The following is a 288,358-nucleotide window of genomic DNA, read 5'->3' as shown; positions in this document are numbered from 1 at the left end:
GCAATATGTTTTGCATGTGTTAGGGGTGGGGGGTCTGGATTGTTTTTTTTTTTCCCCTTCTCTTTTCAGATCCTGCCATTGAAAAGAAGGCCAGCAGGTTGAGCAGAACAAAATTGAAACACCCTGTAACCCAATACCGTTGTGTGCCTTTTGGAAAATTAGAGGCAGTGAGGACGCAACCAAGTTGTAATCAGAAAATTCTTCTATTGGGGTAATGTGCGTTTTTGTATTTCTTTAGGTACAAGCATTTCGTTTTCACAAAATCATCTGATGTGCGTAAGTGAATTTTAGTGGGAGTGTGTGTGTGTGTGAGTGATGATTTGTAGTGAAAGGTAGGAATGAATGGAGATGATTGTTGCAGATATAAAAATAGGATTGTACTGTTGGAATTTTTTCTTCTTGAATATTCTTCTATTAGGGTAAAGTACTGTGTTTATGTCAACACATAGATCCCTGTCGAGTTCATATCTAGATCTTTGTTTGTATGATTGCATATTTGTTAGTGGTTATGTTTTGCATGTGTTGGGGTGGGGGGGTCTGGATTGTTTCTTTTTTCTTCTCTTTTCAGATCCTGCTAATGGAGAAGGCCAGCACATTGAGCAGAAGACACTTGAAAACGGCCTGTGACCCAATACAGTTGTGCGCCTTTTGGAAAATTAGTGGCAGAGTGGAAGCAATCAAGTTGTAATCAGAAAATTCTTCTATTGGGGTAATGTACATTTTTGTATTTCTCTAGGTACAAGCGTTTAGATTTCACAAAAATATTTGATGTGCGTATGTGAATTTTAGTGTGAGTGTGTGTGTGTGTGTGAGTGATGATTTGTAGTGAAAGGTAGGGATGAATGGAGATGATTGTAGGAGATTTGAAAATAGGATTGTATTGTTGGATTTTTTTTCTTCTTGAAAAATCTTCTATTGGGGTAAAGTACTGTGTTTATGTCAATACATGGATGTCTGTCGTGTTTATAGCTAGATCTTTGTTCATATGATTGCATATTTGTTAGTGGTTATGTTATGTTTTGCATGTGCACCCTTTTTTGCAATACGTTTTCAGTTCCTTACTTCCGGAAGCAGGTGGTGGATGACCCTCTTTACATGGGCTGTCTGCAGCCTGTTTCCCCATTGGGGTGTTGAGCTGTAATGTCACCCTTGAGCTTTACCAGGCTTGGGGTGACCTATGCTTCACTCCCCCCCTGTCGTGCTCCCAAGTTGTGCACATTTGGCCTGGCATAATAATGCACTTGGACGCAATATGAAATAAGGTAGGTCCTATCCTTTGGGAGGTGGGTGCGGGCGGCCCTCCCTGGTGGTGGCAACGCTTGGGCGGGCCGACCCGCACTTCTCAACCTCCCCCCCAGGGGGCGCTACAGAGTGTCTGAGCAGTGAAGTGCTTGGAGTGCCCTGTTGGCCCCCCTTTTCCTGGGATCCTGGGGGGGCCTCCACGTGGCGATCCTGGATAAGTGCTAAATGCTGCGCAAAGTAATCCCCGGCAGGGCAAACATTTAGCGATGAGTTAGTTGGCAAAACCCTGCATATCCTGGCATGCGAAAGCGAATGCAGATTTGCTTGAGCAGTGTCTCATGAATAAGCTAATTAGGCCTTATCTGCAAAGCCAGGTATATATGGGTTCACTTGGTGTTTGATGCACACACCCTTTTTGCAATATGTTTTGCATGTGTTAGGGGTGGGGGGTCTGGATTGTTTTTTTTTTTCCCCTTCTCTTTTCAGATCCTGCCATTGAAAGAAGGCCAGCAGGTTGAGCAGAACAAAATTGAAACACCCTGTAACCCAATACCGTTGTGTGCCTTTTGGAAAATTAGAGGCAGTGAGGACGCAACCAAGTTGTAATCAGAAAATTCTTCTATTGGGGTAATGTGCGTTTTTGTATTTCTTTAGGTACAAGCATTTCGTTTTCACAAAATCATCTGATGTGCGTAAGTGAATTTTAGTGGGAGTGTGTGTGTGTGTGAGTGATGATTTGTAGTGAAAGGTAGGAATGAATGGAGATGATTGTTGCAGATATAAAAATAGGATTGTACTGTTGGAATTTTTTCTTCTTGAATATTCTTCTATTAGGGTAAAGTACTGTGTTTATGTCAACACATAGATCCCTGTCGAGTTCATATCTAGATCTTTGTTTGTATGATTGCATATTTGTTAGTGGTTATGTTTTGCATGTGTTGGGGTGGGGGGGTCTGGATTGTTTCTTTTTTCTTCTCTTTTCAGATCCTGCTATTGAAGAGAAGGCCAGCACATTGAGCAGAAGACAATTGAAAATGTCCTGTGACCCACTACTGTTGTGCACCTTTTGGAAAATTAGAGGCAGTGTGGACGCAACCAAGTTGTAATCAGAAAATTCTTCTACTGGGGTAATGTACGTGTTTGTATGTCTCTATGTACAAGCGTTTACTGTTTACAAAAATAATCTGATGTGCGTAAGGGAATTTTAGTAGGAGTGTGTATGTGTGAGTGATAACTTGTAGTGAAAGGTAGGAATGAATGGAGATAATTGTAGTAAAAATAAAAATAGAAATGTATTGTTGGATTTTTTTTCTTCTTGAAAATTCTTCTATTGGGGTAAAATACTGTGCTTATGTCAATACATAGTTGCCTGTGTCTTGTTAGTGGTTATGTTTTGCATGTGTTGGGGTGGGGGGGGGTCTGGATTGTTTCTTTTTTCATATCTTTTCAGATCCTGCCATTGAAAAGAAGGCCAGGACATTGAGCTGAAGAGAGTTGAAAACGCCCTGCGAACCAATACTGTTCTGCACCTTTTGGAAAATTAGTGGCAGAGTGGAAGCCACCAAGTTGTAATCAGAAAATTCTTCTATTGGGGTAATGTGTGTTTTTGTATTTCTCTATGTACAAGCGTTTAGTTTTCATAAAAATATCTGATGTGCGTAAGGGAATTTTAGTGGGAGTGTGTGTGTGAGTGAGGATTTGTAGTGAAAGGTAGGAATGAATGAAGATGGTTGTATGAGATTTCAAAATAGGATTGTACTGTTGGATTTTTTCTTCTTGAATATTCTTCTATGGGGGTAAAGTACTGTGTTTATGTCAACACATAGATGCCTGTTGTGTTCATATCTAGATCTTTGTTCGTATGATTGCAAATTTGTTAGTGGTTATGTTTTGCATGTGTTGGGGTGGGGGGTCTGGATTGTTTCTTTTTTCTTCTCTTTTCAGATCCTGCTATTGAAGAGAAGGCCAGCACATTGAGCAGAAGACACTTGAAAATGGCCTGTGACCCAATACAGTTGTGCGCCTTTTGGAAAATTAGTGGCAGAGTGGAAGCAATCAAGTTGTAATCAGAAAATTCTTCTATTGGGGTAATGTACATTTTTGTATTTCTCTAGGTACAAGCGTTTAGATTTCACAAAAATATTTGATGTGCGTATGTGAATTTTAGTGTGAGTGTGTGTGTGTGTGAGTGATGATTTGTAGTGAAAGGTAGGGATGAATGGAGATGATTGTAGGAGATTTGAAAATAGGATTGTATTGTTGGATTTTTTTTCTTCTTGAAAAATCTTCTATTGGGGTAAAGTACTGTGTTTATGTCAATACATGGATGTCTGTCGTGTTTATAGCTAGATCTTTGTTCATATGATTGCATATTTGTTAGTGGTTATGTTATGTTTTGCATGTGCACCCTTTTTTGCAATACGTTTTCAGTTCCTTTCTTCCGGAAGCAGGTGGTGGATGACCCTCTTTACATGGGCTGTCTGCAGCCTGTTTCCCCATTGGGGTGTTGAGCTGTAGAGTCACCCTTGAGCTTTACCAGGCTTGGGGTGACCTATGCTTCACTCCCCCCCTGTCGTGCTCCCAAGTTGTGCACATTTGGCCTGGCATAATAATGCACTTGGACGCAATATGAAATAAGGTAGGTCCTATCCTTTGGGAGGTGGGTGCGGGCGGCCCTCCCTGGTGGTGGCAACGCTTGGGCGGGCCGACCCGCACTTCTCAACCTCCCCCCCAGGGGGCGCTACAGAGTGTCTGAGCAGTGAAGTGCTTGGCGTGCCCTGTTGGCCCCCCTTTTCCTGGGATCCTGGGGGGGCCTCCACGTGGCGATCCTGGATAAGTGCTAAATGCTGCGCAAAGTAATCCCCGGCAGGGCAAACATTTAGCGATGAGTTAGTTGGCAAAACCCTGCATATCCTGGCATGCGAAAGCGAATGCAGATTTGCTTGAGCAGTGTCTCATGAATAAGCTAATTAGGCCTTATCTGCAAAGCCAGGTATATATGGGTTCACTTGGTGTTTGATGCACACACCCTTTTTGCAATATGTTTTGCATGTGTTAGGGGTGGGGGGTCTGGATTGTTTTTTTTTTCCCCCTTCTCTTTTCAGATCCTGCCATTGAAAAGAAAACCAGCAGGTTGAGCAGAACAAAATTGAAACACCCTGTAACCCAATACCGTTGTGTGCCTTTTGGAAAATTAGAGGCAGTGAGGACGCAACCAAGTTGTAATCAGAAAATTCTTCTATTGGGGTAATGTGCGTTTTTGTATTTCTTTAGGTACAAGCATTTTGTTTTCACAAAAACATCTGATGTGCGTAAGTGAATTTTAGTGGGAGTGTGTGTGTGTGTGAGTGATGATTTGTAGTGAAAGGTAGGAATGAATGGAGATGATTGTTGCAGATATAAAAATAGGATTGTACTGTTGGAATTTTTTCTTCTTGAATATTCTTCTATTAGGGTAAAGTACTGTGTTTATGTCAACACATAGATCCCTGTCGAGTTCATATCTAGATCTTTGTTTGTATGATTGCATATTTGTTAGTGGTTATGTTTTGCATGTGTTGGGGTGGGGGGGTCTGGATTGTTTCTTTTTTCTTCTCTTTTCAGATCCTGCTATTGAAGAGAAGGCCAGCACATTGAGCAGAAGACAATTGAAAATGTCCTGTGACCCACTACTGTTGTGCACCTTTTGGAAAATTAGAGGCAGTGTGGACGCAACCAAGTTGTAATCAGAAAATTCTTCTACTGGGGTAATGTACGTGTTTGTATGTCTCTATGTACAAGCGTTTACTGTTTACAAAAATAATCTGATGTGCGTAAGGGAATTTTAGTAGGAGTGTGTATGTGTGAGTGATAACTTGTAGTGAAAGGTAGGAATGAATGGAGATAATTGTAGTAAAAATAAAAATAGAAATGTATTGTTGGATTTTTTTTCTTCTTGAAAATTCTTCTATTGGGGTAAAATACTGTGCTTATGTCAATACATAGTTGCCTGTGTCTTGTTAGTGGTTATGTTTTGCATGTGTTGGGGTGGGGGGGGGGGGGGTCTGGATTGTTTCTTTTTTCATATCTTTTCAGATCCTGCCATTGAAAAGAAGGCCAGGACATTGAGCTGAAGAGCGTTGAAAACGCCCTGTGAACCAATACTGTTCTGCACCTTTTGGAAAATTAGTGGCAGAGTGGAAGCCACCAAGTTGTAATCAGAAAATTCTTCTATTGGGGTAATGTGTGTTTTTGTATTTCTCTATGTACAAGCGTTTAGTTTTCATAAAAATATCTGATGTGCGTAAGGGAATTTTAGTGGAAGTGTGTGTGTGAGTGAGGATTTGTAGTGAAAGGTAGGAATGAATGAAGATGGTTGTATGAGATTTCAAAATAGGATTGTACTGTTGGATTTTTTCTTCTTGAATATTCTTCTATGGGGGTAAAGTACTGTGTTTATGTCAACACATAGATGCCTGTTGTGTTCATATCTAGATTTTTGTTCGTATGATTGCAAATTTGTTAGTGGTTATGTTTTGCATGTGTTGGGGTGGGGGGTCTGGATTGTTTCTTTTTTCTTCTCTTTTCAGATCCTGCTATTGGAGAAGGCCAGCACATTGAGCAGAAGACACTTGAAAACGGCCTGTGACCCAATACAGTTGTGCGCCTTTTGGAAAATTAGTGGCAGAGTGGAAGCAATCAAGTTGTAATCAGAAAATTCTTCTATTGGGGTAATGTACATTTTTGTATTTCTCTAGGTACAAGCGTTTAGATTTCACAAAAATATTTGATGTGCGTATGTGAATTTTAGTGTGAGTGTGTGTGTGTGTGTGAGTGATGATTTGTAGTGAAAGGTAGGGATGAATGGAGATGATTGTAGGAGATTTGAAAATAGGATTGTATTGTTGGATTTTTTTTCTTCTTGAAAAATCTTCTATTGGGGTAAAGTACTGTGTTTATGTCAATACATGGATGTCTGTCGTGTTTATAGCTAGATCTTTGTTCATATGATTGCATATTTGTTAGTGGTTATGTTATGTTTTGCATGTGCACCTTTTTTTGCAATACGTTTTTTTCAGTTCCTTACTTCCGGAAGCAGGTGGTGGATGACCCTCTTTACATGGGCTGTCTGCAGCCTGTTTCCCCATTGGGGTGTTGAGCTGTAGAGTCACCCTTGAGCTTTACCAGGCTTGGGGTGACCTATGCTTCACTCCCCCCCTGTCGTGCTCCCAAGTTGTGCACATTTGGCCTGGCATAATAATGCACTTGGACGCAATATGAAATAAGGTAGGTCCTATCCTTTGGGAGGTGGGTGCGGGCGGCCCTCCCTGGTGGTGGCAACGCTTGGGCGGGCCGACCCGCACTTCTCAACCTCCCCCCCAGGGGGCGCTACAGAGTGTCTGAGCAGTGAAGTGCTTGGAGTGCCCTGTTGGCCCCCCTTTTCCTGGGATCCTGGGGGGGCCTCCACGTGGCGATCCTGGATAAGTGCTAAATGCTGCGCAAAGTAATCCCCGGCAGGGCAAACATTTAGCGATGAGTTAGTTGGCAAAACCCTGCATATCCTGGCATGCGAAAGCGAATGCAGATTTGCTTGAGCAGTGTCTCATGAATAAGCTAATTAGGCCTTATCTGCAAAGCCAGGTATATATGGGTTCACTTGGTGTTTGATGCACACACCCTTTTTGCAATATGTTTTGCATGTGTTAGGGGTGGGGGGTCTGGATTGTTTTTTTTTTTCCCCTTCTCTTTTCAGATCCTGCCATTGAAAAGAAGGCCAGCAGGTTGAGCAGAACAAAATTGAAACACCCTGTAACCCAATACCGTTGTGTGCCTTTTGGAAAATTAGAGGCAGTGAGGACGCAACCAAGTTGTAATCAGAAAATTCTTCTATTGGGGTAATGTGCGTTTTTGTATTTCTTTAGGTACAAGCATTTCGTTTTCACAAAAACATCTGATGTGCGTAAGTGAATTTTAGTGGGAGTGTGTGTGTGTGTAAGTGATGATTTGTAGTGAAAGGTAGGAATGAATGGAGATGATTGTTGCAGATATAAAAATAGGATTGTACTGTTGGAATTTTTTCTTCTTGAATATTCTTCTATTAGGGTAAAGTACTGTGTTTATGTCAACACATAGATCCCTGTCCAGTTCATATCTAGATCTTTGTTTGTATGATTGCATATTTGTTAGTGGTTATGTTTTGCATGTGTTGGGGTGGGGGGGTCTGGATTGTTTCTTTTTTCTTCTCTTTTCAGATCCTGCTATTGAAGAGAAGGCCAGCACATTGAGCAGAAGAAAATTGAAAATGTCCTGTGACCCACTACTGTTGTGCACCTTTTGGAAAATTAGAGGCAGTGTGGACGCAACCAAGTTGTAATCAGAAAATTCTTCTACTGGGGTAATGTACGTGTTTGTATGTCTCTATGTACAAGCGTTTACTGTTTACAAAAATAATCTGATGTGCGTAAGGGAATTTTAGTAGGAGTGTGTATGTGTGAGTGATAACTTGTAGTGAAAGGTAGGAATGAATGGAGATAATTGTAGTAAAAATAAAAATAGAAATGTATTGTTGGATTTTTTTTCTTCTTGAAAATTCTTCTATTGGGGTAAAATACTGTGCTTATGTCAATACATAGTTGCCTGTGTCTTGTTAGTGGTTATGTTTTGCATGTGTTGGGGGGGGGGGGGGTCTGGATTGTTTCTTTTTTCATATCTTTTCAGATCCTGCCATTGAAAAGAAGGCCAGGACATTGAGCTGAAGAGAGTTGAAAACGCCCTGTGAACCAATACTGTTCTGCACCTTTTGGAAAATTAGTGGCAGAGTGGAAGCCACCAAGTTGTAATCAGAAAATTCTTCTATTGGGGTAATGTGTGTTTTTGTATTTCTCTATGTACAAGCGTTTAGTTTTCATAAAAATATCTGATGTGCGTAAGGGAATTTTAGTGGGAGTGTGTGTGTGAGTGAGGATTTGTAGTGAAAGGTAGGAATGAATGAAGATGGTTTTATGAGATTTCAAAATAGGATTGTACTGTTGGATTTTTTCTTCTTGAATATTCTTCTATGGGGGTAAAGTACTGTGTTTATGTCAACACATAGATGCCTGTTGTGTTCATATCTAGATCTTTGTTCGTATGATTGCAAATTTGTTAGTGGTTATGTTTTGCATGTGTTGGGGTGGGGGGTCTGGATTGTTTCTTTTTTCTTCTCTTTTCAGATCCTGCTATTGAAGAGAAGGCCAGCACATTGAGCAGAAGACACTTGAAAACGGCCTGTGACCCAATACAGTTGTGCGCCTTTTGGAAAATTAGTGGCAGAGTGGAAGCAATCAAGTTGTAATCAGAAAATTCTTCTATTGGGGTAATGTACATTTTTGTATTTCTCTAGGTACAAGCGTTTAGATTTCACAAAAATATTTGATGTGCGTATGTGAATTTTAGTGTGAGTGTGTGTGTGTGTGAGTGATGATTTGTAGTGAAAGGTAGGGATGAATGGAGATGATTGTAGGAGATTTGAAAATAGGATTGTATTGTTGGATTTTTTTTCTTCTTGAAAAATCTTCTATTGGGGTAAAGTACTGTGTTTATGTCAATACATGGATGTCTGTCGTGTTTATAGCTAGATCTTTGTTCATATGATTGCATATTTGTTAGTGGTTATGTTATGTTTTGCATGTGCACCCTTTTTTGCAATACGTTTTCAGTTCCTTTCTTCCGGAAGCAGGTGGTGGATGACCCTCTTTACATGGGCTGTCTGCAGCCTGTTTCCCCATTGGGGTGTTGAGCTGTAGAGTCACCCTTGAGCTTTACCAGGCTTGGGGTGACCTATGCTTCACTCCCCCCCTGTCGTGCTCCCAAGTTGTGCACATTTGGCCTGGCATAATAATGCACTTGGACGCAATATGAAATAAGGTAGGTCCTATCCTTTGGGAGGTGGGTGCGGGCGGCCCTCCCTGGTGGTGGCAACGCTTGGGCGGGCCGACCCGCACTTCTCAACCTCCCCCCCAGGGGGCGCTACAGAGTGTCTGAGCAGTGAAGTGCTTGGCGTGCCCTGTTGGCCCCCCTTTTCCTGGGATCCTGGGGGGGCCTCCACGTGGCGATCCTGGATAAGTGCTAAATGCTGCGCAAAGTAATCCCCGGCAGGGCAAACATTTAGCGATGAGTTAGTTGGCAAAACCCTGCATATCCTGGCATGCGAAAGCGAATGCAGATTTGCTTGAGCAGTGTCTCATGAATAAGCTAATTAGGCCTTATCTGCAAAGCCAGGTATATATGGGTTCACTTGGTGTTTGATGCACACACCCTTTTTGCAATATGTTTTGCATGTGTTAGGGGTGGGGGGTCTGGATTGTTTTTTTTTTCCCCCTTCTCTTTTCAGATCCTGCCATTGAAAAGAAGGCCAGCAGGTTGAGCAGAACAAAATTGAAACACCCTGTAACCCAATACCGTTGTGTGCCTTTTGGAAAATTAGAGGCAGTGAGGACGCAACCAAGTTGTAATCAGAAAATTCTTCTATTGGGGTAATGTGCGTTTTTGTATTTCTTTAGGTACAAGCATTTTGTTTTCACAAAAACATCTGATGTGCGTAAGTGAATTTTAGTGGGAGTGTGTGTGTGTGTGAGTGATGATTTGTAGTGAAAGGTAGGAATGAATGGAGATGATTGTTGCAGATATAAAAATAGGATTGTACTGTTGGAATTTTTTCTTCTTGAATATTCTTCTATTAGGGTAAAGTACTGTGTTTATGTCAACACATAGATCCCTGTCGAGTTCATATCTAGATCTTTGTTTGTATGATTGCATATTTGTTAGTGGTTATGTTTTGCATGTGTTGGGGTGGGGGGGTCTGGATTGTTTCTTTTTTCTTCTCTTTTCAGATCCTGCTATTGAAGAGAAGGCCAGCACATTGAGCAGAAGACAATTGAAAATGTCCTGTGACCCACTACTGTTGTGCACCTTTTGGAAAATTAGAGGCAGTGTGGACGCAACCAAGTTGTAATCAGAAAATTCTTCTACTGGGGTAATGTACGTGTTTGTATGTCTCTATGTACAAGCGTTTACTGTTTACAAAAATAATCTGATGTGCGTAAGGGAATTTTAGTAGGAGTGTGTATGTGTGAGTGATAACTTGTAGTGAAAGGTAGGAATGAATGGAGATAATTGTAGTAAAAATAAAAATAGAAATGTATTGTTGGATTTTTTTTCTTCTTGAAAATTCTTCTATTGGGGTAAAATACTGTGCTTATGTCAATACATAGTTGCCTGTGTCTTGTTAGTGGTTATGTTTTGCATGTGTTGGGGTGGGGGGGGGGGGGTCTGGATTGTTTCTTTTTTCATATCTTTTCAGATCCTGCCATTGAAAAGAAGGCCAGGACATTGAGCTGAAGAGAGTTGAAAACGCCCTGTGAACCAATACTGTTCTGCACCTTTTGGAAAATTAGTGGCAGAGTGGAAGCCACCAAGTTGTAATCAGAAAATTCTTCTATTGGGGTAATGTGTGTTTTTGTATTTCTCTATGTACAAGCGTTTAGTTTTCATAAAAATATCTGATGTGCGTAAGGGAATTTTAGTGGAAGTGTGTGTGTGAGTGAGGATTTGTAGTGAAAGGTAGGAATGAATGAAGATGGTTGTATGAGATTTCAAAATAGGATTGTACTGTTGGATTTTTTCTTCTTGAATATTCTTCTATGGGGGTAAAGTACTGTGTTTATGTCAACACATAGATGCCTGTTGTGTTCATATCTAGATTTTTGTTCGTATGATTGCAAATTTGTTAGTGGTTATGTTTTGCATGTGTTGGGGTGGGGGGTCTGGATTGTTTCTTTTTTCTTCTCTTTTCAGATCCTGCTATTGGAGAAGGCCAGCACATTGAGCAGAAGACACTTGAAAACGGCCTGTGACCCAATACAGTTGTGCGCCTTTTGGAAAATTAGTGGCAGAGTGGAAGCAATCAAGTTGTAATCAGAAAATTCTTCTATTGGGGTAATGTACATTTTTGTATTTCTCTAGGTACAAGCGTTTAGATTTCACAAAAATATTTGATGTGCGTATGTGAATTTTAGTGTGAGTGTGTGTGTGTGTGTGAGTGATGATTTGTAGTGAAAGGTAGGGATGAATGGAGATGATTGTAGGAGATTTGAAAATAGGATTGTATTGTTGGATTTTTTTTCTTCTTGAAAAATCTTCTATTGGGGTAAAGTACTGTGTTTATGTCAATACATGGATGTCTGTCGTGTTTATAGCTAGATCTTTGTTCATATGATTGCATATTTGTTAGTGGTTATGTTATGTTTTGCATGTGCACCCTTTTTTGCAATACGTTTTCAGTTCCTTACTTCCGGAAGCAGGTGGTGGATGACCCTCTTTACATGGGCTGTCTGCAGCCTGTTTCCCCATTGGGGTGTTGAGCTGTAGAGTCACCCTTGAGCTTTACCAGGCTTGGGGTGACCTATGCTTCACTCCCCCCCTGTCGTGCTCCCAAGTTGTGCACATTTGGCCTGGCATAATAATGCACTTGGACGCAATATGAAATAAGGTAGGTCCTATCCTTTGGGAGGTGGGTGCGGGCGGCCCTCCCTGGTGGTGGCAACGCTTGGGCGGGCCGACCCGCACTTCTCAACCTCCCCCCCAGGGGGCGCTACAGAGTGTCTGAGCAGTGAAGTGCTTGGAGTGCCCTGTTGGCCCCCCTTTTCCTGGGATCCTGGGGGGGCCTCCACGTGGCGATCCTGGATAAGTGCTAAATGCTGCGCAAAGTAATCCCCGGCAGGGCAAACATTTAGCGATGAGTTAGTTGGCAAAACCCTGCATATCCTGGCATGCGAAAGCGAATGCAGATTTGCTTGAGCAGTGTCTCATGAATAAGCTAATTAGGCCTTATCTGCAAAGCCAGGTATATATGGGTTCACTTGGTGTTTGATGCACACACCCTTTTTGCAATATGTTTTGCATGTGTTAGGGGTGGGGGGTCTGGATTGTTTTTTTTTTTTTTCCCCTTCTCTTTTCAGATCCTGCCATTGAAAAGAAGGCCAGCAGGTTGAGCAGAACAAAATTGAAACACCCTGTAACCCAATACCGTTGTGTGCCTTTTGGAAAATTAGAGGCAGTGAGGACGCAACCAAGTTGTAATCAGAAAATTCTTCTATTGGGGTAATGTGCGTTTTTGTATTTCTTTAGGTACAAGCATTTCGTTTTCACAAAAACATCTGATGTGCGTAAGTGAATTTTAGTGGGAGTGTGTGTGTGTGTGTGTGAGTGATGATTTGTAGTGAAAGGTAGGAATGAATGGAGATGATTGTTGCAGATATAAAAATAGGATTGTACTGTTGGAATTTTTTCTTCTTGAATATTCTTCTATTAGGGTAAAGTACTGTGTTTATGTCAACACATAGATCCCTGTCGAGTTCATATCTAGATCTTTGTTTGTATGATTGCATATTTGTTAGTGGTTATGTTTTGCATGTGTTGGGGTGGGGGGGGTCTGGATTGTTTCTTTTTTCTTCTCTTTTCAGATCCTGCTATTGAAGAGAAGGCCAGCACATTGAGCAGAAGACAATTGAAAATGTCCTGTGACCCACTACTGTTGTGCACCTTTTGGAAAATTAGAGGCAGTGTGGACGCAACCAAGTTGTAATCAGAAAATTCTTCTACTGGGGTAATGTACGTGTTTGTATGTCTCTATGTACAAGCGTTTACTGTTTACAAAAATAATCTGATGTGCGTAAGGGAATTTTAGTAGGAGTGTGTATGTGTGAGTGATAACTTGTAGTGAAAGGTAGGAATGAATGGAGATAATTGTAGTAAAAATAAAAATAGAAATGTATTGTTGGATTTTTTTTCTTCTTGAAAATTCTTCTATTGGGGTAAAATACTGTGCTTATGTCAATACATAGTTGCCTGTGTCTTGTTAGTGGTTATGTTTTGCATGTGTTGGGGTGGGGGGGGTCTGGATTGTTTCTTTTTTCATATCTTTTCAGATCCTGCCATTGAAAAGAAGGCCAGGACATTGAGCTGAAGAGAGTTGAAAACGCCCTGTGAACCAATACTGTTCTGCACCTTTTGGAAAATTAGTGGCAGAGTGGAAGCCACCAAGTTGTAATCAAAAAATTCTTCTATTGGGGTAATGTGTGTTTTTGTATTTCTCTATGTACAAGCGTTTAGTTTCCATAAAAATATCTGATGTGCGTAAGGGAATTTTAGTGGGAGTGTGTGTGTGTGTGAGTGAGGATTTGTAGTGAAAGGTAGGAATGAATGAAGATGGTTGTATGAGATTTCAAAATAGGATTGTACTGTTGGATTTTTTCTTCTTGAATATTCTTCTATGGGGGTAAAGTACTGTGTTTATGTCAACACATAGATGCCTGTTGTGTTCATATCTAGATTTTTGTTCGTATGATTGCAAATTTGTTAGTGGTTATGTTTTGCATGTGTTGGGGTGGGGGGTCTGGATTGTTTCTTTTTTCTTCTCTTTTCAGATCCTGCTATTGGAGAAGGCCAGCACATTGAGCAGAAGACACTTGAAAACGGCCTGTGACCCAATACAGTTGTGCGCCTTTTGGAAAATTAGTGGCAGAGTGGAAGCAATCAAGTTGTAATCAGAAAATTCTTCTATTGGGGTAATGTACATTTTTGTATTTCTCTAGGTACAAGCGTTTAGATTTCACAAAAATATTTGATGTGCGTATGTGAATTTTAGTGTGAGTGTGTGTGTGTGTGTGAGTGATGATTTGTAGTGAAAGGTAGGGATGAATGGAGATGATTGTAGGAGATTTGAAAATAGGATTGTATTGTTGGATTTTTTTTCTTCTTGAAAAATCTTCTATTGGGGTAAAGTACTGTGTTTATGTCAATACATGGATGTCTGTCGTGTTTATAGCTAGATCTTTGTTCATATGATTGCATATTTGTTAGTGGTTATGTTATGTTTTGCATGTGCACCTTTTTTTGCAATACGTTTTTTTCAGTTCCTTACTTCCGGAAGCAGGTGGTGGATGACCCTCTTTACATGGGCTGTCTGCAGCCTGTTTCCCCATTGGGGTGTTGAGCTGTAGAGTCACCCTTGAGCTTTACCAGGCTTGGGGTGACCTATGCTTCACTCCCCCCCTGTCGTGCTCCCAAGTTGTGCACATTTGGCCTGGCATAATAATGCACTTGGACGCAATATGAAATAAGGTAGGTCCTATCCTTTGGGAGGTGGGTGCGGGCGGCCCTCCCTGGTGGTGGCAACGCTTGGGCGGGCCGACCCGCACTTCTCAACCTCCCCCCCAGGGGGCGCTACAGAGTGTCTGAGCAGTGAAGTGCTTGGAGTGCCCTGTTGGCCCCCCTTTTCCTGGGATCCTGGGGGGGCCTCCACGTGGCGATCCTGGATAAGTGCTAAATGCTGCGCAAAGTAATCCCCGGCAGGGCAAACATTTAGCGATGAGTTAGTTGGCAAAACCCTGCATATCCTGGCATGCGAAAGCGAATGCAGATTTGCTTGAGCAGTGTCTCATGAATAAGCTAATTAGGCCTTATCTGCAAAGCCAGGTATATATGGGTTCACTTGGTGTTTGATGCACACACCCTTTTTGCAATATGTTTTGCATGTGTTAGGGGTGGGGGGTCTGGATTGTTTTTTTTTTTCCCCTTCTCTTTTCAGATCCTGCCATTGAAAAGAAGGCCAGCAGGTTGAGCAGAACAAAATTGAAACACCCTGTAACCCAATACCGTTGTGTGCCTTTTGGAAAATTAGAGGCAGTGAGGACGCAACCAAGTTGTAATCAGAAAATTCTTCTATTGGGGTAATGTGCGTTTTTGTATTTCTTTAGGTACAAGCATTTCGTTTTCACAAAAACATCTGATGTGCGTAAGTGAATTTTAGTGGGAGTGTGTGTGTGTGTAAGTGATGATTTGTAGTGAAAGGTAGGAATGAATGGAGATGATTGTTGCAGATATAAAAATAGGATTGTACTGTTGGAATTTTTTCTTCTTGAATATTCTTCTATTAGGGTAAAGTACTGTGTTTATGTCAACACATAGATCCCTGTCCAGTTCATATCTAGATCTTTGTTTGTATGATTGCATATTTGTTAGTGGTTATGTTTTGCATGTGTTGGGGTGGGGGGGTCTGGATTGTTTCTTTTTTCTTCTCTTTTCAGATCCTGCTATTGAAGAGAAGGCCAGCACATTGAGCAGAAGACAATTGAAAATGTCCTGTGACCCACTACTGTTGTGCACCTTTTGGAAAATTAGAGGCAGTGTGGACGCAACCAAGTTGTAATCAGAAAATTCTTCTACTGGGGTAATGTACGTGTTTGTATGTCTCTATGTACAAGCGTTTACTGTTTACAAAAATAATCTGATGTGCGTAAGGGAATTTTAGTAGGAGTGTGTATGTGTGAGTGATAACTTGTAGTGAAAGGTAGGAATGAATGGAGATAATTGTAGTAAAAATAAAAATAGAAATGTATTGTTGGATTTTTTTTCTTCTTGAAAATTCTTCTATTGGGGTAAAATACTGTGCTTATGTCAATACATAGTTGCCTGTGTCTTGTTAGTGGTTATGTTTTGCATGTGTTGGGGGGGGGGGGGTCTGGATTGTTTCTTTTTTCATATCTTTTCAGATCCTGCCATTGAAAAGAAGGCCAGGACATTGAGCTGAAGAGAGTTGAAAACGCCCTGTGAACCAATACTGTTCTGCACCTTTTGGAAAATTAGTGGCAGAGTGGAAGCCACCAAGTTGTAATCAGAAAATTCTTCTATTGGGGTAATGTGTGTTTTTGTATTTCTCTATGTACAAGCGTTTAGTTTTCATAAAAATATCTGATGTGCGTAAGGGAATTTTAGTGGGAGTGTGTGTGTGAGTGAGGATTTGTAGTGAAAGGTAGGAATGAATGAAGATGGTTTTATGAGATTTCAAAATAGGATTGTACTGTTGGATTTTTTCTTCTTGAATATTCTTCTATGGGGGTAAAGTACTGTGTTTATGTCAACACATAGATGCCTGTTGTGTTCATATCTAGATCTTTGTTCGTATGATTGCAAATTTGTTAGTGGTTATGTTTTGCATGTGTTGGGGTGGGGGGTCTGGATTGTTTCTTTTTTCTTCTCTTTTCAGATCCTGCTATTGAAGAGAAGGCCAGCACATTGAGCAGAAGACACTTGAAAACGGCCTGTGACCCAATACAGTTGTGCGCCTTTTGGAAAATTAGTGGCAGAGTGGAAGCAATCAAGTTGTAATCAGAAAATTCTTCTATTGGGGTAATGTACATTTTTGTATTTCTCTAGGTACAAGCGTTTAGATTTCACAAAAATATTTGATGTGCGTATGTGAATTTTAGTGTGAGTGTGTGTGTGTGTGAGTGATGATTTGTAGTGAAAGGTAGGGATGAATGGAGATGATTGTAGGAGATTTGAAAATAGGATTGTATTGTTGGATTTTTTTTCTTCTTGAAAAATCTTCTATTGGGGTAAAGTACTGTGTTTATGGCAATACATGGATGTCTGTCGTGTTTATAGCTAGATCTTTGTTCATATGATTGCATATTTGTTAGTGGTTATGTTATGTTTTGCATGTGCACCCTTTTTTGCAATACGTTTTCAGTTCCTTTCTTCCGGAAGCAGGTGGTGGATGACCCTCTTTACATGGGCTGTCTGCAGCCTGTTTCCCCATTGGGGTGTTGAGCTGTAGAGTCACCCTTGAGCTTTACCAGGCTTGGGGTGACCTATGCTTCACTCCCCCCCTGTCGTGCTCCCAAGTTGTGCACATTTGGCCTGGCATAATAATGCACTTGGACGCAATATGAAATAAGGTAGGTCCTATCCTTTGGGAGGTGGGTGCGGGCGGCCCTCCCTGGTGGTGGCAACGCTTGGGCGGGCCGACCCGCACTTCTCAACCTCCCCCCCAGGGGGCGCTACAGAGTGTCTGAGCAGTGAAGTGCTTGGCGTGCCCTGTTGGCCCCCCTTTTCCTGGGATCCTGGGGGGGCCTCCACGTGGCGATCCTGGATAAGTGCTAAATGCTGCGCAAAGTAATCCCCGGCAGGGCAAACATTTAGCGATGAGTTAGTTGGCAAAACCCTGCATATCCTGGCATGCGAAAGCGAATGCAGATTTGCTTGAGCAGTGTCTCATGAATAAGCTAATTAGGCCTTATCTGCAAAGCCAGGTATATATGGGTTCACTTGGTGTTTGATGCACACACCCTTTTTGCAATATGTTTTGCATGTGTTAGGGGTGGGGGGTCTGGATTGTTTTTTTTTTCCCCCTTCTCTTTTCAGATCCTGCCATTGAAAAGAAGGCCAGCAGGTTGAGCAGAACAAAATTGAAACACCCTGTAACCCAATACCGTTGTGTGCCTTTTGGAAAATTAGAGGCAGTGAGGACGCAACCAAGTTGTAATCAGAAAATTCTTCTATTGGGGTAATGTGCGTTTTTGTATTTCTTTAGGTACAAGCATTTTGTTTTCACAAAAACATCTGATGTGCGTAAGTGAATTTTAGTGGGAGTGTGTGTGTGTGTGAGTGATGATTTGTAGTGAAAGGTAGGAATGAATGGAGATGATTGTTGCAGATATAAAAATAGGATTGTACTGTTGGAATTTTTTCTTCTTGAATATTCTTCTATTAGGGTAAAGTACTGTGTTTATGTCAACACATAGATCCCTGTCGAGTTCATATCTAGATCTTTGTTTGTATGATTGCATATTTGTTAGTGGTTATGTTTTGCATGTGTTGGGGTGGGGGGGTCTGGATTGTTTCTTTTTTCTTCTCTTTTCAGATCCTGCTATTGAAGAGAAGGCCAGCACATTGAGCAGAAGACAATTGAAAATGTCCTGTGACCCACTACTGTTGTGCACCTTTTGGAAAATTAGAGGCAGTGTGGACGCAACCAAGTTGTAATCAGAAAATTCTTCTACTGGGGTAATGTACGTGTTTGTATGTCTCTATGTACAAGCGTTTACTGTTTACAAAAATAATCTGATGTGCGTAAGGGAATTTTAGTAGGAGTGTGTATGTGTGAGTGATAACTTGTAGTGAAAGGTAGGAATGAATGGAGATAATTGTAGTAAAAATAAAAATAGAAATGTATTGTTGGATTTTTTTTCTTCTTGAAAATTCTTCTATTGGGGTAAAATACTGTGCTTATGTCAATACATAGTTGCCTGTGTCTTGTTAGTGGTTATGTTTTGCATGTGTTGGGGTGGGGGGGGGGGGGTCTGGATTGTTTCTTTTTTCATATCTTTTCAGATCCTGCCATTGAAAAGAAGGCCAGGACATTGAGCTGAAGAGAGTTGAAAACGCCCTGTGAACCAATACTGTTCTGCACCTTTTGGAAAATTAGTGGCAGAGTGGAAGCCACCAAGTTGTAATCAGAAAATTCTTCTATTGGGGTAATGTGTGTTTTTGTATTTCTCTATGTACAAGCGTTTAGTTTTCATAAAAATATCTGATGTGCGTAAGGGAATTTTAGTGGAAGTGTGTGTGTGAGTGAGGATTTGTAGTGAAAGGTAGGAATGAATGAAGATGGTTGTATGAGATTTCAAAATAGGATTGTACTGTTGGATTTTTTCTTCTTGAATATTCTTCTATGGGGGTAAAGTACTGTGTTTATGTCAACACATAGATGCCTGTTGTGTTCATATCTAGATTTTTGTTCGTATGATTGCAAATTTGTTAGTGGTTATGTTTTGCATGTGTTGGGGTGGGGGGTCTGGATTGTTTCTTTTTTCTTCTCTTTTCAGATCCTGCTATTGGAGAAGGCCAGCACATTGAGCAGAAGACACTTGAAAACGGCCTGTGACCCAATACAGTTGTGCGCCTTTTGGAAAATTAGTGGCAGAGTGGAAGCAATCAAGTTGTAATCAGAAAATTCTTCTATTGGGGTAATGTACATTTTTGTATTTCTCTAGGTACAAGCGTTTAGATTTCACAAAAATATTTGATGTGCGTATGTGAATTTTAGTGTGAGTGTGTGTGTGTGTGTGAGTGATGATTTGTAGTGAAAGGTAGGGATGAATGGAGATGATTGTAGGAGATTTAAAAAATAGGATTGTATTGTTGGATTTTTTTTCTTCTTGAAAAATCTTCTATTGGGGTAAAGTACTGTGTTTATGTCAATACATGGATGTCTGTCGTGTTTATAGCTAGATCTTTGTTCATATGATTGCATATTTGTTAGTGGTTATGTTATGTTTTGCATGTGCACCCTTTTTTGCAATACGTTTTCAGTTCCTTACTTCCGGAAGCAGGTGGTGGATGACCCTCTTTACATGGGCTGTCTGCAGCCTGTTTCCCCATTGGGGTGTTGAGCTGTAGAGTCACCCTTGAGCTTTACCAGGCTTGGGGTGACCTATGCTTCACTCCCCCCCTGTCGTGCTCCCAAGTTGTGCACATTTGGCCTGGCATAATAATGCACTTGGACGCAATATGAAATAAGGTAGGTCCTATCCTTTGGGAGGTGGGTGCGGGCGGCCCTCCCTGGTGGTGGCAACGCTTGGGCGGGCCGACCCGCACTTCTCAACCTCCCCCCCAGGGGGCGCTACAGAGTGTCTGAGCAGTGAAGTGCTTGGAGTGCCCTGTTGGCCCCCCTTTTCCTGGGATCCTGGGGGGGCCTCCACGTGGCGATCCTGGATAAGTGCTAAATGCTGCGCAAAGTAATCCCCGGCAGGGCAAACATTTAGCGATGAGTTAGTTGGCAAAACCCTGCATATCCTGGCATGCGAAAGCGAATGCAGATTTGCTTGAGCAGTGTCTCATGAATAAGCTAATTAGGCCTTATCTGCAAAGCCAGGTATATATGGGTTCACTTGGTGTTTGATGCACACACCCTTTTTGCAATATGTTTTGCATGTGTTAGGGGTGGGGGGTCTGGATTGTTTTTTTTTTTTTTCCCCTTCTCTTTTCAGATCCTGCCATTGAAAAGAAGGCCAGCAGGTTGAGCAGAACAAAATTGAAACACCCTGTAACCCAATACCGTTGTGTGCCTTTTGGAAAATTAGAGGCAGTGAGGACGCAACCAAGTTGTAATCAGAAAATTCTTCTATTGGGGTAATGTGCGTTTTTGTATTTCTTTAGGTACAAGCATTTCGTTTTCACAAAAACATCTGATGTGCGTAAGTGAATTTTAGTGGGAGTGTGTGTGTGTGTGTGTGAGTGATGATTTGTAGTGAAAGGTAGGAATGAATGGAGATGATTGTTGCAGATATAAAAATAGGATTGTACTGTTGGAATTTTTTCTTCTTGAATATTCTTCTATTAGGGTAAAGTACTGTGTTTATGTCAACACATAGATCCCTGTCGAGTTCATATCTAGATCTTTGTTTGTATGATTGCATATTTGTTAGTGGTTATGTTTTGCATGTGTTGGGGTGGGGGGGGTCTGGATTGTTTCTTTTTTCTTCTCTTTTCAGATCCTGCTATTGAAGAGAAGGCCAGCACATTGAGCAGAAGACAATTGAAAATGTCCTGTGACCCACTACTGTTGTGCACCTTTTGGAAAATTAGAGGCAGTGTGGACGCAACCAAGTTGTAATCAGAAAATTCTTCTACTGGGGTAATGTACGTGTTTGTATGTCTCTATGTACAAGCGTTTACTGTTTACAAAAATAATCTGATGTGCGTAAGGGAATTTTAGTAGGAGTGTGTATGTGTGAGTGATAACTTGTAGTGAAAGGTAGGAATGAATGGAGATAATTGTAGTAAAAATAAAAATAGAAATGTATTGTTGGATTTTTTTTCTTCTTGAAAATTCTTCTATTGGGGTAAAATACTGTGCTTATGTCAATACATAGTTGCCTGTGTCTTGTTAGTGGTTATGTTTTGCATGTGTTGGGGTGGGGGGGGTCTGGATTGTTTCTTTTTTCATATCTTTTCAGATCCTGCCATTGAAAAGAAGGCCAGGACATTGAGCTGAAGAGAGTTGAAAACGCCCTGTGAACCAATACTGTTCTGCACCTTTTGGAAAATTAGTGGCAGAGTGGAAGCCACCAAGTTGTAATCAAAAAATTCTTCTATTGGGGTAATGTGTGTTTTTGTATTTCTCTATGTACAAGCGTTTAGTTTCCATAAAAATATCTGATGTGCGTAAGGGAATTTTAGTGGGAGTGTGTGTGTGTGTGAGTGAGGATTTGTAGTGAAAGGTAGGAATGAATGAAGATGGTTGTATGAGATTTCAAAATAGGATTGTACTGTTGGATTTTTTCTTCTTGAATATTCTTCTATGGGGGTAAAGTACTGTGTTTATGTCAACACATAGATGCCTGTTGTGTTCATATCTAGATCTTTGTTCGTATGATTGCAAATTTGTTAGTGGTTATGTTTTGCATGTGTTGGGGTGGGGGGTCTGGATTGTTTCTTTTTTCTTCTCTTTTCAGATCCTGCTATTGAAGAGAAGGCCAGCACATTGAGCAGAAGACACTTGAAAACGGCCTGTGACCCAATACAGTTGTGCGCCTTTTGGAAAATTAGTGGCAGAGTGGAAGCAATCAAGTTGTAATCAGAAAATTCTTCTATTGGGGTAATGTACATTTTTGTATTTCTCTAGGTACAAGCGTTTAGATTTCACAAAAATATTTGATGTGCGTATGTGAATTTTAGTGTGAGTGTGTGTGTGTGTGTGTGAGTGATGATTTGTAGTGAAAGGTAGGGATGAATGGAGATGATTGTAGGAGATTTGAAAATAGGATTGTATTGTTGGATTTTTTTTCTTCTTGAAAAATCTTCTATTGGGGTAAAGTACTGTGTTTATGTCAATACATGGATGTCTGTCGTGTTTATAGCTAGATCTTTGTTCATATGATTGCATATTTGTTAGTGGTTATGTTATGTTTTGCATGTGCACCCTTTTTTGCAATACGTTTTCAGTTCCTTACTTCCGGAAGCAGGTGGTGGATGACCCTCTTTACATGGGCTGTCTGCAGCCTGTTTCCCCATTGGGGTGTTGAGCTGTAGAGTCACCCTTGAGCTTTACCAGGCTTGGGGTGACCTATGCTTCACTCCCCCCCTGTCGTGCTCCCAAGTTGTGCACATTTGGCCTGGCATAATAATGCACTTGGACGCAATATGAAATAAGGTAGGTCCTATCCTTGGGGAGGTGGGTGCGGGCGGCCCTCCCTGGTGGTGGCAACGCTTGGGCGGGCCGACCCGCACTTCTCAACCTCCCCCCCAGGGGGCGCTACAGAGTGTCTGAGCAGTGAAGTGCTTGGAGTGCCCTGTTGGCCCCCCTTTTCCTGGGATCCTGGGGGGGCCTCCACGTGGCGATCCTGGATAAGTGCTAAATGCTGCGCAAAGTAATCCCCGGCAGGGCAAACATTTAGCGATGAGTTAGTTGGCAAAACCCTGCATATCCTGGCATGCGAAAGCGAATGCAGATTTGCTTGAGCAGTGTCTCATGAATAAGCTAATTAGGCCTTATCTGCAAAGCCAGGTATATATGGGTTCACTTGGTGTTTGATGCACACACCCTTTTTGCAATATGTTTTGCATGTGTTAGGGGTGGGGGGTCTGGATTGTTTTTTTTTTTCCCCTTCTCTTTTCAGATCCTGCCATTGAAAAGAAGGCCAGCAGGTTGAGCAGAACAAAATTGAAACACCCTGTAACCCAATACCGTTGTGTGCCTTTTGGAAAATTAGAGGCAGTGAGGACGCAACCAAGTTGTAATCAGAAAATTCTTCTATTGGGGTAATGTGCGTTTTTGTATTTCTTTAGGTACAAGCATTTCGTTTTCACAAAAACATCTGATGTGCGTAAGTGAATTTTAGTGGGAGTGTGTGTGTGTGTGAGTGATGATTTGTAGTGAAAGGTAGGAATGAATGGAGATGATTGTTGCAGATATAAAAATAGGATTGTACTGTTGGAATTTTTTCTTCTTGAATATTCTTCTATTAGGGTAAAGTACTGTGTTTATGTCAACACATAGATCCCTGTCGAGTTCATATCTAGATCTTTGTTTGTATGATTGCATATTTGTTAGTGGTTATGTTTTGCATGTGTTGGGGTGGGGGGGTCTGGATTGTTTCTTTTTTCTTCTCTTTTCAGATCCTGCTATTGAAGAGAAGGCCAGCACATTGAGCAGAAGACAATTGAAAATGTCCTGTGACCCACTACTGTTGTGCACCTTTTAGAAAATTAGAGGCAGTGTGGACGCAACCAAGTTGTAATCAGAAAATTCTTCTACTGGGGTAATGTACGTGTTTGTATGTCTCTATGTACAAGCGTTTACTGTTTACAAAAATAATCTGATGTGCGTAAGGGAATTTTAGTAGGAGTGTGTATGTGTGAGTGATAACTTGTAGTGAAAGGTAGGAATGAATGGAGATAATTGTAGTAAAAATAAAAATAGAAATGTATTGTTGGATTTTTTTTCTTCTTGAAAATTCTTCTATTGGGGTAAAATACTGTGCTTATGTCAATACATAGTTGCCTGTGTCTTGTTAGTGGTTATGTTTTGCATGTGTTGGGGTGGGGGGGGGGAGGTCTGGATTGTTTCTTTTTTCATATCTTTTCAGATCCTGCCATTGAAAAGAAGGCCAGGACATTGAGCTGAAGAGAGTTGAAAACGCCCTGTGAACCAATACTGTTCTGCACCTTTTGGAAAATTAGTGGCAGAGTGGAAGCCACCAAGTTGTAATCAGAAAATTCTTCTATTGGGGTAATGTGTGTTTTTGTATTTCTCCATGTACAAGCGTTTAGTTTTCATAAAAATATCTGATGTGCGTAAGGGAATTTTAGTGTGAGTGTGTGTGTGAGTGAGGATTTGTAGTGAAAGGTAGGAATGAATGAAGATGGTTGTATGAGATTTCAAAATAGGATTGTACTGTTGGATTTTTTCTTCTTGAATATTCTTCTATGGGGGTAAAGTACTGTGTTTATGTCAACACATAGATGCCTGTTGTGTTCATATCTAGATCTTTGTTCGTATGATTGCAAATTTGTTAGTGGTTATGTTTTGCATGTGTTGGGGTGGGGGGTCTGGATTGTTTCTTTTTTCTTCTCTTTTCAGATCCTGCTATTGAAGAGAAGGCCAGCACATTGAGCAGAAGACACTTGAAAACGGCCTGTGACCCAATACAGTTGTGCGCCTTTTGGAAAATTAGTGGCAGAGTGGAAGCAATCAAGTTGTAATCAGAAAATTCTTCTATTGGGGTAATGTACATTTTTGTATTTCTCTAGGTACAAGCGTTTAGATTTCACAAAAATATTTGATGTGCGTATGTGAATTTTAGTGTGAGTGTGTGTGTGTGTGAGTGATGATTTGTAGTGAAAGGTAGGGATGAATGGAGATGATTGTAGGAGATTTGAAAATAGGATTGTATTGTTGGATTTTTTTTCTTCTTGAAAAATCTTCTATTGGGGTAAAGTACTGTGTTTATGTCAATACATGGATGTCTGTCGTGTTTATAGCTAGATCTTTGTTCATATGATTGCATATTTGTTAGTGGTTATGTTATGTTTTGCATGTGCACGCTTTTTTGCAATACGTTTTCAGTTCCTTTCTTCCGGAAGCAGGTGGTGGATGACCCTCTTTACATGGGCTGTCTGCAGCCTGTTTCCCCATTGGGGTGTTGAGCTGTAGAGTCACCCTTGAGCTTTACCAGGCTTGGGGTGACCTATGCTTCACTCCCCCCCTGTCGTGCTCCCAAGTTGTGCACATTTGGCCTGGCATAATAATGCACTTGGACGCAATATGAAATAAGGTAGGTCCTATCCTTGGGGAGGTGGGTGCGGGCGGCCCTCCCTGGTGGTGGCAACGCTTGGGCGGGCCGACCCGCACTTCTCAACCTCCCCCCCAGGGGGCGCTACAGAGTGTCTGAGCAGTGAAGTGCTTGGAGTGCCCTGTTGGCCCCCCTTTTCCTGGGATCCTGGGGGGGCCTCCACGTGGCGATCCTGGATAAGTGCTAAATGCTGCGCAAAGTAATCCCCGGCAGGGCAAACATTTAGCGATGAGTTAGTTGGCAAAACCCTGCATATCCTGGCATGCGAAAGCGAATGCAGATTTGCTTGAGCAGTGTCTCATGAATAAGCTAATTAGGCCTTATCTGCAAAGCCAGGTATATATGGGTTCACTTGGTGTTTGATGCACACACCCTTTTTGCAATATGTTTTGCATGTGTTAGGGGTGGGGGGTCTGGATTGTTTTTTTTTTTCCCTTCTCTTTTCAGATCCTGCCATTGAAAAGAAGGCCAGCAGGTTGAGCAGAACAAAATTGAAACACCCTGTAACCCAATACCGTTGTGTGCCTTTTGGAAAATTAGAGGCAGTGAGGACGCAACCAAGTTGTAATCAGAAAATTCTTCTATTGGGGTAATGTGCGTTTTTGTATTTCTTTAGGTACAAGCATTTCGTTTTCACAAAAACATCTGATGTGCGTAAGTGAATTTTAGTGGGAGTGTGTGTGTGTGTGAGTGATGATTTGTAGTGCAAGGTAGGAATGAATGGAGATGATTGTTGCAGATATAAAAATAGGATTGTACTGTTGGAATTTTTTCTTCTTGAATATTCTTCTATTAGGGTAAAGTACTGTGTTTATGTCAACACATAGATCCCTGTCGAGTTCATATCTAGATCTTTGTTTGTATGATTGCATATTTGTTAGTGGTTATGTTTTGCATGTGTTGGGGTGGGGGGGTCTGGATTGTTTCTTTTTTCTTCTCTTTTCAGATCCTGCTATTGAAGAGAAGGCCAGCACATTGAGCAGAAGACAATTGAAAATGTCCTGTGACCCACTACTGTTGTGCACCTTTTAGAAAATTAGAGGCAGTGTGGACGCAACCAAGTTGTAATCAGAAAATTCTTCTACTGGGGTAATGTACGTGTTTGTATGTCTCTATGTACAAGCGTTTACTGTTTACAAAAATAATCTGATGTGCGTAAGGGAATTTTAGTAGGAGTGTGTATGTGTGAGTGATAACTTGTAGTGAAAGGTAGGAATGAATGGAGATAATTGTAGTAAAAATAAAAATAGAAATGTATTGTTGGATTTTTTTTCTTCTTGAAAATTCTTCTATTGGGGTAAAATACTGTGCTTATGTCAATACATAGTTGCCTGTGTCTTGTTAGTGGTTATGTTTTGCATGTGTTGGGGTGGGGGGGGAGGTCTGGATTGTTTCTTTTTTCATATCTTTTCAGATCCTGCCATTGAAAAGAAGGCCAGGACATTGAGCTGAAGAGAGTTGAAAACGCCCTGTGAACCAATACTGTTCTGCACCTTTTGGAAAATTAGTGGCAGAGTGGAAGCCACCAAGTTGTAATCAGAAAATTCTTCTATTGGGGTAATGTGTGTTTTTGTATTTCTCCATGTACAAGCGTTTAGTTTTCATAAAAATATCTGATGTGCGTAAGGGAATTTTAGTGTGAGTGTGTGTGTGAGTGAGGATTTGTAGTGAAAGGTAGGAATGAATGAAGATGGTTGTATGAGATTTCAAAATAGGATTGTACTGTTGGATTTTTTCTTCTTGAATATTCTTCTATGGGGGTAAAGTACTGTGTTTATGTCAACACATAGATGCCTGTTGTGTTCATATCTAGATCTTTGTTCGTATGATTGCAAATTTGTTAGTGGTTATGTTTTGCATGTGTTGGGGTGGGGGGTCTGGATTGTTTCTTTTTTCTTCTCTTTTCAGATCCTGCTATTGAAGAGAAGGCCAGCACATTGAGCAGAAGACACTTGAAAACGGCCTGTGACCCAATACAGTTGTGCGCCTTTTGGAAAATTAGTGGCAGAGTGGAAGCAATCAAGTTGTAATCAGAAAATTCTTCTATTGGGGTAATGTACATTTTTGTATTTCTCTAGGTACAAGCGTTTAGATTTCACAAAAATATTTGATGTGCGTATGTGAATTTTAGTGTGAGTGTGTGTGTGTGTGAGTGATGATTTGTAGTGAAAGGTAGGGATGAATGGAGATGATTGTAGGAGATTTGAAAATAGGATTGTATTGTTGGATTTTTTTTTTCTTCTTGAAAAATCTTCTATTGGGGTAAAGTACTGTGTTTATGTCAATACATGGATGTCTGTCGTGTTTATAGCTAGATCTTTGTTCATATGATTGCATATTTGTTAGTGGTTATGTTATGTTTTGCATGTGCACGCTTTTTTGCAATACGTTTTCAGTTCCTTTCTTCCGGAAGCAGGTGGTGGATGACCCTCTTTACATGGGCTGTCTGCAGCCTGTTTCCCCATTGGGGTGTTGAGCTGTAGAGTCACCCTTGAGCTTTACCAGGCTTGGGGTGACCTATGCTTCACTCCCCCCCTGTCGTGCTCCCAAGTTGTGCACATTTGGCCTGGCATAATAATGCACTTGGACGCAATATGAAATAAGGTAGGTCCTATCCTTGGGGAGGTGGGTGCGGGCGGCCCTCCCTGGTGGTGGCAACGCTTGGGCGGGCCGACCCGCACTTCTCAACCTCCCCCCCAGGGGGCGCTACAGAGTGTCTGAGCAGTGAAGTGCTTGGAGTGCCCTGTTGGCCCCCCTTTTCCTGGGATCCTGGGGGGGCCTCCACGTGGCGATCCTGGATAAGTGCTAAATGCTGCGCAAAGTAATCCCCGGCAGGGCAAACATTTAGCGATGAGTTAGTTGGCAAAACCCTGCATATCCTGGCATGCGAAAGCGAATGCAGATTTGCTTGAGCAGTGTCTCATGAATAAGCTAATTAGGCCTTATCTGCAAAGCCAGGTATATATGGGTTCACTTGGTGTTTGATGCACACACCCTTTTTGCAATATGTTTTGCATGTGTTAGGGGTGGGGGGTCTGGATTGTTTTTTTTTTTCCCTTCTCTTTTCAGATCCTGCCATTGAAAAGAAGGCCAGCAGGTTGAGCAGAACAAAATTGAAACACCCTGTAACCCAATACCGTTGTGTGCCTTTTGGAAAATTAGAGGCAGTGAGGACGCAACCAAGTTGTAATCAGAAAATTCTTCTATTGGGGTAATGTGCGTTTTTGTATTTCTTTAGGTACAAGCATTTCGTTTTCACAAAAACATCTGATGTGCGTAAGTGAATTTTAGTGGGAGTGTGTGTGTGTGTGAGTGATGATTTGTAGTGCAAGGTAGGAATGAATGGAGATGATTGTTGCAGATATAAAAATAGGATTGTACTGTTGGAATTTTTTCTTCTTGAATATTCTTCTATTAGGGTAAAGTACTGTGTTTATGTCAACACATAGATCCCTGTCGAGTTCATATCTAGATCTTTGTTTGTATGATTGCATATTTGTTAGTGGTTATGTTTTGCATGTGTTGGGGTGGGGGGGTCTGGATTGTTTCTTTTTTCTTCTCTTTTCAGATCCTGCTATTGAAGAGAAGGCCAGCACATTGAGCAGAAGACAATTGAAAATGTCCTGTGACCCACTACTGTTGTGCACCTTTTAGAAAATTAGAGGCAGTGTGGACGCAACCAAGTTGTAATCAGAAAATTCTTCTACTGGGGTAATGTACGTGTTTGTATGTCTCTATGTACAAGCGTTTACTGTTTACAAAAATAATCTGATGTGCGTAAGGGAATTTTAGTAGGAGTGTGTATGTGTGAGTGATAACTTGTAGTGAAAGGTAGGAATGAATGGAGATAATTGTAGTAAAAATAAAAATAGAAATGTATTGTTGGATTTTTTTTCTTCTTGAAAATTCTTCTATTGGGGTAAAATACTGTGCTTATGTCAATACATAGTTGCCTGTGTCTTGTTAGTGGTTATGTTTTGCATGTGTTGGGGTGGGGGGGGAGGTCTGGATTGTTTCTTTTTTCATATCTTTTCAGATCCTGCCATTGAAAAGAAGGCCAGGACATTGAGCTGAAGAGAGTTGAAAACGCCCTGTGAACCAATACTGTTCTGCACCTTTTGGAAAATTAGTGGCAGAGTGGAAGCCACCAAGTTGTAATCAGAAAATTCTTCTATTGGGGTAATGTGTGTTTTTGTATTTCTCCATGTACAAGCGTTTAGTTTTCATAAAAATATCTGATGTGCGTAAGGGAATTTTAGTGTGAGTGTGTGTGTGAGTGAGGATTTGTAGTGAAAGGTAGGAATGAATGAAGATGGTTGTATGAGATTTCAAAATAGGATTGTACTGTTGGATTTTTTCTTCTTGAATATTCTTCTATGGGGGTAAAGTACTGTGTTTATGTCAACACATAGATGCCTGTTGTGTTCATATCTAGATCTTTGTTCGTATGATTGCAAATTTGTTAGTGGTTATGTTTTGCATGTGTTGGGGTGGGGGGTCTGGATTGTTTCTTTTTTCTTCTCTTTTCAGATCCTGCTATTGAAGAGAAGGCCAGCACATTGAGCAGAAGACACTTGAAAACGGCCTGTGACCCAATACAGTTGTGCGCCTTTTGGAAAATTAGTGGCAGAGTGGAAGCAATCAAGTTGTAATCAGAAAATTCTTCTATTGGGGTAATGTACATTTTTGTATTTCTCTAGGTACAAGCGTTTAGATTTCACAAAAATATTTGATGTGCGTATGTGAATTTTAGTGTGAGTGTGTGTGTGTGTGAGTGATGATTTGTAGTGAAAGGTAGGGATGAATGGAGATGATTGTAGGAGATTTGAAAATAGGATTGTATTGTTGGATTTTTTTTCTTCTTGAAAAATCTTCTATTGGGGTAAAGTACTGTGTTTATGTCAATACATGGATGTCTGTCGTGTTTATAGCTAGATCTTTGTTCATATGATTGCATATTTGTTAGTGGTTATGTTATGTTTTGCATGTGCACGCTTTTTTGCAATACGTTTTCAGTTCCTTTCTTCCGGAAGCAGGTGGTGGATGACCCTCTTTACATGGGCTGTCTGCAGCCTGTTTCCCCATTGGGGTGTTGAGCTGTAGAGTCACCCTTGAGCTTTACCAGGCTTGGGGTGACCTATGCTTCACTCCCCCCCTGTCGTGCTCCCAAGTTGTGCACATTTGGCCTGGCATAATAATGCACTTGGACGCAATATGAAATAAGGTAGGTCCTATCCTTTGGGAGGTGGGTGCGGGCGGCCCTCCCTGGTGGTGGCAACGCTTGGGCGGGCCGACCCGCACTTCTCAACCTCCCCCCCAGGGGGCGCTACAGAGTGTCTGAGCAGTGAAGTGCTTGGAGTGCCCTGTTGGCCCCCCTTTTCCTGGGATCCTGGGGGGGCCTCCACGTGGCGATCCTGGATAAGTGCTAAATGCTGCGCAAAGTAATCCCCGGCAGGGCAAACATTTAGCGATGAGTTAGTTGGCAAAACCCTGCATATCCTGGCATGCGAAAGCGAATGCAGATTTGCTTGAGCAGTGTCTCATGAATAAGCTAATTAGGCCTTATCTGCAAAGCCAGGTATATATGGGTTCACTTGGTGTTTGATGCACACACCCTTTTTGCAATATGTTTTGCATGTGTTAGGTGTGGGGGGTCTGGATTGTTTTTTTTTTTTCCCCTTCTCTTTTCAGATCCTGCCATTGAAAAGAAGGCCAGCAGGTTGAGCAGAAGAAAATTGAAACACCCTGTAACCCAATACCGTTGTGTGCCTTTTGGAAAATTAGAGGCAGTGAGGACGCAACCAAGTTGTAATCAGAAAATTCTTCTATTGGGGTAATGTGCGTTTTTGTATTTCTTTAGGTACAAGCATTTAGTTTTCACAAAAACATCTGATGTGCGTAAGTGAATTTTAGTGGGAGTGTGTGTGTGTGTGAGTGATGATTTGTAGTGAAAGGTAGGAATGAATGGAGATGATTGTTGCAGATATAAAAATAGGATTGTACTGTTGGAATTTTTTCTTCTTGAATATTCTTCTATTAGGGTAAAGTACTGTGTTTATGTCAACACATAGATCCCTGTCGAGTTCATATCTAGATCTTTGTTTGTATGATTGCATATTTGTTAGTGGTTATGTTTTGCATGTGTTGGGGTGGGGGGGGGGGGGGGGGTCTGGATTGTTTCTTTTTTCTTCTCTTTTCAGATCCTGCTATTGAAGAGAAGGCCAGCACATTGAGCAGAAGACAATTGAAAATGTCCTGTGACCCACTACTGTTGTGCACCTTTTGGAAAATTAGAGGCAGTGTGGACGCAACCAAGTTGTAATCAGAAAATTCTTCTACTGGGGTAATGTACGTGTTTGTATGTCTCTATGTACAAGCGTTTACTGTTTACAAAAATAATCTGATGTGCGTAAGGGAATTTTAGTAGGAGTGTGTATGTGTGAGTGATAACTTGTAGTGAAAGGTAGGAATGAATGGAGATAATTGTAGTAAAAATAAAAATAGAAATGTATTGTTGGATTTTTTTTCTTCTTGAAAATTCTTCTATTGGGGTAAAATACTGTGCTTATGTCAATACATAGTTGCCTGTGTCTTGTTAGTGGTTATGTTTTGCATGTGTTGGGGTGGGGGGGGGGGGTCTGGATTGTTTCTTTTTTCATATCTTTTCAGATCCTGCCATTGAAAAGAAGGCCAGGACATTGAGCTGAAGAGAGTTGAAAACGCCCTGTGAACCAATACTGTTCTGCACCTTTTGGAAAATTAGTGGCAGAGTGGAAGCCACCAAGTTGTAATCAGAAAATTCTTCTATTGGGGTAATGTGTGTTTTTGTATTTCTCTATGTACAAGCGTTTAGTTTTCATAAAAATATCTGATGTGCGTAAGGGAATTTTAGTGTGACTGTGTGTGTGAGTGAGGATTTGTAGTGAAAGGTAGGAATGAATGAAGATGGTTGTATGAGATTTCAAAATAGGATTGTACTGTTGGATTTTTTCTTCTTGAATATTCTTCTATGGGGGTAAAGTACTGTGTTTATGTCAACACATAGATGCCTGTTGTGTTCATATCTAGATCTTTGTTCGTATGATTGCAAATTTGTTAGTGGTTATGTTTTGCATGTGTTGGGGTGGGGGGTCTGGATTGTTTCTTTTTTCTTCTCTTTTCGGATCCTGCTATTGAAGAGAAGGCCAGCACATTGAGCAGAAGACACTTGAAAATGGCCTGTGACCCAATACAGTTGTGCGCCTTTTGGAAAATTAGTGGCAGAGTGGAAGCAATCAAGTTGTAATCAGAAAATTCTTCTATTGGGGTAATGTACATTTTTGTATTTCTCTAGGTACAAGCGTTTAGATTTCACAAAAATATTTGATGTGCGTATGTGAATTTTAGTGTGAGTGTGTGTGTGTGTGTGAGTGATGATTTGTAGTGAAAGGTAGGGATGAATGGAGATGATTGTAGGAGATTTGAAAATAGGATTGTATTGTTGGATTTTTTTTCTTCTTGAAAAATCTTCTATTGGGGTAAAGTACTGTGTTTATGTCAATACATGGATGTCTGTCGTGTTTATAGCTAGATCTTTGTTCATATGATTGCATATTTGTTAGTGGTTATGTTATGTTTTGCATGTGCACCCTTTTTTGCAATACGTTTTCAGTTCCTTTCTTCCGGAAGCAGGTGGTGGATGACCCTCTTTACATGGGCTGTCTGCAGCCTGTTTCCCCATTGGGGTGTTGAGCTGTAGAGTCACCCTTGAGCTTTACCAGGCTTGGGGTGACCTATGCTTCACTCCCCCCCTGTCGTGCTCCCAAGTTGTGCACATTTGGCCTGGCATAATAATGCACTTGGACGCAATATGAAATAAGGTAGGTCCTATCCTTTGGGAGGTGGGTGCGGGCGGCCCTCCCTGGTGGTGGCAACGCTTGGGCGGGCCGACCCGCACTTCTCAACCTCCCCCCCAGGGGGCGCTACAGAGTGTCTGAGCAGTGAAGTGCTTGGAGTGCCCTGTTGGCCCCCCTTTTCCTGGGATCCTGGGGGGGCCTCCGCGTGGCGATCCTGGATAAGTGCTAAATGCTGCGCAAAGTAATCCCCGGCAGGGCAAACATTTAGCGATGAGTTAGTTGGCAAAACCCTGCATATCCTGGCATGCGAAAGCGAATGCAGATTTGCTTGAGCAGTGTCTCATGAATAAGCTAATTAGGCCTTATCTGCAAAGCCAGGTATATATGGGTTCACTTGGTGTTTGATGCACACACCCTTTTTGCAATATGTTTTGCATGTGTTAGGTGTGGGGGGTCTGGATTGTTTTTTTTTTTTCCCCTTCTCTTTTCAGATCCTGCCATTGAAAAGAAGGCCAGCAGGTTGAGCAGAAGAAAATTGAAACACCCTGTAACCCAATACCGTTGTGTGCCTTTTGGAAAATTAGAGGCAGTGAGGACGCAACCAAGTTGTAATCAGAAAATTCTTCTATTGGGGTAATGTGCGTTTTTGTATTTCTTTAGGTACAAGCATTTCGTTTTCACAAAAACATCTGATGTGCGTAAGTGAATTTTAGTGGGAGTGTGTGTGTGTGTGAGTGATGATTTGTAGTGAAAGGTAGGAATGAATGGAGATGATTGTTGCAGATATAAAAATAGGATTGTACTGTTGGAATTTTTTCTTCTTGAATATTCTTCTATTAGGGTAAAGTACTGTGTTTATGTCAACACATAGATCCCTGTCGAGTTCATATCTAGATCTTTGTTTGTATGATTGCATATTTGTTAGTGGTTATGTTTTGCATGTGTTGGGGTGGGGGGGGGGGGGGTCTGGATTGTTTCTTTTTTCTTCTCTTTTCAGATCCTGCTATTGAAGAGAAGGCCAGCACATTGAGCAGAAGACAATTGAAAATGTCCTGTGACCCACTACTGTTGTGCACCTTTTGGAAAATTAGAGGCAGTGTGGACGCAACCAAGTTGTAATCAGAAAATTCTTCTACTGGGGTAATGTACGTGTTTGTATGTCTCTATGTACAAGCGTTTACTGTTTACAAAAATAATCTGATGTGCGTAAGGGAATTTTAGTAGGAGTGTGTATGTGTGAGTGATAACTTGTAGTGAAAGGTAGGAATGAATGGAGATAATTGTAGTAAAAATAAAAATAGAAATGTATTGTTGGATTTTTTTTCTTCTTGAAAATTCTTCTATTGGGGTAAAATACTGTGCTTATGTCAATACATAGTTGCCTGTGTCTTGTTAGTGGTTATGTTTTGCATGTGTTGGGGTGGGGGGGGGGGGTCTGGATTGTTTCTTTTTTCATATCTTTTCAGATCCTGCCATTGAAAAGAAGGCCAGGACATTGAGCTGAAGAGAGTTGAAAACGCCCTGTGAACCAATACTGTTCTGCACCTTTTGGAAAATTAGTGGCAGAGTGGAAGCCACCAAGTTGTAATCAGAAAATTCTTCTATTGGGGTAATGTGTGTTTTTGTATTTCTCTATGTACAAGCGTTTAGTTTTCATAAAAATATCTGATGTGCGTAAGGGAATTTTAGTGTGAGTGTGTGTGTGAGTGAGGATTTGTAGTGAAAGGTAGGAATGAATGAAGATGGTTGTATGAGATTTCAAAATAGGATTGTACTGTTGGATTTTTTCTTCTTGAATATTCTTCTATGGGGGTAAAGTACTGTGTTTATGTCAACACATAGATGCCTGTTGTGTTCATATCTAGATCTTTGTTCGTATGATTGCAAATTTGTTAGTGGTTATGTTTTGCATGTGTTGGGGTGGGGGGTCTGGATTGTTTCTTTTTTCTTCTCTTTTCAGATCCTGCTATTGAAGAGAAGGCCAGCACATTGAGCAGAAGACACTTGAAAATGGCCTGTGACCCAATACAGTTGTGCGCCTTTTGGAAAATTAGTGGCAGAGTGGAAGCAATCAAGTTGTAATCAGAAAATTCTTCTATTGGGGTAATGTACATTTTTGTATTTCTCTAGGTACAAGCGTTTAGATTTCACAAAAATATTTGATGTGCGTATGTGAATTTTAGTGTGAGTGTGTGTGTGTGTGTGAGTGATGATTTGTAGTGAAAGGTAGGGATGAATGGAGATGATTGTAGGAGATTTGAAAATAGGATTGTATTGTTGGATTTTTTTTCTTCTTGAAAAATCTTCTATTGGGGTAAAGTACTGTGTTTATGTCAATACATGGATGTCTGTCGTGTTTATAGCTAGATCTTTGTTCATATGATTGCATATTTGTTAGTGGTTATGTTATGTTTTGCATGTGCACCCTTTTTTGCAATACGTTTTCAGTTCCTTTCTTCCGGAAGCAGGTGGTGGATGACCCTCTTTACATGGGCTGTCTGCAGCCTGTTTCCCCATTGGGGTGTTGAGCTGTAGAGTCACCCTTGAGCTTTACCAGGCTTGGGGTGACCTATGCTTCACTCCCCCCCTGTCGTGCTCCCAAGTTGTGCACATTTGGCCTGGCATAATAATGCACTTGGACGCAATATGAAATAAGGTAGGTCCTATCCTTGGGGAGGTGGGTGCGGGCGGCCCTCCCTGGTGGTGGCAACGCTTGGGCGGGCCGACCCGCACTTCTCAACCTCCCCCCCAGGGGGCGCTACAGAGTGTCTGAGCAGTGAAGTGCTTGGAGTGCCCTGTTGGCCCCCCTTTTCCTGGGATCCTGGGGGGGCCTCCACGTGGCGATCCTGGATAAGTGCTAAATGCTGCGCAAAGTAATCCCCGGCAGGGCAAACATTTAGCGATGAGTTAGTTGGCAAAACCCTGCATATCCTGGCATGCGAAAGCGAATGCAGATTTGCTTGAGCAGTGTCTCATGAATAAGCTAATTAGGCCTTATCTGCAAAGCCAGGTATATATGGGTTCACTTGGTGTTTGATGCACACACCCTTTTTGCAATATGTTTTGCATGTGTTAGGGGTGGGGGGTCTGGATTGTTTTTTTTTTTCCCCTTCTCTTTTCAGATCCTGCCATTGAAAAGAAGGCCAGCAGGTTGAGCAGAACAAAATTGAAACACCCTGTAACCCAATACCGTTGTGTGCCTTTTGGAAAATTAGAGGCAGTGAGGACGCAACCAAGTTGTAATCAGAAAATTCTTCTATTGGGGTAATGTGCGTTTTTGTATTTCTTTAGGTACAAGCATTTCGTTTTCACAAAAACATCTGATGTGCGTAAGTGAATTTTAGTGGGAGTGTGTGTGTGTGTGAGTGATGATTTGTAGTGAAAGGTAGGAATGAATGGAGATGATTGTTGCAGATATAAAAATAGGATTGTACTGTTGGAATTTTTTCTTCTTGAATATTCTTCTATTAGGGTAAAGTACTGTGTTTATGTCAACACATAGATCCCTGTCGAGTTCATATCTAGATCTTTGTTTGTATGATTGCATATTTGTTAGTGGTTATGTTTTGCATGTGTTGGGGTGGGGGGGTCTGGATTGTTTCTTTTTTCTTCTCTTTTCAGATCCTGCTATTGAAGAGAAGGCCAGCACATTGAGCAGAAGACAATTGAAAATGTCCTGTGACCCACTACTGTTGTGCACCTTTTGGAAAATTAGAGGCAGTGTGGACGCAACCAAGTTGTAATCAGAAAATTCTTCTACTGGGGTAATGTACGTGTTTGTATGTCTCTATGTACAAGCGTTTACTGTTTACAAAAATAATCTGATGTGCGTAAGGGAATTTTAGTAGGAGTGTGTATGTGTGAGTGATAACTTGTAGTGAAAGGTAGGAATGAATGGAGATAATTGTAGTAAAAATAAAAATAGAAATGTATTGTTGGATTTTTTTTCTTCTTGAAAATTCTTCTATTGGGGTAAAATACTGTGCTTATGTCAATACATAGTTGCCTGTGTCTTGTTAGTGGTTATGTTTTGCATGTGTTGGGGTGGGGGGGGGAGGTCTGGATTGTTTCTTTTTTCATATCTTTTCAGATCCTGCCATTGAAAAGAAGGCCAGGACATTGAGCTGAAGAGAGTTGAAAACGCCCTGTGAACCAATACTGTTCTGCACCTTTTGGAAAATTAGTGGCAGAGTGGAAGCCACCAAGTTGTAATCAGAAAATTCTTCTATTGGGGTAATGTGTGTTTTTGTATTTCTCCATGTACAAGCGTTTAGTTTTCATAAAAATATCTGATGTGCGTAAGGGAATTTTAGTGTGAGTGTGTGTGTGAGTGAGGATTTGTAGTGAAAGGTAGGAATGAATGAAGATGGTTGTATGAGATTTCAAAATAGGATTGTACTGTTGGATTTTTTCTTCTTGAATATTCTTCTATGGGGGTAAAGTACTGTGTTTATGTCAACACATAGATGCCTGTTGTGTTCATATCTAGATCTTTGTTCGTATGATTGCAAATTTGTTAGTGGTTATGTTTTGCATGTGTTGGGGTGGGGGGTCTGGATTGTTTCTTTTTTCTTCTCTTTTCAGATCCTGCTATTGAAGAGAAGGCCAGCACATTGAGCAGAAGACACTTGAAAACGGCCTGTGACCCAATACAGTTGTGCGCCTTTTGGAAAATTAGTGGCAGAGTGGAAGCAATCAAGTTGTAATCAGAAAATTCTTCTATTGGGGTAATGTACATTTTTGTATTTCTCTAGGTACAAGCGTTTAGATTTCACAAAAATATTTGATGTGCGTATGTGAATTTTAGTGTGAGTGTGTGTGTGTGTGAGTGATGATTTGTAGTGAAAGGTAGGGATGAATGGAGATGATTGTAGGAGATTTGAAAATAGGATTGTATTGTTGGATTTTTTTTCTTCTTGAAAAATCTTCTATTGGGGTAAAGTACTGTGTTTATGTCAATACATGGATGTCTGTCGTGTTTATAGCTAGATCTTTGTTCATATGATTGCATATTTGTTAGTGGTTATGTTATGTTTTGCATGTGCACCCTTTTTTGCAATACGTTTTCAGTTCCTTTCTTCCGGAAGCAGGTGGTGGATGACCCTCTTTACATGGGCTGTCTGCAGCCTGTTTCCACATTGGGGTGTTGAGCTGTAGAGTCACCCTTGAGCTTTACCAGGCTTGGGGTGACCTATGCTTCACTCCCCCCCTGTCGTGCTCCCAAGTTGTGCACATTTGGCCTGGCATAATAATGCACTTGGACGCAATACGAAATAAGGTAGGTCCTATCCTTTAGGAGGTGGGTGCGGGCGGACCTCCCTGGTGGTGGCAACGCTTGGGCGGGCCTACCCGCACTTCTCAACCTCCCCCCAGGGGGCGCTACAGAGTGTCTGAGCAGTGAAGTGCTTGGAGTGCCCTGTTGGCCCCCCTTTTCCTGGGATCCTGGGGGGGGGGGGGCCTCCACGTGGCGATCCTGGATAAGTGCTAAATGCTGCGCAAACTAATCCCACGCAGGGCAAAAATTTTGCGATGAGTTAGTTGGCAAAACCCTGCATATCCTGGCATGCGAAAGCGAATGCAGATTTGCTTTAGCAGTGTCTCATGAATAAGCTAATTAGGCCTTATCTGCAAAGCCAGGTATATATATGGGTTCACTTGGTGTTTGATGCACACACCCTTTTTGCAATATGTTTTGCATGTGTTAGGGGTGGGGGGTCTGGATTGTTTTTTTTTTTTCCCCTTCTCTTTTCAGATCCTGCCATTGAAAAGAAGGCCAGCAGGTTGAGCAGAACAAAATTGAAACACCCTGTAACCCAATACCGTTGTGTGCCTTTTGGAAAATTAGAGGCAGTGAGGACGCAACCAAGTTGTAATCAGAAAATTCTTCTATTGGGGTAATGTGCGTTTTTGTATTTCTTTAGGTACAAGCATTTCGTTTTCACAAAAACATCTGATGTGCGTAAGTGAATTTTAGTGGGAGTGTGTGTGTGTGTGAGTGATGATTTGTAGTGAAAGGTAGGAATGAATGGAGATGATTGTTGCAGATATAAAAATAGGATTGTACTGTTGGAATTTTTTCTTCTTGAATATTCTTCTATTAGGGTAAAGTACTGTGTTTATGTCAACACATAGATCCCTGTCGAGTTCATATCTAGATCTTTGTTTGTATGATTGCATATTTGTTAGTGGTTATGTTTTGCATGTGTTGGGGTGGGGGGGTCTGGATTGTTTCTTTTTTCTTCTCTTTTCAGATCCTGCTATTGAAGAGAAGGCCAGCACATTGAGCAGAAGACAATTGAAAATGTCCTGTGACCCACTACTGTTGTGCACCTTTTGGAAAATTAGAGGCAGTGTGGACGCAACCAAGTTGTAATCAGAAAATTCTTCTACTGGGGTAATGTACGTGTTTGTATGTCTCTATGTACAAGCGTTTACTGTTTACAAAAATAATCTGATGTGCGTAAGGGAATTTTAGTAGGAGTGTGTATGTGTGAGTGATAACTTGTAGTGAAAGGTAGGAATGAATGGAGATAATTGTAGTAAAAATAAAAATAGAAATGTATTGTTGGATTTTTTTTCTTCTTGAAAATTCTTCTATTGGGGTAAAATACTGTGCTTATGTCAATACATAGTTGCCTGTGTCTTGTTAGTGGTTATGTTTTGCATGTGTTGGGGTGGGGGGGGGGGGGGGTCTGGATTGTTTCTTTTTTCATATCTTTTCAGATCCTGCCATTGAAAAGAAGGCCAGGACATTGAGCTGAAGAGAGTTGAAAACGCCCTGTGAACCAATACTGTTCTGCACCTTTTGGAAAATTAGTGGCAGAGTGGAAGCCACCAAGTTGTAATCAGAAAATTCTTCTATTGGGGTAATGTGTGTTTTTATATTTCTCTATGTACAAGCGTTTAGTTTCCATAAAAATATCTGATGTGCGTAAGGGAATTTTAGTGGGAGTGTGTGTGTGAGTGAGGATTTGTAGTGAAAGGTAGGAATGAATGAAGATGGTTGTATGAGATTTCAAAATAGGATTGTACTGTTGGATTTTTTCTTCTTGAATATTCTTCTATGGGGGTAAAGTACTGTGTTTATGTCAACACATAGATGCCTGTTGTGTTCATATCTAGATCTTTGTTCGTATGATTGCAAATTTGTTAGTGGTTATGTTTTGCATGTGTTGGGGTGGGGGGTCTGGATTGTTTCTTTTTTCTTCTCTTTTCAGATCCTGCTATTGAAGAGAAGGCCAGCACATTGAGCAGAAGACACTTGAAAACGGCCTGTGACCCAATACAGTTGTGCGCCTTTTGGAAAATTAGTGGCAGAGTGGAAGCAATCAAGTTGTAATCAGAAAATTCTTCTATTGGGGTAATGTACATTTTTGTATTTCTCTAGGTACAAGCGTTTAGATTTCACAAAAATATTTGATGTGCGTATGTGAATTTTAGTGTGAGTGTGTGTGTGTGTGTGTGAGTGATGATTTGTAGTGAAAGGTAGGGATGAATGGAGATGATTGTAGGAGATTTGAAAATAGGATTGTATTGTTGGATTTTTTTTCTTCTTGAAAAATCTTCTATTGGGGTAAAGTACTGTGTTTATGTCAATACATGGATGTCTGTCGTGTTTATAGCTAGATCTTTGTTCATATGATTGCATATTTGTTAGTGGTTATGTTATGTTTTGCATGTGCACCCTTTTTTGCAATACGTTTTCAGTTCCTTTCTTCCGGAAGCAGGTGGTGGATGACCCTCTTTACATGGGCTGTCTGCAGCCTGTTTCCCCATTGGGGTGTTGAGCTGTAGAGTCACCCTTGAGCTTTACCAGGCTTGGGGTGACCTATGCTTCACTCCCCCCCTGTCGTGCTCCCAAGTTGTGCACATTTGGCCTGGCATAATAATGCACTTGGACGCAATATGAAATAAGGTAGGTCCTATCCTTTGGGAGGTGGGTGCGGGCGGCCCTCCCTGGTGGTGGCAACGCTTGGGCGGGCCGACCCGCACTTCTCAACCCCCCCCCCCAGGGGGCGCTACAGAGTGTCTGAGCAGTGAAGTGCTTGGAGTGCCCTGTTGGCCCCCCTTTTCCTGGGATCCTGGGGGGGCCTCCACGTGGCGATCCTGGATAAGTGCTAAATGCTGCGCAAAGTAATCCCCGGCAGGGCAAACATTTAGCGATGAGTTAGTTGGCAAAACCCTGCATATCCTGGCATGCGAAAGCGAATGCAGATTTGCTTGAGCAGTGTCTCATGAATAAGCTAATTAGGCCTTATCTGCAAAGCCAGGTATATATGGGTTCACTTGGTGTTTGATGCACACACCCTTTTTGCAATATGTTTTGCGTGTGTTAGGGGTGGGGGGTCTGGATTGTTTTTTTTTTTCCCCTTCTCTTTTCAGATCCTGCCATTGAAAAGAAGGCCAGCAGGTTGAGCAGAACAAAATTGAAACACCCTGTAACCCAATACCGTTGTGTGCCTTTTGGAAAATTAGAGGCAGTGAGGACGCAACCAAGTTGTAATCAGAAAATTCTTCTATTGGGGTAATGTACATTTTTGTATTTCTCTAGGTACAAGCATTTAGATTTCACAAAAATATTTGATGTGCGTATGTGAATTTTAGTGTGAGTGTGTGTGTGTGTGTGTGTGTGTGTGTGTGTGAGTGATGATTTGTAGTGAAAGGTAGGGATGAATGGAGATGATTGTAGGAGATTTGAAAATAGAATTGTATTGTTGGATTTTTTTTCTTCTTGAAAAATCTTCTATTGGGGTAAAGTACTGTGTTTATGTCAATACATGGATGTCTGTCGTGTTTATAGCTAGATCTTTGTTCATATGATTGCATATTTGTTAGTGGTTATGTTATCTTTTGCATGTGCACCCTTTTTTGCAATACGTTTTCAGTTCCTTTCTTCCGGAAGCAGGTGGTGGATGACCCTCTTTACATGGGCTGTCTGCAGCCTGTTTCCACATTGGGGTGTTGAGCTGTAGAGTCACCCTTGAGCTTTACCAGGCTTGGGGTGACCTATGCTTCACTCCCCCCCTGTCGTGCTCCCAAGTTGTGCACATTTGGCCTGGCATAATAATGCACTTGGACGCAATATGAAATAAGGTAGGTCCTATCCTTTGGGAGGTGGGTGCGGGCGGCCCTCCCTGGTGGTGGCAACGCTTGGGCGGGCCGACCCGCACTTCTCAACCCCCCCCCCCCAGGGGGCGCTACAGAGTGTCTGAGCAGTGAAGTGCTTGGAGTGCCCTGTTGGCCCCCCTTTTCCTGGGATCCTGGGGGGGCCTCCACGTGGCGATCCTGGATAAGTGCTAAATGCTGCGCAAAGTAATCCCCGGCAGGGCAAACATTTAGCGATGAGTTAGTTGGCAAAACCCTGCATATCCTGGCATGCGAAAGCGAATGCAGATTTGCTTGAGCAGTGTCTCATGAATAAGCTAATTAGGCCTTATCTGCAAAGCCAGGTATATATGGGTTCACTTGGTGTTTGATGCACACACCCTTTTTGCAATATGTTTTGCGTGTGTTAGGGGTGGGGGGTCTGGATTGTTTTTTTTTTTCCCCTTCTCTTTTCAGATCCTGCCATTGAAAAGAAGGCCAGCAGGTTGAGCAGAACAAAATTGAAACACCCTGTAACCCAATACCGTTGTGTGCCTTTTGGAAAATTAGAGGCAGTGAGGACGCAACCAAGTTGTAATCAGAAAATTCTTCTATTGGGGTAATGTACATTTTTGTATTTCTCTAGGTACAAGCATTTAGATTTCACAAAAATATTTGATGTGCGTATGTGAATTTTAGTGTGAGTGTGTGTGTGTGTGTGTGTGTGTGAGTGATGATTTGTAGTGAAAGGTAGGGATGAATGGAGATGATTGTAGGAGATTTGAAAATAGAATTGTATTGTTGGATTTTTTTTCTTCTTGAAAAATCTTCTATTGGGGTAAAGTACTGTGTTTATGTCAATACATGGATGTCTGTCGTGTTTATAGCTAGATCTTTGTTCATATGATTGCATATTTGTTAGTGGTTATGTTATCTTTTGCATGTGCACCCTTTTTTGCAATACGTTTTCAGTTCCTTTCTTCCGGAAGCAGGTGGTGGATGACCCTCTTTACATGGGCTGTCTGCAGCCTGTTTCCACATTGGGGTGTTGAGCTGTAGAGTCACCCTTGAGCTTTACCAGGCTTGGGGTGACCTATGCTTCACTCCCCCCCTGTCGTGCTCCCAAGTTGTGCACATTTGGCCTGGCATAATAATGCACTTGGACGCAATACGAAATAAGGTAGGTCCTATCCTTTAGGAGGTGGGTGCGGGCGGCCCTCCCTGGTGGTGGCAACGCTTGGGCGGGCCTACCCGCACTTCTCAACCTCCCCCCAGGGGGCGCTACAGAGTGTCTGAGCAGTGAAGTGCTTGGAGTGCCCTGTTGGCCCCCCTTTTCCTGGGATCCTTGGCGGGCCTCCACGTGGCGATCCTGGATAAGTGCTAAATGCTGCGCAAACTAATCCCCCGCAGGGCAAAAATTTTGCGATAAGTTAGTTGGCAAAACCCTGCATATCCTGGCATGCGAAAGCGAATGCAGATTTGCTTGAGCAGTGTCTCATGAATAAGCTAATTAGGCCTTATCTGCAAAGCCAGGTATATATGGGTTCACTTGGTGTTTGATGCACACACCCTTTTTGCAATATGTTTTGCATGTGTTAGGGGTGGGGGGTCTGGATTGTTTTTTTTTTTTCCCCTTCTCTTTTTTTTGATCCTGCCATTGAAAAGAAGGCCAGCAGGTTGAGCAGAACAAAATTGAAACACCCTGTAACCCAATACCGTTGTGTGCCTTTTGGAAAATTAGAGGCAGTGAGGACGCAACCAAGTTGTAATCAGAAAATTCTTCTATTGGGGTAATGTGCATTTTTGTATTTCTTTAGGTACAAGCATTTCGTTTTCACAAAAACATCTGATGTGCGTAAGTGAATTTTAGTGGGAGTGTGTGTGTGTGTGTGAGTGATGATTTGTAGTGAAAGGTAGGAATGAATGGAGATGATTGTTGCAGATATAAAAATAGGATTGTACTGTTGGAATTTTTTCTTCTTGAATATTCTTCTATTAGGGTAAAGTACTGTGTTTATGTCAACACATAGATCCCTGTCGAGTTCATATCTAGATCTTTGTTTGTATGATTGCATATTTGTTAGTGGTTATGTTTTGCATGTGTTGGGGTGGGGGGGTCTGGATTGTTTCTTTTTTCTTCTCTTTTCAGATCCTGCTATTGAAGAGAAGGCCAGCACATTGAGCAGAAGACAATTGAAAATGTCCTGTGACCCACTACTGTTGTGCACCTTTTGGAAAATTAGAGGCAGTGTGGACGCAACCAAGTTGTAATCAGAAAATTCTTCTACTGGGGTAATGTACGTGTTTGTATGTCTCTATGTACAAGCGTTTACTGTTTACAAAAATAATCTGATGTGCGTAAGGGAATTTTAGTAGGAGTGTGTATGTGTGAGTGATAACTTGTAGTGAAAGGTAGGAATGAATGGAGATAATTGTAGTAAAAATAAAAATAGAAATGTATTGTTGGATTTTTTTTCTTCTTGAAAATTCTTCTATTGGGGTAAAATACTGTGCTTATGACAATACATAGTTGCCTGTGTCTTGTTAGTGGTTATGTTTTGCATGTGTTGGGGTGGGGGGGGGGGGGGGGTCTGGATTGTTTCTTTTTTCATATCTTTTCAGATCCTGCCATTGAAAAGAAGGCCAGGACATTGAGCTGAAGAGAGTTGAAAACGCCCTGTGAACCAATACTGTTCTGCACCTTTTGGAAAATTAGTGGCAGAGTGGAAGCCACCAAGTTGTAATCAGAAAATTCTTTTATTGGGGTAATGTGTGTTTTTGTATTTCTCTATGTACAAGCGTTTAGTTTTCATAAAAATATTTGATGTGCGTAAGGGAATTTTAGTGGGAGTGTGTGTGCGAGTGAGGATTTGTAGTGAAAGGTAGGAATGAATGAAGATGGTTGTATGAGATTTCAAAATAGGATTGTACTGTTGGATTTTTTCTTCTTGAATATTCTTCTATGGGGGTAAAGTACTGTGTTTATGTCAACACATAGATGCCTGTTGTGTTCATATCTAGATCTTTGTTCGTATGATTGCAAATTTGTTAGTGGTTATGTTTTGCATGTGTTGGGGTGGGGCGTCTGTATTGTTTCTTTTTTCTTCTCTTTTCAGATCCTGCTATTTAAGAGAAGGCCAGCACATTGAGCAGAAGACACTTGAAAACGGCCTGTGACCCAATACAGTTGTGCGCCTTTTGGAAAATTAGTGGCAGAGTGGAAGCAATCAAGTTGTAATCAGAAAATTCTTCTATTGGGGTAATGTACATTTTTGTATTTCTCTAGGTACAAGCGTTTAGATTTCACAAAAATATTTGATGTGCGTATGTGAATTTTAGTGTGAGTGTGTGTGTGTGTGTGTGAGTGATGATTTGTAGTGAAAGGTAGGGATGAATGGAGATGATTGTAGGAGATTTGAAAATAGGATTGTATTGTTGGATTTTTTTTCTTCTTGAAAAATCTTCTATTGGGGTAAAGTACTGTGTTTATGTCAATACATGGATGTCTGTCGTGTTTATAGCTAGATCTTTGTTCATATGATTGCATATTTGTTAGTGGTTATGTTATGTTTTGCATGTGCACCCTTTTTTGCAATACGTTTTCAGTTCCTTTCTTCCGGAAGCAGGTGGTGGATGACCCTCTTTACATGGGCTGTCTGCAGCCTGTTTCCCCATTGGGGTGTTGAGCTGTAGAGTCACCCTTGAGCTTTACCAGGCTTGGGGTGACCTATGCTTCACTCCCCCCCTGTCGTGCTCCCAAGTTGTGCACATTTGGCCTGGCATAATAATGCACTTGGACGCAATATGAAATAAGGTAGGTCCTATCCTTTGGGAGGTGGGTGCGGGCGGCCCTCCCTGGTGGTGGCAACGCTTGGGCGGGCCGACCCGCACTTTTCAACCTCCCCCCCAGGGGGCGCTACAGAGTGTCTGAGCAGTGAAGTGCTTGGAGTGCCCTGTTGGCCCCCCTTTTCCTGGGATCCTGGGGGGGCCTCCACGTGGCGATCCTGGATAAGTGCTAAATGCTGCGCAAAGTAATCCCCGGCAGGGCAAACATTTAGCGATGAGTTAGTTGGCAAAACCCTGCATATCCTGGCATGCGAAAGCGAATGCAGATTTGCTTGAGCAGTGTCTCATGAATAAGCTAATTAGGCCTTATCTGCAAAGCCAGGTATATATGGGTTCACTTGGTGTTTGATGCACACACCCTTTTTGCAATATGTTTTGCATGTGTTAGGGGTGGGGGGTCTGGATTGTTTTTTTTTTCCCCTTCTCTTTTCAGATCCTGCCATTGAAAAGAAGGCCAGCAGGTTGAGCAGAACAAAATTGAAACACCCTGTAACCCAATACCGTTGTGTGCCTTTTGGAAAATTAGAGGCAGTGAGGACGCAACCAAGTTGTAATCAGAAAATTCTTCTATTGGGGTAATGTACATTTTTGTATTTCTCTAGGTACAAGCATTTAGATTTCACAAAAATATTTGATGTGCGTATGTGAATTTTAGTGTGAGTGTGTGTGTGTGTGTGTGTGTGTGTGTGTGTGTGTGAGTGATGATTTGTAGTGAAAGGTAGGGATGAATGGAGATGATTGTAGGAGATTTGAAAATAGAATTGTATTGTTGGATTTTTTTTCTTCTTGAAAAATCTTCTATTGGGGTAAAGTACTGTGTTTATGTCAATACATGGATGTCTGTCGTGTTTATAGCTAGATCTTTGTTCATATGATTGCATATTTGTTAGTGGTTATGTTATCTTTTGCATGTGCACCCTTTTTTGCAATACGTTTTCAGTTCCTTTCTTCCGGAAGCAGGTGGTGGATGACCCTCTTTACATGGGCTGTCTGCAGCCTGTTTCCACATTGGGGTGTTGAGCTGTAGAGTCACCCTTGAGCTTTACCAGGCTTGGGGTGACCTATGCTTCACTCCCCCCCTGTCGTGCTCCCAAGTTGTGCACATTTGGCCTGGCATAATAATGCACTTGGACGCAATACGAAATAAGGTAGGTCCTATCCTTTAGGAGGTGGGTGCGGGCGGCCCTCCCTGGTGGTGGCAACGCTTGGGCGGGCCTACCCGCACTTCTCAACCTCCCCCCAGGGGGCGCTACAGAGTGTCTGAGCAGTGAAGTGCTTGGAGTGCCCTGTTGGCCCCCCTTTTCCTGGGATCCTTGGCGGGCCTCCACGTGGCGATCCTGGATAAGTGCTAAATGCTGCGCAAACTAATCCCCCGCAGGGCAAAAATTTTGCGATAAGTTAGTTGGCAAAACCCTGCATATCCTGGCATGCGAAAGCGAATGCAGATTTGCTTGAGCAGTGTCTCATGAATAAGCTAATTAGGCCTTATCTGCAAAGCCAGGTATATATGGGTTCACTTGGTGTTTGATGCACACACCCTTTTTGCAATATGTTTTGCATGTGTTAGGGGTGGGGGGTCTCGATTGTTTTTTTTTTTTCCCCTTCTCTTTTTTTTGATCCTGCCATTGAAAAGAAGGCCAGCAGGTTGAGCAGAACAAAATTGAAACACCCTGTAACCCAATACCGTTGTGTGCCTTTTGGAAAATTAGAGGCAGTGAGGACGCAACCAAGTTGTAATCAGAAAATTCTTCTATTGGGGTAATGTGCATTTTTGTATTTCTTTAGGTACAAGCATTTCGTTTTCACAAAAACATCTGATGTGCGTAAGTGAATTTTAGTGGGAGTGTGTGTGTGTGTGTGTGTGAGTGATGATTTGTAGTGAAAGGTAGGAATGAATGGAGATGATTGTTGCAGATATAAAAATAGGATTGTACTGTTGGAATTTTTTCTTCTTGAATATTCTTCTATTAGGGTAAAGTACTGTGTTTATGTCAACACATAGATCCCTGTCGAGTTCATATCTAGATCTTTGTTTGTATGATTGCATATTTGTTAGTGGTTATGTTTTGCATGTGTTGGGGTGGGGGGGTCTGGATTGTTTCTTTTTTCTTCTCTTTTCAGATCCTGCTATTGAAGAGAAGGCCAGCACATTGAGCAGAAGACAATTGAAAATGTCCTGTGACCCACTACTGTTGTGCACCTTTTGGAAAATTAGAGGCAGTGTGGACGCAACCAAGTTGTAATCAGAAAATTCTTCTACTGGGGTAATGTACGTGTTTGTATGTCTCTATGTACAAGCGTTTACTGTTTACAAAAATAATCTGATGTGCGTAAGGGAATTTTAGTAGGAGTGTGTATGTGTGAGTGATAACTTGTAGTGAAAGGTAGGAATGAATGGAGATAATTGTAGTAAAAATAAAAATAGAAATGTATTGTTGGATTTTTTTTCTTCTTGAAAATTCTTCTATTGGGGTAAAATACTGTGCTTATGACAATACATAGTTGCCTGTGTCTTGTTAGTGGTTATGTTTTGCATGTGTTGGGGTGGGGGGGGGGGGGGGTCTGGATTGTTTCTTTTTTCATATCTTTTCAGATCCTGCCATTGAAAAGAAGGCCAGGACATTGAGCTGAAGAGAGTTGAAAACGCCCTGTGAACCAATACTGTTCTGCACCTTTTGGAAAATTAGTGGCAGAGTGGAAGCCACCAAGTTGTAATCAGAAAATTCTTTTATTGGGGTAATGTGTGTTTTTGTATTTCTCTATGTACAAGCGTTTAGTTTTCATAAAAATATTTGATGTGCGTAAGGGAATTTTAGTGGGAGTGTGTGTGCGAGTGAGGATTTGTAGTGAAAGGTAGGAATGAATGAAGATGGTTGTATGAGATTTCAAAATAGGATTGTACTGTTGGATTTTTTCTTCTTGAATATTCTTCTATGGGGGTAAAGTACTGTGTTTATGTCAACACATAGATGCCTGTTGTGTTCATATCTAGATCTTTGTTCGTATGATTGCAAATTTGTTAGTGGTTATGTTTTGCATGTGTTGGGGTGGGGCGTCTGTATTGTTTCTTTTTTCTTCTCTTTTCAGATCCTGCTATTTAAGAGAAGGCCAGCACATTGAGCAGAAGACACTTGAAAACGGCCTGTGACCCAATACAGTTGTGCGCCTTTTGGAAAATTAGTGGCAGAGTGGAAGCAATCAAGTTGTAATCAGAAAATTCTTCTATTGGGGTAATGTACATTTTTGTATTTCTCTAGGTACAAGCGTTTAGATTTCACAAAAATATTTGATGTGCGTATGTGAATTTTAGTGTGAGTGTGTGTGTGTGTGTGTGAGTGATGATTTGTAGTGAAAGGTAGGGATGAATGGAGATGATTGTAGGAGATTTGAAAATAGGATTGTATTGTTGGATTTTTTTTCTTCTTGAAAAATCTTCTATTGGGGTAAAGTACTGTGTTTATGTCAATACATGGATGTCTGTCGTGTTTATAGCTAGATCTTTGTTCATATGATTGCATATTTGTTAGTGGTTATGTTATGTTTTGCATGTGCACCCTTTTTTGCAATACGTTTTCAGTTCCTTTCTTCCGGAAGCAGGTGGTGGATGACCCTCTTTACATGGGCTGTCTGCAGCCTGTTTCCACATTGGGGTGTTGAGCTGTAGAGTCACCCTTGAGCTTTACCAGGCTTGGGGTGACCTATGCTTCACTCCCCCCCTGTCGTGCTCCCAAGTTGTGCACATTTGGCCTGGCATAATAATGCACTTGGACGCAATATGAAATAAGGTAGGTCCTATCCTTTGGGAGGTGGGTGCGGGCGGCCCTCCCTGGTGGTGGCAACGCTTGGGCGGGCCGACCCGCACTTTTCAACCTCCCCCCCAGGGGGCGCTACAGAGTGTCTGAGCAGTGAAGTGCTTGGAGTGCCCTGTTGGCCCCCCTTTTCCTGGGATCCTGGGGGGGCCTCCACGTGGCGATCCTGGATAAGTGCTAAATGCTGCGCAAAGTAATCCCCGGCAGGGCAAACATTTAGCGATGAGTTAGTTGGCAAAACCCTGCATATCCTGGCATGCGAAAGCGAATGCAGATTTGCTTGAGCAGTGTCTCATGAATAAGCTAATTAGGCCTTATCTGCAAAGCCAGGTATATATGGGTTCACTTGGTGTTTGATGCACACACCCTTTTTGCAATATGTTTTGCATGTGTTAGGGGTGGGGGGTCTGGATTGTTTTTTTTTTCCCCTTCTCTTTTCAGATCCTGCCATTGAAAAGAAGGCCAGCAGGTTGAGCAGAACAAAATTGAAACACCCTGTAACCCAATACCGTTGTGTGCCTTTTGGAAAATTAGAGGCAGTGAGGACGCAACCAAGTTGTAATCAGAAAATTCTTCTATTGGGGTAATGTACATTTTTGTATTTCTCTAGGTACAAGCATTTAGATTTCACAAAAATATTTGATGTGCGTATGTGAATTTTAGTGTGAGTGTGTGTGTGTGTGTGTGTGTGTGTGTGTGTGTGTGTGTGTGTGTGAGTGATGATTTGTAGTGAAAGGTAGGGATGAATGGAGATGATTGTAGGAGATTTGAAAATAGGATTGTATTGTTGGATTTTTTTTCTTCTTGAAAAATCTTCTATTGGGGTAAAGTACTGTGTTTATGTCAATACATGGATGTCTGTCGTGTTTATAGCTAGATCTTTGTTCATATGATTGCATATTTGTTAGTGGTTATGTTATGTTTTGCATGTGCACCCTTTTTTGCAATACGTTTTCAGTTCCTTTCTTCCGGAAGCAGGTGGTGGATGACCCTCTTTACATGGGCTGTCTGCAGCCTGTTTCCACATTGGGGTGTTGAGCTGTAGAGTCACCCTTGAGCTTTACCAGGCTTGGGATGACCTATGCTTCACTTCCCCCCTGTCGTGCTCCCAAGTTGTGCACATTTGGCCTGGCATAATAATGCACTTGGACGCAATACGAAATAAGGTAGGTCCTATCCTTTAGGAGGTGGGTGCGGGCGGCCCTCCCTGGTGGTGGCAACGCTTGGGCGGGCCTACCCGCACTTCTCAACCTCCCCCCAGGGGGCGCTACAGAGTGTCTGAGCAGTGAAGTGCTTGGAGTGCCCTGTTGGCCCCCCTTTTCCTGGGATCCTGGGGGGGGGGGCCTCCACGTGGCGATCCTGGATAAGTGCTAAATGCTGCGCAAACTAATCCCCCGCAGGGCAAAAATTTTGCGATGAGTTAGTTGGCAAAACCCTGCATATCCTGGCATGCGAAAGCGAATGCAGATTTGCTTGAGCAGTGTCTCATGAATAAGCTAATTAGGCCTTATCTGCAAAGCCAGGTATATATGGGTTCACTTGGTGTTTGATGCACACACCCTTTTTGCAATATGTTTTGCATGTGTTAGGGGTGGGGGGTCTGGATTGTTTCTTTTTTCTTTTCTTTTCAGATCCTGCTATTGAAGAGAAGGCCAGCACATTGAGCAGAAGACACTTGAAAACGGCCTGTGACCCAATACAGTTGTGCGCCTTTTGGAAAATTAGTGGCAGAGTGGAAGCAATCAAGTTGTAATCAGAAAATTCTTCTATTGGGGTAATGTACATTTTTGTATTTCTCTAGGTACAAGCGTTTAGATTTCACAAAAATATTTGATGTGCGTATGTGAATTTTAGTGTGAGTGTGTGTGTGTGTGAGTGATGATTTGTAGTGAAAGGTAGGGATGAATGGAGATGATTGTAGGAGATTTGAAAATAGGATTGTATTGTTGGATTTTTTTTCTTCTTGAAAAATCTTCTATTGGGGTAAAGTACTGTGTTTATGTAAATACATGGATGTCTGTCGTGTTTATAGCTAGATCTTTGTTCATATGATTGCATATTTGTTAGTGGTTATGTTATGTTTTGCATGTGCACCCTTTTTTGCAATACGTTTTCAGTTCCTTTCTTCCGGAAGCAGGTGGTGGATGACCCTCTTTACATGGGCTGTCTGCAGCCTGTTTCCCCATTGGGGTGTTGAGCTGTAGAGTCACCCTTGAGCTTTACCAGGCTTGGGGTGACCTATGCTTCACTCCCCCCCTGTCGTGCTCCCAAGTTGTGCACATTTGGCCTGGCATAATAATGCACTTGGACGCAATATGAAATAAGGTAGGTCCTATCCTTTGGGAAGTGGGTGCGGGCAGCCCTCCCTGGTGGTGGCAACGCTTGGGCGGGCCGACCCGCACTTCTCAACCTCCCCCCCAGGGGGCACTACAGAGTGTCTGAGCAGTGAAGTGCTTGGAGTGCCCTGTTGGCCCCCCTTTTCCTGGGATCCTGGGGGGGCCTCCACGTGGCGATCCTGGATAAGTGCTAAATGCTGCGCAAAGTAATCCCCGGCAGGGCAAACATTTAGCGATGAGTTAGTTGGCAAAACCCTGCATATCCTGGCATGCGAAAGCGAATGCAGATTTGCTTGAGCAGTGTCTCATGAATAAGCTAATTAGGCCTTATCTGCAAAGCCAGGTATATATGGGTTCACTTGGTGTTTGATGCACACACCCTTTTTGCAATATGTTTTGCATGTGTTAGGGGTGGGGGGTCTGGATTGTTTTTTTTTTTCCCTTCTCTTTTCAGATCCTGCCATTGAAAAGAAGGCCAGCAGGTTGAGCAGAACAAAATTGAAACACCCTGTAACCCAATACCGTTGTGTGCCTTTTGGAAAATTAGAGGCAGTGAGGACGCAACCAAGTTGTAATCAGAAAATTCTTCTATTGGGGTAATGTGCGTTTTTGTATTTCTTTAGGTACAAGCATTTCGTTTTCACAAAAACATCTGATGTGCGTAAGTGAATTTTAGTGGGAGTGTGTGTGTGTGTGAGTGATGATTTGTAGTGCAAGGTAGGAATGAATGGAGATGATTGTTGCAGATATAAAAATAGGATTGTATTGTTGGAATTTTTTCTTCTTGAATATTCTTCTATTAGGGTAAAGTACTGTGTTTATGTCAACACATAGATCCCTGTCGAGTTCATATCTAGATCTTTGTTTGTATGATTGCATATTTGTTAGTGGTTATGTTTTGCATGTGTTGGGGTGGGGGGGTCTGGATTGTTTCTTTTTTCTTCTCTTTTCAGATCCTGCTATTGAAGAGAAGGCCAGCACATTGAGCAGAAGACAATTGAAAATGTCCTGTGACCCACTACTGTTGTGCACCTTTTGGAAAATTAGAGGCAGTGTGGACGCAACCAAGTTGTAATCAGAAAATTCTTCTACTGGGGTAATGTACGTGTTTGTATGTCTCTATGTACAAGCGTTTACTGTTTACAAAAATAATCTGATGTGCGTAAGGGAATTTTAGTAGGAGTGTGTATGTGTGAGTGATAACTTGTAGTGAAAGGTAGGAATGAATGGAGATAATTGTAGTAAAAATAAAAATAGAAATGTATTGTTGGATTTTTTTTCTTCTTGAAAATTCTTCTATTGGGGTAAAATACTGTGCTTATGTCAATACATAGTTGCCTGTGTCTTGTTAGTGGTTATGTTTTGCATGTGTTGGGGTGGGGGGGGGAGGTCTGGATTGTTTCTTTTTTCATATCTTTTCAGATCCTGCCATTGAAAAGAAGGCCAGGACATTGAGCTGAAGAGAGTTGAAAACGCCCTGTGAACCAATACTGTTCTGCACCTTTTGGAAAATTAGTGGCAGAGTGGAAGCCACCAAGTTGTAATCAGAAAATTCTTCTATTGGGGTAATGTGTGTTTTTGTATTTCTCTATGTACAAGCGTTTAGTTTCCATAAAAATATCTGATGTGGAAGGCGCATGCGCGAGTCACCCGGGATGGACGCATAGGGGGAGAGCTCCGTCCGCCGCCGCTGCACACCGCTGCCTCCTCCGCTCCCACAGCTACAAAGACCGGCGCTTTTGCGGCAGACGACCTCCACACGCCCCCCAGCACCATATGGCCACCAAGGGAGCCCAGAAAAGCGCCACAACAACGGGCGCCATGGAAAAATTCCTCCGTCACCCGCCCAGCCAAGATGGCGCCGACCACGCAGATCCTCCAGGCCTAACTTCGGCTGACCAGGCGAGTACAGGGGGGAACACACAGCTTCTAACAGCTGCGCTCCTAGAACAAACACTAGACAAACACTACCATAGCCTCCATAACTCCCTGCAGAACGTAATCCTCACTGCAGTACAAGAGCTCCGCACTGACATATCAGGGCTGGGGGAGCGTACACAGGCCTTAGAAGACAAGATGGATGCCCTAGCCATAAAACAAGCTGACTTATCGGAAGAGCAGCAACTGATGCAAACCGACATAAAATCTATTCGCACAGCACAAGAGGACATGGAGAATAGAGAGAGGAGACAAAATGTACGCATCAAAGGGGTCTCTATGTCTCTGACAAATGAGCGTATCGAGGCCCACCTCAAAGAATTATTTCACTCACTACTCCCTGACATGGCGGATGAAATGTGGAGAATAGACAGAGCCCACAGATCCTTGGGGGAACGCCGACCTGGTGCCCAGAGGCCAAAAGACATTATTGCCAGACTTCATTACTATGAGGCTAAAGATGCCCTCCTCAAAGCCCTCAGAAACAAATCTACTATCTCATTTAAAGGGGACGATATTGCCATATATAACGATCTATCTCTAATAACTTTGGCAAAACGCAGGGCCCTCAAGCCGGTCACACAGCTGCTCAGAGAAGCTGGAATCTTTTACAAATGGGGATTCCCCTTTCGCCTAATAGTAAACAAACAAGGCCTGATCTTGACTCTATCTGACTTTGATGATGCCCCCATGTTTCTCAAACAACTAGGCCTTAAACTATCTGCTACCTCCACTGTTCTACCTCGCTCCTCACCTATATCCTCACCTCCAAGGAAAGTACGGCACATTTCTGAATAGACTAAACTCCCTATCCGCAGTATCACTTTCCCAGACAACACAAATCATATGGAAGACCAACCATCTGGGGAATGAACTACAGTTTTTGCTGCTCCTCGCTAGGACATCATCTTGGAATCTGAACCTTCTGCTCTTTATTTTAAAGCAATGACTTACCAACCACCTAGTTCTCCTTGCCGACACTGCACGGTTGCAGCGGACGGCGGATGGTGACTCCCCCTGTTACCTCCTAATACCACTGATTATGTGGACCACCACCTATTTTCTCCTGGGACTTCTCATGTACCTCAGGGGGACCAATCCTCGACTTGCCTGGCTGCCTCGGCAGGCAGTCAACCTGAGGCGGTCTCCGTTCAGGCAACAGTTTTATGCTGCCCCTAAAGTTAGCCACCAGATTAAAGGTGGCACATTTTTCTGGTACTACGCATACGCTATACTATCTGAATCTCTTATTATTATTGTTCGGTTTCTTTTATGTTTTTTTTTTCAGGTTAGAATGGTTTGTCCTCCAGCCATAGTTGCATACCTACCTCAAGCTATACCATGGTTAATATTATGACACTAAATACTAAAGGCTTAAACACACCCCAGAAGAGGTTTTCTCTCTTTCGAGACTTAAAAAGGATGAATATTGACTTAGCTTTCCTACAGGAGACTCATCTGTGTAAAAAAGACCAACCTCGCCTTTATGATAGACTGTTTTCTGGGATGTGTTTGGCCTCGGGCCCTAAGAGGAAAGCAGGAGTAGCTATCATCTATAAAAAGACATTCCCACTGCAAATCACCAAAACTGTTCCTGATCCCAAAGGCCACTATTTAATCATCATAGGCACCTTATATGGGAAATCTGTTACATTAGCTAACGTATATGCTCCTAATCAAAATCAAATATCATTTTTAACCACTTTCCTTAGAAAACTGTCCAAACTTACCACAGGCACACTATTGCTAGGAGGGGATTTTAATCTAGCTTTCTCAGACCTTAAGGATAGATACACTCCTTTAAGCGGAACTACTAAATCTCCACATAGTCGCAACTCCCGTAAATTTAGAATACTTTTAAGACAACATAGGCTCCTAGACCTATGGCGAATTTCTAACCCCACCTCCATAGAATATACTTTCTTCTCCCCCCCTCATGCATCTCATTCCCGCTTGGATTATCTGTTCGCCACAGCAACCACTATACCTCTACTGAAAAAAGCTGATATACAACCGATTGCTTGGTCAGACCACCAAGCGGTCAATGTTGAGATCGACTTATTTTCTCGTCCCCATAAGCCAAACTTCTGGAGATTAAATGAAACCCTACTACAAGATAAAAACCTCCTCGCCAAATTTTCTGAAGAATTGCAATCATACTTTAACATTAATGATGGATCTGTCTCGTCCCCTGGAACATTATGGGAAGCACATAAAGCCTTTATTAGGGGGTCATTTATCTCAGAAGCCACTAAACGCAAAAAAATGTCCTGCTCGAAACTCCTAACTCTACACTCGAAACTTAAACAAGCACAAGCTGCATATAGAGACGACTCCTCCCAACTACACTATTCAGCTATACAGGCCATTAAACATGAAATACAGACAATCCAATCTGTACAACTAGAAAAAAGCCTAAGATGGACTAGACAACTCTTCTTTGAACGAGGGAATAAGCCACACACCATTTTAGCACGTAAATTGAATCCAAAATCGTCCCAACCATCCTTATACTCTATAAAAGACCCCCAAGGAACCATTCATTATCACCCCCAAAAAATCGCTCAAATCTTTACAGACTACTACCGACAACTTTATAATCTCCCTCAGCCTTCCTGTCCCTCTACACATCTATCTAAGATTGATGAGTTCCTAAACCAACTATCCCTACCAAAGTTAACCGAAGAGAATATTAAACTCCTAAATTCCCCCATAACAAATGAAGAGATTTTGGAGGTAATTAAACTCCTCCCCTCTTCCAAAGCTCCTGGACCAGATGGTCTCCCATACTCCTACTATAAAAAATTTCGAAGTATCCTCTCCCCTTACTTGACCCAGCTTGCTAATACACTCATGGATAACCAATCAGCCCCTACTTCTTTTTTAACCTCCCTTATTACAATGATACCCAAAGAGGGGAAAGATCCACAACTCCCACAAAGTTACCGCCCTATTTCTCTCCTTAATGCAGATCTTAAAATTATCACCAAAGTAATGGCCAATCGCCTGAATCCTATATTAACTTCTCTGATCAACAATGACCAGGTAGGCTTCATAATCGGACGCCAAGCTGGCGATAACACCAGAAAGGCAGTAAACCTTATAGAACTGATGAACAGATCCAACCAGCCTTCTCTGCTCCTAAGTTTAGACGCAGAAAAAGCCTTTGATAGGCTATCATGGCCATTTTTGTTCAGAGTCTTGGAACATCAAGGATTCAGGGGACCCTTCCTCAATATGGTACACTTCCTATACTCTTCCCCATCCACCTCAGTCAAACTTCCCTTCGCATCTCCGACCCATTTCCCAATTCTTAATGGCACACGCCAGGGATGTCCACTCTCCCCCCTCCTATTTGCTCTTAGTATTGAACCCCTGGCGTGTGCCATAAGACAAAACCGCGACATCACAGGAATTAAACAAAGATCCCAAGAATATAAGATCTCCCTATTCGCGGATGACATCCTACTAACTTTAACCCAACCGCACACTTCACTCCCTATATTACACTCAATATTGAAAGATTTTGAATCCATCTCAGGCTTTAAACTCAACCAAGAAAAAACAGAAGCCCTCCCTATCAAAATCCCACAGACGTTACTGAATAATCTACAACAATCTTTCCACTACAATTGGAGGAAACACAACATTAAATACCTAGGCATACTTCTAACCCACACCTACTCTACCCTATACAAAACAAACTTCCCATCCCTCATACAATCCATCCTACAAGACCTCCACAAATGGACAGCTTATAAAATCTCCTGGATAGGTAGAATTTATTCCCTTAAGATGAATATACTGCCCCGCCTACTATATCTATTTGAGACCCTACCGGTCCAAGTACCATCCTCACAACTCAAACTACTACAACGTGCTTTTTTAAAGTTTGTGTGGAACAACTCTCGTCCCAGAACTAATGCCTCGATCCTAATGACATCCCGGGAACAGGGAGGATTAGGGCTACCCAATTTAAAGCTATACTATCAAGCCACACATCTAAGACAAATACCTGAGTGGTCCAATCTAAATGTATACACCAAATGGGGCCTCATTGAAGCAATGAGTGTTTATCCCATTTCATTACCAGCTTTGATCTGGCCCCAGATCCCTCCTAAAATCTCATTGACCCAACTACTTCCCACTATGAAATTCACTCTACAAATATGGCGGTCAACTGTAAAAACAGCTCACCTTAGATCCCTCATATCCCCATTATATCCCATATTGGGAAACCCGGCCTTCATTCCGGGAATGTCAGAAGAATTCATGGGAAGATGGTACAGTCTTAAATACACTAATTTTATGGAATGGGTGGACTTATCTTCTGGAAAAATCTTGACTAAAGAAAAAATAGGAGAGAAAATACGACTAAATACTAAAACTATTATGGAATATAACCAAATTCACCATCTACTGAAGTCTATTTCTAAAGGAATTAACCCACCGTATACTTATACCCCCTTTGAACATCTATGCAAAATCAAAGGACACCAAAAGGGTCTTATCTCTTCGATTTATAAGTTACTTCTAGACAAATCTGGTACTATTAAACCTAACCATGCATACATGTCCAAGTGGGAACAAGCTCTGGGCCATACTATAAGCCTAGAAGAATGGCTCTCTATATGGGAAAATGCTAGACTTACATCCATGTGCACACATGTTAAGGAAAATATTTACAAGATACTATTCCGGTGGTATAAAACTCCTGAGGTATTGTCTAAAATATATCCTGAAGTCACTAATAAATGCTGGAGGGGATGTGATCAATTGGGCACTTTAGAACATATATTTTGGCATTGCCCTATAATACAACCTCTATGGACTGATATCCAAGCTTTAATATGGAAAGTAACAGGAACATCAATTCCCATGGACCCCATATATATGTTACTGGGTAAACCTGTTCCCAAAACAAGAAAGAACCTCATGAGATTGATCACACATATCTTAACCGCCACTAGACTGTCCCTAGCCTCATATTGGCGCAATACCTCTATCCCTAGAATGCCTGAAATTATTGCTAAAATTAATTGGACCAAGCTGATGGAATCTTTAACAGCTAGACTCCGGGATACAGAATCCAAACATGATAAAATATGGGATCCATGGGAAACCTTCTTTCTGAACTATGAACCTCCATGATACAATAACACTTTAGATACTATAGACCCAGCCTAACTAGGACCTTAGGCCAACTTTAAAACAATCCTACAATTGTAACAAACGTAATATGCACTCTGCTCTTCTTCTCTGGGACCCGATTTTTCAACCGTATAGAAAAAACTTATATCTAAGAGGACAAACCTAATAGCAATATATTCCCTGCCCTTTGTCCCTTACCTATCCCTCCCTCCCTCCCCACCCATATCCCCCCTCCCCCCCTCACCCACTCCCTATCCCCCCTCCTAGTTTTCCTCCTGTTAAATGTTATGTTATGTTACAATATAAACAATAACATGGTTTATATGATGTCATTCAGTAATAATGCTAAAATTCTTTCTACAATGCACCTTAAATATGGAACCTGATCTTACGCTGCAAAAAAAATACTTGACTTGAGCCTTTAATGTGCTTACTTATGAATACAACTTGTTCTGAATGAATATACTATGCAACTTTATTCAAATAAAAATTTGTGTTGAACAAAAAAAAAAAAATATCTGATGTGCGTAAGGGAATTTTAGTGGGAGTGTGTGTGTGAGTGAGGATTTGTAGTGAAAGGTAGGAATGAATGAAGATGGTTGTATGAGATTTCAAAATAGGATTGTACTGTTGGATCTTTTCTTCTTGAATATTCTTCTATGGGGGTAAAGTACTGTGTTTATGTCAACACATAGATGCCTGTTGTGTTCATATCTAGATCTTTGTTCGTATGATTGCAAATTTGTTAGTGGTTATGTTTTGCATGTGTTGGGGTGGGGGGTCTGGATTGTTTCTTTTTTCTTCTCTTTTCAGATCCTGCTATTGAAGAGAAGGCCAGCACATTGAGCAGAAGACACTTGAAAACGGCCTGTGACCCAATACAGTTGTGCGCCTTTTGGAAAATTAGTGGCAGAGTGGAAGCAATCAAGTTGTAATCAGAAAATTCTTCTATTGGGGTAATGTACATTTTTGTATTTCTCTAGGTACAAGCGTTTAGATTTCACAAAAATATTTGATGTGCGTATGTGAATTTTAGTGTGAGTGTGTGTGTGTGTGTGATGATTTGTAGTGAAAGGTAGGGATGAATGGAGATGATTGTAGGAGATTTGAAAATAGGATTGTATTGTTGGATTTTTTTTCTTCTTGAAAAATCTTCTATTGGGGTAAAGTACTGTGTTTATGTCAATACATGGATGTCTGTCGTGTTTATAGCTAGATCTTTGTTCATATGATTGCATATTTGTTAGTGGTTATGTTATGTTTTGCATGTGCACCCTTTTTTGCAATACGTTTTCAGTTCCTTTCTTCCGGAAGCAGGTGGTGGATGACCCTCTTTACATGGGCTGTCTGCAGCCTGTTTCCCCATTGGGGTGTTGAGCTGTAGAGTCACCCTTGAGCTTTACCAGGCTTGGGGTGACCTATGCTTCACTCCCCCCCTGTCGTGCTCCCAAGTTGTGCACATTTGGCCTGGCATAATAATGCACTTGGACGCAATATGAAATAAGGTAGGTCCTATCCTTTGGGAGGTGGGTGCGGGCGGCCCTCCCTGGTGGTGGCAACGCTTGGGCGGGCCGACCCGCACTTCTCAACCCCCCCAGGGGGCGCTACAGAGTGTTTGAGCAGTGAAGTGCTTGGAGTGCCCTGTTGGCCCCCCTTTTCCTGGGATCCTGGGGGGGCCTCCACGTGGCGATCCTGGATAAGTGCTAAATGCTGCGCAAAGTAATCCCCGGCAGGGCAAACATTTAGCGATGAGTTAGTTGGCAAAACCCTGCATATCCTGGCATGCGAAAGCGAATGCAGATTTGCTTGAGCAGTGTCTCATGAATAAGCTAATTAGGCCTTATCTGCAAAGCCAGGTATATATGGGTTCACTTGGTGTTTGATGCACACACCCTTTTTGCAATATGTTTTGCATGTGTTAGGGGTGGGGGGTCTGGATTGTTTTTTTTTTTTTTCCCCTTCTCTTTTCAGATCCTGCCATTGAAAAGAAGGCCAGCAGGTTGAGCAGAACAAAATTGAAACACCCTGTAACCCAATTCCGTTGTGTGCCTTTTGGAAAATTAGAGTCAGTGAGGACGCAACCAAGTTGTAATCAGAAAATTCTTCTATTGGGGTAATGTACATTTTTGTATTTCTCTAGGTACAAGCATTTAGATTTCACAAAAATATTTGATGTGCGTATGTGAATTTTAGTGTGAGTGTGTGTGTGTGTGTGTGTGTGTGAGTGATGATTTGTAGTGAAAGGTAGGGATGAATGGAGATGATTGTAGGAGATTTGAAAATAGAATTGTATTGTTGGATTTTTTTTCTTCTTGAAAAATCTTCTATTGGGGTAAAGTACTGTGTTTATGTCAATACATGGATGTCTGTCGTGTTTATAGCTAGATCTTTGTTCATATGATTGCATATTTGTTAGTGGTTATGTTATCTTTTGCATGTGCACCCTTTTTTGCAATACGTTTTCAGTTCCTTTCTTCCGGAAGCAGGTGGTGGATGACCCTCTTTACATGGGCTGTCTGCAGCCTGTTTCCACATTGGGGTGTTGAGCTGTAGAGTCACCCTTGAGCTTTACCAGGCTTGGGGTGACCTATGCTTCACTCCCCCCCTGTCGTGCTCCCAAGTTGTGCACATTTGGCCTGGCATAATAATGCACTTGGACGCAATACGAAATAAGGTAGGTCCTATCCTTTAGGAGGTGGGTGCGGGCGGCCCTCCCTGGTGGTGGCAACGCTTGGGCGGGCCTACCCGCACTTCTCAACCTCCCCCCAGGGGGCGCTACAGAGTGTCTGAGCAGTGAAGTGCTTGGAGTGCCCTGTTGGCCCCCCTTTTCCTGGGATCCTTGGGGGGGGCCTCCACGTGGCGATCCTGGATAAGTGCTAAATGCTGCGCAAACTAATCCCCCGCAGGGCAAAAATTTTGCGATGAGTTAGTTGGCAAAACCCTGCATATCCTGGCATGCGAAAGCGAATGCAGATTTGCTTGAGCAGTGTCTCATGAATAAGCTAATTAGGCCTTATCTGCAAAGCCAGGTATATATGGGTTCACTTGGTGTTTGATGCACACACCCTTTTTGCAATATGTTTTGCATGTGTTAGGGGTGGGGGGTCTGGATTGTTTTTTTTTTTTCCCCTTCTCTTTTCAGATCCTGCCATTGAAAAGAAGGCCAGCAGGTTGAGCAGAACAAAATTGAAACACCCTGTAACCCAATACCGTTGTGTGCCTTTTGGAAAATTAGAGGCAGTGAGGACGACACCAAGTTGTAATCAGAAAATTCTTCTATTGGGGTAATGTGCGTTTTTGTATTTCTTTAGGTACAAGCATTTCGTTTTCACAAAAACATCTGATGTGCGTAAGTGAATTTTAGTGGGAGTGTGTGTGTGTGTGAGTGATGATTTGTAGTGAAAGGTAGGAATGAATGGAGATGATTGTTGCAGATATAAAAATAGGATTGTACTGTTGGAATTTTTTCTTCTTGAATATTCTTCTATTAGGGTAAAGTACTGTGTTTATGTCAACACATAGATCCCTGTCGAGTTCATATCTAGATCTTTGTTTGTATGATTGCATATTTGTTAGTGGTTATGTTTTGCATGTGTTGGGGTGGGGGGGTCTGGATTGTTTCTTTTTTCTTCTCTTTTCAGATCCTGCTATTGAAGAGAAGGCCAGCACATTGAGCAGAAGACAATTGAAAATGTCCTGTGACCCACTACTGTTGTGCACCTTTTGGAAAATTAGAGGCAGTGTGGACGCAACCAAGTTGTAATCAGAAAATTCTTCTACTGGGGTAATGTACGTGTTTGTATGTCTCTATGTACAAGCGTTTACTGTTTACAAAAATAATCTGATGTGCGTAAGGGAATTTTAGTAGGAGTGTGTATGTGTGAGTGATAACTTGTAGTGAAAGGTAGGAATGAATGGAGATAATTGTAGTAAAAATAAAAATAGAAATGTATTGTTGGATTTTTTTTCTTCTTGAAAATTCTTCTATTGGGGTAAAATACTGTGCTTATGACAATACATAGTTGCCTGTGTCTTGTTAGTGGTTATGTTTTGCATGTGTTGGGGTGGGGGGGGGGGTCTGGATTGTTTCTTTTTTCATATCTTTTCAGATCCTGCCATTGAAAAGAAGGCCAGGACATTGAGCTGAAGAGAGTTGAAAACGCCCTGTGAACCAATACTGTTCTGCACCTTTTGGAAAATTAGTGGCAGAGTGGAAGCCACCAAGTTGTAATCAGAAAATTATTTTATTGGGGTAATGTGTGTTTTTGTATTTCTCTATGTACAAGCGTTTAGTTTTCATAAAAATATTTGATGTGCGTAAGGGAATTTTAGTGGGAGTGTGTGTGCGAGTGAGGATTTGTAGTGAAAGGTAGGAATGAATGAAGATGGTTGTATGAGATTTCAAAATAGGATTGTACTGTTGGATTTTTTCTTCTTGAATATTCTTCTATGGGGGTAAAGTACTGTGTTTATGTCAACACATAGATGCCTGTTGTGTTCATATCTAGATCTTTGTTCGTATGATTGCAAATTTGTTAGTGGTTATGTTTTGCATGTGTTGGGGTGGGGCGTCTGTATTGTTTCTTTTTTCTTCTCTTTTCAGATCCTGCTATTGAAGAGAAGGCCAGCACATTGAGCAGAAGACACTTGAAAACGGCCTGTGACCCAATACAGTTGTGCGCCTTTTGGAAAATTAGTGGCAGAGTGGAAGCAATCAAGTTGTAATCAGAAAATTCTTCTATTGGGGTAATGTACATTTTTGTATTTCTCTAGGTACAAGCGTTTAGATTTCACAAAAATATTTGATGTGCGTATGTGAATTTTAGTGTGAGTGTGTGTGTGTGTGAGTGATGATTTGTAGTGAAAGGTAGGGATGAATGGAGATGATTGTAGGAGATTTGAAAATAGGATTGTATTGTTGGATTTTTTTTCTTCTTGAAAAATCTTCTATTGGGGTAAAGTACTGTGTTTATGTCAATACATGGATGTCTGTCGTGTTTATAGCTAGATCTTTGTTCATATGATTGCATATTTGTTAGTGGTTATGTTATGTTTTGCATGTGCACCCTTTTTTGCAATACGTTTTCAGTTCCTTTCTTCCGGAAGCAGGTGGTGGATGACCCTCTTTACATGGGCTGTCTGCAGCCTGTTTCCCCATTGGGGTGTTGAGCTGTAGAGTCACCCTTGAGCTTTACCAGGCTTGGGGTGACCTATGCTTCACTCCCCCCCTGTCGTGCTCCCAAGTTGTGCACATTTGGCCTGGCATAATAATGCACTTGGACGCAATATGAAATAAGGTAGGTCCTATCCTTTGGGAGGTGGGTGCGGGCGGCCCTCCCTGGTGGTGGCAACGCTTGGGCGGGCCGACCCGCACTTCTCAACCTCCCCCCCAGGGGGCGCTACAGAGTGTCTGAGCAGTGAAGTGCTTGGAGTGCCCTGTTGGCCCCCCTTTTCCTGGGATCCTGGGGGGGCCTCCACGTGGCGATCCTGGATAAGTGCTAAATGCTGCGCAAAGTAATCCCCGGCAGGGCAAACATTTAGCGATGAGTTAGTTGGCAAAACCCTGCATATCCTGGCATGCGAAAGCGAATGCAGATTTGCTTGAGCAGTGTCTCATGAATAAGCTAATTAGGCCTTATCTGCAAAGCCAGGTATATATGGGTTCACTTGGTGTTTGATGCACACACCCTTTTTGCAATATGTTTTGCATGTGTTAGGGGTGGGGGGTCTGGATTGTTTTTTTTTTCCCCTTCTCTTTTCAGATCCTGCCATTGAAAAGAAGGCCAGCAGGTTGAGCAGAACAAAATTGAAACACCCTGTAACCCAATACCGTTGTGTGCCTTTTGGAAAATTAGAGGCAGTGAGGACGCAACCAAGTTGTAATCAGAAAATTCTTCTATTGGGGTAATGTACATTTTTGTATTTCTCTAGGTACAAGCATTTAGATTTCACAAAAATATTTGATGTGCGTATGTGAATTTTAGTGTGAGTGTGTGTGTGTGTGTGTGTGTGTGAGTGATGATTTGTAGTGAAAGGTAGGGATGAATGGAGATGATTGTAGGAGATTTGAAAATAGGATTGTATTGTTGGATTTTTTTTCTTCTTGAAAAATCTTCTATTGGGGTAAAGTACTGTGTTTATGTCAATACATGGATGTCTGTCGTGTTTATAGCTAGATCTTTGTTCATATGATTGCATATTTGTTAGTGGTTATGTTATGTTTTGCATGTGCACCCTTTTTTGCAATACGTTTTCAGTTCCTTTCTTCCGGAAGCAGGTGGTGGATGACCCTCTTTACATGGGCTGTCTGCAGCCTGTTTCCACATTGGGGTGTTGAGCTGTAGAGTCACCCTTGAGCTTTACCAGGCTTGGGATGACCTATGCTTCACTTCCCCCCTGTCGTGCTCCCAAGTTGTGCACATTTGGCCTGGCATAATAATGCACTTGGACGCAATACGAAATAAGGTAGGTCCTATCCTTTAGGAGGTGGGTGCGGGCAGCCCTCCCTGGTGGTGGCAACGCTTGGGCGGGCCTACCCGCACTTCTCAACCTCCCCCCAGGGGGCGCTACAGAGTGTCTGAGCAGTGAAGTGCTTGGAGTGCCCTGTTGGCCCCCCTTTTCCTGGGATCCTGGGGGGGGGGGGGGGCTCCACGTGGCGATCCTGGATAAGTGCTAAATGCTGCGCAAACTAATCCCCCGCAGGGCAAAAATTTTGCGATGAGTTAGTTGGCAAAACCCTGCATATCCTGGCATGCGAAAGCGAATGCAGATTTGCTTGAGCAGTGTCTCATGAATAAGCTAATTAGGCCTTATCTGCAAAGCCAGGTATATATGGGTTCACTTGGTGTTTGATGCACACACACTTTTTGCAATATGTTTTGCATGTGTTAGGGGTGGGGGGTCTGGATTGTTTTTTTTTTTTTTCCCCTTCTCTTTTCAGATCCTGCCATTGAAAAGAAGGCCAGCAGGTTGAGCAGAACAAAATTGAAACACCCTGTAACCCAATACCGTTGTGTGCCTTTTGGAAAATTAGAGGCAGTGAGGACGCAACCAAGTTGTAATCAGAAAATTCTTCTATTGGGGTAATGTGCGTTTTTGTATTTCTTTAGGTACAAGCATTTCGTTTTCACAAAAACATCTGATGTGCGTAAGTGAATTTTAGTGGGAGTGTGTGTGTGTGTGAGTGATGATTTGTAGTGAAAGGTAGGAATGAATGGAGATGATTGTTGCAGATATAAAAATAGGATTGTATTGTTGGAATTTTTTCTTCTTGAATATTCTTCTATTAGGGTAAAGTACTGTGTTTATGTCAACACATAGATCCCTGTCGAGTTCATATCTAGATCTTTGTTCGTATGATTGCATATTTGTTAGTGGTTATATTTTGCATGTGTTGGGGTGGGGGGGTCTGGATTGTTTCTTTTTTCTTCTCTTTTCAGATCCTGCTATTGAAGAGAAGGCCAGCACATTGAGCAGAAGACAATTGAAAATGTCCTGTGACCCAATACTGTTGTGCACCTTTTGGAAAATTAGAGGCAGTGTGGACGCAACCAAGTTGTAATCAGAAAATTCTTCTACTGGGGTAATGTACGTGTTTGTATGTCTCTATGTACAAGCGTTTACTGTTTACAAAAATAATCTGATGTGCGTAAGGGAATTTTAGTAGGAGTGTGTATGTGTGAGTGATAACTTGTAGTGAAAGGTAGGAATGAATGGAGATAATTGTAGTAAAAATAAAAATAGAAATGTATTGTTGGATTTTTTTTCTTCTTGAAAATTCTTCTATTGGGGTAAAATACTGTGCTTATGTCAATACATAGTTGCCTGTGTCTTGTTAGTGGTTATGTTTTGCATGTGGGGGGGGGGGGGTCTGGATTGTTTCTTTTTTCATATCTTTTCAGATCCTGCCATTGAAAAGAAGGCCAGGACATTGAGCTGAAGAGAGTTGAAAACGCCCTGTGAACCAATACTGTTCTGCACCTTTTGGAAAATTTGTGGCAGAGTGGAAGCCACCAAGTTGTAATCAGAAAATTCTTTTATTGGGGTAATGTGTGTTTTTGTATTTCTCTATGTACAAGCGTTTAGTTTTCATAAAAATATCTGATGTGCGTAAGGGAATTTTAGTGGGAGTGTGTGTGTGAGTGAGGATTTGTAGTGAAAGGTAGGAATGAATGAAGATGGTTGTATGAGATTTCAAAATAGGATTGTACTGTTGGATTTTTTCTTCTTGAATATTCTTCTATGGGGGTAAAGTACTGTGTTTATGTCAACACATAGATGCCTGTTGTGTTCATATCTAGATCTTTGTTCGTATGATTGCAAATTTGTTAGTGGTTATGTTTTGCATGTGTTGGGGTGGGGGGTCTGGATTGTTTCTTTTTTCTTCTCTTTTCAGATCCTGCTATTGAAGAGAAGGCCAGCACATTGAGCAGAAGACACTTGAAAACGGCCTGTGACCCAATACAGTTGTGCGCCTTTTGGAAAATTAGTGGCAGAGTAAAAGCAATCAAGTTGTAATCAGAAAATTCTTCTATTGGGGTAATGTACATTTTTGTATTTCTCTAGGTACAAGCGTTTAGATTTCACAAAAATATTTGATGTGCGTATGTGAATTTTAGTGTGAGTGTGTGTGTGTGTGAGTGATGATTTGTAGTGAAAGGTAGGGATGAATGGAGATGATTGTAGGAGATTTGAAAATAGGATTGTATTGTTGGATTTTTTTTCTTCTTGAAAAATCTTCTATTGGGGTAAAGTACTGTGTTTATGTAAATATATGGATGTCTGTCGTGTTTATAGCTAGATCTTTGTTCATATGATTGCATATTTGTTAGTGGTTATGTTATGTTTTGCATGTGCACCCTTTTTTGCAATACGTTTTCAGTTCCTTTCTTCCGGAAGCAGGTGGTGGATGACCCTCCTTACATGGGCTGTCTGCAGCCTGTTTCCCCATTGGGGTGTTGAGCTGTAGAGTCACCCTTGAGCTTTACCAGGCTTGGGGTGACCTATGCTTCACTCCCCCCCTGTCGTGCTCCCAAGTTGTGCACATTTGGCCTGGCATAATAATGCACTTGGACGCAATATGAAATAAGGTAGGTCCTATCCTTTGGGAGGTGGGTGCGGGCGGCCCTCCCTGGTGGTGGCAACGCTTGGGCGGGCCGACCCGCACTTCTCAACCTCCCCCCCAGGGGGCACTACAGAGTGTCTGAGCAGTGAAGTGCTTGGAGTGCCCTGTTGGCCCCCCTTTTCCTGGGATCCTGGGGGGGCCTCCACGTGGCGATCCTGGATAAGTGCTAAATGCTGCGCAAAGTAATCCCCGGCAGGGCAAACATTTAGCGATGAGTTAGTTGGCAAAACCCTGCATATCCTGGCATGCGAAAGCGAATGCAGATTTGCTTGAGCAGTGTCTCATGAATAAGCTAATTAGGCCTTATCTGCAAAGCCAGGTATATATGGGTTCACTTGGTGTTTGATGCACACACCCTTTTTGCAATATGTTTTGCATGTGTTAGGGGTGGGGGGTCTGGATTGTTGTTTTTTTTCCCTTCTCTTTTCAGATCCTGCCATTGAAAAGAAGGCCAGCAGGTTGAGCAGAACAAAATTGAAACACCCTGTAACCCAATACCGTTGTGTGCCTTTTGGAAAATTAGAGGCAGTGAGGACGCAACCAAGTTGTAATCAGAAAATTCTTCTATTGGGGTAATGTGCGTTTTTGTATTTCTTTAGGTACAAGCATTTCGTTTTCACAAAAACATCTGATGTGCGTAAGTGAATTTTAGTGGGAGTGTGTGTGTGTGTGTGTGTGAGTGATGATTTGTAGTGCAAGGTAGGAATGAATGGAGATGATTGTTGCAGATATAAAAATAGGATTGTACTGTTGGAATTTTTTCTTCTTGAATATTCTTCTATTAGGGTAAAGTACTGTGTTTATGTCAACACATAGATCCCTGTCGAGTTCATATCTAGATCTTTGTTTGTATGATTGCATATTTGTTAGTGGTTATGTTTTGCATGTGTTGGGGTGGGGGGGTCTGGATTGTTTCTTTTTTCTTCTCTTTTCAGATCCTGCTATTGAAGAGAAGGCCAGCACATTGAGCAGAAGACAATTGAAAATGTCCTGTGACCCACTACTGTTGTGCACCTTTTGGAAAATTAGAGGCAGTGTGGACGCAACCAAGTTGTAATCAGAAAATTCTTCTACTGGGGTACTGTACGTGTTTGTATGTCTCTATGTACAAGCGTTTACTGTTTACAAAAATAATCTGATGTGCGTAAGGGAATTTTAGTAGGAGTGTGTATGTGTGAGTGATAACTTGTAGTGAAAGGTAGGAATGAATGGAGATAATTGTAGTAAAAATAAAAATAGAAATGTATTGTTGGATTTTTTTTCTTCTTGAAAATTCTTCTATTGGGGTAAAATACTGTGCTTATGTCAATACATAGTTGCCTGTGTCTTGTTAGTGGTTATGTTTTGCATCTGTTGGGGTGGGGGGGGGGTCTGGATTGTTTCTTTTTTCATATCTTTTCAGATCCTGCCATTGAAAAGAAGGCCAGGACATTGAGCTGAAGAGAGTTGAAAACGCCCTGTGAACCAATACTGTTCTGCACCTTTTGGAAAATTAGTGGCAGAGTGGAAGCCACCAAGTTGTAATCAGAAAATTCTTCTATTGGGGTAATGTGTGTTTTTGTATTTCTCTATGTACAAGCGTTTAGTTTTCATAAATATATCTGATGTGCGTAAGGGAATTTTAGTGGGAGTGTGTGTGTGAGTGAGGATTTGTAGTGAAAGGTAGGAATGAATGAAGATGGTTGTATGAGATTTCAAAATAGGATTGTACTGTTGGATTTTTTCTTCTTGAATATTCTTCTATGGGGGTAAAGTACTGTGTTTATGTCAACACATAGATGCCTGTTGTGTTCATATCTAGATCTTTGTTCGTATGATTGCAAATTTGTTAGTGGTTATGTTTTGCATGTGTTGGGGTGGGGGGTCTGGATTGTTTCTTTTTTCTTCTCTTTTCAGATCCTGCTATTGAAGAGAAGGCCAGCATATTGAGCAGAAGACACTTGAAAACGGCCTGTGAACCAATACAGTTGTGCGCCTTTTGGAAAATTAGTGGCAGAGTGGAAGCAATCAAGTTGTAATCAGAAAATTCTTCTATTGGGGTAATGTACATTTTTGTATTTCTCTAGGTACAAGCGTTTAGATTTCACAAAAATATTTGATGTGCGTATGTGAATTTTAGTGTGAGTGTGTGTGTGTGTGTGTGAGTGATGATTTGTAGTGAAAGGTAGGGATGAATGGAGATGATTGTAGGAGATTTGAAAATAGGATTGTATTGTTGGATTTTTTTTCTTCTTGAAAAATCTTCTATTGGGGTAAAGTACTGTGTTTATGTCAATACATGGATGTCTGTCGTGTTTATAGCTAGATCTTTGTTCATATGATTGCATATTTGTTAGTGGTTATGTTACGTTTTGCATGTGCACCCCTTTTTGCAATACGTTTTCAGTTCCTTTCTTCCGGAAGCAGGTGGTGTATGACCCTCTTTACATGGGCTGTCTTCAGCCTGTTTCCACATTGGGGTGTTGAGCTGTAGAGTCACCCTTGAGCTTTACCAGGCTTGGGGTGAACTATGCTTCACTCCCCCCCTGTCGTGCTCCCAAGTTGTGCACATTTGGCCTGGCATAATAATGCACTTGGACGCAATACGAAATAAGGTAGGTCCTATCCTTTGGGAGGTGGGTGCGGGCGGCCCTCCCTGGCGGTGGCAACGCTTGGGCGGGCCGACCCGCACTTCTCAACCTCCTCCCCCAGGGGGCGCTACAGAGTGTCTGAGCAGTGAAGTGCTTGGAGTGCCCTGTTGGCCCCCCTTTTCCTGGGATCCTGGGGGGGCCTCCACGTGGCGATCCTGGATAAGTGCTAAATGCTGCGCAAAGTAATCCCTGGCAGGGCAAAAATTTTGCGATGAGTTAGTTGGCCAAACCCTGCATATCCTGGCATGCGAAAACGAATGCAGATTTGCTTGAGCAGTGTCTCATGAATAAGCTAATTAGGCCTTATCTGCAAAGCCAGGTATATATGGGTTCACTTGGTGTTTGATGCACACACCCTTTTTGCAATATGTTTTGCATGTGTTAGGGGTGGGGGGTCTGGATTGTTTTTTTTTTTTTTTCCCTTCTCTTTTCAGATCCTGCCATTGAAAAGAAGGCCAGCAGGTTGAGCAGAAGAAAATTGAAACACCCTGTAACCCAATACCGTTGTGTGCCTTTTGGAAAATTAGAGGCAGTGAGGACGCAACCAAGTTGTAATCAGAAAATTCTTCTATTGGGGTAATGTGCGTTTTTGTATTTCTTTAGGTACAAGCATTTCGTTTTCACAAAAACATCTGATGTGCATAAGTGAATTTTAGTGGGAGTGTGTGTGTGTGAGTGATGATTTGTAGTGAAAGGTAGGAATGAATGGAGATGATTGTTGCAGATATAAAAATAGGATTGTACTGTTGGAATTTTTTCTTCTTGAATATTCTTCTATTAGGGTAAAGTACTGTGTTTATGTCAACACATAGATCCCTGTCGAGTTCATATCTAGATCTTTGTTCGTATGATTGCATATTTGTTAGTGGTTATGTTTTGCATGTGTTGGGATGGGGGGGGTCTGGATTGTTTCTTTTTTCTTCTCTTTTCAGATCCTGCTATTGAAGAGAAGGCCAGCACATTGAGCAGAAGACAATTGAAAATGTCCTGTGACCCAATACTGTTGTGCGCCTTTTGGAAAATTAGAGGCAGTGTGGACGCAACCAAGTTGTAATCAGAAAATTCTTCTACTGGGGTAATGTACGTGTTTGTATGTCTCTATGTACAAGTGTTTACTGTTTACAAAAATAATCTGATGTGCGTAAGGGAATTTTAGTAGGAGTGTGTATGTGTGAGTGATGATTTGTAGTGAAAGGTAGGAATGAATGGCGATAATTGTAGTAAAAATAAAAATAGAAATGTATTGTTGGATTTTTGTTCTTCTTGAAAATTCTTCTATTGGGGTAAAATACTGTGCTTATGTCAATACATAGTTGCCTGTGTCTTGTTAGTGGTTATGTTTTGCATGTGTTGGGGTGGGGGGGGTCTCGATTGTTTCTTTTTTCTTATCTTTTCAGATCCTGCCATTGAAAAGAAGGCCAGGACATTGAGCTGAAGAGAGTTGAAAACGCCCTGTGAACTAATACTGTTCTGCACCTTTTGGAAAATTAGTGGCAGAGTGGAAGCCACCAAGTTGTAATCAGAAAATTCTTCTATTGGGGTAATGTGTGTTTTTGTATTTCTCTATGTACAAGCGTTTAGTTTTCATAAAAATATTTGATGTGCGTAAGGGAATTTTAGTGGGAGTGTGTGTGTGAGTGAGGATTTGTAGTGAAAGGTAGGAATGAATGAAGATGGTTGTAGGAGATTTCAAAATAGGATTGTACTGTTGGATTTTTTCTTCTGGAATATTCTTCTATGGGGGTAAAGTACTGTGTTTATGTCAACACATAGATGCCTGTTGTGTTCATATCTAGATCTTTGTTCGTATGATTGCAAATCTGTTAGTGCTTATGGTTTGCATGTGTTGGGGTGGGGGGTCTGGATTGTTTCTTTTTTCTTCTCTTTTCAGATCCTGCTATTGAAGAGAAGGCCAGCACATTGAGCAGAAGACACTTGAAAACGGCCTGTGACCCAATACCGTTGTGCGCCTTTTGGAAAATTAGTGGCAGAGTGGAAGCAATCAAGTTGTAATCAGAAAATTCTTCAATTGAGGTAATGTACATTTTTGTATTTCTCTAGGTACAAGCGTTTAGATTTCACAAAAATATTTGATGTGCGTATGTGAATTTTAGTGTGAGTGTGTGTGTGTGAGTGATGATTTGTAGTGAAAGGTAGGGATGAATGGAGATGATTGTAGGAGATTTGAAAATAGGATTGTATTGTTGGATTTTTTTTCTTCTTAAAAAATCTTCTATTGGGGTAAAGTACTGTGTTTATGTCAATACATGGATGTCTGTCGTGTTTATAGCTAGATCTTTGTTCATATGATTGCATATTTGTTAGTGGTTATGTTATGTTTTGCATGTGCACCCCTTTTTGCAATATGTTTTCAGTTCCTTTCTTCCGGAAGCAGGTGGTGGATGACCCTCTTTACATGGGCTGTCTGCAGCCTGTTTCCACATTGGGGTGTTGAGCTGTAGAGTCACCCTTGAGCTTTACCAGGCTTGGGGTGACCTATGCTTCACTCCCCCCCTGTAGTGCTCCCAAGTTGTGCACATTTGGCCTGGCATAATAATGCACTTGGACGCAATACGAAATAAGGTAGGTCCTATCCTTTGGGAGGTGGGTGCGGGCGGCCCTCCCTGGCGGTGGCAACGCTTGGGCGGGCCGACCCGCACTTCTCAACCTCCCCCCCAGGGGGTGCTGCAGAGTGTCTGAGCAGTGAAGTGCTTGGAGTGCCCTGTTGGCCCCCCTTTTCCTGGGATCCTGGGGGGGCCTCCACGTGGCGATCCTGGATAAGTGCTAAATGCTGCGCAAAGTAATCCCTGGCAGGGCAAAAATTTTGCGAGGAGTTAGTTGGCCAAACCCTGCATATCCTGGCATGCGAAAGCGAATGCAGATTTGCTTGAGCAGTGTCTCATGAATAAGCTAATTAGGCCTTATCTGCAAAGCCAGGTATATATGGGTTCACTTGGTGTTTGATGCACACACCCTTTTTGCAATATGTTTTGCATGTGTTAGGGGTGGGGGGGGTCTGGATTGTTTTTTTTTTTTCCCCTTCTCTTTTCAGATCCTGCCATTGAAAAGAAGGCCAGCAGGTTGAGCAGAAGAAAATTGAAACACCCTGTAACCCAATACCGTTGTGTGCCTTTTGGAAAATTAGAGGCAGTGAGGACGCAACCAAGTTGTAATCAGAAAATTCTTCTATTGGGGTAATGTGCGTTTTTGTATTTCTCTAGGTACAAGCATTTCGCTTTCAAAAAAACATCTGATGTGCGTAAGTGAATTTTAGTGGGAGTGTGTGTGTGTGTGTGAGTGATGATTTGTAGTGAAAGGTAGGAATGAATGGAGATGATTGTTGCAGATATAAAAATAGAATTGTACTGTTGGAATTTTTTCTTCTTGAATATTCTTCTATTAGGGTAAAGTACTGTGTTTATGTCAACACATAGATCCCTGTCGAGTTCATATCTAGATCTTTGTTCGTATGATTGCATATTTGTTAGTGGTTATGTTTTGCATGTGTTGGGGTAAGGGGGTCTGGATTGTTTCTTTTTTCTTCTCTTTTCAGGTCCTGCTATTGAAGAGAAGGCCAGCACATTGAGCAGAAGACAATTGAAAATGTCCTGTGACCCAATACTGCTGTGCGCCTTTTGGAAAATTAGAGGCAGTGTGGACGCAACCAAGTTGTAGTCAGAAAATTCTTCTACTGGGGTAATGTACGTGTTTGTATGTCTCTATGTACAAGCGTTTACTGTTTACAAAAATAATCTGTTGACCCCCATGCACTGTACACCCCACTGACCCCCATGCACTGTACACCCCACTGACACCCATGCACCGTACACCCCACTGACCCCCATGCACTGTACACCCCACTGACCCCCATGCACTGTACACCCCACTGACCCCATACACTGTGCTCCCCACTGACCCCATACACTGCCACACCACTGACCCCCATGCACTGTACACCCCACTGACACCCATGCACTGTACTCCCCTCTGACCCTCATGCACTGTACACCCCACTGACCCCATACACTGTGCTCCCCACTGACCCCCATGCACTGTACACCCCACTGACCCCATACACTGTGCTCCCCACTGACCCCATACACTGCCACACCACTGACCCCCATGCACTGTACACCCCACTGACACCCAGGCACTGTACTCCCCACTGACCCTCATGCACTGTACACCCCACTGATCCCCATGCACTGTACACCCCACTGACCCCATACAATGTGCTCCCCACTGACCATACAATGCACTGACCCCATACACTGCCACACCACTGACCCCCATGCACTGTACACCCCACTAACCCCATGCACTGTACACCCCACTGACCCCCATGCACTGTACACCCCACTGACCCCATACACTGTGCTCCCCACTGATCCCATACACTGCCACACCACTGACCCCCATGCACTGTACACCCCACTGACACCCATGCACTGTACTCTCCACTGACCCTCATGCACTGTACACCCCACTGACCCCCATGCACTGTACACCCCACTGACCCCATACAATGTGCTCCCCACTGACCATACAATGCACTGACCCCATACACTGCCACACCACTGACCCCCATGCACTGTACACCCCACTGACCCCATACAATGTGCTCCCCACTGACCATACAATGCACTGACTCCATACACTGCCACACCACTGACCCCCATGCACTGTACACCCCACTGACCCCTATGCACTGTACTCTCCACTGACCCCCATGCACTGTACACCCCACTGACCCCATACAATGTGCTCCCCACTGACCATACAATGCACTGACCCCATACACTGCCACACCACTGACCCCCATGCACTGTACACCCCACTGACCCCCATGCACTGTACACCCCACTGACCCCATACAATGTGCTCCACACTGACCATACAATGCACTGACTCCATACACTGCCACACCACTGACCCCCATGCACTGTACACCCCACTGACCCCTATGCACTGTACTCCTCACTGACCCACATGCACTGTACACCCCACTGACCCCCATGCACCGTACACCCCACTGACCTCCATGCACCGTACACCTTACTGACCCCATACACTGTGCTCCCCACTGACTCCATACACTGCCACACCACTGACCCCCATGCACTGTACACCCCACTGACCCCTATGCACTGTACTCCCCACTGACCCCCATGCACTGTACACCCCACTGACCCCCATGCACCGTACACCCCACTGACCTCCATGCACCGTACACCCCACTGACCCCATACACTGTGCTCCCCACTGACCCCATACACTGCCACACCACTGATCCACATGCACTGTACACCCCACTGACCCCTATGGATTGTACTCCCCACTGACCCCATCCACTGTGCTTCCCACTGACCATACAATGCACTGACCCCTATGCACTGTACACCCCACTGACCCCTATGCACTGTACTCCCCACTGACCCCATACACTGCCACACCACTCACCCCCATGCACTGTACACCCCACTGACCCCTATGGATTGTACTCCCCACTGACCCCATACACTGTGCTTCCCACTGACCATACAATGCACTGACCCCTATGCACTGTACACCCCACTGACCCCTATGCACTGTACACCCCACTGACCCCATACACTGTGCTCCCCACTGACCATACAATGCACTGACCCCATACACTGCCACACCACTGACCCCAATGCACTGTACACCCCACTGACCATACAATGCACTGACCCCCATACACTGTACACACCACTGACCTCCATGCTCTGTACAACCCAGTGACCCCCATGCACTGTACTCCCCATTGGCCCCCGTGCACTGTACACACCACTGAAACCCATATACCGTGATCTGCACTCACCAACTTTTTATATCTCCATGACTAAACTTAAGGTTGGAAGTATGCACGGACGCACAGCTGCGCATGCACACTACAACCTCTGCAGGAAGCCGCCACCCACACTAAGCCACCACCCTTTAAGTGCACAGGCACACCATGCACTGTACTCCCCACTGACCCTCATGCACTGTACTCTCCACTGACCCCCATGCACTGTACTCTCCACTGACCCCAATGCACTGTACACCCCACTGACCCCATACAATGTGCTCCCCACTGACCATACAATGCACTGACCCCATACACCGCCACACCACTGACCCGCATGCACTGTACACCCCACTGACCCCCATGCACTGTACACCCCACTGACCCCCATGCACTGTACACCCCACTGACCCCCATGCACTGTACACCCCACTGACCCCCATGCACTGTACACCCCACTGACCCCATACAATGTGCTCCCCACTGACCATACAATGCACTGACTCCATACACTGCCACACCACTTATCCCCATGCATTGTACACCCCACTGACCCCTATGCGCTGTACTCCTCACTGACCCACATGCACTGTACACCCCACTGACCCCCATGCACCGTACACCCCACTGACCTCCATGCACTGTACACCTTACTGACCCTATACACTGTGCTCACCACTGACCCCATACACTGCCACACCACTGACCCCCATGCACTGTACACCCCACTGCCCACCATGCACCGTACACCCCACTGACCTCCATGCACTGTACACCCCACTGACCCCATACACTGCCACACCACTGACCCCATACACTGCCACACCACTGACCCCCATGCACTGTACACCCCACTGACCCCTATGGATTGTACTCCCCGCTGACCCCATACACTGTGCTTCCCACTGACCATACAATGCACTGACCCCTATGCACTGTACACCCCACTGACCCCTATGCACTGTACTCCCCACTGACCCCCATGCACTGTACTCCCCACTGACCCCATACACTGCCACACCACTGACCCCCATGCACTGTACACCCCACTGACCCCTATGGATTGTACTCCCCACTGACCCCATACACTGTGCTTCCCACTGACCATACAATGCACTGACTCCATACACTGCCACACCACTGACCCTAATGCACTGTACACCCCACTGACCATACAATGCACTGACCCCCATACACTGTACACACCATTGACCTCCATGCTCTGTACAACCCAGTGACCCCCATGCACTGTGCTCCCCATTGGCCCCCGTGCACTGTACACACCACTAAAACCCATATACTGTGATCTGCACTCAGCAACTTTTCATATCTCCATGACTAAACTTAAGGTTGGAAGTATGCACGGACGCACAGCTGCGCATGCACACTACAACCTCTGCAGTAAGCCGCCACCCACACTAAGCCACCACCCTTTAAGTGCACAGGCACACCATGCACTGTACTCCCCACTGACCCTCATGCACTTTACACCCCATTGACCCCCATGCACTGTATACCCCACTGACCCCGTACACTGTGCTCCCCACTGACCATACAATGCACTGACCCCATACACTGCCACACCACTGACCCCCATGAACTGTACACCCCACTGACACCCATGCACTGTACACCCAACTGACCCCCATGCACTGTACACCCCACTGACCCCCATGCACCGTACACCCCACTGACCTCCATGCACTGTAAACCTTACTGACCCCATACACTGTGCTCCCCACTGACTCCATACACTGCCACACCACTGACTCCATACACTGCCACACCACTGACCCCCATGCACTGTACACCCCACTGACCCCTATGCACTGTACACCCCACTGACCCCATACACTGTGCTCCCCACTGACCCCATACACTGCCACACCACTGACCCCCATGCACTGTACACCCCACTGACCCCTATGGATTGTACTCCCCACTGACCCCATACACTGTGCTTCCCACTGACCATACAATGCACCGACCCCTATGCACTGTACACCCCACTGACCCCTATGCACTGTACTCCCCACTGACCCCCATGCACTGTACACCCCACTGACCCCATACACTGCCACACCACTGACCCCCATGCACTGTACACCCCACTGACCCCTATGGATTGTACTCCCCACTGACCCCATACACTGTGCTTCCCACTGACCATACAATGCACCGACCCCTATGCACTGTACACCCCACTGACCCCCATGCACTGTACACCCCACTGACCCCATACACTGTGCTCCCCACTGACCATACAATGCACTGACCCCCATACACTGAACACACCACTGACCTCCATGCTATGTACAACCCAGTGACCCCCATGCACTGTGCTCCCCATTGGCCCCCGTGCACTGTACACACCACTGAAACCCATATACTGTGATCTGCACTCAGCAACTTTTCATATCTCCATGACTAAACTTAAGGTTGGAAGTATGCACGGACGCACAGCTGCGCATGCACACTACAACCTCTGCAGTAAGCCGCCACCCACACTAAGCCACCACCCTTTAAGTGCACAGGCACAACGGGAAGGCATCATAGGTTGGACCTCAGGTGTTGAACTCCAGGCCTGGAGGGCCAGATCCATGCCAGTGTTTAGGATGGGCTGAGAAAGAGAGGAATGTGTTTTACCTAATGGACCACACCTTTCCTGATTCAGACCCATTAATTAAATTGAGCTGTGTCTAAAATGTGTGAGGACCTCGGCCCTCGAAGGACCGGTTTGTCATCCCTGCGGTTAGACGTACAAGGGAGGAACGGAAATGGGTACATCGCAGGGGGAGGGGGGGCATCTGGGATTTACACATCGGAGGATGGATGCCCTGGGAAGGGGGGGGGGGGTGCATCGGAGCTTTATGATTCTTTCAAGAATCAGGGGTTTCCTGGTTTATACCGACAGGAGCAGCATAGCACAGATAGACATATTCATACTAATTCCTTCTCTGCCACACACAGAGGTACAGCTGCCCCCTTTTATTTTCCAGCTGTTTGCCATGTAATGGGTCTCTGGCACAGGGCATTGTGAGCACACAGCTAGATTTGCACATCTCTAGTGCCCCATTCTGAAGCACATGGGGGGAGTGTCCTCCAGAGTCTGCAGTGATGTCACAGTGATGTTTGTTATCCTTCTCAGGAATCGGAGAGTCTTCTGTCCCGGTGGCAGAGCAAACGCAATGAAAACATAATCGAGCTGCACAACAAGGCTCCGGTGTGGAATGACGACACTCAGTCCTATGTGCTGAACTTCCACGGCCGCGTCACTCACGCCTCCGTCAAGAACTTCCAGATTGTACATGACAATGACCGTAAGTCCTTTGTACACCAGCTGCCGTATGTGTCTTCCTCCTTTATCTCTGGCTTTTCCTTCCCCCCCTCTACAGACTCAGAAAAAGCTCTTGTAGTGTGAACCAGGCCTAAGCGCTTGTGATTTTAAAAGTTCTTGCGAATGTAAATGCTGTGGCTGTGTTCTCACTTGAGCAAAGTGACTTTACAAAAATCACCCATAGCATTACATCACTAGCGTTTAAAGAACAAGTGACACCTATGCTAACCTAGAAATAAAAAGCACATATATGAGTAGATAAATAACAGTTCTACTTACATAACAGATGTATTGTGCTATCCACGTAATGATTCCTGTGAATTTTATAAAGGAAAAGCAAAGAATCCTATTCTAGGCAGTTTCCATCTTGATTACCTTTAACCTCCTGACATCATTTCCTCCCTCACTCTTTTTTTCTCTTGCTAATTGTGTATTAGTTACCTGCCCTTCTCCCAGAATCTTCTGATACTCCCACTTACCCACTTAGGTTTATACTAGGAAGTGCACTGTCTTATGTCATTAGGAGGGGGAAATAAAGGGAAGAGGAGGAATATATTATAGATAAAAAGACCCCCAGCATGCAACTGTTTGGCAATGGCAATTAAAGGGCCAGTGCTCTTAAGGTATGCGATTAACAGCAGAAATAGTTTTGAATGCAGGATTAGCATCTTTGTCACTTAATACGCTCACACCAGTTGCTGTTGAAATTTGATTTTTATGGTGACAATCCCGCTTTAAAAAGCTCTTGCAGTGTGAACCAGGCCTAATCCTCCTCCACAAGCTTGACCTGTAGAACTGTCTGGAAGCCTGTTAAACGAAAAGAGGAACTTTACCGAAAGTTAGTAGTAGGGAGAGAAAAAAATAAATTAATACATTGCAAAGTGAGAAGTTAAAAATAATCTCTGTGTAATCTCATTTATCAAAAAAAGAGAAAAAAAAGGGAAAGAGTAGTTTGGCACATGCATTCCTCTTAAAGCTTTATTTATCTGGCTTCCAAAAACGACATTTCAGTCATATGGATAGAAAAAGTTGCATATAAAAATCCTACCAGGTTCTCCAAGCGCTGTGGGGTATGGTGGGAGCAGTGTTGGGCCTGACGACCGTTTTAGCTCACTGAGCGTCCTCAGAGGCTCTCTGCACGCCGCGGCATCCATTCCTGGATAACTTTATAGGGAAGTCCTTCCTCTTGCTTGCGTGCTTGTTCACCGCCGTACGCCTAATCTCCCGGCCAGCCGTCGCTTACCCGACGTCACGCTGGAACCGGAAGTTCGTGCGTTCCACCAAAAACATCAATCACATGTCAGACCAGATATGTAGTATATATCATCTGGTGCCCGTGCCTACGTTTTTACGTGGGCATGACCACCAGAAAACGAAAAGAAAGAATACAGGGGCATATCGGGTCCATAGGATCAGGAAAAGGCTGCCCTCGTTTAATTGAACATGTCAAGTCACAACATGGTGGAGATCCAGGATGTCTAAAATTTGCTGGACTGGAACAGGTTATGACCCCACAGAGAGGTGGAGACAGAAAGAAGTTGTTGTTGAGAAGAGAAACCCAATGGATCATTAGAACTGATGCCATGGGGGCATTAGGCCTTAATGATTATGTGGACATGGCCTGTTTTCTTGATCCCTAAGTCAAGTGCCAATTTAAGTATTTACATAATGTACACCATCCCAGAGCTTTTCCTGTGGAAAAAATCTGTAAAGAATGTAAAATGTCACATGTGCATCCAATTGTGAAACACTAGCGGTGTAGTGCCCGCCTATTTTTCTTTATCAAGTGTAATCTCATTTATGTTTTTTGATTCACCATGAGCCTGCGGGCCATCATCTTTACTGCAGGCAGACAAGAAAAAACAGCACCAACAGCTATTATCTATAAACACACCCACTACCAATGTGATGGGCTAAATGGTTGTGTGTATGTGTATTATATTTCTCACAATACAATTAGGTTTACATACTCTGTCATTACAGTGTGGAAGGGATTTCACCACAATATCAGCTATACAGATGTCCCTGATGATCTATTAGAGAAAAGGTAAAGATTTCTAGTGGGAAAGGGGGTAAGGCCCGGTTCACATTAGAAAATATGAGCCAAACGGATCCAGTGAGCAGATCTGGTCTCCGCTTCACCGGATCAGGATGGCTCTGTGCACATTGGCAAAAGAATTGTGAAAACTGATCTGATCACTGTTGGATCGGATCGGTTTTTACTCTGTTTGCCAGCAAATGCATAGCTAATGGCAGCGGCAGAGGCTTCCTCTTCTTGCGCTGTGATTATACAGCGCGTCACGTGACTAGTTACATGACGCGGAAGAAGACAGAAGCCTCTACCGCCGGCCTTTAGGTATGTATTTAAGGCCTGGTTACCCTCGCTCACCCACCCGCCTGGCTGCTGCACTCTCCCTCACCCTCCCGCCACTCAGGTTCACGTCCCCACATCCCCCGTGGAACTAGCGTGAAGAAACATTCCGTTCTCCATTGCCCCCAATGCAAAAGCATTTTTCATCCGGTTCTGTTCCGCTGGGCAGCAAGGTCCGGAAAATTAGGGCCTGCTGCAAATTTTTGATCCTGGGAACTGATCGTACTGAACGTATCCGTACCAATGGACGCATGTGAACAGTCCGTTGGGTTAACATTGGATCCTTTTACATCCGTTCCATTTGAACAGTATATGTTCCAGTTACATTCCGTAAAAAAAAGCAGACGTGAACCAGGCCTAATTGGCTACTGATTGGGATGAAGTTCAGTCTTGGGTTAAAGTTCCTCTTCTAAATCCAGAAAAAAAAGAAGGAAAATCTTGTGTTGTCACTGTCACAGACCGCAAGGCCGGTCTGCGGATGGGGTCAATCGATCAGCTTCAGAAATCCTCTCACGCGGTCATTTTGCTCATCACGAAGGGCAACCCGACTTTGCAATTTGATGAACCGACTCGCGGAGGGAGCGTTCAGACACCAAAGGATTCACCACATACAATTCAAAGATCTGCCACCAAGCGGGTTACACAACCCGCTACTGTATTTATACTAGGACTTTGAGAACGCTCTATTAACCCTTAGCAGTATGCAGGAACCTGGGTCAGATCTTTATATCTGGGCCGGGTTCTCGCATACGGGTTATAAAGGTACACTTCTATTAAACACAGGGTAGCGATTTCAGGAGAATAGGTACGATTGTGCATGTTCAGCAACAGGTCATAACCGCTAAACGATTTTTAAAATGTTTAATAACAAAAATGCATTACATACAGTTATATACACCAATTAACATATATCACAAAGCTTAAAAATAAAGGAGTAAAATTAGAAAGTTCTTACGTAGTTATGGCTGCAGTCCATTTGGAGAATGAAGAAACAGAGTCCAGTTTAAAAGTAGGCATTAATGTTAAGAGTCCTTAAACACAGCATGCGTCGGTTCCCCTTGAACGCATGCCTGGACTTTCCTGGTCGATGGAATTTGGAGAACTGGGTGGGTTTGGTCCCGCCCCACTTTTATAGGACCTGAGTTTTGGGCTGTCACTACCTGGAAAGTAGGTGTGTTTAAGGCGGTATTACCTCCTAATCATCAGGTTGCCACCCCCCAGACTCAGAGCAAAAAATGTAACATTTATGAATTCTCTGTGTGACTCCGCCCCAGATTGGCGCATCGCAAATCCGAGGCTATATTCATAAGCGGCCTGCGACCCTGTATCAAACGAGGCTATACATGCCTATTCTATCGCATTCGCTCTACGGAGGCCGGATAAAGTGGTTTTCCTACGGATTCCTGACAGTTAGAAAATTGTAGTTCAGGTGAATGATAGAACTGATTTCTAGGTATCAGAAAATGTGTTTTTTGTCTTTCTGCGACAAGGCTATTTTGAATTACAAATACATAAAAGTTATCTTTGTTTGATTGTATGATTTTGGAGGGAATCTCTTATCTTACTGGTTGGAGCTAGTTCCTTTGGGGGAATGAGCTGTGCACCAAATGGCTCTGCCTAGGGGGTTGACCACGTTCCTTTCTGACCTCACAGGAGTGGGGGGGAAGTTACTGAGCTCTGCTTTTTAAGAGCAGAGAGAGAAAAGATATCTGCTTGTCATTTTTCAGCGAGAATGTCATGTCTACTGATGGCGCAATCGCTATGCGTCATCAGTGGCGCGATATGCCATTTTATTCGCCACAGATACCATTATCAAATGTCTTGTTTTTCACTTTTAAAGTTTTAAGTAATACTTTCATCATTGTCTCCACTGTTAACTGCCCTAACCTTCCACACTCCTGACTGCGGTTGTGTATTGCTGGTTTTATGTAGGTTTGTCTCTGCGTCTGACCTTGGCCTCCTCTGTCCCCCTCTAGCCGAGTACATTGTCATGCAGTTTGGCCGGGTAGCAGAGGACCTCTTCACCCTGGATTACAGCTACCCCATGTGTGCTCTGCAGGCCTTCGCAGGGGCCCTCTCCAGCTTTGACAGCAAGCTTTCATGTGAGTGAACAGGAAGCAGCTCCGCTATCCATCTACGCACATTTATGAAGGTGGCGCCTTTCTCTTGGATATCATCCTCATGCTCAACGCTCAGGACAAGGCGGAGCCTCATTCAGGAGAAACGCGTGTGTCCGTCCTTACCTCTTAAGTACTGACCTGCGCCTGTAGTGCACAAACGCCATTGTGCCTTTATTAACATCCAATATGCAACAAGGCAGGTGGGACATCCTCTCTGCTGCTTTCTCTAGCTTAAAGGGACACTTAAGTCATCCCAAAAAAATGAGTTTTACTCACCTGGGGGTTCCAATAGCCCCCTGCAGCTGTCCAGTGCCCACACCGTCTCCCTCCGATCCTCCTGGCCCCGCCGGCAGCCACTTCCGGTTTCGGCGACAGGAGCCGACAAGCTGGGAACGCAAGTGATTCTTCGCGTTCCCGGCCACAACAGCGCCCTCTATGCTGCTATAGCATAGAGGATATTTCATATAGCAGCATAGAGGGCGCAATTGTGGCCGGGAACCCGAAGAATCACTCGTGTTCCCAGCCTGTCGGCTCCTGTCGCCGAAACCGGAAGTGGCTGCCGGCGGGGCCAGGAGCATCTTATGGAGTCTGCGTGGGCATGATACAGCTGCAGGGGGCTGCTGGAAGCCCCAGGTGAGTAAAACTCATTTTTTTGGGATGACTTAAGTGTCCCTTTAACAGTCACAGTTTGTGATGTCCATAAACAGATACTACTGGTGAGGGGCAGCTGCCACAAGGTGTTTTATACTGCACATCTTTTCCTGTGGTCTCTGGCAGTCCGCCAGCAAAATCCACAACCTTTCAGTCGCTTAAAGCCCCAGTCCTGGCACAGTTCGTTTATATCCATTTGATAGAACACTATTTTTGCTTTCTTTTGCTAAATGAAAAAAAAACTTCTGCACCAATTCATTAATAATCATGGCCTCCTCATCAACCCCCAGCTGCCTGTTCATTTAATCTCTTAGTTAGTCTGAAGCCACACCTTTCTACTAGCGACTGAGCCATGATAGGCCGTCAGCAGAGAGGTGTGGCTTCAGCTGATGAAGCAATAACTCTTCCCCCTGCATGCCTATGGGATTAAAAGGAAGAGACTGATTTAGGCCTCTTCCACACAGGCAGTGGACAGAGATAGATCCAGTGCCTGCTGCTCCCATGGATCTGGTGGCAGGCACTTGCAGTGTAAGTGTCAGGCAAAGGTAGTGAGGGGTCCCCTCCACATACACATCTGAGTGGGCTGCAGCCACCTCCTAGATGTTACATGTAATGGTTTTCTGTTACACAGTTAGGTCATTCTAGGAATTGCCGGCAATTCTAAAAATCACTGCCAATGAAAGTGGTAGGAGGTGAGCCAACTGAAATAATTGCGATTTGGCTAAATTTGCAATTTGGCTTTGCCTCATTTGCCAGCATTTTGCTAGCGATCATGATTTAATGTTAAGTATAGGATTGCAGCAAAATCACTTTTCAACAACAACAACAAATAACATTTGTAGAGCGCTTTTCTCCCATGGGACTCAAAGCGCATAAGCATGGCTCCGACCATCGTGGTACAGAGGAAGAATTTTATAAGTCTGGAAATGCCAGGCTAAACAGGTGGCTTTTCAGTCTGGATTTGAATAGCTCCAGGGATGGTGCTGTCTTTACTGGGTGTGGCAGGGAGTCCAAAGAATAGGGGCAGCATGACAGAAGGCTCTATCTCCAGATTTTTTGAGGTGCACTCAGGGAGTGACCAAGTTTATAGAACTTGCTGATCTGAGGTTGTGAGAGGTGTGGTGCAGCTTCAGCAGGTCCTTCATGTATCCAGGGCCCAGATTGTGCAGGGATTTGAATGTCAGCAGTCCAATCTTGAAGAGTATTCTCCATTCTACTGGTAGCCAGTGCAGTGAGCGAAGGATCGGTGTAATGTGACAGTGGCGAGGCTGATTTGTTAGCAATCTGGCAGCAGCATTCTGCACTAATTGCAGGCGACGCAGGTCCTTTTTGGGGAGGCCAGCATAAAGGGCATTGCAGTAGTCCAGCCGTGATGTGATGAAGGCGTGGACTAGGGTTGGAAGATCCTCTGGGGGAATCAGATGTTTAATCTTTGCAATGTTCTTCAGATGAAAGAAGGAAGATTTATCTACAGATGAAATTTGGTTTCTGAAACTCAATTCCCCATCCATTAGCACGCCAAGGCTGCGCACAAGGTTGGAGCTGTTTATGTCTGAATTCCCAATCCTGATTGGTGTTGCTTTAGGATAGAGCCGTTTTGATGGCGAGTGCTGGCTTTGGACAAACAGGACCTCAGTTTTGTCAGCATTCAGTTTCAACCAGTTATCATTCATCCATGCCTGTAGCTCAGCTAAGCAAGAGTTTATTTTTGGGGTAGGGTCTGTTCCACCAGGTTTGAAGCACAGGTATAGCTGTGTGTCATCGGCGTAGCAGTGGTACGTCAGGCCATGACGTAGGATAAGTGTACCGAGTGGCAACATGTAGATTGCAAACAGCAGAAGGGATAGGATTGATCCTTGTGGCACTCCGAATTGTAGAGGTGCAGGTTTGGACATTATAGGACCTAAGGACACTCTCTGTGTTCTGTCAGTAAGGAATAATCTGAACCACTGGAGGACTGATCCACTGATGCCACAGTACTTCTGCAGTCTGTTAAGCAGGATTTCATGGTCAACTGTATCAAAAGCCGCTGAGAGATGCAACAGGATTAGGATGGAGCATTCCCCTCTGTCCCTTGCCATGAGCAGATCGTTGCAGACTTGGATGAGGGCTGTTTCACAGCTGTGGTGTTTCTTAACCTTCCTGGCGGTAAGCCCGAGCTGAGCTCGGGCTATGCCGCCGGAAGGCACCGCTCAGGCCGGCTGGGCCGATTTGCATAATTTTTTTTTGCTACACTCAGCTACCACTTTGCTAGCTGCGTTTGCAATCTGATCGCCGCTGCTACCCGACGATCCGGCGCAATCCGTCGCGCCGCAGCCCCCCCCCCCCCCCCAGACCCCGTGCGCTGCCTGGCCAATCAGTGCCAGGCAGCGCTGTGGGGTGGATCGGAGTCCCCTTTGACGTCACGACGTCGATGATGTCAGTGACGTCATCCCGCCCGTCACCATGGCGGGGGAAGCCCTCCAGGAGATCCCGTTCTTTGAACGGGATCTCCTCATCTCCGATCGGAGGGGCTGGGAGGATGCCGCTGAGCAGCGGCTATCATGTAGCGAGAATTTTTTTAAAAAAAAAACACGGCTTTGCTGCCCCCTGGCGGATTTTGATAAACCGCCAGGAGGGTTAAAGCCAAATTTCAAACTCTATACATAGCGATTTTACAGCTCTTGTACGACCCAGAAACCACCAAACTGCTACCCAAAATCCCTTGCAGAACTTTTAATTGTTAATTGCAATGGCTTTTGCTATTGACAGCAATAAAATAAAACCGCTACAAAAAGGCGGGGAATTGCTGTTGAAAACGCTCTACAAAACAGTAGCAAAAACGTTGAGCGACAGTGATCAGCTATCTGTAGTACGTCCCAGCAGGCCTCAGGGCTGGGATCCACTAGAAAGCACCAATTGCTGAGCGCTTTTGGTAGCGATTTTTTTCAGAGTGATTGCTGCATTTTTTCAGAGTGTTTTCTGGTGTTTCTTAAAGTGAATGTTTACCTGTTTTAAAAACAAAAAGTCAGATACTCACCTAAGGAGAGGGAAGGCTCGGTCCTAATGAGCCTTCCCTCTCCTCTCCCGGTGCCCGGTCCCGCGCAGGATCCCCCGTGGCAGTATTCGACCAGTTCGGTCAAATACTGCCACTTCCGCATGCCGAATGGAGCTTTCGGAAGGCTTCGGGAGCACTCGGGCTCCCAATGACGCGGCCGCTCCTTACTACGCATGCGCGAGCGCCCTCTATGACGCGCTCGCGCGTACGTAGTATGGAGCGGCCCGTCTTCGGAAGCCCGAGTGCTCCCGAAGACCTCCGAAGTCCCTGCGGCGGCGGACGCAAACGGGGGAGCCAGCGCAGCACCAGGAGAGGAGAGGGAAGGCTCATTAGGACCGAGCCTTCCCTCTCCTTAGGTGAGTATCTAACTTTTTGTTTTTAAAACCGGTACCCATTGGCTTTAAGCGATTATGAATTTAAAGCAAGCAGTTTGTACAGTTGAAGACAGATATAGCCGCACTGGATCAGACAAAGGGTACTTTTATTGTGGTTCATAGGTACAGACAACGTGGTATGCAGTGGGGGGTAGGAGGAGCCTGATAGCCGTTTTATGGTTACACACTTTTTCAGAGGCTAAAGTGTAGCTTCTGAAGAGCTGTCAGGATCCTCTTACCCAGGGGTCTAGTCCTGGGAAAAGAAGTGAGTGGACTCATTTGGAGAACTCCTGCGCGGCGCACCCAAAAATGGGCGTGGTCAAGCACACTGTGGGCGTGGTCATGGGTGGGGCCAAATATACATGACCTTAGCAGTGATGTAAAAGGTCTGCCGAGGAAGTTTGAGCTCTGCCGTAGTGTATCCCCCAAAAATAGATGTAATCTGACAACATTTCAGCCAAAAAGATACAGATAATATGGAAGTGGTTCCTCCAAAATAGACAATGTGGCAGCAGCAGTTCCACCAACATACACATAATTTGGAAGCAGTTCCCCAAAATACGAGAAACCTGGCAGCGGATCACCCAAAATACACGTAACACCCAAAGGACATATAATCTGGCAGTAGTGGTCCCTCAAACATACACAATCTGGCAGCAGTTCCCCAAAATACACGTAATCTGGCAGCAGCCATTCCCCTAACATACACATAATCTGGCAGCTGTTCCGCAAAATACATAACAGCGGTTCCACAAAAATGCAGATAATCTGACAGCAGTTCCCCCAAAATAGGTACCCACAGGTAGCCAGGTCTACAGGTGTCCCCAGTATAAGTAGCCATGAGTATAGTCAGTGCAGTTTCTAGGCTAAAATGCACCCAGGGCGAGGGTGTAAAAATTGCCCCCCCCCCCCCCCCGCTGCAAGGTATGGGTGCCCGCAGTATAGGTTAGCCAGGTATAGTTGCACTCAGTATAGATTCCCCCAGAATAGGTACCCCAGTATAGGTAGCCAGCTATAGGTCCCCCCCCAGTATAGGTAGCCAGGCATAGGTGAGCCAGCAAAGTTGCCTCCGGGATAGGTTAGCCAGGTAGGTGCCTCCAGTATAGGTAGCCAGTATAGTTGCCCCCAGTATAGGTTAGATAGGCAGGCGTCCTTGGTATAAATTAGATAGGTAGTAGGTGCCCCCAGTACAGGTTAGCTAGGTGGGTGCCTCTAATATAGGTAGCCAGAATAGTTGCCCCCAGCATAGGTTAGATAGGTAGATGCCCCCAGTATAGGTTAAAGGGAAGGTTCAGGGAGGGTGGCTAAAAAATAAAAATCAATTTCCACTTACCTGGGGCTTCCTCCAGCCCGTGGCAGGAGGTGCCCTCGCCGCCGCTCCGCAGGCTCCCAATGGTCTCCGGTGGCCGATCCGACCTGGCCAGGCCGGCTGCCAGGTCGGGCTCTTCTGCGCTCCAAGGCCCGGCACTTCTGCGTCCCACGCCGGCGCGCTGACGTCATCGGACGTCCGCCGGGTGGAACTGCGCAGGCGCAGAACTACTGCGCCTGCGCAGTACAGCCCGGAGGACGTCCGATGACGTCAGCGCGCCGACGTGGGACGCAGAAGTGCCGGGCCTTGGAGCGCAGAAGAGCCCGACCTGGCAGCCGGCCTGGCCAGGTCGGGTCGGCCACCGGGAGCCTGCGGAGCGGCGGCGAGGGCACCTTCCCTTTAATTAGGTAGGTGCCTCCAATATAGGTAGCCAGTATAGTTGTAACCTGTATAGGCTAGCTAGGTAGGTAGGTGCCCCCAATACAGGTTAGATAAGTTAATGCTCCCACTATAGGTTAGATAGGTAGCTGCCCCCCAGTATAGGTTAGATAGGTAGGTGCCCCCCTGTATAGGTTCGATTAGGTAGCTGCCCCCTCAGTATAGGTTAGATTAGGTAGCTGCCCTATAGGTTAGATTAGGTAGCTGCCCCCTCAGTATAGGTTAGATTAGGTAGCAGCCCCCCAGGTTAGATAGGTAGCTGCCCCCCAGTATAGGTTAGGTAGGTGCCCCACAGTATAGGTTAGATAGGTAGCTGCCCCCCAGTATAGGTTAGATAGGTAGCTGCCCCCAGTATAGGTTAGATAGGTAGGTGCCCCCAGTATAGGTTAGATAGGTAGCTGCCCCCAGTATAGGTTAGATAGCTGCCCCCCAGTATAGGTTAGATTAGGTAGCTGCCCCCCAGTATAGGTTAGATTAGGTAGCTGCCCCCCAGTATAGGTTAGATGATAGGTAGCTGCCCCTCAGTATAGGTTAGATAGGTAGGTGCCCCCCAGGATAGGTTAGATAGGTAGGTGCCCCCCAGGATAGGTTAGATAGGTAGGTGCCCCCCAGGATAGGTTAGATAGGTAGCTGCCCCAGTATAGGTTAGATTAGGTAGGTGCCCCCCAGTATAGGTTAGATTAGGTAGGTGCCCCCCAGTATAGGTTAGATTAGGTAGGTGCCCCCCAGTATAGGTTAGATAGGTAGCTGCCCCTCAGTATAGGTTAGATAGGTAGGTGCCCCCCAGGATAGGTCAGATAGGTAGGTGCCTCCCAGGATAGGTTAGATAGGTAGGTGCCCCCCAGGATAGGTTAGATAGGTAGGTGCCCCCCAGGATAGGTTAGATAGGTAGCTGCCCCAGTATAGGTTAGATTAGGTAGGTGCCCCCCAGGATAGGTTAGATTAGGTAGGTGCCCCCCAGGATAGGTTAGATAGGTAGCTGCCCCCCAGGATAGGTTAGATAGGTAGCTGCCCCAATATAGGTTAGGTAGGTGCCCGCCATGATGGAGAGGGGAGCCGCAACCGCGGGGAGGGCAGCCCGACCTCTCCCTCCCTTCCACTCCCCGGGCCGCCCTCCGTGTGATTTCTCCTCGGACTGCAGAGTAATGCAGCAGGGAAGCGCTATAGAAAACTACTCACCTCCCTGGTTCCGATCGCTGCTCTCTCGCCGCCAGTCTCCTCTCTCTGCATAGACGCTGATACACACACACGCTGCTTCCTATTTAGCCGGAAGCAGTGTGTGTGTGTATCAGCGTCTATGGAAAGATGAGACTGGCGGCGAGAGAGCAGCGATCGGAACCAGGGAGGTGAGTAGTTTTCTATAGCGCTTCCCTGCTGCATTACTCTGCAGTCCGAGGGGAGATCGCACGGAGGGCGGCCCGGGGAGTGGAAGGGAGACAGAGGTCGGGCTGCCCTCCCCGTGGCTGCGGCTCCCCCCTCCATCACAGCACCCCCCTCCCAGCAGCGCTCAGGGCGGCGGCACGGGCCGCACGGCGGTAGAACCAGCCCTGAGTATAGTAGTCCCCAGTATATGTAGCCAGGGATATATGTGCCCAGTATATGTAGCCAGTGGGATGTGTCCCCGGTATATGTAGTCAGGGGTATATGTGCCCAGTATATATAGCCAGGGGTATATGTGCCCAGTATATATAGGCAGGGGTATATGTGCCCAGTATATGTAGCCAGTGGGATATGTCCCCAGTATATGTAGTCAGGGGTATATGTGCCCAGTATATATAGCCAGGGGTATATGTGCCCAGTATATATAGGCATGGGTAAATGTGCCCAGTATATATAGCCAGTGGGATATGTGCCCAGTATATATAGCCAGTGGGATATGTGCCCAGGTAGCCAGGTTTGCCCCCAGCAGGAGGGGAGCAGCGCAGAGAAGGAGAGCTATGGGGACAGCGGGGATGGGCGGACATCTCCCCCCCCCCCATCCCTCACCTTCGTGCTCCCCTTCCTGCCTCTCCCCTCCAGTGTTGTGAAGTGTCGGGCCCGGCGGCGAAAGTGGGCGGAGACTTACCGCGTTCCAGTTGCAAGGGACGCTCTGCTCTGTGTGCGGCTAGTCTGGTCTTCTAGCCGCACACAGAGCGGAGCGTCCCTTGCGGCCGGAAGAAGGCGGTAAGTCTCTGCCCACTTTTTCCGCCGGGCCCGACACTTCACAACACTGGAGGGGAGAGGCAGGAAGGGGAGCATGAAGGTGAGGGATGGGGGGGGGGGGGGGGGATGTCCGCCCATCCCCGCTGTCCCCATAGCTCGCCTTCTCTGCTCTGCTCCCCTCCACACAAGCCAGGGTGAACGGCGTCCACGCTGAAGAAAAAGTGGGTGGACGCCGTTCACCCGCGTCCACGCAGGACTCGACCCCTGCTCTTACCCCTCCCACTTTATACTACATTGTCTGGAAGTTTAAAGGTGGAAAGGTTGTTAGGTTGGCACTGTAGCAAAAAGAATTGTACTTGAGCGAGGAGCTTAATTGGCAGGACCCACAATGTAGCATGCACTATGTGGCTAAGACTGCGTGCTCTGGTCAATAGTAACAGTATTGTGCTGCATAGAAGAGGGAGAGAGAGGAGAGGAGACCGGCACTGCTGTCAAATATTTATTCCAAGTGCAAAAGGTGACAACTGTAAACACATGTTGTTCATATTAAAGACATACCATTCTAGGCGACAAAGGTGGGTGACGGTGTGTGCTGGGCATTGTATGCCTACATATACTACATTGTCTGTACCCCAAACCACAATAAATGTACCCGTCTGTCTGATCCAGTGCCACTATGTCTGTCTTCACCTATATGGATGTCCTTTCTGGTGTGCACATTTTATGAGTAGCAATGACTCGGGGCCACACTGCCAGCTGACATCTAGTACCGGTCTCTCCCCTACTGCCCTGTACAATTTGTACAGTGATTGCGATTTCCATAGTGATTTGGGATTTCCATAGATTTGGCAGTAAAGGACCACAAAATTGTTCTGTATGGTGGTTGAAAAGCGACTTTGCAGCGATCCTATATACAAGTGCAAATGCTGCAGCGATTGGGATTTTGGAAAATCGCAGTCGCTACTGTGGCATGCCCTCCATTGACTTTCATTAATTTAGCACTAGGTGATTCCAAAATGCTGCTCTCTAGTGGTCCCTAGGCCTAACTGCACCTTGTACTAGCCACCGATGTGTGGTTACTAATGCTGCCATTTGGGTGCATGGCATCTGGGTGCTGCACGAATCTCAGCCGATAGGCAGCAGAACCACAAACGCAAATGTGCAGTTCAGCCGCCCATGTGAAAGAGGCCTGAGTGAGCTGGCAGCTGGTGGTTCCTGAGGAGCTTGGGAAACGAGAATTAGTGCAGCAACTATTTTTATGAAAACTGGTTTTATGCATATTTTAAAATCATGTTCTGCTAATAACATAAAAATGGGCCTGAACAGGCTGAGTACACAAAAGTCCAACTAATATCAGTCAGGATCACATCCAATAATAGAAGCTGCTTTTTCCCCCTTTCACATTCAGCCATTCTACAATATAAGCCTGTCATGGGGTTGGATGTGGCAGGAAGGGATGGGCGGAGCTTCAAGTCAGGCCTCTATCCTGTGTGGGCCAGAGACAGCTGGATCACAGTAAGGTATCTGGAGGATAGCCGAGGTACTTGTGACACCGTTTGGTAGCTGTACTTAAAGGACAAATGAAGTGAGAGGGATATGAAGGCTGCCATATTTATTTCCTTTTAAGCAATACCAGTTACCTGGTAGCATGGCCGTTTCTACGACCGTGTGGGGCATGCCGCCGCCTGGGGCGCTGCTGGGAGGGGGGCGCTGTGATGGAGGGGGAGCTGCAGCCGCGGGGAGGGCAGCCCGACCTCTCCCTCCCTTCCTCTCCCCGGGCCGCCCTCCGTGCGATCCCCCCTCGGAGTGCAGAGTAATGCAGCAGGGAAGCGCTATGCAAAACTACTCACCCCGCTGGCTCCAAGCGCTGCTCTCTCGCCGCCAGTCTCCTCTCTGCCTACACGCTGATACACACACACGCTGCTTCCTGTTTAGCAGCGTGTGTATGTATAAGCCTGTAGGTAGAGAGGAGACTGGCGGCGAGAGAGCAGCGCTTGGAGCCAGCGAGGTGAGTAGTTTTGCATAGAGCTTCCCTGCTGCATTACTCTGCACTCCGAGGGGGGATCGCACGGAGGGCGGCCCGGGTAGAGGAAGGGAGGGAGAGGTCGGGCTGCCCTCCACAGCGGCTGCGGCTCCCCCCTCCATCATGGTAGGCACCTACCTAACCTATACTGGGGCAGCTACCTATCTAACCTATCCTGGGGGGCACCTACCTATCTAACCTATCCTGGGGGCACCTACCTAATCTAACCTATACTGGGGGCACCTACCTAATCTAACCTATACTGGGGGCACCTACCTAATCTAACCTATCCTGGGGGGCACCTACCTATCTAACCTATCCTGGGGGGCACCTACCTAATCTAACCTATACTGGGGGGCACCTACCTAATCTAACCTATACTGGGGGGCACCTACCTAATCTAACCTATACTGGGGGGCACCTACCTAATCTAACCTATACTGGGGGCACCTACCTATCTAACCTAAACTGGGTGGCAGCTACGTATCTAACCTATACTGGGGGCACCTACCTAATCTAACCTATACTGGGGGCACCTACCTATCTAACCTATCCTGGGGGGCACCTACCTATCTAACCTATCCTGGGGGCACCTACCTAATCTAACCTATACTGGGGGGCACCTACCTATCTAACAAAAACTGGGTGGCAGCTAACTATCTAACCTATCCTGGGGGGCACCTACCTATCTAACCTATCCTGGGGGGCACCTACCTAGTCTAACCTATCCTGGGTGGCACCTACCTAATCTAACCTATACTGGGGGGCACCTACCTAATCTAACCTATACTGGGGGGCACCTACCTAATCTAACCTATACTGGGGGCACCTACCTATCTAACCTAAACTGGGTGGCAGCTACGTATCTAACCTATACTGGGGGCACCTACCTAATCTAACCTATACTGGGGGCACCTACCTAATCTAACCTATCCTGGGGGGCACCTACCTATCTAACCTATCCTGGGGGGCACCTACCTAATCTAACCTATACTGGGGGGCACCTACCTAATCTAACCTATACTGGGGGGCACCTACCTAATCTAACCTATACTGGGGGGCACCTACCTATCTAACCTAAACTGGGTGGCAGCTACCTATCTAACCTATCCTGGGGGGCACCTACCTAATCTAACCTATACTGGGGGGCACCTACCTAATCTAACCTATACTGGGGGCACCTACCTATCTAACCTAAACTGGGTGGCAGCTACGTATCTAACCTATACTGGGGGCACCTACCTAATCTAACCTATACTGGGGGCACCTACCTATCTAACCTATACTGGGTGGCAGCTACCTATCTAACCTATACTGGGGGCACCTACCTAATCTAACCTATACTGGGGGCACCTACCTAATCTAACCTATACTGGGGGGCACCTACCTAATCTAACCTATACTGGGGGGCAGCTACCTAATCTATACTGGGGCAGCTACCTATCTAACCTATACTGGGGGGCACCTACCTATCTAACCTTGGGGGCAGCTACCTAATCTAACCTATACTGAGGGGGCAGCTACCTAATCTAACCTATACTGGGGGGCACCTACCTAATCTAACCTATACTGGGGGGCACCTACCTAATCAAACCTATACTGGGGGCACCTACCTAATCTAACCTATACTGGGGGGCACCTACCTAATCGAACCTATACTGGGGGGTACCTACCTAATCTAACCTATACTGGGGGGGGGGCAGCTACCTAATCTATACTGGGGCAGCTACCTATCTAACTTATACTGGGGGGCACCTACCTATCTAACCTGGGAGCTACCTAATCTAACCTATACTGGGGGGCACCTACCTAATCTAACCTATACTGGGGGGCAGCTACCTATCTAACCTATACTGGGGGGCAGCTACCTATCTAACCTGGGGGGCAGCTACCTAATCTAACCTATACTGAGGGGGCAGCTACCTAATCTAACCTATACTGGGAGGAACCTACCTATCTAACCTATACTGGGGGACAGCTACCTATCTAACCTATATTGGGGGGCACCTACCTATCTAACATATACTGGGGGCAGCTACCTATCTAACCTATACTGGGGGGCACCTACCTAATCTAACCTATCCTGGGGGGCACCTACCTAATCTAACCTATACTGGGGGCACCTACCTAATCTAACATATACTGGGGGCACCTACCTATCTAACCTATCCTGGGGGGCACCTACCTATCTAACCTATCCTGGGGGGCACCTACCTAATCTAACCTATACTGGGGGGCACCTACCTAATCTAACCTATACTGGGGGGCACCTACCTATCTAACCTAAACTGGGTGGCAGCTACCTATCTAACCTATCCTGGGGGGCACCTACCTAATCTAACCTATACTGGGGGGCACCTACCTAATCTAACCTATACTGGGGGGCACCTGCCTATCTAACCTAAACTGGGTGGCAGCTACCTATCTAACCTATCCTGGGGGGCACCTACCTAATCTAACCTATACTGGAGGGCACCTATCTAATCTAACCTATACTGGGGGGCAGCTACCTATCTAACCTATACTGGGGGGCACCTACCTATTTAACCTCGGGGGCAGCTACCTAATCTAACCTATACTGAAGGGGCAGCTACCTAATCTAACCTATACTGGGGGGCACCTACCTAATCTAACCTATACTGGGGGGCAGCTACCTATCTAACCTATACTGGGGGGCAGCTACCTATCTGACCTATACTGGAGGCACCTACCTAATCTAACCTATACTGGGGGGCACCTACCTAATTGAACCTATACTGGGGGGCACCTACATAATCTAACCTATACTGGGGGGGCAGCTACCTAATCTATACTGGGGCAGCTACCTATCTAACTTATACTGGGGGGCACCTACCTATCTAACCTGGGGGGCAGCTACCTAATCTAATCTATACTGAGGGGGCAGCTACCTAATCTAACCTATACTGGGGGGCACCTACCTAATCTAACCTATACTGGGGGGCAGCTACCTATCTAACCTATACTGGGGGCAGCTACCTATCTAACCTATACTGGGGGGCAGCTACCTATCTAACCTATACTGGGGGGCAGCTACCTATCTAACCTATACTGGGGGCACCTACCTAACCTATACTGGGGGGCAGCTACCTATCTAACCTGGGGGGCAGCTTCCTAATCTAACCTATACTGAGGGGGCAGCTACCTAATCTAACCTATACTGGGGGGAACCTACCTATCTAACCTATACTGGGGGACAGCTACCTATCTAACCTATATTGGGGGGCACCTACCTATCTAACATATACTGGGGGGCACCTACCTAACCTATACTGGGGGGCAGCTACCTATCTAACCTATAGTGGGAGCATTAACTTATCTAACGTGTATTGGGGGCACCTACCTACCTAGCTAGTCTATACAGGTGACAACTATACTGGCTACCTATATTGGAGGCACCTACCTAACTAACCTATACTGGGGGCATCTACCTATCTAACCTATGCTGGGGGCATCTATTCTGGCTACCTATATTAGAGGCACCCACCTAGCTAACCTGTACTGGGGACACCTACCTATCTAACTAATACCGGGGACGCCTGCCTATCTAACCTATACTGTGGGCAACTATACTGGCTACCTATGCTGGAGGCACCTACCTGGCTAACCTATACCGGAGGCAACTATACTGGCTCACCTATGCCTGGCTACCTATACCGGGGGGACCTATAGCTGGCTACCTATACTGGGGTACCTATTCTGGGGGAATCTATACTGAGTGCAACTAAACCTGGCTAACCTACACTGCGGGCACCCATAACTTGCTTCGGGGGGGGGGGAAGGGGGGGGGGAGAGAGCAGCGCTTGGAGCCAGCGAAGTGAGTAGTTTTGCATAGCGCTTCCCTGCTGCATTACTCTGCACTCCGAGGGGGGAATCGCACGGTGGGCGGCCCGGGTAGAGGAAGGGAGGGAGAGGTCGGGCTGCCCTCCCCGCGGCTGCGGCTCCCAGTTCCATCATGGGGGGCATCTACCTAACCTATACTGGGGCAGCTACCTATCTAACCTATCCTGGGGGGCACCTACCTATCTAACCTATCCTGGAGGGCACCTACCTAATCTAACCTATCCTGGAGGGCACCTACCTAATTAACCTATACTGGGGGCACCTACCTATCTAACCTATCCTGGGGGGCACCTACCTATCTAACCTATCCTGGGGGGCACCTACCTAATCTAACCTATACTGGGGGGCACCTACCTATCTAACCTAAACTGGGTGGCAGCTACCTATCTAACCTATCCTGGGGGGCACCTACCTAATCTAACCTATACTGGGGGCACCTACCTATCTAACCTAAACTGGGTGGCAGCTACCTATCTAACCTATACTGGGGGCACCTACCTAATCTAACCTATACTGGGGACACCTACCTATCTAACCTATACTGGGTGGCAGCTACCTATCTAACCTATACTGGGAGCACCTACCTAATCTAACCTATACTGGGGGGCACCTACCTAATCTAACCTATACTGGGGGGCAGCTACCTAATCTATACTGGGGCAGCTACCTATCTAACTTATACTGGGGGGCACCTACCTATCTAACCTGGGGGGCAGCTACCTAATCTAACCTATACTGAGGGGGCAGCTACCTAATCTAACCTATACTGGGGGGCACCTACCTAATCTAACCTATACTGGGGGGCAGCTACCTATCTAACCTATACTGGGGGCAGCTACCTATCTAACCTATACTGGGGGGCAGCTACCTATCTAACCTATACTGGGGGGCAGCTACCTATCTAACCTGGGGGGCAGCTACCTAATCTAACCTATACTGAGGGGGCAGCTACCTAATCTAACCTATACTGGGGGGAACCTACCTATCTAACCTATACTGGGGGACAGCTACCTATCTAACCTATATTGGGGGGCACCTACCTATTTAACCTATACTGGGGGGCAGCTACCTATCTAACCTATACTGGGGGGCACCTACCTAATCTAACCTATCCTGGGGGGCACCTACCTAATCTAACCTATACTGGGGGCACCTACCTAATCTAACCTATACTGGGGGCACCTACCTATCTAACCTATCCTGTGGGGCACCTACCTATCTAACATATCCTGGGGGGCACCTACCTAATCTAACCTATACTGGGGGGCACCTACCTAATCTAACCTATACTGGGGGGCACCTACCTATCTAACCTATCCTGGGGGGCACCTACCTAATCTAACCTATACTAGGGGGCACCTACCTAATCTAACCTATACTGGGGGGCACCTACCTATCTAACCTATACTGGGGGGCACCTACCTAACCTATACTGGGGGGCAGCTACCTATCTAACCTATAGTGGGAGCATTAACTTATCTAACCTGTATTGGGGGCACCTACCTACCTAGCTAGTCTATACAGGTGACAACTATACTGGCTACCTATATTGGAGGCACCTACCTAACTAACCTATACTGGGGGCATCTACCTATCTAACCTATGCTGGGGGCAACTATTCTGGCTACCTATATTAGAGGCACCCACCTAGCTAACCTGTACTGGGGACACCTACCTATCTAACTTATACCAGGGACGCCTGCCTATCTAACCTATACTGTGGGCAACTATACTGGCTACCTATAATGGAGGCACCTACCTGGCTAACCTATACCGGAGGCAACTATACTGGCTCACCTATGCCTGGCTACCTATACAGGGGGGACCTATAGCTGGCTACCTATACTGGGGTACCTATTCTGGGGGAATCTATACTGAGTGCAACTAGACCTGGCCAACTTACACTGCGGGCACCCATACCTTGCTTCGGGGGGGGGGGGGGGGGGCGCAATTTTTACACCCTCGCCCTGGGTGCATTTTAGCCTAGAAACTGCACTGCCTGGTAGCCCCGCTGATCCTCTGCCTCTAATACTTTTAACCATAGGCCCTGAACAAGCATATGCAGATCAGGTGTATCTGACATTATTAGGTGCATACTGGTTTCTGGTGTTATTCAGACACAATTGCAGACAAATAGATAAGCAGGGCTGCCAGGCAACTGGTATTGTTTAAAAGGAAATAAATATGGCAGTCTCCAATTCCTTCTCACTTCAGTTGTCCTTTAAAGGACACGTAAACTGAGAATGATATGGAGGCTGCCATATTAATTTCCTTGTAAACTATACCAGTTGCCTGGCTGCCATGCTGATCATCTGCCTCTAATACTTTTAGCCATAGCCCCCAAACAAGCAGGCAGATCAGGCGTTTCTGACAAGATTAGCTGAATGCTTGTTTCAGGGGTGTAATCCAGACACTACTGCAGCCAAAGAAATCATCAGGACATCAGGCAACTGGCATTTTTAAAAGGAAATAAATATGGCACTCTCAGTTCAGGTATCCTTTAAGGTGGGCATACATGAAGGAATTTAGATAAAAAGCAATACCATAAGCACCCACTTTAATTTTGTTTCTTTCCTTATATTTCATAGTAGCAAACACAAAATAACCTGTATGTGCTTCTCATCGCATCATGATGCGTTATCCTTACATCATACAACAGCAACTCACATTGCTAAGTGTATGGAAAGAAAATAATGTATTCAGTGCATCTGAACATGCGCATCATCAGCTTGGTGGAAGAAAGGGGGGGGGGGGGGGGGGAGATGGTATTATGACTCACTTCCTGAACAGTTCGATCGACAGCACAAATCTTACAAAATCAGATATCATGTACAGTGTATGGACAACTGATTGACTGTTCATCCATTGACAAACCATCTTCCGATCAAAAAAAGATTTGGAATGTGGATTGGGCCTTGCAGGTTCATGTACTCTCCTATAGAGAGGGAAAGGGGATCAGATACAGGGGGCTTCCGAGTACGGACAGAAACAAAGAAATCAGTCAAAATAATCCAAACCAGCCAATCACCCGGGTAGATAGTTGGGCATCAGTACGCCATTGACTATATGGGGCTATAGTGTGAGCAGAGTGCGATATTCACAGTACGTAGAAACGCAAAAACTAAAGGATATGGGAACTTATAAAACAAAACATATATACCGTATATTCCGGCATATAAGACGACTGCGCGTATAAGACTACCCCTCTTCCAACGCACACCAAATATCATATACTGGTGCTATGTATGAACAGATACTGGTGCTGTACTGTATGTGATACCCAGTATATAACAGTATATAGGCGACTGGCTGGTTGGATTGGTCAGCTCTCCCTCTCCCTAAATGGATTGGTCAGCTCTCCTTGTCTACCTGTTTATCAGAGCTGTATGGAAGAATAGATTGCGCTGTGCCCATAAAACACGCCTCTTTCACCCGTCTGGCCCGCCCCTTCTATCCTATTTGCCTCCTTCTCACACATGTGCGCCTGCGCTACTTCACTACAGTCCTCAGCAGCGAGATATGAGCGTCGGTAACAGGATAGGGCGTATCACCCGGCATCAATGACACCTGGCATATAAGACGACCCCTGACTTTTCAGAAGATTTTCAGGGGTTAAAAAATCTTATACACCAGAATATACAGTAAATGGATTTCCCCAATGCTGCACTACAGTTATATGGAGCTAGTAACCAAAGGTATACCTCTCAGTAGCTATCCATACTGTGATCTGCTGGTGCTCACTGCCTCATGTGTGGAAAGAAACATGGCAGCCCCCCATCCCCATAGTTAAAAAGACACTTAAGCCAGAAAAAAAATGAGTAATACTCACCTGGGGCTTCTACCAGCCCCCTGCAGCAATCCTGTGCCCTCGCAGCCACTCACTAATCCTCTGGTCCCCCGCTGCCAGCTAGTCTCGTTTTTGCCGACAGGCCCGTCAGGACTGGCCACGCGTAGCTTTTTCCGCATTCCCGGAATGCTATCCATACGCGTACATCAAAAAAGGGCGTCGGGAAAAAAGGGCGCGTGGTGTAAATGATAAGCAGTATTATCGTTTATAAAAATATTGTGTAGAATTTCGTTTACAAATAGTGTTTTAAGAATTTATAAATCATTAAATAATGTGTATGAAATCGGCAATTCTTAAAACGTTAATCTTCCCTGTTTCTAAACTGAAACTTATAATTACATTTGTTAAAAAAACTGTATTATTTGTTTAAACATTATAATTATATATTGTTATGAATAATCTTGGTTTATCATTTATTATTATAATAAAATGTGAAAATATTGTTTATAACAATGATATTAATATAAGTACATTCATAATAACTGTTGATTAGTATTATTAAAATTGTACTAAAACTATACCTAACCCTACTCTCACATAGAACCCTCCCTGTACCCATCCCTAACCCCTAGACCCCCTGGTGGTGCCTAAACCTAAGACCCCCCTGGTGGTGCCTAAACCTAAGACCCCCCTGGGGGTACCTAAACCTAAGACCCCCCTGGGGGTACCTAAACCTAAGACCCCCCTGGGGGTGCCTAAACCTAAGACCCCCCTGGTGGTGCCTAAACCTAAGACCCCCCTGGTGGTGCCTAAACCTAAGACACCCTATGGATAATAATGTTTTACAAACATTAATAAATGAAAAATGTAAATAAAAAAATTTAAATTATTTTTGGGGGTGGATAATAATGTTTTAGAAATGTTTTACAAATAGTGATTGTAAAAAATATATTGCAATTTACGTTACGTACTGATCGCTTTATTTTGTGAATAATAATGTTTTACAAAAAGTAAGGGTTAAAATGTTAAATAATGTTTTAATTAAATAGGATACATATGTTTAGTATTTTTATAAACGTTATTCATCACAGGCTCATTATCTAAACGTAAATCATCACAAGCACAGTTACAAAACATTAAAAATCTCTGGGCGCCGTTTGTAAAACGTTAACCTCCTTGGCGGTTAATTTTTTCTGCAAAAATTGCAGAAATCCAATTTAAAAAAAAAATAAATTTTATGTTTCATGTAAAGCTACCAGAGTGGTAGCTACATGAAACTCCACTAGAGGGCGCAAGTGTCCCTCTAGTTCGATCGTCGCCGGCAACAATAGCAAACAGGGGAACGCGTATATAACGCGCTCCCCTGATTGGCTTCTCCTGTCGCCATGGCGACGATCGGAATGACGTCATGGACGTCCTGACGTCAGACGTCTCCGATCCAGCCCATAGCGCCGCCCGGAACTCATTGGTCCGGGCAGCGCAGGGCTCTGGCGGGGGCCCTCTTGCGCCGCTGCGTGCGGGCGATCGCCGCAGAGCGGCGGCGATCAAGCTGTACGGCGGCGATCAAGCTTTACGCCCAGCTAGCAAAGTGCTAGCTGCGCGTACAGCACTTTACAGGATGAAAATCGCCCCACCAGGGGCTGAGATCTCCTCCTGCGCGGCATAGCCCCCTCCCTGTTCGGCGCCCATTAAACAATATTTATAATGGGAGTGAATGGGGCGCCCTTTTGTCCACTTGTCTCATGCGCCCAAATCTGCTGCTTCCATCCATACTGTGATCTGCTGGTGCTCACTGCCTCGTGTGTGGAAAGAAACATGGCAGCCCCCCATCCCCATAGTTAACCACTTTACCCCCGGCGGTACGAATTTCTCTGTCACTTTTTTCCCTCCTAAAAAACCAGGGACGGAGAAATCCGTACCTTCCGCGCTCCTGCCGCTGACCGCGCTACCGCCGCTCGTGCGCGCGCACCCGCCGCTCGTGCACGCCGCCGCCCGCTTGCCCGGAGATCAATGAACGGGAAAATCCATTCCCGTTCGTTGATCTAAGCCCCCGCAATGATCTGCTGCTTCTTTCAGAAACAGCGCGATCATTGTGAGTCTCCCAGCCTCCTACTGCTTCCTGTAAGCGTCCTTCCGGTCACTTACAGGTCGCATGTAAACATACTCACTGTGGCCATCTTGTGTCCAAATAGTAAACTACACCTTAATGCATTTTACACATACAAATAAATTGTTTTACATAATAAATTAACTCATTACCTCCCACACTCCCCAATTTATTTATTTTTTGTAATTTAAAAAAAAATATATATATATATATACAATAAAAAAAAAAAACAAATAGTTACCTTAGGGACTGAACTTTTTAAATATTTATGTCAAGAGGGTATAACACTGTTACTTTATAAACTACGGGCTTGTAATTAGGGATGGACGCAAAACTGAAAAAAATGCACCTTTATTTCCAAATAAAATATTGGGGCCAAACATTGTGATAGGGACATAATTTAAACGGTTTTATAATCGGGAATAACGGGCAAATAAATTTCATGGGTTTTAATTACAGTAGCATGCATTATTTAAAAACTATAATGGCCGAAAACTGAAAATAATAATTTTTTCCCACATTTTTTCCTATTTTCCCCATTAAAACACATTTAGAATAAAATAATTCTTGCCATAATGTCCCACCTAAAGAAAGCCTAATTGGTGGCGGAAAAAACAAGATATAGTTCATTTCATTGCGATAAGTAATAATAAAGTTATAGACGAATGAATGGACGGAGCGCTGAAAGGTGAAAATTGCTCTGGTGGTCAGGGGGTAAAACCCCTCAGTGGTGAAGTGGTTAAAGAGACACTTAATTCAGAAAAAAAAAATGTATGAAATATAAATATCCTGCCTTATTACTAAGATCATGCTGTCCTCTGTATTCTGGAGAATGTAATTCCGTATGTGGATCTGTCCATTTAAATATCAAGTTATTTTTGTAAAAAGCTAATGCTTATCAGTCATTAACACACTTGTAAATGTTGGGTTATCTGTTCTGTATAAAAATCAGGATAATAAGATTTCAGTTTGCAACGCTTGAACAGTTGCTTAAAGCGGACCTGAACCTAGAACTTCCTCTCTGCTCTAAAAGATAAGCAACAGCATAATAAGCTTTAAAGAAAAACATTTCTTAGTGTCAGCTGTTACAAATCCTGCAATACATCGGCAGTGTGGCTACTTACTGCTTTCATGGAAGCAGACATGGGGTTAACATCCTGTGTTTACAAATTAGCTGTTCTGCCCAGGCTGGCGAGAATTCTTGGGCTAAAACAGCTGAAATATCAAATTACACTTGTGGTAAGTCACAGATGAGGGGAAATAGACAGGCTAAACTCTCTAAATACGTACAGGGTGGATTTTTCTATGTTTTCTTTCTGTCCTAAGCACGAGTTCAGGTCCACTCAATGTCTAAGCCAGTGACACCTTGTGGGATTTTTCTTTAAAGTGGACCCAAATTAAAAATGCAAGATTTCAGAAATAAAACCTATTTTCTAAATTATATTAATAAATAGCAGCCTTTTTTCAGCTGCATGATGACAAATATAAAATATTTTACATTTATTAGAGGAACCCTTCCTTTCTTTTCATATTGCCGGGACAGAATCCGGCAGACTGGTGAAGTAGGTGGTGTCCGGCAAAGGAGGAATTGCTAATGGCTGCCACCTGTATAACCCTAGTAATGAAAAGAGAAGGGTGAGAGGGATGCACTGAAATGCTCATAGGCTTGAAGGTGTGTTTATCTTTGTATGTGTCAGAGTGGCGCAACTAAAAAAATTTCGGTTTGGGTCCACTTTAATGTGTGTTATTTCTGAGCTTCTTCTGTCTCCTTCCAATTACTAGAGGGCACTGTTGGAGCAGAAGCAGAGGAAGAAGAGGCAGGAGATCCTAATGGTGCAGCCCAACCATGAGCCCAGACAGCGAAGACCGAAATCGAGAAAGAGCGAGGAGCAGGCTCTTCTCATGCCATGTCACACGCCTTGATCTGCCAGCTCAGATGTCATCCTGGATGGTAAGAGCTGGTGATTGAGATCACACAGAAAGCCTGATAATGTGCTGTATACACCTGGGAACATCACACCCGGAGAGGGCTTAGAAATACTAGTTGATAATATGATAACTATTCAGTGGCAAGCAGCATCAGCTAAATATGGAGACTGCCATAGACCTGGTGCTCTGACTGAAGTCTGACTGGATTAGCCACATGCTTGTTTCAGAGTTGTGGCTCAGACACTACTGATGCCAGAAAATCAACAACGCTGCCAGGCAACTGGCATTATTTAAAAGGAAATAAATATGGCAGCCTCCATATTACTCTCACTCCAGGTTCACTTTAAAGAGAACCTACAATGAGGATAAAATGGAGACTGCCATCTTTAGTTATTACAATTTGTCACCTTCTAAATACCTCCAGAATTGTTCTCAAAGTTCCTGTACCTCTTCTCTTTCTTCATCACTACAGGAATTGACGGTCCAGCTGCCTTCCTGCATTCCGATACTCAGGATGTAGAATACAAATTCCACATTTTATCAGTGGGCGAGACTTGTCCTGATGAGGAGGAATTGGAATCCTCCAGACCTGAGTCGAGTGATGTGAGCAATAGGCCGAGGCCAGGTGAAGGCAAGGTGTCAGTGGAGAATAGAGGTAGCTCAGAGGTCACCACTGACACTAGCAGACTCCAGCAAGAGTCAGTGAGGTGAAACCCCAGAAGAAAGAGGTCATATCCCGTCCTGCTGCCAGCAAGACCACAGCCAGGCCTGTTCATGAGGAGGGGGCCCAGGAAAACCATGAGGAATCTAGACGAGACCTGCAGGAATTGCTGCAGGAGAGAGGTCAGTGGTGACAAATAATGTCTTCGAATGTCTAAAGTGTATTATTATTATTTAGTATTTATAGAGCGATAACATCTTCCACAGCGCTCTATTCAATTCACTTTATTGTCATTGTGTAACACAACGAAATTACTTTTCATGACAACCCCACGGTGCATATAGGGAACATGTGATAGTAACAAGGAAGAGGATAGTGATAGTAACAAGGAAGAGAAGAAATTATACACATATGCCAGGTATTACAGATATTTAAACAATTTGTACACAGTGTTAATTATTTCAGAGAGGATTCAGAGTTCATCAAGTTTATGGCAGATGGGAAAAAGCTGTCTTTCAGTCTGTTTGTGTGTGTGCGGATTGATCTAAAACGTTTACCTGATGGAAGGAGCTCAAACAAGGCATTTCCAGGGTGAGTGTTGTCCTTGATAATGTTTTTGGCCCTTCTCATGCTGCGAGTATTATACAAACGTTCCAGTGACGGTAGTTAAGTGCCAATAATGGCTTCTGCTGTTTTAACAACTCGCTGCAGGGCTTCTCTAGTAGCCTTCGTGCAGCTGTTGTACCAGGCCGTCATGCAATTGGTCAGAACGCTTTCTATAGTGCATCTGTAGAAATTAACCAGCAGCTTCTGTGGGAGGTTAGCGCTCCTTAGTTTTCTCAGAAAGTAGAGGCGTTGTTGTGCTTTGCCAGTTAGAGCTAAAGCATTGTCAGCCCAGGACAGGTTCTCTGCGATGGTGACTCCCAAAAATTTGAAGCTGGAAACTCTCTCCACAGCCTCTGCATTGATCATTAGCGGTAGGTGAGTGGTCTTTTTGGTGGTCCTAAAGTCCAGAATAATTTCTTTGGTCTTCTTTGTATTTAATAACAGGTTGTTAATGTCGCACCATGCAGTCAGGTTCCTAACTTCTTCTCTGTATGCAGCTTCCTCATTGTCTGATATAAGCCCAATGACAGTCGTTTCATCTGCAAACTTAACAATTATGTTTGAGGTATGGATAGGCTGGCAGTCATGGGTGAAAAGTGCATAGAGGAGAGGGCTTAATACACAGCCCTGTGGCACACCAGTGTTCAGGGTAAGGGTGGAGGATGTCTGTTTTCCTAGTCTGACAGTTTGAGGGCGATTAGTAAGGAAGTCCAATAACCAAGTACATATGGAGGGAGCAAGACTTAGTGCATGGAGTTTGTTGGTCAGCTGGCTAGGTACAATGGTGTTAAATGCTGAGCTGTAGTCAACAAAGAGCATCCTAACATAGGAGTTGGGCTATTCCAGGTGTGAGAGGGCAGCATGGAGAGCTACACAGATGGCATCCTCAGTCGATCTCTTTGTTCGGTAAGCAAACTGGTGTTGATCTAGATTTGCTGGGATGGAGGCCTTGATGTGTGTGGCTACCAGTCGTTCAAAGCACTTGGCGATGACAGGGGTTAGAGCAACTGGTCGATAATCATTAAGACAGGTTATCCTAGGATTTTTTGGGACTGGCACAATGGTTGTAGATTTAAGGCATGATGGAACTACACCCAAGAACAGAGAAAGGTTGAATATTTGTGTAAAAACTTTCGCTAGTTGACCAGCACAGGCCTGGAGCACACGTCCTTACACACCATCAGGACCTGCAGCTTTCCTGGTGTTGATATTTGTGAGTGCTTGCTGCACTTCATGTATGTGAAGGATTAAAGGCTGTGAGTCTGTAGTGGGCCCAAAGTTGACTGGAGGCCGATTGTTGTCTTTTTCAAATCTAGCAAAGAGGTTGTTAAGTTCCTCTGCTAGGCTGGGGATGTTATTGTCCAGTGTATATGGAGTGCTATTCTTTTTGTAATCTGTGAATAGTTGAATGCTTTGCCACATCCTCTTTGGGTTTGAGTCATTTTCAAAGTTTTCCTCAATCCTTTGTTTGTATAGGGGTATATTGTCTTGTCACTTGACTGTCCCTCAGAGGGGCTTGCAATCTAATCTCTACCATAGTCATATGTCTATGTATGTATTGTGTAGTCTATGTAATAAAGTCTAGGGCCAGTTTATAGGGGGAAGCCAGTTAACTTAAAGTGTACCTGAGGCTGAGCCATGCATGCGCAGAGGCCCACGACTGCTCAGCAGAACGGAGGACATATCGGCAGAACGGAGGGGCCGAACGAATGGCGAGGGAGGCCACAGTGCTTGAGAAAGCCCCAGGTATGTATAAATAGGGGCTAGTGAACTATCTCAGGTTCACTTTAATTGTATGTTTTTATGATGTGAAAGGAACTGTAGAGCCTGTGGAAACCCACACAGACACAGGGAGAACATACAAACTCTGTGTAGATAGTGCCCTGGCTAGGATTCGAACCGGAAACCAGCATTGCAAGGCGAGAGTGCTAATCCCTACACCACCATGCTGCCCCTCTGTATAAACTGTTTCCTAAATTCACTCTACTATTTTCTCTAGACTGTGTGCATTATAATAGCGCCAATTTTAAAGTGTATTCAAGACAAACTTAAAGACATGGTCATACAGCCGGTCTTGGGCAGCAGCAGTGGTCTCCAGAAGGATGGGGAAAGCCTCTGGAGAATGGTTACTCTTATCTCTGTGGCCAAAATACTTCACAGTGCTACATTCTCATACTGTCTTTATGTAAACAGGCCCTTTGAAATCTCCTAGTTTAATATCACAATCTTTTTGCTATAAAACATTTATGAGGCATCATAAAACATTTAAAGCATAGATATGTAGAATGACAGACCTGTAGAGATGGTATACTGCTGAAAGCTAAAGTAATTGTGTCCCTGTCACAGGTTCCCTTCATTAGATGGCTATAATGCTGCCATCTAGTGGACTCCTGGCTGTCATACATCAGAGGTCATGTTTTGTTTCATTCTCTAACTGCTCTAACATAATTGAATTGGTATTATGAACAGGCATCTCAGACAGTCTACCTTTTGATGAAGACACAACCGATGAGGAGGAGGGAGACTCTGGAAGTACTCGGCCCGGTTCTTCAGCCAGCAAAAAGTCTCTGACCGTAAGTTCTGGGACGGACAAGCTGCTTTAGACCTCCATAGAGCATGCTGAAAAGCTGTCTACAGGGGGATACCTACAGTGAAAACCACATATCTAAATTTCGAGTAGCACCAGAAATGGCAGAGTACAGATTCAGAAGTGAAAATCAGAGTAATGTGAACAGAAACACAAAACCAGAGCTCTGCCAATCCAAGGAAACGTAATTTATTACTACATAGGCTTTACTTTGCTTTAAGTTTAGTAATACATTTAATCAATTACTACATAAGCCTTACAGTAAGGCAGAACACAGCTGATTTTACTGAACATTTTGTGAAATGTCAGTTCACTAAGGCCGTTCGGTACCGCATGGAAAGCTGAAATTACTGACTTGTGAGATAAATTGCTGACTTGGGAGCATGGCAATGGCTACAATTAACAATAGGCTGTTCGACAAAAAGTAAAATACCGCATTCATTATTTTAGACTTTTTTTCCCCCAAATTCACAAAGATTTTCACAGATGCGGTAGAATTTCAGTAAATTACTGAAAAATGTTGCTTCAATACACCAAGGCCTGTTGGGTATTAAGTCAGCTAAGGTCTCTGCAGCAAGCTGTGCCGACGCTCCTGTGACAGAGAGGAAAAGGCTTTCTGCATCACTGTAACCACTTAAGTACCAGCGGTCTCTGCCCCCTTCAGGACCAGAGGCCGCTGGTACAATACCGACGCATACCCACCACAACCGACGCACGCCGGGATCCTCCTGACATAGACTCTGCCGTCTCTATGATGGCAGAGTCACGTGAGCCTGTCAGGAGCCACTTTCATTGGCTCCTGACCGTGTCTATCAATGTAAGCCAATGGGAGCGGCTTACATTGATAGACACGCCCTGGAGCCAATGAAATCGGCTCCTGACCAGCTCACGTGGCTCTGCCGTCATAGAGACAAGCAGAGCCAGTGAGCTGCGGTGAGAGGCGTTGTGTTTGAGCGGGGTGATCGGCGGGGAGTGACGGAAACGGCGGATACGCGCTGCGGGCGGTGATTGAAATCTATGCCCTGCCAGCCAGGAGCCCACCAAAACAGGGCATAGATTTCAATCACCGCGGGCCTTAAGTAGTTAAATGTGCTTACATGCCACTAGATGCCACTCTTCTCTGTATCCCTATATAGATCTGCTCATTTATAGTGATGCAGAAAAGCCTCTTTGGAGTGTCTCTTTCTCCAGCTCTGTCATTCTGAAGTCTGACCTACAAGTGTATCGGATCAAATAGGGTGAAAAGAAGGAGGGGGGTGGCTCTTGCTATTGGCTGTCTGCTGTCTATTAAAGTTTGTTGAAAATAGTCCTCATGACATAACTGAGTAACCACTGCTCTGTTCTCTGCAGGAATCTGCGTCTGCAGAGACCATACCTATTGCTGCTCAAAGTGACGTAGGAGAAGTGGGTGACTTGAAAGAATTTGCCTTGCAGCCGGCCGCCCCGAGGTGTCACTGTACGGTGCCGCATTAGCCGCGACAAGAAGGGGATGGACCGCGGACTGTTCCCCACTTACTACATGCACCTGGAGAAAGATGACACCCGCAAGGTGAGGCTGCTGAGGCCTGTGCTTCCGGGTGGGCGGGGCACAATCCCTGCATCCTGCTTACTCGGGCTTCTGTTTCAGATTTTCCTTCTGGCTGGAAGAAAGCGGAAAAAAAGCAAAACATCCAATTATCTGATTTCCATCGACCCCACAGACCTGTCCCGGGAAGGGGAATGTTTCATTGGCAAACTCCGGTATGCAGACATATTTCACATTGCACTGTTCTCTTTTATCTCTCAATGGTCAATAAATAGGCTATTGAATTTGCCAAAATGTATATTTAAAGCATTAGCATACCTTTTCCTAAAGAACCACTATCGTAGAAGGTTGTACAATTTAAAATACATACATATAAAATGTAATTAAACAGAAAATTAAACATCAGGTATGCAAGTGACAGTTTGTCTCCTGTTGCGACTGTCAGACTATAGCATAACCCTCACTGATGAGGAACTACAGCCGTAAAACTCTTTCCTGGTAGAGAACAGCTTCTGAGTGAGGGGATAGATGAAAGAGGTCAGTAGTTCATATATTTTAGCTTCTGGGACACTGAGAGCGGACCTGAACTCAGAACTTCCTCTCTGCTCTACGCAACAGCATAATGACCTTTAAAGAAAAGCGTTTCCTTGTTACAACTGATAGAAATCCTGCAATAAATCTGCAGTGTGTCACTTTCTGCTTTCGTGGAAGCAGACATATTGTTAACATCCTGTCTTTACCAATTTAGCTGCTCTGCCGTGACAGTCAGCTGATACAGCTAAGGGATCAAATTACAACTTGTGCTTTTAGTCACAGATGAGGAGAATTAACAGGCTAAACTCTCTAAATACATACAGGGTGCATTTCTCTCTGTTTTCCTTCTGTCCTGTGCAAGAGTTCAGGTCCAAGACTGTATCAGTCATATGATGACTACCCCGGCGCAGCAGTAACAGAATACGTTCCGTTGAGCACATTCTCAACAGACACACCTAATGTGTAAACATACCTTAATTTTAGATGAGAATAAACATACAAATATCCAGGCACATCGCCTCTAGTTAGGACATTAAATAAATTATTAGGGAAAGGGAGGAGCTGAAGGGGGTGTGGCTAGAAAACAGCAAAAATCTATTAACCCTTCGCACACTCACATGCAAATGTTCAAACAATTGCATTCACAGATTCACTCATCCAGGCACAACTGTTATCCCTACAGCTAAATTAAAAGCCAGGGTTTTAGTTCACAGAAGAATGCATTCTTATGCTTAATCACCTATACTGCGCATTAGTACCCAGGTAAACATAGGTGTCCTAACTCTGGCCCTGTAACATGCATAGTGCAGACATGCAAACACATTCATTGCATCAAACCTATCAATGGATTAGGAGCACACATCCTAACTTCCTCTCCTGGGAAAGACAGTGCATCTTACCAATCGCACAAGGGAGCTAATGTTATGTGTCCATGTGCACCATGCGCATACACCAGCATAAGCTGTCTACATGCTGACAAACATACAGGGGAAGGGGGGAGTGCACCGAATTGGACCCTAGCCACAGGGGTCAATGATAAGAATAAACATACAAATATCCAGGCACATCGCCTCTAGTTAGGACATTAAATAAATTATTAGGGAAAGGGAGGTGCTGAAGGGGGTGTGGCTAGAAAACAGCAAAAATCTATTAACCCTTCGCACACTCACATGCAAATGTTCAAACAATTGCATTCACAGATTCACTCATCCAGGCACAACGGTTATCCCTACAGCTAAATTAAAAGCCAGGGCGATAACTAGAGGCGATGTGCCTGGATATTTGTATGTTTATTCTTATCATTGACCCCTGTGGCTAGGGTCCAATTCGGTGCACTCCCCCCTTCCCCTGTATGTTTGTCAGCATGCAGACAGCTTATGCTGGTGTATGCGCATGGTGCACATGGACACATAACATTAGCTCCCTTGTGCGATTGGTAAGATGCACTGTCTTTCCCAGGAGAGGAAGTTAGGATGTGTGCTCCTAATCCATTGATAGGTTTGATGCAATGAATGTGTTTGCATGTCTGCACTATGCATGTTACAGGGCCAGAGTTAGGACACCTATGTTTACCTGGGTACTTCTGCGCAGTATAGGTGATTAAGCATAAGAATGCATTCTTCTGTGAACTAAAACCCTGGCTTTTAATTTAGCTGTAGGGATAACAGTTGTGCCTGGATGAGTGAATCTGTGAATGCAATTGTTTGAACATTTGCATGTGAGTGTGCGAAGGGTTAATAGATTTTTAATTTTAGATGAGACACACCTTTAAAATTGTAGGATTATAAAAAAAGTCATAATTAGGAGTAGGAGATAGAAATGTGAAAAGCAAATCTATTCATTTATAAATATATTCAGGTTACTGGGCTGGCCTCAGCCCCGCCTCCACATGCTGAGTGTGCCTATGGAGCATGCCAGGGTGATCCTTTCCTTACTCCAGTCTTCTTCCATCAGCTGCGTCCTGCTGCAGTATCCTCTGCACCTGTACATCTCTGGTCTAGATTTGTCCTCATCAGCGAATGGCTGCCTGAGGTCTATATTCTGGGTTGTTGTAATGATCTATTTACTTTCTTGTTTTATCCAACCTGATGGGGACCAAGTTTACTGTATATGACGATGGTGAGAGCCCCGGTAAGGGCAAGGCTGCTGGAGCGATGGACACTAACAAAATGAGGCAGGAGCTGGCGGCTGTTTGTTATGTAAGAGGCTCCTCCTACTCTTCTCTCCTGAACCCCCATACTCTTATTCATAGTCAAAGGACCGCTATCACCAAAAATTGTAACATTTAAAATACATACATATAAAATGTACATTTCTCCTAGAGTTAAATGCACAGTACATTATTTGTTTCCTATAATGCTGTCCCTGACAAATCTGTCATATATTGGACTAGCCCATCTCCTCATGGGGGATTCTCTGTACCTCCTTTTATTTTTACAAAACCACCCCCCGCAAAGCCAGCTTTCCTACTTGTGAGATGGACTAGTCTCCTGCCTTCCGTAAGTGACAGGAACTTGGAAAAAAGTAATAAATTTATAGTGCATTTTACTCAGGGAGAGATGTATGTTTTATATGTATGTATTTACATCTTTTGTGCAATAGTTGTCCTATAATCAGTGCTCCCTGACCCTTTTATATATATGTTTTTGTGTGCAAGATTTTGCATTTTGATTTTTTTTCCATCTAATTAACTTCAAAATCACATGCAAATGTTAACAGAAATATTCTGTGTTTCCATTGACTTGCATTGAAGCTCGACTTGCACATTGCACATAAAATTAACCACTTGAGGACTCAGCCTTTACCCCCCCCCCCCCCCCCTTAAGGACCAGCGCTGTTTTTTATGATCTGTGCTGGGTGGGCTCTGCAGCCCCCAGCACAGATCGGGTTGCAGGCAGAGCGATCAGATCACCCCCCCTTTTCCCCCCTATGGGGATGATGTGCAGGGGGGGTCTGATCGCTCCTGCCTGCCTGGGTGTTGCGGGGGGGGGGGGCACCTCAAAGCCCCCCTCCGCGGCGAAATTCCCCCCCCCCCCCCCCCCCGTCACCCCTGGTGATCGGGGCTGCACAGGACGCTATCCGTCCTGTGCAGCCTGTGACAGGCTGTCCTCTGTCACATGGCGGCGATCCCCGGCCGCTGATTGGCCGGGGATCGCCGATCTGCCTTACGGCCAGGGCCGGATTTGTATTCTTTACCGCCCAAGGCCACTGCCAGAAGCCGCCCCCCTTCACTATAGGTAGGCACATGACTCTTCCTCCTCCTTGCAGTATAGGCGGCAGTCTATTAACCCTTCCCTCTAGTACAGGCCGCCAGAGAACCCTTCCCCCACCCACCTCCAGTATAAATAGCCAGATAACCCTTCCCCTCCCCTAGAGTTTAAATAGCCTGATGTCCCCCCTTCCCTTCAGTATAGGTATCCTGATGACCACTTCACTCTAGTATAAAAAGCCAGATGACCCTTTCTCCCCCTTCCGAATAGATAGCCTGATGACCCCCTCCCTCCCGTATGGCCTGCTGCCCACCCGCCCTTGATCCTGTGGTGCCCTAGGCCATGGCCTATGTGGCCTTGGCTTAAATCCGGCCCTGCTTACGGCGCTGCTGTAGCAGCAGCGCCGTTCAATGTAAACAAAGGAGACAAACGTCTCCTGCTGATCGCGGCTCGCAGACTATTCACGGAGACCCGCTCCGTGATCTAACAGGAAACGGCCGCTCGCGCGAGTGGCCTTTCCTGATTAATTAGGGAGGCACCTGGCGACGTAGATGTGCGTCGCTGGTCCTCCAGCTACCACTTTGCCGCCACACGGTATGAGTGTGCGGTCGGCAAGTGGTTAAGCAGACTTATGATCCAAATATAAACCGCAGAGAAATTATGTAAGCATGCACAAATGCTAATAAAACGTAGTGCCATTGAAATACATGACCTATGTAGCAATCGCTTTTTTTGAAAAATTGCATGTGAACTCTCGTTCTTTTTCTTCTGTTTTTTTCCTCCTCTTTTTTTTTGTCTGTCCCTTCCTACCTGCCTCTCCCTCTCCTCTCTTTATTGCTTATTCTTATCATTTCATCCCTTAGGAGACCAATGTTTTGGGCTTTAAAGGACCCCGGAAGATGTCTGTGTTACTCCCTGGAATGAATATTAATCATGAACGGGTTCCTTTCCAGCCAGTAAATGTAAGTTTCCCATTTTTTTATGGCCCTTTTATTGTGCAGTAGCTGTACACCCCACTGACCCCTGTACAATGCACCGACCCCGGTGCACTGTACACCCCACTGACCCCTGTACAATGCTCCGACCCCCATGCACTGTACACCCCACTGACCCCTGTACAATGCACCGACCCCGGTGCACTGAACACCCCACTGACCCCTGTACAATGCACCGACCCCCATGCACTGTACACCCCACTGACCCCTGTAAATGCACCGACCCCCATGCACTGTACACCCCACTGACCCCCTACACTGTGCTCCCCACTGACCATACAATGCACTGACCACCAAACACTGTATACACCACTGACCCCAATGCACTGTTCACTCCACTGACCATACAATGCACTGACCCCCATGCACTGTACACCCCAATGACCCCCCGTACAATGCACTGACCCCATATACTGTGATCTGCACTCAGCAGCTTTTCATCTCTATTACTAAATTAAGGTTGGAAGTATGCACGGACGCACAGCTGCGCATGCACACTACAACCTCCGCAGTAAGCCGCCGCCCAAACTAAGCCACCGCCCTATAAGTGCACAGGCGCACCGGAAAGGCATAGGTTAGACGAACAAGGGGGGACGGAAATGGGTGCATCGCACGGGGAGGGGGGCATCTGGGTTTCACGCATCAGAGGATGGATGCTCTGGGGGGGGGGGGGGGGGGGCAGTGGAACTTTATGATTCTTTCAAGAATCAGGGGTTTCCTGGTTTATACCAACAGGAGCAGCATAGCACAGATAGACATATTCATACTAATTCCTTCTCTGCTGCACACAGAGATACAGCTGCTCCCCTTTATTTTCCAGCTGTTTGCCATGTAATGGGTCACTGGCACATGGCATTGTGAGCACACAGCTAGATTTGCACATCTCTAGTGCCCCATTCTGAAGCACATGGGGGGGAGTGTCCTCCAGAGTCCGCAGTGATGTCACAGTGATGTTTGTTATCCTTCTCAGGAATCGGAGAGTCTTCTGTCCCGGTGGCAGAGCAAACGCAATGAAAACATAATCGAGCTGCACAACAAGGCTCCGGTGTGGAATGACGACACTCAGTCCTATGTGCTGAACTTCCACGGCCGCGTCACTCACACCTCCGTCAAGAACTTCCAGATTGTACATGACAATGACCGTAAGTCCTTTGTACACCAGCTGCCGTATGTGTCTTCCTCCTTTATCTCTGGTTTTTCCTTCCCCCCTCTACAGTCTCAGGCCTGGTTCACACTACAAGAGCTTTTTCTAAGCGCTTGTGATTTTAAAAGTTCTTGCGAAAGTAAATGCTGTGGCTGTGTTCTCACTTGAGCAAAGTGACTTTATAAACATCACCCATAGCATCACAGCACTAGCGATTTAAAGAACCAGTGACACCCATGCTAACCTAGAAATTTAAAACACATAAAGTACAGACCAAAAGTCTGGACACACCTTCTCATTCAAAGAGTTTTCTTTATTTTCATGACTATGAACATTGTAGATTCACACTGAAGGCATCCAAACTAGGAATTAACACATGTGAAAGTATAGTACATAACCAAAAAGTGTGTAACAACTGAAAATGTGTCATATTCTAGGTACTTCAAAGTAGCCACCTTTTGCTTTGATTACTGCTTTGCACACTCTTGGCATTCTCTGGATGAGCTTCAAGAGGTAGTCACCTGAAATGGTCTTCCAACAGTCTTGAAGGAGTTCCCAGAGATGCTTAGCACTTGTTGGCCCTTTTGCCTTCACTCTGCGGTCCAGCTCACCCTAAACCATCCACCCCATCACTCTTCTTCCTGGTCAAATAGCCCTTACACAGCCTGGATGTGTGTTTGGGTCATTGTCCTGTTGAAAAATAAATGATAGTCCAACTAAACGCAAACCGGATGGAATAGCATGCCGCTGCAAGATGCTGTGGTAGCCATGCTGGTTCAGTATGCCTTCAGTTTTGAATAAATCCCCAACAGTGTCACCAGCAAAGCACCCCCACACCATCACACCTCCTCCTCCATGCTTCACGGTGGGAACCAGGCATGTAGAGACCATCCGTTCACCTTTTCTGCGTCGCACAAAGACACGGTGGTTGGAACCAAAAATCTCAAATGTGGAGTCATCAGACCAAAGCACAATTTTCCACTGGTCTAATGTCCATTCCTTGTGTCCTTTAGCCCAAACAAGTCTCTTCAGCTTGTTGCCTGTCCTTAGCAGTGGTTTCCTAGCAGATATTCTACCATGAAGGCTTGATTCACACAGTCTCCTCTTAAAGAGACACTGAAGCGAGACTAAATCTCGCTTCAGCTCTCATATATAGCAGGGGCACATGTGCCCCTGCTAAAACGCCGCTATCCCGCGGCTGCACGAGGGTCCCTGTCCCCCCAACCCACCCCCCGCAAACCTTGGTCGCAAGTTGGTCGTAGGTTTTTTTCTTCCTGGAGGCAGGGCTAACGGCTGCAGCCCTGCCTCCCAGCGCGTCTATCAGACGCGCATCGCCACCTCTCCCCCGCCCCTCTCAGTGAAGGAAGACTGAGAGGGGCGGGGGAGAGGCGGAGATACGCGTCTGACAGACGCGCATGGGGCAGGGCTGCGGCGGTTAGCCCTGCCCCAATGCGGAAGCGCTCCCCCGCATTACGGAGGGGATTTGGGGGGACAGGGACCCCCGTTAAGCCGCGGGATAGCGGCGTTTTAGCAGGTGTGCCCCTGCTACATATGAGGTCTGAAGCGAGATCTATTCTCGCTTTAGACTCTCTTTAACAGTTGTTCTAGAGATGTGTCTGCTGCTAGAACTCTGTGTGACATTGACCTGGTCTCTAATCTGAGCTGCTATTAACCTGCGATTTCTGAGGCTGGTGACTCGGATGAACTTATTCTCTGCAGCAGAAGTGACTCTTGGTCTTCCTTTCCTGGAGCGGTCCGCATGTGAGCCAGTTTCTTTGTAGCGTTTGATGGCTTTTGAGACTGCATTTGGGGACACTTTCAAAGTTTTCTAAATTTTTCGGACTGACTGACCTTAATTTCTTAAAGAGAACCCGAGGCGCGGTTCTTACAACGCAATCCCCATACAGAGGCTGGGTCTGCCTATAGAGCCCAGTCTCTGTTGCTATTTAGCTTCCTCTAAAGCCCCCCCTGCGCGCTGTGAGACCCCATAAAACACAGCCGCGCTGTCAACACGCAGCGTGTCGCAGCGGGCTGCGTTTTTCTCTCTGTCAGTCTCCGCTCTCCCCCGCCTCCTGAATTGCTCCGGTCCCCACCCCATCCCTTCCCTCGCCGCTGATTGGAGGGAAGGGACGCGGGCAGAGACCGGAGCGATGCAGGAGGCGGGGGAGAGCGGAGACTGACATTAGAGAGGTAAACGATTTATGGGGTCTCACAGCGCGCAGGGGGGGGGGGGTTTGGAGGAAGATAAATAGCAACAGAGGCTGGGCTCTATAGGCAGACCCAGCCTCTGTATGGGGATTGCGTTGTAAGAACCCCGCCTCGGGTTCTCTTTAAAGTAATGATGGCCACTCGTTTTTCTTTATTTAGCTGCTTTTTTCTTGCCATAATACAAATTCTAACAGTCTATTCAGTAGGTCTATCAGCTGTGTATCCACCTGACTTCTCCACAACGCAACTGATGGTCCCAACCCCATTTATAAGGCAAGAAATCCCACTTATTAAACCTGACAGGGCATACCTGTGAAGTGAAAACCATTTCAGGTGACTACCTCTTGAAGCTCATCAAGAGAATGCCAACAGTGTGCAAAGCAGTAATCAAAGCAAAAGGTGGCTACTTTGAAGAACCTAGAATATGACATGACAGTTGTTTTACACTTTTTGTTATGTACTATACTTCCACATGTGTTAATTCATAGTTTGAATGCCTTCAGTGTGAATCTACAATGTTCATAGTCATGAAAATAAAGAAAACTCTTTGAATGAGAAGGTGTGTCCAAACTTTTGGTCTGTACTGTATATAAGTAGATAAATACTAGTTCTACTTACATAATAGATGTATTGCACTGTATGCGTTATGATTCCTGTGAATTTGAGGCTGGTTTCACACCAGGACGTTGCGTTTTAGGGGACGTTATGGTCGCACAACGTGCCCCTAACGCAACGCCTGGTGCTCTCTAAGGTGGACGTCAGAGTGAGCCGCGTTGTGCAGCTCACTCTGGCGTCCGTGATGCGCACTCTTGGACGCATGTGGCATCACGTGGTCCCGCCCGGCCAATCGCCGCACAGAGCGGCCGCTCCAGGAAGTAAACACTGCACGTCACTGAGTGCAGTGAATATTAATTAGCCATGTGCTTGGCCGCTCTCCGCTCCTCCCCAACATTACTGTGCATGTCCAAGCAGTCTAACGCGGCTCTGCCGCTTACAAAGTACTGCATGCAGTACGTTGTGTAATGGCGCAGCGTTACTGTGTAACGCAACGCGGCAACGTGGGCAGTGTGAACAGCCCATTGATTTTTCATTGCTATGCGGTGGGGTGCGTTACAGGCTGCTCTAACGTGCGCCTGTAACGTCCCACTGTGAAACCAGCCTTATAAAGGGAAAGCAAATAATCCTATTCTAGGCAGTTTCCATCTTGGTTACCATTAACCTCCTGACATTTCCTCCCTCACTCTTTTTTTTCTCTTGATAATTGTGTATTCGTTACCCGCCCTCCTCCCAGAGTCTTCTGATACTCCCACTGAGGTTTATACTAGAAAGTGCACTGTCTTATGTCATTAGAAGGAGGGGAAAATAAAGGGAAGAGGAGGAATATATTATAGAAAAAAAAAGACCCCCAGCATGCAACTGTTTGGCAATGGCAATTAAAGGGCCAGTGCTCCTAAGGTATGTGATTAACAGCAGAATAGTTTTATATGCAGGATTAGCATCTTTGTCACTTAAAACACTCAGACCAGTTTCTGTTGAAATTGGATTTTTATGGTGACAATCTCGCTTTAAAAAGCTCTTGCAGTGTGAACCAGGCCTAATCCTCCTCCACAAGGTTGACCTGAAGAACTGTCTGGAAGACTGTTAAACGTAAAGAGGAGCTTTACCGAAAGTTAGCAGTAGGGAGAAAAAAAAATAAATTAATACATTGCAAAGTGAGAAGTTCCTCTTCTAAATCCAGAAAAAAAGAAGGAAAATCTTTTGTTGTCACCATTATCAAATGTCTTGTATTTCTCTTTTAAAGTTTTAAGTAATGCTTTCATCATTGTCTCCACTGTTTACTGCCCTAACCTTCCACACTCCTGACTGCGGTTGTGTATTGCTGGCTTTATGTAAGTTTGTCTCTGCGTCTGACCTTGGCCTCATCTCTTCCCTTCTAGCCGAGTACATCGTCATGCAGTTTGGCCGGGTAGCAGAGGACCTCTTCACCCTGGATTACAGCTACCCCATGTGTGCTCTGCAGGCCTTCGCAGTGGCCCTCTCCAGCTTTGACAGCAAGCTTGCATGTGAGTGAACAGGACGCATCTCCGCCCTTCATCTACGCACATTTATGAAGGTGGCGCCTTTCTCTTGGATATCATCCTCATGCTCAACGCTCAGGACAAGGCGGAGCCTCATTCAGGAGAAATGCGTGTGTCCGTCCTTACCTCTAAAGTACTGACCTGCGCCTGTAGTGCACAAATGCCATTGTGTCTTTAACATCCAATATGCAACAAGGCAGGTGGGACAACCTCTCTGCTGCTTTCTCTAGCTTAACAGTCGCAGTTTGTGATGTCCATAAACAGACTACTGGTGAGGTGCAGCTACCACAAGGTGTTTTATACTGCACATCTTTTCCTGTGGTCTCTGGCAGTCCACCAGCCCTGGGTGCACCATATGGTGGTTCTGATGCAAAATCCACAACCTTTCAGTCGCTTAAAGCCCCAGTCCTGGCACAGTTTGTTTATATCCATTTGATAGAACACTATTTTTGCTTTTGCTAAATGAAAAAAAACTTCTGCACCAATTCATTAATCATCATGGCCACCTCAGCAACCTCCTACTGCCTGTTCATTTCATCTTAGTCTGAAGCCACACCTTCCTACTAGGGACTGAGCCATGATAGGCCGTCAGCAGAGAGGTGTGGCTTCAGCTGATGAAGCAATAACTCTTCCCCCTGCATGCCTATGGGATTAAAAGGAAGAGACTGATTTAGGCCTCTTTCACACAGGCAGTGGACAGAGATAGATCCAGTGCCTGCTGCTCCCATGGATCTGGTTGCAGGCACTTGCAGTGTAAGTGTCAGGCAAAGGTAGTGAGGGGTCCCCTCCACATACACACCTGAGTGGGCTGCAGCCACCTCCTAGATGTTACATGTAATGGTTTTCTGTTACACAGTTAGGTCATTCTAGGAATTGCCGGCAATTCTAAAAATCACTGCCAATGAAAGTGGTTGGAGGTGAGCCAACTGAAGTAATTGCGATTTGGCTAAATTTGCGATTTGGCTTTGCCTAATTTGCCACCATTTTGCTAGCGATCATGATTTAATGTTAAGTATAGGATTGCAGCAAAATCACTTTTCAAACTCTATACATAGCGATTTTACAGTTCTTGTACGACCCAGAAACCACCAAACTGCTACACAAAATCCCTTGCAGAACTTTAAATTGTTAATTGCAATGGCTTTTTCAATTGGCAGCAATAAAATAAAACTGCTACAAAAAAGGCAGGGAATTGCTGCTGAAAACGCTCTACAAAACACTAGCAAAAACGTTGAGCGACAGTGATCAGCTATCTGTAGTACGTCCCAGCAGGCCTCTGGGCTGGGATCCACAAGAAAACACTAATTGCTGAGCGCTTTTAGTAGCGATTTTTTTGTGATTTGCTGCATTTTTCAGAGTGTTTTCTGGTGTTTCTTAAGCGATTATAAATGTAAAGCAAGCAGTTTGTATAGTTGAAGACAGATATAGCCGCACTGGATCAGACAAACGGTACTTTTATTGTGGTTCATGGGTACAGACAACGTGGTATGCAGTGAGGGGTAGGAGGAGCCTGATAGCTGTTTTACGGTTACACACTTTTTCAGAGGCTAAAGTGCAGCTTCTGAAGAGCTGTCAGGGTCCTCTTATCCCTCCCACTTTATACCACAATATTGTCTGTACCCCGAACTACAATATAGGTACCCGTCTGTCTGATCCAGTGCCACTATATCTGTCTTTACCTATATGGATGTCCTTTCTGGTGTGCACATTTTACGAGTAGCAATGACTCGGGGCCACACTGCCAGCTGACATCTAGTACCGGTCTCTCCCCTACTGCCCTGTACAATTTGTACAGTGATTGCAATTTCCATAGTGATTTGGGATTTCCACAGATTTGGCAGTAAAGGACCACAAAATTGTTCTGTATGGTGGTTGAAAAGCGACTTTGCAGCGATCCTATATACAAGTGCAAATGCTGCAGCGATTGGGATTTTGGAAAATTGCAGTCGCTACTGTGGCATGCCCTCCATTGACTTTCATTAATTTAGCACTAGGTGATTCCAAAATGCTGCTCTCTAGTGGTCCCTAGGCCTAACTGCACCTTGTACTAGCCACCGATGTGTGGTTACTAATGCTGCCATTTGGCTGCATGGCATCTGGGTGCTGCACGAATCTCGGCCGATAGGAAGCAGAACCACAAATGCAAATGTGCAGTTCAGCCGCCCATGTGAAAGAGGCCTGAGTGAGCTGGCAGCTGGTGGTTCCTGAGGAGCTTGGGAAACGAGAATTAGTGCAGCAACTATTTTTATGAAAACTTGTTTTATGCATATTTATGTTAAAATCATGTTCTGCTAATAACATAAAAATGGGCCTGACCAGGCTGAGTACACAAAAGTCCAACTAATACCAGTCAGGATCACATCCAATAATAGAAGCTGCTTTTTTCCCCCTTTCACATTCAGCCATTCTACAATATAAGCCTGTCATGGGGTTGGCTGTGGCAGGAAGGGATGGGCGGAGCTTCAAGTCAGGCCTCTATCCTGTGTGGGCCAGAGACAGCTGGATCACAGTAAGGTATCTGGAGGATAGCCGAGGGACTTGTGACACCGTTTGGTAGCTGTACTTAAAGGACAAATGAAGTGAGAGGGATATGAAGGCTGCCATATTTATTTCCTTTTAAGCAATACCAGTTACCTGGCAGCCCCACTGATCCTCTGCCTCTAATACTTTTAACCATAGGCCCTGAACAAGCATATGCAGATCAGGTGTATCTGACATTATTAGCTGCATGCTGGTTTCTGGTGTTATTCAGACACAATTGCAGACAAATAGATAAGCAGGGCTGCCAGGCAACTGGTATTGTTTAAAAGGAAATAAATATGGCAGTCTCCATATCCTTCTCACTTCAGTTGTCCTTTAAAGGACACGTAAACTGAGAATGATATGGAGGCTGTCATATTAATTTCCTTGTAAACTATACCAGTTGCCTGGCTGCCATGCTGATCATCTGCCTCTAATACTTTTAGCCATAGCCCCCAAACAAGCATGCAGATCAGGCGTTTCTGACAAGATTAGCTGAATGCTTGTTTCAGGGGTGTAATCCAGACACTACTGCAGCCAAAGAGATCATCAGGACCTCAGGCAACTGCCATTTTTTAAAAGGAAATAAATATGGCACTCTCAGTTCAGGTATCCTTTAAGGTGGTCATACATGAAGGAATTTAGATAAAAAGCAATACCATAAGCACCCACTTTAATTTTGTTTCTTTCCCTATATTTCATAGTAGCAAACACAAAATAACCTGTATGTGCTTCTCATCGCATCATTATGCGTTATCCTTACATCATACAACAGCAACTTACGTTGCTAAGTGTATGGAAAGAAAATAATGTATTTAGTGTATCTAAACATGCGCATCATCAGCTTGGTGGAAGAAAGGGGGGGGGAGATGGTATTATGACTCACTTCCTGAACAGTTTGATCGACAGCACAAAATCAGATATCATGTACAGTGTATGGACAACTGATTGACTGTTCATTGACAAACCATCTTCTGATCGAAAAAAGATTTGGAATGTGGATTAGGCCTTGCAGGTTCATGTACTCTCCTATAGAGAGGGAAAGGGGATCAGATACAGGGGGCTTCCGAGTACGGACAGAAACAAAGAAATCAGTCAAAATAATCCAAACCAGCTAATCACCCGGGTAGATTGTTGGGCATCGGTACGCCATTGACTATATGGGGCTATTGTGTGAGCAGAGTGCGATATTCACAGTACGTAGAAACGCAAAAACGAAAGGATAAGGCCACTTACAAAACATATATACTGTATATTCCGGCATCTAAGACGACTGGGTGTATAAGACTACCCCTCTTCCAACACACACCAAATAACATATACTAGTGCTATGTATGAACAGATACAAGTGCTGTACTGTATGTGATACCCAGTATATAACATGATAATGGTAAGCCTACCACCCCCTTAAAACCCCCATACACCACCATCCCCCATACTCCATCCCCTCTTAACCTATTAAAATAATAGACACGGACTACTTGGCATTGGATTAATTTTAAGGCCATAGCAGCCCCTTTCTTTATTCAGCCAATTAACAATGTTCCAAACAAACCAAATAACCATCATAACCAAAATAACCAAAACAGCATTCACAAAGAGCTGGGGTAAGGGGTCCGGAGGCACCGAAAGTCTGTCTGTCATAACACCCGTGTGACATGCAGCCTTGTACCGGCCCCCAGCCGCGGAACTCGGCTCGGGGACAGCTGCATGCCCCAAAGTCGTCTCTCTTCACTCCGTTAAAACCGCCGGATTTGTCCCGCGACAAATCTCTTTCCCAATAAACCGACCTCCGGAGCCCCTTTTTACCCCTCCGGCTGCAATGACAAACAAAGACATACCACACAAAAACAGAAAATAAGGGAGGGAGGGTGGGAGCTTCTTCCTTCACGCTGCTCCAAGCCGGAAGTGCCCGCCTCCTTACATCCGCCGCCTGCCCGGGAAAATCCGCCTACACCTCCCAGCGCAGAGCTGCCCGCCCCTTGCCCCAGTTAACCCCTGCACCGCCCCAGCAATACATGGCGGCTACCCACTAGCCCACCTATCTAGCGCTACCCGGGGAGGGGGGACGGCTACCTCATCATGGCCGGGCCCTCCGCACTACGCTAGCTCCAGCTTCTGGCCCTATCTTGATAATGGTAAGCCTACCACCCCCTTAAAACCCCCATACACCACCATCCCCCATACTCCATCCCCTCTTAACCTATTAAAATAATAGACACGGACTACTTGGCATTGGATTAATTTTAAGGCCATAGCAGCCCCTTTCTTTATTCAGCCAATTAACAATGTTCCAAACAAACCAAATAACCATCATAACCAAAATAACCAAAACAGCATTCACAAAGAGCTGGGGTAAGGGGTCCGGAGGCACCGAAAGTCTGTCTGTCATAACACCCGTGTGACATGCAGCCTTGTACCGGCCCCCAGCCGCGGAACTCGGCTCGGGGACAGCTGCATGCCCCAAAGTCGTCTCTCTTCACTCCGTTAAAACCGCCGGATTTGTCCCGCGACAAATCTCTTTCCCAATAAACCGACCTCCGGAGCCCCTTTTTACCCCTCCACCACGAAAGGGCATGACCCCTTATGACCTTGAGGCCCCCAACCTCAAAGCTCTTTGTATCCCGTCTTCGATACCTAGGGCCCACAAGTCCATCCCAATGTCATTAAGATGCACCCCGTCCCTTCTAAGGAACAAACCAATGTCTTCCTCCAGTTCGAAATGACGGATAGCCAACCCCCCATTCCTGATAAAGAACCTGGCCACCTCCTTGTTCAATTTTATCCTTGCTTTGTTGACCTTTTGGACCGAATTAGCCAACCTCCAAAATTCCCGAGCCACAATGTCTGACCAAACTACAATGGTCTCGGGAAACAGGGACCGAACCCTCAAGAAATCAAATTTGATCTCCTTTATCACAATTCTGGTAGATCTAGCCGCCAGATCGTTCCCCCCAACGTGCAACACGAGGATGTCAGGGGCTCTATCTATGCGTGCCAACTTGTGAAGTTCCGGCAAAAGGCCGGGCCAAACCATCCCAGGGAAACCTATCCACCGAATACGTACCTGCTCCCTAGGGAAGCCAAGCTGCCGGCCCTCGGGCCTCACATCGGCCCTTCTCGCCCCCCTACTAACGTAGGAGTGTCCCACAATCCAGACGATGACCTGCGGACCTGCAACAAGAGAGAACAAACTAACAGCAATTGCCCTAGACCCATCTACCCCCACCCCACCTACACTAAGTGGGGCCTGATGTATGACTTGAAACGAGCCGACTCCCAGCGCCCAATCTGCTTTATGACCCCCTCGCTCAACCCCCAACGTGACGCCTCAGTAGCCGCACCAATCCGGAACGAGTGGGAGGCAAACTCCAGAAAAGGGAGGCCGAGTTGGCCTAAACATTTTCGAAACAATGCTACAAACTGAAAGCGAGACAACGCCGAGCCGTCCCGGTGCGCCAAAAACACCCGAGCCTGAGAGGGGCGAGCTGCCCCAAAACTCTGGACGTTATAATGAGGGCATAATGGGCCGCCAATCTGAAACAGGGTGATAGTCCGGCCCCTGCCTGCCTGGTCAGTTTTTGAGCGCGGCAGATAAATGACGACCGTATCAGCATGAACGGAGATGTGTTCTGCAAGAATGCCTCCCACTCCCGCTTTGTTGCGGCTAACAAGCTCCCCTATTCTAAAGGCCCCGAAAAAAGCCAGCACGAAGGCGGTCTGGAATAGACCGCACTCATAACTGGAGGAACATACGCCCGGAAGTATCCCCACCAGCCTCCCCAGCAACTCAAACGTAACTGGGCGCCTGGCCTCCCTGCGAACCGACCCAGACCGGTAACCCCTAAGGGCCTGCCTAACCCGGAAATCTTTAGTTACATCTAAGAGCCCCCTGACCTTGAACCAAAAGGCCAGAGCCGATAACTTCTTAGCCACTGCCGATGCCGAAATACCCTCTACAAAATTATTCCCCAAGAAATACAGCAACAAACATAGCCGTTCTTCATCCGAAGCACAACCTCCTGCTTGAAACATCAAAGCGTCCCACGCATTCCACACTAACGTGTACGCTGCCGCTGACGACTCTGATATGGATCTCCCAATCATACAGGATACCGCTCGAAAGGAATCCTCCACGCCGCGGGCGGGCAAGGAACCCCACGCTCTTCCGCCGTGGGAACCGCAGCCCGGAATCTGTCCCACTGGAATCGAGAAAGTGCATCAGCAATGACATTGTCGACCCCAGGTAAATGCACAGCAAACAAGTAAATATTAAACCGCAAGCAATCCAACACCAATTGCCGCATCAGACTTATCACCGGGGGGGAAGATGCCGAACAGCTGTTCACTGCCAACACCACACCCATGTTGTCGCAGTTGAACCTCACCCGCTTGTTGGCCAGCTGCCTTCCCCAAATCTGTACCGCCACCACTATGGGGAATAACTCCAACAGCACCAGGTTGGACGTAAAACCCGCCTCCACCCAGGTTGTGTCCCAGGGAACTGCGCACCATTGGCCCGCGAAAAAGGCCCCGAAACCATGAGAGCCCGCCGCATCAGTAAACAGCTCTAACTCCGCATTGCTCACCGTGTCTTGCATCCACAGTGACTTGCAATTGAAATTAGTCAAGAAAATCAACCACACCTGTAGGTCGGCCTTGATGTCCGCGGTTAGCCGAATCCGGTGGTGTGGCGCCGACGCTCCTGCAGTCGCCATTGCCAGGCGCCTGCAGAAAATACGCCCCATGGGCATGATTCTGCAGGCGAAATTCAACTTGCCCAGCATAGACTGCACCTCCCTCAAAGTCATCTTTCTGCTACTGAGTGCCAATGAAATGGAATTCTTGAGGTTCACCACCTTATCAGCTGGCAAGCTGCATTCCATAGCAACGGTGTCTATAGTAATGCCCAAGAATTTCAACGCCGTGCCGGGTCCCTCCGTCTTTTCCTCGGCGAGTGGGACCCCGAAGCGCTCACATACGTGCCGCATAGTCGCCAATGCGTACGCACAATCAGGAGAGTCTGCTGCACCCATGAACAAAAAATCGTCGAGGTAGTGTATAATTGACTGCACACTCGAATCATCCTTCACTACCCATTCCAAAAAAGTGCTAAACCTCTCGAAATAAGCACATGAAATGGAGCACCCCATGGGCAGACACCTATCCACAAAGTACTCTCCTTTCCAAAAACAACCCAACAAACGGAAACTTGAAGGATGAACCGGCAGTAACCTAAAAGCTGATTCGATATCAGTCTTTGCCAGTAACGCCCCTTGACCCAGACGCCTGACCCAACTCAAAGCCGCATCGAATGAGGTGTACACCACCGATGCATCATCACCCGACAATCCATCATTGACAGATGAACCGCGAGGAAAAGACAAGTGGTGGATTAGGCGGAACGATCCCGGTTCTTTTTTAGGAACCACGCCCAGCGGTGACACGATCAGATCAACCAGAGGGCGAGAAGGGAACGGACCCGCCAATCGACCCATTGCCACCTCCTTAGCCAATTTCTTGTCCACGACACCCGGCAACTCATAGGCGGACTTCAAGTTCCTAAAGGGGGGGGCCGACCGCAACGAACAACTACTGGGAATCCGGAACCCCTCCTCAAAACCCGCCCTCAGGAACTCCGCCGCCTCGTGGTCGGGATACCTACTTAGAAACTGTGCCATCACCTCCCCCTTCACTGGCGTCATCCCTTTTTCGCGCAGAATCCCCCGACTTCCCCCTTCGCTGTTTGTAACATCTGGAAGCCGCGTGTGAGCCTCCGCAATGGGAGCACTCATGCTTGAACCGGCAGGACTGGCCAAAACGACAAGCTCCATCGTTGTATTGCCAACAGGTACCCTTTCCACGGGTCGCCGGCTGGCCGGCGGGGGCCGACCCTCCGGCTGTTGCTGGAAAGGACTGAGAGGCCCTTGCCGGAATCATCAACCGCATCCACAAGGTGATATCCTTATGGTCCCACCGAACCTCCGGCCGTACCGCCTTTGTCTGCCTAAACTGCTCGTCATACCGCAGCCAGGCATTCCCCCCGTACGACCGGTAGGCCTCCCCGATCGAATCCATGTAACCAAACAGCGCTGTGCAATGCTCAGGCTGCTTTTCCCCTGTCACGCTTGCAAGGATTGAGAAAGCCTGGAACCAATTCTGGAAGGTCCGGGGTATCAATCTATAGCGCCGTTCCTCCTCCCTCTTCTTCTCGTCCGGCTTACCCTTATCCAGATTGAACTTCTCCAGCTGGAGGAGCGAAAATATCTCAATATATTCGCCCTTCCAGATTCGCTCCTTCACTTCCTGCTTCAAATGAGAACCAAGAAGGCCATTGAAACAAACGTACAGTTCCGCATGCGACGCATCTGCCAGTCGCACTTGGCCTGCACCCCCATCAACAGAAGAGCCGCTGGCTGCCCCTTCCGTCTGCACCGCCACCTCCGCCTGGACACTACTCAAACCCAACGCCGCGGGTGGAGCCACCTGAACCACCCCCTGTACGGCCAAACCTACTCCTTGCGCCCCTCCATGTACCAGCCCCACCTGAGGGGCCGCTCCCGGGGGTGCCAAAGACCAAGCCCCCACGGGTGAGAGGGGCGATCCCATTGGTAACAACCCCGACGCCCCCGCCGGCATGTAAGGTGAAGGCTGCACCTGCGCTAACTGCGACCCCGCTGGCGCTGCTAGGGTACCAGCCCCACCCTGTCTTCCCCCGCAAATCCCCAACAATAAAGTGGCTAAGGCATTAACTGCGGCTAGATTGGCCTCACCTGGCTGCTCCGGACGCATGTCCCTGCCAGCCGTCACTCCGGATCCACCCGCTGCGACGTTGTCATCATCCTCTACAGAATCCAACTCGGAGCCAGAGCCGTTATCCGCTGGGGGGCCCCTGCCGTGCTGTGCGTGCTGAGCCTGTGGCCGCTGATCACCTCTGCCCGACTTGCTCTTCTGCCTGCTGGATCCTACCGACTTTCCCTTGCTGGTGGAGCTCCTGCTCGCACCGTGCGCTTGGTGGGTCGCCGCCGCGGAGGGGAGGGCGGCACCCGTGGGGTTGGAGTCCTTCCGTTGGGCCCGCTTAGTCTGCCGCGCAGCGCGGGGACTAAGGGCCGCATCACCTCTCGCCTGCTGTGTATGTGAAGAGCCGGCCGCGCTGGATGGCCCTTCTCCTGCTGCCTCATGCCGTTGGTTGGGATTCCTCCCGCCAGCCCCCTTGCCCTTGGACAACCGTTTTGCAGGGGGAGGCGGAGGGTCCCTAGGGGGGCTCCCTGAGCGGCGCCGGGGCCCGGCATGGTGCTCTGGGCTGAGCCTATCCGGGGGCCTGGACTGCCTCCTCTCTTCGCTTCTCCCCTCACCTGCTTGCTCGGATGGAGCGCTGGGTGCCGCAGCCGCGGGTGGCTCGCTGGCCGCCGCAGCCTCCGCCGTTGTGCCTGCTCCTATCGCCGCCAGCTGGACCTGGACCCACGAGGGGCCCCTTGACTCCGCTTCCGCCCGGATCCTGGCCACCAAACGGTCTAAATCTGCCATAGTTGCGGGGGCACAGGCGGGCGTCCGGCAAGCAGCTTCTTCCTTCACGCTGCTCCAAGCCGGAAGTGCCCGCCTCCTTACATCCGCCGCCTGCCCGGGAAAATCCGCCTACACCTCCCAGCGCAGAGCTGCCCGCCCCTTGCCCCAGTTAACCCCTGCACCGCCCCAGCAATACATGGCGGCTACCCACTAGCCCACCTATCTAGCGCTACCCGGGGAGGGGGGACGGCTACCTCATCATGGCCGGGCCCTCCGCACTACGCTAGCTCCAGCTTCTGGCCCTATCTGTAGGGCTGCTCAAATCCGGATCCGGGAGATACTCGGATAGTTGCTATCCGGATATCTCCCAGTAAACCTGGGTGGGGGAGTCAAGCTTACCTGTCTGACGTCTTCTTCGTCCGTCCCTGACGCCTCCCACGATGCGGTCCACACGCATCACGTGACTACAAACACTTCCTTCTTCAACCCGGAAGGAGGAAGTGTTTGTAGTCACGTGACCGCCTCGTGGACTGCATCGTGGGAGGCGCCAGGGACGGACGAAGAAGACGTCAGACAGGTAAGCTTGACTCCCCCGCCCAGGTTTACTGGGAGATATCCGGATAGCAACTATCCGGGTATCTCCCGGATCCGGATTTGATCAGCCCTATATAGAACAGTATACAGGCGATTGATTGGTTGGATTGGTCGGCTCTCCCTAAATGGATTGGTCAGCTCTCCTTGTCTACCTGTTTATCAGAGCTGTATGGAAGAATAGATTGCGCTGTGCCCACAAAACACGCCTCTTTCACCCGTCTGGCCCGCCCTTCTATCCTATTTACCTCCTTCTCTGCCTCTCAGATCTCACACATGTGCCTGCGCTCCTTCACCACAGTCCTCAGCAGTCAGACATGAGAGTCGGTAACAGGATAGGGCATATCCAGGGCCGGAGTTACCATAGGAAAAAATGGGCAATTGCCCCAGGGCCCCAGAGCCTGTAGGGGCCCCCAGGTTGTCCCTCCCCCATCTTAACTGTTGCTCCCCAGGGACTATGCAGGGTCTGTTAAGTTGGGAGGTGATTGGGGGAGGGTCAGCAGCCAGCTCAGGGGCCCAGGAGGGAAGTTTGGCTGCGACAAAGGGACTCTAATGATGCTTTTTGGTCGGGGGGTGTCTGTTGGGGGGCCCCCAGGCTAATCTTGCCCTAGGGCCCAATTGTTATTTGAACTGGCCCTGGGCGTATCACCCGGTATCAATGATACCCGGCGTATAAGACGACCGCTGACTTTTCAGAAGATTTTCAGGGGTTAAAAAGTCTTATACGCCAGAATATACAATAAATGGATTTCCCCAATGCTGCACTACAGTTATATGGATCTTGTAACCAAAGGTATACCTCTCAGTAGCTATCCATACTGTGATCTGCTGGTGCTCACTGCCTCGTGTGTCGAAAGAAACATGGCAGCCCCGGGAGCCCCCGATCCCCATAGTTAAGCAGGTAGATTTAGAAGTGGTGTGGCAGCTGACTGAGAACCAGTCCAGCAGAAGCGCCCTCTGCTGCAAATGAGCAAGTTTGAACTGGGCAAGCATGGCTGTGAGCTAGCTAATGACCACTATGATTGCGCACATTCATGGCAGCAGGAGCTTCCGCTCAACCAGTTTCCAGTTCCCCTGGTTGAGCAGTCGTGTTGCCATGGTTGCATGATAGAGGAATTATAGGCTTTTTTTTAGCAGTTTTATAAAATAACCCTAATCTTGGCTGGCTTCAAGCTGTAATGAAAAGGTCATTTTTTTAATGTTAAAATTATAATTTCAGTTTTGCAGTCATTCTGATTTGGATTGTGCTCTCTGGACAGTTCTCTGGTAATGCATTTTATCAGTTCTCCTTTTAGTGTTAGTTTAGGTGCAGAGTGTATATATATATATATATATAAATTGCATAGTTATTGAATTGTGAAGGTATAGCGGAGCACTTTTCTTGTATATGCATGATAATTTCCCAATGTTAAGGCTGACAACCCACCACACAATCCTGTTGACCCAACTGAACTATATATTCCAATTGCATTCAGTGCGGACGCAAAGTACGACCACTTGCGATGGCTTTATAGCTAGTTTAGGATTCAAGAAAGATTGTACAGTTACATTGTGTTGTGTATGGCCAGCCTTTAAAGTCAATGGGAACTGCTAAAAATAATAATGAAGCAGATACTTACCTAAGGAGAGGGAAGGCTCTGGGTCCTATAGAGCCTTCCCCCTCTCCTCTCCCGGTCCCCGCTCCAGCGCTGACTCCCAGGAAGCAGTATTCCACCAATTTGGCCAAATACTGCTCTCTATCTCTCTGCTGCAGAAGGAGGCTTCGGAAGTCTTCAGGAGCCCGAGTGCTCCAAACAATGGGCTGCTCTATAGTGCGCACGAGTGAGCGCCCTCTCTTGTGCACTCGCGCATGCACAGTATGGAGCCGCCTGTCTTCCGGAGGATTCAGCTCCCAAAGTTCCCCGAGGCGGGGAGTGCAAGCAGGGGGAGTAAGTGCTTATCAGAGGGGATCGGTAGAGGAGCTGTAACTCTTTCGGACCCAGAGCCTTCCCTTTCCTTAGGTAAGTATCTGCTTCATTTTTTTTAGCTATACCCAATGACTTTCAAATAAGTGGGAACACATATAATAAAAGCTTGCTGTTATGCTCACATAGGGCAGGACATGGTGGCCATCTTAGAAAGAGGAGCAGTCAGTATGTGATTGTCTCCCTATAGCTGAAGGTCTTGCCACATGCTTATGGGGCTGTGCATAGAACTGCAGTCACACAATTCCTTGTTATAGTCCAATATAACCCAGGTGAGGGCTGCAAGTGTTTGTTACGTTGTAGCAGACAGTTTCTATTAAATCTACGCTAAGTTGGCTGAATCACGTATGCCCTCCAATGATCTCCAGCTAGGGACAGCCTTAATAAATGACACCCAGAGCTTCTTCTTCATTTTAAGACACAGTGAATGAGACAGTGCCTCCAGGCTAAGGGTACATTTCCACTACAAGCATGCAAACTCGCATGCTATTTTCCAGACCTGCAACTACATGCATGTGGAAATTTGGATGCACTTGCATCCATTTTTTGCATGCAAATTCGCATGTGGAATCGCTACTTTTTTCTTTTTTTTTTCGTGTTTTGCCTCTATTGACATAAACGAAAAGGCACACGAGAACGCGAAGACGCTTACCATACGGCATCTGTAATTTTGTAGCACTGCTGTCCAGATTTTTTTCTGCTTGCGAATTTTGGATACAGTGGAAACAGGTCCATTGAAACACATTGCTATGCCAATCTGTGTGCAGAAAATGCATGTGAATTTGCATGTACAGGTAGTCCCCGGTTAACAAACGAGATAGGGACTATAGGTTTGTGCTTAACCTGAATCTGTTCTTAAGTCGGAACATTGTGCCATCTCTGTCCCCTGTACCTCCAGTGTCCCCCTCTGTGCCCTCTGTACCTGCTTATACAAGTTTAAAGGGACTCCGAGGAGTGCCCGAATTTAAAAGAATACACTTACCTGGGGCTTCTTCCAGCTCACCATAGGCGGCGAGGTCCCGCGGCGTCCTCCTGGCTCCTCTCCTTCAGGCTCCGCTGGCCCCCGTTACTCTTCCTGGTTAATGACGCAATGCGTCATCACGCCGGCCGCTTCGCGTCATCACGTCTGCTGGCGTGACAGGTCTGCGCAATATTGCAAAATAAAGCATTTCTACCGCTATCAAACATCTTTATCGAAAGTAGAAAACAGCATTTTTGCCACTGAAAACACACTGGGGCCGATTTCTCAAAACCAGTGACAGGGAAGTTTGAGCAGAGGTGGAGCAGGTACCCAGATCAAGCACTCTGATTGGTTGTTCTGAGCAACCGCTCCACGTAGAAACCTGTTTTGCTTCAATTTTCCTGGCACTACCTTTTTTCACACACATAAAATGACAAGCAGCTTCTGCTGTGCGTTACAGATGACAAGTGTAAATATAATGCAGATCACCTGTCTCTCTGCTTATTCCTGGCTCATTCAGATGCTGTGAGACACTCAGCCTGAGACTCTGTTCAGCAGCTTTGCAGCTAACAAGTGACTCCTCCTTTCATGGGCGGCACTACACTGGGGCACTGCCCCCTCTTGAAATCACTGTGCCCCCCGAGTGCCCCCTTCCCTGCTCAGTAACGTACAGTTAACTGTTTCCAGGCCCCAGCAGCATACAGTGAACAGGCTAGGGTCTATAAAAAACTCTCCCATGTCAGCTTGAGTCTGTGTAGGTGTTATGTAAACCAAGAGTCTTGTCTATTTGCCATAAAAACCCCACAATCCTTGCAAGATCGCTTTGTAATTTATGTATCTGGATGACACTTATATTTGCAAAGACATGTCTCTAATTCCTTCTGATTATACAGTATGTACTAACATTAACAATCAATAGGAATAGAGTCTGAAGAAGGCTTACAAGCGGAAAGCTTACTGTTTTTCTTTTAAACTAAATGCTTAACTACTAAGCACTACTAACAAGGAACTACACACAGTGTTTCTCTCCCTCCTGCCTCTTCCCCATCCCCTTGCTTGTAGATTCGTGAGACACAGGCTGGGGACTGGAATGCTTTGTCTGTGATCTGTCCCACAGGAGCAGCTTACTAGCAAGTAAGGAGCATGCCAAATACATCTGTAGGTAACTTTTCTTCAATAATAGCACCGTCATTTGGACAATCTGCTCTACTTAAAAGCCTTTAAATTCTTTTTGTGATGTTTACATTTGGTTCCTATCATTGCTGAACCAGTTAACCTTAATCTTATTACCTGAGTTAGACCAAAAATATCTAAAGCTTGCCATAAAGATTGCCATACGGACATTGATTTTGATCAACCAAATGTGCTCCACCAACCAGCCATTGTGCCCCCCCCCCCCCCCCCCCAAAAAAGATCAAAAACAAAACTGCTATATACAAAGAAAGCTAGCTGCAATGCCTCAATGCATGGTCATTCTGTGCTGACCTCACTTGTAGTGAAGGCTGCTTGGATGTGCTGTGATGCTGCATGTGGGGCGGGGCTCGGGGTAGAGACAGAGCTGCTGCTGTTTTAGGTACGGTTTGGTGCTGAAATTTGTGCCTTATATAAAAGTGATTCAGGTGACATTACTAAGCACTGCTGCACTCAGTCTACTGTCCTTATTGCTGCCACATAGGTTGCAGCACCTGGCCTCTGCCTCTGTACGGTGCTGTGTGCTGCTTGTAGAGCGCTGTGTACAGACTACACCATATTAGGCTAACTACATACTCCTTCCTGCTGCCTTTAGGCCTCTATCATATGGGAGGCTGAACTGTGCACTTGTCGGGCAGGTCAGTCTCCTGGCTGCTGGTCACAAGCACCATTCGGGTGCCATTGATATGTAGCTGAATGGCAGTGTTTGTAGCCACACATTTGTCATCACTTGACTTGCAGTGACTTTACCCAGAGGCAGAAACCTGCGGCATGTCAGGAGAGAGCACGGCCGCGCTTAGATGCGACTCCATAGGGGGTGTAACCCCTTCACCACCCATACCAAGTGCCCAGCTGATGCCCGGGAGCTGCTGACAGGCGGGGAATTCACCATCTTTAGCCTCCCAGGTGAAAGAGGCCTTATTCAGGGAAATTGCCATGTTTATGTCATTAGTATGAAATATAAATATCCTGCCTTATTACTAGGATCATGCTGTCCTCTGTATTCTGGAGAATGTAATTCCGTATGTGGATCTGTCCATTTAAATATCAAGTTATTGTTGTAAAAAGCTAATGCTTATCAGTCATTAACACACTTGTAAATGTTGGGTTATCTGTTCTGTATAATAATCAGGATAATAAGATTTCAGTTTGCAACGCTTGAACAGTTGCTTAAAGCGGACCTGAACCTAGAACTTCCTCTCTGCTCTAAAAGATAAGCAACAGCATAATAAGCTTTAAAGAAAAACATTTCTTAGTGTCAGCTGTTACAAATCCTGCAATACATCGGCAGTCTGGCTACTTACTGCTTTCATGGAAGCAGACATGGGGTTAACATCCTGCGTCTACAATTGGCTACCAGCTGACAGCTGCGAGATCAAATTATAGTTGTGATTAGTCACATATGTGGGGGAAACATCAGTATGTGCTAAATCATCATGCTCATGGCCGGTTCTCTCATGAAGCAAGGCGAAACATTTGCATCAGGCGCAGAGATTACAGGGGTAGCATGTTTGTACTACACTAAGGGGCCCTTTTCCACTAGCAATCGCTAGCGTTCACGCTAAACACTAGCGATTGCGATTCAGCAAAAAATAAAAATTTCTCGGCGATTTCCCGATGTTTGCGATCACGATTTTGCTATGCTATGCACTGCATAGCAAAATCACGGCAAAAATCGTTCCACGCCGCGATTTAGTAAAATACGTATCGCGGTAGTGGAAATGACCTACCGCGATTCCTATGTTATTTAGCAAACCGTAGCGATTTGCGATTTTGTGATTCAGCAATCACAAACGCTCTAGTGGACAAGAGGCCCTTACAGCATATAGTCAGAGTAGGAGGAGAAGCGGGAGGAGAGCGAGGTGAAGAGGTCATCATTGGGGAAAAGCAGATGTGAGGTGTGACAGTGAGTGAGGAGGGGGGGGGGGGGGGGGGGGGGGAGGCCAGAGAGCAGCAGTGTTTCATTTGACCTGCACAGCAGAAGGGAGGAGGTGGCACTGCTGTCCTGACTGAGGAGGAATGGAGTGGCTGAGTGAGAGCAGTTTGTTTGTCACAGACTCACAGCCAGACAGTTTGCTATTGTGTTGAGCTGCAGCACGTCACGTGAGAACATTGAAGTAGGGTGCTGTGCGATCATTCCAAATCGGGAGGGGGGGGGGGGGGGGCGGGGGCTTTGGCATCTTCACAAGTTTGCCTCAGACAGCAAAAAGTCTAGACCGGCCCTAATCATCCTGATCTGAGCATAATCTCAGTGGAGTTCTCAGCTCTACCCACTTCTTGTGATGTTTCTGGTCTGACAATGGGGAATTTAGGATCAGGAGTCAGAGGTGGGGTCAGCAGGACCAGGAAATTGGAGTCTCTGAGATATGGTCCTTATTAAATAAATGTCTGCATTGTCACAAGGTGCTCATCTGGTACAAAAAAGGGAAAATACTTTGTAAGGCTCATTCTGTGTCTCCAGCACTTTAATCATGAAGCTTTCGTTTATCATTGTACTACATTGATTTTTATATTGTGTACTTTGTATTTTGGCAATAAAGTTTATTGTATTGGAGCTATAAGACTGGTTTATGTGTCTGTCATGTTCTTGTCTAAGGGCTGGTGCACACCAGAGCGGTACGTTTTTTCCACAAACGCAAACACGGGGGCTGCAGCATTTTTTAGATTTCTGAGGCATTACTGCCTCAATGTTAAAGTATAGGAAAGTGGAAAACCGCTCTGAAAAACGCTAGATCAGAGCGGTTTTCCAGGCGTTTTTGTTACAGTAGCTGTTCAGTAACAGCTTTACTGCATCAATATATGAAATCTGCTACACAAAAACGCTTTAGAAAACATGCCTAGAATCGTTCTGAAATCTGCTTCAAAAACCTCTAACGTTTTGCGGATCTGCTAGAGGTTTTTGGTGTGCACTGGGCCTACGAGTCCAATTAACGTACCTTTTGGCATTGTTTCTGAATCCGGTCCTCCCTAGTAACATAAATACGCTATAGTACTGATTTTGTTGGTGAAACCGGATATGATGTAATACCTTCCAAGCTATTAAGCAAACCTGTAAATTAACTGATGAGATAAACAACGGTATCTATAGTCCTAACCCTAAATAGGACTTTCCTGGAATCCCATAGTGGTATTTTGGTTTAAAGTAAATGGGAACTGTTACTTAAAAAAAAAAAAAAGCCAGATACTTACCTAAGGTAATACTTACCTCTCCCAGTGCCCTCGGTGCAGCGCTGTCCCCAGGAGCAGTATTTTACTAATTTGGTCAAACACTGCTCGCTCCCCTGGTGAAGGTGACTTCGGAAAGTCTTCGGAATGCTCCAAAGACGAGATACTCCATAGATTCCCTGCTGGAATCTACTGAAAATTAATTTGTTGTTGGATAAGAATTTATTCCCTTCTAAAGGTGCATACACACATCCAATTTTGATTGGCCAATCACTGAACAATTTTACCACCTTCATGTAAGTATGAAGGCCAACAGACTTTGAAAACTACGGATAGATTGTGTAAGTAAGCTCCTACACTACATGGAAGTGGTGAAATTGGGCAATCAGTTGGATCTGTATTGGCAGGCTTTAATCGATTTCAATGAGAGAGGAATCAATTGTTTTGTATCATCAGGTGAAAATCTACATGTATATGGCGAGCTTTAGCACTGGGGATGGTCAGTGACATGCCAATGATTCCAAGTGTTTTTGTGGTATTTTTATGCAAATACATGCTGCATGGAAATGGACCATTTAAACGAAATAGCTGTTGCGTTTGATTGGATGATTTCAAAGCTGCATACAATTTTTTTTAATTTGCATATAATCTGCATCAACTCAGAATGATTAGCATCTCACTGACCATGCCGGTTATCAGGGATGAGCTCACGAGTAAAGCCTGGTACACACTTTAATTATGATTGGCCAATCACTGACCATTTTTACCACCTCCATGTAGTATGAGGGTTTACCTACAAAATCTGCTCATAGTATTCAGTATCTGTTGACCCTCATACTATATGGAGGTGGTAAAATTAGTCAGTCATTGGCCAATCATAATTGCAAGTGTGTACCAGGCTTAAAGTGAACCTCCGGACTAAAAATCGACTCAGCAGCACTGAAAAGGCCTAGTGTTTCTTTTAACAGTTTCACAGCATCAGAACTTTGTTTCTTTTATCCAAGCCTCATTTTTAGCTGCACAGAAGAAAACTGCCCGGGCTTTTTCCCCCTGATGCTGTGCAAAGCATGATGGGATTTCTGATGTTGTTACTCTCGTTCTGCTGTTTTGGTGCAAATTTTTTTTTTTACATTTTGAATTTGACATTTAAAGCCTAGCGTGTGCAGCTGAGAGGGGTTATCAGGACACAGGACAGTTGGAACTGTGTCTCCTGCTCCTTGTCACCTCCTTTCAACCAAAAAGATGGCTGCCCCCATGACAAAGATGGCAGCCCCCATGAATCACAAACAGGGTGGGTAAAAAATTATATTACCTATCTATTCTAATTAACATAACTAATGTAACTTAATGACAGTATGTTTGTTTAGGCTGAAGTTCCCCTTTAAAGAGAACCCGAGGTGGGTTCTGACAATGCAATCCACATACAGAGGCTGGGTCTGCCTATACTGCCCAGCCTCTGTTGCTATTTCAATCCCCCTAAGCCCCCCCTGCGCTCTGCTATCCCCCATAAATCACAGCCTCGCTGTCGACACACAGCATGTTGCAGCGGGCTGTGTTTATCTCTGTACTGTCAGTCTGCTGCTCCCCCCGCCTCCTGCAGAGCTCTGGTCCCCACCCGCGTCCCTTCCCTCCCCGCTGATTGGAGGGAAGGGACGCGGGCAGGACCAGAGCTATGCAGGAGGCGGGGGGAGCACGCAGAGTGACAGTACAGCGTGGCTGTGATTTATGGGGGATTGCTGAGTGCAGGGGGAACTGTATAGGCAGACCCAGCCTCTGTATGTGGATTGCATTGTCAGAACCCCACCTCGGGTTCTCTTTAAGATTTCGTAATTAAAATGAGCCTTAATTGCCGCAGCTGTGCGGCTGGATGATAAGGGGTTATTTACCCATAATTCTGCTGTCCTGCCTGCGCTCCAAACCGCTTGCACGCATCCTATTGGACGCATTGCAAGCCTCACTACGCGTACTTCCTCCTTCCGGCTTAAAGGAGGAAGTGCGCGTAGTGAGGCTTGCAATGGGTCCAATAGGTCGCGTGCAAGCTGTTTGGAGTGCAGGCAGGACGGCGGAATTATGGGTAAATAACCCCTTATCATCCAGCCGCACAGCTGCGGCAATTAAGGCTCATTTTAACCTCCTGCCGACCGCGTCACGCCGATGGGCATTGTCAGGAACCGGCCCGTGGCAAGCGTGCAGATACCGTTCCCGACTGCGGGTTTGACCAGATCGAGAGGGAAGCAGCCTTATTCAAGCTACAACAAGGCTGTCGCCCCTCAAAGCACTTCTCGCTGCCACCACTAGCTGCTGCTAGACACTTCCACGATTCCCACTCTGCTGTCGAGTGATCTGCACGCAGTCCGTGTTTTCATATTCTGGTCAGCTTTGCGCTTTAGTCCGAATACGGGAACGCCACGCACACACACACACACAGTACAATCGTACAGTAGCAAGGCACAATCAGGCACTGAACTTGTAAATTACACTGCAGTCTCTTCTAGGCTATGAGCGTTGGCTTAGTACAGCAGCCAGGAGGCTGCAATAGCAGCATAGGGGGCGATATACAGGCTGGGAACGCGAACAATCACTCGCGTTCCCATGCCTGTCGGCCGGTGACGGCCAAACCGGAAGTGCTCGCCGGCGGGTCCTGGGACATCAGAGCGGAGGCACCGATCGGCTGCTGGGGGCTGAAGGAAGCCCCAGGTGAGTAAATCTCATTTTTTTAGTTGACTTAAGGATCACTTTAAGGCCGCTATCGAAGCATCCTGAGCCTCCATAACACCTGAGCAGTGCCACAGGCTGATTGCTTCCATGCCACACCGCATTGAAGCAGTGATTTCTGCAAAAGGATTCCAGACCAAGTATTGAGTGCATAACTGAACATAATTATTTGAAGGTTGACTTTTTTTGTTTTAAAAACACTTTTCTTTTATTGGTCGGATGAAATATGCTAATTTTTTGAGATAGGAAATTTGGGTTTTCATGAGCTGTATGCCAAAATCACCAATATTAAAACAATAAAAGGCTTGAACTACTTCAGTTGTGTGTATTTGAATCTAAAATATATGAAAGTCTAATGTTTATCAGTACATTACAGAAAATAATGAACTTTATCACAATATGCTTATTTTTTGAGAAGATCCTGTATACTGGCTTGTTTACATATACACAAAGTTCAAAGCAATGCAAGATCCAGGACAGAATAGAGGGTTGTTACCTAACTACCTGTATCCAGAGGAACTGAATGCAAATGTAATTTCATTGACATACCGACAATCACATTAGCAGCTTCTTTGAGCCAGGTGAAAATAGTACACATCTGAGACAGTATTTCACAGCAGACCAAAGGTGAGGACATGACTGCTAGTGGCCTAATGAACCATTTCCTTGCCCTAAGCTAGCAAGTCACTTTAGCAGTTCCTGCTCTATTGTTCACAAGAGCTCACCTTCAGATGCATTTCTACTATTTCCAGGAGACACTACAATATTTCATAGCCCCACACATGTGAAGTAGACACACAAGATGGAGGCTACCTTAGATACTAATAAAAAAAAAATGGTACCCATGTTCTGCATATTACCGTACATATCATCACCACCACATATGTCCTCACAGGCGTGGCCGCGGCGGCAGCCCCAGGACCGCCTAACGCCCATCGGCGTAAATTCCTGGGGCCAGCTAATGCAGGAAATTGCGCGCATCTCCTGCTTGGGGGAGGAGCTTCACCCCGCCTTCAGTCTCGGGAGAATGTTAGATGGCGATACCGCCATCTATAAAGCTTATACAGCGCCGCGATCTGGTGCAGAGATGTACTGGGGACAGCCGTGTGACACAGCTGTCCCTTCCATTGGCCCAGAAGTGATAGGCTGTCATAGGCTGAAGCCTATGACTGCCGATCACACTAATAGGCTGGAGGGGGGGAGGGAGGGAGTGGCCACTGCAGGGGAAATTTAAAAAAAAATACACTATTTTGATAAAAAAAAACCCCACAAATAAATATTTATTAAAAAAAACAACACCTGGGGTGCAATCAAACCCCACCAACAGGAAGCTCTGTTGGTGGGGAGAAAAGGGGGGTGGAGGAAATCACTTGTGTGCTGTGTTTTGTGGCCCTGCAGCTTGGCCTTAAAGCTGCAGTGGCCTATTTTACAAAAAAGGCCTGGTCTTTAGGGGGGTTTAACACTGTGGTCCTCAAGTGGTTAATTATGAATTCGAGTCCTTACTGAATCGTGATTACTCGTGAGCTCATCCCTGCCGGTTATCAGCAGGCCACAGTATCTGCAGGTGGGATGGGAAAAAGCTGGCAACTTGAGCTGTTTAAACAGATGATGATAGGATACTGATGGATGCCCTGACTGATGTCCCATCGATACTGGACTGGGCTGGAATACCTGAGGACCCAGAAGGCACTTTGCACCACTAGGGTACCAGTGGCAGTGCGCACCAGTGGTGTACCAGTGGCAGGGTGCACCAGTGGCATACTAGTGGCAGTAAACATCGGCGCAGTTAATACTGATCTTTAATCAATATCGGTTATTCAATACACAGTAGCGCAACTAAGCCACATTTTTGCACATTTTTGCTTCGCCCGCTAATTTAGCCTATTAGTAACCAGGGAAGTTTGGATGGTGTCATATCTGCCAATGGTAAAAGCTGCAATTAGCTACTACAACAGGAAATTTGGGCGCCAGAGGTGCCCTCTATATATACAGCAGCAGGCGCCTGCTATTTCCTGCTGTAACTGCTAATCGCAGCATTTACGCAAAAACGCATACAACACACATATGCAATTTATATAGGCGAACCACAAATGCATTAAAACGCACACAAAATGCATGTGCGGAACAAAAATGCAAACCCACGCAAAATGCACTGAAAATGCACAAACGCATATGCAGCAAAACGCTAACTTGAACGCGTTGCCTAGTGTGTTCCTACCCTGAATGTTTCCAAAGCTGTGGCTTCCCCCGCCTGTGTTGCCACGGCCCAGCCGCCGACAGCAGCCACCTATTAGGTCGCAGCTGCCAAGCTGTGGGTGGGCTGAGGCAACATAGGTAAGTGTGGCCACAGCTTCTGAAAAACTTTGGGTAGAAAACGCCACTGTGGCAGTTTCTAAATACAGAATGACGGACAAGCAGGGAAGCCTTACAGGTGCCTCGCTGTCCTCCCGCTGTGCTCCAGTGATCAGCTGTGATCCACGGAAAGATTGCCTGTCGCAGCTACTGCGCATGTGTGGCCTGGGCCACGCCCCTCCTCGCTTATGCCCCCGTGGCAAGGAACTCCCAGCCAGGTGTAATGATAGGTACACACCATAGCAATTTCTCATCAGAATGATGGGTGTAACAGCACTAATTTGCATTATCGTTGAATCCAGTTTTAAAAAAAATTGTGCACGATGCATGCAATGTCCCATCAGATCGACGGGGCGAACTGATAATTTTCGACTTGTCCAATCTACTTCTGATCGATTGCGGGATCGATTTTGTGCAGTAGTGATCTGAAAACCGATCTCTTCATTGATCGGGAGCAGATAAGACATGTCGGAAATGATCAGTTCACCCCGTGGATATGACAGGACATTGCATGCATCGTGCACAATTCTTTTAAAACTGGATTTACCGATAATGCAAATGTTCGATCAGATTTACTGGATTGTAAGTAATCAGAAGGTAATTATCAATTGTTCCCATAAACGGCTTCAGAAGAGCACTATTTCTCTTCAGATACGATAGTAAAATCATCAGCCGTAATAAATCATCGGTTGGTCACACCGGATGGACGATATACTTTGGAGGCAGGTCAGACCGCATCGGTAGCTGCATTCAGTTTTGGGACGACCGATGTGCTCGCAGTAAAGCTTATACTCACATGTCCACTGCTGACGTCTTCTCTCCTTTGCCGCCCGGACCTCTCCTCCCTGTCTCTTCTGTGCTGTGCCTGTGTCTTGGGCACAGCAGGATCATCCACTAGGCAACCTTGGCAGGTGCCAGAGGCCTAGTGGATGTCAAGGGGCCCATCAGCCACCTTCACTTCAGCTTACCAAGAAGACCACAAGGGGCCCCAAATCTACTTCGTTGCCTAGGGCCCCATTACACCTTCATCCATCTCTGGTCCGGGGACAAACACTAGAGGCCTGGTTCTGCTGCCAACACTTGGCATTGGTGTGGTGGGGGGCATATGCCACTCCATGCCTCTCCTTGTAATAGATCGTATTCTGCTCGGGTGAGATGAAGGCCTGTTATGTCCTGTTACTGATTTGCTGTGTTTTTGTTGTTTTGAAAACTGACCTGAAGCCCCGCCCCCAATTGCTCTTTAGCTGATTGTAGCAGCACTGCAAGTAACATGTAAATGGCAGTGCTGGTCTTCCACTAGCGCTATTCTCTTTCTCCCAAATAACAATCACCAGCCTGCGTGATTTTCACTGTTATTGTGCTCGAATATTGAACGGGTCCCAAGGAAGTGACCGCAACGTACCGCGATCCTTGCGCAGCATGATTACGCTTGTGATTGTGTTACGTAGTGGTAAAGGGCCCTTTGTCTGCTTTCCCCATTTGCTATGAGACCATCCCATGCTTTAAGGTGCCCACTAACAGTACAATTTTTTCAACAGATGCGATCTTTTCATGCAATTTTTACAATTGAATTGTATATTAAAAAAAAAAAGTATGTGGTGAAAATCGATTCTATGGTCGATTGGATCAGAAAATGTAATGGTTCCGAGAGAGAAAATGCCCTAATTAACCTGTTTATAGGAACAATAAATGATTACCTTCCTATTACTTTCGATTGCAACAAAATGCATCAAAAGATTGCGTCTGATGAAAAAAATTGTACCGTTAACAGGCCCCTTTAAACTCATCAATGCATGTAAAATATTAAAGTATAAGTTGAAAAACAAATCTTTTACAACTAAGTTAACCCCTTCTTGACTGTCCATAGGAGGTGGAAAGTGGCTGCATAATTGCGCATGCGTGTTCACAAAAGATGGCCCGAACGGTTAACGAACCGTTCGCCGGCGAACATCTCACCATCTCTGGGCCCTGTACTACTTCCGGGTCGCTATGACCCGGAGTAGTACGCCTGCGCTGGCCCGGCAGTTCGCGTCCTAGATGCCGCTCCTGTTGCCGGGCACTTTCTGCGCTTGTGCGTGACGTCATGAGTGACCTGTCCTGTAGCAGCCTCCGCGCGATGTCTGTAACCCCCGGGAGGCTCTCTGTACACGCAACTGGTGCATAACGTCTGACAGAGGCCACACGGAAGGTTACGAACACCGCGCAGAGGCTGCTACAGGACAGGTAACGTATAATACAATATAATAACATTTCCATAGCGCTTTTCTCTCATATGACTCAAAGTGCTTAGGCTCTCTCAGATTCAGTAGTTGGTAGTAGGATGAAGTATTCACACAACAAAAGTTATATTTCTGCAAATACCAAACTGAACAGGTGGGTTTTCAGTCTGGATTTAAACACGTCCAGGGTAATTGATTTATAAAAGCACCAGCATATTTTGTGGTGCTACCTAGGAGATGCTACCTAAGGGCTGGTTAAAGACACAAAGACGAGGCAAGCACCGGTCAAATCATGTAAACAAGCTTTTCTTATATAAGGATAATATGAATCCCAAGCGTGCAGAAGGGGAATAGTATTAATATGACATGAACAACAACAAGGCCTTTCCCCATAAAACCGCACCACAACAGATTAGGAAAATATCAAAAAAGCTTTATTATGATGTCAAAATTGGATTCCACAATAAAAACAATTAAAATGCATTCCAGGATACACACCAAAAATATATCAATCAATGAACACAATGGAATGTTGCATTATAATCACTTCCATAATAACCCCCCAATTATTAAATGAAATAGCAAGTCAAAATGGGTGGGTAGCTAAAGTGCTATCAAATAAAACAAACCTCTGAACCAATAAGTGCTAATAAAGGTGGATGCCCCCCTGCGTGCACCAATCGTGCCCCCAACAAGGCATCCTCCCGAAAGGAAGCGAAAGACCGGCTAGATCCGGAAATCTGAATAGTGGGGTGGTGCCTCCGGGACACACCTCACTTCCACCCCACTATTCAGTAGCTGGTAAGCCTTTGTCACTCACACTTTGCACGCTGTTGTCGCTGACGCCGTTCAGCGCTGTGTCCACTCTTTTTTCAGCATGGATTTCCGGATCTAGCCGGTCCTACCTCATTGTTACACATCTTTCTCACCACTTTCGCTTCCTTTCGGGAGGATGCCTTGTTGGGGGCACGATTGGTGCACGCAGGGGGGCATCCACCTTTATTAGCACTTAGCACTTATTGGTTCAGAGGTTTGTTTTATTTGATAGCACTTTAGCTACCCACCCATTTTGACTTGCTATTTCATTTAATAATTGGGGGGTTATTATGGAAGTGATTATAATGCAACATTCCATTGTGTTTATTGATTGATATATTTTTGGTGTGTATCCTGGAATGCATTTTAATTGTTTTTATTGTGGAATCCAATTGTGACATAATAAAGCTTTTTTGATATTTTCCTAATCTGTTGTGGTGCGGTTTTATGGGGAAAGGCCTTGTTGTTGTTCATGTCACCTAAGGGCTGGTTCACACAGACTTGCAGTGCATTACATTTTAACATAATGCTCCTATACCTACATGACTGGTGGCATAGCCAAAGCTATAATACACCTGGGCACCTTCTTATAGGCTCTGATGTATACTTCTACTGCTTAATGAACTGTATGCACCTGACTTATGAAGTGTTGTGTAGGACGGTATTGAGGCTGATTTATTACACAAATGCAATATAAAGTAGCGTAATTATGCCGCCGAGAGCAACCAATCAGGGATTAACTGTCAAATAAAATAGAAATTCTGACTGATTGCTCAGGACAACTGCAACACTTTTGCATCAGTTTTCCTTGTGCTGGTCTTGACAAATCAGGCCCACTGAGTACTTACACAGTATTGAAACTGTACAGTTTAGAAGATAGTTCCTTAAAGCGTACCTGAGACCGGGGGATAGAGAACATTCATACATACCTGGGGCTTCCTCCAGCCCTCTTAAACGTGATCGCTCCCTCTCCGCCATCCTACGTTTTCTGGATCCTCTGTAAGTGCTTCCGTAAGTACGGCCAGTTGCGCATGTGCAGTGTGGTTGCGCGTGCTCCCCCATTGCACTCTCGTGGCTAAGAATGTTCTGCGACTGCATAGTACTGCACAGGCACAGAACGCTCCCAGCTATATGAGCGCAACAGGGGTGTGTGCGCGGCCAAACTGGCCGAACTTATGGGAGCCTTCACGGTAAATCCAGAAGGCGGAGGATGGCAGCGAGGGACGGATCAGGCGGAAGGGGGCTGGAGAAGGCCCCAGGTATGTATGAATTTCTTCTATCCCCATCTCAGGGACCCTTTAAGGCCAATTTGACATACAGGCCTTGATTCACTAAAGCTACCGCAGACAAACAGCCCCAGTTAATATTAGCACGAGGTCCCATCAGCGTAGTGTGCGTTCTCAACTTACGTGCAATGCTTTTAACTTCTGCACGATGTGCTTGTAGCATAACCGCCATAATCCACTGTAGCAGCCGCACTAACAGAGTATCGCAGTCACACTACAAGCACATCGCGTGGCAGTTACAAGCATCTCGCGTAAGTTAAGCGCACACGCTTTGCTGACAGGACTGCGCGTTGCACCTGTGTGCTAATAACCCGCGCTGTTTGTGGGCAGTAGCTTTAGTGAATCAAGGCCATTGTGCAGTGCAGCCATCCTGCAGCAGGAGAGCTCAGGGTGCACCATTTCCCCAGGTATATTATACTTCGGCAAAGTGCACCAACAGGGTAATATGTGTAGTGCTTCCCCTGCGCAGTGATGTACTTCCTGCTGGACAGGAAGTACATCACTGAAATGTCATCGCTCTGACTATGTGCCGCACCGCTGCTGCAATAGGATTCACACTTACGGCGTCACCATAGACCTGCACTGTTGCGTAATCCATGCGGTAAGCACGGATCATGCGGCAATGCACTGCAGAGTTTGCGGCAGCCTTGTGTCGATTTAGCTACTTCCGTCGCACTGCATCGTGTTGCTATAGTGTGCAAGTCCCCATAGACTTACATTGCCCTTGTGTGGCGGTCAGGAGCCTCGCCCAGCTCTCCTCTATAAGCTCCCTCACACCTCCAGCCAGCTTCTACCTTCCCTTTTCTACATCTGGTTGCGGTGCCTGCGCTCTGCTCTCACGGTGCTTGTGAGCGCCTTGTTTCCTTCACTTCCCTCACTGCTGCCCACACTCTTCATGTCCCTTTTGGATCCTTCGTTTGTTTTCTTGCCATTTATATTTCACTTATACTTTTGGGATTCATTCTCATCCTATATATATTCTTAGCACATTGCACTTTATATGGAAGTTGCTGGCATAAATTATGCATATACAGTATTATTATTATTATTTAGTATGTATATAGCGCCGACATCTTCCACAGCGCTGTACATAGTAAAAAAAAGTGTGTGTGTTCGTCTGTCCCTCGGAGGAGCTCACAATCTAGTCCCTACCATAGACATATGTCTATGTATGTATTGTGTAGTGTATGTATTGTAGTCTAGGACCAATTTAGGGAGAAGCCAATTAACTTATCTGTATTTTTTGGGATGTGGGAGGAAACCAGAGTGCCCGGAGGAAACCCACACAGACACGGGGAGAACATACAAGCTCCTTGCAGATGTTGACCTGGCTGGGATTCAAACCGGGGACCCAGCGCTGCAAGGCAAGAACGCTAACCACTACGCCACCTTGCTGCCCGTTGCATTTCAATAGGGTTTGAACCATATGTTGGCTACCATGGAGTCATAGGACCATGTATCACATTTATCTGTATTTATTGGAATGATCAATATTATCATTATTTGTTGATACTCGTTTTGAGTGCTACTTTTCATGTACCTGGCTTTTAAGTGTTTTTATGTGCTTTTGTTTGTATTAATAAAGACCGATTCGTGTTCTAATTAGATATTCGTGAGTGGTGCGGTACTTTTTAGGATCATCTTGTCCTTTAGGGCCCGTTTCCACTGGTGCGGTGCGATTTCTTTGCGAAAAATGCATAAATGAATTTGCATGCAGATGAAAATTCGTATGCGTTTGCAATTTTTCATGCAAATTCGCATGCGTTTTTGTATATTTTTGTAAGTATGCGATCTTAACCATGCCTGTGCGATTTTACATGAAAACATAAGTGAATTCGCCTGGAAAATTGGCATAGCGAAAACACAATACGAATTCCTATTAAATACATTACATGCAAATCGCAAGTGTGCGGTGTGCAAATTCTGATGGCTTTGCTGTGCAGATTTTTCCTGCACAGCAAAACGCTCAGTTTTCCTGACAAGCGGAAACAGGCCCATTTACTTGTATTGGTTATGTGAATCTGCATGCAGAAAATGCATGCGAATTCGCGCTAGTGAAAACGGGCCCTAAGTCTAAGTTTCCACTAGTGCGGTGCGATTCCATTGTGGAAAACGTGAAACCGAATTTGCATGCGGATGCAAATTCATACGCGTTTGTATGCAAATTTTAACGCAAAAACGTGTTAAAATTTGCATCGGTTTGTAAGTATACAATTTAAACTATGTCAGTGCCTGTGTGCTTTTACATTTTTTGCGAAAACGTAAGCGAAAACGCATGCGGTTTTCCTATTAATTACATTACAGGCGAATTCTAATGGCTCTGCTGTGCAGGTTTTTTTCTGCACAGTCCACCGCACAGATTTCCTGACAAATGGAAACAGGGCCATTGACTATTATTGAGTATGCGAAACTGCATGCAGAAAACGCATGCAGATTTGCTCTGGTGGAAACAGGCCCTAAGTCATGCTCAAGGAAGGGGTAGATTTTCCTAACATCTCTTGCAAAGCACCTCATCATTCTCATGTGGATTGGTTAGTGAGGAGGTTGGGGGGGGTAATCCCTCACAGGTCACTATTCCTGCTGGCCTCTAACCATCATGGCTGGGCAGGGCCCTACTTAGCATCTCTAGTGATGCTAGGCATTTTTTTTCCAATTTGAGCAAAAAATAAGGGTGGAAGATAATCAGAAATTATAATAATGGTTGAGGTTGCAGTGATGTTTTGTCATATAGCAGTCTTGTAACTGTAGCCATATACAGTACCTGCAGTACATTTTTACAAAGTGTCAGTGATGCCATTACATGTACGGTATGCTGCAGCAACTGCACGCACGTCATTTCATTTCATTCATCCTTTAGGCTACTTGCACACTAAGACGTTGCGTTAGGTGCCACGTTAAGGTCGCATAACGTGCACCTAACGCAACGCCTGGTGCTCTTCGATGTGGACGTCAGAGTGAGCCGCGTTGTGCAGCTCACTCTGGCGTCCGTGATGCGTACTGTTGGACGCATGCGGCATCACGTGGTCCCGCCGGCCAATCGCCGCACAGAGCGGCCGCTCCAGGAAGTAAACACTGCACGTCACAACGTGCAGTGAATATTAATTAGCCATGTGCCTGGCAACTCTCCGCTCCTCCCCAACATTACTTAGCATGTGCAGACAGTCTAACGCGGCTTAAGCCGCTGTAACGCCGTAGCATGCTGCACTTTCTGAATAACGTGCAGCGTTACATGTAACGCAACGTGGGCAGTGTGAACAGCCCACTTGTGTTACATTGCTGTGCGTTGGGGGAGCGTTACAGGCTGCACTAACGTCCGCCTGTAACGTCCCTGTGTGGAAGCAGCCTTAGCAATACTAACTGATCTGATATGACCCAGATAAATGTTGCAGAACTTTTAAGAACCCAATAGCTGTTAGGTTCTGAACACGTGGTACGTGTACCCCCCCCCCCCCCTCCCCGGGTGTACAGTATAAGAATTTGTGAGGCTTAAAAATGATAATATACAAATACATCTGAACAAGTATTAATAGTGAATTAAAAATCATCAAGCAATGCCAGAAACAGTCTTAGACTGGGAGAATGATAGAAAAGTATTATTTCACAATTATGGAGTACTCCTAGTAAATATATCTTTTTTTTCACCTAATTGTTCCGGTGCTGAAAACCAAAAATATAAGTAATATTGGAGATGTTCCTGAATGCACAGTTTAACAAATGTTTAGTATTAACTATGCAGCAGAAAAAAAAAAAGAAAAAGGGAAAGCAGCCCCCAATGTAAACAGTGTTTTCCCCTTTTTCACAATATATGCAGCCATATGCTGCCAGATACTAGAATGAGGTAGCTATACACCGCACAATACCAGAATACAGCAGCCATTCATTACAATTGAGCAGCTTTGTTTGCCAGTCCCCAGACACCAAAATTAACTAGCCATGTGCCCCCAGGTATCAGAATGAAGGAACTATGTGCCCCAGATGCAGTATTTAGGTTACCACATACCCACCTGATACCACATCTAAGTAGCCGAGTTCGGTAGTCACGTGCCTTAGAAGTAAGAAGTCATTTGCCCCTTGAGAATGAAGTTCTTCCAGTCATTGCAAAGTAAACAGCAGGCGGAGTGTGCTGGACTTGCTCAGTCCTGTGTTTGAGCCTCCCAATATTTCCAGCTGTAATGAGATGACACAACATAATTATTTCCCATTGGCATGTTGAAATCAATGTTACATGCTGGCAGCATTGCCATGGTGCAGTGACTGGACAGGAGAAGGATGAATGTGCTGGCAGGGCAGGTGCATGGTGCTTGAAAGTGGACCAATCAAATTCCACCTTCATGAGATTGGATTGGCCTATTTTCAAGCTGCATACATTTACAATTGATTCACACTTTGCATAAGCCTACATCAACTAGCAATTATTGCACCTCATTGACCATCCCTAGTCTACATTGGGCTCTATTCATAAAACCTTACCGCAAGTTTACCGCTCAAAACAGCGGATTTTCCCGTCCATTTAGCAAAGTAGGCATTCATAAAAGCTGTTCCCGCATGAAAATCTACAATCCCCCAGCAGAGCGAGAAATTTCCGCCTTCTCCAGTGTTTTTCTAGATTTATCTAGAAAAAAGTAACAAAATGGCCATTCATAAAGTTTAGAGGAAGCGGTATGTGGACGGGAAATACCGCTTCCTCTGATTTTGCGGATTACATACAAGTGAATGGGACAGACCTCCCAGAGAGAGCAGTGCACGGAGGGACTCTGCCAGCTGAAGTGTTTCCGCATGCCTTCCGACAGCTTACCGCCAGCTTTCAGCGGGAGATCTCCGCTCTTGCATCGCAGCTGGCAAGATTTTTTTGAATGACCACCCAGAAGTGTAAAATACCGCTGCGGTATTTTCCCTCCAGGAGTTTTTTCGCCACAACTTTTTTATGAATAGAGCCCATTGTAGACTATTTCCAGCTATGTGCTTCATTAGGACCCACACCTTAATTTTTAACCTGAACCCATACTTAAGTCGAAACACTGTTCCCCCTCTGTCCCCTGTAGCCCCTTTAACCGCAGTGTCCCCCTCTGTGCCACCTACTGCATGTCGAGGTGCACAACATGGAGTCGCATATAAGCATGGTGGTGGTGAAATGAGATGGATTTTGGCTGACAGGTAACACCATCGCATGTCAAATGTGACGTGTGTGGCGTTCACAAACGCTTCCATCCAGCTGCATGTAATTGCAACCAAATGGCACTTGTATCCAGCAGCCAGGAGGCTGAACTGTGCGACAAATGAGAACTTCAGCCGCCTGTGAAAAACAGGCCTAATAAGGGTGCATACACACATCCAATTTCACCAAACTCGCCAGCTTCCATCCCCCTCCCTCAGGGGCGTAACTAAGAGCCCCCGGGCCCCCCTGCAGAAATTGTGAGCGGGCCCCCCTCCCCCCAGGGCCCGCTCGTGGCTGTTTTGGGGGGCTGGAGGGGTCGCACCATGAGGGGAAAGCTATGGCCACATTCGCCTCCCTCACCTCGGGCTTTCCCCTCTGTGCTCCCCTCCAGCTTCTAGCTATACAAGTGCAGCGAGCAGAGCGGCAGGCAGCGGCAGGCAAACATACCTTCCGTGCGTCCGGACGCTTCTCACTCTAGTGACTGACACGACTTCCTGTTTTATACAGGAAGTCACGTCAGTCACTAGAGCGAGAAGTGTCCGCGCTGGAACGCACGGAAGGTATGTTTGCCTGCCGCTGCACTTGTATAGCTAGAAGCTGGAGGGGAGTACAGAGGGGAAAGCCCGAGGTGAGGGAGGGGGGGGGGGACCTTCCCCCCTCCCCGCCAAGTGTGGCCATAGCTTTCCCCTCATGGTGTGACCCCTCCAGCCCCCAAAACGGCACGAGCGGGCCCCGGGGGGGGCTGCATCCCCTATTGTTACGCCCATGCCCTCCCTGTTTCTCATCTTCTCTTGGGCTCTGGTATTCTTTAAACAGAATATCCCCAGCCAGAGGCGTCCCAGCCACCAGGCAAGGACAAACGGTGGCCTGGAGCGCCGGGTGGGGGAGGGGCACTGCCGCGGGTGGGGGACGAGGGGAAGTGCCCACCTTCCCCCGTCAGACTGTGCGACCCCTGCGGTGAACTGGCTGCGGCGTCTACTAGACTCCGCACCAGTTCATCCCCAAAGCCCGCAGCTCACTGTTACAGCCTGCATAGTCTTCCAGCAGGCAGAGCAGGGCTACAGGAAGATGGCGTCTGAAGCCCTGTACTGGAGACTATTTGCGTCTCCAGTACAGGGCTTCGGACGCCATCTTCTTGTAGCCCTGCTCTGCCCATCAGCGCGGAACTTTCGGAGGCTGGCTGCGCTGCAGCAGGAAGATTGTCGGGGGTGCTTCGCCCAGGGAGAGGAGTCTTCTACAGGTGAGTAAATGCTTTTCTTTTTACAGGCAATTATACATTTTTTAGTGAAACGCTGCCCGCATTAGGATAATTTTCTGGTGAACCATGGCCACATACGAATAATTTCTGGTGAACGCTGGCCACAGAACATTATTTTCTGGTGAACCCTGGCCACATTACGAATATTTTATGGTGAACCCTGGCCACATTACGATTATTTTCTGGTGAACGCTGGCCACATTACGATTATTTTCTGGTGAACGCTGGCCACATTACGATTATTTTCTGGTGAACGCTGACCACATTACGATTATTTTCTGGTGAACGCTGACCACATTACGATTATTTTCTGGTGAACGCTGACCACATTACGATTATTTTCTGGTGAACGCTGACCACGGACGATTATTTTCTGGTGAACGCTGGCCACGGACGATTATTTTCTGGTGAACGCTGGCCGCAGAACATTATTTTCTGATGAACGCTGGCCGCATTACGATAATTTTCTGGTGAACGCTGACCTCATTACGATTATTTTCTGGTGAACGCTGGGCACAGACGATTATTTTCTGGTGAACGCTGGCCACGGACGAATATTTTCTGGTGAACGCTGGCCACGGACAATTATTTTCTGGTGAACGCTGGCCACGGACGATTATTTTATGGTGAACGCTGGCCACGGACGATTATTTTCTGGTGAACGCTGGCCACGGACGATTATTTTCTGGTGAACGCTGACCACGGACGATTATTTTCTGGTGAACCCTGGCCACGGACGATTATTTTCTGGTGAACGCTGGCCACGGACGATTATTTTCTGGTGAACGCTGGCCACATTACAATTATTTTATGGTGAAGGCTGCCCACATTACGATTTTTTTTATGGTGAATCATTGTGCCGTTACAATTATTTTATGGTGAATCATTGCTGCGTTATGATTATTTTATGGTGAAAGATTTGGGGGGGAGGGGCGCCACAGGTTTTCTCGCCTGGAGAGACAAGAATGGCTAAAGACGCCCCTGTCCCCAGCATATCACTCCTTGCTAAGAAGAATTGCTGATATCTTATGGCTCAGCAGCTATACAAATGGGATTGGAGGGCTGCTTTGTGGTACAGCTGAACCAGCATTGATAACTGAGGAACAGGGTAAATCAGGGCCGGATTTACAGCTCAGGAGCCTATAGGCACAGAAAATCTGGTGCCCTAAACTCCGCCCCTCTGCACAGACCACGCCCCCAATGAAACCCCCATCCCTTATGAAGAAAACCACACAAGGTCATGCAGATATTGCCAAAGACAAGAATACCAACAATATGCGAATATTACTAATGACACACAAAATTTACCAAAAATAGCTCAACATTACCAACAACAAGCAGACAGTTAATGGTAGATTTAGTGCTAAGCAGGTAATAACAATTTGGAAAGCAGCAGGTGACTGATAAATAGTGGGTACACAATTAGCAATTAGTTGGTGGTTGCTGCCCATTTTACCCTGTGTGGTCAGTATAAAATGTAATCCCCGGGCACTACGGTGGAATGGAGGGGATGGGGGGGTTAATGTGGGTGTCACCTCTTCCATCCCATAACAAACAGCAGAGCGGCGTAGCACATTTACCTACTGAAAGTCCAGGTACTCTAGTCTCCTATTCACTTCCACCAATCAGCAGGCAGTAATGTTTCTACATAGGCTCCCGATGTCACATGACATGAATTTCGGACCCTGATGGAGGAATGCAGCAGCATGAATGGCGGCAGTGATAAAGAGACAAGAGGACCCAGAGCTGAAGACGTTGGTATTTATTCTCCACTGGATAGGGGAGAGAGGTGGGCCCTCTTATGCTACGTACACACATGCGACAACGATCGTTCGTTAAGAACGACGAACGAACTTTTAATTGATGAAAGAACGACCTAAGTAAAGATAGTTTTAAAATGTGTGTAACGATCTGATCGTTAGAACGAACGTTACATCACAGAAAGCAACTATTGCGCCTGCGCATAAAAATGAGAAGTTCCACGGAGAAATAGTGAAATGCGCATGTCAAGCCTAGTACGAACGATCGTTTCCAACGATGTACTACTTTTGCAAACGATCGTCGTTGGTTAAAATCCGCCGAGACAGAACTTTCTTTTGTAGCGATTTGGCTCGTTCGTCGTTTGCCTTAATAGTTGGTGGTTCGTTTTTTGTAACGATCGTCGTTGGTAAAGATCGGGGAACGATCGTTACAAACGACTATAGTCGCATGTGTGTACGCACCTTTAGTCCCCAGGCCCCTCTGCAGTCACTAAACTAGTGGAGGCTATGGTTACGCTATTGTCTGCCTGGGGCCTAGATGATACCTGCCCCTTATAAAGCTTTACTGTGGCCTAGGCAGCAACCCCCTCCCCTGCCTGTTAAAGTACAGGGTGGCGCAAAAAAGACTGGCCCAGATACATGTCATGAGCGCAGGTATACAGACAACATCTCGTGTACCTCTTGCTTTATCCCTGCTGTGAGTGCCCTCTTTATTGAAGCCTGTATCGTTTTCATTTGCATATGAGAGCGATAGCCATACAGCAGCAAATACAAGTGACACAATCTTTAATATAGCCAGAGAGGACACACAGAAGGGATTGAGCAAGAGGTTCACAGGGAGTTAACAGCGTTTGCCTGTAAAGTCATGCTCGAGCAGGTAGCTGGACCTGTCTTTTGCGCGCCAGTACCACCCTGTACAAACCCAAATACCCTAGGCAAGAACGCCCCATAAAGCCTACCTCCTTCAGCCCCCCTTTCTCTATTAGGGCACAAAGTAGCCCCTGGCCTACAGAATGCGGCCAGGCACACATGCACACACACAAAAAAACACAGGCACGCACACAGACACACATGCACACTCACACACATACAGACACACAGAAAAACACATGCACGCACACAGGCAGACACACATGCGCACACACACAGAAAAACAAATGCACACACACAGACACACACACAGACACACGTGCACACAGAAAAACACATGCAGACACACATGCACACAGAAAAACACATGCACACACACAGACACACATGCACACAGAAAAGACACACACATACAGACACACACAAAAACACATGCACTCAAACAGGCAGACACACATGCCCACACACACAGAAAAACACATGCATGCACACACAGACACACACACACAGACACACATACATGCAGATACACAGAAAAAAACATGCACACACACACACACAGACATGCATACACATGCACACACAGACATGCATACACATGCACACACAGACATGCACACACAGACATGCACACACAGACATGCACACACACACACACACACACACACACACACGCACACAAACATACACACCCATTCAAGCAGATAGCAAGGAGAAACATACTTTGCCACAAACTTGTGTTCCAGGTGTCCTGTCGCAAACTTTCTTTCCGGCTGGGGCTGCAGCTCCAAAAGGACGGATGTAGCCTGCCGAGCCCAGGATGAAGGCAGCAGCTCCCCCACACAGATGGCTCCCGGCAGCAAAGAAGCTATTACCCAAACGGCCAGCGTGGGCTTCCCCCCTCTCCATGCCTATTATTCCCGGCAGGCGTCAGCAGGTAATTCTTTGCACAAGCGGCCGCCGGCCAGCGTGCTCTCTACCTCCCCATGCCCACACACGCTCTGCAGGGCACTGGAGTGCCAACTGCCAAGTGAAGTGCACCTCAGCTACCGCGGTGGACATTCGGGCAGCTGCAGCTACTAAGACCCCATCGCACGCAGAGCGGGCTGGTGAGCGAGCGGGCCAGGGATGAGTCACATCGCACTCCCATGTGGCTTTCAAGGGGGACCCGATGACACTGAGCGTGCGGGAGAGCGGGCAGGCGGATGTGAAAGCGAGCGTGCGGGAGAGTGAATGGACTGGGGCAGGGATGAGTCACATTGCTCTCCGCACTTTCCCTGTACATATGGGGACATTCGGGGAGCCGCCTCTGACCAATAAGGCGCCTATAGGCACGTGCCTACAGTGCCTTATGGTAAATCCGGCCCTGGGGTAAATAAAAGCCCAGTAGAGATGGAGGTGAGCTCAGAGTTAGATAGCCCTCCTATAAGCTGAAGTGGACTGTGTTATCAGTGTAAGGATAGACCAGCAGAATAAGAAGTCCCCAGTAACAGCATAAAAGTATTGTACACCTAATTGCAGAAACAAATAAAAAGCTTTGCTTCCCATTTACACAGACAGGCAATATACTGTATGGCGCTATGCCTAGTATATAGCATCGATTACAGTATACTGTAGTACGCAATGTTATTGTATACATTACATATAGCCAGGAGAGCGCGATGCACAACTCTACGTCACCAGCGCGAGGCATCTACAGCAGCAGCGGGACCGAACAAAGACCTCCGCGTGCACAGCACGCTCGAGCGATTGCCAGCCGGAGGAGGTGGAGGAGTCTCCGCTCTGCACAGCTGAGTGAGGAGGAAGAAAGTCCGCTCTCTGGAGGCATCACACTGAGCAGCCAGGATCCAGGAGCCCGTATGTAAGCCGGCAACATTGAGTGCGGAGCTCCCTCTTGTGGCCGGTACTGTAAAATGTCCATTGCACTTGTGTGTGGAGCTCCCCCGTGTGGCCGCTATAGAATGTCTTGATGTAAATAGATGCGGTTAGGAGCCAGTTCTATGGGAGGGCTTCTGGGGTGCCCATTAACAGTACAATTTTTTCAACAGATGCGATCTTTTCATGCAATTTTTACAATTGAATTGTATATTAAAAAAAAGTATGTGGTGAAAATCGATTCTATGGTCGATTGGATCAGAAAATGTAATGGTTCCGAGAGAGAAAATGCCCTAATTAACCTGTTTATAGGAACAATAAATGATTACCTTCCTATTACTTTCGATTGCAACAAAATGCATCAAAAGATTGCGTCAGATGAAAAAAATGTACCGTTAACAGGCCCCTTTAAACTCATCAATGCATGTAAAATATTCAAGTATAAGTTGAAAAACAAATATTTTACAACTAAGTTAACCCCTTCTTGACTGTCCATAGGAGGTGGAAAATGGCCGCATAATTGCGCATGCGTGTTCACAAAAGATGGCCCGAACCGTTCCCGAACCGTTCGCCGGCGAACATCTCACCATCTCTGGGCCCTGTACTACTTCCGGGTCGCTATGACCCGGAGTAGTACGCCTGCGCTGGCCCTGCAGTGCGCGTCCTAGATCTCGCTCCTGTTGCCGGGGACTTTCTGCGTATGTGCGTGACGTCATGAGTGAGGTCACGCTCATGCGCAGAGAGTGCCTGGCAACAGGAGCGCGATCTAGGATGCGCACCTCCGGGCAAGCGCAGGCGTACTACTCCGGGTCATAGCGACCCGGAAGTAGTACAGGGCCCAGAGAGATTCGCCCAGTGAACGGTTCGTGCCATCTCTAGTGTTCACATATACGTGTTGTGTGTCCCCTCCCCTTCCCTGTGGCACCTGCAGGTGTATTGTGATCCTATATCCTGAAAAACAGATCATTTTAAAATGACAGTTTTGCTCTGAAAAGTGCAAAAAAAGAAAAAAAAAAGGTTTTAAAATGTCAGTTTTGCAGAAAGTGGTTAAGTAAAGGGGAAAAAAAAACCTCAGCATAGATGTAGGCTTGAGCATAACTGAAATGTTCTTAAAGAGACACTGAAGCGAGACTAAATCTCGCTTCTTGTCTCATATATAGCAGGCGCATGTGTGCCCCTGCTAAAACGCCGTTATTCCGCGGCTAAACGAGGGTCCCTGACCCCCCCAACCCACCCCCTGCAAAATCTACGACCAACTTGGTCGTAGATTTTGCTGCTGCTGGAGGCAGGGCTAACGGCCGCAGCCCTGCCTCACAGCGCGTTTATCAGACGCGCATCGCCGCCTCTCCCCCGCCCCTCTCAGTGAAGGAAGACTGAGAGGGGCGGGGGAGAGGCGGAGATACGCGTCTGATAGACGCGCATGAGGCACGGCTGCGGCGGTTAGCCCTGCCCCAATGCGGAAGCGCTACCCTGCCGCACGGAGGGGATTTGGAGGGACAGGGACCCTCGTTAAGCCGCGGGATAGCGGCGTTTTAGCAGGGGCACAAGTGCCCCTGCTATGTATGAGGTCTGAAGCGAGATCTATGCTCGCTTCAGACTCTCTTTAAGGCCGGTTCACATTTGGCAATTCACCTCCGCTTGTCCCGCGATCTCGATTCACGGGCAAAATATAGTGATTCTGCGCAATTTGCGCTTGTGATTTCCGAACAATAGAACGAGAATCACAGCGCAATCACTCCATTTGCGATTGATCGATATCGCAAACGCTTCAGTGTGAATGTTTACATAGGGAAACATTAGTAGCAGCACTTAACTGATCGCCGGCGATCAGAAAAGCGCTGAAAAAGCGCCAAGTGTGAACCAGCCCTGACTTGTCTCCATTGGTATCTGATGTCACAGCTGCACCCCAGGCAGGCAGTCAGCCATATTGGCAGATGTTCTCAAGTTTGCGTCATATGCCCGTGGGGGCGGAGCTTAATGGTGGTTAGGGGGCACAGCTTTGAGTGACAGTATGGTGGCGAAGCCAAAGCATGATGTCACAGCTGAACCCCAGCCAGGCAGTCATTCATTTTGGCAGATGTTCACGATTTTGCTTTATATGCTCGTGGGGCGGAGCTTTGTGGTTGTTTGGTGGTGGGGCTTTGAGTGACAGTTTGAGGACAGGCTTCATGCAGGCCTTGGGGGCGTGGCCAACTCATGATGTCACAGCTGCACCCCAGTCAGGAAGTCGCCCATCTTGCAAGATGTCAGCTCTAGCCTCTCTGCAGCTCACTGTGTTTGATCCATGCCTCTCCTTGTAATGGATCTTATCTTTCATCACTGCTGCACCCCAGCCAGGCAGTCAGCCTTCCAGCCATATTGGCAGACATGTGCTCTCTTTGTTTATATGCCCGTGGGGGCGGGGCTTGGCGCGCGATTTGGGGGCGGGGCTTCACGTGGTTGGAGGCGGGGCCAAAGCATGACGTCAGAGTTGCACCCCCAGCCAGGATGTCGGCTGTCTTGGAAGATGTTAGCTGATGTTATCTCTCTCTCCTCTGCAGCGCTGTGCTTGATCCATGCCTCTCTTCTTGTAATAGATCTTATTCTGCTCAGGTGAGATGAAGGCCTGTTATGTCCTGTTACTGATTTGCTGTGTTTTTGTTGTTTTGAAAACTGACCTGAAGCCCCGCCCCCAATTGCTCTTTAGCTGATTGTAGCAGCACCGCAAGTAACATGTAAATGGCAGTGCTGGTTTTCCACTAGCGCTATTCTCTTTCTCCCAAATAACAATCACCAGCCTGCGTGATTTTCACTGTTATTGTGCTCGAATATTCAAGGGATCCCAAGGAAGTGACCGCAATGTACCGCGATCCTTGCACAGCATGATTGCGCTTGTGATTGTGTTAAGTAGTGGTAAAGGGCCCTTTGTCTGCTTTCCCCATTTGCTATGAGACCATCCCATGCTTAAAGGTGCCCACTAACAGTACAATTTTTTCAACAGATGCAATCTTTTCATGCAATTTTTACAATTGAATTGTATATTAAAAAAAAGTATGTGGTGAGAATCGATTCTATGGTCAATTGGATCAGAAAATGTAATGGTTCCGAGAGAGAAAATGCCCTAATTAACCTGTTTATAGGAACAATAAATGATTACCTTCCTAGTACTTTCGATTGCAACAAAATGCATCAAAAGATTGCATCTGATGAAAAAAATGTACCGTTAACAGGCCCCTTTAAACTCATCAATGCATGTAAAATATTAAAGTATAAGTTGAAAAACAAATATTTTACAACTAAGTTAACCCCTTCTTGACTGTCCATAGGAGGTGGAAAGTGGCCGCATTATTGCGCATGCGTGTTCACTAAAGATGGCCCGAACGGTTAACGAACCGTTCGGCGGTGAACATCTCACCATCTCTGGGCCCTGTACTACTTCCGGGTCGCTATGACCCGGAGTAGTACGCCTGCACTGGCCCGGCAGTGCGCGTCCTAGATCTCGCTCCTGTTGCCGGGCACTTTCTGCGCATGTGCGCGACGTCACGCTCATGCGCAGAAAGTGCCCGGCAACAGGAGCGTGATCTAGGACGCGCACTGTCGGGCCAGCGCAGGCGTACTTTTCCGGGTCATAGCGACCCGGAAGTAGTACAGGGCCCAGAGAGATTCGCCCGGTGAATGGTTCGGGCCATCTCTAGTGTTCACGTATACGTGTTGTGTGTCCCCTCCCCCTTCCCTGTGGCACCCACGGGTGTATTGCGATCCTATCTCCTGCAAAACAGATCATTTTAAAATGACAGTTTTGCTCTGAAAAGTGCAAAAAAAAAAGTAAAAAAAAAGAAAGTGTTTTAAAATGTCAGTTTGGCAGAAAGTGGTTAAAAGTAAAGGGTAAAAAAAAAACCCTCAGCATAGATGTAGGCTTGAGCATATGTTGTTAAGGCCGGTTCACATTCGTCGATTCACCTCCGCTTGTCCCGCGATCTCGATTCACGGGCAAAACCTAGCGATTCACTGTGATTTGCGCTTGTGATTTCCGATCAATAGAACGAGAATCACAGCGCAATCACTCCATTTGCGATTGATCGAAATCGCAAACGCTTCAGTGTGAATGTTTACATAGGGACACATTAGCAGAAGCACTTAGCTGATCGCCGGCGATCAGGAAAGCGCTGAAAAAGCGCCAAGTGTGAACCAGCCCTGACTTGTCTCCATTGGTATCTGATGTCACAGCTGCACCCCAGACAGGCAGTCAGCCATATTGGCAGATGTTCTCAAGTTTGCGTCATATGCCCGTGGGGGCGGAGCTTAATGGTGGTTAGGGGGCACAGCTTTGAGTGACAGTATGATGGCGGAGCCAAAGCATGATGTCACAGCTGAACCCCAGCCAGGCAGTCATTCATTTTGGCAGATGTTCACCATTTTGCTTTATATGCCCGTGGGGGCGGAGCTTTGTGGTTGTTTGGTGGTGGGGCTTTGAGTGACAGTTTGAGGGCAGGCTTCATGCAGGCCTTGGGGGCGTGGCCATCTCATGATGTCACAGCTGCACCCCAGTCAGGAAGTCGCCCATCTTGCAAGATGTCAGCTCTAGCCCCTCTGCAGCTCACTGTGTTTGATCCATGCCTCTCCTTGTAATGGATCTTATTTTTCATCACTGCTGCACCCCAGCCAGGCAGTCAGCCTTCCAGCCATATTGGCAGACATGCTCTCTTTGTTTATATGCCCGTGGGGGCGGGGCTTGGCGCGCGATTTGGGGGCGGAGCTTCACGTGGTTGGAAGCGGGGCCAAAGCATGATGTCACAGTTGCACCCCAGCCAGGCAGTCAGCCATTTTGGAAGATGTTAGCTGATGTTAGCTCTCTCTCCTCTCCAGCACGCTGTGCTTGATCCATGCCTCTCTTCTTGTAATAGATCTTATTCTGCTCGGGTGAGATGAAGGCCTGTTATGTCCTGTTACTGATTTGCTGTGTTTTTGTTGTTTTGAAAACTGACCTGAAGCCCCGCCCCCAATTGCTCTTTAGCTGATTGTAGCAGCACCGCAAGTAACATGTAAATGGCAGTGCTGGTTTTCCACTAGCGCTATTCTCTTTCTCCCAAATAACAATCACCAGCCTGCGTGATTTTCACTGTTATTGTGCTCAAATATCCGACGGATCGCAAGGAAATCACGGCAAGGTACCGCGATCATTACGCAGCATGATTACGCTTGTGATTGTGTTACGTAGTGGTAAAAGGCCCTTTGTCTGCTTTCCCCATTTGCTTTGAGACCATCCCATGCTTAAAGGTGCCCATTAACAGTACAATTTTTTCAACAGATGCAATCTTTCAATGCAATTATTACAATTGAATTGTATATATAAAAAAAGTATGTGGTGAAAATCGATTCTATGGTCGATTGGATCAGAAAATGTAATGGTTCAGAGAGAGAGAAAATGCCCTAATTAACCTGTTTATGGGAACAATAGATGATTACCTTCCTATTACTTTCAATTACTACAAAATACATCAAAAGATTGCGTCTGATGAAAAATTTGTACCGTTAACAGGCCCCTTTATACTCATCAATGCATGTAAAATAAGGTATATGTGAAAAAACGAAAAACAAATATTTTACAACGAAATTAACCCCTTCTTGACTGTCCATAGGAGGTTGAAAGTGGCCGCGTAATTGCGCATGTGTGGTCACATGTACGTGTTGTGTGTCTCCTCCCCCTTCCCTGTGGCACACGCAGGTGTATTGCGATCCTATCCTGGTTAAAAGTAAAGGGGAAAACAAAACCCTCAGCATAGATGTAGGCTTGAGCATAACTGAAATGTTGTTAAGGCCGGTTCACATTCGGCGAATTCACCGCCGCTTGCCCTCCGATCTCGATTCACAGGCAAGACACATTAGTAGCAGCACTTAGGTGATTGTCGGCGACCACAAAAGCGCTGAAAAAGCGCCAAGTGTGAACCATCCCTGACTTGTCTCCATTGGTATCTGATGTCACAGCTGCACCCCAGGCAGGCAGTCAGCCATATTGGCAGATGTTCTCAAGTTTGCGTCATATGCCCGTGGGGGCGGAGCTTAATGGTGGTTAGGGGGCACAGCTTTGAGTGACAGTATGATGGCGGAGCCAAAGCATGATGTCACAGCTGAACCCCAGCCAGGCAGTCATCCATTTTGGCAGATTTTCACCATTTTGCTTTATATGCCCGTGGGGCGGAGCTTTGTGGTTGTTTGGGGGTGGGGCTTTGAGTGACAGTTTGAGGGCAGGCTTCATGCAGGCCTTGGGGGCGTGGCCAACTCATGATGTCACAGCTGCACCGCAGTGAGGAAGTCGCCCATCTTGCAAGATGTCAGCTCTAGCCCCTCAGCAGCTCACTTTGTTTGATCCATGCCTCTCCTTGTAATGGATCGTATCTTTCATCACTGCTGCACCCGAGCCAGGCAGTCAGCCTGCCAGCCATATTTGTAGACATGTGCTCTATTTGTTTATATGTCCGTGGGGGCGGGGCTTCGCGTGTGATTTGGGGGTGGGGCTTCATGGTGATTTGGGGGTGGGGCTTCACGCAGTTGGGGGCGAGGCTTCACACAGGTCGGGCCGGGCAAAAACATGATGTCACAGCCAGGAAGTCGGCCATGTTGGAAGATGTTAGCTCTCTCTCCTCGCTGTACTTGATCCATACTTCTCCTTGTAATGGATCGTATTCTGCTCGGGTGAGATGAAGGCCTGTTATGTCCTGTTACTGATTCTCAGTGTTTTTGTCGTCTTGAAAGCTGACCTGAAGTCCCGCCCCAATTGCTCTTTTTCATCCAATGTAATTTGGGGATTTGGTGGATAGCTGTGAAGGCAGATCTGCCTGAGTTGGGAATACAACTGGGCCTGGAGTGTGTGTGTGTGAGTAATGGTTTAAAGTGAAAGGTAGAAATGAATGGAGATGATTGTAATAGAAATAAAAATAGGATCATAGTGTGATTGTAGGATTTTTTTTCTTCTTGAATATTCTTCTATGGGGGTAAAGTACTGTGTTTATGTCAACACATAGATGCCTGTTGTGTTCATATCTAGATCTTTGTTCGTATTATTGCAAATTTGTTAGTGGTTATGTTTTGCATGTGTTGGGGTGGGAGATCTGGATTGTTTCTTTTTTCTTCTCTTTTCAGATCCTGCTATTGAAGAGAAGGCCAGCACATTGAGCAGAAGACACTTGAAAACGGCCTGTGACCCAATACAGTTGTGCGCCTTTTGGAAAATTAGTGGCAGAGTGGAAGCAATCAAGTTGTAATCAGAAAATTCTTCTATTGGGGTAATGTACATTTTTGTATTTCTCTAGGTACAAGCGTTTAGATTTCACAAAAATATTTGATGTGCGTATGTGAATTTTAGTGTGAGTGTGTGTGTGTGTTTGAGTGATGATTTGTAGTGAAAGGTAGGGATGAATGGAGATGATTGTAGGAGATTTGAAAATAGGATTGTATTGTTGGATTTTTTTTCTTCTTGAAAAATCTTCTATTGGGGTAAAGTACTGTGTTTATGTCAATACATGGATGTCTGTCGTGTTTATAGCTAGATCTTTGTTGATATGATTGCATATTTGTTAGTGGTTATGTTATGTTTTGCATGTGCACCCTTTTTTGCAATACGTTTTCAGTTCCTTTCTTCCGGAAGCAGGTGGTGGATGACCCTCTTTACATGGGCTGTCTGCAGCCTGTTTCCAAATTGGGGTGTTGAGCTGTAGAGTCACCCTTGAGCTTTACCAGGCTTGGGGTGACCTATGCTTCACTCCCCCCCTGTCGTGCTCCCAAGTTGTGCACATTTGGCCTGGCATAATAATGCACTTGGACACAATACGAAATAAGGTAGGTCCTATCCTTTGGGTGGTGGGTGCGGCAAAAAATGGGCGTGGCCATGCGGTGAGTGGGCGTGGCCATGGGTGGGGCCAAATGTACATGAACTTAGCAGCGGTGTAAGCTACGGATAACGGGCCTGCCCATCGAAATATTGGACGGAGCCCCCTGTCCTTTATTTCGATCATTTACAATCAGTATAGGCATAGATCAAAGATGTATACGCACATACAATTTTGATTGGTCAATCACTGACCCCCAATTTCCCACCCCCGTGCAGTAAGTGGGCCAACAGACAATGAATTTTATGAACAGAGCTAAAATTGGCTAATCAAAATTGTATGTGTGTACCAGGCTTTACAGCTAATACTGTACATACTGAAAGTAGCAGGGATCAGCATACAATACAGCTGGTTTACAATCAATAAAGGCACAGAGTAACACCTTACACTGTACACACTGGAGGTAAATCAGCACACAGTGCAAGCACTAGAGAACAGCGTATACTGTACATACTGTAGGCAGCAGAATTCAGCACACTGCAGCTAGCGTGCCAAAAATATGACGATCACGTTGTGTGGCGTGCTTATCGCGCCGCACCAAAAAATGGGTGGGCCATGGACCAGAATATAGGTGTGGTAACGGGTGGAGACAAATTTACATGAACCTAGCAATGGTGGGACATCAGATTAGGACAGTGGTGGCGAACCTTTTGGAGGCCGAGTGCCCAAACTGCAACCCAAAAGTCACTTACCGGTATCTATCGCAAAGTGGCAACAGCAATTTAAACTAAATACTGTACAAACGTTTTAACTCATACATGAACATTATGGAAAATCCAAGTTGAAAATAAACTGTGAAGATAAACAATTTCATCCATCCTACTCCTGAAAAATGTATTCAATTTTTTAGAACCTCCCAGTTTTATTTTCTGTTTTAAAACGCTAAAAAAGTAGGTTTAATGCTATTGTCTCATATGATAAGGATTCAGCTTTTCCCATAGTCTCGCAGTTAGCAATCATGTGACCCCCAACAAGACATATTCAGCAATCATGAGGCCCCCAACAAATCAGGAGGCCCCCAACAAGACAAATTCAGCAATCATGAGGCCTCCAACAAATCATGAGGCCCCCAACAAGACAAATTCAGCAATCATGAGGCCCCCAACAAGACAAATTCAGCAATCATGAGGCCCCCAACAAATCATGAGGCCCCCAACAAGACAAATTCAGCAATCATGAGGCCCCCAACAAATCATAAGGCTCCCAACAAGACACATTCAGCAGTCATGAGGCACATAAATAGACAGCATTTCACATAAATAGGCAGAATGCCCCCTTAATATGGTAGCCCCCCCAAGTTAGGTAGTGAGTGACAGGGACCCCCAGGTTAGCTAGTGAGTGACAGGCGCCTCCAGTTAGGTAGTGAGTGACAGGGACCCCGATAGTGAGTGACAGGGAGCACCTTTAGGTGGTGAGTGAGTGCCAGGGAGCCCCTTTAGGCAGTGAGTGAGTGCCAGGAAGCCCCTTTAGGCAGTGAGTGAGTGCCAGGAAGCCCCTTTAGGCAGTGAGTGAGTGCCAGGAAGCCCCTTTAGGCAGTGAGTGAGTGCCAGGGAGCCCCTTTAGGCAGTGAGTGAGTGACAGGAAGCCCCTTTAGGCAGTGAGTGAGTGACAGGAAGCCCCTTTAGGCAGTGAGTGAGTGACAGGGAGCCCCTTTAGGCAGTGAGTGAGTGACAGGGAGCCCCTTTAGGCAGTGAGTGAGTGACAGGGAGCCCCTTTAGGCAGTGAGTGAGTGACAGGGAGCCCCTTTAGGCAGTGAGTGAGTGACAGGGAGGCCCTTTAGGGAGTGAGTGAGTGACAGGGAGGCCCTTTAGGGAGTGAGTGAGTGCCAGGGAGCCCCTTTAGTGAGTGAGTGCGTGCCAGGGAACCCCTTTAGTGAGTGAGTGCGTGCCAGGGAGCCCCTTTAGTGAGTGAGTGCGTGCAAGGGAGCCCCTTTAGTGAGTGCGTGCCAGGGAGCCCCTTTAGGGAGTGGGTGCGTGCCAGGGAGCCCCTTTAGGGAGTGGGTGCGTGCCAGGGGAGCCCCTTTAGGGAGTGAGTGAGTGCCAGGGGAGCCCCTTTAGGGAGTGAGTGAGTGCCAGGGGAGCCCCTTTAGGGAGTGAGTGAGTGCCAGGGGAGCCCCTTTAGGGAGTGAGTGAGTGCCAGGGAGCCCCTTTAGGGAGTGAGTGAGTGACAGGGAGCCCCTTTAGGGAGTGGGTGCGTGCCAGGGAGCCCCATTTAGGGAGTGGGTGCGTGCCAGGGAGCCCCTTTAGGGAGTGGGTGCGTGCCAGGGAGCCCCTTTAGGGAGTGGGTGCGTGCCAGGGGAGCCCCTTTAGGGAGTGAGTGAGTGCCAGGGGAGCCCCTTTAGGGAGTGAGTGAGTGCCAGGGGAGCCCCTTTAGGGAGTGAGTGAGTGCCAGGGGAGCCCCTTTAGGGAGTGAGTGAGTGCCAGGGGAGCCCCTTTAGGGAGTGAGTGAGTGCCAGGGAGCCCCTTTAGGGAGTGAGTGAGTGACAGGGAGCCCCTTTAGGGAGTGAGTGAGTGACAGGGAGCCCCTTTAGGGAGTGAGTGAGTGACAGGGAGCCCCTTTAGGGAGTGAGTGAGTGCCAGGGAGCCACTTTAGGGAGTGAGTGAGTGCCAGGGAGCCCCTTTAGGGAGTGAGTGCGTGCCAGGGAGCCCCTTTAGGGAGTGAGTGAGTGACAGGGAGCCCCTTTAGGGAGTGAGTGAGTGACAGGGAGCCCCTTTAGGGAGTGAGTGAGTGAGTGACAGGGAGCCCCTTTAGGGAGTGAGTGAGTGACAGGGAGCCCCTTTAGGGAGTGAGTGCGTGCCAGGGAGCCCCTTTAGGGAGTGAGTGAGTGACAGGGAGCCCCTTTAGGGAGTGAGTGAGTGACAGGGAGCCCCTTTAGGGAGTGAGTGAGTGACAGGTAGCCCCTTTAGGGAGTGAGTGAGTGACAGGTAGCCCCTTTAGGGAGTGAGTGAGTGACAGGTAGCCCCTTTAGGGAGTGAGTGAGTGACAGGGAGCCCCTTTAGGGAGTGAGTGAGTGACAGGGAGCCCCTTTAGGGAGTGAGTGAGTGCCAGGGAGCCCCTTTAGGGAGTGAGTGAGTGCCAGGGAGCCCCTTTAGTGAGTGAGTGAGTGCCAGGGAGCCCCTTTAGGGAGTGAGTGAGTGACAGGGAGCCCCTTTAGGGAGTGAGTGAGTGACAGGGAGCCCCTTTAGGGAGTGAGTGAGTGACAGGGAGCCCCTTTAGGGAGTGAGTGAGTGACAGGGAGGCCCCCTCTCTAGCCGCCGCCGCTCCCCCCCCCTACCTCTCAGCAGACCTCAGGATCAGCGGCGACCCGACCAGATGTACGAGCGGGCGCTGGACGCACCCGCTCGATATGCGGAAGTGATGTCATATCAGTGCGGGCGCTGGGTCCTAGCGCCCGCACGATTGGTCGCCGGCTCGCCGCCTGATCCTGAGGTCTGAGACGACGCGGCGGCGGCTGGAGGGAGCCGCTGACAGAGGGGGCAGCGGCGGCCGGGAGATCCGTGGCACCCCAGGAAAGATTGGCACGTGCCCCCCTAAAACAGGGCTAGCGACGCCCCTGTTGAGCAGTGTCTCATGAATAAGCTAATTAGGCCTTATCTGCAAAGCCAGGTATATATGGGTTCACTTGGTGTTTGATGCACACACCCTTTTTGCAATATGTTTTGCATGTGTTAGGGGTGGGGGGTCTGGATTGTTGTTGTTTTTTCCCTTCTCTTTTCAGATCCTGCCATTGAAAAGAAGGCCAGCAGGTTGAGCAGAAGAAAATTTAAACACCCAGTAACCCAATACCGTTGTGCGCCTTTTGGAAAATTAGAGGCAGTGAGGACGCAACCAAGTTGTAATCAGAAAATTCTTCTATTGGGGTAATGTGTGTTTTTGTATTTCTCTAGGTACAAGCATTTCTTTTTCAGAAAAACATCTGATGTGCATAAGTGAATTTTAGTGGGAGTGTGTGTGTGTGAGTGATGATTTGTAGTGAAAGGTAGGAATGAATGGAGATGATTGTTGCAGATATAAAAATAGGATTGTACTGTTGAAATTTTTTCTTCTTGAATATTCTTCTATTAGGGTAAAGTACTGTGTTTATGTCAACACATAGATCCCTGTCGAGTTCATAACTAGATCTTTGTTCGTATGATTGCATATTTGTTAGTGGTTATGTTTTGCATGTGGGGGGGGGGGGGGTCTGGATTGTTTCTTTTTTCTTCTCTTTTCAGATCCTGCTATTGAAGAGAAGGCCAGCACATTGAGCAGAAGACAATTGAAAATGTCCTGTGACCCAATACTGTTGTGCGCCTTTTGGAAAATTAGAGGCAATGTAGACGCAACCAAGTTGTAATCAGAAAATTCTTCTACTGGGGTAATATACGTGTTTGTATGTCTCTATGTACAAGCGTTTACTGTTTACAAAAATAATCTGATGTGCGTAAGGGAATTTTAGTAGGAGTGTGTATGTGTGAGTGATGATTTGTAGTGAAAGGTAGGAATGAATGGAGATAATTGTAGTAAAAATAAAAATAGAAATGTATTGTTGGATTTTTTTTCTTCTTGAAAGTTCTTCTATTGGGGTAAAATACTGTGCTTATGTCAATACATAGTTGCCTGTGTCTTGTTAGTGGTTATGTTTTGCATGTGTTGGGGTGGGGGGGGGGGGGGGGGTCTGGATTGTTTATTTTTTCTTATCTTTTCAGATCCTGCCATTGAAAAGAAGGCCAGGACATTGAGCTGAAGAGAGTTGAAAATGCCCTGTGAACCAATACTGTTCTGCACCTTTTGGAAAATTAGTGGCAGAGTGGAAGCCACCAAGTTGTAATCAGAAAATTCTTCTATTGGGGTAATGTGTGTTTTTGTATTTCTCTATGTACAAGCGTTTAGTTTTCATAAAAATATCTGATGTGCGTAAGGGAATTTTAGTGGGAGTGTGTGTGTGAGTGAGGATTTGTAGTGAAAGGTAGGAATGAATGAAGATGGTTGTAGGAGATTTCAAAATAGGATTGTACTGTTGGATTTTTTCTTCTTGAATATTCTTCTATGGGGGTAAAGTACTGTGTTTATGTCAACACATAGATGTCTGTCGTGTTTATAGCTAGATCTTTGTTCATATGATTGCATATTTGTTAGTGGTTATGTTATGTTTTGCATGTGCACCCCTTTTTGCAATACGTTTTCAGTTCCTTTCTTCCGGAAGCAGGTGGTGGATGACCCTCTTTACATGGGCTGTCTGCAGCCTGTTTCCAAATTGGGGTGTTGAGCTGTAGAGTCACCCTTGAGCTTTACCAGGCTTGGGGTGACCTATGCTTCACTCCCCCCCTGTCGTGCTCCCAAGTTGTGCACATTTGGCCTGGCATAATAATGCACTTGGACGCAATACGAAATAAGGTAGGTCCTATCCTTTGGGTGGTGGGTGCGGGCGGCCCTCTCTGGCGATGGCAACGCTTGGGCGGGCCGACCCGCACTTCTCAACCTCCCCCCCAGGGGGCGCTACAGAGTGTCTGAGCAGTGAAGTGCTTGGAGTGCCCTGTTGGCCCCCCCCCCTTTTCCTGGGATCCTGGGGGGCCTCCACGTGGCGATCCTGGATAAGTGCTAAATGCTGCGCAAACGAATCCCCCGCAGGGCAAAAATTATGCGATGAGTTACTTGGCAAAACCCTGCATATCCTGGCATGTGAAAGCGAATGCAGATTTGCTTGAGCAGTGTCTCATGAATAAGCTAATTAGGCCTTATCTGCAAAGCCAGGTATATATGGGTTCACTTGGTGTTTGATGCACACACCCTTTTTGCAATATGTTTTGCATGTGTTAGGGGTGGGGGGTCTGGATTGTTGTTGTTTTTTCCCTTCTCTTTTCAGATCCTGCCATTGAAAAGAAGGCCAGCAGGTTGAGCAGAAGAAAATTTAAACACCCAGTAACCCAATTACCCTTGTGTGCCTTTTGGAAAATTAGAGGCAGTGAGGACGCAACCAAGTTGTAATCAGAAAATTCTTCTATTGGGGTAATGTGCGTTTTTGTATTTCTCTAGGTACAAGCATTTCTTTTTCAGAAAAACATCTGATGTGCGTAAGTAATTTTAGTGGGAGTGTGTGTGTGTGAGTGATGATTTGTAGTGACAGGTAGGAATGAATGGAGATGATTGTTGCAGATATAAAAATAGGATTGTACTGTTCGAATTTTTTCTTCTTGAATATTCTTCTATTAGGGTAAAGTACTGTGTTTATGTCAACACATAGATCCCTGTCGAGTTCATAACTAGATCTTTGTTCGTATGATTGCATATTTGTTAGTGGTTATGTTTTGCATGTGTTAGGGTGGGGGGGGGGGGGGTCTGGATTGTTTCTTTTTTCTTCTCTTTTCAGATCCTGCTATTGAAGAGAAGGCCAGCACATTGAGCAGAAGACAATTGAAAATGTCCTGTGACCCAATACTGTTGTGCGCCTTTTGGAAAATTAGAGGCAGTGTAGACGCAACCAAGTTGTAATCAGAAAATTCTTCTACTGGGGTAATGTACGTGTTTGTATGTCTCTATGTACAAGCGTTTACTGTTTACAAAAATAATCTGATGTGCGTAAGGGAATTTTAGTAGGAGTGTGTATGTGTGAGTGATGATTTGTAGTGAAAGGTAGGAATGAATGGAGATAATTGTAGTAAAAATAAAAATAGAAATGTATTGTTGGATTTTTTTTCTTCTTGAAAGTTCTTCTATTGGGGTAAAATACTGTGCTTATGTCAATACATAGTTGCCTGTGTCTTGTTAGTGGTTATGTTTTGCATGTGTTGGGGGGGGGGGGGGGGGGGGGTCTGGATTGTTTCTTTTTTCTTATCTTTTCAGATCCTGCCATTGAAAAGAAGGCCAGGACATTGAGCTGAAGAGAGTTGAAAACGCCCTGTGAACCAATACTGTTCTGCACCTTTTGGAAAATTAGTGGCAGAGTGGAAGCCACCAAGTTGTAATCAGAAAATTCTTCTATTGGGGTAATGTGTGTTTTTGTATTTCTCTATGTACAAGCGTTTAGTTTTCATAAAAATATCTGATGTGCGTAAGGGAATTTTAGTGTGAGTGTGTGTGTGAGTGAGGATTTGTACTGAAAGGTAGGAATGAATGAAGATGGTTGTATGAGATTTCAAAATAGGGTTGTACTGTTGGATTTTTTCTTCTTGAATATTCTTCTATGGGGGTAAAGTACTGTGTTTATGTCAACACATAGATGCCTGTTGTGTTCATATCTAGATCTTTGTTCGTATGATTGCAAATTTGTTAGTGCTTATGTTTTGCATGTGTTGGGGTGGGGGGTCTGGATTAATTCTTTTTTCTTCTCTTTTCAGATCCTGCTATTGAAGAGAAGGCCAGCACATTGAGCAGAAGACACTTGAAAACGGCCTGTGACCCAATACCGTTGTGCGCCTTTTGGAAAATTAGTGGCAGAGTGGAAGCAATCAAGTTGTAATCAGAAAATTCTTCTATTGGGGTAATGTACATTTTTGTATTTCTCTAGGTACAAGCGTTTAGATTTCACAAAAATATTTGATGTGCGTATGTGAATTTTAGTGTGAGTGTGTGTGTGTGTGAGTGATGATTTGTAGTGAAAGGTAGGGATGAATGGAGATGATTGTAGGAGATTTGAAAATAGGATTGTATTGTTGGATTTTTTTTCTTCTTGAAAAATCTTCTATTGGGGTAAAGTACTGTGTTTATGTCAATACATGGATGTCTGTCGTGTTTATAGCTAGATCTTTGTTCATATGATTGCATATTTGTTAGTGGTTATGTTATGTTTTGCATGTGCACCCTTTTTTGCAATACGTTTTCAGTTCCTTTCTTCCGGAAGCAGGTGGTGGATGACCCTCTTTACATGGGCTGTCTGCAGCCTGTTTCCCCATTGGGGTGTTGAGCTGTAGAGTCACCCTTGAGCTTTACCAGGCTTGGGGTGACCTATGCTTCACTCCCCCCCTGTCGTGCTCCCAAGTTGTGCACATTTGGCCTGGCATAATAATGCACTTGGACGCAATATGAAATAAGGTAGGTCCTATCCTTTGGGAGGTGGGTGCGGGCGGCCCTCCCTGGCAGTGGCAACGCTTGGGCGGGCCGACCCGCACTTCTCAACCTCCCCCCCAGGGGGCGCTACAGAGTGTCTGAGCAGTGAAGTGCTTGGAGTGCCCTGTTGGCCCCCCTTTTCCTGGGATCCTGGGGGGGGCTCCACGTGGCGATCCTGGATAAGTGCTAAATGCTGCGCAAAGTAATCCCCGGCAGGGCAAACATTTAGGGATGAGTTAGTTGGCAAAACCCTGCATATCCTGGCATGCGAAAGCGAATGCAGATTTGCTTGAGCAGTGTCTCATGAATAAGCTAATTAGGCCTTATCTGCAAAGCCAGGTATATATGGGTTCACTTGGTGTTTGATGCACACACCCTTTTTGCAATATGTTTTGCATGTGTTAGGGGTGGGGGGTCTGGATTGTTGTTGTTTTTTTCCCCTTCTCTTTTCAGATCCTGCCATTGAAAAGAAGGCCAGCAGGGTGAGCAGAAGAAAATTGAAACACCCTGTAACCCAATACCGTTGTGTGCCTTTTGAAAAATTAGAGGCAGTGAGGATGCAACCAAGTTGTAATCAGAAAATTCTTCTATTGGGGTAATGTGCGTTTTTGTATTTCTTTAGGTACAAGCATTTCGTTTTCACAAAAACATCTGATGTGCGTAAGTGAATTTTAGTGGGAGTGTGTGTGTGTGAGTGATGATTTGTAGTGAAAGGTAGGAATGAATGGAGATGATTGTTGCAGATATAAAAATAGGATTGTACTGTTGGAATTTTTTCTTCTTGAATATTCTTCTATTAGGGTAAAGTACTGTGTTTATGTCAACACATAGATCCCTGTCGAGTTCATATCTAGATCTTTGTTTGTATGATTGCATATTTGTTAGTGGTTATGTTTTGCATGTGTTGGGGTGGGGGGGTCTGGATTGTTTCTTTTTTCTTCTCTTTTCAGATCCTGCTATTGAAGAGAAGGCCAGCACATTGAGCAGAAGACAAGTGAAAATGTCCTGTGACCCACTACTGTTGCGCACCTTTTGGAAAATTAGAGGCAGTGTGGACGCAACCAAGTTGTAATCAGAAAATTCTTCTACTGGGGTAATGTACGTGTTTGTATGTCTCTATGTACAAGCGTTTACTGTTTACAAAAATAATCTGATGTGCGTAAGGGAATTTTAGTAGGAGTGTGTATGTGTGAGTGATAACTTGTAGTGAAAGGTAGGAATGAATGGAGATAATTGTAGTAAAAATAAAAATAGAAATGTATTGTTGGATTTTTTTTCTTCTTGAAAATTCTTCTATTGGGGTAAAATACTGTGCTTATGTCAATACATAGCTGCCTGTGTCTTGTTAGTGGTTATGTTTTGCATGTGTTGGGGTGGGGGGGGGGGGTTCTGGATTGTTTCTTTTTTCTTATCTTTTCAGATCCTGCCATTGAAAAGAAGGCCAGGATATTGAGCTGAAGAGAGTTGAAAACGCCCTGTGAACCAATACTGTTCTGCACCTTTTGGAAAATTAGTGGCAGAGTGGAAGCCACCAAGTTGTAATCAGAAAATTCTTCTATTGGGGTAATGTGTGTTTTTGTATTTCTCCATGTACAAGCGTTTAGTTTTCATAAAAATATCTGATGTGCGTAAGGGAATTTTAGTGGGAGTGTGTGTGTGAGTGAGGATTTGTAGTGAAAGGTAGGAATGAATGAAGATGGTTGTAGGAGATTTCAAAATAGGATTGTACTGTTGGATTTTTTCTTCTTGAATATTCTTCTATGGGGGTAAAGTACTGTGTTTATGTCAACACATAGATGCCTGTTGTGTTCATATCTAGATCTTTGTTCGTATGATTGCAAATTTGTTAGTGCTTATGTTTTGCATGTGTTGGGGTGGGGGGTCTGGATTGTTTCTTTTTTCTTCTCTTTTCAGATCCTGCTATTGAAGAGAAGGCCAGCACATTGAGCAGAAGACACTTGAAAACGGCCTGTGACCCAATACCGTTGGTGCGCCTTTTGGAAAATTAGTGGCAGAGTGGAAGCAATCAAGTTGTAATCAGAAAATTCTTCTATTGGGGTAATGTACATTTTGTATTTCTCTAGGTACAAGCGTTTAGATTTCACAAAAATATTTGATGTGCGTATGTGAATTTTAGTGTGGAGTGTGTGTGTGTGTGAGTGATGATTTGTAGTGAAAGGTAGGGATGAATGGAGATGATTGTAGGAGATTTGAAAATAGGATTGTATTGTTGGATTTTTTTCTTCTTGAAAAATCTTCTATTGGGGTAAAGTACTGTGTTTATGTCAATACATGGATGTCTGTCGTGTTTATAGCTAGATCTTTGTTCATATGATTGCATATTTGTTAGTGGTTATGTTATGTTTTGCATGTGCACCCTTTTTTGCAATACGTTTTCAGTTCCTTTCTTCCGGAAGCAGGTGGTGGATGACCCTCTTTACATGGGCTGTCTGCAGCCTGTTTCCACATTGGGGTGTTGAGCTGTAGAGTCACCCTTGAGCTTTACCGGGCTTGGGGTGACCTATGCTTCACTCCCCCCTGTCGTGCTCCCAAGTTGTGCACATTTGGCCTGGCATAATAATGCACTTGGACGCAATACGAAATAAGGTAGGTCCTATCCTTTGGGAGGTGGGTGCGGGCGGCCCTCCCTGGTGGTGGCAACGCTTGGGCGGGCCTACCCGCACTTCTCAACCTCCCCCCCAGGGGGCGCTACAGAATGTCTGAGCAGTGAAGTGCTTGGAGTGCCCTGTTGGCCCCCCTTTTCCTGGGATCCTGGGGGGGGCCTCCACGTGGCGATCCTGGATAAAGTGCTAAATGCTGCGCAAAGTAATCCCCGGCAGGGCAAACATTTAGCGATGAGTTAGTTGGCAAAACCCTGCATATCCTGGCATGCGAAAGCGAATGCAGATTTGCTTGAGCAGTGTCTCATGAATAAGCTAATTAGGCCTTATCTGCAAAGCCAGGTATATATGGGTTCACTTGGTGTTTGATGCACACACCTTTTTGCAATATGTTTTGCATGTGTTAGGGGTGGGGGGTCTGGATTGTTGTTTTTTTTCCCTTCTCTTTTCAGATCCTGCCATTGAAAACAAGGCCAACAGATTGAGCAGGAGAAAATTGAAACACCCTGTAACCCAATACTGTTGTGCGCCTTTTGGAAAATTAGAGGCAGTGAGGACGCAACCAAGTTGTAATCAGAAAAATTCTTCTATTGGGGTAATGTGTGTTTTTGTATGGTACAAGCATTTCGTTTTCACAAAAACATCTGATGTGCGTAAGTGAATTTTAGTGGGAGTGTGTGTGTGTGTGTGTGTGAGTGATGATTTGTAGTGAAAGGTAGGAATGAATGGAGATGATTGTTGCAGATATAAAAATAGGATTGTACTGTTGGAATTTTTTCTTCTTGAATATTCTTCTATTAGGGTAAAGTACTGTGTTTATGTCAACACATAGATCCCTGTCGAGTTCATATCTAGATCTTTGTTCGTATGATTGCATATTTGTTAGTGGTTATGTTTTGCATGTGTTGGGGTGGGGGGGGGGTCTGGATTGTTTCTTTTTTCTTCTCTTTTCAGATCCTGCTATTGAAGAGAAGGCCAGCACATTGAGCAGGAAGACAATTGAAAATGTCCTGTGACCCAATACTGTTGTGCACCTTTTGGAAAATTAGAGGCAATGTGGACGCAACCAAGTTGTAATCAGAAATTCTTCTACTGGGGTAATGTACGTGTTTGTATGTCTCTATGTACAAGCGTTTACTGTTTACAAAAATAATCTGATGTGCGTAAGGGAATTTTAGTAGGAGTGTGTATGTGTGAGTGATAACTTGTAGTGAAAGGTAGGAATGAATGGAGATAATTGTAGTAAAAATAAAAATAGAAATGTATTGTTGGATTTTTTTTCTTCTTGAAAATTCTTCTATTGGGGTAAAATACTGTGCTTATGTCAATACATAGTTGCCTGTGTCTTGTTAGTGGTTATGTTTTGCATGTGTTGGGGTGGGGGGGGGGTCTGGATTGTTTCTTTTTTCTTATCTTTTCAGATCCTGCCATTGAAAAAGAAGGCCAGGACATTGAGCTGGAAGAGAGTTGAAAAACGCCCTGTGAACCAATACTGTTCTGCACCTTTTGGAAAATTAGTGGCAGAGTGGAAGCCACCAAGTTGTAATCAGAAATTCTTCTATTGGGGTAATGTGTGTTTTTGTATTCTCTATGTACAAGCGTTTAGTTTTCATAAAAATATCTGATGTGCGTAAGGGAATTTTAGTGTGAGTGTGTGTGTGAGTGAGGACTTGTAGTGAAAGGTAGGAATGAATGAAGATGGTTGTAGGAGATTTCAAAATAGGATTGTACTGTTGGATTTTTTCTTCTTGAATATTCTTCTATGGGGGGTAAAGTACTGTGTTTATGTCAACACATAGATGCCTGTTGTGTTCATATCTAGATCTTTGTTCGTATGATTGCAAATTTGTTAGTGGTTATGTTTTGCATGTGTTGGGGTGGGGGGTCTGGATTGTTTCTTTTTTCTTCTCTTTTCAGATCCTGCTATTGAAGAGAAGGCCAGCACATTGAACAGAAGACACTTGAAAACGGTCTGTGACCCAATACCGTTGTGCGCCTTTTGGAAAATTAGTGGCAGAGTGGAAGCAATCAAGTTGTAATCAGAAATTCTTCCATTGGGGTAATGTACATTTTTGTATTTCTCTAGGTACAAGCATTTAGATTTCACAAAAATATTTGATGTGCGTATGTGAATTTTAGTGTGAGTGTGTGTGTGTGTGAGTGATGATTTTGTAGTGAAAGGTAGGGATGTATGGAGATGATTGTAGGAGATTTGAAAATAGGATTGTATTGTTGGATTTTTTTTCTTCTTGAAAAATCTTCTATTGGGGTAAAGTACTGTGTTTATGTCAATACATGGATGTCTGTCGTGTTTATAGCTAGATCTTTGTTCATATGATTGCATATTTGTTAGTGGTTATGTTATGTTTTGCATGTGCACCCTTTTTTGCAATACGTTTTCAGTTCCTTTCTTCCGGAAGCAGGTGGTGGATGACCCTCTTTACATGGGCTGTCTGCAGCCTGTTTCCACATTGGGGTGTTGAGCTGTAGAGTCACCCTTGAGCTTTACCAGGCTTGGGGTGACCTATGCTTCACTCCCCCCCTGTCGTGCTCCCAAGTTGTGCACATTTGGCCTGGCATAATAATGCACTTGGACGCAATACGAAATAAGGTAGGTCCTATCCTTTAGGAGGTGGGTGCGGGCGGCCCTCCCTGGTGGTGGCAACGCTTGGGCGGGCCTACCCGCACTTCTCAACCTCCCCCCAGGGGGCGCTACAGAGTGTCTGAGCAGTGAAGTGCTTGGAGTGCCCTGTTGGCCCCCCTTTTCCTGGGATCCTGGGGGGGGGGGCCTCCACGTGGCGATCCTAGATAAGTGCTAAATGCTGCGCAAAGTAATACCTGGCAGGAAAAATTTTTGCGATGAGTTAGTTGGCAAAACCCTGCATATCCTGGCATGCGAAAGCGAATGCAGATTTGCTTGAGCAGTGTCTCATGAATAAGCTAATTAGGCCTTATCTGCAAAGCCAGGTATATATGGGTTCACTTGGTGTTTGATGCACACACCCTTTTTGCAATATATTTTGCATGTGTTAGGGGTGGGGGGTCTGGATTGTTGTTTTTTTTCCCTTCTCTTTTCAGATCCTGCCATTGAAAAGAAGGCCAGCAGGTTGAGCAAAAGAAAATTGAAACACCCTGTAACCCAATACCGTTGTGTGCCTTTTGGAAAATTAGAGGCAGTGAGGACACAACCAAGTTGTAATCAGAAAATTCTTCTATTGGGGTAATGTGCGTTTTTGTATTTCTCTAGGTACAAGCATTTCGCTTTCAGAAAAACATCTGATGTGCGTAAGTGAATTTTAGTGGGTGTGTGTGTGTATGTGTGTGAGTGATGATTTGTAGTGAAAGGTAGGAATGAATGGAGATGATTGTTGCAGATATAAAAATAGGATTGTACTGTTGGAATTTTTTCTTCTTGAATATTCTTCTATTAGGGTAAAGTACTGTGTTTATGTCAACACATAGATCCCTGTCGAGTTCATATCTAGATCTTTGTTCGTATGATTACATATTTGTTAGTGGTTATGTTTTGCATGTGTTGGGGTGGGGGGGTCTGGATTGTTTCTTTTTTCATATCTTTTCAGATCCTGCTATTGAAGAGAAGGCCAGCACATTGAGCAGAAGACAATTGAAAATGTCCTGTGACCCAGTACTGTTGTGCACCTTTTGGAAAATTAGAGGCAGTGTGGACGCAACCAAGTTGTAATCAGAAAATTCTTCTACTGGGGTAATGTACGTGTTTGTATGTCTCTATGTACAAGCGTTTACTGTTTACAAAAATAATCTGATGTGCGTAAGGGAATTTTAGTAGGAGTGTGTATGTGTGAGTGATAACTTGTAGTGAAAGGTAGGAATGAATGGAGATAATTGTAGTAAAAATAAAAATAGAAATGTATTGTTGGATTTTTTTTCTTCTTGAAAATTCTTCTATTGGGGTAAAATACTGTGCTTATGTCAATACATAGTTGCCTGTGTCTTGTTAGTGGTTATGTTTTGCATGTGTTGGGGTGGGGGGGGGGGGGTCTGGATTGTTTCTTTTTTCATATCTTTTCAGATCCTGTCATTGAAAAGAAGGCCAGGACATTGAGCTGAAGAGAGTTGAAAACGCCCTGTGAACCAATACTGTTCTGCACCTTTTGGAAAATTAGTGGCAGAGTGGAAGCCACCAAGTTGTAATCAGAAAATTCTTCTATTGGGGTAATGTGTGTTTTTGTATTTCTCTATGTACAAGCGTTTAGTTTTCATAAAAATATCTGATGTGCGTAAGGGAATTTTAGTGGGAATGTGTGTGTGAGTGAGGATTTGTAGTGAAAGGTAGGAATGAATGAAGATGGTTGTATGAGATTTCAAAATAGGATTGTACTGTTGGATTTTTTCTTCTTGAATATTCTTCTATGGGGGTAAAGTACTGTGTTTATGTCAACACATAGATGCCTGTTGTGTTCATATCTAGATCTTTGTTCGTATGATTGCAAATTTGTTAGTGGTTATGTTTTGCATGTGTTGGGGTGGGGGGTCTGGATTGTTTCTTTTTTCTTCTCTTTTCAGATCCTGCTATTGAAGAGAAGGCCAGCACATTGAGCAGAAGACACTTGAAAACGGCCTGTGACCCAATACAGTTGTGCGCCTTTTGGAAAATTAGTGGCAGAGTGGAAGCAATCAAGTTGTAATCAGAAAATTCTTCTATTGGGGTAATGTACATTTTTGTATTTCTCTAGGTACAAGCGTTTAGATTTCACAAAAATATTTGATGTGCGTATGTGAATTTTAGTGTGAGTGTGTGTGTGTGTGAGTGATGATTTGTAGTGAAAGGTAGGGATGAATGGAGATGATTGTAGGAGATTTGAAAATAGGATTGTATTGTTGGATTTTTTTTCTTCTTGAAAAATCTTCTATTGGGGTAAAGTACTGTGTTTATGTCAATACATGGATGTCTGTCGTGTTTATAGCTAGATCTTTGTTCATATGATTGCATATTTGTTAGTGGTTATGTTATGTTTTGCATGTGCACCCTTTTTTGCAATACGTTTTCAGTTCCTTTCTTCCGGAAGCAGGTGGTGGATGACCCTCTTTACATGGGCTGTCTGCAGCCTGTTTCCCCATTGGGGTGTTGAGCTGTAGAGTCACCCTTGAGCTTTACCAGGCTTGGGGTGACCTATGCTTCACTCCCCCCCTGTCGTGCTCCCAAGTTGTGCACATTTGGCCTGGCATAATAATGCACTTGGACGCAATATGAAATAAGGTAGGTCCTATCCTTTGGGAGGTGGGTGTGGGCGGCCCTCCCTGGCGGTGGCAACGCTTGGGCGGGCCGACCCGCACTTCTCAACCTCCCCCCCAGGGGGCGCTACAGAGTGTCTGAGCAGTGAAGTGCTTGGAGTGCCCTGTTGGCCCCCCTTTTCCTGGGATCCTGGGGGGGCCTCCACGTGGCGATCCTGGATAAGTGCTAAATGCTGCGCAAAGTAATCCCCGGCAGGGCAAACATTTAGCGATGAGTTAGTTGGCAAAACCCTGCATATCCTGGCATGCGAAAGCGAATGCAGATTTGCTTGAGCTGTGTCTCATGAATAAGCTAATTAGGCCTTATCTGCAAAGCCAGGTATATATGGGTTCACTTGGTGTTTGATGCACACACCCTTTTTGCAATATGTTTTGCATGTGTTAGGGGTGGGGGGTCTGGATTGTTTTTTTTTTTTCCCCTTCTCTTTTCAGATCCTGCCATTGAAAAGAAGGCCAGCAGGTTGAGCAGAACAAAATTGAAACACCCTGTAACCCAATACCGTTGTGTGCCTTTTGGAAAATTAGAGGCAGTGAGGACGCAACCAAGTTGTAATCAGAAAATTCTTCCATTGGGGTAATGTGCGTTTTTGTATTTCTTTAGGTACAAGCATTTGGTTTTCACAAAAACATCTGATGTGCGTAAGTGAATTTTAGTGGGAGTGTGTGTGTGTGAGTGATGATTTGTAGTGAAAGGTAGGAATGAATGGAGATGATTGTTGCAGATATAAAAATAGGATTGTACTGTTGGAATTTTTTCTTCTTGAATATTCTTCTATTAGGGTAAAGTACTGTGTTTATGTCAACACATAGATCCCTGTCGAGTTCATATCTAGATCTTTGTTCGTATGATTGCATATTTGTTAGTGGTTATGTTTTGCATGTGTTGGGGTGGGGGGGTCTGGATTGTTTCTTTTTTCTTCTCTTTTCAGATCCTGCTATTGAAGAGAAGGCCAGCACATTGAGCAGAAGACAATTGAAAATGTCCTGTGACCCAATACTGTTGTGCACCTTTTGGAAAATTAGAGGCAGTGTGGACGCAACCAAGTTGTAATCAGAAAATTCTTCTACTGGGGTAATGTACGTGTTTGTATGTCTCTATGTACAAGCGTTTACTGTTTACAAAAATAATCTGATGTGCGTAAGCGAATTTTAGTAGGAGTGTGTATGTGTGAGTGATAACTTGTAGTGAAAGGTAGGAATGAATGGAGATAATTGTAGTAAAAATAAAAATAGAAATGTATTGTTGGATTTTTTTTCTTCTTGAAAATTCTTCTATTGGGGTAAAATACTGTGCTTATGTCAATACATAGTTGCCTGTGTCTTGTTAGTGGTTATGTTTTGCATGTGTTGGGGTGGGGGGGGGGGGGTCTGGATTGTTTCTTTTTTCATATCTTTTCAGATCCTGTCATTGAAAAGAAGGCCAGGACATTGAGCTGAAGAGAGTTGAAAACGCCCTGTGAACCAATACTGTTCTGCACCTTTTGGAAAATTAGTGGCAGAGTGGAAGCCACCAAGTTGTAATCAGAAAATTCTTCTATTGGGGTAATGTGTGTTTTTGTATTTCTCTATGTACAAGCGTTTAGTTTTCATAAAAATATCTGATGTGCGTAAGGGAATTTTAGTGGGAGTGTGTGTGTGAGTGAGGATTTGTAGTGAAAGGTAGGAATGAATGAAGATGGTTGTATGAGATTTCAAAATAGGATTGTACTGTTGGATTTTTTCTTCTTGAATATTCTTCTATGGGGGTAAAGTACTGTGTTTATGTCAACACATAGATGCCTGTTGTGTTCATATCTAGATCTTTGTTCGTATGATTGCAAATTTGTTAGTGGTTATGTTTTGCATGTGTTGGGGTGGGGGGTCTGGATTGTTTCTTTTTTCTTCTCTTTTCAGATCCTGCTATTGAAGAGAAGGCCAGCACATTGAGCAGAAGACACTTGAAAACGGCCTGTGACCCAATACAGTTGTGCGCCTTTTGGAAAATTAGTGGCAGAGTGGAAGCAATCAAGTTGTAATCAGAAAATTCTTCTATTGGGGTAATGTACATTTTTGTATTTCTCTAGGTACAAGCGTTTAGATTTCACAAAAATATTTGATGTGCGTATGTGAATTTTAGTGTGAGTGTGTGTGTGTGTGTGTGTGAGTGATGATTTGTAGTGAAAGGTAGGGATGAATGGAGATGATTGTAGGAGATTTGAAAATAGGATTGTAGTGTTGGATTTTTTTTCTTCTTGAAAAATCTTCTATTGGGGTAAAGTACTGTGTTTACGTCAATACATGGATGTCTGTCGTGTTTATAGCTAGATCTTTGTTCATATGATTGCATATTTGTTAGTGGTTATGTTATGTTTTGCATGTGCACCCTTTTTTGCAATACGTTTTCAGTTCCTTTCTTCCGGAAGCAGGTGGTGGATGACCCTCTTTACATGGGCTGTCTGCAGCCTGTTTCCCCATTGGGGTGTTGAGCTGTAGAGTCACCCTTGAGCTTTACCAGGCTTGGGGTGACCTATGCTTCACTCCCCCCCTGTCGTGCTCCCAAGTTGTGCACATTTGGCCTGGCATAATAATGCACTTGGACGCAATATGAAATAAGGTAGGTCCTATCCTTTGGGAGGTGGGTGCGGGCGGCCCTCCCTGGTGGTGGCAACGCTTGGGCGGGCCGACCCGCACTTCTCAACCTCCCCCCCAGGGGGCGCTACAGAGTGTCTGAGCAGTGAAGTGCTTGGAGTGCCCTGTTGGCCCCCCTTTTCCTGGAATCCTGGGGGGGCCTCCACGTGGCGATCCTGGATAAGTGCTAAATGCTGCGCAAAGTAATCCCCGGCAGGGCAAACATTTAGCGATGAGTTAGTTGGCAAAACCCTGCATATCCTGGCATGCGAAAGCGAATGCAGATTTGCTTGAGCAGTGTCTCATGAATAAGCTAATTAGGCCTTATCTGCAAAGCCAGGTATATATGGGTTCACTTGGTGTTTGATGCACACACCCTTTTTGCAATATGTTTTGCATGTGTTAGGGGTGGGGGGTCTGGATTGTTTTTTTTTTTTCCCCTTCTCTTTTCAGATCCTGCCATTGAAAAGAAGGCCAGCAGGTTGAGCAGAACAAAATTGAAACACCCTGTAACCCAATACCGTTGTGTGCCTTTTGGAAAATTAGAGGCAGTGAGGACGCAACCAAGTTGTAATCAGAAAATTCTTCTTTTGGGGTAATGTGCGTTTTTGTATTTCTTTAGGTACAAGCATTTGGTTTTCACAAAAATATCTGATGTGCGTAAGTGAATTTTAGTGGGAGTGTGTGTGTGTGTGTGTGTGAGTGATGATTTGTAGTGAAAGGAAGGAATGAATGGAGATGATTGTTGCAGATATAAAAATAGGATTGTACTGTTGGAATTTTTTCTTCTTGAATATTCTTCTATTAGGGTAAAGTACTGTGTTTATGTCAACACATAGATCCCTGTCGAGTTCATATCTAGATCTTTGTTTGTATGATTGCATATTTGTTAGTGGTTATGTTTTGCATGTGTTGGGGTGGGGGGGTCTGGATTGTTTCTTTTTTCTTCTCTTTTCAGATCCTGCTATTGAAGAGAAGGCCAGCACATTGAGCAGAAGACAATTGAAAATGTCCTGTGACCCACTACTGTTGTGCACCTTTTGAAAAAAAATTAGAGGCAGTGTGGACGCAACCAAGTTGTAATCAGAAAATTCTTCTACTGGGGTAATGTACGTGTTTGTATGTCTCTATGTACAAGCGTTTACTGTTTACAAAAATAATCTGATGTGCGTAAGGGAATTTTAGTAGGAGTGTGTATGTGTGAGTGATAACTTGTAGTGAAAGGTAGGAATGAATGGAGATAATTGTAGTAAAAATAAAAATAGAAATGTATTGTTGGATTTTTTTTCTTCTTGAAAATTCTTCTATTGGGGTAAAATACTGTGCTTATGTCAATACATAGTTGCCTGTGTCTTGTTAGTGGTTATGTTTTGCATGTGTTGGGGTGGTGGGGGGGGGGGGGTCTGGATTGTTTCTTTTTTCATATCTTTTCAGATCCTGTCATTGAAAAGAAGGCCAGGACATTGAGCTGAAGAGAGTTGAAAACGCCCTGTGAACCAATACTGTTCTGCACCTTTTGGAAAATTAGTGGCAGAGTGGAAGCCACCAAGTTGTAATCAGAAAATTCTTCTATTGGGGTAATGTGTGTTTTTGTATTTCTCTATGTACAAGCGTTTAGTTTTCATAAAAATATCTGATGTGCGTAAGGGAATTTTAGTGGGAGTGTGTGTGTGAGTGAGGATTTGTAGTGAAAGGTAGGAATGAATGAAGATGGTTGTATGAGATTTCAAAATAGGATTGTACTGTTGGATTTTTTCTTCTTGAATATTCTTCTATGGGGGTAAAGTACTGTGTTTATGTCAACACATAGATGCCTGTTGTGTTCATATCTAGATCTTTGTTCGTATGATTGCAAATTTGTTAGTGGTTATGTTTTGCATGTGTTGGGGTGGGGGGTCTGGATTGTTTCTTTTTTCTTCTCTTTTCAGATCCTGCTATTGAAGAGAAGGCCAGCACATTGAGCAGAAGACACTTGAAAACGGCCTGTGACCCAATACAGTTGTGCGCCTTTTGGAAAATTAGTGGCAGAGTGGAAGCAATCAAGTTGTAATCAGAAAATTCTTCTATTGGGGTAATGTACATTTTTGTATTTCTCTAGGTACAAGCGTTTAGATTTCACAAAAATATTTGATGTGCGTATGTGAATTTTAGTGTGAGTGTGTGTGTGTGTGAGTGATGATTTGTAGTGAAAGGTAGGGATGAATGGAGATGATTGTAGGAGATTTGAAAATAGGATTGTATTGTTGGATTTTTTTTCTTCTTGAAAAATCTTCTATTGGGGTAAAGTACTGTGTTTATGTCAATACATGGATGTCTGTCGTGTTTATAGCTAGATCTTTGTTCATATGATTGCATATTTGTTAGTGGTTATGTTATGTTTTGCATGTGCACCCTTTTTTGCAATACGTTTTCAGTTCCTTTCTTCCGGAAGCAGGTGGTGGATGACCCTCTTTACATGGGCTGTCTGCAGCCTGTTTCCCCATTGGGGTGTTGAGCTGTAGAGTCACCCTTGAGCTTTACCAGGCTTGGGGTGACCTATGCTTCACTCCCCCCCTGTCGTGCTCCCAAGTTGTGCACATTTGGCCTGGCATAATAATGCACTTGGACGCAATATGAAATAAGGTAGGTCCTATCCTTTGGGAGGTGGGTGCGGGCGGCCCTCCCTGGCGGTGGCAACGCTTGGGCGGGCCGACCCGCACTTCTCAACCTCCCCCCCAGGGGGCGCTACAGAGTGTCTGAGCAGTGAAGTGCTTGGAGTGCCCTGTTGGCCCCCCTTTTCCTGGGATCCTGGGGGGGCCTCCACGTGGCGATCCTGGATAAGTGCTAAATGCTGCGCAAAGTAATCCCCGGCAGGGCAAACATTTAGCGATGAGTTAGTTGGCAAAACCCTGCATATCCTGGCATGCGAAAGCGAATGCAGATTTGCTTGAGCTGTGTCTCATGAATAAGCTAATTAGGCCTTATCTGCAAAGCCAGGTATATATGGGTTCACTTGGTGTTTGATGCACACACCCTTTTTGCAATATGTTTTGCATGTGTTAGGGGTGGGGGGTCTGGATTGTTTTTTTTTTTTCCCCTTCTCTTTTCAGATCCTGCCATTGAAAAGAAGGCCAGCAGGTTGAGCAGAACAAAATTGAAACACCCTGTAACCCAATACCGTTGTGTGCCTTTTGGAAAATTAGAGGCAGTGAGGACGCAACCAAGTTGTAATCAGAAAATTCTTCTATTGGGGTAATGTGCGTTTTTGTATTTCTTTAGGTACAAGCATTTGGTTTTCACAAAAACATCTGATGTGCGTAAGTGAATTTTAGTGGGAGTGTGTGTGTGTGAGTGATGATTTGTAGTGAAAGGTAGGAATGAATGGAGATGATTGTTGCAGATATAAAAATAGGATTGTACTGTTGGAATTTTTTCTTCTTGAATATTCTTCTATTAGGGTAAAGTACTGTGTTTATGTCAACACATAGATCCCTGTCGAGTTCATATCTAGATCTTTGTTCGTATGATTGCATATTTGTTAGTGGTTATGTTTTGCATGTGTTGGGGTGGGGGGGTCTGGATTGTTTCTTTTTTCTTCTCTTTTCAGATCCTGCTATTGAAGAGAAGGCCAGCACATTGAGCAGAAGACAATTGAAAATGTCCTGTGACCCAATACTGTTGTGCACCTTTTGGAAAATTAGAGGCAGTGTGGACGCAACCAAGTTGTAATCAGAAAATTCTTCTACTGGGGTAATGTACGTGTTTGTATGTCTCTATGTACAAGCGTTTACTGTTTACAAAAATAATCTGATGTGCGTAAGCGAATTTTAGTAGGAGTGTGTATGTGTGAGTGATAACTTGTAGTGAAAGGTAGGAATGAATGGAGATAATTGTAGTAAAAATAAAAATAGAAATGTATTGTTGGATTTTTTTTCTTCTTGAAAATTCTTCTATTGGGGTAAAATACTGTGCTTATGTCAATACATAGTTGCCTGTGTCTTGTTAGTGGTTATGTTTTGCATGTGTTGGGGTGGGGGGGGGGGGTCTGGATTGTTTCTTTTTTCATATCTTTTCAGATCCTGTCATTGAAAAGAAGGCCAGGACATTGAGCTGAAGAGAGTTGAAAACGCCCTGTGAACCAATACTGTTCTGCACCTTTTGGAAAATTAGTGGCAGAGTGGAAGCCACCAAGTTGTAATCAGAAAATTCTTCTATTGGGGTAATGTGTGTTTTTGTATTTCTCTATGTACAAGCGTTTAGTTTTCATAAAAATATCTGATGTGCGTAAGGGAATTTTAGTGGGAGTGTGTGTGTGAGTGAGGATTTGTAGTGAAAGGTAGGAATGAATGAAGATGGTTGTATGAGATTTCAAAATAGGATTGTACTGTTGGATTTTTTCTTCTTGAATATTCTTCTATGGGGGTAAAGTACTGTGTTTATGTCAACACATAGATGCCTGTTGTGTTCATATCTAGATCTTTGTTCGTATGATTGCAAATTTGTTAGTGGTTATGTTTTGCATGTGTTGGGGTGGGGGGTCTGGATTGTTTCTTTTTTCTTCTCTTTTCAGATCCTGCTATTGAAGAGAAGGCCAGCACATTGAGCAGAAGACAATTGAGAATGTCCTGTGACCCAATACTGTTGTGCGCCTTTTGGAAAATTAGAGGCAGTGTGGACGCAACCAAGTTGTAATCAGAAAATTCTTCTACTGGGGTAATGTACGTGTTTGTATGTCTCTATGTACAAGCGTTTACTGTTTACAAGAATAATCTGATGTGCGTAAGGGAATTTTAGTAGGAGTGTGTATGTGTGAGTGATGATTTGTAGTGAAAGGTAGGAATGAATGGAGATAATTGTAGTAAAAATAAAAATAGAAATGTATTGTTGGATTTTTTTTCTTCTTGAAAATTCTTCTATTGGGGTAAAATACTGTGCTTATGTCAATACATAGTTGCCTGTGTCTTGTTAGTGGTTATGTTTTGCATGTGTTGGGGTGGGGGGGTCTGGATTGTTTCTTTTTTCTTATCTTTTCAGATCCTGCCATTGAAAAGAAGGCCAGGACATTGAGCTGAAGAGAGTTGAAAACGCCCTGTGAACCAATACTGTTCTGCACCTTTTGGAAAATTAGTGGCAGAGTGGAAGCCACCAAGTTGTAATCAGAAAATTCTTCTATTGGGGTAATGTGTGTTTTTGTATTTCTCTATGTACAAGCGTTTAGTTTTCATAAAAATATCTGATGTGCGTAAGGGAATTTTAGTGGGAGTGTGTGTGAGTGAGGATTTGTAGTGAAAGGTAGGAATGAATGAAGATGGTTGTATGAGATTTCAAAATAGGATTGTACTGTTGGATTTTTTCTTCTTGAATATTCTTCTATGGGGGTAAAGTACTGTGTTTATGTCAACACATAGATGCCTGTTGTGTTCATATCTAGATCTTTGTTCGTATGATTGCAAATTTGTTAGTGGTTATGTTTTGCATGTGTTGGGGTGGGGGGTCTGGATTGTTTCTTTTTTCTTCTCTTTTCAGATCCTGCTATTGAAGAGAAGGCCAGCACATTGAGCAGAAGACACTTGAAAACGGCCTGTGACCCAATACAGTTGTGCGCCTTTTGGAAAATTAGTGGCAGAGTGGAAGCAATCAAGTTGTAATCAGAAAATTCTTCTATTGGGGTAATGTACATTTTTGTATTTCTCTAGGTACAAGCGTTTAGATTTCACAAAAATATTTGATGTGCGTATGTGAATTTTAGTGTGAGTGTGTGTGTGTGTGAGTGATGATTTGTAGTGAAAGGTAGGGATGAATGGAGATGATTGTAGGAGATTTGAAAATAGGATTGTAGTGTTGGATTTTTTTTCTTCTTGAAAAATCTTCTATTGGGGTAAAGTACTGTGTTTATGTCAATACATGGATGTCTGTCGTGTTTATAGCTAGATCTTTGTTCATATGATTGCATATTTGTTAGTGGTTATGTTATGTTTTGTATGTGCACCCTTTTTTGCAATACGTTTTCAGTTCCTTTCTTCCGGAAGCAGGTGGTGGATGACCCTCTTTACATGGGCTGTCTGCAGCCTGTTTCCCCATTGGGGTGTTGAGCTGTAGAGTCACCCTTGAGCTTTACCAGGCTTGGGGTGACCTATGCTTCACTCCCCCTGTGTCGTGCTCCCAAGTTGTGCACATTTGGCCTGGCATAATAATGCACTTGGACGCAATATGAAATAAGGTAGGTCCTATCCTTTGGGAGGTGGGTGCGGGCGGCCCTCCCTGGCGGTGGCAACGCTTGGGCGGGCCGACCCGCACTTCTCAACCTCCCCCCCAGGGGGCGCTACAGAGTGTCTGAGCAGTGAAGTGCTTGGAGTGCCCTGTTGGCCCCCCTTTTCCTGGGATCCTGGGGGGGCCTCCACGTGGCGATCCTGGATAAGTGCTAAATGCTGCGCAAAGTAATCCCCGGCAGGGCAAACATTTAGCGATGAGTTAGTTGGCAAAACCCTGCATATCCTGGCATGCGAAAGCGAATGCAGATTTGCTTGAGCTGTGTCTCATGAATAAGCTAATTAGGCCTTATCTGCAAAGCCAGGTATATATGGGTTCACTTGGTGTTTGATGCACACACCCTTTTTGCAATATGTTTTGCATGTGTTAGGGGTGGGGGGTCTGGATTGTTTTTTTTTTTCCCCTTCTCTTTTCAGATCCTGCCATTGAAAAGAAGGCCAGCAGGTTGAGCAAAAGAAAATTGAAACACCCTGTAACCCAATACCGTTGTGTGCCTTTTGGAAAATTAGAGGCAGTGAGGACACAACCAAGTTGTAATCAGAAAATTCTTCTATTGGGGTAATGTGCGTTTTTGTATTTCTCTAGGTACAAGCATTTCGTTTTCAGAAAAACATCTGATGTGCGTAAGTGAATTTTAGTGGGAGTGTGTGTGTGTGTGTGTGTGTGTGTGTGTGTGAGTGATGATTTGTAGTGAAAGGTAGGAATGAATGGAGATGATTGTTGCAGATATAAAAATAGGATTGTACTGTTGGAATTTTTTCTTCTTGAATATTCTTCTATTAGGGTAAAGTACTGTGTTTATGTCAACACATAGATCCCTGTCGAGTTCATATCTAGATCTTTGTTCGTATGATTGCATATTTGTTAGTGGTTATGTTTTGCATGTGTTGGGGTGGGGGGGTCTGGATTGTTTCTTTTTTCTTCTCTTTTCAGATCCTGCTATTGAAGAGAAGGCCAGCACATTGAGCAGAAGACAATTGAAAATGTCCTGTGACCCAATACTGTTGTGCACCTTTTGGAAAATTAGAGGCAGTGTGGACGCAACCAAGTTGTAATCAGAAAATTCTTCTACTGGGGTAATGTACGTGTTTGTATGTCTCTATGTACAAGCGTTTACTGTTTACAAAAATAATCTGATGTGCGTAAGCGAATTTTAGTAGGAGTGTGTATGTGTGAGTGATAACTTGTAGTGAAAGGTAGGAATGAATGGAGATAATTGTAGTAAAAATAAAAATAGAAATGTATTGTTGGATTTTTTTTCTTCTTGAAAATTCTTCTATTGGGGGTAAAATACTGTGCTTATGTCAATACATAGTTGCCTGTGTCTTGTTAGTGGTTATGTTTTGCATGTGTTGGGGTGGGGGGTGGGGTCTGGATTGTTTCTTTTTTCATATCTTTTCAGATCCTGTCATTGAAAAGAAGGCCAGGACATTGAGCTGAAGAGAGTTGAAAACGCCCTGTGAACCAATACTGTTCTGCACCTTTTGGAAAATTAGTGGCAGAGTGGAAGCCACCAAGTTGTAATCAGAAAATTCTTCTATTGGGGTAATGTGTGTTTTTGTATGTCTCTATGTACAAGCGTTTAGTTTTCATAAAAATATCTGATGTGCGTAAGGGAATTTTAGTGGGAGTGTGTGTGTGAGTGAGGATTTGTAGTGAAAGGTAGGAATGAATGAAGATGGTTGTATGAGATTTCAAAATAGGATTGTACTGTTAGATTTTTTCTTCTTGAATATTCTTCTATGGGGGTAAAGTACTGTGTTTATGTCAACACATAGATGCCTGTTGTGTTCATATCTAGATCTTTGTTCGTATGATTGCAAATTTGTTAGTGGTTATGTTTTGCATGTGTTGGGGTGGGGGGTCTGGATTGTTTCTTTTTTCTTCTCTTTTCAGATCCTGCTATTGAAGAGAAGGCCAGCACATTGAGCAGAAGACACTTGAAAACGGCCTGTGACCCAATACAGTTGTGCGCCTTTTGGAAAATTAGTGGCAGAGTGGAAGCAATCAAGTTGTAATCAGAAAATTCTTCTATTGGGGTAATGTACATTTTTGTATTTCTCTAGGTACAAGCGTTTAGATTTCACAAAAATATTTGATGTGCGTATGTGAATTTTAGTGTGAGTGTGTGTGTGTGTGAGTGATGATTTGTAGTGAAAGGTAGGGATGAATGGAGATGATTGTAGGAGATTTGAAAATAGGATTGTAGTGTTGGATTTTTTTTCTTCTTGAAAAATCTTCTATTGGGGTAAAGTACTGTGTTTATGTCAATACATGGATGTCTGTCGTGTTTATAGCTAGATCTTTGTTCATATGATTGCATATTTGTTAGTGGTTATGTTATGTTTTGCATGTGCACCCTTTTTTGCAATACGTTTTCAGTTCCTTTCTTCCGGAAGCAGGTGGTGGATGACCCTCTTTACATGGGCTGTCTGCAGCCTGTTTCCCCATTGGGGTGTTGAGCTGTAGAGTCACCCTTGAGCTTTACCAGGCTTGGGGTGACCTATGCTTCACTCCCCCCCTGTCGTGCTCCCAAGTTGTGCACATTTGGCCTGGCATAATAATGCACTTGGACGCAATACGAAATAAGGTAGGTCCTATCCTTTGGGAGGTGGGTGCGGGCGGCCCTCCCTGGTGGTGGCAACGCTTGGGCGGGCCGACCCGCACTTCTCAACCTCCCCCCCAGGGGGCGCTACAGAGTGTCTGAGCATTGAAGTGCTTGGAGTGCCCTGTTGGCCCCCCTTTTCCTGGGATCCTGGGGGGCCTCCACGTGGCGATCCTGGATAAGTGCTAAATGCTGCGCAAAGTAATACCTGGCAGGGAAAAATTTTGCGATGAGTTAGTTGGCAAAACCCTGCATATCCTGGCATGCGAAAGCGAATGCAGATTTGCTTGAGCAGTGTCTCATGAATAAACTAATTAGGCCTTATCTGCAAAGCCAGGTATATATGGGTTCACTTGGTGTTTGATGCACACACCCTTTTTGCAATATGTTTTGCATGTGTTAGGGGTGGGGGGGTCTGGATTGTTTTTTTTTTTTCCCCTTCTCTTTTCAGATCCTGCCATTGAAAAGAAGGCCAGCAGGTTGAGCAAAAGAAAATTGAAACACCCTGTAACCCAATACCGTTGTGTGCCTTTTGGAAAATTAGAGGCAGTGAGGACACAACCAAGTTGTAATCAGAAAATTCTTCTATTGGGGTAATGTGCGTTTTTGTATTTCTCTAGGTACAAGCATTTCGTTTTCACAAAAACATCTGATGTGCGTAAGTGAATTTTAGTGGGAGTGTGTGTGTGTGAGTGATGATTTGTAGTGAAAGGTAGGAATGAATGGAGATGATTGTTGCAGATATAAAAATAGGATTGTACTGTTGGAATTTTTTCTTCTTGAATATTCTTCTATTAGGGTAAAGTACTGTGTTTATGTCAACACATATATCCCTGTCGAGTTCTTATCTAGATCTTTGTTCGTATGATTGCATATTTGTTAGTGGTTATGTTTTGCATGTGTTAGGGCGGGGGGGTCTGGATTGTTTCTTTTTTCTTCTCTTTTCAGATCCTGCTATTGAAGAGAAGGCCAGCACATTGAGCAGAAGACAATTGAGAATGTCCTGTGACCCAATACTGTTGTGCGCCTTTTGGAAAATTAGAGGCAGTGTGGACGCAACCAAGTTGTAATCAGAAAATTCTTCTACTGGGGTAATGTACGTGTTTGTATGTCTCTATGTACAAGCGTTTACTGTTTACAAGAATAATCTGATGTGCGTAAGGGAATTTTAGTAGGAGTGTGTATGTGTGAGTGATGATTTGTAGTGAAAGGTAGGAATGAATGGAGATAATTGTAGTAAAAATAAAAATAGAAATGTATTGTTGGATTTTTTTTCTTCTTGAAAATTCTTCTATTGGGGTAAAATACTGTGCTTATGTCAATACATAGTTGCCTGTGTCTTGTTAGTGGTTATGTTTTGCATGTGTTGGGGTGGGGGGGTCTGGATTGTTTCTTTTTTCTTATCTTTTCAGATCCTGCCATTGAAAAGAAGGCCAGGACATTGAGCTGAAGAGAGTTGAAAACGCCCTGTGAACCAATACTGTTCTGCACCTTTTGGAAAATTAGTGGCAGAGTGGAAGCCACCAAGTTGTAATCAGAAAATTCTTCTATTGGGGTAATGTGTGTTTTTGTATTTCTCTATGTACAAGCGTTTAGTTTTCATAAAAATATCTGATGTGCGTAAGGGAATTTTAGTGGGAGTGTGTGTGAGTGAGGATTTGTAGTGAAAGGTAGGAATGAATGAAGATGGTTGTATGAGATTTCAAAATAGGATTGTACTGTTGGATTTTTTCTTCTTGAATATTCTTCTATGGGGGTAAAGTACTGTGTTTATGTCAACACATAGATGCCTGTTGTGTTCATATCTAGATCTTTGTTCGTATGATTGCAAATTTGTTAGTGGTTATGTTTTGCATGTGTTGGGGTGGGGGGTCTGGATTGTTTCTTTTTTCTTCTCTTTTCAGATCCTGCTATTGAAGAGAAGGCCAGCACATTGAGCAGAAGACACTTGAAAACGGCCTGTGACCCAATACAGTTGTGCGCCTTTTGGAAAATTAGTGGCAGAGTGGAAGCAATCAAGTTGTAATCAGAAAATTCTTCTATTGGGGTAATGTACATTTTTGTATTTCTCTAGGTACAAGCGTTTAGATTTCACAAAAATATTTGATGTGCGTATGTGAATTTTAGTGTGAGTGTGTGTGTGTGTGAGTAATGATTTGTAGTGAAAGGTAGGGATGAATGGAGATGATTGTAGGAGATTTGAAAATAGGATTGTAGTGTTGGATTTTTTTTCTTCTTGAAAAATCTTCTATTGGGGTAAAGTACTGTGTTTATGTCAATACATGGATGTCTGTCGTGTTTATAGCTAGATCTTTGTTCATATGATTGCATATTTGTTAGTGGTTATGTTATGTTTTGTATGTGCACCCTTTTTTGCAATACGTTTTCAGTTCCTTTCTTCCGGAAGCAGGTGGTGGATGACCCTCTTTACATGGGCTGTCTGCAGCCTGTTTCCCCATTGGGGTGTTGAGCTGTAGAGTCACCCTTGAGCTTTACCAGGCTTGGGGTGACCTATGCTTCACTCCCCCTGTGTCGTGCTCCCAAGTTGTGCACATTTGGCCTGGCATAATAATGCACTTGGACGCAATATGAAATAAGGTAGGTCCTATCCTTTGGGAGGTGGGTGCGGGCGGCCCTCCCTGGCGGTGGCAACGCTTGGGCGGGCCGACCCGCACTTCTCAACCTCCCCCCCAGGGGGCGCTACAGAGTGTCTGAGCAGTGAAGTGCTTGGAGTGCCCTGTTGGCCCCCCTTTTCCTGGGATCCTGGGGGGGCCTCCACGTGGCGATCCTGGATAAGTGCTAAATGCTGCGCAAAGTAATCCCCGGCAGGGCAAACATTTAGCGATGAGTTAGTTGGCAAAACCCTGCATATCCTGGCATGCGAAAGCGAATGCAGATTTGCTTGAGCTGTGTCTCATGAATAAGCTAATTAGGCCTTATCTGCAAAGCCAGGTATATATGGGTTCACTTGGTGTTTGATGCACACACCCTTTTTGCAATATGTTTTGCATGTGTTAGGGGTGGGGGGTCTGGATTGTTTTTTTTTTTTCCCCTTCTCTTTTCAGATCCTGCCATTGAAAAGAAGGCCAGCAGGTTGAGCAGAACAAAATTGAAACACCCTGTAACCCAATACCGTTGTGTGCCTTTTGGAAAATTAGAGGCAGTGAGGACGCAACCAAGTTGTAATCAGAAAATTCTTCTATTGGGGTAATGTGCGTTTTTGTATTTCTTTAGGTACAAGCATTTGGTTTTCACAAAAACATCTGATGTGCGTAAGTGAATTTTAGTGGGAGTGTGTGTGTGTGAGTGATGATTTGTAGTGAAAGGTAGGAATGAATGGAGATGATTGTTGCAGATATAAAAATAGGATTGTACTGTTGGAATTTTTTCTTCTTGAATATTCTTCTATTAGGGTAAAGTACTGTGTTTATGTCAACACATAGATCCCTGTCGAGTTCATATCTAGATCTTTGTTCGTATGATTGCATATTTGTTAGTGGTTATGTTTTGCATGTGTTGGGGTGGGGGGGTCTGGATTGTTTCTTTTTTCTTCTCTTTTCAGATCCTGCTATTGAAGAGAAGGCCAGCACATTGAGCAGAAGACAATTGAAAATGTCCTGTGACCCAATACTGTTGTGCACCTTTTGGAAAATTAGAGGCAGTGTGGACGCAACCAAGTTGTAATCAGAAAATTCTTCTACTGGGGTAATGTACGTGTTTGTATGTCTCTATGTACAAGCGTTTACTGTTTACAAAAATAATCTGATGTGCGTAAGCGAATTTTAGTAGGAGTGTGTATGTGTGAGTGATAACTTGTAGTGAAAGGTAGGAATGAATGGAGATAATTGTAGTAAAAATAAAAATAGAAATGTATTGTTGGATTTTTTTTCTTCTTGAAAATTCTTCTATTGGGGTAAAATACTGTGCTTATGTCAATACATAGTTGCCTGTGTCTTGTTAGTGGTTATGTTTTGCATGTGTTGGGGTGGGGGGGGGGGGTCTGGATTCTTTCTTTTTTCATATCTTTTCAGATCCTGTCATTGAAAAGAAGGCCAGGACATTGAGCTGAAGAGAGTTGAAAACGCCCTGTGAACCAATACTGTTCTGCACCTTTTGGAAAATTAGTGGCAGAGTGGAAGCCACCAAGTTGTAATCAGAAAATTCTTCTATTGGGGTAATGTGTGTTTTTGTATTTCTCTATGTACAAGCGTTTAGTTTTCATAAAAATATCTGATGTGCGTAAGGGAATTTTAGTGGGAGTGTGTGTGTGAGTGAGGATTTGTAGTGAAAGGTAGGAATGAATGAAGATGGTTGTATGAGATTTCAAAATAGGATTGTACTGTTGGATTTTTTCTTCTTGAATATTCTTCTATGGGGGTAAAGTACTGTGTTTATGTCAACACATAGATGCCTGTTGTGTTCATATCTAGATCTTTGTTCGTATGATTGCAAATTTGTTAGTGGTTATGTTTTGCATGTGTTGGGGTGGGGGGTCTGGATTGTTTCTTTTTTCTTCTCTTTTCAGATCCTGCTATTGAAGAGAAGGCCAGCACATTGAGCAGAAGACACTTGAAAACGGCCTGTGACCCAATACAGTTGTGCGCCTTTTGGAAAATTAGTGGCAGAGTGGAAGCAATCAAGTTGTAATCAGAAAATTCTTCTATTGGGGTAATGTACATTTTTGTATTTCTCTAGGTACAAGCGTTTAGATTTCACAAAAATATTTGATGTGCGTATGTGAATTTTAGTGTGAGTGTGTGTGTGTGTGAGTGATGATTTGTAGTGAAAGGTAGGGATGAATGGAGATGATTGTAGGAGATTTGAAAATAGGATTGTAGTGTTGGATTTTTTTTCTTCTTGAAAAATCTTCTATTGGGGTAAAGTACTGTGTTTATGTCAATACATGGATGTCTGTCGTGTTTATAGCTAGATCTTTGTTCATATGATTGCATATTTGTTAGTGGTTATGTTATGTTTTGCATGTGCACCCTTTTTTGCAATACGTTTTCAGTTCCTTTCTTCCGGAAGCAGGTGGTGGATGACCCTCTTTACATGGGCTGTCTGCAGCCTGTTTCCCCATTGGGGTGTTGAGCTGTAGAGTCACCCTTGAGCTTTACCAGGCTTGGGGTGACCTATGCTTCACTCCCCCCCTGTCGTGCTCCCAAGTTGTGCACATTTGGCCTGGCATAATAATGCACTTGGACGCAATACGAAATAAGGTAGGTCCTATCCTTTGGGAGGTGGGTGCGGGCGGCCCTCCCTGGTGGTGGCAACGCTTGGGCGGGCCGACCCGCACTTCTCAACCTCCCCCCCAGGGGGCGCTACAGAGTGTCTGAGCATTGAAGTGCTTGGAGTGCCCTGTTGGCCCCCCTTTTCCTGGGATCCTGGGGGGCCTCCACGTGGCGATCCTGGATAAGTGCTAAATGCTGCGCAAAGTAATACCTGGCAGGGAAAAATTTTGCGATGAGTTAGTTGGCAAAACCCTGCATATCCTGGCATGCGAAAGCGAATGCAGATTTGCTTGAGCAGTGTCTCATGAATAAACTAATTAGGCCTTATCTGCAAAGCCAGGTATATATGGGTTCACTTGGTGTTTGATGCACACACCCTTTTTGCAATATGTTTTGCATGTGTTAGGGGTGGGGGGGTCTGGATTGTTTTTTTTTTTTCCCCTTCTCTTTTCAGATCCTGCCATTGAAAAGAAGGCCAGCAGGTTGAGCAAAAGAAAATTGAAACACCCTGTAACCCAATACCGTTGTGTGCCTTTTGGAAAATTAGAGGCAGTGAGGACACAACCAAGTTGTAATCAGAAAATTCTTCTATTGGGGTAATGTGCGTTTTTGTATTTCTCTAGGTACAAGCATTTCGTTTTCACAAAAACATCTGATGTGCGTAAGTGAATTTTAGTGGGAGTGTGTGTGTGTGAGTGATGATTTGTAGTGAAAGGTAGGAATGAATGGAGATGATTGTTGCAGATATAAAAATAGGATTGTACTGTTGGAATTTTTTCTTCTTGAATATTCTTCTATTAGGGTAAAGTACTGTGTTTATGTCAACACATATATCCCTGTCGAGTTCATATCTAGATCTTTGTTCGTATGATTGCATATTTGTTAGTGGTTATGTTTTGCATGTGTTAGGGCGGGGGGGTCTGGATTGTTTCTTTTTTCTTCTCTTTTCAGATCCTGCTATTGAAGAGAAGGCCAGCACATTGAGCAGAAGACAATTGAGAATGTCCTGTGACCCAATACTGTTGTGCGCCTTTTGGAAAATTAGAGGCAGTGTGGACGCAACCAAGTTGTAATCAGAAAATTCTTCTACTGGGGTAATGTACGTGTTTGTATGTCTCTATGTACAAGCGTTTACTGTTTACAAGAATAATCTGATGTGCGTAAGGGAATTTTAGTAGGAGTGTGTATGTGTGAGTGATGATTTGTAGTGAAAGGTAGGAATGAATGGAGATAATTGTAGTAAAAATAAAAATAGAAATGTATTGTTGGATTTTTTTTCTTCTTGAAAATTCTTCTATTGGGGTAAAATACTGTGCTTATGTCAATACATAGTTGCCTGTGTCTTGTTAGTGGTTATGTTTTGCATGTGTTGGGGTGGGGGGGTCTGGATTGTTTCTTTTTTCTTATCTTTTCAGATCCTGCCATTGAAAAGAAGGCCAGGACATTGAGCTGAAGAGAGTTGAAAACGCCCTGTGAACCAATACTGTTCTGCACCTTTTGGAAAATTAGTGGCAGAGTGGAAGCCACCAAGTTGTAATCAGAAAATTCTTCTATTGGGGTAATGTGTGTTTTTGTATTTCTCTATGTACAAGCGTTTAGTTTTCATAAAAATATCTGATGTGCGTAAGGGAATTTTAGTGGGAGTGTGTGTGAGTGAGGATTTGTAGTGAAAGGTAGGAATGAATGAAGATGGTTGTATGAGATTTCAAAATAGGATTGTACTGTTGGATTTTTTCTTCTTGAATATTCTTCTATGGGGGTAAAGTACTGTGTTTATGTCAACACATAGATGCCTGTTGTGTTCATATCTAGATCTTTGTTCGTATGATTGCAAATTTGTTAGTGGTTATGTTTTGCATGTGTTGGGGTGGGGGGTCTGGATTGTTTCTTTTTTCTTCTCTTTTCAGATCCTGCTATTGAAGAGAAGGCCAGCACATTGAGCAGAAGACACTTGAAAACGGCCTGTGACCCAATACAGTTGTGCGCCTTTTGGAAAATTAGTGGCAGAGTGGAAGCAATCAAGTTGTAATCAGAAAATTCTTCTATTGGGGTAATGTACATTTTTGTATTTCTCTAGGTACAAGCGTTTAGATTTCACAAAAATATTTGATGTGCGTATGTGAATTTTAGTGTGAGTGTGTGTGTGTGTGAGTGATGATTTGTAGTGAAAGGTAGGGATGAATGGAGATGATTGTAGGAGATTTGAAAATAGGATTGTAGTGTTGGATTTTTTTTCTTCTTGAAAAATCTTCTATTGGGGTAAAGTACTGTGTTTATGTCAATACATGGATGTCTGTCGTGTTTATAGCTAGATCTTTGTTCATATGATTGCATATTTGTTAGTGGTTATGTTATGTTTTGTATGTGCACCCTTTTTTGCAATACGTTTTCAGTTCCTTTCTTCCGGAAGCAGGTGGTGGATGACCCTCTTTACATGGGCTGTCTGCAGCCTGTTTCCCCATTGGGGTGTTGAGCTGTAGAGTCACCCTTGAGCTTTACCAGGCTTGGGGTGACCTATGCTTCACTCCCCCTGTGTCGTGCTCCCAAGTTGTGCACATTTGGCCTGGCATAATAATGCACTTGGACGCAATATGAAATAAGGTAGGTCCTATCCTTTGGGAGGTGGGTGCGGGCGGCCCTCCCTGGCGGTGGCAACGCTTGGGCGGGCCGACCCGCACTTCTCAACCTCCCCCCCAGGGGGCGCTACAGAGTGTCTGAGCAGTGAAGTGCTTGGAGTGCCCTGTTGGCCCCCCTTTTCCTGGGATCCTGGGGGGGCCTCCACGTGGCGATCCTGGATAAGTGCTAAATGCTGCGCAAAGTAATCCCCGGCAGGGCAAACATTTAGCGATGAGTTAGTTGGCAAAACCCTGCATATCCTGGCATGCGAAAGCGAATGCAGATTTGCTTGAGCTGTGTCTCATGAATAAGCTAATTAGGCCTTATCTGCAAAGCCAGGTATATATGGGTTCACTTGGTGTTTGATGCACACACCCTTTTTGCAATATGTTTTGCATGTGTTAGGGGTGGGGGGTCTGGATTGTTTTTTTTTTTCCCCTTCTCTTTTCAGATCCTGCCATTGAAAAGAAGGCCAGCAGGTTGAGCAAAAGAAAATTGAAACACCCTGTAACCCAATACCGTTGTGTGCCTTTTGGAAAATTAGAGGCAGTGAGGACACAACCAAGTTGTAATCAGAAAATTCTTCTATTGGGGTAATGTGCGTTTTTGTATTTCTCTAGGTACAAGCATTTCGTTTTCAGAAAAACATCTGATGTGCGTAAGTGAATTTTAGTGGGAGTGTGTGTGTGTGTGTGTGTGTGTGTGTGTGTGTGAGTGATGATTTGTAGTGAAAGGTAGGAATGAATGGAGATGATTGTTGCAGATATAAAAATAGGATTGTACTGTTGGAATTTTTTCTTCTTGAATATTCTTCTATTAGGGTAAAGTACTGTGTTTATGTCAACACATAGATCCCTGTCGAGTTCATATCTAGATCTTTGTTCGTATGATTGCATATTTGTTAGTGGTTATGTTTTGCATGTGTTGGGGTGGGGGGGTCTGGATTGTTTCTTTTTTCTTCTCTTTTCAGATCCTGCTATTGAAGAGAAGGCCAGCACATTGAGCAGAAGACAATTGAAAATGTCCTGTGACCCAATACTGTTGTGCACCTTTTGGAAAATTAGAGGCAGTGTGGACGCAACCAAGTTGTAATCAGAAAATTCTTCTACTGGGGTAATGTACGTGTTTGTATGTCTCTATGTACAAGCGTTTACTGTTTACAAAAATAATCTGATGTGCGTAAGCGAATTTTAGTAGGAGTGTGTATGTGTGAGTGATAACTTGTAGTGAAAGGTAGGAATGAATGGAGATAATTGTAGTAAAAATAAAAATAGAAATGTATTGTTGGATTTTTTTTCTTCTTGAAAATTCTTCTATTGGGGTAAAATACTGTGCTTATGTCAATACATAGTTGCCTGTGTCTTGTTAGTGGTTATGTTTTGCATGTGTTGGGGTGGGGGGTGGGGTCTGGATTGTTTCTTTTTTCATATCTTTTCAGATCCTGTCATTGAAAAGAAGGCCAGGACATTGAGCTGAAGAGAGTTGAAAACGCCCTGTGAACCAATACTGTTCTGCACCTTTTGGAAAATTAGTGGCAGAGTGGAAGCCACCAAGTTGTAATCAGAAAATTCTTCTATTGGGGTAATGTGTGTTTTTGTATGTCTCTATGTACAAGCGTTTAGTTTTCATAAAAATATCTGATGTGCGTAAGGGAATTTTAGTGGGAGTGTGTGTGTGAGTGAGGATTTGTAGTGAAAGGTAGGAATGAATGAAGATGGTTGTATGAGATTTCAAAATAGGATTGTACTGTTAGATTTTTTCTTCTTGAATATTCTTCTATGGGGGTAAAGTACTGTGTTTATGTCAACACATAGATGCCTGTTGTGTTCATATCTAGATCTTTGTTCGTATGATTGCAAATTTGTTAGTGGTTATGTTTTGCATGTGTTGGGGTGGGGGGTCTGGATTGTTTCTTTTTTCTTCTCTTTTCAGATCCTGCTATTGAAGAGAAGGCCAGCACATTGAGCAGAAGACACTTGAAAACGGCCTGTGACCCAATACAGTTGTGCGCCTTTTGGAAAATTAGTGGCAGAGTGGAAGCAATCAAGTTGTAATCAGAAAATTCTTCTATTGGGGTAATGTACATTTTTGTATTTCTCTAGGTACAAGCGTTTAGATTTCACAAAAATATTTGATGTGCGTATGTGAATTTTAGTGTGAGTGTGTGTGTGTGTGAGTGATGATTTGTAGTGAAAGGTAGGGATGAATGGAGATGATTGTAGGAGATTTGAAAATAGGATTGTATTGTTGGATTTTTTTTCTTCTTGAAAAATCTTCTATTGGGGTAAAGTACTGTGTTTATGTCAATACATGGATGTCTGTCGTGTTTATAGCTAGATCTTTGTTCATATGATTGCATATTTGTTAGTGGTTATGTTATGTTTTGCATGTGCACCCTTTTTTGCAATACGTTTTCAGTTCCTTTCTTCCGGAAGCAGGTGGTGGATGACCCTCTTTACATGGGCTGTCTGCAGCCTGTTTCCCCATTGGGGTGTTGAGCTGTAGAGTCACCCTTGAGCTTTACCAGGCTTGGGGTGACCTATGCTTCACTCCCCCCCTGTCGTGCTCCCAAGTTGTGCACATTTGGCCTGGCATAATAATGCACTTGGACGCAATACGAAATAAGGTAGGTCCTATCCTTTGGGAGGTGGGTGCGGGCGGACCTCCCTGGTGGTGGCAATGCTTGGGCGGGCCGACCCGCACTTCTCAACCTCCCCCCCAGGGGGCGCTACAGAGTGTCTGAGCATTGAAGTGCTTGGAGTGCCCTGTTGGCCCCCCTTTTCCTGGGATCCTGGGGGGGCCTCCACGTGGCGATCCTGGATAAGTGCTAAATGCTGCGCAAAGTAATACCTGGCAGGGAAAAATTTTGCGATGAGTTAGTTGGCAAAACCCTGCATATCCTGGCATGCGAAAGCGAATGCAGATTTGCTTGAGCAGTGTCTCATGAATAAACTAATTAGGCCTTATCTGCAAAGCCAGGTATATATGGGTTCACTTGGTGTTTGATGCACACACCCTTTTTGCAATATGTTTTGCATGTGTTAGGGGTGGGGGGTCTGGATTGTTTTTTTTTTCCCCTTCTCTTTTCAGATCCTGCCATTGAAAAGAAGGCCAGCAGGTTGAGCAGAACAAAATTGAAACACCCTGTAACCCAATACCGTTGTGTGCCTTTTGGAAAATTAGAGGCAGTGAGGACGCAACCAAGTTGTAATCAGAAAATTCTTCTATTGGGGTAATGTACATTTTTGTATTTCTCTAGGTACAAGCATTTAGATTTCACAAAAATATTTGATGTGCGTATGTGAATTTTAGTGTGAGTGTGTGTGTGTGTGTGTGAGTGATGATTTGTAGTGAAAGGTAGGGATGAATGGAGATGATTGTAGGAGATTTGAAAATAGGATTGTATTGTTGGATTTTTTTTCTTCTTGAAAAATCTTCTATTGGGGTAAAGTACTGTGTTTATGTCAATACATGGATGTCTGTCGTGTTTATAGCTAGATCTTTGTTCATATGATTGCATATTTGTTAGTGGTTATGTTATGTTTTGCATGTGCACCCTTTTTTGCAATACGTTTTCAGTTCCTTTCTTCCGGAAGCAGGTGGTGGATGACCCTCTTTACATGGGCTGTCTGCAGCCTGTTTCCACATTGGGGTGTTGAGCTGTAGAGTCACCCTTGAGCTTTACCAGGCTTGGGGTGACCTATGCTTCACTCCCCCCCTGTCGTGCTCCCAAGTTGTGCACATTTGGCCTGGCATAATAATGCACTTGGACGCAATACGAAATAAGGTAGGTCCTATCCTTTGGGAGGTGGGTGCGGGCGGCCCTCCCTGGTGGTGGCAACGCTTGGGCGGGCCGACCCGCACTTCTCAACCTCCCCCCCAGGGGGCGCTACAGAGTGTCTGAGCATTGAAGTGCTTGGAGTGCCCTGTTGGCCCCCCTTTTCCTGGGATCCTGGGGGGGCCTCCACGTGGCGATCCTGGATAAGTGCTAAATGCTTCGCAAAGTAATACCTGGCAGGGAAAAATTTTGCGATGAGTTAGTTGGCAAAACCCTGCATATCCTGGCATGCGAAAGCGAATGCAGATTTGCTTGAGCAGTGTCTCATGAATAAGCTAATTAGGCCTTATCTGCAAAGCCAGGTATATATGGGTTCACTTGGTGTTTGATGCACACACCCTTTTTGCAATATGTTTTGCATGTGTTAGGGGTGGGGGGTCTGGATTGTTGTTTTTTTTCCCTTCTCTTTTCAGATCCTGCCATTGAAAAGAAGGCCAGCAGGTTGAGCAAAAGAAAATTGAAACACCCTGTAACCCAATACCGTTGTGTGCCTTTTGGAAAATTAGAGGCAGTGAGGACACAACCAAGTTGTAATCAGAAAATTCTTCTATTGGGGTAATGTGCGTTTTTGTATTTCTCTAGGTACAAGCATTTCGTTTTCAGAAAAACATCTGATGTGCGTAAGTGAATTTTAGTGGGAGTGTGTGTGTGTGTGTGTGTGTGTGTGTGAGTGATGATTTGTAGTGAAAGGTAGGAATGAATGGAGATGATTGTTGCAGATATAAAAATAGGATTGTACTGTTGGAATTTTTTCTTCTTGAATATTCTTCTATTAGGGTAAAGTACTGTGTTTATGTCAACACATATATCCCTGTCGAGTTCATATCTAGATCTTTGTTCGTATGATTGCATATTTGTTAGTGGTTATGTTTTGCATGTGTTAGGGCGGGGGGGTCTGGATTGTTTCTTTTTTCTTCTCTTTTCAGATCCTGCTATTGAAGAGAAGGCCAGCACATTGAGCAGAAGACAATTGAGAATGTCCTGTGACCCAATACTGTTGTGCGCCTTTTGGAAAATTAGAGGCAGTGTGGACGCAACCAAGTTGTAATCAGAAAATTCTTCTACTGGGGTAATGTACGTGTTTGTATGTCTCTATGTACAAGCGTTTACTGTTTACAAGAATAATCTGATGTGCGTAAGGGAATTTTAGTAGGAGTGTGTATGTGTGAGTGATGATTTGTAGTGAAAGGTAGGAATGAATGGAGATAATTGTAGTAAAAATAAAAATAGAAATGTATTGTTGGATTTTTTTTCTTCTTGAAAATTCTTCTATTGGGGTAAAATACTGTGCTTATGTCAATACATAGTTGCCTGTGTCTTGTTAGTGGTTATGTTTTGCATGTGTTGGGGTGGGGGGGTCTGGATTGTTTCTTTTTTCTTATCTTTTCAGATCCTGCCATTGAAAAGAAGGCCAGGACATTGAGCTGAAGAGAGTTGAAAACGCCCTGTGAACCAATACTGTTCTGCACCTTTTGGAAAATTAGTGGCAGAGTGGAAGCCACCAAGTTGTAATCAGAAAATTCTTCTATTGGGGTAATGTGTGTTTTTGTATTTCTCTATGTACAAGCGTTTAGTTTTCATAAAAATATCTGATGTGCATAAGGGAATTTTAGTGGGAGTGTGTGTGTGAGTGAGGATTTGTAGTGAAAGGTAGGAATGAATGAAGATGGTTGTATGAGATTTCAAAATAGGATTGTACTGTTGGATTTTTTCTTCTTGAATATTCTTCTATGGGGGTAAAGTACTGTGTTTATGTCAACACATAGATGCCTGTTGTGTTCATATCTAGATCTTTGTTCGTATGATTGCAAATTTGTTAGTGGTTATGTTTTGCATGTGTTGGGGTGGGGGGTCTGGATTGTTTCTTTTTTCTTCTCTTTTCAGATCCTGCTATTGAAGAGAAGGCCAGCACATTGAGCAGAAGACACTTGAAAACGGCCTGTGACCCAATACCGTTGTGCGCCTTTTGGAAAATTAGTGGCAGAGTGGAAGCAATCAAGTTGTAATCAGAAAATTCTTCTATTGGGGTAATGTACATTTTTGTATTTCTCTAGGTACAAGCGTTTAGATTTCACAAAAATATTTGATGTGCGTATGTGAATTTTAGTGTGAGTGTGTGTGTGTGTGAGTGATGATTTGTAGTGAAAGGTAGGGATGAATGGAGATGATTGTAGGAGATTTGAAAATAGGATTGTATTGTTGGATTTTTTTTCTTCTTGAAAAATCTTCTATTGGGGTAAAGTACTGTGTTTACGTCAATACATGGATGTCTGTCGTGTTTATAGCTAGATCTTTGTTCATATGATTGCATATTTGTTAGTGGTTATGTTATGTTTTGCATGTGCACCCTTTTTTGCAATACGTTTTCAGTTCCTTTCTTCCGGAAGCAGGTGGTGGATGACCCTCTTTACATGGGCTGTCTGCAGCCTGTTTCCCCATTGGGGTGTTGAGCTGTAGAGTCACCCTTGAGCTTTACCAGGCTTGGGGTGACCTAGGCTTCACTCCCCCCCTGTCGTGCTCCCAAGTTGTGCACATTTGGTCTGGCATAATAATGCACTTGGACGCAATATGAAATAAGGTAGGTCCTATCCTTTGGGAGGTGGGTGCTAGTGGCCCTCCCTGGCAGTGGCAACGCTTGGGCGGGCCGACCCGCACTTCTCAACCTCCCCCCCAGGGGGCGCTACAGAGTGTCTGAGCAGTGAAGTGCTTGGAGTGCCCTGTTGGCCCCCCTTTTCCTGGGATCCTGGGGGGGGGGCCTCCACGTGGCGATCCTGGATAAGTGCTAAATGCTGCGCAAACTAATCCCCGGCAGGGCAAACATTTAGCGATGAGTTAGTTGGCAAAACCCTGCATATCCTGGCATGCGAAAGCGAATGCAGATTTGCTTGAGCAGTGTCTCATGAATAAGCTAATTAGGCCTTATCTGCAAAGCCAGGTATATATGGGTTCACTTGGTGTTTGATGCACACACCCTTTTTGCAATATGTTTTGCATGTGTTAGGGGTGGGGGGTCTGGATTGTTGTTGTTTTTTCCCCTTCTCTTTTCAGATCCTGCCATTGAAAAGAAGGCCAGCAGGGTGAGCAGAACAAAATTGAAACACCCTGTAACCCAATACCGTTGTGTGCCTTTTGGAAAATTAGAGGCAGTGAGGACGCAACCAAGTTGTAATCAGAAAATTCTTCTTTTGGGGTAATGTGCGTTTTTGTATTTCTTTAGGTACAAGCATTTCGTTTTCACAAAAACATCTGATGTGCGTAAGTGAATTTTAGTGGGAGTGTGTGTGTGTGTGTGTGAGTGATGATTTGTAGTGAAAGGTAGGAATGAATGGAGATGATTGTTGCAGATATAAAAATAGGATTGTACTGTTGGAATTTTTTCTTCTTGAATATTCTTCTATTAGGGTAAAGTACTGTGTTTATGTCAACACATAGATCCCTGTCGAGTTCATATCTAGATCTTTGTTCGTATGATTGCATATTTGTTAGTGGTTATGTTTTGCATGTGTTGGGGTGGGGGGGTCTGGATTGTTTCTTTTTTCTTCTCTTTTCAGATCCTGCTATTGAAGAGAAGGCCAGCACATTGAGCAGAAGACAATTGAAAATGTCCTGTGACCCAATACTGTTGTGCACCTTTTGGAAAATTAGAGGCAGTGTGGACGCAACCAAGTTGTAATCAGAAAATTCTTCTACTGGGGTAATGTACGTGTTTGTATGTCTCTATGTACAAGCGTTTACTGTTTACAAAAATAATCTGATGTGCGTAAGGGAATTTTAGTAGGAGTGTGTATGTGTGAGTGATAACTTGTAGTGAAAGGTAGGAATGAATGGAGATAATTGTAGTAAAAATAAAAATAGAAATGTATTGTTGGATTTTTTTTCTTCTTGAAAATTCTTCTATTGGGGTAAAATACTGTGCTTATGTCAATACATAGTTGCCTGTGTCTTGTTAGTGGTTATGTTTTGCATGTGTTGGGGTGGGGGGGGGGGGGGGGTCTGGATTGTTTCTTTTTTCATATCTTTTCAGATCCTGTCATTGAAAAGAAGGCCAGGACATTGAGCTGAAGAGAGTTGAAAACGCCCTGTGAACCAATACTGTTCTGCACCTTTTGGAAAATTAGTGGCAGAGTGGAAGCCACCAAGTTGTAATCAGAAAATTCTTCTATTGGGGTAATGTGTGTTTTTGTATTTCTCTATGTACAAGCGTTTAGTTTTCATAAAAATATCTGATGTGCGTAAGGGAATTTTAGTGGGAGTGTGTGTGTGAGTGAGGATTTGTAGTGAAAGGTAGGAATGAATGAAGATGGTTGTATGAGATTTCAAAATAGGATTGTACTGTTGGATTTTTTCTTCTTGAATATTCTTCTATGGGGGTAAAGTACTGTGTTTATGTCAACACATAGATGCCTGTTGTGTTCATATCTAGATCTTTGTTCGTATGATTGCAAATTTGTTAGTGGTTATGTTTTGCATGTGTTGGGGTGGGGGGTCTGGATTGTTTCTTTTTTCTTCTCTTTTCAGATCCTGCTATTGAAGAGAAGGCCAGCACATTGAGCAGAAGACACTTGAAAACGGCCTGTGACCCAATACAGTTGTGCGCCTTTTGGAAAATTAGTGGCAGAGTGGAAGCAATCAAGTTGTAATCAGAAAATTCTTCTATTGGGGTAATGTACATTTTTGTATTTCTCTAGGTACAAGCGTTTAGATTTCACAAAAATATTTGATGTGCGTATGTGAATTTTAGTGTGAGTGTGTGTGTGTGTGAGTGATGATTTGTAGTGAAAGGTAGGGATGAATGGAGATGATTGTAGGAGATTTGAAAATAGGATTGTATTGTTGGATTTTTTTTCTTCTTGAAAAATCTTCTATTGGGGTAAAGTACTGTGTTTACGTCAATACATGGATGTCTGTCGTGTTTATAGCTAGATCTTTGTTCATATGATTGCATATTTGTTAGTGGTTATGTTATGTTTTGCATGTGCACCCTTTTTTGCAATACGTTTTCAGTTCCTTTCTTCCGGAAGCAGGTGGTGGATGACCCTCTTTACATGGGCTGTCTGCAGCCTGTTTCCCCATTGGGGTGTTGAGCTGTAGAGTCACCCTTGAGCTTTACCAGGCTTGGGGTGACCTATGCTTCACTCCCCCCCTGTCGTGCTCCCAAGTTGTGCACATTTGGCCTGGCATAATAATGCACTTGGACGCAATATGAAATAAGGTAGGTCCTATCCTTTGGGAGGTGGGTGCGGGCGGCCCTCCCTGGTGGTGGCAACGCTTGGGCGGGCCGACCCGCACTTCTCAACCTCCCCCCCAGGGGGCGCTACAGAGTGTCTGAGCAGTGAAGTGCTTGGAGTGCCCTGTTGGCCCCCCTTTTCCTGGAATCCTGGGGGGGCCTCCACGTGGCGATCCTGGATAAGTGCTAAATGCTGCGCAAAGTAATCCCCGGCAGGGCAAACATTTAGCGATGAGTTAGTTGGCAAAACCCTGCATATCCTGGCATGCGAAAGCGAATGCAGATTTGCTTGAGCAGTGTCTCATGAATAAGCTAATTAGGCCTTATCTGCAAAGCCAGGTATATATGGGTTCACTTGGTGTTTGATGCACACACCCTTTTTGCAATATGTTTTGCATGTGTTAGGGGTGGGGGGTCTGGATTGTTTTTTTTTTTTCCCCTTCTCTTTTCAGATCCTGCCATTGAAAAGAAGGCCAGCAGGTTGAGCAGAACAAAATTGAAACACCCTGTAACCCAATACCGTTGTGTGCCTTTTGGAAAATTAGAGGCAGTGAGGACGCAACCAAGTTGTAATCAGAAAATTCTTCTTTTGGGGTAATGTGCATTTTTGTATTTCTTTAGGTACAAGCATTTGGTTTTCACAAAAATATCTGATGTGCGTAAGTGAATTTTAGTGGGAGTGTGTGTGTGTGTGTGTGAGTGATGATTTGTAGTGAAAGGTAGGAATGAATGGAGATGATTGTTGCAGATATAAAAATAGGATTGTACTGTTGGAATTTTTTCTTCTTGAATATTCTTCTATTAGGGTAAAGTACTGTGTTTATGTCAACACATAGATCCCTGTCGAGTTCATATCTAGATCTTTGTTTGTATGATTGCATATTTGTTAGTGGTTATGTTTTGCATGTGTTGGGGTGGGGGGGTCTGGATTGTTTCTTTTTTCTTCTCTTTTCAGATCCTGCTATTGAAGAGAAGGCCAGCACATTGAGCAGAAGACAATTGAAAATGTCCTGTGACCCACTACTGTTGTGCACCTTTTGAAAAAAAATTAGAGGCAGTGTGGACGCAACCAAGTTGTAATCAGAAAATTCTTCTACTGGGGTAATGTACGTGTTTGTATGTCTCTATGTACAAGCGTTTACTGTTTACAAAAATAATCTGATGTGCGTAAGGGAATTTTAGTAGGAGTGTGTATGTGTGAGTGATAACTTGTAGTGAAAGGTAGGAATGAATGGAGATAATTGTAGTAAAAATAAAAATAGAAATGTATTGTTGGATTTTTTTTCTTCTTGAAAATTCTTCTATTGGGGTAAAATACTGTGCTTATGTCAATACATAGTTGCCTGTGTCTTGTTAGTGGTTATGTTTTGCATGTGTTGGGGTGGGGGGGGGGGGGGGTCTGGATTGTTTCTTTTTTCATATCTTTTCAGATCCTGTCATTGAAAAGAAGGCCAGGACATTGAGCTGAAGAGAGTTGAAAACGCCCTGTGAACCAATACTGTTCTGCACCTTTTGGAAAATTAGTGGCAGAGTGGAAGCCACCAAGTTGTAATCAGAAAATTCTTCTATTGGGGTAATGTGTGTTTTTGTATTTCTCTATGTACAAGCGTTTAGTTTTCATAAAAATATCTGATGTGCGTAAGGGAATTTTAGTGGGAGTGTGTGTGTGAGTGAGGATTTGTAGTGAAAGGTAGGAATGAATGAAGATGGTTGTATGAGATTTCAAAATAGGATTGTACTGTTGGATTTTTTCTTCTTGAATATTCTTCTATGGGGGTAAAGTACTGTGTTTATGTCAACACATAGATGCCTGTTGTGTTCATATCTAGATCTTTGTTCGTATGATTGCAAATTTGTTAGTGGTTATGTTTTGCATGTGTTGGGGTGGGGGGTCTGGATTGTTTCTTTTTTCTTCTCTTTTCAGATCCTGCTATTGAAGAGAAGGCCAGCACATTGAGCAGAAGACACTTGAAAACGGCCTGTGACCCAATACAGTTGTGCGCCTTTTGGAAAATTAGTGGCAGAGTGGAAGCAATCAAGTTGTAATCAGAAAATTCTTCTATTGGGGTAATGTACATTTTTGTATTTCTCTAGGTACAAGCGTTTAGATTTCACAAAAATATTTGATGTGCGTATGTGAATTTTAGTGTGAGTGTGTGTGTGTGTGAGTGATGATTTGTAGTGAAAGGTAGGGATGAATGGAGATGATTGTAGGAGATTTGAAAATAGGATTGTATTGTTGGATTTTTTTTCTTCTTGAAAAATCTTCTATTGGGGTAAAATACTGTGTTTATGTCAATACATGGATGTCTGTCGTGTTTATAGCTAGATCTTTGTTCATATGATTGCATATTTGTTAGTGGTTATGTTATGTTTTGCATGTGCACCCTTTTTTGCAATACGTTTTCAGTTCCTTTCTTCCGGAAGCAGGTGGTGGATGACCCTCTTTACATGGGCTGTCTGCAGCCTGTTTCCCCATTGGGGTGTTGAGCTGTAGAGTCACCCTTGAGCTTTACCAGGCTTGGGGTGACCTATGCTTCACTCCCCCCCTGTCGTGCTCCCAAGTTGTGCACATTTGGCCTGGCATAATAATGCACTTGGACGCAATATGAATAAGGTAGGTCCTATCCTTTGGGAGGTGGGTGCGGGCGGCCCTCCCTGGCGGTGGCAACGCTTGGGCGGGCCGACCCGCACTTCTCAACCTCCCCCCCAGGGGGCGCTACAGAGTGTCTGAGCAGTGAAGTGCTTGGAGTGCCCTGTTGGCCCCCCTTTTCCTGGGATCCTGGGGGGGCCTCCACGTGGCGATCCTGGATAAGTGCTAAATGCTGCGCAAAGTAATCCCCGGCAGGGCAAACATTTAGCGATGAGTTAGTTGGCAAAACCCTGCATATCCTGGCATGCGAAAGCGAATGCAGATTTGCTTGAGCTGTGTCTCATGAATAAGCTAATTAGGCCTTATCTGCAAAGCCAGGTATATATGGGTTCACTTGGTGTTTGATGCACACACCCTTTTTGCAATATGTTTTGCATGTGTTAGGGGTGGGGGGTCTGGATTGTTTTTTTTTTTTCCCCTTCTCTTTTCAGATCCTGCCATTGAAAAGAAGGCCAGCAGGTTGAGCAGAACAAAATTGAAACACCCTGTAACCCAATACCGTTGTGTGCCTTTTGGAAAATTAGAGGCAGTGAGGACGCAACCAAGTTGTAATCAGAAAATTCTTCTATTGGGGTAATGTGCGTTTTTGTATTTCTTTAGGTACAAGCATTTGGTTTTCACAAAAACATCTGATGTGCGTAAGTGAATTTTAGTGGGAGTGTGTGTGTGTGAGTGATGATTTGTAGTGAAAGGTAGGAATGAATGGAGATGATTGTTGCAGATATAAAAATAGGATTGTACTGTTGGAATTTTTTCTTCTTGAATATTCTTCTATTAGGGTAAAGTACTGTGTTTATGTCAACACATAGATCCCTGTCGAGTTCATATCTAGATCTTTGTTCGTATGATTGCATATTTGTTAGTGGTTATGTTTTGCATGTGTTGGGGTGGGGGGGTCTGGATTGTTTCTTTTTTCTTCTCTTTTCAGATCCTGCTATTGAAGAGAAGGCCAGCACATTGAGCAGAAGACAATTGAAAATGTCCTGTGACCCAATACTGTTGTGCACCTTTTGGAAAATTAGAGGCAGTGTGGACGCAACCAAGTTGTAATCAGAAAATTCTTCTACTGGGGTAATGTACGTGTTTGTATGTCTCTATGTACAAGCGTTTACTGTTTACAAAAATAATCTGATGTGCGTAAGCGAATTTTAGTAGGAGTGTGTATGTGTGAGTGATAACTTGTAGTGAAAGGTAGGAATGAATGGAGATAATTGTAGTAAAAATAAAAATAGAAATGTATTGTTGGATTTTTTTTCTTCTTGAAAATTCTTCTATTGGGGTAAAATACTGTGCTTATGTCAATACATAGTTGCCTGTGTCTTGTTAGTGGTTATGTTTTGCATGTGTTGGGGTGGGGGGGGGGGGTCTGGATTGTTTCTTTTTTTATATCTTTTCAGATCCTGTCATTGAAAAGAAGGCCAGGACATTGAGCTGAAGAGAGTTGAAAACGCCCTGTGAACCAATACTGTTCTGCACCTTTTGGAAAATTAGTGGCAGAGTGGAAGCCACCAAGTTGTAATCAGAAAATTCTTCTATTGGGGTAATGTGTGTTTTTGTATTTCTCTATGTACAAGCGTTTAGTTTTCATAAAAATATCTGATGTGCGTAAGGGAATTTTAGTGGGAGTGTGTGTGTGAGTGAGGATTTGTAGTGAAAGGTAGGAATGAATGAAGATGGTTGTATGAGATTTCAAAATAGGATTGTACTGTTGGATTTTTTCTTCTTGAATATTCTTCTATGGGGGTAAAGTACTGTGTTTATGTCAACACATAGATGCCTGTTGTGTTCATATCTAGATCTTTGTTTGTATGATTGCAAATTTGTTAGTGGTTATGTTTTGCATGTGTTGGGGTGGGGGGTCTGGATTGTTTCTTTTTTCTTCTCTTTTCAGATCCTGCTATTGAAGAGAAGGCCAGCACATTGAGCAGAAGACACTTGAAAACGGCCTGTGACCCAATACAGTTGTGCGCCTTTTGGAAAATTAGTGGCAGAGTGGAAGCAATCAAGTTGTAATCAGAAAATTCTTCTATTGGGGTAATGTACATTTTTGTATTTCTCTAGGTACAAGCGTTTAGATTTCACAAAAATATTTGATGTGCGTATGTGAATTTTAGTGTGAGTGTGTGTGTGTGTGAGTGATGATTTGTAGTGAAAGGTAGGGATGAATGGAGATGATTGTAGGAGATTTGAAAATAGGATTGTAGTGTTGGATTTTTTTTCTTCTTGAAAAATCTTCTATTGGGGTAAAGTACTGTGTTTATGTCAATACATGGATGTCTGTCGTGTTTATAGCTAGATCTTTGTTCATATGATTGCATATTTGTTAGTGGTTATGTTATGTTTTGCATGTGCACCCTTTTTTGCAATACGTTTTCAGTTCCTTTCTTCCGGAAGCAGGTGGTGGATGACCCTCTTTACATGGGCTGTCTGCAGCCTGTTTCCCCATTGGGGTGTTGAGCTGTAGAGTCACCCTTGAGCTTTACCAGGCTTGGGGTGACCTATGCTTCACTCCCCCCCTGTCGTGCTCCCAAGTTGTGCACATTTGGCCTGGCATAATAATGCACTTGGACGCAATATGAAATAAGGTAGGTCCTATCCTTTGGGAGGTGGGTGCGGGCGGCTCTCCCTGGCGGTGGCAACGCTTGGGCGGGCCGACCCGCACTTCTCAACCTCCCCCCCAGGGGGCGCTACAGAGTGTCTGAGCAGTGAAGTGCTTGGAGTGCCCTGTTGACCCCCCTTTTCCTGGGATCCTGGGGGGGCCTCCACGTGGCGATCCTGGATAAGTGCTAAATGCTGCGCAAAGTAATCCCCGGCAGGGCAAACATTTAGCGATGAGTTAGTTGGCAAAACCCTGCATATCCTGGCATGCGAAAGCGAATGCAGATTTGCTTGAGCTGTGTCTCATGAATAGGCTAATTAGGCCTTATCTGCAAAGCCAGGTATATATGGGTTCACTTGGTGTTTGATGCACACACCCTTTTTGCAATATGTTTTGCATGTGTTAGGGGTGGGGGGTCTGGATTGTTTTTTTTTTTTCCCCTTCTCTTTTCAGATCCTGCCATTGAAAAGAAGGCCAGCAGGTTGAGCAGAACAAAATTGAAACACCCTGTAACCCAAAACCGTTGTGTGCCTTTTGGAAAATTAGAGGCAGTGAGGACGCAACCAAGTTGTAATCAGAAAATTCTTCTATTGGGGTAATGTACATTTTTGTATTTCTCTAGGTACAAGCATTTAGATTTCACAAAAATATTTGATGTGCGTATGTGAATTTTAGTGTGAGTGTGTGTGTGTGTGAGTGATGATTTGTAGTGAAAGGTAGGGATGAATGGAGATGATTGTAGGAGATTTGAAAATAGGATTGTATTGTTGGATTTTTTTTCTTCTTGAAAAATCTTCTATTGGGGTAAAGTACTGTGTTTATGTCAATACATGGATGTCTGTCGTGTTTATAGCTAGATCTTTGTTCATATGATTGCATATTTGTTAGTGGTTATGTTATGTTTTGCATGTGCACCCTTTTTTGCAATACGTTTTCAGTTCCTTTCTTCCGGAAGCAGGTGGTGGATGACCCTCTTTACATGGGCTGTCTGCAGCCTGTTTCCCCATTGGGGTGTTGAGCTGTAGAGTCACCCTTGAGCTTTACCAGGCTTGGGGTGACCTATGCTTCACTCCCCCCCTGTCGTGCTCCCAAGTTGTGCACATTTGGCCTGGCATAATAATGCACTTGGACGCAATATGAATAAGGTAGGTCCTATCCTTTGGGAGGTGGGTGCGGGCGGCCCTCCCTGGCGGTGGCAACGCTTGGGCGGGCCGACCTGCACTTCTCAACCTCCCCCCCAGGGGGCGCTACAGAGTGTCTGAGCAGTGAAGTGCTTGGAGTGCCCTGTTGGCCCCCCTTTTCCTGGGATCCTGGGGGGGCCTCCACGTGGCGATCCTGGATAAGTGCTAAATGCTGCGCAAAGTAATCCCCGGCAGGGCAAACATTTAGCGATGAGTTAGTTGGCAAAACCCTGCATATCCTGGCATGCGAAAGCGAATGCAGATTTGCTTGAGCTGTGTCTCATGAATAAGCTAATTAGGCCTTATCTGCAAAGCCAGGTATATATGGGTTCACTTGGTGTTTGATGCACACACCCTTTTTGCAATATGTTTTGCATGTGTTAGGGGTGGGGGGTCTGGATTGTTTTTTTTTTTTCCCCTTCTCTTTTCAGATCCTGCCATTGAAAAGAAGGCCAGCAGGTTGAGCAGAACAAAATTGAAACACCCTGTAACCCAATACCGTTGTGTGCCTTTTGGAAAATTAGAGGCAGTGAGGACGCAACCAAGTTGTAATCAGAAAATTCTTCTATTGGGGTAATGTGCGTTTTTGTATTTCTTTAGGTACAAGCATTTGGTTTTCACAAAAACATCTGATGTGCGTAAGTGAATTTTAGTGGGAGTGTGTGTGTGTGAGTGATGATTTGTAGTGAAAGGTAGGAATGAATGGAGATGATTGTTGCAGATATAAAAATAGGATTGTACTGTTGGAATTTTTTCTTCTTGAATATTCTTCTATTAGGGTAAAGTACTGTGTTTATGTCAACACATAGATCCCTGTCGAGTTCATATCTAGATCTTTGTTCGTATGATTGCATATTTGTTAGTGGTTATGTTTTGCATGTGTTGGGGTGGGGGGGTCTGGATTGTTTCTTTTTTCTTCTCTTTTCAGATCCTGCTATTGAAGAGAAGGCCAGCACATTGAGCAGAAGACAATTGAAAATGTCCTGTGACCCAATACTGTTGTGCACCTTTTGGAAAATTAGAGGCAGTGTGGACGCAACCAAGTTGTAATCAGAAAATTCTTCTACTGGGGTAATGTACGTGTTTGTATGTCTCTATGTACAAGCGTTTACTGTTTACAAAAATAATCTGATGTGCGTAAGCGAATTTTAGTAGGAGTGTGTATGTGTGAGTGATAACTTGTAGTGAAAGGTAGGAATGAATGGAGATAATTGTAGTAAAAATAAAAATAGAAATGTATTGTTGGATTTTTTTTCTTCTTGAAAATTCTTCTATTGGGGTAAAATACTGTGCTTATGTCAATACATAGTTGCCTGTGTCTTGTTAGTGGTTATGTTTTGCATGTGTTGGGGTGGGGGGGGGGGGGGTCTGGATTGTTTCTTTTTTTATATCTTTTCAGATCCTGTCATTGAAAAGAAGGCCAGGACATTGAGCTGAAGAGAGTTGAAAACGCCCTGTGAACCAATACTGTTCTGCACCTTTTGGAAAATTAGTGGCAGAGTGGAAGCCACCAAGTTGTAATCAGAAAATTCTTCTATTGGGGTAATGTGTGTTTTTGTATTTCTCTATGTACAAGCGTTTAGTTTTCATAAAAATATCTGATGTGCGTAAGGGAATTTTAGTGGGAGTGTGTGTGTGAGTGAGGATTTGTAGTGAAAGGTAGGAATGAATGAAGATGGTTGTATGAGATTTCAAAATAGCATTGTACTGTTGGATTTTTTCTTCTTGAATATTCTTCTATGGGGGTAAAGTACTGTGTTTATGTCAACACATAGATGCCTGTTGTGTTCATATCTAGATCTTTGTTTGTATGATTGCAAATTTGTTAGTGGTTATGTTTTGCATGTGTTGGGGTGGGGGGTCTGGATTGTTTCTTTTTTCTTCTCTTTTCAGATCCTGCTATTGAAGAGAAGGCCAGCACATTGAGCAGAAGACACTTGAAAACGGCCTGTGACCCAATACAGTTGTGCGCCTTTTGGAAAATTAGTGGCAGAGTGGAAGCAATCAAGTTGTAATCAGAAAATTCTTCTATTGGGGTAATGTACATTTTTGTATTTCTCTAGGTACAAGCGTTTAGATTTCACAAAAATATTTGATGTGCGTATGTGAATTTTAGTGTGAGTGTGTGTGTGTGTGAGTGATGATTTGTAGTGAAAGGTAGGGATGAATGGAGATGATTGTAGGAGATTTGAAAATAGGATTGTAGTGTTGGATTTTTTTTCTTCTTGAAAAATCTTCTATTGGGGTAAAGTACTGTGTTTATGTCAATACATGGATGTCTGTCGTGTTTATAGCTAGATCTTTGTTCATATGATTGCATATTTGTTAGTGGTTATGTTATGTTTTGCATGTGCACCCTTTTTTGCAATACGTTTTCAGTTCCTTTCTTCCGGAAGCAGGTGGTGGATGACCCTCTTTACATGGGCTGTCTGCAGCCTGTTTCCCCATTGGGGTGTTGAGCTGTAGAGTCACCCTTGAGCTTTACCAGGCTTGGGGTGACCTATGCTTCACTCCCCCCCTGTCGTGCTCCCAAGTTGTGCACATTTGGCCTGGCATAATAATGCACTTGGACGCAATATGAAATAAGGTAGGTCCTATCCTTTGGGAGGTGGGTGCGGGCGGCTCTCCCTGGCGGTGGCAACGCTTGGGCGGGCCGACCCGCACTTCTCAACCTCCCCCCCAGGGGGCGCTACAGAGTGTCTGAGCAGTGAAGTGCTTGGAGTGCCCTGTTGACCCCCCTTTTCCTGGGATCCTGGGGGGGCCTCCACGTGGCGATCCTGGATAAGTGCTAAATGCTGCGCAAAGTAATCCCCGGCAGGGCAAACATTTAGCGATGAGTTAGTTGGCAAAACCCTGCATATCCTGGCATGCGAAAGCGAATGCAGATTTGCTTGAGCTGTGTCTCATGAATAGGCTAATTAGGCCTTATCTGCAAAGCCAGGTATATATGGGTTCACTTGGTGTTTGATGCACACACCCTTTTTGCAATATGTTTTGCATGTGTTAGGGGTGGGGGGTCTGGATTGTTTTTTTTTTTTCCCCTTCTCTTTTCAGATCCTGCCATTGAAAAGAAGGCCAGCAGGTTGAGCAGAACAAAATTGAAACACCCTGTAACCCAAAACCGTTGTGTGCCTTTTGGAAAATTAGAGGCAGTGAGGACGCAACCAAGTTGTAATCAGAAAATTCTTCTATTGGGGTAATGTACATTTTTGTATTTCTCTAGGTACAAGCATTTAGATTTCACAAAAATATTTGATGTGCGTATGTGAATTTTAGTGTGAGTGTGTGTGTGTGTGAGTGATGATTTGTAGTGAAAGGTAGGGATGAATGGAGATGATTGTAGGAGATTTGAAAATAGGATTGTATTGTTGGATTTTTTTTCTTCTTGAAAAATCTTCTATTGGGGTAAAGTACTGTGTTTATGTCAATACATGGATGTCTGTCGTGTTTATAGCTAGATCTTTGTTCATATGATTGCATATTTGTTAGTGGTTATGTTATGTTTTGCATGTGCACCCTTTTTTGCAATACGTTTTCAGTTCCTTTCTTCCGGAAGCAGGTGGTGGATGACCCTCTTTACATGGGCTGTCTGCAGCCTGTTTCCCCATTGGGGTGTTGAGCTGTAGAGTCACCCTTGAGCTTTACCAGGCTTGGGGTGACCTATGCTTCACTCCCCCCCTGTCGTGCTCCCAAGTTGTGCACATTTGGCCTGGCATAATAATGCACTTGGACGCAATATGAATAAGGTAGGTCCTATCCTTTGGGAGGTGGGTGCGGGCGGCCCTCCCTGGCGGTGGCAACGCTTGGGCGGGCCGACCCGCACTTCTCAACCTCCCCCCCAGGGGGCGCTACAGAGTGTCTGAGCAGTGAAGTGCTTGGAGTGCCCTGTTGGCCCCCCTTTTCCTGGGATCCTGGGGGGGCCTCCACGTGGCGATCCTGGATAAGTGCTAAATGCTGCGCAAAGTAATCCCCGGCAGGGCAAACATTTAGCGATGAGTTAGTTGGCAAAACCCTGCATATCCTGGCATGCGAAAGCGAATGCAGATTTGCTTGAGCTGTGTCTCATGAATAAGCTAATTAGGCCTTATCTGCAAAGCCAGGTATATATGGGTTCACTTGGTGTTTGATGCACACACCCTTTTTGCAATATGTTTTGCATGTGTTAGGGGTGGGGGGTCTGGATTGTTTTTTTTTTTTCCCCTTCTCTTTTCAGATCCTGCCATTGAAAAGAAGGCCAGCAGGTTGAGCAGAACAAAATTGAAACACCCTGTAACCCAATACCGTTGTGTGCCTTTTGGAAAATTAGAGGCAGTGAGGACGCAACCAAGTTGTAATCAGAAAATTCTTCTATTGGGGTAATGTGCGTTTTTGTATTTCTTTAGGTACAAGCATTTGGTTTTCACAAAAACATCTGATGTGCGTAAGTGAATTTTAGTGGGAGTGTGTGTGTGTGAGTGATGATTTGTAGTGAAAGGTAGGAATGAATGGAGATGATTGTTGCAGATATAAAAATAGGATTGTACTGTTGGAATTTTTTCTTCTTGAATATTCTTCTATTAGGGTAAAGTACTGTGTTTATGTCAACACATAGATCCCTGTCGAGTTCATATCTAGATCTTTGTTCGTATGATTGCATATTTGTTAGTGGTTATGTTTTGCATGTGTTGGGGTGGGGGGGTCTGGATTGTTTCTTTTTTCTTCTCTTTTCAGATCCTGCTATTGAAGAGAAGGCCAGCACATTGAGCAGAAGACAATTGAAAATGTCCTGTGACCCAATACTGTTGTGCACCTTTTGGAAAATTAGAGGCAGTGTGGACGCAACCAAGTTGTAATCAGAAAATTCTTCTACTGGGGTAATGTACGTGTTTGTATGTCTCTATGTACAAGCGTTTACTGTTTACAAAAATAATCTGATGTGCGTAAGCGAATTTTAGTAGGAGTGTGTATGTGTGAGTGATAACTTGTAGTGAAAGGTAGGAATGAATGGAGATAATTGTAGTAAAAATAAAAATAGAAATGTATTGTTGGATTTTTTTTCTTCTTGAAAATTCTTCTATTGGGGTAAAATACTGTGCTTATGTCAATACATAGTTGCCTGTGTCTTGTTAGTGGTTATGTTTTGCATGTGTTGGGGTGGGGGGGGGGGGGGGGGGTCTGGATTGTTTCTTTTTTTATATCTTTTCAGATCCTGTCATTGAAAAGAAGGCCAGGACATTGAGCTGAAGAGAGTTGAAAACGCCCTGTGAACCAATACTGTTCTGCACCTTTTGGAAAATTAGTGGCAGAGTGGAAGCCACCAAGTTGTAATCAGAAAATTCTTCTATTGGGGTAATGTGTGTTTTTGTATTTCTCTATGTACAAGCGTTTAGTTTTCATAAAAATATCTGATGTGCGTAAGGGAATTTTAGTGGGAGTGTGTGTGTGAGTGAGGATTTGTAGTGAAAGGTAGGAATGAATGAAGATGGTTGTATGAGATTTCAAAATAGCATTGTACTGTTGGATTTTTTCTTCTTGAATATTCTTCTATGGGGGTAAAGTACTGTGTTTATGTCAACACATAGATGCCTGTTGTGTTCATATCTAGATCTTTGTTTGTATGATTGCAAATTTGTTAGTGGTTATGTTTTGCATGTGTTGGGGTGGGGGGTCTGGATTGTTTCTTTTTTCTTCTCTTTTCAGATCCTGCTATTGAAGAGAAGGCCAGCACATTGAGCAGAAGACACTTGAAAACGGCCTGTGACCCAATACAGTTGTGCGCCTTTTGGAAAATTAGTGGCAGAGTGGAAGCAATCAAGTTGTAATCAGAAAATTCTTCTATTGGGGTAATGTACATTTTTGTATTTCTCTAGGTACAAGCGTTTAGATTTCACAAAAATATTTGATGTGCGTATGTGAATTTTAGTGTGAGTGTGTGTGTGTGTGAGTGATGATTTGTAGTGAAAGGTAGGGATGAATGGAGATGATTGTAGGAGATTTGAAAATAGGATTGTAGTGTTGGATTTTTTTTCTTCTTGAAAAATCTTCTATTGGGGTAAAGTACTGTGTTTATGTCAATACATGGATGTCTGTCGTGTTTATAGCTAGATCTTTGTTCATATGATTGCATATTTGTTAGTGGTTATGTTATGTTTTGCATGTGCACCCTTTTTTGCAATACGTTTTCAGTTCCTTTCTTCCGGAAGCAGGTGGTGGATGACCCTCTTTACATGGGCTGTCTGCAGCCTGTTTCCCCATTGGGGTGTTGAGCTGTAGAGTCACCCTTGAGCTTTACCAGGCTTGGGGTGACCTATGCTTCACTCCCCCCCTGTCGTGCTCCCAAGTTGTGCACATTTGGCCTGGCATAATAATGCACTTGGACGCAATATGAAATAAGGTAGGTCCTATCCTTTGGGAGGTGGGTGCGGGCGGCCCTCCCTGGCGGTGGCAACGCTTGGGCGGGCCGACCCGCACTTCTCAACCTCCCCCCCAGGGGGCGCTACAGAGTGTCTGAGCAGTGAAGTGCTTGGAGTGCCCTGTTGACCCCCCTTTTCCTGGGATCCTGGGGGGGCCTCCACGTGGCGATCCTGGATAAGTGCTAAATGCTGCGCAAAGTAATCCCCGGCAGGGCAAACATTTAGCGATGAGTTAGTTGGCAAAACCCTGCATATCCTGGCATGCGAAAGCGAATGCAGATTTGCTTGAGCTGTGTCTCATGAATAGGCTAATTAGGCCTTATCTGCAAAGCCAGGTATATATGGGTTCACTTGGTGTTTGATGCACACACCCTTTTTGCAATATGTTTTGCATGTGTTAGGGGTGGGGGGTCTGGATTGTTTTTTTTTTTTCCCCTTCTCTTTTCAGATCCTGCCATTGAAAAGAAGGCCAGCAGGTTGAGCAGAACAAAATTGAAACACCCTGTAACCCAAAACCGTTGTGTGCCTTTTGGAAAATTAGAGGCAGTGAGGACGCAACCAAGTTGTAATCAGAAAATTCTTCTATTGGGGTAATGTACATTTTTGTATTTCTCTAGGTACAAGCATTTAGATTTCACAAAAATATTTGATGTGCGTATGTGAATTTTAGTGTGAGTGTGTGTGTGTGTGTGTGAGTGATGATTTGTAGTGAAAGGTAGGGATGAATGGAGATGATTGTAGGAGATTTGAAAATAGGATTGTATTGTTGGATTTTTTTTCTTCTTGAAAAATCTTCTATTGGGGTAAAGTACTGTGTTTATGTCAATACATGGATGTCTGTCGTGTTTATAGCTAGATCTTTGTTGATATGATTGCATATTTGTTAGTGGTTATGTTATGTTTTGCATGTGCACCCTTTTTTGCAATACGTTTTCAGTTCCTTTCTTCCGGAAGCAGGTGGTGGATGACCCTCTTTACATGGGCTGTCTGCAGCCTGTTTCCCCATTGGGGTGTTGAGCTGTAGAGTCACCCTTGAGCTTTACCAGGCTTGGGGTGACCTATGCTTCACTCCCCCCCTGTCGTGCTCCCAAGTTGTGCACATTTGGCCTGGCATAATAATGCACTTGGACGCAATACGAAATAAGGTAGGTCCTATCCTTTGGGAGGTGGGTGCGGGCGGCCCTCCCTGGTGGTGGTAACGCTTGGGCGGGCCGACCCGCACTTCTCAACCTCCCCCCCAGGGGGCGCTACAGAGTGTCTGAGCATTGAAGTGCTTGGAGTGCCCTGTTGGCCCCCCTTTTCCTGGGATCCTGGGGGGCCTCCACGTGGCGATCCTGGATAAGTGCTAAATGCTGCGCAAAGTAATACCTGGCAGGGAAAAATTTTGCGATGAGTTAGTTGGCAAAACCCTGCATATCCTGGCATGCGAAAGCGAATGCAGATTTGCTTGAGCAGTGTCTCATGAATAAACTAATTAGGCCTTATCTGCAAAGCCAGGTATATATGGGTTCACTTGGTGTTTGATGCACACACCCTTTTTGCAATATGTTTTGCATGTGTTAGGGGTGGGGGGTCTGGATTGTTTTTTTTTTTTCCCCTTCTCTTTTCAGATCCTGCCATTGAAAAGAAGGCCAGCAGGTTGAGCAAAAGAAAATTGAAACACCCTGTAACCCAATACCGTTGTGTGCCTTTTGGAAAATTAGAGGCAGTGAGGACACAACCAAGTTGTAATCAGAAAATTCTTCTATTGGGGTAATGTGCGTTTTTGTATTTCTCTAGGTACAAGCATTTCGTTTTCACAAAAACATCTGATGTGCGTAAGTGAATTTTAGTGGGAGTGTGTGTGTGTGAGTGATGATTTGTAGTGAAAGGTAGGAATGAATGGAGATGATTGTTGCAGATATAAAAATAGGATTGTACTGTTGGAATTTTTTCTTCTTGAATATTCTTCTATTAGGGTAAAGTACTGTGTTTATGTCAACACATATATCCCTGTCGAGTTCATATCTAGATCTTTGTTCGTATGATTGCATATTTGTTAGTGGTTATGTTTTGCATGTGTTAGGGCGGGGGGGTCTGGATTGTTTCTTTTTTCTTCTCTTTTCAGATCCGGATATTGAAGAGAAGGCCAGCACATTGAGCAGAAGACAATTGAGAATGTCCTGTGACCCAATACTGTTGTGCGCCTTTTGGAAAATTAGAGGCAGTGTGGACGCAACCAAGTTGTAATCAGAAAATTCTTCTACTGGGGTAATGTACGTGTTTGTATGTCTCTATGTACAAGCGTTTACTGTTTACAAGAATAATCTGATGTGCGTAAGGGAATTTTAGTAGGAGTGTGTATGTGTGAGTGATGATTTGTAGTGAAAGGTAGGAATGAATGGAGATAATTGTAGTAAAAATAAAAATAGAAATGTATTGTTGGATTTTTTTTCTTCTTGAAAATTCTTCTATTGGGGTAAAATACTGTGCTTATGTCAATACATAGTTGCCTGTGTCTTGTTAGTGGTTATGTTTTGCATGTGTTGGGGTGGGGGGGTCTGGATTGTTTCTTTTTTCTTATCTTTTCAGATCCTGCCATTGAAAAGAAGGCCAGGACATTGAGCTGAAGAGAGTTGAAAACGCCCTGTGAACCAATACTGTTCTGCACCTTTTGGAAAATTAGTGGCAGAGTGGAAGCCACCAAGTTGTAATCAGAAAATTCTTCTATTGGGGTAATGTGTGTTTTTGTATTTCTCTATGTACAAGCGTTTAGTTTTCATAAAAATATCTGATGTGCGTAAGGGAATTTTAGTGGGAGTGTGTGTGTGAGTGAGGATTTGTAGTGAAAGGTAGGAATGAATGAAGATGGTTGTATGAGATTTCAAAATAGGATTGTACTGTTGGATTTTTTCTTCTTGAATATTCTTCTATGGGGGTAAAGTACTGTGTTTATGTCAACACATAGATGCCTGTTGTGTTCATATCTAGATCTTTGTTCGTATGATTGCAAATTTGTTAGTGGTTATGTTTTGCATGTGTTGGGGTGGGGGGTCTGGATTGTTTCTTTTTTCTTCTCTTTTCAGATCCTGCTATTGAAGAGAAGGCCAGCACATTGAGCAGAAGACACTTGAAAACGGCCTGTGACCCAATACAGTTGTGCGCCTTTTGGAAAATTAGTGGCAGAGTGGAAGCAATCAAGTTGTAATCAGAAAATTCTTCTATTGGGGTAATGTACATTTTTGTATTTCTCTAGGTACAAGCGTTTAGATTTCACAAAAATATTTGATGTGCGTATGTGAATTTTAGTGTGAGTGTGTGTGTGTGTGAGTGATGATTTGTAGTGAAAGGTAGGGATGAATGGAGATGATTGTAGGAGATTTGAAAATAGGATTGTATTGTTGGATTTTTTTTCTTCTTGAAAAATCTTCTATTGGGGTAAAGTACCGTGTTTATGTCAATACATGGATGTCTGTCGTGTTTATAGCTAGATCTTTGTTCATATGATTGCATATTTGTTAGTGGTTATGTTATGTTTTGCATGTGCACCCTTTTTTGCAATACGTTTTCAGTTCCTTTCTTCCGGAAGCAGGTGGTGGATGACCCTCTTTACATGGGCTGTCTGCAGCCTGTTTCCCCATTGGGGTGTTGAGCTGTAGAGTCACCCTTGAGCTTTACCAGGCTTGGGGTGACCTATGCTTCACTCCCCCCCTGTCGTGCTCCCAAGTTGTGCACATTTGGCCTGGCATAATAATGCACTTGGACGCAATATGAAATAAGGTAGGTCCTATCCTTTGGGAGGTGGGTGCGGGCGGCCCTCCCTGGCGGTGGCAACGCTTGGGCGGGCCGACCCGCACTTCTCAACCTCCCCCCCAGGGGGCGCTACAGAGTGTCTGAGCAGTGAAGTGCTTGGAGTGCCCTGTTGGCCCCCCTTTTCCTGGGATCCTGGGGGGGCCTCCACGTGGCGATCCTGGATAAGTGCTAAATGCTGCGCAAAGTAATCCCCGGCAGGGCAAACATTTAGCGATGAGTTAGTTGGCAAAACCCTGCATATCCTGGCATGCGAAAGCGAATGCAGATTTGCTTGAGCTGTGTCTCATGAATAGGCTAATTAGGCCTTATCTGCAAAGCCAGGTATATATGGGTTCACTTGGTGTTTGATGCACACACCCTTTTTGCAATATGTTTTGCATGTGTTAGGGGTGGGGGGTCTGGATTGTTTTTTTTTTTTCCCCTTCTCTTTTCAGATCCTGCCATTGAAAAGAAGGCCAGCAGGTTGAGCAGAACAAAATTGAAACACCCTGTAACCCAATACCGTTGTGTGCCTTTTGGAAAATTAGAGGCAGTGAGGACGCAACCAAGTTGTAATCAGAAAATTCTTCTATTGGGGTAATGTACATTTTTGTATTTCTCTAGGTACAAGCATTTAGATTTCACAAAAATATTTGATGTGCGTATGTGAATTTTAGTGTGAGTGTGTGTGTGTGTGTGTGAGTGATGATTTGTAGTGAAAGGTAGGGATGAATGGAGATGATTGTAGGAGATTTGAAAATAGGATTGTATTGTTGGATTTTTTTTCTTCTTGAAAAATCTTCTATTGGGGTAAAGTACTGTGTTTATGTCAATACATGGATGTCTGTCGTGTTTATAGCTAGATCTTTGTTCATATGATTGCATATTTGTTAGTGGTTATGTTATGTTTTGCATGTGCACCCTTTTTTGCAATACGTTTTCAGTTCCTTTCTTCCGGAAGCAGGTGGTGGATGACCCTCTTTACATGGGCTGTCTGCAGCCTGTTTCCACATTGGGGTGTTGAGCTGTAGAGTCACCCTTGAGCTTTACCAGGCTTGGGGTGACCTATGCTTCACTCCCCCCCTGTCGTGCTCCCAAGTTGTGCACATTTGGCCTGGCATAATAATGCACTTGGACGCAATACGAAATAAGGTAGGTCCTATCCTTTGGGAGGTGGGTGCGGGCGGCCCTCCCTGGTGGTGGCAACGCTTGGGCGGGCCGACCCGCACTTCTCAACCTCCCCCCCAGGGGGCGCTACAGAGTGTCTGAGCATTGAAGTGCTTGGAGTGCCCTGTTGGCCCCCCTTTTCCTGGGATCCTGGGGGGGCCTCCACGTGGCGATCCTGGATAAGTGCTAAATGCTGCGCAAAGTAATACCTGGCAGGGAAAAATTTTGCGATGAGTTAGTTGGCAAAACCCTGCATATCCTGGCATGCGAAAGCGAATGCAGATTTGCTTGAGCAGTGTCTCATGAATAAACTAATTACCGTATATACTCGCATATAAGCCGACCCGCATATAAGCCGACCCCCGAACTTTTCCCTGAAAAACCAGGGAAAAATGATTGACCCCCATATAAGCCGGGGGTAGGAAATGCTGGCCGCCTTATTCCCCGAGTGTGTCCCAGTATAGCTAGTAAAGTGTCCAGTATGGGTAGGTAGTGCCCCAGTATAGCTAGTATAGTGCCCAGTTTAGCTAGTATAGTGCTCAGTATAGCTAGTATAGTGCTCAGTATAGCTAGTAAAGTGTCCCAGTTTAGCTAGTATAGTGCTCAGTATAGCTAGTATAGTGTCCCAGTTTAGCTAGTATAGTGCTCAGTATAGCTAGTAAAGTGTCCCAGTTTAGCTAGTATAGTGCTCAGTATAGCTAGTATAGTGCTCAGTATAGCTAGTATTGTGCCCAGTATAGCTAGTATAGTGCCCCAGTTTAGCTAGTATAGTGCTCAGTATAGCTAGTAAAGTGCCCCAGGATAGCTAGTATAGTGCTCAGTATAGCTAGTATAGTGCCCCAGTTTAGCTAGTATAGTGCTCAGTATAGCTAGTATAGTGCTCAGTATAGCTAGTATTGTGCCCAGTATAGCTAGTATAGTGCCCCAGTTTAGCTAGTATAGTGCTCAGTATAGCTAGTAAAGTGCCCCAGGATAGCTAGTATAGTGCTCAGTATAGCTAGTATAGTGCCCCAGTTTAGCTAGTATAGTGCTCAGTATAGCTAGTAATGTGCCCCAGTTTAGCTAGTATAGTGCTCAGTATAGCTAGTATAGTGCTCAGTATAGCTAGTATTGTGCCCAGTATAGCTAGTATAGTGCCCCAGTTTAGCTAGTATAGTGCTCAGTATAGCTAGTAAAGTGCCCCAGGATAGCTAGTATAGTGCTCAGTATAGCTAGTATAGTGCCCCAGTTTAGCTAGTATAGTGCTCAGTATAGCTAGTATAGTGCTCAGTATAGCTAGTATTGTGCCCAGTATAGCTAGTATAGTGCCCCAGTTTAGCTAGTATAGTGCTCAGTATAGCTAGTAAAGTGCCCCAGGATAGCTAGTATAGTGCTCAGTATAGCTAGTATAGTGCCCCAGTTTAGCGCTCAGTACAGCTAGTAAAGTGCCCCAGTTCAGCCAGTACAGTCCCCCGCTCCCCCCATGGCCGCCGCTATTACCTGGTGCATCTTCTAGTTCCCTCTCCGTGCTTGTAAACATGCACAGCAGCGCGCCCGGCGCTGCTACTGTGACGAGCGGCGAGCCAGGAAAGAGCGGTTCCCATAGTAACAGGAAGCCATGCTCTTTCCTGCCTCGTCACAGTAGCAGCGCCGGGCGCGCTGCTGTGCATGTTTACAAGCACGGAGAGGGAAATAGAAGATGCGGACAGGTAATAGCAGCGGCGGCAGCCATGGGGGGAGCGGGGACCCGCGGAACAGCGGAGGGGGGGGGGGGGGGACCCGCGGACCAACATGACTCGCATACAAGCCGAACCCCCAACTTTTGGCCCCCTTTTTGGGGGTCAAAAATTCGGCTTGTATGCGAGTATATACGGTAGGCCTTATCTGCAAAGCCAGGTATATATGGGTTCACTTGGTGTTTGATGCACACACCCTTTTTGCAATATGTTTTGCATGTGTTAGGGGTGGGGGGTCTGGATTGTTTTTTTTTTTTCCCCTTCTCTTTTCAGATCCTGCCATTGAAAAGAAGGCCAGCAGGTTGAGCAAAAGAAAATTGAAACACCCTGTAACCCAATACCGTTGTGTGCCTTTTGGAAAATTAGAGGCAGTGAGGACACAACCAAGTTGTAATCAGAAAATTCTTCTATTGGGGTAATGTGCGTTTTTGTATTTCTCTAGGTACAAGCATTTCGTTTTCAGAAAAACATCTGATGTGCGTAAGTGAATTTTAGTGGGAGTGTGTGTGTGTGTGTGTGTGTGTGTGTGTGTGTGTGTGTGTGTGTGTGTGAGTGATGATTTGTAGTGAAAGGTAGGAATGAATGGAGATGATTGTTGCAGATATAAAAATAGGATTGTACTGTTGGAATTTTTTCTTCTTGAATATTCTTCTATTAGGGTAAAGTACTGTGTTTATGTCAACACATATATCCCTGTCGAGTTCATATCTAGATCTTTGTTCGTATGATTGCATATTTGTTAGTGGTTATGTTTTGCATGTGTTAGGGCGGGGGGGTCTGGATTGTTTCTTTTTTCTTCTCTTTTCAGATCCTGCTATTGAAGAGAAGGCCAGCACATTGAGCAGAAGACAATTGAGAATGTCCTGTGACCCAATACTGTTGTGCGCCTTTTGGAAAATTAGAGGCAGTGTGGACGCAACCAAGTTGTAATCAGAAAATTCTTCTACTGGGGTAATGTACGTGTTTGTATGTCTCTATGTACAAGCGTTTACTGTTTACAAGAATAATCTGATGTGCGTAAGGGAATTTTAGTAGGAGTGTGTATTTGTATGTGATGATTTGTAGTGAAAGGTAGGAATGAATGGAGATAATTGTAGTAAAAATAAAAATAGAAATGTATTGTTGGATTTTTGTTCTTCTTGAAAATTCTTCTATTGGGGTAAAATACTGTGCTTATGTCAATACATAGTTGCCTGTGTCTTGTTAGTGGTTATGTTTTGCATGTGTTGGGGTGGGGGGGTCTGGATTGTTTCTTTTTTCTTATCTTTTCAGATCCTGCCATTGAAAAGAAGGCCAGGACATTGAGCTGAAGAGAGTTGAAAACGCCCTGTGAACCAATACTGTTCTGCACCTTTTGGAAAATTAGTGGCAGAGTGGAAGCCACCAAGTTGTAATCAGAAAATTCTTCTATTGGGGTAATGTGTGTTTTTGTATTTCTCTATGTACAAGCGTTTAGTTTTCATAAAAATATCTGATGTGCGTAAGGGAATTTTAGTGGGAGTGTGTGTGTGAGTGAGGATTTGTAGTGAAAGGTAGGAATGAATGAAGATGGTTGTATGAGATTTCAAAATAGGATTGTACTGTTGGATTTTTTCTTCTTGAATATTCTTCTATGGGGGTAAAGTACTGTGTTTATGTCAACACATAGATGCCTGTTGTGTTCATATCTAGATCTTTGTTCGTATGATTGCAAATTTGTTAGTGGTTATGTTTTGCATGTGTTGGGGTGGGGGGTCTGGATTGTTTCTTTTTTCTTCTCTTTTCAGATCCTGCTATTGAAGAGAAGGCCAGCACATTGAGCAGAAGACACTTGAAAACGGCCTGTGACCCAATACAGTTGTGCGCCTTTTGGAAAATTAGTGGCAGAGTGGAAGCAATCAAGTTGTAATCAGAAAATTCTTCTATTGGGGTAATGTACATTTTTGTATTTCTCTAGGTACAAGCGTTTGGATTTCACAAAAATATTTGATGTGCGTATGTGAATTTTAGTGTGAGTGTGTGTGTGTGTGAGTGATGATTTGTAGTGAAAGGTAGGGATGAATGGAGATGATTGTAGGAGATTTGAAAATAGGATTGTATTGTTGGATTTTTTTTCTTCTTGAAAAATCTTCTATTGGGGTAAAGTACTGTGTTTATGTCAATACATGGATGTCTGTCGTGTTTATAGCTAGATCTTTGTTCATATGATTGCATATTTGTTAGTGGTTATGTTATGTTTTGTATGTGCACCCTTTTTTGCAATACGTTTTCAGTTCCTTTCTTCCGGAAGCAGGTGGTGGATGACCCTCTTTACATGGGCTGTCTGCAGCCTGTTTCCCCATTGGGGTGTTGAGCTGTAGAGTCACCCTTGAGCTTTACCAGGCTTGGGGTGACCTATGCTTCACTCCCCCCCTGTCGTGCTCCCAAGTTGTGCACATTTGGCCTGGCATAATAATGCACTTGGACGCAATATGAAATAAGGTAGGTCCTATCCTTTGGGAGGTGGGTGCGGGCGGCCCTCCCTGGCGGTGGCAACGCTTGGGCGGGCCGACCCGCACTTCTCAACCTCCCCCCCAGGGGGCGCTACAGAGTGTCTGAGCAGTGAAGTGCTTGGAGTGCCCTGTTGGCCCCCCTTTTCCTGGGATCCTGGGGGGGCCTCCACGTGGCGATCCTGGATAAGTGCTAAATGCTGCGCAAAGTAATCCCCGGCAGGGCAAACATTTAGCGATGAGTTAGTTGGCAAAACCCTGCATATCCTGGCATGCGAAAGCGAATGCAGATTTGCTTGAGCTGTGTCTCATGAATAAGCTAATTAGGCCTTATCTGCAAAGCCAGGTATATATGGGTTCACTTGGTGTTTGATGCACACACCCTTTTTGCAATATGTTTTGCATGTGTTAGGGGTGGGGGGTCTGGATTGTTTTTTTTTTTTCCCCTTCTCTTTTCAGATCCTGCCATTGAAAAGAAGGCCAGCAGGTTGAGCAAAAGAAAATTGAAACACCCTGTAACCCAATACCGTTGTGTGCCTTTTGGAAAATTAGAGGCAGTGAGGACACAACCAAGTTGTAATCAGAAAATTCTTCTATTGGGGTAATGTGCGTTTTTGTATTTCTCTAGGTACAAGCATTTCATTTTCAGAAAAACATCTGATGTGCGTAAGTGAATTTTAGTGGGAGTGTGTGTGTGTGAGTGATGATTTGTAGTGAAAGGTAGGAATGAATGGAGATGATTGTTGCAGATATAAAAATAGGATTGTACTGTTGGAATTTTTTCTTCTTGAATATTCTTCTATTAGGGTAAAGTACTGTGTTTATGTCAACACATAGATCCCTGTCGAGTTCATATCTAGATCTTTGTTCGTATGATTGCATATTTGTTAGTGGTTATGTTTTGCATGTGTTGGGGTGGGGGGGTCTGGATTGTTTCTTTTTTCTTCTCTTTTCAGATCCTGCTATTGAAGAGAAGGCCAGCACATTGAGCAGAAGACAATTGAAAATGTCCTGTGACCCAATACTGTTGTGCACCTTTTGGAAAATTAGAGGCAGTGTGGACGCAACCAAGTTGTAATCAGAAAATTCTTCTACTGGGGTAATGTACGTGTTTGTATGTCTCTATGTACAAGCGTTTACTGTTTACAAAAATAATCTGATGTGCGTAAGCGAATTTTAGTAGGAGTGTGTATGTGTGAGTGATAACTTGTAGTGAAAGGTAGGAATGAATGGAGATAATTGTAGTAAAAATAAAAATAGAAATGTATTGTTGGATTTTTTTTCTTCTTGAAAATTCTTCTATTGGGGTAAAATACTGTGCTTATGTCAATACATAGTTGCCTGTGTCTTGTTAGTGGTTATGTTTTGCATGTGTTGGGGTGGGGGGGGGGGGTCTGGATTGTTTCTTTTTTCATATCTTTTCAGATCCTGTCATTGAAAAGAAGGCCAGGACATTGAGCTGAAGAGAGTTGAAAACGCCCTGTGAACCAATACTGTTCTGCACCTTTTGGAAAATTAGTGGCAGAGTGGAAGCCACCAAGTTGTAATCAGAAAATTCTTCTATTGGGGTAATGTGTGTTTTTGTATTTCTCTATGTACAAGCGTTTAGTTTTCATAAAAATATCTGATGTGCGTAAGGGAATTTTAGTGGGAGTGTGTGTGTGAGTGAGGATTTGTAGTGAAAGGTAGGAATGAATGAAGATGGTTGTAGGAGATTTCAAAATAGGATTGTACTGTTGGATTTTTTCTTCTTGAATATTCTTCTATGGGGGTAAAGTACTGTGTTTATGTCAACACATAGATGCCTGTTGTGTTCATATCTAGATCTTTGTTCGTATGATTGCAAATTTGTTAGTGCTTATGGTTTGCATGTGTTGGGGTGGGGGGTCTGGATTGTTTCTTTTTTCTTCTCTTTTCAGATCCTGCTATTGAAGAGAAGGCCAGCACATTGAGCAAAAGACACTTGAAAACGGCCTGTGACCCAATACCGTTGTGCGCCTTTTGGAAAATTAGTGGCAGAGTGGAAGCAATCAAGTTGTAATCAGAAAATTCTTCTATTGGGGTAATGTACATTTTTGTATTTCTCTAGGTACAAGCGTTTAGATTTCACAAAAATATTTGATGTGCGTATGTGAATTTTAGTGTGAGTGTGTGTGTGTGAGTGATGATTTGTAGTGAAAGGTAGGGATGAATGGAGATGATTGTAGGAGATTTGAAAATAGGATTGTATTGTTGGATTTTTTTTCTTCTTGAAAAATTTTCTATTGGGGTAAAGTACTGTGTTTATGTCAATACATGGATGTCTGTCGTGTTTATAGCTAGATCTTTGTTCATATGATTGCATATTTGTTAGTGGTTATGTTATGTTTTGCATGTGCACCCCTTTTTGCAATACGTTTTCAGTTCCTTTCTTCCGGAAGCAGGTGGTGGATGACCCTCTTTACATGGGCTGTCTGCAGCCTGTTTCCACATTGGGGTGTTGAGCTGTAGAGTCACCCTTGAGCTTTACCAGGCTTGGGGTGAACTATGCTTCACTCCCCCCCTGTCGTGCTCCCAAGTTGTGCACATTTGGCCTGGCATAATAATGCACTTGGACGCAATACGAAATAAGGTAGGTTCTATCCTTTGGGAGGTGGGTGCGGGCGGCCCTCCCTGGCGGTGGCAACGCTTGGGCGGGCCGACCCGCACTTCTCAACCTCCTCCCCCAGGGGGCGCTACAGAGTGTCTGAGCAGTGAAGTGCTTGGAGTGCCCTGTTGGCCCCCCTTTTCCTGGGATCCTGGGGGGGCCTCCACGTGGCGATCCTGGATAAGTGCTAAATGCTGCGCAAAGTAATCCCTGGCAGGGCAAAAATTTTGCGATGAGTTAGTTGGCAAAACCCTGCATATCCTGGCATGCGAAAGCGAATGCAGATTTGCTTGAGCAGTGTCTCATGAATAAGCTAATTAGGCCTTATCTGCAAAGCCAGGTATATATGGGTTCACTTGGTGTTTGATGCACACACCCTTTTTGCAATATGTTTTGCATGTGTTAGGGGTGGGGGGTCTGGATTGTTTTTTTTTTTTTCCCTTCTCTTTTCAGATCCTGCCATTGAAAAGAAGGCCAACAGGTTGAGCAGAAGAAAATTGAAACACCCTGTAACTCAATACCGTTGTGTGCCTTTTGGAAAATTAGAGGCAGTGTGGACGCAACCAAGTTGTAATCAAAAATTCTTCTATTGGGGTAATGTGCGTTTTTGTATTTCTCTAGGTACAAGCATTTCGTTTTCACAAAAACATCTGATGTTCGTAAGTGAATTTTAGTGGAAGTGTGTGTGTGTGAGTGATGATTTGTAGTGAAAGGTGGGAATGAATGGAGATGATTGTTGCAGATATAAAAATAGGATTGTACTGTTGGAATTTTTTCTTCTTGAATATTCTTCTATTAGGGTAAAGTACTGTGTTTATGTCAACACATAGATCCCTGTCGAGTTCATATCTAGATCTTTGTTCGTATGATTGCATATTTGTTAGTGGTTATGTTTTGCATGTGTTGGGGGGGTCTGGATTGTTTCTTTTTTTCTTCTCTTTTCAGATCCTGCTATTGAAGAGAAGGCCAGCACATTGAGCAGAAGACAATTGAAAATGTCCTGTGACCCAATACTGTTGTGCGCCTTTTGGAAAATTAGAGGCAGTGTGGACGCAACCAAGTTGTAATCAGAAAATTCTTCTACTGGGGTAATGTACGTGTTTGTATGTCTCTATGTACAAGTGTTTACTGTTTACAAAAATAATCTGATGTGCGTAAGGGAATTTTAGTAGGAGTGTGTATGTGTGAGTGATGATTTGTAGTGAAAGGTAGGAATGAATGGAGATAATTGTAGTAAAAATAAAAATAGAAATGTATTGTTGGATTTTTGTTCTTCTTGAAAATTCTTCTATTGGGGTAAAATACTGTGCTTATGTCAATACATAGTTGCCTGTGTCTTGTTAGTGGTTATGTTTTGCATGTGTTGGGGGGGGGGGGGGGGGGTCTCGATTGTTTCTTTTTTCAGATCCTGCCATTGAAAAGAAGGCCAGGACATTGAGCAGAAGACAATTGAAAATGTCCTGTGACCCAATACTGTTGTGCACCTTTTGGAAAATTAGAGGCAGTGTGGACGCAACCAAGTTGTAATCAGAAAATTCTTCTACTGGGGTAATGTACGTGTTTGTATGTCTCTATGTACAAGCGTTTACTGTTTACAAAAATAATCTGTTGACCCCCATGCACTGTACACCCCACTGACCCCCATGCACTGTACACCCCACTGACACCCATGCACCGTACACCCCACTGACCCCCATGCACTGTACACCCCACTGACCCCCATGCACTGTACACCCCACTGACCCCATACACTGTGCTCCCCACTGACCCCATACACTGCCACACCACTGACCCCCATACACTGTACACCCCACTGACACCCATGCACTGTACTCCCCTCTGACCCTCATGCACTGTACACCCCACTGACCCCCATGCACTGTACACCCCACTGACCCCATACACTGTGCTCCCCACTGACCCCATACACTGCCACACCACTGACCCCCATGCACTGTACACCCCACTGACACCCATGCACTGGACTCCCCACTGACCCTCATGCACTGTACACCCCACTGATCCCCATGCACTGTACACCCCACTGACCCCATACAATGTGCTCCCCACTGACCATACAATGCACTGACCCCATACACCGCCACACCACTGACCCCCATGCACTGTACACCCCACTAACCCCATGCACTGTACACCCCACTGACCCCCATGCACTGTACACCCCACTGACCCCATACACTGTGCTCCCCACTGATCCCATACACTGCCACACCACTGACCCCCATGCACTGTACACCCCACTGAAACCCATGCACTGTACTCCCCACTGACCCCCATGCACTGTACACCCCACTGACCCCCATGCACTGTACACCCCACTGACCCCATACAATGTGCTCCCCACTGACCATACAATGCACTGACCCCATACACTGCCACACCACTGACCCCCATGCACTGTACACCCCACTGACCCCCATGCACTGTACACCCCACTGACCCCCATGCACTGTACACCCCACTGACCCCATACAATGTGCTCCCCACTGACCATACAATGCACTGACTCCATACACTGCCACACCACTGACCCCCATGCACTGTACACCCCACTGACCCCTATGCACTGTACTCCTCACTGACCCACATGCAATGTACACCCCACTGACCCCCATGCACTGTACACCTTACTGACCCCATACACTGTGCTCCCCACTGACTCCATACACTGCCACACCACTGACCCCCATGCACTGTACACCCCACTGACCCCTATGCACTGTACTCCCCACTGACCCCCATGCACTGTACACCCCACTGACCCCCATGCACCGTACACCCCACTGACCTCCATGCACCGTACACCCCACTGACCCCATACACTGTGCTCCCCACTGACCCCATACACTGCCACACCACTGATCCCCATGCACTGTACACCCCACTGACCCCTATGGATTGTACTCCCCACTGACCCCATCCACTGTGCTTCCCACTGACCATACAATGCACTGACCCCTATGCACTGTACACCCCACTGACCCCTATGCACTGTACTCCCCACTGACCCCATACACTGCCACACCACTGACCCCCATGCACTGTACACCCCACTGACCCCCTATGGATTGTACTCCCCACTGACCCCATACACTGTGCTTCCCACTGACCATACAATGCACTGACCCCTATGCACTGTACACCCCACTGACCCCTTTGCACTGTACACCCCACTGACCCCATACACTGTGCTCCCCACTGACCATACAATGCACTGACCCCATACACTGCCACACCACTGACCCCAATGCACTGTACACCCCACTGACCATACAATGCACTGACCCCCATACACTGTACACACCACTGACCTCCATGCTCTGTACAACCCAGTGACCCCCATGCACTGTACTCCCCATTGGCCCCCGTGCACTGTACACACCACTGAAACCCATATACTGTGATCTGCACTCAGCAACTTTTTATATCTCCATGACTAAACTTAAGGTTGGAAGTATGCACGGACGCACAGCTGCGCATGCACACTACAACCTCTGCAGGAAGCCGCCACCCACACTAAGCCACCACCCTTTAAGTGCACAGGCACACCATGCACTGTACTCCCCACTGACCCTCATGCACTGTACTCTCCACTGACCCCCATGCACTGTACTCTCCACTGACCCCCATGCACTGTACACCCCACTGACCCCATACAATGTGCTCCCCACTGACCATACAATGCACTGACCCCATACACCGCCACACCACTGACTCCCATGCACTGTACACCCCACTGACCCCCATGCACTGTACACCCCACTGACCCCCATGCACTGTACACCCAACTGACCCCCATGCACTGTACACCCCACTGACCCCATACAATGTGCTCCCCACTGACCATACAATGCACTGACTCCATACACTGCCACACCACTGACCCCCATGCACTGTACACCCCACTGACCCCTATGCGCTGTACTCCTCACTGACCCACATGCACTGTACACCCCACTGACCCCCATGCACCGTACACCCCACTGACCTCCATGCACTGTACACCCCACTGACCCCCATGCACCGTACACCCCACTGACCTCCATGCACTGTACACCCCACTGACCCCATACACTGCCACACCACTGACCCCATACACTGCCACACCACTGACCCCCATGCACTGTACACCCCACTGACCCCTATGGATTGTACTCCCCACTGACCCCATACACTGTGCTTCCCACTGACCATACAATGCACTGACCCCTATGCACTGTACACCCCACTGACCCCTATGCACTGTACTCCCCACTGACCCCCATGCACTGTACTCCCCACTGACCCCATACACTGCCACACCACTGACCCCCATGCACTGTACACCCCACTGACCCCTATGGATTGTACTCCCCACTGACCCCATACACTGTGCTTCCCACTGACCATACAATGCACTGACTCCATACACTGCCACACCACTGACCCTAATGCACTGTACACCCCACTGACCATACAATGCACTGACCCCCATACACTGTACACACCACTGACCTCCATGCTCTGTACAACCCAGTGACCCCCATGCACTGTGCTCCCCATTGGCCCCCGTGCACTGTACACACCACTGAAACCCATATACTGTGATCTGCACTCAGCAACTTTTCATATCTCCATGACTAAACTTAAGGTTGGAAGTATGCACGGACGCACAGCTGCGCATGCACACTACAACCTCTGCAGTAAGCCGCCACCCACACTAAGCCACCACCCTTTAAGTGCACAGGCACACCATGCACTGTACTCCCCACTGACCCTCATGCACTGTACACCCCACTGACCCCCATGCACTGTATACCCCACTGACCCCGTACACTGTGCTCCCCACTGACCATACAATGCACTGACCCCATACACTGCCACACCACTGACCCCCATGAACTGTACACCCCACTGACACCCATGCACTGTACACCCAACTGACCCCCATGCACTGTACACCCCACTGACCCCATACAATGTGCTCCCCACTGACCATACAATGCACTGACTCCATACACTGCCACACCACTGACCCCCATGCACTGTACACCCCACTGACCCCTATGCACTGTACTCCTCACTGACCCACATGCACTGTACACCCCACTGACCCCCATGCACCGTACACCCCACTGACCTCCATGCACTGTACACCTTACTGACCTCATACACTGTGCTCCCCACTGACTCCATACACTGCCACCCCACTGACCCCTATGCACTGTACACCCCACTTACCCCATACACTGTGCTCCCCACTGACCCCATACACTGCCACACCACTGACCCCCATTCACTGTACACCCCACTGACCCCTATGGATTGTACTCCCCACTGACCCCATACACTGTGCTTCCCACTGACCATACAATGCACTGACCCCTATGCACTGTACACCCCACTGACCCCTATGCACTGTACTCCCCACTGACCCCCATGCACTGTACACCCCACTGACCCCATACACTGCCACACCACTGACCCCCATGCACTGTACACCCCACTGACCCCTATGGATTGTACTCCCCACTGACCCCATACACTGTGCTTCCCACTGACCATACAATGCACCGACCCCTATGCACTGTACACCTCACTGACTCCCATGCACTGTACACCCCACTGACCCCATACACTGTGCTCCCCACTGACCATACAATGCACTGACCCCATACACTGCCACACCACTGACCCCAATGCACTGTACACCCCACTGACCATACAATGCACTGACCCCCATACACTGAACACACCACTGACCTCCATGCTATGTACAACCCTGTGACCCCCATGCACTGTGCTCCCCATTGGCCCCCGTGCACTGTACACACCACTGAAACCCATATACTGTGATCTGCACTCAGCAACTTTTCATATCTCCATGACTAAACTCAAGGTTGGAAGTATGCACGGACGCACAGCTGCGCATGCACACTACAACCTCTGCAGTAAGCCGCCACCCACACTAAGCCACCACCCTTTAAGTGCACAGGCACACCGGGAAGGCATCATAGGTTGGACCTCAGGTGTTGAACTCCAGGCCTGGAGGGCCAGATCCATGCCAGTGTTTAGGATGGACTGAGAAAGAGAGGAATGTGTTTTACCTAATGGACCACACCTTTCCTGATTCAGACCCATTAATTAAATTGAGCTGTGTCTAAAATGTGTGAGGACCTCGGCCCTCGAAGGACCGGTTTGGCATCCCTGCGGTTAGACGTACAAGGGAGGAACGGAAATGGGTACATCGCAGGGGGAGGGGGGGCATCTGGGATTTACACATCGGAGGATGGATGCCCTGGGAAGGGGGGGGGGGGGGGGGTGCATCGGAGCTTTATGATTCTTTCAAGAATCAGGGGTTTCCTGGTTTATACCGACAGGAGCAGCATAGCACAGATAGACATATTCATACTAATTCCTTCTCTGCCACACACAGAGGTACAGCTGCCCCCCTTTATTTTCCAGCTGTTTGCCATGTAATGGGTCTCTGGCACAGGGCATTGTGAGCACACAGCTAGATTTGCACATCTCTAGTGCCCCATTCTGAAGCACATGGGGGGAGTGTCCTCCAGAGTCTGCAGTGATGTTTGTTATCCTTCTCAGGAATCGGAGAGTCTTCTGTCCCGGTGGCAGAGCAAACGCAATGAAAACATAATCGAGCTGCACAACAAGGCTCCGGTGTGGAATGACGACACTCAGTCCTATGTGCTGAACTTCCACGGCCGCGTCACTCACGCCTCCGTCAAGAACTTCCAGATTGTACATGACAATGACCGTAAGTCCTTTGTACACCAGCTGCCGTATGTGTCTTCCTCCTTTATCTCTGGCTTTTCCTTCCCCCCCTCTACAGACTCAGGCCTGGTTCACACTACAAGAGCTTTTTCTAAGCGCTTGTGATTTTAAAAGTTCTTGCGAATGTAAATGCTGTGGCTGTGTTGTCACTTGAGCAAAGTGACTTTACAAAAATCACCCATAGCATTACATCACTAGCGTTTAAAGAACAAGTGACACCTATGCTAACCTAGAAATAAAAAGCACATATATGAGTAGATAAATACTAGTTCTACTTACATAACAGATGTATTGTGCTATCCACGTAATGATTCCTGTGAATTTTATAAAGGAAAAGCAAAGAATCCTATTCTAGGCAGTTTCCATCTTGATTACCTTTAACCTCCTGACATCATTTCCTCCCTCACTCTTTTTTTCTCTTGCTAATTGTGTATTAGTTACCTGCCCTCCTCCCAGAATCTTCTGATACTCCCACTTACCCACTTAGGTTTATACTAGGAAGTGCACTGTCTTATGTCATTAGGAGGGGGAAATAAAGGGAAGAGGAGGAATATATTATAGATAAAAAGACCCCCAGCATGCAACTGTTTGGCAATGGCAATTAAAGGGACAGTGCTCTTAAGGTATGCGATTAACAGCAGAAATAGTTTTGAATGCAGGATTAGCATCTTTGTCACTTAATACGCTCACACCAGTTGCTGTTGAAATTTGATTTTTATGGTGACAATCCCGCTTTAAAAAGCTCTTGCAGTGTGAACCAGGCCTAATCCTCCTCCACAAGCTTGACCTGTAGAACTGTCTGGAAGCCTGTTAAACGAAAAGAGGAACTTTACCGAAAGTTAGTAGTAGGGAGAGAAAAAAATAAATTAATACATTGCAAAGTGAGAAGTTAAAAATAATCTCTGTGTAATCTCATTTATCAAAAAAAGAGAAAAAAAAGACAAGACAAGACAAGACAAATAACATTTATATTGCGCTTTTCTCCTTGCGGACTCAAAGCGCGAGAGCAGCAGCCACTAGGGCGCGCTCTATTGGCAGTAGCAGTGTAAGGGAGACTTGCCAAAGGTCTCCTACTGAATTAGTGCTGGCTTACTGAACAGGCAGAGCCGAGATTCGAACCCTGGTCTCCTGTGTCAGAGGCAGAGCCCTTAACCATTACACCATCAGCCAACTAAAACGGGAAAGAGTAGTTTGGCACATGCATTTCTCTTAAAAAAGCTTTATTTATCTGGCTTCCAAAAACGACATTTCAGTCATATGGATAGAAAAAGTTGCATATAAAAATCCTACCAGGTTCTCCAAGCGCTGTGGGGTATGGTGGGAGCAGTGTTGGGCCTGACGACCGTTTTAGCTCACTGAGCGTCCTCAGAGGCTCTCTGCACGCCGTGGCATCCATTCCTGGATAACTTTATAGGGAAGTCCTTCCTCTTGCTTGCGTGCTTGTTCACCGCCGTACGCCTAATCTCCCGGCCAGCCGTCGCTTACCCGACGTCACGCTGGAACCGGAAGTTCGTGCGTTCCACCAAAAACATCAATCACATGTCAGACCAGATATGTAGTATATATCATCTGGTGCCCGTGCCTACGTTTTTACGTGGGCATGACCACCAGAAAACGAAAAGAAAGAATACAGGGGCATATCGGGTCCATAGGATCAGGAAAAGGCTGCCCTCGTTTAATTGAACATGTCAAGTCACAACATGGTGGAGATCCAGGATGTCTAAAATTTGCTGGACTGGAACAGGTTATGACCCCACAGAGAGGTGGAGACAGAAAGAAGTTGTTGTTGAGAAGAGAAACCCAATGGATCATTAGAACTGATGCCATGGGGGCATTAGGCCTTAATGATTATGTGGACATGGCCTGTTTTCTTGATCCCTAAGTCAAGTGCCAATTTAAGTATTTACATAATGTACACCATCCCAGAGCTTTTCCTGTGGAAAAAATCTGTAAAGAATGTAAAATGTCACATGTGCATCCCATTGTGAAACACTAGCGGTGTAGTGCCCGCCTATTTTTCTTTATCAAGTGTAATCTCATTTATGTTTTTTGATTCACCATGAGCCTGCGGGCCATCATCTTTACTGCAGGCAGACAAGAAAAAACAGCACCAACAGCTATTATCTATAAACACACCCACTACCAATGTGATGGGCTAAATGGTTGTGTGTATGTGTATTATATTTCTCACAATACAATTAGGTTTACATACTCTGTCATCACAGTGTGGAAGGGATTTCACCACAATATCAGCTATACAGATGTCCCTGATGATCTATTAGAGAAAAGGTAAAGATTTCTAGTGGGAAAGGGTGTAAGGCCCGGTTCACATTAGAAAATATGAGCCAAACGGATCCAGTGAGCAGATCTGGTCTCCGCTTCACCGGATCAGGATGGCTCTGTGCACATTGGCAAATGAATTGTGAAAACTGATCTGATCACTGTTGGATCGGATCGGTTTTCATTCTTTTTGCCAGCAAATGCATAGCTAATGGCAGCGGCAGAGGCTTCCTCTTCTTGCGCTGTGATTATGCAGCGCGTCACGTGACTAGTTACATGACGCGGAAGAAGACAGAAGCCTCTACCGCCGGCCTTTAGGTATGTATTTAAGGCCTGGTTACCCTCGCTCACCCACCCGCCTGGCTGCTGCACTCTCCCTCACCCTCCCGCCACTCAGGTTCACGTCCCCACATCCCCCGTGGAACTAGCGTGAAGAAACATTCCGTTCTCCATTGCCCCCAATGCAAAAGCATTTTTCATCCGGTTCTGTTCCGCTGGGCAGCAAGGTCCGGAAAATTAGGGCCTGCTGCAATTTTTTGATCCTGGGAACTGATCGTACTGAACGTATCCGTACCAATGGACGCATGTGAACAGTCCGTTGGGTTAACATTGGATCCTTTTACATCCGTTCCATTTGAACAGTATATGTTCCAGTTACATTCCGTAAAAAAAAGCAGACGTGAAGGAGGCCTAATTGGCTACTGATTGGGATGAAGTTCAGTCTTGGGTTAAAGTTCCTCTTCTAAATCCAGAAAAAAAAGAAGGAAAATCTTGTGTTGTCACTGTCACAGACCGCAAGGCCGGTGTAACAATGTGTGGTGTTTGGTGCACACTCAGAGTATTCAGATTGTTGGTGATCCGCAGTATCACCAATAATGCTGATATATCCGATTATGTGGCGATCTGCGGAATCGCCAATAATGCGGATATTTATTTGTAACTCTGGATACCGGGTATAACAACAGTGGAAAACCCACCACACTGATATCTTTAAGAGGACTGGGTACCTCTAAAAGAGAAACGCAGTGTGTGCGATTCTGCGACTAGATGACGTAACGCTAGAATCGCGTTCCCCAGCAGCAATGATATACTGGGGAACCACTGAGACCTCCGCAAGGAGGGATTCAGCAGAATAAACCCTTTAGTGGGAGAACCACTAAAGGGGGCAAAGTCAGAAATCTAGCCAAGGTCAGTAACGGAAATCAGATAGGCGGAGGTACAAAGTCAGAAAGCCGAACTCGTAGTGAAATAGACAAGCAGAGGTTCGGCAACGGGAGATCAGAAAATGGCACAGATAACAATAGTGCTTGCGAATATATTGGCAAAACCAATATATGTCGCAGATCAGGAAAATAACAAGTCTGACTGTTGTGGGCTAGTTACGGCAAGCCGCACTTGGCCCACGATGGTACTGACTGTCAGATCACTATCTGGCTGACTATTAGATCAACTGACTGGCTGACTATAACAGAGATCAGGTTACATACAAATATACAATAATCAGGAAAACAACAAAGACTGACTGATGAGAGACAGGAGCCTTGCTCCAGCTAGGACTGTCTCTCTCGGATCTAGCTAAGGTCTGAGGGCTATCACAAAGTAACGCTTACTGCAGACAACTTGCAACTGACAGAATGCCTGCTTTTATACTGTGCTGGGCTCAACCAGCCCGCCCAGCCAATCAGCCAATCACAACACAGTTCAAGGACCTTGCAGCACAGCTCAAGGACCTTACTGAGGTCAGCTGACCAGCTGGTCAGCTGACTCTCCTTCTAAGAGTATAAAAGGCTTTATTGCACACGCGCGCAGCCCCTACGGGATCCAGACTGGATTGAGGATAGCGTTGGTGTGTGGCAGGCCCTGAGGCCTGTGAGGGAAGAACCGGACCACAGCCTCGACGTAAAGTACGCCGAGAGGCCTGTGACCGAACGGTGGATCGCAACGCCGATGCGGATGTTTCTCCGCGTTCCGCATGCGACCATGTGGTGGATGGTGCCGCTGATGCGGACGCGGCCAAACCTCCGCGTTCCGCTTGCTGAATGCGGTCAGGCCGCCGTCTTATTACAGCCGGTCTGCGGATGGGGTCAATCGATCAGCTTCAGAAATCCTCTCACGCGGTCATTTTGCTCATCACGAAGGGTAACCCGACTTTGCAATTTGATGAACCGACTCGCGGAGGGAGCGTTCAGACACCAAAGGATTCACCACAAACATACAATTCAAAGATCTGCCACCAAGCGGGTTACACAACCCGCTACTGTATTTATACTAGGACTTTGAGAACGCTCTATTAACCCTTAGCAGTATGCAGGAACCTGGGTCAGATCTTTATATCTGGGCCGGGTTCTCGCATACGGGTTATAAAGGTACACTTCTATTAAACACAGGGTAGCGATTTCAGGAGAATAGGTACGATTGTGCATGTTCAGCAACAGGTCATAACCGCTAAACGATTTTTAAAATGTTTAATAACAAAAATGCATTACATACAGTTATATACACCAATTAACATATATCACAAAGCTTAAAAATAAAGGAGTAAAATTAGAAAGTTCTTACGTAGTTATGGCTGCAGTCCATTTGGAGAATGAAGAAACAGAGTCCAGTTTAAAAGTAGGCATTAATGTTAAGAGTCCTTAAACACAGCATGCGTCGGTTCCCCTTGAACGCATGCCTGGACTTTCCTGGTCGATGGAATTTGGAGAACTGGGTGGGTTTGGTCCCGCCCCACTTTTATAGGACCTGAGTTTTGGGCTGTCACTACCTGGAAAGTAGGTGTGTTTAAGGCGGTATTACCTCCTAATCATCAGGTTGCCACCCCCCAGACTCAGAGCAAAAAATGTAACATTTATGAATTCTCTGTGTGACTCCGCCCCAGATTGGCGCATCACAAATCCGAGGCTATATTCATAAGCGGCCTGCGACCCTGTATCAAACGAGGCTATACATGCCTATTCTATCGCATTCGCTCTACGCAGGCCGGATAAAGTGGTTTTCCTACGGATTCCTGACAGTTAGAAAATTGTAGTTCAGGTGAATGATAGAACTGATTTCTAGGTATCAGAAAATGTGTTTTTTGTCTTTCTGCGACAAGGCTATTTTGAATTACAAATACATAAAAGTTATCTTTGTTTGATTGTATGATTTTGGAGGGAATCTCTTATCTTACTAGTTGGAGCTAGTTCCTTTGGGGGAATGAGCTGTGCACCAAATGGCTCTGCCTAGGGGGTTGACCACGTTCCTTTCTGACCTCACAGGAGTGGGGGGAAGTTACTGAGCTCTGCTTTTTAAGAGCAGAGAGAGAAAAGATATCTGCTTGTCATTTTTCAGCGAGAATGTCATGTCTACTGATGGCGCAATCGCTATGCGTCATCAGTGGCGCGATATGCCATTTTATTCGCCACAGATACCATTATCAAATGTCTTGTTTTTCACTTTTAAAGTTTTAAGTAATACTTTCATCATTGTCTCCACTGTTAACTGCCCTAACCTTCCACACTCCTGACTGCGGTTGTGTATTGCTGGTTTTATGTAGGTTTGTCTCTGCGTCTGACCTTGGCCTCCTCTTTTCCCCCTCTAGCCGAGTACATTGTCATGCAGTTTGGCCGGGTAGCAGAGGACCTCTTCACCCTGGATTACAGCTACCCCATGTGTGCTCTGCAGGCCTTCGCAGGGGCCCTCTCCAGCTTTGACAGCAAGCTTTCATGTGAGTGAACAGGAAGCAGCTCCGCCATCCATCTACGCACATTTATGAAGGTGGCGCCTTTCTCTTGGATATCATCCTCATGCTCAACGCTCAGGACAAGGCGGAGCCTCATTCAGGAGAAACGCGTGTGTCCGTCCTTACCTCTTAAGTACTGACATGCGCCTGTAGTGCACAAACGCCATTGTGCCTTTATTAACATCCAATATGCAACAAGGCAGGTGGGACATCCTCTCTGCTGCTTTCTCTAGCTTAAAGGGACACTTAAGTCATCCCAAAAAAATGAGTTTTACTCACCTGGGGGTTCCAATAGCCCCCTGCAGCTGTCCAGTGCCCACACAGTCTCCCTCCGATCCTCCTGGCCCCGCCGGCAGCCACTTCCGGTTTCGGCGACAGGAGCCGACAAGCTGGGAACACAAGTGATTCTTCGCGTTCCCGGCCACAACAGCGCCCTCTATGCTGCTATAGCATAGAGGATATTTCATATAGCAGCATAGAGGGCGCAATTGTGGCCGGGAACCCGAAGAATCACTCGTGTTCCCAGCCTGTCGGCTCCTGTCGCCGAAACCGGAAGTGGCTGCCGGCGGGGCCAGGAGCATCTTATGGAGTCTGCGTGGGCATGATACAGCTGCAGGGGGCTGCTGGAAGCCCCAGGTGAGTAAAACTCATTTTTTTGGGATGACTTAAGTGTCCCTTTAACAGTCGCAGTTTGTGATGTCCATAAACAGATACTACTGGTGAGGTGCAGCTGCCACAAGGTGTTTTATACTGCACATCTTTTCCTGTGGTCTCTGGCAGTCCGCCAGCCCTGGGTGCACCATATGGTGGTTCTGATGCAAAATCCACAACCTTTCAGTCGCTTAAAGCCCCAGTCCTGGCACAGTTCGTTTATATCCATTTGATAGAACACTATTTTTGCTTTCTTTTGCTAAATGAAAAAAAAACTTCTGCACCAATTCATTAATAATCATGGCCTCCTCATCAACCCCCAGCTGCCTGTTCATTTAATCTCTTAGTTAGTCTGAAGCCACACCTTTCTACTAGCGACTGAGCCATGATAGGCCGTCAGCAGAGAGGTGTGGCTTCAGCTGATGAAGCAATAACTCTTCCCCCTGCATGCCTATGGGATTAAAAGGAAGAGACTGATTTAGGCCTCTTCCACACAGGCAGTGGACAGAGATAGATCCAGTGCCTGCTGCTCCCATGGATCTGGTGGCAGGCACTTGCAGTGTAAGTGTCAGGCAAAGGTAGTGAGGGGTCCCCTCCACATACACATCTGAGTGGGCTGCAGCCACCTCCTAGATGTTACATGTAATGGTTTTCTGTTACACAGTTAGGTCATTCTAGGAATTGCCGGCAATTCTAAAAATCACTGCCAATAAAAATGGTAGGAGGTGAGCCAGCTGAAGTAATTGCGATTTGGCTAAATTTGCAATTTGGCTTTGCCTCATTTGCCAGCATTTTGCTAGCGATCATGATTTAATGTTAAGTATAGGATTGCAGCAAAATCACTTTTCAACAACAACAACAAATAACATTTGTAGAGCGCTTTTCTCCCATGGGACTCAAAGCGCATAAGCATGGCTCCGACCATCGTGGTACAGAGGAAGAATTTTATAAGTCTGGAAATGCCAGGCTAAACAGGTGGCTTTTCAGTCTGGATTTGAATAGCTCCAGGGATGGTGCTGTCTTTACTGGGTGTGGCAGGGAGTCCAAAGAATAGGGGCAGCATGACAGAAGGTTCTATCTCCAGATTTTTTGAGGTGCACTCAGGGAGTGACCAAGTTTATAGAACTTGCTGATCTGAGGTTGTGAGAGGTGTGGTGCAGCTTCAGCAGGTCCTTCATGTATCCAGGGCCCAGATTGTGCAGGGATTTGAATGTCAGCAGTCCAATCTTGAAGAGTATTCTCCATTCTACTGGTAGCCAGTGCAGTGAGCGAAGGATCGGTGTAATGTGACAGTGGCGAGGCTGGTTTGTTAGCAATCTGGCAGCAGCATTCTGCACTAATTGCAGGCGACGCAGGTCCTTTTTGGGGAGGCCAGCATAAAGGGCATTGCAGTAGTCCAGCCGTGATGTGATGAAGGCGTGGACTAGGGTTGGAAGATCCTCTGGGGGAATCAGATGTTTAATCTTTGCAATGTTCTTCAGATGAAAGAAGGAAGATTTATCTACAGATGAAATTTGGTTTCTGAAACTCAATTCCCCATCCATTAGCACGCCAAGGCTGCACACAAGGTTGGAGCTGTTTATGTCTGAATTCCCAATCCTGATTGGTGTTGCTTTAGGATAGAGCCGTTTTGATGGCGAGTGCTGGCTTTGGACAAACAGGACCTCAGTTTGTCAGCATTCAGTTTCAACCAGTTATCATTCATCCATGCCTGTAGCTCAGCTAAGCAAGAGTTTATTTTTGGGGTAGGGTCTGTTCCACCAGGTTTGAAGCACAGGTATAGCTGTGTGTCATCGGCGTAGCAGTGGTACGTCAGGCCATGACGTAGGATAAGTGTACCGAGTGGCAACATGTAGATTGCAAACAGCAGAAGGGATAGGATTGATCCTTGTGGCACTCCGAATTGTAGAGGTGCAGGTTTGGACATTGTAGGACCTAAGGACACTCTCTGTGTTCTGTCAGTAAGGAATAATCTGAACCACTGGAGGACTGATCCACTGATGCCACAGTACTTCTGCAGTCTGTTAAAGAGACTCTGTAACATGAAAAACATCCCCTGGGGGGTACTCACCTCGGGTGGGGGAAGCCTCGGGATCCTAATGAGGCTTCCCACGCCGTCCTCTGTCCCACGGGGGTCTCGCCGCAGCCCTCCGAACAGCCGGCGACTGTGCCGACTGTCAGTTCAATATTTACCTTTGCTGGCTCCAGCGGGGGCGCTGTGGCGACTTTCGGCACGGAAATAGACGGAAATACCCGATCTCCGTCGGGTCCGCTCTACTGCGCAGGCGCCGGAAACTTGCGCCTGCGCAGTAGAGCAGACCCGACGGCGATCGGGTATTTCCGCCTACTTCGGCGCCGACAGCCATCAGAGCGCCAGCGCAGGAGCCAGGAAGGTAAATATTGCGTCACCGCTGTACGGAGGGCTACAGCGAGACCCCCGAGGGACGCAGGACGGCGTGGGAAGCCTCATTAGGATCCTAAGGCTTCCCCCACCCGAGGTGAGTACCCCCCAGGGGCCGTTTTGTCGTTACAGTTCCTCTTTAAGCAGGATTTCATGGTCAACTGTATCAAAAGCCGCTGAGAGATGCAACAGGATTAGGATGGAGCATTCCCCTCTGTCCCTTGCCATGAGCAGATCGTTGCAGACTTGGATGAGGGCTGTTTCACAGCTGTGGTGTTTCTTAACCTTCCTGGCGGTAAGCCCGAGCTGAGCTCGGGCTATGCCGCCGGAAGGCACCGCTCAGGCCGGCTGGGCCGATTTGCATAATTTTTTTTTGCTACACTCAGCTACCACTTTGCTAGCTGCGTTTGCAATCTGATCGCCGCTGCTACCCGACAATCCGGCGCAATCCTTCGCGCCGCACCCCCCCCCCCAGACCCCGTGCGCTGCCTGGCCAATCAGTGCCAGGCAGCGCTGTGGGGTGGATCGGAGTCCCCTTTGACGTCACGACGTCGATGATGTCAGTGACGTCATCCCGCCCGTCACCATGGCGGGTGAAGCCCTCCAGGAGATCCCGTTCTTTGAACGGGATCTCCTGATCTCCGATCGGAGGGGCTGGGAGGATGCCGCTGAGCAGCGGCTATCATGTAGCGAGAATTTAAAAAAAAACAAAAAAACACGGCTTTGCTGCCCCCTGGCGGATTTTGATAAACCGCCAGGAGGGTTAAAGCCAAATTTCAAACTCTATACATAGCGATTTTACAGCTCTTGTACGACCCAGAAACCACCAAACTGCTACCCAAAATCCCTTGCAGAACTTTAAATTGTTAATTGCAATGGCTTTTGCTATTGACAGCAATAAAATAAAACCGCTACAAAAAAGGCGGGGAATTGCTGTTGAAAACGCTCTACAAAACAGTAGCAAAAACGTTGAGCGACAGTGATCAGCTATCTGTAGTACGTCCCAGCAGGCCTCAGGGCTGGGATCCACTAGAAAGCACCAATTGCTGAGCGCTTTTGGTAGCGATTTTTTTCAGAGTGATTGCTGCATTTTTTCAGAGTGTTTTCTGGTGTTTCTTAAAGTGAATGTTTACCTGTTTTAAAAACAAAAAGTCAGATACTCACCTAAGGAGAGGGAAGGCTCGGTCCTAATGAGCCTTCCCTCTCCTCTCCCGGTGCCCGGTCCCGCGCAGGATCCCCCGTGGCAGTATTCGACCAGTTCGGTCAAATACTGCCACTTCCGCATGCCGAATGGAGCTTTCGGAAGGCTTCGGGAGCACTCGGGCTCCCAATGACGCGGCCGCTCCTTACTACGCATGCGCGAGCGCCCTCTATGACGCGCTCGCGCGTACGTAGTATGGAGCGGCCCGTCTTCGGAAGCCCGAGTGCTCCCGAAGACCTCCGAAGTCCCTGCGGCGGCGGACGCGAACGGGGGAGCCAGCGCAGCACCGGGAGAGGAGAGGGAAGGCTCATTAGGACCGAGCCTTCCCTCTCCTTAGGTGAGTATCTAACTTTTTGTTTTTAAAACCGGTACCCATTGGCTTTAAGCGATTATGAATTTAAAGCAAGCAGTTTGTACAGTTGAAGACAGATATAGCCGCACTGGATCAGACAAAGGGTACTTTTATTGTGGTTCATAGGTACAGACAACGTGGTATGCAGTGGGGGGTAGGAGGAGCCTGATAGCCGTTTTATGGTTACACACTTTTTCAGAGGCTAAAGTGTAGCTTCTGAAGAGCTGTCAGGATCCTCTTACCCAGGGGTCTAGTCCTGGGAAAAGAAGTGAGTGGACTCATTTGGAGAACTCCTGCGCGGCGCACCCAAAAATGGGCGTGGTCAAGCACACTGTGGGCGTGGTCATGGGTCGGGCCAAATATACATGACCTTAGCAGTGATGTAAAAGGTCTGACGAGGAAGTTTGAGCTCTGCCGTAGTGTATCCCCCAAAAATAGATGTAATCTGACAACATTTCAGCCAAAAAGATACAGATAATATGGAAGTGGTTCCCCCAAAATAGACAATGTGGCAGCAGCAGTTCCACCAACATACACATAATTTGGAAGCAGTTCCCCAAAATACGAGAAACCTGGCAGCGGATCACCCAAAATACACGTAACACCCAAAGGACATATAATCTGGCAGTAGTGGTCCCTCAAACATACACAATCTGGCAGCAGTTCCCCAAAATACACGTAATCTGGCAGCAGCCATTCCCCTAACATACACATAATCTGGCAGCTGTTCCGCAAAATACATAACAGCGGTTCCACAAAAATGCAGATAATCTGACAGCAGTTCCCCCAAAATAGGTACCCACAGGTAGCCAGGTCTATAGGTGTCCCCAGTATAAGTAGCCATGAGTATAGTCAGTGCAGTTTCTAGGCTAAAATGCACCCAGGGCGAGGGTGTAAAAATTGCCCTCCCCCCCCCCCCCCCCCCCCCGCAGCAAGGTATGGGTGCCCGCAGTATAGGTTAGCCAGGTATAGTTGCACTCAGTATAGATTCCCCCAGAATAGGTACCCCAGTATAGGTAGCCAGCTATAGGTCCCCCCCAGTATAGATAGCCAGGCATAGGTGAGCCAGCAAAGTTGCCTCCGGGATAGGTTAGCCAGGTAGGTGCCTCCAGTATAGGTAGCCAGTATAGTTGCCCCCAGTATAGGTTAGATAGGCAGGCGTCCTTGGTATAAATTAGATAGGTAGTAGGTGCCCCCAGTACAGGTTAGCTAGGTGGGTGCCTCTAATATAGGTAGCCAGAATAGTTGCCCCCAGCATAGGTTAGATAGGTAGATGCCCCCAGTATAGGTTAAAGGGAAGGTTCAGGGAGGGTGGCTAAAAAATAAAAATCAATTTCCACTTACCTGGGGCTTCCTCCAGCCCGTGGCAGGCAGGAGGTGCCCTCGCCGCCGCTCCGCAGGCTCCCAATGGTCTCCGGTGGCCGATCCGACCTGGCCAGGCCGGCTGCCAGGTCGGGCTCTTCTGCGCTCCAAGGCCCGGCACTTCTGCGTCCCACGCCGGCGCGCTGACGTCATCGGACGTCCGCCGGGCTGTACTGCGCAGGCGCAGAACTACTGCGCCTGCGCAGTACAGCCCGGAGGACGTCCGATGACGTCAGCGCGCCGGCGTGGGACGCAGAAGTGCCGGGCCTTGGAGCGCAGAAGAGCCCGACCTGGCAGCCGGCCTGGCCAAGTCGGGTCGGCCACCGGGAGCCTGCGGAGCGGCGGCGAGGGCACCTCCTGCCTGCCACGGGCTGGAGGAAGCCCCAGGTAAGTGGAAATTGATTTTTATTTTTTAGCCACCCTCCCTGAACCTTCCCTTTAATTAGGTAGGTGCCTCCAATATAGGTAGCCAGTATAGTTGTAACCTGTATAGGCTAGCTAGGTAGGTAGGTGCCCCCAATACAGGTTAGATAAGTTAATGCTCCCACTATAGGTTAGATAGGTAGCTGCCCCCCAGTATAGGTTAGATAGGTAGGTGCCCCCCTGTATAGGTTCGATTAGGTAGCTGCCCCCTCAGTATAGGTTAGATTAGGTAGCTGCCCTATAGGTTAGATTAGGTAGCTGCCCCCTCAGTATAGGTTAGATTAGGTAGCTGCCCCCCAGGTTAGATAGGTAGCTGCCCCCCAGTATAGGTTAGGTAGGTGCCCCACAGTATAGGTTAGATAGGTAGCTGCCCCCCAGTATAGGTTAGATAGGTAGCTGCCCCCAGTATAGGTTAGATAGGTAGGTGCCCCCAGTATAGGTTAGATAGGTAGCTGCCCCCAGTATAGGTTAGATAGCTGCCCCCCAGTATAGGTTAGATTAGGTAGCTGCCCCCCAGTATAGGTTAGATTAGGTAGCTGCCCCCCAGTATAGGTTAGATGATAGGTAGCTGCCCCTCAGTATAGGTTAGATAGGTAGGTGCCCCCCAGGATAGGTCAGATAGGTAGGTGCCCCCCAGGATAGGTTAGATAGGTAGGTGCCCCCCAGGATAGGTTAGATAGGTAGGTGCCCCCCAGGATAGGTTAGATAGGTAGCTGCCCCAGTATAGGTTAGATTAGGTAGGTGCCCCCCAGTATAGGTTAGATTAGGTAGGTGCCCCCCAGTATAGGTTAGATTAGGTAGGTGCCCCCCAGTATAGGTTAGATAGGTAGCTGCCCCTCAGTATAGGTTAGATAGGTAGGTGCCCCCCAGGATAGGTCAGATAGGTAGGTGCCTCCCAGGATAGGTTAGATAGGTAGGTGCCCCCCAGGATAGGTTAGATAGGTAGGTGCCCCCCAGGATAGGTTAGATAGGTAGCTGCCCCAGTATAGGTTAGATTAGGTAGGTGCCCCCCAGTATAGGTTAGATTAGGTAGGTGCCCCCCAGGATAGGTTAGATTAGGTAGGTGCCCCCCAGGATAGGTTAGATAGGTAGCTGCCCCCCAGGATAGGTTAGATAGGTAGCTGCCCCAATATAGGTTAGGTAGGTGCCCCCCATGATGGAGAGGGGAGCCGCAACCGCGGGTAGGGCAGCCCGACCTCTCCCTCCCTTCCACTCCCCGGGCCGCCCTCCGTGTGATTTCTCCTCGGACTGCAGAGTAATGCAGCAGGGAAGCGCTATAGAAAACTACTCACCTCCCTGGTTCCGATCGCTGCTCTCTCGCCGCCAGTCTCCTCTCTCTGCATAGACGCTGATACACACACACGCTGCTTCCTATTTAGCCGGAAGCAGTGTGTGTGTGTATCAGCGTCTATGGAAAGATGAGACTGGCGGCGAGAGAGCAGCGTTTGGAACCAGGGAGGTGAGTAGTTTTCTATAGCGCTTCCCTGCTGCATTACTCTGCAGTCCGAGGGGAGATCGCACGGAGGGCGGCCCGGGGAGTGGAAGGGAGACAGAGGTCGGGCTGCCCTCCCCGCGGCTGCGGCTCCCCCCTCCATCACAGCGCCCCCCTCCCAGCAGCGCTCAGGGCGGCGGCACGGGCCGCACGGCGGTAGAACCGGCCCTGAGTATAGTAGTCCCCAGTATATGTAGCCAGGGATATATGTGCCCAGTATATGTAGCCAGTGGGATGTGTCCCCGGTATATGTAGTCAGGGGTATATGTGCCCAGTATATATAGCCAGGGGTATATGTGCCCAGTATATATAGCCAGGGGTATATGTGCCCAGTATATGTAGCCAGTGGGATATGTCCCCAGTATATGTAGTCAGGGGTATATGTGCCCAGTATATATAGCCAGGGGTATATGTGCCCAGTATATATAGGCATGGGTAAATGTGCCCAGTATATATAGGCATGGGTAAATGTGCCCAGTATATATAGCCAGTGGGATATGTGCCCAGTATATATAGCCAGTGGGATATGTGCCCAGGTAGCCAGGTTTGCCGCCAGCAGGAGGGGAGCAGCGCAGAGAAGGAGAGCTATGGGGACAGCGGGGATGGGCGGACATCTCCCCCCCCCCCCCCCCCCCATCCCTCACCTTCGTGCTCCCCTTCCTGCCTCTCCCCTCCAGTGTTGTGAAGTGTCGGGCCCGGCGGCGAAAGTGGGCGGAGACTTACCGCGTTCCAGTTGCAAGGGACGCTCCGCTCTGTGTGCGGCTAGTCTGGTCTTCTAGCCGCACACAGAGCGGAGCGTCCCTTGCGGCCGGAAGAAGGCGGTAAGTCTCTGCCCACTTTTTCCGCCGGGCCCGACACTTCACAGCACTGGAGGGGAGAGGCAGGAAGGGGAGCATGAAGGTGAGGGATGGGGGGGGGATGTCCGCCCATCCCCGCTGTCCCCATAGCTCGCCTTCTCTGCTCTGCTCCCCTCCACACAAGCCAGGGTGAACGGCGTCCACGCTGAAGAAAAAGTGGGTGGACGCCGTTCACCCGCGTCCACGCAGGACTCGACCCCTGCTCTTACCCCTCCCACTTTATACTACATTGTCTGGAAGTTTCAAGGTGGAAAGGTTGTTAGGTTGGCACTGTAGCAAAAAGAATTGTACTTGAGCGAGGAGCTTAATTGGCAGGACCCACAATGTAGCATGCACTATGTGGCTAAGACTGCGTGCTCTGGTCAATAGTAACAGTATTGTGCTGCATAGAAGAGGGAGAGAGAGGAGAGGAGACCGGCACTGCTGTCAAATATTTATTCCAAGTGCAAAAGGTGACAACTGTAAACACATGTTGTTCATATTAAAGACATACCATTCTAGGCGACAAAGGTGGGTGACGGTGTGTGCTGGGCATTGTATGCCTACATATACTACATTGTCTGTACCCCAAACCACAATAAATGTACCCGTCTGTCTGATCCAGTGCCACTATGTCTGTCTTCACCTATATGGATGTCCTTTCTGGTGTGCACATTTTACGAGTAGCAATGACTCGGGGCCACACTGCCAGCTGACATCTAGTACCGGTCTCTCCCCTACTGCCCTGTACAATTTGTACAGTGATTGCAATTTCCATAGTGATTTGGGATTTCCACAGATTTGGCAGTAAAGGACCACAAAATTGTTTTGTACGGTGATTGAAAAGCGACTTTGCAGCGATCCTATATACAAGTGCAAATGCTGCAGCGATTGGGATTTTGGAAAATCGCAGTCGCTACTGTGGCATGCCCTCCATTGACTTTCATTAATTTAGCACTAGGTGATTCCAAAATGCTGCTCTCTAGTGGTCCCTAGGCCTAACTGCACCTTGTACTAGCCACCGATGTGTGGTTACTAATGCTGCCATTTGGGTGCATGGCATCTGGGTGCTGCACGAATCTTGGCCGATAGGCAGCAGAACCACAAACGCAAATGTGCAGTTCAGCCGCCCATGTGAAAGAGGCCTGAGTGAGCTGGCAGCTGGTGGTTCCTGAGGAGCTTGGGAAACGAGAATTAGTGCAGCAACTATTTTTATGAAAACTTGTTTTATGCATATTTTAAAATCATGTTCTGCTAATAACATAAAAATGGGCCTGAACAGGCTGAGTACACAAAAGTCCAACTAATATCAGTCAGGATCACATCCAATAATAGAAGCTGCTTTTTCCCCCTTTCACATTCAGCCATTCTACAAAATAAGCCTGTCATGGGGTTGGATGTGACAGGAAGGGATGGGCGGAGCTTCAAGTCAGGCCTCTATCCTGTGTGGGCCAGAGACTGCTGGATCACAGTAAGGTATCTGGAGGATAGCCGAGGGACTTGTGACACCGTTTGGTAGCTGTACTTAAAGGACAAATGAAGTGAGAGGGATATGAAGGCTGCCATATTTATTTCCTTTTAAGCAATACCAGTTACCTGGTAGCATGGCCGTTTCTACGACCGTGCGGGGCGTGCCGCCGCCTGGGGCGCTGCTGGGAGGGGGGCGCTGTGATGGAGGGGGAGCTGCAGCCGCGGGGAGGGCAGCCCGACCTCTCCCTCCCTTCCTCTCCCCGGGCCGCCCTCCGTGCGATCCCCCCTCGGAGTGCAGAGTAATGCAGCAGGGAAGCGCTATGCAAAACTACTCACCTCGTTGGCTCCAAGCGCTGCTCTCTCGCCGCCAGTCTCCTCTCTGCCTACACGCTGATACACACACACGCTGCTTCCTGTTTAGCAGCGTGTGTATGTATAAGCCTGTAGGTAGAGAGGAGACTGGCGGCGAGAGAGCAGCGCTTGGAGCCAGCGAGGTGAGTAGTTTTGCATAGAGCTTCCCTGCTGCATTACTCTGCACTCCGAGGGGGGATCGCACGGAGGGCGGCCCGGGTAGAGGAAGGGAGGGAGAGGTCGGGCTGCCCTCCCCAGCGGCTGCGGCTCCCCCCTCCATCATGGTAGGCACCTACCTAACTTATACTGGGGCAGCTACCTATCTAACCTATCCTGGGGGGCACCTACCTATCTAACCTATCCTGGGGGCACCTACCTAATCTAACCTATACTGGGGGCACCTACCTAATCTAACCTATACTGGGGGCACCTACCTAATCTAACCTATCCTGGGGGGCACCTACCTATCTAACCTATCCTGGGGGGCACCTACCTAATCTAACCTATACTGGGGGGCACCTACCTAATCTAACCTATCCTGGGTGGCACCTACCTAATCTAACCTATACTGGGGGCACCTACCTAATCTAACCTATACTGGGGGCACCTACCTAATCTAACCTATACTGGGGGCACCTATCTAACCTATCCTGGGGGGCACCTACCTAATCTAACCTATACTGGGGGCACCTACCTATCTAACCTAAACTGGGTGGCAGCTACGTATCTAACCTATACTGGGGGCACCTACCTAATCTAACCTATACTGGGGGCACCTACCTATCTAACCTAACCTGGGGGCACCTACCTATCTAACAAAAACTGGGTGGCAGCTAACTATCTAACCTATCCTGGGGGGCACCTACCTATCTAACCTATCCTGGGGGGCACCTACCTAGTCTAACCTATCCTGGGTGGCACCTACCTAATCTAACCTATACTGGGGGCACCTACCTAATCTAACCTATACTGGGGGCACCTATCTAACCTATCCTGGGGGGCACCTACCTATCTAACCTATCCTGGGGGGCACCTACCTAATCTAACCTATACTGGGGGGCACCTACCTAATCTAACCTATACTGGGGGGCACCTACCTAATCTAACCTATACTGGGGGGCACCTACCTATCTAACCTAAACTGGGTGGCAGCTACCTATCTAACCTATCCTGGGGGGCACGTACCTAATCTAACCTATACTGGGGGGCACCTACCTAATCTAACCTATACTAGGGGCACATACCTATCTAACCTAAACTGGGTGGCAGCTACGCATCTAACCTATACTGGGGGCACCTACCTAATCTAACCTATACTGGGGGCACCTACCTATCTAACCTATACTGGGTGGCAGCTACCTATCTAACCTATACTGGGGGCACCTACCTAATCTAACCTATACTGAGGGCACCTACCTAATCTAACCTATACTGGGGGGCACCTACCTAAGCTAACCTATACTGGGGGGCAGCTACCTAATCTATACTGGGGCAGCTACCTATCTAACCTATACTGGGGGGCACCTACCTATCTAACCTTGTGGGGCAGCTACCTAATCTAACCTATACTGAGGGGGCAGCTACCTAATCTAACCTATACTGGGGGGCACCTACCTAATCTAACCTATACTGGGGGGCAGCTACCTATCTAACCTATACTGGGGGCAGCTACCTATCTAACCTATACTGGGGGGCAGCTACCTATCTAACCTATACTGGGGGGCAGCTACCTATCTAACCTATACTGGGGGCACCTACCTAATCTAACCTATACTGGGGGGGCACCTACCTAATCGAACCTATACTGGGGGGCACCTACCTAATCTAACCTATACTGGGGGGGGGGGGGGGCAGCTACCTAATCTATACTGGGGCAGCTACCTATCTAACTTATACTGGGGGGCACCTACCTATCTAACCTGGGAGCTACCTAATCTAACCTATACTGGGGGGCACCTACCTAATCTAACCTATACTGGGGGGCAGCTACCTATCTAACCTATACTGGGGGGCAGCTACCTATCTAACCTGGGGGGCAGCTACCTAATCTAACCTATACTGAGGGGGCAGCTACCTAATCTAACCTATACTGGGAGGAACCTACCTATCTAACCTATACTGGGGGACAGCTACCTATCTAACCTATATTGGGGGGCACCTACCTATCTAACATATACTGGGGGCAGCTACCTATCTAACCTATACTGGGGGGCACCTACCTAATCTAACCTATCCTGGGGGGCACCTACCTAATCTAACCTATACTGGGGGCACCTACCTAATCTAACATATACTGGGGGCACCTACCTATCTAACCTATCCTGGGGGGCACCTACCTATCTAACCTATCCTGGGGGGCACCTACCTAATCTAACCTATACTGGGGGGCACCTACCTAATTTAACCTATACTGGGGGGCACCTACCTATCTAACCTAAACTGGGTGGCAGCTACCTATCTAACCTATCCTGGGGGGCACCTACCTAATCTAACCTATACTGGGGGCACCTGCCTATCTAACCTAAACTGGGTGGCAGCTACCTATCTAACCTATCCTGGGGGGCACCTACCTAATCTAACCTATACTGGGGGGCACCTACCTAATCTAACCTATACTGGAGGGCACCTATCTAATCTAACCTATACTGGGGGGCAGCTATCTAATCTATACTGGGGCAGCTACCTATCTAAACTTTACTGGGGGGCACCTACCTATTTAACCTGGGGGGAAGCTACCTAATCTAACCTATACTGAAGGGGCAGCTACCTAATCTAACCTATACTGGGGGGCACCTACCTAATCTAACCTATACTGGGGGGCAGCTACCTATCTAACCTATACTGGAGGCACCTACCTAATCTAACCTATACTGGGGGGCACCTACCTAATTGAACCTATACTGGGGGGCACCTACATAATCTAACCTATACTGGGGGGGCAGCTACCTAATCTATACTAGGGCAGCTACCTATCTAACTTATACTGGGGGGCACCTACGTATCTAACCTGGGGGGCAGCTACCTAATCTAATCTATACTGAGGGGGCAGCTACCTAATCTAACCTATACTGGGGGGCACCTACCTAATCTAACCTATACTGGGGGGCAGCTACCTATCTAACCTATACTGGGGGCAGCTACCTATCTAACCTATACTGGGGGGCAGCTACCTATCTAACCTATACTGGGGGGCAGCTACCTATCTAACCTATACTGGGGGCACCTACCTAACCTATACTGGGGGGCAGCTACCTATCTAACCTGGGGGGCAGCTTCCTAATCTAACCTATACTGAGGGGGCAGCTACCTAATCTAACCTATACTGGGGGGAACCTACCTATCTAACCTATACTGGGGGACAGCTACCTATCTAACCTATATTGGGGGGCACCTACCTATCTAACATATACTGGGGGGCAGCTACCTATCTAACCTATACTGGGGGGCACCTACCTAACCTATACTGGGGGGCAGCTACCTATCTAACCTATAGTGGGAGCATTAACTTATCTAACGTGTATTGGGGGCACCTACCTACCTAGCTAGTCTATACAGGTGACAACTATACTGGCTACCTATATTGGAGGCACCTACCTAACTAACCTATACTGGGGGCATCTACCTATCTAACCTATGCTGGGGGCATCTATTCTGGCTACCTATATTAGAGGCACCCACCTAGCTAACCTGTACTGGGGACACCTACCTATCTAACTAATACCGGGGACGCCTGCCTATCTAACCTATACTGTAGGCAACTATACTGGCTACCTATGCTGGAGGCACCTACCTGGCTAACCTATACCGGAGGCAACTATACTGGCTCACCTATGCCTGGCTACCTATACCGGGGGGACCTATAGCTGGCTACCTATACTGGGGTACCTATTCTGGGGGAATCTATACTGAGTGCAACTAAACCTGGCTAATATACACTGCGGGCACCCATAACTTGCTTCGGGGGGGGGGGGGGGGGGGGGGGAGAGCAGCGCTTGGAGCCAGCGAAGTGAGTAGTTTTGCATAGCGCTTCCCTGCTGCATTACTCTGCACTCCGAGGGGGGAATCGCACGGTGGGCGGCCCGGGTAGAGGAAGGGAGGGAGAGGTCGGGCTGCCCTCCCCGCGGCTGCGGCTCCCCCCTCCATCATGGGGGGCATCTACCTAACCTATACTGGGGCAGCTACCTATCTAACCTATCCTGGGGGGCACCTACCTATCTAACCTATCCTGGAGGGCACCTACCTAATCTAACCTATCCTGGAGGGCACCTACCTAATCTAACCTATACTGGGGGCACCTACCTATCTAACCTATCCTGGGGGGCACCTACCTATCTAACCTATCCTGGGGGGCACCTACCTAATCTAACCTATACTGGGGGGCACCTACCTATCTAACCTAAACTGGGTGGCAGCTACCTATCTAACCTATCCTGGGGGGCACCTACCTAATCTAACCTATACTGGGGGCACCTACCTATCTAACCTAAACTGGGTGGCAGCTACCTATCTAACCTATACTGGGGGCACCTACCTAATCTAACCTATACTGGGGACACCTACCTATCTAACCTATACTGGGTGGCAGCTACCTATCTAACCTATACTGGGAGCACCTACCTAATCTAACCTATACTGGGGGGCACCTACCTAATCTAACCTATACTGGGGGGCAGCTACCTAATCTATACTGGGGCAGCTACCTATCTAACTTATACTGGGGGGCACCTACCTATCTAACCTGGGGGGCAGCTACCTAATCTAACCTATACTGAGGGGGCAGCTACCTAATATAACCTATACTGGGGGGCACCTACCTAATCTAACCTATACTGGGGGGCAGCTACCTATCTAACCTATACTGGGGGCAGCTACCTATCTAACCTATACTGGGGGGCAGCTACCTATCTAACCTATACTGGGGGGCAGCTACCTATCTAACCTATACTGGGGCACCTACCTAACCTATACTGGGGGGCAGCTACCTATCTAACCTGGGGGGCAGCTACCTAATCTAACCTATACTGAGGGGGCAGCTACCTAATCTAACCTATACTGGGGGGAACCTACCTATCTAACCTATACTGGGGGACAGCTACCTATCTAACCTATATTGGGGGGCACCTACCTATCTAACCTATACTGGGGGGCAGCTACCTATCTAACCTATACTGGGGGGCACCTACCTAATCTAACCTATCCTGGGGGGCACCTACCTAATCTAACCTATACTGGGGGCACCTACCTAATCTAACCTATACTGGGGGCACCTACCTATCTAACCTATCCTGTGGGGCACCTACCTATCTAACATATCCTGGGGGGCACCTACCTAATCTAACCTATACTGGGGGGCACCTACCTAATCTAACCTATACTGGGGGGCACCTACCTATCTAACCTATCCTGGGGGGCACCTACCTAATCTAACCTATACTGGGGGGCACCTACCTATCTAACCTATACTGGGGGGCACCTACCTAACCTATACTGGGGGGCAGCTACCTATCTAACCTATAGTGGGAGCATTAACTTATCTAACCTGTATTGGGGGCACCTACCTACCTAGCTAGTCTATACAGGTGACAACTATACTGGCTACCTATATTGGAGGCACCTACCTAACTAACCTATACTGGGGGCATCTACCTATCTAACCTATGCTGGGGGCAACTATTCTGGCTACCTATATTAGAGGCACCCACCTAGCTAACCTGTACTGGGGACACCTACCTATCTAACTTATACCGGGGACGCCTGCCTATCTAACCTATACTGTGGGCAACTATACTGGCTACCTATAATGGAGGCACCTACCTGGCTAACCTATACCGGAGGCAACTATACTGGCTCACCTATGCCTGGCTACCTATACAGGGGGGACCTATAGCTGGCTACCTATACTGGGGTACCTATTCTGGGGGAATCTATACTGAGTGCAACTAGACCTGGCTAACTTACACTGCGGGCACCCATACCTTGCTTCGGGGGGGGGGGGGGGCGCAATTTTTACACCCTCGCCCTGGGTGCATTTTAGCCTAGAAACTGCACTGCCTGGTAGCCCCGCTGATCCTCTGCCTCTAATACTTTTAACCATAGGCCCTGAACAAGCATATGCAGATCAGGTGTATCTGACATTATTAGGTGCATACTGGTTTCTGGTGTTATTCAGACACAATTGCAGACAAATAGATAAGCAGGGCTGCCAGGCAACTGGTATTGTTTAAAAGGAAATAAATATGGCAGTCTCCAATTCCTTCTCACTTCAGTTGTCCTTTAAAGGACACGTAAACTGAGAATGATATGGAGGCTGCCATATTAATTTCCTTGTAAACCATACCAGTTGCCTGGCTGCCATGCTGATCATCTGCCTCTAATACTTTTAGCCATAGCCCCCAAACAAGCAGGCAGATCAGGCGTTTCTGACAAGATTAGCTGAATGCTTGTTTCAGGGGTGTAATCCAGACACTACTGCAGCCAAAGAAATCATCAGGACATCAGGCAACTGGCATTTTTAAAAGGAAATAAATATGGCACTCTCAGTTCAGGTATCCTTTAAGGTGGGCATACATGAAGGAATTTAGATAAAAAGCAATACCATAAGCACCCACTTTAATTTTGTTTCTTTCCTTATATTTCATAGTAGCAAACACAAAATAACCTGTATGTGCTTCTCATCGCATCATGATGCGTTATCCTTACATCATACAACAGCAACTCACATTGCTAAGTGTATGGAAAGAAAATAATGTATTCAGTGCATCTGAACATGCGCATCATCAGCTTGGTGGAAGAAAGGGGGGGGGGGGGGGGGGGGGAGATGGTATTATGACTCACTTCCTGAACAGTTTGATCGACAGCACAAATCTTACAAAATCAGATATCATGTACAGTGTATGGACAACTGATTGACTGTTCATCCATTGACAAACCATCTTCCGATCAAAAAAAGATTTGGAATGTGGATTGGGCCTTGCAGGTTCATGTACTCTCCTATAGAGAGGGAAAGGGGATCAGATACAGGGGGCTTCCGAGTACGGACAGAAACAAAGAAATCAGTCAAAATAATCCAAACCAGCCAATCACCCGGGTAGATAGTTGGGCATCAGTACGCCATTGACTATATGGGGCTATAGTGTGAGCAGAGTGCGATATTCACAGTACGTAGAAACGCAAAAACTAAAGGATATGGGAACTTATAAAACAAAACATATATACCGTATATTCCGGCATATAAGACGACTGCGCGTATAAGACTACCCCTCTTCCAACGCACACCAAATATCATATACTGGTGCTATGTATGAACAGATACTGGTGCTGTACTGTATGTGATACCCAGTATATAACAGTATATAGGCGACTGGCTGGTTGGATTGGTCAGCTCTCCCTAAATGGATTGGTCAGCTCTCCTTGTCTACCTGTTTATCAGAGCTGTATGGAAGAATAGATTGCGCTGTGCCCATAAAACACGCCTCTTTCACCCGTCTGGCCCGCCCGTTCTATCCTATTTGCCTCCTTCTCACACATGTGCGCCTGCGCTACTTCACTACAGTCCTCAGCAGCGAGATATGAGCGTCGGTAACAGGATAGGGCGTATTACCCGGCATCAATGACACCCGGCATATAAGACGACCCCTGACTTTTCAGAAGATTTTCAGGGGTTAAAAAATCTTATACGCCAGAATATACAGTAAATGGATTTCCCCAATGCTGCACTACAGTTATATGGAGCTAGTAACCAAAGGTATACCTCTCAGTAGCTATCCATACTGTGATCTGCTGGTGCTCACTGCCTCATGTGTGGAAAGAAACATGGCAGCCCCCCATCCCCATAGTTAAAAAGACACTTAAGCCAGAAAAAAAATGAGTAATACTCACCTGGGGCTTCTACCAGCCCCCTGCAGCAATCCTGTGCCCTCGCAGCCACTCACTAATCCTCTGGTCCCCCGCTGCCAGCTAGTCTCGTTTTTGCCGACAGGCCCGTCAGGACTGGCCACGCGTAGCTTTTTCCGCATTCCCGGAATGCTATCCATACGCGTACATCAAAAAAGGGCGTCGGGAAAAAAGGGCGCGTGGTGTAAATGATAAGCAGTATTATCGTTTATAAAAATATTGTGTAGAATTTCGTTTACAAATAGTGTTTTAAGAATTTATAAATCATTAAATAATGTGTATGAAATCGGCAATTCTTAAAACGTTAATCTTCCCTGTTTCTAAACTGAAACTTATAATTACATTTGTTAAAAAAACTGTATTATTTGTTTAAACATTATAATTATATATTGTTATGAATAATCTTGGTTTATCATTTATTATTATAATAAAATGTGAAAATATTGTTTATAACAATGATATTAATATAAGTACATTCATAATAACTGTTGATTAGTATTATTAAAATTGTACTAAAACTATACCTAACCCTACTCTCACATAGAACCCTCCCTGTACCCATCCCTAACCCCTAGACCCCCTGGTGGTGCCTAAACCTAAGACCCCCCTGGTGGTGCCTAAACCTAAGACCCCCCTGGGGGTACCTAAACCTAAGACCCCCCTGGGGGTACCTAAACCTAAGACCCCCCCTGGGGGTGCCTAAACCTAAGACCCCCCTGGTGGTGCCTAAACCTAAGACCCCCCTGGTGGTGCCTAAACCTAAGACACCCTATGGATAATAATGTTTTACAAACATTAATAAATGAAAAATGTAAATAAAAAAATTTAAATAATTTTTGGGGGTGGATAATAATGTTTTAGAAATGTTTTACAAATAGTGATTGTAAAAAATATATTGCAATTTACGTTACGTACTGATCGCTTTATTTTGTGAATAATAATGTTTTACAAAAAGTAAGGGTTAAAATGTTAAATAATGTTTTAATTAAATAGGATACATATGTTTAGTATTTTTATAAACGTTATTCATCACAGGCTCATTATCTAAACGTAAATCATCACAAGCACAGTTACAAAACATTAAAAATCTCTGGGCGCCGTTTGTAAAACGTTAACCTCCTTGGCGGTTAATTTTTTCAGCAAAAATTGCAGAAATCCAATTTTTTTTAAAAAAAATTTTTATGTTTCATGTAAAGCTACCAGAGTGGTAGCTACATGAAACTCCACTAGAGGGCGCAAGTGTCCCTCTAGTTCGATCGTCGCCGGCAACAATAGCAAACAGGGGAACGCGTATATAACGCGCTCCCCTGATTGGCTTCTCCTGTCGCCATGGCGACGATCGGAATGACGTCATGGACGTCCTGACGTCAGACGTCTCCGATCCAGCCCATAGCGCCGCCCGGAACTCATTGGTCCGGGCAGCGCAGGGCTCTGGCGGGGGCCCTCTTGCGCCGCTACGTGCGGGCGATCGCCGCAGAGCGGCGGCGATCAAGCTGTACGGCGGCGATCAAGCTGTACGCCCGGCTAGCAAAGTGCTAGCTGCGCGTACAGCACTTTACAGGATGAAAATCGCCCCACCAGGGGCTGAGATCTCCTCCTGCGCGGCATAGCCCCCTCCCTGTTCGGCGCCCATTAAACAATATTTATAATGGGAGTGAATGGGGCGCCCTTTTGTCCACTTGTCTCATGCGCCCAAATCTGCTGCTTCCATCCATACTGTGATCTGCTGGTGCTCACTGCCTCGTGTGTGGAAAGAAACATGGCAGCCCCCCATCCCCATAGTTAACCACTTTACCCCCGGCGGTACGAATTTCTCTGTCACTTTTTTCCCTCCTAAAAAACCAGGGACGGAGAAATCCGTACCTTCCGCGCTCCCGCCGCTGTCCGCGCTACCGCCGCTCGTGCGCGCGCACCCGCCGCTCGTGCACGCCGCCGCCCGCTTGCCCGGAGATCAATGAACGGGAAAATCCATTCCCGTTCGTTGATCTAAGCCCCCGCAATGATCTGCTGCTTCTTTCAGAAACAGCGCGATCATTGTGAGTCTCCCAGCCTCCTACTGCTTCCTGTAAGCGTCCTTCCGGTCGCTTACAGGTCGCATGTAAACATACTCACTGTGGCCATCTTGTGTCCAAATAGTAAACTACACCTTAATGCATTTTACACATACAAATAAATTGTTTTACATAATAAATTAACTCATTACCTCCCACACTCCCCAATTTTTTTTTTTTTGTAATTTAAAAAAAAAAAATATATATATATATATATACAATAAAAAAAAAACATAAATAGTTACCTTAGGGACTGAACTTTTTAAATATTTATGTCAAGAGGGTATAACACTGTTACTTTATAAACTACGGGCTTGTAATTAGGGATGGACGCAAAACTGAAAAAAATGCACCTTTATTTCCAAATAAAATATTGGGGCCAAACATTGTGATAGGGACATAATTTAAACGGTTTTATAATCGGGAATAATGGGCAAATAAATTTCATGGGTTTTAATTACAGTAGCATGCATTATTTAAAAACTATAATGGCCGAAAACTGAAAATAATAATTTTTTCCCACATTTTTTCCTATTTTCCCCATTAAAACACATTTAGAATAAAATAATTCTTGCCATAATGTCCCACCTAAAGAAAGCCTAATTGGTGGCGGAAAAAACAAGATATAGTTCATTTCATTGCGATAAGTAATAATAAAGTTATAGACGAATGAATGGACGGAGCGCTGAAAGGTGAAAATTGCTCTGGTGGTCAGGGGGTAAAACCCCTCAGTGGTGAAGTGGTTAAAGAGACACTTAAGCCAGAAAAAAAAAAATGTATGAAATATAAATATCCTGCCTTATTACTAGGATCATGCTGTCCTCTGTATTCTGGAGAATGTAATTCCGTATGTGGATCTGTCCATTTAAATATCAAGTTATTTTTGTAAAAAGCTAATGCTTATCAGTCATTAACACACTTGTAAATGTTGGGTTATCTGTTCTGTATAAAAATCAGGATAATAAGATTTCAGTTTGCAACGCTTGAACAGTTGCTTAAAGCGGACCTGAACCTAGAACTTTCTCTCTGCTCTAAAAGATAAGCAACAGCATAATAAGCTTTAAAGAAAAACATTTCTTAGTGTCAGCTGTTACAAATCCTGCAATACATCGGCAGTGTGGCTACTTACTGCTTTCATGGAAGCAGACATGGGGTTAACATCCTGTGTTTACAAATTAGCTGTTCTGCCCAGGCTGGCGAGAATTCTTGGGCTAAAACAGCTGAAATATCAAATTACACTTGTGGTAAGTCACAGATGAGGGGAAATAGACAGGCTAAACTCTCTAAATACGTACAGGGTGGATTTTTCTATGTTTTCTTTCTGTCCTAAGCACGAGTTCAGGTCCACTCAATGTCTAAGCCAGTGACACCTTGTGGGATTTTTCTTTAAAGTGGACCCAAATTAAAAATGCAAGATTTCAGAAATAAAACCTATTTTCTAAATTATATTAATAAATAGCAGCCTTTTTTCAGCTGCATGATGACAAATATAAAATATTTTACATTTATTAGAGGAACCCTTCCTTTCTTTTCATATTGCCGGGACAGAATCCGGCAGACAGGTGAAGTAGGTGGTGTCCGGCAAAGGAGGAATTGCTAATGGCTGCCACCTGTATAACCCTAGTAATGAAAAGAGAAGGGTGAGAGGGATGCACTGAAATGCTCATAGGCTTGAAGGTGTGTTTATCTTTGTATGTGTCAGAGTGGCGCAACTAAAAAAATTTCGGTTTGGGTCCACTTTAATATGTGTTATTTCTGAGCTTCTTCTGTCTCCTTCCAATTACTAGAGGGCACTGTTGGAGCAGAAGCAGAGGAAGAAGAGGCAGGAGATCCTAATGGTGCAGCCCAACCATGAGCCCAGACAGCGAAGACCGAAATCGAGAAAGAGCGAGGAGCAGGCTCTTCTCATGCCATGTCACACGCCTTGATCTGCCAGCTCAGATGTCATCCTGGATGGTAAGAGCTGGTGATTGAGATCACACAGAAAGCCTGATAATGTGCTGTATACACCTGGGAACATCACACCCGGAGAGGGCTTAGAAATACTAGTTGATAATATGATAACTATTCAGTGGCAAGCAGCATCAGCTAAATATGGAGACTGCCATAGACCTGGTGCTCTGACTGAAGTCTGACTGGATTAGCCACATGCTTGTTTCAGAGTTGTGGCTCAGACACTACTGATGCCAGAAAATCAACAACGCTGCCAGGCAACTGGCATTATTTAAAAGGAAATAAATATGGCAGCCTCCATATTACTCTCACTCCAGGTTCACTTTAAAGAGAACCTACAATGAGGATAAAATGGAGACTGCCATCTTTAGTTATTACAATTTGTCACCTTCTAAATACCTCCAGAATTGTTCTCAAAGTTCCTGTACCTCTTCTCTTTCTTCATCACTACAGGAATTGACGGTCCAGCTGCCTTCCTGCATTCCGATACTCAGGATGTAGAATACAAATTCCACATTTTATCAGTGGGCGAGACTTGTCCTGATGAGGAGGAATTGGAATCCTCCAGACCTGAGTCGAGTGATGTGAGCAATAGGCCGAGGCCAGGTGAAGGCAAGGTGTCAGTGGAGAATAGAGGTAGCTCAGAGGTCACCACTGACACTAGCAGACTCCAGCAAGAGTCAGTGAGGTGAAACCCCAGAAGAAAGAGGTCATATCCCGTCCTGCTGCCAGCAAGACCACAGCCAGGCCTGTTCATGAGGAGGGGGCCCAGGAAAACCATGAGGAATCTAGACGAGACCTGCAGGAATTGCTGCAGGAGAGAGGTCAGTGGTGACAAATAATGTCTTCGAATGTCTAAAGTGTATTATTATTATTTAGTATTTATAGAGCGATAACATCTTCCACAGCGCTCTATTCAATTCAATTCACTTTATTGTCATTGTGTAACACAACGAAATTACTTTTCATGACAACCCCGCGGTGCATATAGGGAATATGTGATAGTAACAAGGAAGAGGATAGTGATAGTAACAAGGAAGAGAAGAAATTATACACATATGCCAGGTATTACAGATATTTAAACAATTTGTACACAGTGTTAATTATTTCAGAGAGGATTCAGAGTTCATCAAGTTTATGGCAGATGGGAAAAAGCTGTCTTTCAGTCTGTTTGTGTGTGTGCGGATTGATCTAAAACGTTTACCTGATGGAAGGAGCTCAAACAAGGCATTTCCAGGGTGAGTGTTGTCCTTGATAATGTTTTTGGCCCTTCTCATGCTGCGAGTATTATACAAAAGTTCCAGTGACGGTAGTTAAGTGCCAATATTGGCTTCTCTAGTAGCCTTCGTGCAGCTGTTGTACCAGGCCGTCATGCAATTGGTCAGAACGCTTTCTATAGTGCATCTGTAGAAATTAACCAGCAGCTTCTGTGGGAGGTTAGCGCTCCTTAGTTTTCTCAGAAAGTAGAGGCGTTGTTGTGCTTTGCCAGTTAGAGCTAAAGCATTGTCAGCCCAGGACAGGTTCTCTGCGATGGTGACTCCCAAAAATTTGAAGCTGGAAACTCTCTCCACAGCCTCTGCATTGATCATTAGAGGTAGGTGAGTGGTCTTTTTGGTGGTCCTAAAGTCCAGAATAATTTCTTTGGTCTTCTTTGTATTTAATAACAGGTTGTTAATGTCGCACCATGCAGTCAGGTTCCTAACTTCTTCTCTGTATGCAGCTTCCTCATTGTCTGATATAAGCCCAATGACAGTCGTTTCATCTGCAAACTTAACAATTATGTTTGAGGTATGGATAGGCTGGCAGTCATGGGTGAAAAGTGCATAGAGGAGAGGGCTTAATACACAGCCCTGTGGCACACCAGTGTTCAGGGTAAGGGTGGAGGATGTCTGTTTTCCTAGTCTGACAGTTTGAGGGCGATTAGTAAGGAAGTCCAATAACCAAGTACATATGGAGGGAGCAAGACTTAGTGCATGGAGTTTGTTGGTCAGCTGGCTAGGTACAATGGTGTTAAATGCTGAGCTGTAGTCAACAAAGAGCATCCTAACATAGGAGTTGGGCTATTCCAGGTGTGAGAGGGCAGCATGGAGAGCTACACAGATGGCATCCTCAGTCGATCTCTTTGTTCGGTAAGCAAACTGGTGTTGATCTAGATTTGCTGGGATGGAGGCCTTGATGTGTGTGGCTACCAGTCGTTCAAAGCACTTGGCGATGACAGGGGTTAGAGCAACTGGTCGATAATCATTAAGACAGGTTATCCTAGGATTTTTTGGGACTGGCACAATGGTTGTAGATTTAAGGCATGATGGAACTACACCCAAGAACAGAGAAAGGTTGAATATTTGTGTAAAAACTTTCGCTAGTTGACCAGCACAGGCCTGGAGCACACGTCCTTACACACCATCAGGACCTGCAGCTTTCCTGGTGTTGATATTTGTGAGTGCTTGCTGCACTTCATGTATGTGAAGGATTAAAGGCTGTGAGTCTGTAGTGGGCCCAAAGTTGACTGGAGGCCGATTGTTGTCTTTTTCAAATCTAGCAAAGAGGTTGTTAAGTTCCTCTGCTAGGCTGGGGATGTTATTGTCCAGTGTATATGGAGTGCTATTCTTTTTGTAATCTGTGAATAGTTGAATGCTTTGCCACATCCTCTTTGGGTTTGAGTCATTTTCAAAGTTTTCCTCAATCCTTTGTTTGTATAGGGGTATATTGTCTTGTCACTTGACTGTCCCTCAGAGGGGCTTGCAATCTAATCTCTACCATAGTCATATGTCTATGTATGTATTGTGTAGTCTATGTAATAAAGTCTAGGGCCAGTTTATAGGGGGAAGCCAGTTAACTTAAAGTGTACCTGAGGCTGAGCCATGCATGCGCAGAGGCCCACGACTGCTCAGCAGAACGGAGGACATATCGGCAGAACGGAGGGGCCGAACGAATGGCGAGGGAGGCCACAGTGCTTGAGAAAGCCCCAGGTATGTATAAATAGGGGCTAGTGAACTATCTCAGGTTCACTTTAATTGTATGTTTTTATGATGTGAAAGGAACTGTAGAGCCTGTGGAAACCCACACAGACACAGGGAGAACATACAAACTCTGTGTAGATAGTGCCCTGGCTAGGATTCGAACCGGAAACCAGCATTGCAAGGCGAGAGTGCTAATCCCTACACCACCATGCTGCCCCTCTGTATAAACTGTTTCCTAAATTCACTCTACTATTTTCTCTAGACTGTGTGCATTATAATAGCGCCAATTTTAAAGTGTATTCAAGACAAACTTAAAGACATGGTCATACAGCCGGTCCTGGGCAGCAGCAGTGGTCTCCAGAAGGATGGGGAAAGCCTCTGGAGAATGGTTACTCTTATCTCTGTGGCCAAAATACTTCACAGTGCTACATTCTCATACTGTCTTTATGTAAACAGGCCCTTTGAAATCTCCTAGTTTAATATCACAATCTTTTTGCTATAAAACATTTATGAGGCATCATAAAACATTTAAAGCATAGATATGTAGAATGACAGACCTGTAGAGATGGTATACTGCTGAAAGCTAAAGTAATTGTGTCCCTGTCACAGGTTCCCTTCATTAGATGGCTATAATGCTGCCATCTAGTGGACTCCTGGCTGTCATACATCAGAGGTCATGTTTTGTTTCATTCTCTAACTGCTCTAACATAATTGAATTGGTATTATGAACAGGCATCTCAGACAGTCTACCTTTTGATGAAGACACAACCGATGAGGAGGAGGGAGACTCTGGAAGTACTCGGCCCGGTTCTTCAGCCAGCAAAAAGTCTCTGACCGTAAGTTCTGGGACGGACAAGCTGCTTTAGACCTCCATAGAGCATGCTGAAAAGCTGTCTACAGGGGGATACCTACAGTGAAAACCACATATCTAAATTTCGAGTAGCACCAGAAATGGCAGAGTACAGATTCAGAAGTGAAAATCAGAGTAATGTGAACAGAAACACAAAACCAGAGCTCTGCCAATCCAAGGAAACGTAATTTATTACTACATAGGCTTTACTTTGCTTTAAGTTTAGTAATACATTTAATCAATTACTACATAAGCATTACAGTAAGGCAGAACACAGCTGATTTTACTGAACATTTTGTGAAATGTCAGTTCACTAAGGCCGTTCGGTACCGCATGGAAAGCTGAAATTACTGACTTGTGAGATAAATTGCTGACTTGGGAGCATGGCAATGGCTACAATTAACAATAGGCTGTTCGACAAAAAGTAAAATACCGCATTCATTATTTTAGACTTTTTTTTCCCCCAAATTCACAAAGATTTTCACAGATGCGGTAGAATTTCAGTAAATTACTGAAAAATGTTGCTTCAATACACCAAGCCCTGTTGGGTATTAAGTCAGCTAAGGTCTCTGCAGCAAGCTGTGCCGACGCTCCTGTGACAGAGAGGAAAAGGCTTTCTGCATCACTGTAACCACTTAAGTACCAGCGGTCTCTGCCCCCTTCAGGACCAGAGGCCGCTGGTACAATACCGACGCATACCCACCACAACCGACGCACGCCGGGATCCTCCTGACATAGACTCTGCCGTCTCTATGATGGCAGAGTCACGTGAGCCTGTCAGGAGCCACTTTCATTGGCTCCTGACCGTGTCTATCAATGTAAGCCAATGGGAGCGGCTTACATTGATAGACACGCCCTGGAGCCAATGAAATCGGCTCCTGACCAGCTCACGTGGCTCTGCCGTCATAGAGACAAGCAGAGCCAGTGAGCTGCGGTGAGAGGCGTTGTGTTTGAGCGGTGTGATCGGCGGGGAGTGACGGAAACGGCGGATACGCGCTGCGGGCGGTGATTGAAATCTACGCCCTGCCAGCCAGGAGCCCACCAAAACAGGGCATAGATTTAAATCACCGCGGGCCTTAAGTAGTTAAATGTGCTTACATGCCACTAGATGCCACTCTTCTCTGTATCCCTATATAGATCTGCTCATTTATAGTGATGCAGAAAAGCCTCTTTGGAGTGTCTCTTTCTCCAGCTCTGTCATTCTGAAGTCCGACCTACAAGTGTATCAGATCAAATAGGGTGAAAAGAAGGAGGGGGGTGGCTCTTGCTATTGGCTGTCTGCTGTCTATTAAAGTTTGTTGAAAATAGTCCTCATGACATAACTGAGTAACCACTGCTCTGTTCTCTGCAGGAATCTGCGTCTGCAGAGACCATACCTATTGCTGCTCAAAGTGACGTAGGAGAAGTGGGTGACTTGAAAGAATTTGCCTTGCAGCCGGCCCCCCGAGGTGTCACTGTACGGTGCCGCATTAGCCGCGACAAGAAGGGGATGGACCGCGGACTGTTCCCCACTTACTACATGCACCTGGAGAAAGATGACACCCGCAAGGTGAGGCTGCTGAGGCCTGTGCTTCCGGGTGGGCGGGGCACAATCCCTGCATCCTGCTTACTCGGGCTTCTGTTTCAGATTTTCCTTCTGGCTGGAAGAAAGCGGAAAAAAAGCAAAACATCCAATTATCTGATTTCCATCGACCCCACAGACCTGTCCCGGGAAGGGGAATGTTTCATTGGCAAACTCCGGTATGCAGACATATTTCACATTGCACTGTTCTCTTTTATCTCTCAATGGTCAATAAATAGGCTATTGAATTTGCCAAAATGTATATTTAAAGCATTAGCATACCTTTTCTTAAAGAACCACTATCGTAGAAGGTTGTACAATTTAAAATACATACATATAAAATGTAATTAAACAGAAAATTAAACATCAGGTATGCAAGTGACAGTTTGTCTCCTGTTGCGACTGTCAGACTATAGCATAACCCTCACTGATGAGGAACTACAGCCGTAAAACTCTTTCCTGGTAGAGAACAGCTTCTGAGTGAGGGGATAGATGAAAGAGGTCAGTAGTTCATATATTTTAGCTTCTGGGACACTGAGAGCGGACCTGAACTCAGAACTTCCTCTCTGCTCTACGCAACAGCATAATGACCTTTAAAGAAAAGCGTTTCCTTGTTACAACTGATAGAAATCCTGCAATAAATCTGCAGTGTGTCACTTTCTGCTTTCGTGGAAGCAGACATATTGTTAACATCCTGTCTTTACCAATTTAGCTGCTCTGCCGTGACAGTCAGCTGATACAGCTAAGGGATCAAATTACAACTTGTGCTTTTAGTCACAGATGAGGAGAATTAACATGCTAAACTCTCTAAATACATACAGGGTGCATTTCTCTCTGTTTTCCTTCTGTCCTGTGCAAGAGTTCAGGTCCAAGACTGTATCAGTCATATGATGACTACCCCGGCGCAGCAGTAACATAATACGTTCTGTTGAGCACATTCTCAACAGACACACCTAATGTGTAAACATACCTTAATTTTAGATGAGACACACCTTTAAAATTGTAGGATTATAAAAAAAGTCATAATTAGGAGTAGGAGATAGACATGTGAAAAGCAAATCTATTAATTTATAAATATATTCAGGTTACTGGGCTGCCCTCAGCCCCGCCTCCACATGCTGAGTGTGCCTATGGAGCATGCCAGGGTGATCCTTTCCTTACTCCAGTCTTCTTCCATCAGCTGCGTCCTGCTGCAGTATCCTCTGCACCTGTACATCTCTGGTCTAGATTTGTCCTCGTCAGCGAATGGCTGCCTGAGGTCTATATTCTGGGTTGTTGTAATGATCTATTTACTTTCTTGTTAGATCCAACCTGATGGGGACCAAGTTTACTGTATATGACGATGGTGAGAGCCCCGGTAAGGGCAAGGCTGCTGGAGCGATGGACACTAACAAAATGAGGCAGGAGCTGGCGGCTGTTTGTTATGTAAGAGGCTCCTCCTACTCTTCTCTCCTGAACCCCCATACTCTTATTCATAGTCAAAGGACCGCTATCACCAAAAATTGTAACATTTAAAATACATACATATAAAATGTACATTTCTCCTAGAGTTAAATGCACAGTACATTATTTGTTTCCTATAATGCTGTCCCTGACAAATCTGTCATATATTGGACTAGCCCATCTCCTCATGGGGGATTCTCTGTACCTCCTTTTATTTTTACAAAACCACCCCCCCGCAAAGCCAGCTTTCCTACTTGTGAGATGGACTAGTCTCCTGCCTTCCGTAAGTGACAGGAACTTGGAAAAAAGTAATAAATTTATAGTGCATTTTACTCAGGGAGAGATGTATGTTTTATATGTATGTATTTACATCTTTTGTGCAATAGTTGTCCTATAATCAGTGCTCCCTGACCCTTTTATATATATGTTTTTGTGTGCAAGATTTTGCATTTTGATTTTTTTTCCATCTAATTAACTTCAAAATCACATGCAAATGTTAACAGAAATATTCTGTGTTTCCATTGACTTGCATTGAAGCTCGACTTGCACATTGCACATAAAATTAACCACTTGAGGACTCAGCCTTTACCCCCCCCCCCCCCCCCCCCCTTAAGGACCAGCGCTGTTTTTTATGATCTGTGCTGGGTGGGCTCTGCAGCCCCCAGCACAGATCAGGTTGCAGGCAGAGCGATCAGATCACCCCCCCTTTTCCCCCCTATGGGGATGATGTGCAGGGGGGGTCTGATCGCTCCTGCCTGCCTGGGTGTTGCGGGGGGGGGGGGGCACCTCAAAGCCCCCCTCCGCGGCGAAATTCCCCCCCCCCCCCGTCACCCCTGGTGATCGGGGCTGCACAGGACGCTATCCGTCAGTGACAGAGGAGGCTGTCCTCTGTCACATGGCGGCGATCCCCGGCCGCTGATTGGCCGGGGATCGCCGATCTGCCTTACGGCGCTGCTGTAGCAGCAGCGCCGTTCAATGTAAACAAAGGAGACAAACGTCTCCTGCTGATCGCGGCTCGCAGACTATTCACGGAGACCCGCTCCGTGATCTAACAGGAAACGGCCGCTCGCGCGAGTGGCCTTTCCTGATTAATTAGGGAGGCACCTGGCGACGTAGATGTGCGTCGCTGGTCCTCCAGCTACCACTTTGCCGCCACACGGTATGAGTGTGCGGGCGGCAAGTGGTTAAGCAGACTTATGATCCAAATATAAACCGCAGAGAAATTATGTAAGCATGCACAAATGCTAATAAAACGTAGTGCCATTGAAATACATGACCTATGTAGCAATCGCTTTTTTTGAAAAATTGCATGTGAACTCTCGTTCTTTTTCTTCTGTTTTTTTCCTCCTCTTTTTTTTTGTCTGTCCCTTCCTACCTGCCTCTCCCTCTCCTCTCTTTATTGCTTATTCTTATCATTTCATCCCTTAGGAGACCAATGTTTTGGGCTTTAAAGGACCCCGGAAGATGTCTGTGTTAATCCCTGGAATGAATATTTCCAGCCAGTAAATGTAAGTTTCCCATTTTTTTATGGCCCTTTTATTGTGCAGTAGCTGTACACCCCACTGACCCCTGTACAATGCACCGACCCCGGTGCACTGTACACCCCACTGACCCCTGTACAATGCTCCGACCCCCATGCACTGTACACCCCACTGACCCCTGTACAATGCACCGACCCCGGTGCACTGAACACCCCACTGACCCCTGTACAATGCACCGACCCCCATGCACTGTACACCCCACTGACCCCTGTAAATGCACCGACCCCCATGCACTGTACACCCCACTGACCCCCTACACTGTGCTCCCCACTGACCATACAATGCACTGACCACCAAACACTGTATACACCACTGACCCCAATGCACTGTTCACTCCACTGACCATACAATGCACTGACCCCCATGCACTGTACACCCCAATGACCCCCCGTACAATGCACTGACCCCATATACTGTGATCTGCACTCAGCAGTTTTTCATCTCTATTACTAAATTAAGGTTGGAAGTATGCACGGACGCACAGCTGCGCATGCACACTACAACCTCCGCAGTAAGCCGCCGCCCAAACTAAGCCACCGCCCTATAAGTGCACAGGCGCACCGGAAAGGCATCATAGGTTAGACGAACAAGGGGGGACGGAAATGGGTGCATCGCACGGGGAGGGGGGCATCTGGGTTTCACGCATCAGAGGATGGATGCTCTGGGGGGGGGGCAGTGGAACTTTATGATTCTTTCAAGAATCAGGGGTTTCCTGGTTTATACCAACAGGAGCAGCATAGCACAGATAGACATATTCATACTAATTCCTTCTCTGCTGCACACAGAGATACAGCTGCTCCCCTTTATTTTCCAGCTGTTTGCCATGTAATGGGTCACTGGCACATGGCATTGTGAGCACACAGCTAGATTTGCACATCTCTAGTGCCCCATTCTGAAGCACATGGGGGGAGTGTCCTCCAGAGTCCGCAGTGATGTCACAGTGATGTTTGTTATCCTTCTCAGGAATCGGAGAGTCTTCTGTCCCGGTGGCAGAGCAAACGCAATGAAAACATAATCGAGCTGCACAACAAGGCTCCGGTGTGGAATGACGACACTCAGTCCTATGTGCTGAACTTCCACGGCCGCGTCACTCACGCCTCCGTCAAGAACTTCCAGATTGTACATGACAATGACCGTAAGTCCTTTGTACACCAGCTGCCGTATGTGTCTTCCTCCTTTATCTCTGGTTTTTCCTTCCCCCCTCTACAGTCTCAGGCCTGGTTCACACTACAAGAGCTTTTTCTAAGCGCTTGTGATTTTAAAAGTTCTTGCGAAAGTAAATGCTGTGTTCTCACTTGAGCAAAGTGACTTTATAAAGATCACCCATAGCATCACAGCACTAGCGATTTAAAGAACCAGTGACACCCATGCTAACCTAGAAATTTAAAACACATAAAGTACAGACCAAAAGTCTGGACACACCTTCTCATTCAAAGAGTTTTCTTTATTTTCATGACTATGAACATTGTAGATTCACACTGAAGGCATCCAAACTAGGAATTAACACATGTGAAAGTATAGTACATAACCAAAAAGTGTGTAACAACTGAAAATGTGTCATATTCTAGGTACTTCAAAGTAGCCACCTTTTGCTTTGATTACTGCTTTGCACACTCTTGGCATTCTCTGGATGAGCTTCAAGAGGTAGTCACCTGAAATGGTCTTCCAACAGTCTTGAAGGAGTTCCCAGAGATGCTTAGCACTTGTTGGCCCTTTTGCCTTCACTCTGCGGTCCAGCTCACCCTAAACCATCCACCCCATCACTCTTCTTCCTGGTCAAATAGCCCTTACACAGCCTGGATGTGTGTTTGGGTCATTGTCCTGTTGAAAAATAAATGATAGTCCAACTAAACGCAAACCGGATGGAATAGCATGCCGCTGCAAGATGCTGTGGTAGCCATGCTGGTTCAGTATGCCTTCAGTTTTGAATAAATCCCCAACAGTTTCACCAGCAAAGCACCCCCACACCATCACACCTCCTCCTCCATGCTTCACGGTGGGAACCAGGCATGTAGAGACCATCCGTTCACCTTTTCTGCGTCGCACAAAGACACGGTGGTTGGAACCAAAAATCTCAAATATGGAGTCATCAGACCAAAGCACAATTTTCCACTGGTCTAATGTCCATTCCTTGTGTCCTTTAGCCCAAACAAGTCTCTTCAGCTTGTTGCCTGTCCTTAGCAGTGGTTTCCTAGCAGATATTCTACCATGAAGGCTTGATTCACACAGTCTCCTCTTAAAGAGACACTGAAGCGAGACTAAATCTCGCTTCAGCTCTCATATATAGCAGGGGCACATGTGCCCCTGCTAAAACGCAGCTATCCCGCGGCTGCACGAGGGTCCCTGTCCCCCCAACCCACCCCCCGCAAACCTTGGTCGCAAGTTGGTCGTAGGTTTTTTTCTTCCTGGAGGCAGGGCTAACGGCTGCAGCCCTGCCTCCCAGCGCGTCTATCAGACGCGCATCGCCACCTCTCCCCCGCCCCTCTCAGTGAAGGAAGACTGAGAGGGGCGGGGGAGAGGCGGAGATACGCGTCTGACAGACGCGCATGGGGCAGGGCTGCGGCGGTTAGCCCTGCCCCAATGCGGAAGCGCTCCCCCGCATTACGGAGGGGATTTGGGGGGACAGGGACCCCCGTTAAGCCGCGGGATAGCGGCGTTTTAGCAGGTGTGCCCCTGCTACATATGAGGTCTGAAGCGAGATCTATTCTCGCTTTAGACTCTCTTTAACAGTTGTTCTAGAGATGTGTCTGCTGCTAGAACTCTGTGTGACATTGACCTGGTCTCTAATCTGAGCTGCTATTAACCTGCGATTTCTGAGGCTGGTGACTCGGATGAACTTATTCTCTGCAGCAGAAGTGACTCTTGGTCTTCCTTTCCTGGAGCGGTCCGCATGTGAGCCAGTTTCTTTGTAGCGTTTGATGGCTTTTGAGACTGCATTTGGGGACACTTTCAAAGTTTTCTAAATTTTTCGGACTGACTGACCTTAATTTCTTAAAGAGAACCCGAGGCGCGGTTCTTACAACGCAATCCCCATAAAGAGGCTGGGTCTGCCTATAGAGCCTAGTCTCTGTTGCTATTTAGCTTCCTCTAAAGCCCCCCCTGCGCGCTGTGAGACCCCATAAAACACAGCCGCGCTGTCAAGACGCAGCGTGTCGCAGCGGGCTGCGTTTTTCTCTCTGTCAGTCTCCGCTCTCCCCCGCCTCCTGAATTGCTCCGGTCCCTACCCCATCCCTTCCCTCGCCGCTGATTGGAGGGAAGGGACGCGGGCAGAGACCGGAGCGATGCAGGAGGCGGGGGAGAGCGGAGACTGACATTAGAGAGGTAAACGATTTATGGGGTCTCACAGCGCGCAGGGGGGGGGGGGGGGGGGGGTTGGAGGAAGATAAATAGCAACAGAGGCTGGGCTCTATAGGCAGACCCAGCCTCTGTATGGGGATTGCGTTGTAAGAACCCCGCCTCGGGTTCTCTTTAAAGTAATGATGGCCACTCGTTTTTCTTTATTTAGCTGCTTTTTTCTTGCCATAATACAAATTCTAACAGTCTATTCAGTAGGACTATCAGCTGTGTATCCACCTGACTTCTCCACAACGCAACTGATGGTCCCAACCCCATTTATAAGGCAAGAAATCCCACTTATTAAACCTGACAGGGCATACCTGTGAAGTGAAAACCATTTCAGATGACTACCTCTTGAAGCTCATCAAGAGAATGCCAACAGTGTGCAAAGCAGTAATCAAAGCAAAAGGTGGCTACTTTGAAGAACCTAGAATATGACATGACAGTTGTTTTACACTTTTTGTTATGTACTATACTTCCACATGTGTTAATTCATAGTTTGAATGCCTTCAGTGTGAATCTACAATGTTCATAGTCATGAAAATAAAGAAAACTCTTTGAATGAGAAGGTGTGTCCAAACTTTTGGTCTGTACTGTATATAAGTAGATAAATACTAGTTCTACTTACATAATAGATGTATTGCACTGTATGCGTTATGATTCCTGTGAATTTGAGGCTGGTTTCACACCAGGACGTTGCGTTTTAGGGGACGTTATGGTCGCACAACGTGCCCCTAACGCAACGCCTGGTGCTCTCTAAGGTGGACGTCAGAGTGAGCCGCGTTGTGCAGCTCACTCTGGCGTCCGTGATGCCGTGATGCGCACTCTTGGACGCATGTGGCATCACGTGGTCCCGCCCGGCCAATCGCCGCACAGAGCGGCCGCTCCAGGAAGTAAACACTGCACGTCACTGAGTGCAGTGAATATTAATTAGCCATGTGCTTGGCCGCTCTCCGCTCCTCCCCAACATTACTGTGCATGTCCAAGCAGTCTAACGCGGCTCTGCCGCTTACAAAGTACTGCATGCAGTACGTTGTGTAATGGCGCAGCGTTACTGTGTAACGCAACGCGGCAACGTGGGCAGTGTGAACAGCCCATTGATTTTTCATTGCTATGCGGTGGGGTGCGTTACAGGCTGCTCTAACGTGCGCCTGTAACGTCCCACTGTGAAACCAGCCTTATAAAGGGAAAGCAAATAATCCTATTCTAGGCAGTTTCCATCTTGGTTACCATTAACCTCCTGACATTTCCTCCCTCACTCTTTTTTTTTCTCTTGATAATTGTGTATTCGTTACCCGCCCTCCTCCCAGAGTCTTCTGATACTCCCACTGAGGTTTATACTAGGAAGTGCACTGTCCTATGTCATTAGAAGGAGGGGGAAATAAAGGGAAGAGGAGGAATATATTATAGAAAAAAAAAGACCCCCAGCATGCAACTGTTTGGCAATGGCAATTAAAGGGCCAGTGCTCCTAAGGTATGTGATTAACAGCAGAATAGTTTTATATGCAGGATTAGCATCTTTGTCACTTAAAACACTCAGACCAGTTTCTGTTGAAATTGGATTTTTATGGTGACAATCTCGCTTTAAAAAGCTCTTGCAGTGTGAACCAGGCCTAATCCTCCTCCACAAGGTTGACCTGAAGAACTGTCTGGAAGACTGTTAAACGTAAAGAGGAGCTTTACCGAAAGTTAGCAGTAGGGAGAAAAAAAAATAAATTAATACATTGCAAAGTGAGAAGTTCCTCTTCTAAATCCAGAAAAAAAGAAGGAAAATCTTTTGTTGTCACCATTATCAAATGTCTTGTATTTCTCTTTTAAAGTTTTAAGTAATGCTTTCATCATTGTCTCCACTGTTTACTGCCCTAACCTTCCACACTCCTGACTGCGGTTGTGTATTGCTGGCTTTATGTAAGTTTGTCTCTGCGTCTGACCTTGGTCTCATCTGTTCCCCTCTAGCCGAGTACATCGTCATGCAGTTTGGCGGGGTAGCAGAGGACCTCTTCACCCTGGATTACAGCTACCCCATGTGTGCTCTGCAGGCCTTCGCAGTGGCCCTCTCCAGCTTTGACAGCAAGCTTGCATGTGAGTGAACAGGAAGCATCTCCGCCCTTCATCTACGCACATTTATGAAGGTGGCGCCTTTCTCTTGGATATCATCCTCATGCTCAACGCTCAGGACAAGGCGGAGCCTCATTCAGGAGAAATGCGTGTGTCCGTCCTTACCTCTAAAGTACTGACCTGCGCCTGTAGTGCACAAATGCCATTGTGTCTTTAACATCCAATATGCAACAAGGCAGGTGGGACAACCTCTCTGCTGCTTTCTCTAGATTAACAGTCGCAGTTTGTGATGTCCATAAACAGACTACTGGTGAAGTGCAGCTACCACAAGGTGTTTTATACTGCACATCTTTTCCTGTGGTCTCTGGCAGTCCACCAGCCCTGGGTGCACCATATGGTGGTTCTGATGCAACATCCACAACCTTTCAGTCGCTTAAAGCCCCAGTCCTGGCACAGTTTGTTTATATCCATTTGATAGAACACTATTTTTGCTTTCTTTTGCTAAATGAAAAAAAACTTCTGCACCAATTCATTAATCATCATGGCCACCTCAGCAACCTCCTACTGCCTGTTCATTTCATCTTAGTCTGAAGCCACACCTTCCTACTAGGGACTGAGCCATGATAGGCCGTCAGCAGAGAGGTGTGGTTTCAGCTGATGAAGCAATAACTCTTCCCCCTGCATGCCTATGGGATTAAAAGGAAGAGACTGATTTAGGCCTCTTCCACACAGGCAGTGGACAGAGATACATCCAGTGCCTGTGAGCTGCTCCCATGGATCTGGTTGCAGGCACTTGCAGTGTAAGTGTCAGGGCTCGTTTCCACTAGTGCGGCGTGCGTCTCGTAGACGCACGCCGGCACTGAGCGGGTGGGCGGGATCGCAGGCGATTCCCATCAGCCGTGCCATGCACGGCTATGGGAATCGCAGCCTCCGCCGCGAATTCTGTGGGGGTTTCCGGCCGAATCGCTACTGCAAGCGATTCGGCCGGCGGCGCCGTTATCCTCTATGGCAGAGTTTCCCCGCGCGATTTGCCTGCGGGGAAACTCTGCGGATTCGCGGCCGTTTCCGCGAGAGTGGAAACGGGCCCTCAGGCAAAGGTAGTGAGGGGTCCCCTCCACATACACACCTGAGTGGGCTGCAGCCACCTCCTAGATGTTACATGTAATGGTTTTCTGTTACACAGTTAGGTCATTCTAGGAATTGCCGGCAATTCTAAAAATCACTGCCAATGAAAGTGGTTGGAGGTGAGCCAACTGAAGTAATTGCGATTTGGCTAAATTTGCGATTTGGCTTTGCCTAATTTGCCACCATTTTGCTAGCGATCATGATTTAATGTTAAGTATAGGATTGCAGCAAAATCACTTTTCAAACTCTATACATAGCGATTTTACAGTTCTTGTACGACCCAGAAACCACCAAACTGCTACACAAAATCCCTTGCAGAACTTTAAATTGTTAATTGCAATGGCTTTTTCAATTGGCAGCAATAAAATAAAACTGCTACAAAAAAGGCAGGGAATTGCTGCTGAAAACGCTCTACAAAACACTAGCAAAAACGTTGAGCGACAGTGATCAGCTATCTGTAGTACGTCCCAGCAGGCCTCTGGGCTGGGATCCACAAGAAAACACTAATTGCTGAGCGCTTTTAGTAGCGATTTTTTTTGTGATTTGCTGCATTTTTCAGAGTGTTTTCTGGTGTTTCTTAAGCGATTATAAATGTAAAGCAAGCAGTTTGTATAGTTGAAGACAGATATAGCCGCACTGGATCAGACAAACGGTACTTTTATTGTGGTTCATGGGTACAGACAACGTGGTATGCAGTGAGGGGTAGGAGGAGCCTGATAGCTGTTTTACGGTTACACACTTTTTCAGAGGCTAAAGTGCAGCTTCTGAAGAGCTGTCAGGGTCCTCTTATCCCTCCCACTTTATACCACAATATTGTCTGTACCCCGAACTACAATATAGGTACCCGTCTGTCTGATCCAGTGCCACTATATCTGTCTTTACCTATATGGATGTCCTTTCTGGTGTGCACATTTTATGAGTAGCAATGACTCGGGGCCACACTGCCAGCTGACATCTAGTACCGGTCTCTCCCCTACTGCCCTGTACAATTTGAGCAATTTCCATAGTGATCAGGGGCGTAGCAATAGGGGGTGCAGAGGTTGCGACCGCATCGGGGCCCTTGGGCCAGAGGGGCCCCATGGGGCCCTTCCTCAACCACAGTATTAGCTCTCTATTGGTCCTGTGCTCATAATAATCACTTCTATAGATACTTTGAATAGTGATAATCATTAACAAACTGCTCCCCATCCCTTTCTTGCACCTCTGACACTGTAGTTGCCATTGGCAGGTTTTGGTGCGCCATATCAATTGTTATGTATAGAGTGCTTGGGGGGCCCCATTGTAAAACTTGCATCGGGGCCCACAGCTCCTTAGCTACGCCACTGATAGTGATTTGGGATTTCCACAGATTTGGCAGTAAAGGACCACAAAATTGTTCTGTATGGTGGTTGAAAAGCGACTTTGCAGCGATCCTATATACAAGTGCAAATGCTGCAGCGATTGGGATTTTGGAAAATTGCAGTCGCTACTGTGGCATGCCCTCCATTGACTTTCATTAATTTAGCACTAGGTGATTCCAAAATGCTGCTCTCTAGTGGTCCCTCGGCCTAACTGCACCTTGTACTAGCCACCGATGTGTGGTTACTAATGCTGCCATTTGGCTGCATGGCATCTGGGTGCTGCACGAATCTCAGCCGATAGGCAGCAGAACCACAAAAAGCAAATGTGCAGTTCAGCCGCCCATGTGAAAGAGGCCTGAGTGAGCTGGCAGCTGGTGGTTCCTGAGGAGCTTGGGAAACGAGAATTAGTGCAGCAACTATTTTTATGAAAACTTGTTTTATGCATATTTATGTTAAAATCATGTTCTGCTAATAACATAAAAATGGG

The 288,358-nt window shown here is 45.2% G+C and overlaps 1 protein-coding gene and 2 pseudogenes across 1 annotated transcript; all 3 read left to right on the top strand.

Moving 5' to 3' along the window:
• The first annotated feature begins 105,864 nt into the window (after positions 1-105,864).
• Positions 105,865-121,526, top strand: LOC137562385 (tubby-related protein 3-like; annotated as a pseudogene).
• Positions 121,527-159,484: 37,958 nt separating this feature from the next.
• On the top strand, positions 159,485-272,336 carry LOC137562384 (tubby-related protein 3-like). Its single transcript, XM_068273721.1, has 6 exons — positions 159,485-159,684; positions 162,239-162,290; positions 243,032-243,203; positions 249,081-249,206; positions 271,492-271,660; positions 272,111-272,336. Coding segments are annotated over exons 1-5 (552 nt in total). The 3' UTR covers positions 271,494-271,660; positions 272,111-272,336.
• Positions 271,556-286,019, top strand: LOC137562382 (tubby-related protein 3-like; annotated as a pseudogene).
• Positions 286,020-288,358: the final 2,339 nt, after the last annotated feature.

This window comes from Hyperolius riggenbachi, chromosome 3 (genome assembly GCF_040937935.1).
Source record: "Hyperolius riggenbachi isolate aHypRig1 chromosome 3, aHypRig1.pri, whole genome shotgun sequence".
Classification (NCBI taxonomy): domain Eukaryota; kingdom Metazoa; phylum Chordata; class Amphibia; order Anura; family Hyperoliidae; genus Hyperolius; species Hyperolius riggenbachi.
Note: the sequence above shows the minus strand (reverse complement) of the source record. Positions and strands in the feature narration are given on the sequence as shown.

Excerpts from the sequence above, each read along its gene's own strand:
- LOC137562384 (XM_068273721.1), top strand. The coding sequence starts at position 159,485 with ATGCACAACTCTACGTCACCAGCGCGAGGCATCTACAGCAGCAGCGGG. Across the intron at positions 162,291-243,031 it reads ATAGATCTTATTCTGCTCAG|GAATCGGAGAGTCTTCTGTC; the intron begins GTGAGATGAAGG and ends TATCCTTCTCAG. Across the intron at positions 243,204-249,080 it reads GATTGTACATGACAATGACC|CCGAGTACATTGTCATGCAG; the intron begins GTAAGTCCTTTG and ends TTCCCCCTCTAG.